Source organism: Megalobrama amblycephala, linkage group LG1, assembly GCF_018812025.1.
Source record: "Megalobrama amblycephala isolate DHTTF-2021 linkage group LG1, ASM1881202v1, whole genome shotgun sequence".
NCBI classification, from domain to species: Eukaryota; Metazoa; Chordata; class Actinopteri; order Cypriniformes; family Xenocyprididae; genus Megalobrama; species Megalobrama amblycephala.
Window position 1 is genome coordinate 16,729,779 of NC_063044.1, and position 233,606 is coordinate 16,963,384.

The window sequence follows — 233,606 nt, forward strand, 5'->3', positions numbered from 1 at the left end:
TTTGCAATAAGTGTAAATAGTAATTAGATGCTATTTATATTTTATACTGGCAGATACATACTATTTGCACCTCAGTATTGTTGTACATTAACAGGATGCAATAATAACAGAGTGTAAACTACTTAAAAAACACTCATTATTACACATTCATTAGGCCATTTACTTCCACTGTTTCTTCATTTTTATTGAAAATGAACGCCTTTCTGATGTGAAAAGGGAGAAGAGCGAGCTCGGCGAAAGGCAGATTCGAACCCTATCAATCGTGTCACAAGTTAGTTTTGCGCACCCAACACGCTTCTGCTTACACCACTGAAACCATTATTCATAAGCAATGTTTTTAACCTTGTGTGACATTGGTGGGCGGGGCTACTGTAAATTTGCTCTTAGCAATAGACACCAAATAATCTTGTTTTCCGTTTGCATTAAGATTATTTTATTACCACACTGGCAGATATTGATAATTTTACTTAAGTAAAAAGCACAAACAACAACAGTAGACGTTACGCAGCTGACCCATCTGTTGCCATGGTTACTATGCAGTACAAAGAAACCAGGAATAACGCAGATATTACATCACTGACAGGCGACAAGTGACAAGGGAGGGACGGGCACTATTTAAAACTCTCAATTTAAGATAATGTAAGTACACAGCTGAACGAAATATACAACATTGCGCAGGTGGTTTTTGGATATTTTAATATAAAAATCTTACATATTGTGCCTTTAATGTTAATTTAAACATTTACTAATACATTATTAAAATCTTGTTAACATTAGTTAATACACTGTGAACTAACATCAACAAACAATGAACAGCTGTATTTTCATTAGCTAACATTTACAAAGATTAGTAAATACAGTAACAAATGTATTGCTCATGGTTAGTTAATGTCAGTTAATATATTAACTAATGTTTAACTAATGAACCTTAATGTAAAGTGTTACCAAGTATAAACACAATGCAAATAAGAGATAAATAGCACACTGTATACAGACACCTTCGTTTATTATAACTGAAGTTTTGGCAGAAGTGCAGCGTTGTGTTTCTCGTGTTGACTAATACAGCAGCGATCTTTGTGTAACGAAGCGGGACTCAAGGTAAGATCATATGCAAAGCTTTTATTAGAAGTAAGCGTGGTCGTACAGGCAGGGTCTAGTCAGGGGCAAACAGGAACAGCAAGGGCTAGGCAGAATCGTGCTCAGGATACAGGCAGTAGATCAGGGCAGGCAGATATCGTTCACAGTCCAGATAACAATAAACAGTCCGAAGGCAGAAGGCAGAGAATCATAAACAGGAAACGGGCAGGATCAATAACAGACAGGATACAAACGCTCAGAATTACTACACAGGGTAAACAAGACCTCACAATGAGGTAGTGTGAGAGTGAGTCTTAAATCCAGAGAATGTGCTTAGCTGTATGTGGCAACAGGTGATTGGTGGGGAGTGTGCATGTGACTAGCAGGGAGGATTATGGGAAATGTAGTCCGGGAACTGACAGGAACTGACGGTGATCGTGACACTTTCTGTAGGCCTATATAATGAATATTTAAAATATATTAGTTTCTGGATTGACAAATGTATTCGCGAAATGTGCGAATAAATCCAATTGACCGTGATAACCATAGCAATGGACGGAACAAAATGTGTTTTGTAATAACAGTAATAACAATAACAGATCTCTTAGTGACTTTTTACTTTTAAATGTACAGATTTTAAAATATAAATGAGTTTTATTATCTGTCCTGACAGTGTTCATTCCTAAATTATTACAATATTACAGTTTGCCTACCGCTCGAACAGGTCAGTGGATGACGCGGTGGCACTGGCACTTCACTATATATTACAGCACTTGGACACTCATAATACCTATGTACGAGTATTGTTCCTGGACTACAGCTCCGCCTTTAACACGATCCGGCCAATGAAGCTGTTCGGCAAAATGATGGAACTGGGAGTACCAACGTCCACCTGTAATTGGATAACAGACTTCCTTACAGACAGGCCACAGGTGGTGAGGATGGGAAGGAAGGTCTCAGCTGAGTTGACAGTGAGTACAGGAGGGCTGCTGTCTCAGCCCTGCACTTTTTTCATTATATACATATGATTGTGTCACCAACTTGGACAATAATAACATAGTCATTAAATATGCAGATGATACAACCATCCTCGGCCTCATCAGAGGCGGTAATGAGTCAACATATAGGGATATGGTTCACAGGGTCACTGTCTATGGGGAGGACAATGATCTTGTTCTTAACATTGATAAAACGAAGGAACTTATTCTGGACTTTAGGAGAAGACCTCCTCCCCTACAGCCTCTAACTATCAAGGGGATTGAGGGGAGCGGACTGACAGCCATAAGTTTCTAGGACTTCACATCTCTGAAAATCTCAGCTGCGCTAAAAACACTGCTGCAACAGTGAAAAGAGCTCAGCAGAGGCTGCACTTTGTCAGGGTATTGAAGAAGGCCGGACTTAAAGGTCAAACCCTAACCCATGTTTATAAAGGACTCGTTGAGAGTATTCTCACCAGTGGCATCACAGTGTGGTACGGCAGCACCACCCAGGCGGAGAGGAAATCATTGCAACGAGTCATTAAAATTGCTGAGAGGGTTATTGGCTCTAACCTCCCCTCCATGGACACTATATACACTCAGCGCTGTAGAAGGAAAGCACAGAGTATCCTTAAGGACAAACACCATCCAGCCTATGCTTTGTTTAAATGGGTGGACACAGGCTATAACCTGAGGCATCGTAGGCCTGTGAGTATTAGCACCCACAAGGCCCGGCTGTTTAACAGTTTCTTTCCAGCCACTTTCAGGCTAGTGGCACAAGATATTAAGGAGGGAAAAGAGTATCCTATCCCTTGCTTTTAATTAGGAATTTATTATATTAAGAGTTCCAGTTTTATACGCATAACATTATCATTATTTATTATAATGTGTATTTATTTAAATTAGGAAAGTTATTTATATACTGTTTTTGTATTTCTTCCTTTTGTAATTTTTTTTTTAAATTGACTAGTTGTTCCTTTGTTTTATGTAGAATGTGTATGTGGTGTGTGTATGTATGTATGTACTTTTTTATGTTTATGTACTATTTTTAACTTGGTACTTGATTCCTGAGAAATGCATAAGAATTCCAATGTACCTGTACTGAAACGTACCTGTGCAAATGGCAATAAACGCTAAACTAAACTAAATTCATGAATAGGATATGTTGATATTTCAAACTGCGTTTATTGTGGATTTACTGTCAGTACTGAACTCACAGATCACATGGGTACAGTATTTTTTACTGTGGATGACAGTGTTTATCCACCACCACCGAAGACCCAGGAAAAACCCTGTAATGTAAAATAGTTTTAACTTGATGTTTTCAGTTGACAGTGATCAATCAGTATGTTAATCAGTGTAAAGTATCTGTGCTGCTTCATTTGGATCATCTCTGAATCAGTAGAATGTTTTCTTGAGAAAAATAAATATTTTTTTTCTGAAATATAAAGCTTTAGTAACATTATAAATGTCAATAATGTCACTTTTGATCAATTTAATGCATCCTTGCTGAATAAAAGTATTAATTTCTTTCAAAAAACAACAAATCAAACACTGATAATGATAAAAATGTTTCTTGAGCATCAAATCAACATATTAGAATGATTTCTGAAGGATCATGTGACACTGAAGACTGGAGTAATGATGCTGAAAATTCAGCTTAGATCACAGAAATAAATTGCATTTTACAATATATTCAAATAGAAAACAGCTATTTTAAACTGTAATAATATTTCACAATATTACAGTTTTAGCTGTGTTTTGGATCAAATAAATGAAGCCTTGGTGAGCAGAAGAGACTTCTTTTAAAACATTAAAAAAATCTTACTGTTCAAAAACTTTTGACTGGTAGCGTATAACACACTCTCACATGTTTATTTTTTGGGACGAGTATAATTTTCATATGTGGTTTCAACAACCAGATGCATTTAGACTTGTTCAGTTTCGTCTGGAATGCATCCCAGAATTCCTCCTGAAGTGATATCTATCTCTGATGGGATAGATATCCCATCAGAGAAAATGCATGAAATGACCAAGTGTACACAAATTTTAAAGAAACACAGTTTGAACCAAAGATATTTTACACATCTCATAATAAGATAAATCTTTATGTTTTGTGCCATTGCTTTGGCAAAGCATCTCTCAAAGAACCTAAAATAAAAAGCACGATATGGCTTTGTGCCCTTATCAAATCACAAAAGACGATAATTAAGTAATTTTGTGGTCCGTTGCGCTGCATGTTTCAGAGTGAAGAGCACACTTTGCTCACTCCATCAGCTTGTTTTCCACGTGTCAGTTCACAGTGAATGAATGCAGTGAACTCCATCTCTGCATGTGCTTTGAGTTTAATGTGCATTTGGGAACGCAGCGAGCACCAGTTACACTCAGTTTTCACAGTCGCATTATATCTAACATTTTTGTGGACAGTTGATTGCAGTATTTCACCTGATTTGTAATAAGATGCATTTATAAACCTGTTTCCACTGAAACTGCTGGTTTCTGCCAGTATAACAGTATTGTAACATCCTATTGTAAAATAATATACTCTTTATAAAATATTCATTTTTCATTCACAGTAGTAGTATTTAGTAGTATTTTACTGTCTTAACGATAATTCAAATATTGGTGATCTAAAAGTATTATAGTTATTATTTATTATGAAACAGCATCATTTTGACAGATACTGTGTGTGTGCAAGTGTGTGTGTGCAAGTGTGTGTGTGTGTGTGCGAGTGTGTGTGTGTGTGTAGACATACATTTGTGTAGTCCTGCTGTTATCCTGAATTCTCCCCCATGATCCACACTAGAAAACACAAACAATGATAGTCAGTCAGTAAACACACACACACACACACACACACTCTTCTCACACTCACTCACTCTCACACACACAACAATTTTAATTTTGGAAAATTGTAAAGCTAAGTACATTACCAACCAAATACAGAACTGTTATGGACACAGCTCGTTCCAATAGATGATTCATTACAAAAAGAATATAAACATAATTGTGCCGCATAAACAGAACAAAACGCTGCATAAATCCTGCTGCCCAATTATGGCAACAAGGCCTCTAATCTCAAACTCATACACAGTCCACAGGTGCAGGAAATCAGTTCTACCAGAAAGACTTGGGAGGCAAGAGAACGTTTGAATAAGATTTATTTAACAGTATGCAATTTAGTAACGTAAAGATGAAAAGATGATGGGGTTATGTGACAAGCAGGCCGGAGCGAGAGCTGTGAGGGAACAGCGCGAGGCCAGTGGCGTGATTGCTAAGGAGTGTCAGCTGCGCACTGCACCGGTCTCGTATTTCTCATGGAGGAGCTCCGGAAGCACATTCGCAGGTTCCCGCCTCCTTCTCACATCAATGAACTGCATTACACACACCTTCAGGGGTCTAGTGGAGTCCATACCTCCACAGGTCAGGGCTGTATTGGCAGCAAAAAGGGGATCAGCACAATATTAGGAAGGTGGTTATAATGTTATGCCTGATCGGAGTAGTTTCGTATGTGTGTGTGTGAGTGTGTGTCCGGCAGCAGTGTCTGTAATAGGGTAGCTTAACTGTTTAAAGAACAGTGACATTACTACCTCATTACTGAGAAACTGAGTCTGTACACATGTGCCACCTGTTTTCATCAGGTAGCTTCAAATCTTCATAAATCTTGTGTTTCGAATCAGAGGTTTGGAGCGTGAATCAAACTGCCAAAGTCACATGAACCATTGAAATTTCGAAACACTTATGACGTAACGAAGCCTCGTTTACTAAAATCACATGACTTAAACGCTCCAAACCTTTGATTTGAAACACAAGATTCGTGAAGATTCAAAGCTTCATGAAGCAGTGTTTTGAAATCGCCCATCACTAGATATTGTTGAATAAAGTCTTCTCTTTTTTTTTTTTGGCACACGAAAAGTATTCTCGTCGCTTTATAATAGTAAGGTTTAACCACCATAGTCACATGGACTGATTTTAATATCTCTTTAGTAACTTTCTGGGCAATGTAAGTGTTGATTGTCTTTCTGGCAATGCAGGCCTCACTGAGCCATCGGATTTCAAAAATGTCTTAATTTGTGTTCCAAAGATGAATGAAGGTCCTACGGGTGTGGAACAACACAGGTGTTTTTTTGCACAACCTTACTTATTAGAAAAAGAATATACAGAGAACAAACTAAAAGAGATGGAAGAGGCTGCAACACAACCACAGCCACAAGCTTCTGAAAGACAGAGAGCAATGGAGAGCTGGTGGTGTAGATGTCATCAGTGGCAAGCGATGCCTACTGAACAAGACAGTGTACTGCATCGATTGTGATATTGTCATGCCACAACTTGAAAGTTTGAATAATTCATACGAGGAAATGACTCGAATCACCACACGCATGTGTTGTGGTGCTCTTGTTAACGTGCGTCAGAGACTGATATGGAAGAAAGGAAATAAAGTCGTCATTTTGTTTTTTTGCCACACAGAAAGTATTCTCGTTGCTTCATAAATTTAAGGTTGAACCACTGTAGTCACATGGACTGTTTTAAATATGTCTTTACTACCTTTCTGGGCATTGAAAGTGTAAATTAACTTGCTGGCTATGCAGGCCTCACTGACCCATTGGATTTCATTAAAAATATCTTAGTTTGTGTTCAGAAGATGAACAAAGGTCTTACAGGTGTGGAGCAACATGAGGGTGAGTAATAAATGAAAGAATTTGGGTGAACTAACCCTTTAATTCTGTAAAGCCCTTGTACAGCTGTGTTGTGTACAGCCTGGATGAAAGTTACCCTTGTGTTAGGAACAAATAAACTTCCTTTGGATGAAGCTGATTGGATCCTGTGTTTTGACCAACATCCCTTGAGGAAAGCTAGATATCAGACATCACTTACTACAGTCCCTTTTTCAGGCATACTACATAAATTGTGAAACTATTTTACTGATGAAGTCGTGGGGCAGCACTGACACATTTCTGTGCTTGTGTATGTGTGTGTGTTTGTGTGTGTCTGTACTGCATTTGTGTTCATTTGTATTGGACATAGAGCGGGAAAAATCATGCTCTAATTTAGTTGAGACCTGCCTGGAACTACTTTAGCTCTGCATTTACTTGACAATATTTGAGCACTTCAAAAAGTTTGTCAAACAATCAGAATCAAGCATTCAACAGCCCTGTAGTGTAACTGCAGCTATCCTCTGTTTATTCTCAGTAAGAACTTGTAAATGTATGAAAGAAATAAAGTTGAACTCTTCCTGCTCAACATACTTGAGTTTATCCAGTCTGTAGTTTTGATGGTTGAGTGTATCAGTGAGTAGCTTGACTCCAGAATCTCCTGGGTGATTGTAGCTCAGATCCAGCTCTCTCAGGTGTGAGGGGTTTGAACTCAGAGCTGAAGACACATAACCACAGCCTTCCTCTGTCACCATACACCCAGACAATCTACAAACACACACAGCAACAGTACACATGACGTTAGTTTGACAATCAGATCAGTCACTATCACACACTGACCTGTGCAGTTTGTATGCTGTTATTTTCTGTAGATTCAGTCATTAAAGTAACAAAAGTGTTAATGGAAGTGTACCAAAGTATTCATTCAATTTTCTAAACATTTACAGTAGTGGAGCGTGTGCCATTCACAATAGCAACTTTTGATTCCATCCGCTGAATCGTTGATTTTCTATGGCGATCAATCGACTGTGTTGGGCTTGTTCAGACGGTGACAAGTCAAGAATCTGAAGAACGATTCAATGAATGATTCAAGTATGTCCAGATCTGATTACGTGATTGGAAATCGGGCCCGATCACGTGATTTCAGACTCGATCGGAATCGGACGTTACCTCCCGATCAGGACTCGGATATATATGTATATATATTCTCATTATTTTTTAACACATCTATAGTTATGCGGTGGCACAGAGTTAGACCCTTTTGACTCCACATGCGTGCGACATGACATCACTTTGTTGCAGAGATGCTGTTGGTTAAATGCCGGCAAAGTAGAACATGGAAGCAGCTTGAAGCGGAAAACGCGAGTATGTCTGCGGTCTGGAGGTATTATAAAGTTGATGACAACAACACTGCCATAGCAAACTGTGATGACAGTAAGAGTTAGGAGTGCAGTTCCTAAAAGCACATTACTGGCTTTGCAAAAACTGTGGCACTTTTATTTTTTTTATTTGTTTACATGCCTGCCGGGTATTTTAAGTTGAGGTGCTATTTGTTTTTATATTAGGCTTTTTTTATATTTACTGTTGCACTAAAGTCCAAAAGTGAAGAATTTATGTTATTTATTACTTGATTGTTCAAGCTACCTCACAGAAGTGCTCTGTTTGTTAACAGAGCTGTTGAATGTTAAAATAAGGTGAATTAAATAAAAAATAAGGAATATCCTGGATCTGTTTTTTCGCTCTTCTTTATTCTTTTTTTATGTATTATAGAAGTATTGGATTGGGACTCGGTATCGGTAGATACTCATAATCAAATGACTCAGACTCGAGGGCAAAAAAACCTGATCGGAACATCTCTAGATTCAAGCAAATCCATATTTGTACGAGTACGAGTACAAGTACATGAGCTTGGTATCGGTCCAATTTCCATTGACTATTTCCATTACATCGAGAACAAATGTCACATTCGGTTATAATCATTTAATGTAATCATTTAAAGCATTTTGTTAATTATTTTAAAACAATTTACCTCAGTATCTCCAGCCGACAGTTTGAATTCTTCAGCCCATCAGAAAGAAGCTTCACTCCTGAATCCTGTAGGTCATTGTTACTCAGGTCCAGCTCTCTCAGGAAGGAGTTTGATGATTGTAGAACTGATGACAAACTCTCACAACACTGAGCAGTGAGATTACAGGTGGAAAATCTGAACAATAAAAACAAAATGTAATTGCATACAGAATCAGTCTTAGCAGTGTGTTTATAAATAATTAACTTAATGGAAAATAAATAAATAAATAAAGCATTTAAACTCAAACCTCATTATCTCCAGGTGACAGTTTGGACTTTTTAGCCCATCAGAAAGAAGCCTCACTCCCGAATCCTGTAGGTCATTGTTACTCAGGTCCAGCTCTCTCAGGAAGGAGTTTGATGATTGTAGAACTGATGACAAACTCTCACAACACTGAGCAGTGAGATTACAGGTGGAAAATCTGAACAATAAAAACAAAATGTAATTGCATACAGAATCAGTCTTAGCAGTGTGTTTATAAATAATTAACTTAATGGAAAATAAATAAATAAATAAAGCATTTAAACTCAAACCTCATTATCTCCAGGTGACAGTTTGGACTTTTTAGCCCATCAGAAAGAAGCCTCACTCCCGAATCCTGTAGGTCATTGTTACTCAGGTCCAGCTCTCTCAGGAAGGAGTTTGATGATTGTAGAACTGATGACAAACTCTCACAACACTGAGCAGTGAGATTACATATGGAAAATCTGAACAATAAAAACAAAATGTAATTGCATACAGAATCAATCTTAGCTGTGTGTTTATAAATAATTAACTTAATGGAAAATAAATAAATAAATAAATAAATAAATAAATAAAGCATTTAAACTCAAACCTCATTATCTCCAGGTGACAGTTTGGACTTTTTAGCCCCTCAGAAAGAAGCTTCACTCCCGAATCCTGTAGATCATTGTTACTCAGGTCCAGCTCTCTCAGGAAGGAGTTTGATGATTGTAGAACTGATGACAAACTCTCACAACACTGAGCAGTGAGATTACAACACTGTAGCCTGTGTAGCGAACAAAACAATCAATGCTTTGATATCAATGCTTCTTAAGTAGTGTTTATAATCTAGAGCATAGATAACTTGGAAAAACCTTTGACTGTAGCGAAGCTAAAACAATTTTCATAAAACATCAAACCTGTATTTTCAGTTTCTTTAATTTATGATACAATTAAGAATAATAAAAAGAGTAAAACTCAAGTTCAACTTGTCTGATGGTAGAGACACTTTGGCATTTAATATTATCACACACATTGATTTACATTTACATGTATTCATTTTTCTGAACTGTCTAAGTCATCCATGTAAAAAGAAGTCCCAACTACAAAAGACCAACAGTGCATATAAATGAATGTAATGACTCTTACAGTGCTTTTCTTGTGTTTTTGATCACTGGCAGGAGTCTTATCACGGCTTCATCAGATCTTCTGTATTTCTGCAGTTCAAACTTCTCTTGAGTCTCTTCTGACATCAGGAGCACAAACACCAGACCAGACCACTGAGCAGAGGAGAGATTCTGTGCTGAAAGATTTCCTGAGCTCAGGTTTTTCTGAATTTCCTCCACAAAATCATCTTTCAGTTCACTCAGACAGTGGAAAAGATTGATGGTCCTCTCCACAGATTTCTCCTTCTCTATTTTCTTTTTGATATAGTCAACAGTGCTTTTCATGTTCTCTGTTTTGTGTTTCAGTCCTGGCACTAATTCCTTCAGGTCACTCTGATTGGACTCCAGAGAGAGACCCAGGAGGAACCGGAGGAAAAGGTCCAGGTGTCCGTTCTCGCTTTGTAAAGCCTTGTTGATCGCACCCTTATGAAGCTGAAACTCTGTCTTTCTGGACAGTTTCCATCTCAGTTTTTTTCTCAGGGACTTAAAAAGTAGCTTTGCTTTCTCATCTTTGCTAATCAAAAACACATAGAGAGCAGCAAGGAATTCCTGAATGCTGAGATGAACGAAGCTGTAAACGTGTCTTGCTGAAACAGCTTTTTCCTCCTGAAAGATCTGAGTGCATAACCCAGAGAACACCGACCCTTCACTGACATCTAGTCCACATTCCTTAAGATCTTCTTTGTAGAAAATCAGATTTCCTTTCTCCAGCTGTTCAAAGGCCAGTTTCCCAAGCTTCAGAATAATCTCATCAAAAGACCTGGCATTTGGCTTTAGGCTTGAGAGTCATCACAGTATTTGTTTTCCATCTGTTGCTGCTGAGTAAGTAAGAAGCTTGTGTACATCCCTGTCAGAGTTGTGGGTGTTTTGTCATTGCTCTTTCGAGCCAGTAGAGGCTGAAGAACAGTGAAGAGAGATCCAGCAGAAGACGGGGATGTGGCACATGATGTACAGGCTCCTGGATTTCCTGATATGACGGATGATGTTTCCAGCAACCTCAGGACTGCTGTTTTTGATGAAGTATTGCTCTTTCTGCTCATCGTTGAATCCTCGCACCTCTGTCACCTGATCAATGTAGTTTCGGGGTATCAGACTGGCTGCTGCTGGTCTGGATGTGATCCAGATGAGAGCAGAGGGAACCAGATGTGTCTTAATGAGGTTTGTTATTATCTTACTCAATGTTGTTTTTTCTTTAACATCTGTAAATCCGTCATCCTCTTTAAAGTTCAAAGGGAAGCGACACTCATCCAGCCCATCAAAGATGAACATGATTTTACCGTCACCATCAGGAAGAGAGGGCAGTTCTTCAGGATTACTAAAGTAGTATTTGTTAAGAAGTCCTATAAGACTGTACTCTTCTTTAATCAAATTCAGTCTACGGAATGGAAGAGGGAAAATTAAGGCAATATCCTGATTTTCTTTTCCTTCAGCCCAGTCAAGGATGAATTTATTGACAGAGACTGTTTTTCCTACCCCTGCGATGCCCATCGTCAACACTTTTTTGTTTTGTCGACCGTTATGGACTTTAAAAATGTTATTGCATTGGATTGGTGTGTCCTTGGCATCAAATTGTTTGAATTCGATCTGTCTCACCTCATGTTCACTCACTATTCCTCCAGTCTCATTCTCCACCACATATAGATCAGTGTAAATATCGTTCAGGTATTTCTGACGACCCCTCTGAGAATTACCAACCAATATTCGCTCACACTCCTGTTTTAATTTGAGCTTCAGTCTGCGGCTGATCTCATGAAGAGCAGCTTTACTGTCCTCTGCAGCTGAGCCTTTGAGAAAGAGGGAAGATGTCAGCAAAAAGTGATCCGGTTTTATTATTTTATTTAAAAACTGATATTCCTATTACAAAAATAATCACACATGTGTGGTAACTTGAAAACTGTGCTTCTACTATTCAAATGAATCACACTTATGCTTAAGTTGACGGCATGGAAATGTCTTCACTCTTAAACACACCTTGTAGGGGTGAAAGATCAAAATATTACATCTCATATCACGATATGTGTGTTTTTAATTCACGATAACAATATACACTGATCAGGCATAACATTATGAGCACTGACAGGTGAAGTGAATAACACTGATCATCTCTTCATCACGGCAACTGTTAGTGTGTGGATATATTAGGCAGCAAGTGAACATGTTGCTCTCAAAGTTGATGTATTAGAGGCAGGAAAAATGGGCAAGCGTAAGGATTTGAGTGAGTTTGACAAGGACCAAATTGTGATGGCTAGACGACTGGGTCAGAGCATCTCCAAAACTGCAGCTCCTGTGGGATGATCCCGGTCTGCAGTGGTCAGTATCTATCAAAAGTGGTCCAAAGTAGGAACAGCGGTGAACCAGCAACAGGGTCATGGGCGGACCCCATGACAGTTTGTTGCGTATGGGGCTGCATAGTGCCCATGCTGACCCCTGTCCACCGCTGTTGTTTAAAAAAAAAGTCTAAATATATAAATAAACTAATATTATGTAGGTAATATAGTAAGATAAGACTGAAGTATTACTTATTGCATATTTCTCTTTTGAATTTATAAAGGAAAAAATTACACTGGAAAATAAATTTAAGGGGGCAACTATTGTTCCTTAATTTTACGTAATTACGACAGATTAACGACATATTAGCAACAGCATTAGTTGCAGCAGGTAAATTTACAGCACCATATTAAACATTCAGACATGTGCACATAGGTAATATGGTCACCCTAACATAGGTAATTCTTTAGGCTTTAAGCTTTGGGTATTATTTTGTTGAAATGAAACGTTGGTTAATATCGACCAAAAAAGACAACGCAGGGAGTAGAGCGGAGAAGCACCACCGTCATGCCTATGTGCATGCGATGCAGGAGCAGCACGCGCTTTTGTGCATTCACATATGCCGCGTTTGCAGCGCGCAACTGATCCGTGGTTGTGTACTATATCACAAACACAACATTTACTTTTTATTTCACATTCAAAAGTTGTTACTGAACATGGCTTATCAGCATTGCGATGTACCCAGGTGAAAAAAGTACACTTCTATAATGTGCTCTATTTTCGTGTACTAATTTTGTACTTAAGAACTACTAAAGAAGAATTGTTAGTATATTAAGAGAATCTTAACATCATCTATGTGTACTCAACTGTGCTATTTTGAGACAACATAAAATATGAACTAAAATGTGCTTTTAATATACTATCTCTGTATTTAAAAAATGTATTTAGAGACCACTTGTAGTACACTATGGGTTCAAATGTACTATAAGTAGTATCTAAATACATTTTTTAAATCTCTGTATCTCAGTATCACTCTGTATCAAATGGCTAATTTTACTATAGTGGTTACCTGCCATAGTTTCATCTGTCCTGCTACAGTTTTATAATGAGCCTGAAAGATCACTAACACTGTGTTTTGCATCATTAATGTAAACGATTCAATGAGTCAATGATTCACTGACCCATTCATTACTGAAAGAATGAACGACTCGATGACTCACTCATTAAGACAGTGACTTGCTGCCACCTACTGGCAGTTTGTTTAATATTTCAAAGTATCTCAATTTATTGCTTCATTTATTATATTAATAATATAATTAATGGAACTGTAAGAATATGATATAAAACATGACATTTAATATGGTTAGAAAACTTTGCCTTTATGAAGGTAAAAATGCACATGTAAATCAATTTATGGGGGCAAATATTGTCCCATAATGGAAAAGGTGTGACTGCAGTCCGAGTGTTAGAGAGGGAGTTTGCAGAAAGATGTTAAATGTCTATGGGGTACGACACTCTAAAAGATTGGGAACCAATCTAGGCCCACTTGAAAGACTGATTCAACACTAATCATTTACAACATGCAGTGGTCAAGAGCATCTGATCTGGCCTACATTATGGCCTACAGGGGTTTCTCTGTGCAGACAGTGATCATTATTTACCCTCCAGCAGTTTTGAACTGACTCCAACAAGTGCAGGATCCTCAATACTGTCCCCAGCCTGAGCTGTGTGAGAGAGAAAGAGATCAGGATGAAAATACTGTGACATTAAACCACACAAACACATCAGCAAAACAGAGAGATGAAAGATTCAGCTAAAAAAGCAGTTGTTAATTTATGAGTTATTATTCTATAACCCAGGATAAAGTGGCTGAGTTTGGGATTCTCTGTACAGTGATCATTATTTACCCTCCAGCGGTTTTGAACTGACTCCAGCAAGTGCAGGATCCTCAATACTGTCCTCAGCCTGAGCTGTGTGAGAGAAAGAGATCAGAATGAAAATACTGTGACATTAAACCACACAAACACATCAGCAAAACAGAGAGATGAAAGATTCAGCTAAAAAGGCAGTTATTCACTTATTCTCTAAACATTCACTCTGTGAGACATCAGTTATAGAAAAATAATACAACTTTATTATTTCAAATATATTTATAAAAAATCAATTAAGTAGTTTCACATTTTATTTATATTTTAAACAGCACATTTAACAAGTTCATTTTAATTTTACCTTGCTTGTGTTTGTTCTCTAGCTGCTCAGCCAGATTATTCTGGTTCATCTTCCTCAGGATCTTCACGGTGATCTTCACAGCTTCTTCTGGTTCAAAACGTGCTACCATCTTATCCACTGTGTCTAACCTATCTGCATTCTCCATTTCAGACTTTGATATACACTCATGATCGTTCACTAAATGCCACTGAAACTTCTTCAGTTCAGCTTGTACCAGATCATTCAGTGATTTATCAAGCAGATCTTTCACAGATGCCATCGTCCTTCACCGATCCACAGCTGCAGGACAAAAAGAAAAAGATGTTTTTAGTGTTTCAACTTATTATGAAAAAAAAGTTTTGCCCCATATATCATCATTCCTAAATTGTCTTTATTGCTAGATGATCATAAAAGCAAGTATCAGTCTTCTGTCACATGAGAATAGCCTAAACAAATGGTAGCCAATCTCATCATAGTATATTTTGGAGAACACAATTATCATCCAATCACAATTCATTATCCATTCGTTGCAGTTAGTAATGGCGGGATATTAGAAAGCGTGGAGGAGATCAAGTGAGACACGAAGATGTCAATGAAGCCTGTGTGTACCTTTAATGAGGATCTTCAAAAGGAGTTTATCATGGTATTATACAGTAAGTTGTGCAGAAAGAACTGAATGTGGAATCGCCAGCCCTGGTCTAGTGTTCAAAAACAAACAAAAATACCCTCAGGTGGAGGTAGCTGTTTTTAATGCCTGATCAAAAGTTACTGCAAACCTGATACTACTTACTATAACAGCAACAGAACACATTACATAACTGTTGTTATTAAATGAAATATCTGGACATTTAACACTTGTTTAATAACATTACAGATTGATCTGAATAAACAGGGTTTGTGCAGCTTTGGTGTATAAGAAAGCAAGCTAACTGTATTTTGTGTGAATGATATAAATCATAATGTGATTTTATAGAAACTATAATCAGGTGCCTAAAAAGGGAGCACCCATTAAAATGTCTTTATACAGTAAAAAGGACCCGATCATGTAACAATGCACAGTACAAGTGCAGCATTGATCTTCTTGAGTCTGTTCAGTAAGGAGCGTTTTGATTGGTGGATTAAAAGCTTGCTGTGATTGGCTACAACAGAACATCCTACAAAAAAAGATATTTATGAATATTAACCTGCCAGGACACAAATTCAGAGCAGTCCACACACGTGTGACGATTCACAAATGCAGATTCAACGATCCATAAATACATCATTCATAAATGTGTGATGGAAATTAATTCAAGAACTCAAGTATTTTTAATTTATTTAGGTAAGATGCATTTGTGTGAGCATTTGGGATAATAATTATGCTAATTTTGTTTTTTAAATGTATTATTTTTGAGGCTGATCTGGCTCGATAAAAACTGTACCTGAACTTTACTTGGTCCTGTCCTATTTTAAGCTGTCCTGGTGTAGCCTCTTAAAAAATAAACAAGTCTGGACACTTCAGTGTTCAGTAATTATAGACTGATCTAAAAATGGCCATTTTTGGCTAAAATAATGGAGAAGGTGGTTCTTAATCTACTTTTGACATTTTTAAATGAAAACAACGTGATTAATTTCAGTCTGGATTTAGGTCTGTATAGCACTGAAAAAATTAAACAATCGAACAAATTAAATTAGTATCAACAAAATCCATGTTTGCACTGCAGAGGAAACAGAAGCAGCATCTGAAATGCGTGTAGATTTATTATTTACAGTGTTTTTAATGAAGCTTAGATGTGCAATGAAAGCATTTTCATCACAGTTACAACTGCATAAATAATTCTGAGATTTTAGATTAGGGTCCAATGTGTCTTTTGCCTCAATAAACTCCTAAATTACTGTGTGGCGATGAGGACGAGGGCCGAGTGTTAATGAGCGTCAGCTGTGCACCACACCGGTCTCGAGTTTCTCACGGCCCTCGGCCTCGTCCTGCTTACCACATTCTGCTTTGTGCAGGGATTTTATTTGCTGTACATTTTCAAAACACAAAAATCCAAACTGATCTTGTAACACAAATCCTGATCTCATGCTTTCATTCTAGCTGTACATATTTTCATTCCACATAATCACTGTTTCAAACACAAGATCATTGTGATATGTAATGAGAACATCTGGTTTAATCACTGAAACACAACAGTATGATCTTCTTTCAGTTTAGTCCTTTAACAGTCAGTATGTCACGGCCATGATGTTCTGTACTAGAACAGAGTTTGCTGCCAATACAGTAAATGTTCTCACTGAACCATAGTGCGTTACAGTAATGTGTCAGTCTCTACCATCTGTTTACAGTATCACAATCACACTGTAATGTAAAATGCTGTATTGATGTCATCTGTCTCTCTTCTGATCAATCTGACGTTATACAGTCATTGACTGTTTCTTTTCCCTCGTACTCAATCCTGATCTGTGTTCACAAATATGCTTATAATGCAAATAATTTGCAATAATTTGTTACTTTTGGATATCCATATTGGAAATTGCAAACAAAGTAGAAACTATATCTAAAGGAACTGTATCTATAGAAATCTAGAGATGTACCAAATGATTCATTGATTAAGCAGTTGGATTAAATAATAGACAAATGTATTAAACTGAATGAGAAGAGATGCAAATCAAAAGATTGATAGTAATAGCATTATGAAAGTCAATTACTGTATAAAGATGAAACACTTATTTTGTGTTGTGAAAATGATACTTTATGATTTTGTGTATTGTGCTCACACAATTGAAAATATGCTGAAATGTTAAAAAAGTGCACTTTTGATGATTAGTTGTGATATTAATACTAAGAGTTTGTGAAAATGTACCAATTGCTTGTGAAAATTGCTCTAAAGTAATTAAAAAAAACTGTAAAGACCCAGAAGTGACCAATGACACATCATAAGACGACATGAAATTAACTAAAGAAAGACGAAACACTCACCTCAGATCGTTCTGTTTCCTCTGAACTGTCGTGTTGAACAGCAGCTCTGGGATTTCTTTCACTTCTACAGAACCAGCAGGACGGAGACGTGAGAATGAGAAGAATGACAGTCAGACATGTCAACACACGCTCTCAGAAAGATTCATTCTCAGGAAAGACTGATGAACTTTACTGTAACTCACACTTATAAAAATCAACTACATTATAGATTCACTGACAACATTTACTGTATTGGCAGCAAACTCTGTTCTACACCAAACCTCATGACCGTTTTATAACTTCATCATAACTGGATCAATGCTATTACAAACATTAATGATTCAATTACATCAGTTTGGAGTTTTGAAGAGTTTTGAAAATGTACACCTTACTTGTGAAAATAGTACCAAAGTGAATTAAAAAACTGTAAATTATCATATCCAGATTTATATATTCGGGGGGAAAAATTATATATATATTTAATAATAATAAAACATGATTTTGTTTGTCTGCTTTGCTTAGCTTTTACTGAAAACAACAACATATTTAAATGAATTTGTGTTTTGGTGTATATTAAAATAATTCTAATAACAATCATAAACTAAACTAAACTAACTTGTCCTGCCTCTCTGAAAATGTCTCTCTCTTATGTATAACTGCAGATTATATTTGCTTTTCGCAGGACTGATCCACAGATTATAACCACATTTTGCTCTGCTTTTAACAGAAAAGAGAACGACGTCTAGGGTGAAGGAGGCAGGAACGTTCACCTTTAATATATAAAATAAACAAACAGCAAAACAAAAGTAAAATGTCCAGATCCTCACGCTTGCCGCCCACACAAACACAATAAAACACAAAGCGTTCCTCTCTCGTACCGCACAGCCTCGCTCTGTTCCCTCATTTTCTCTCATGTGCGGACTCGTGGATTATAGCTTGTCCCACACGTCGCATATTGAGAGAATGTCCCGCATTTTCATCAGTCTGTTCCGACGAGCATACACAATTGTGTAGTGATCATGTTCTCCAACAGAGGGGGCTATGCAGCTACACTTGTTCACGCGCGCGCCGCTACTTCATGAGGAACGTAATCTGGATCTGGACCAGAGCAAAGCAAAGCGCCATTATCGTCAAATATCAAAATAAACATCGTTATCAGTTTCAAGGTTAGTAACATACTAACTATTCAAACTGTTTGTATGTTTTATAACAGGACCTCAACAGAGTGTGAGATTGTTTTGCACAATTTTAAACGTCCACAAAAGTTTCGCAGTCATAACGCAGCAATTTCCACACACACGTCTTAACTACGTGGTGAAGGTACACTCAGATATGAATAAATAAAAAATAAAATAAAATAATACACATACTTTGTGCTTAAAATAAGTATAAAATGCTAAATAATAGTTGTACAGTTGTAGCCTAATTTCTGTACAGTAGCTAAAAACAGCATGTGAAAATTAAATTATTAAATTCAATAATGTTAAATCATATTTGTTAAATATTTATCTTCTTATATGCCTATTTATGTTTTATTTTTGAAATGTAATATGTTTTTGTAAAGGCACACGAATGTTAGGCTATAACAGTATTGTTTAGAACTGCTTTTACAGTGGTTACTATTAATCGTGTAAAAGTTTTTTGGTTGTATTTAAACCAGAGCAAAAATCCTAATAATAAAACTAAATCATAATTATTTATGTAATAATAGCCTATAAGGAACTCTCACAACAATTAAAAACAAAAACATTAAAAAATGTATTGTCCCTGTTTTTTAAATAGATAATAACAAATGAGATTTTTGTTCACCTAAAAGGACTTGTCCCCAGTTTTCATTTCAGAAATCTGGTCACCTAATTCAAAAATAGTTATCTGCATGATGCCTGCTGCCTTTAGGGTCAGTGATGTTGAATTTAAATGACATGTAAAATAAAGACATGTTATGTTACATTGTGATGTAATGGTGTTTTCTGGAATGGACTAAAGAACAAAGTATTTTTATCAGTTGAAAGGCAGAATACAAATGTTGTTATTAAGTTAGACAGACATTATATAACAGCTTCAGGTTATGTTTTAGTGTTGGAAACATGTCCCACATTGTCCCACACAAACTTAGTAATCGTCCCACATTTGGTTTGTTTGATGGTGGTCACCCTAGCGACGTCCCCTTACACACACATCACCTCTTAAAGAGGGAAAATCAACACATCTATCATTTACGACGGCTGGACAGGTTTAAGGTTTCTCAAAAGTGAGCACTTTCTACACTGGAGCTGTGGAGCTTTTCATTCTTGATTGGTGGAGTTTCAATTTCCTTCAATGCTTCGATCCATTCGATGCTTCCCACTTCACCACACACATGAAAACAAACTGAGGAAACTAGATAAAAACAAGCCGTTTCATCAGACCATTTAAGTAAAACAAGTGAAACAGGTTTTCAGGACGATCTGTGAGTTATGAAGAAGTGTGAAGAATGTCTTTTATACACACAGAAACACAAGAACTACTGACTTATGAAATCAACTGAAGATAAAAGAAGACATTGAATCTCTGAAGATCTCAGCAGAGGAGGATTAAACACCAACAGCATTACCAGCTTCACTTATCACAGAAATGAACTAGTTAGTGTGTCTACAAAGCTTCTTATTGAGAATGAACAGAGCTTTAGCTGCAGTCACTGCTGGTGTTTTAATGAAACTGTTTTTCTAAGAAGAGTGTCTGCAGGATGCTGCATGTCAAGTTCATGTGTTCAGAAAAATGAAAGATACAGTAAGAAATGCAATAATATTAATGTATCGACGGGTGTGAAATGAGCAGGCAGGGAAGCGGATCTAAGTGCAGGAACATTTAATGACAGCACTAGTGTCTTTATAAATGGCTGCAGTTTTCTCATGTCTGATGATTAAACTGCACTGCAGCTGTAGACTCGTATTCTTTACTCTTCTCTGAATTGTTGAACAGCAGCTCCATCACTAATACAGATGAAGTAAATGTTTCCAGGAAGAGACGTGAGAATGAGAAGAATGTCAGTCAGACATGTCAGCACTCGCTCTCACTCTGATCTGTGTGTTATTCAGACAGATTCATTTTCTGTGCATGACTTTTGGACTTTCAAGGATTAATTCACTTTCAAATGAAAATGACCCCAAGCTTTACAAACCCTCAAGCCATCCTAGCTGTATATGACTCTCTTCTTTCTGATAAACACAACAGAGTTATATTAATAAATATCCTGACGCATCAGAGCTTTATAATGGCAGTGAACGGGATCAGCGAGTATGAGCTGAAGAAAGTGCTTCATCCATCATAAACACACTCCACACGGCTCCAGGGGGTTAAGAAAGGTCTTCTGAAGCGAAAAGATGCATTTGTGTAAAAAATATATCCATATTTAACAAGTTATGAAGTAAAATATCCAGCTGTTTATTTATTTGTGCTTCTGCTTGTAATTTGTTTATTTGTTCTTGTTTGCTTGATATTTAAATCAAGCTTCCTTGTCTTGTGTGTCAACAAGCATAAGAATTGTAACCTCATTGTAAAAATACAAATACACTGAGTGAGCAAATAACATTAGGTAACATTATATATATAATTTATTTACACACTCCGCCTCAAATGACAAAAATCCCCCCATAAGAGTCACCTAAGGGGAAAATTCCCCCCTATTTTCAAAAATGAACTAGACAAACAAAGATTTAACATCAGATATATCGGCATTCATGTCCCCTACTATAAATATACAAGTCTACACTTTCATTAATAAAACCAAAAGGCAATTGATATATTCATCTTCATTTTGACAACATTCATAAGGAGTATACACATTCAAAATAACAAAAGCATTCTTCTTTTGTTCCACTTTAATTACGATCACCAATCCTCGTCTAATCTAATCACACTAATCAGTGGATCATATTCTTGGCCACACCCCCTGATATTCTGATATTCCACACACTGTTCCATACTTAAATCAGTCCTAGATTCTCCCACACCATACACATCATCATTAACAGAATTAAGTGTGTCTAGATCCTGTTTTGATAAAAGTCTCTTGTATACGTACAATGCCCGCATTCTCCAGAAGCTGTCAGTAACAATGCATTGCGCTTTGTCACCAACACTGTCCCAGTGCAGCCCATGTGAGTTATATGACACTACTCTAAAGTTCATAAAATCATAATCACACATTCACTTCAGCAGACACATGTGCCTCCGCTGCACACACACCTCTTGCACCACTAGGTGTTTCTACATTCGCTGGGCCTGCATTTATCCTGGGTTTAAAAATAAAACACCCCATCTGGCCAGAGCTGTGCTTCAAGTCAAGTCACCTTTATTTATATAGTGCTTTTTACAATGCAGATTGTGTCAAAGCAGCTTTACATTGATAACTGGTACATAATTTTTGGCTGCACAGCAGCTCTTAAAGAATAGTGTCAATGCAGGCAGAGCAGAAGCACTGTTGAACAAATGTCAAGAATACTGTTGAATATCAAATGTCAAGTGTCCCCAACTAAGCAAGCCAAAGGCGACAGCGGCAAGGAACCCAAACTCCAACAGGTGACATCAGGTGGCAAACAAGTGGCAAACAGGTGTTAAAATGGAGAAAAAAACCTTGGGAGAAACCAGGCTTAGTCGGGGGGCCAGTTCTCCTCTGGCGAACAGTGCTTTGTTACGATTCAGGTTGCTATCATAAGTCTGATAGGATCGCAACAATTCAAAGTATTTATTTCAGTTCCATCCAGTTGAGGATCGTATTCATCACGCCGGTAATGGACGGTCTGTTGAGGAACTGTGGCACTGGCTGTCGTGTCGATGATGTCTTCACAATGGATGATCCAGTTGACTCGATCTCTGCTGATACTTCAGGGCTGTGTTGTGGTCGTGTCCAGTTGAGGATCGTATTCATCACGCCGGTATGGACGGTCTGTTGAGGAACTGTGGCACTGGCTGTCGTGTCGATGAGGCCTTCACAATGGATGATCTAGTTGACTCGATCTCTGCTGATACTTCAGGGCTGTGTTGTGGTCATGTCCAGTTGAGGATCGTATTCATCACGCCGGTATGGACGGTTTGTTGAGGAACTGTGGCACTGGCTGTCGTGTTGATGATGTCTTCACAATGGATGATCTAGTCGACTCGATCTCTGCTGATACTTCAGGGCTGCGTTGTGGTCATGTCCAGTTGAGGATCGTATTCATCACGCCGGTATGGATGGTTTGTTGAGGAACTGTGCTACTGGATGTCGTGTTGATGATGTCTTCACAGTGGATGATCTAGTTGACTCTATCTCTGCTGATACTTCAGGGCTGCGTTGTGGTCGTGTCAGGGCGCAGGTCCTTGGTCTCAAGTCCTCACCAAACTAATGGCTTCTCTGTGATCTAAATCGGGGCAATCCTGCGCTGTCTGCACTGCCCCAGTTAGGAGAATGGCCACTGGTATGCTCAGCCCGGATAGGCAGGAACCTCCATGCAGAAAAGATCCCTATCATACGGCCAGCCATGTGAACAAGACTGCTGTCCCATAACACGCATTTAACGTTTGCATTTATCTTTTGACATAAAGGAGGTCACTATACTATAAAAACATATTTTAAGTTTTTATCTATGTAATCCCTGCTGATAAAAGTACTTTCTTGGAGTTGTGACATCTCAAAGTTAGATTCATCAGTACAAGAAAGAATCAGGTAGTCACACCTGAGCACCGCTCACCTGGTATGTGAAGATGCTAACCAGAACTCACTGGAGGTGTGACCCAAACACTTTCAAACACAGGTACAAATACACCATAGGAAATGGACATGTGTTTCTAAATTATTAACTTTTTTACTAACAATATAAGTGGAGCTCGAGGGTGATAAAACAAAAAAACAACACAAAAATAAGTCATGACTCCCATTAACATTTATTTCCAAACCCCCACAGACAGTCCTTCAGAAGCCTGTGGATGATGAGGACAGAGACGACTCCACTGCTGCTGAGATCATGAGCGTCATCACGAGCTGTATGTGAAGCTTTACTGAAGAAGGTTTGGCTTTATCTGTTACTTGAGTTAAAAACATCTCCATTTACATACAGCAGCTAGAATAAATGTTTATAATTAAATGTGTGATAATTATTCTTTCATAGCATCAGCAAACATGCTGAGTGACCTGATGAAGTTCAGGCTGGGACGGGAGGTGTCAGAAGAGAACCTGGATCTCTTCAGATTCCCTGTTGCACACCCACACACACACACACACGCGCTTCCCTGTCACTATCAGAGCTACGCCGCACTCAACATGGATATGGTGATGAGCCGACAATCTGTTCATAGTGGATCTGGTCTCATTGAACTAGAAAGAGTCAACAGGGGGCAGTGTTTGTTCAACTTCTAATACGCCTCTGTAATAGAGGAAGTATTAAGTTCTTCAACTGAGTAAAGGATAGAGCCTAAGATAACAAGAGCAAAAGAAAAAAGATAAGGCCGTGTTATTTGAACTTGTACAATGTTTTAAACATTTATTTGCAAGTCGGCATATACTTGAATGTTTTAAAACCGTAAAAACCTGTTTGTATGTTAGAAAGCAATATCAAAAGGAAAAGTTCACTCAAATGTAAACTCTGTAGGATTTTTATTTTTATTTTAAGATTAACCTGAATCAATTTTACCTGCAGGATGATGACATTCTAATGTTTGGCCCAAATATAAAATATATAAACAAACCTCATTTGGATTTCCAGATTTCCACTGACTTTAAATTGTGGGTGAACTTTTCTTTTGGCATAAAAATTGCATTAATGTTGAAAACATGTTAAATAATGTTGGTATATACACACCACATACGTGTGTTAAAAAAAGAATATAAGTATACTGTAGCACAGTTAAGTTCGTAGTTGGGGAAGGAAGAGGACAGGGTCGACGAACAACTGCTGACTGAGACTTTATTGGCTTTCAAAAAGGTTCAACAGAAAGACTGTGCAGCGCACAACAACAAAAATAAACAATCCACAAAGGGCTTCACTCCAGGTTCGGTATACACCATCCACAAAGGGCTTCACTCCAGGTTCGGTATACACAATCCACAAGGGCTTCACTCCAGGTAACTCAACACAGCTCAGTCAGCTTTTGACTGCTGACTGAGCTTTATTTAGTGTATATGAAAAATGTCCAACAAAAGTCTGTGCACCGCACAACAACGAAAATAAACAATCCACAACAGGGCTTCACTCCAGAACGGTATAAACAATCCACAATAGGGCTTCTCTCCAGTGCTGTTGTCGTGCTCAGTGTCTCAGTCAGCAGTACCCCTCTCTCTCACACACTCCTGCTTCTCACTGCGTTTTATCCTGTCTCCGCGCCAATCACTGGAATGAGAAACAGGTGTTCGTGATTTGTATTCAACCCACTCACTTACCAAGCGTCTCCCGCTATTCTCTCCGGTTGCAGACCTCGCTGAACCACGCCCCCCTCGCCACATACCCCCACCGCCCGACTCAGGCCGGGGAGCCGTCCGGCCTGCAGCCCAACCCCCCCCCCCCCCCATTTCTGGAGAGGAAATCGGCCACAGCCATCCGAACACCCGGCCTGTGGACCACCTTGAACTTAAAAGGCTGTAGAGCCAGATACCAACGAGTGATCCGCACGTTGGTATCCTTCATGCGGTGGAGCCACTGCAGGGGACCGTGGTCCGAACAGAGGGTGAATTCCTGCCCCAGGAGATAATAGCGGAGGGTGAGGACAGCCAACCTGATAGCCAAACACTCTTTTTCTACGGTACTGTACTTAGCTTCTCTCTTAGAGAGCTTACAGCTAATGTACAGTACCGGCCGTTCCTCACCCTCTATCTCCTGGGACAGGACAGCACCCAGCCCTCTGTCCGACGCGTCAGTCTGCAACAGAAAAGGGAGAGAAAAATCAGGAGAATGAAGCAGTGGCCCGCCACATAGAGCAGCCTTCACCTGGGTAAAGGCCTGCTGGCACAGCTCCGTCCACTGGACCGTATCTGGAGCATCCTTTTTAGTTAGATCAGTCAACGAGCTGGTGAGGGCCGAAAAATTAGGTACAAACCTTCTATAATATCCCGCCAGTCCGAGGAACTGTCTAACCTCCTTTTTGGTCTTGGGGCGTGGACAGGTCGCAATCGCTGCTGTCTTGTCAATTTGGGGACGCACCTGCCCATGCCCCAAGTGGAAGCCCAGATACCTTACTTCCACGCGCCCAATTGCACACTTCTTCGGGTTGGCTGTGAGCCCAGCCCCTCTCAGCGATCTCAGGACGGCTCTCACATGCTGCATATGCCGCTGCCAATCATTACTATAGATAATAATATCATCTAGATAGGCAGCCGCATATGCAGCATGGGGCCGGAGAATCTTATCCATGAATCGCTGAAAGGTAGCCGGTGCCCCGAACAGCCCGAACGGAAGCGTAACAAATTGGTGTAATCCGAACGGCGTCGTGAAAGCTGTCTTTTCTTTGGATAAAGGCGACAAGGGGATCTGCCAGTACCCTTTCGTTAAGTCCAGTGTCGAATAAAATCGAGCCGCACCTAGCCGGTCAAGCAATTCGTCCACCCGCGGCATTGGATACGCGTCGAATTTCGACACTGCATTCACCCTGCGATAGTCCACGCAGAAACGAACCGAGCCGTCGGTCTTGGGGACCAAAACTATCGGGCTCGCCCAGTTACTGCTGGACTCTTCTATTACTCCCATTTTCAGCATTGCTTCTAATTCGTCCTGAACTACCTTTTTTTTGTGTTCAGGTAACCTATACGGCCGGCTGCGAATAACCACGCCCGGCTCCGTCTCGACGTGGTGCTGAATGAGGTTGGTACGTCCCGGCAGGGGAGAGAACACGTCTGCAAATTCTGTTTGCAATTTAGATAAATCAGTGAGCTGGGAGGGCGAGAGGTGATCTCCTCCCGGGACCAGAGCGAGGGATTGAGTTTTTATATTCGCCTCTGGCCCGAGATCATCCTCCCCGCTAATCACCGTCGCCAGCATCACTGATTCTGCCTCATTCCATTTTTTCAGGAGGTTGAGAAAAAGCTCAACACAGCTCAGTCAGCAGTTCCCCTCTCTCTCACACACTCCTGCTTCTCACGGCGTTTTATCCCGTCTCCGCGCCAATCACTGGAATGAGAAACAGGTGTTCGTGATTTGTATTCAACCCACTCACTTACCAAGCATAATTTGTCTCCCGCTATTCTCTCCGGTTGCAGACCTCGCTGAACCACGCCCCCTCGCCACATGCCATACCAATATACCAATGTTGAAAACATGTTTGGTACCTGTTGGTATAGATACTGTTGTGTGTTTAAAAATGGGTTGTATCTTCTTTTGTTTGAGTGTCTTGGGTCACTCGAACAACCTATCTTTTATGTCGCGAAATTGGATAAACAAGCGGACGTCCAGGCTAAGGCTGACCATCAATTACGAACCCTTTCAATCATTTTTAGCGTTCATCGTGGACTGTCCAGGGGGAAATCATCGCGTTCCGGAAGAATTAGCTTCCGGCTTCACTCAGCTCCCCTGCAGCAGAGCTCTCCGGTCTCTGATCAGTCTCTCCTACCTGCACACGCGCCTGTTTCCCCCCGCATTCCTTTCCCCCAAGAGGCATCCGACATAAACATCCCAATAATTGTTTGAACGCAGGCCAATCCGTTCCCAATTACCGGAGCCGGAGGTGCGGGTTAACTGCCGCCTACACTATGCTTTTGTCCCCTAAATTTAATGATGACGGGCATTACAGAATCTCACCACATCCCCGTCAACACCGAACCCCAACCATGGCCTTATCAATGCCCCAGATGAAATCAGGCTTTGATGAACAGAGGTTTGGTTGCAGCCCGATCCACCAAAGCCTGATAGGTACCCCCTTGATACTCACAGGTATTTGGTACCCGCCACTTGACAGGGGCGGCCTGTGGATTGTCGGGGACCCGGATCATTGCCCGACCTCCATAACCGGACATTTATCCACAAAATGATCCGGATCCCCACACCGCCAACAGGCCGGCCCAGACCTGCCCGCCGCTCCAGTGGCAGAGAGTGGGCTGAATGGTTGGCGCGGAGAAAGGGGAGAAGCAGGAGTGGGGTCCGTCCCGGCAGCAGGGAGTCCCGCCCCCCTGGGTCCAGGAAGGTCCTGCCCGTTCCGCCCCGCCCTGCGGAACACGAGGTGGGCCGGGCGGACGAGACCTAGGAAGAGGGACAGGTCTGAGAGAGAGGGGGACAAAAGAGAGGGAGAGAGAGAGGCAGCTGGGAGGGGCCGCCAACCCCTTGGCCGCCACCATGTGGTCCTCCGCCAATTGGATGGGTCCAGGCGTGGGGCGGTGGCACTGAACCCACTCGGCAGTCTTTTTCGGGAGCCGAGTGATGAACTCTCCAGCACCACGGATCGTGACCAGGTCCATGTCGTTCCCTCAGCCAGCAACCATTTGCGCTGAGTCCCGGAGCTGTTGGGCCATCAAAAGGGCCGGCTGGATCACCCAGGCGAGGGAGCGGAAGCGCTGTCGATCTGCTCCGGGGGCCGGCCAACCCGGATGTGGATGATGGCCCGCCGTAGTCGTCAAACCAGGAGGTTCTGATGGGAGCTGCTGTGCCGCCACCTGCGCTTCTCCTGAGAGGAGCGGGACCAGCCTCATAGACCACTGGTCCCGCGGCCATTTACAGCTTCAGCGGATCTTTCGAAGAGCCAAGGAAAACTTCTGGGTCGTCTATGGGCCATCTTGTTTAGGGGCAGGTGGACAGGCCGTCTGCTCGATGGGCTCTCGGGGAACCTCCCGGTCAATCAGCTCCGGAACGCCTCGCGGTCTCCACTGAGTCTGAGGATGGCTTGAAAACACCGCTCCTGACGCTTCGTAGCTCCAGAGGGCCTGTTGTTGTTCGCGGTGTAACCGCGAGGGACCATGATGTCCGCAATGGGGTGGAAGAGCTTGCAGGCGACATGCTCCCGTCTTCCTTCCCGGGTTTCGGCACCAGTGTAGACAGTTAAGTTCGTAGTTGGGGAAGGAAGAGGACAAGTCAGAACAACTGCTGCCTGAGACTTTATTGGCTTTCAAAAAGGTTCAACAGAAAGACTGTGCAGCGCACAACAACAAAAATAAACAATCCACAAAGGGCTTCACTCCAGGTTTGGTATACACCATCCACAAAGGGCTTCACTCCAGGTTCGGTATACCACCACAAGGGCTTCACTCCAGGTAACTCAACACAGCTCAGTCAGCAGTTCCCCTCTCTCTCACACACTCCTGCTTCTCACGGCGTTTTATCCCGTCTCCGCGCCAATCACTGGAATGAGAAACAGGTGTTCGTGATTTGTATTCAACCCACTCACTTACCAAGCGTCTCCCGCTATTCTCTCCGGTTGCAGACCTCGCTGAACCACGCCCCCTCGCCACATATACCAATGTTGAAAACATGTTTGGTACCTGTTGGTATAGATACTGTTGTGTGTTTAAAAATAAAGAACGTATTTTCTAACATGAATAATCATTGTTCAGTGGGTAATTATGCCAAATGAAAGCTCCACACACACTGAATAATCAGGCTGTACAACAAGACGAGAAAATGTCAATGGCCTTCAGCACAGATTAATGAGAGATTCTCACCATCTGCTGGTCCAGCTGTTCTGACAAACATCTCTTCCATCGCTGTGCTTCTCTGTCCTTCCAGACGGCCTCGGACCAAAATCTGCACGGGTGTCTGGTGTCGCTCTGTTCTCAAACCATGGCTGTTCCAGTGTCGGGTAAAGGCTGATAAACGCCTGTGAACAGCTGAACCCATCCATACCACCGTCAAGGACAATTCTCCACCTGAAACATGACAGAGAAAACCATCAATGAAGAGAGACATTAAAGACAAAACAAGTCAGTTACTGAAATGCCTTATTTTCAAGAATGCCACTTTATTGAATTCATAAAAATGAAAACATCCTCATTTTCTCACTTTAATTTTTCTACTGAACAAAGCTCGTAAATGACCAGCTTGACACAGCACCGTATTCTCCCCTCCATCAATCCTGCTGTTGAGAGGGGCTCGACCACACACTGACGAGAGAAGAAGATGTGAACATGCCTCACAGACAGAGAAGACACATTCATTCTGTGTGGAACAAGACGCTCGTGATGACCACTGACCATCTGACCTGTGTGTTTAGACAAAGACAAAGTGAGTGGACCATCATGAGCTGATCAACTGGTTTGTGTCGCCCACAATCCTTTACATCAGCGCTGGCACACACTGGCATGAGAGAAAGAGAAAGTCTTTCACCTGAACAATGATGCTGATTGATCTGAGCAAAAACACCTTTTTATTCACTTCATATGAATTTGAAATCACTTAAGTGACTAACCTAAATTAGTTTCACAAGTGTGTGAATCAGACACTTCTGGGGTTCAACAGGGTGATTTCTGAGCTTTTAAAATGGCCATAAATTATTATGATGAGGTAAAAGTGATTTGGATGATGGATCAGGACTCAAAGCCCAAAATGTACACTGTTAAAAAATGTCCCTTTTAACTGTAAGCTACAAATATGTCATTATATTGAGAAATGGACTGCTAAGAAAAAGAGGTGGAATTATTTTTCTAGATATTTCTTTGATTTCATGAATTACCCCTTAGAAGTCTTGCTTTAAAACCATGTTTTAATACAATGTGCAAATATATCCTTTGAAACATGAAACATTTAACACAATGCAGTGTAACTTCAAAATGTGCTTTATTAAAACTTTGGGGGAAAAAAGCCACTTTAATCACAAAATATTCTCAAAATTAGTGGCTGATGCAGTTGGAATGACTGAAACTTAAGCTTCAGAATAAAATGTTTAACTGAATAAACAAAACATTTATATAACATTAGACAAAACTAAATGAGTGACTCAGAGAATTACTGAATGAAGAAAGAATTCAAAATTTAGGTATTCAAGAATAAACACCTGAAACAATAAAATAAGGTAAGACTTTATTTTACAGTGTCATTGTTACAAATCTTACATGTAGTTACTGAAGTAATAACAATAAATTATGCATAATTAAATGCAATTAACCCTAAACCAAACCCTCATCCTAACCCTACAGTAAGTTCATGTAGTTAATTATTATCACTCAGTACTTGAACGTATAATTTTACTGTAATACTGACACCTTAAAATAAAGTCTAACCAAAGATAATGTTTGCAGTATTATCAGTTAGCGGTTTCCATCTAGGTGTCACAGGGAGCAGCAGCGCTGTACAGTCTTCTGTGTGGTGTTTGTGACGTGAACCATAGTGCCGCTGCCCTTGGGTTGATCCGAATCAAGCTGCTGCGTACTCTGTGTCTGGACACGAATCCACCTGCCCGTAACTGTGGGTCAGGGACAGCCTCCGATCCCACAATGTCCGTGATCATTGCGTCGAGAGCGTCATCGGTTATTCCTGAATACGTCAGAGAGCGACTCAAACTGAACCTCCTGGAACAAACACATGTAAACATGAGTGTTATTGCTTATCAGAGTAATGTTGAACGATTCACTCTTTTCATGCGTGACAGATCATAAAAAGCACTTTAAAACCAAACTTACTCCATGCGGCATTTGACGGTAGTCAGAGAAACCTGCAGAATCTCTGCTATTGAAGGAAGACTGAAACCACATGACTTCAGGAAATGAAGCTGCTCTGGAGTGATGCTGTAACGGGTGAAGCTCGATCACCAGCACAGGTAAGTGGAGCCTGATAATTAAATCTTTAAAAAAAAAAAATCAAATCTCCATAAACATGCAATTAATTACAAGACTGTTCTTGTCCAGACACTCATTAAGAAAAATGTCCATATCATCCTTAATTTGTAAGCGAAACACTAAAGGCTCTTTGGCCAGTTGTGTGTCATCATCCGTTTCAGCCTGTGAAAGTTGAAGAAGGGCTTTTCCTGGTCTTCCTCTTTCAATATCAGAAAGCACGGCTCTTCCACTAAACCCTTGAAGACGTTTGGTTGTTGTGCAGCGCAGAGATCATGTGATCCACGGCTCCTTCATGAGAGAAGAGTACAAACAAATGGGATGAAATGTGTGAAGTGTATTTAACAATACTTTGTGTTGTAGTCAGGATGCAGCACAGCATGTATAATAAAGTTTTGACATTCTGTTTTTCTCATGTTTATATATTGAATACATAAATCATACCCTGTCACTAATGGAATTAATCAATCATGTTCAGTTTTAATTTTTAATTTATTTTTTTTAAAGGCAAGCAATTCACATGTCTTTTCACGCTGCACTTAACCCCGGGTTATCGTCGTCCTAAACACCACTTGTCAGTATTGTAAAATGTAACCAATGAAATAAAATACAGCACCAACAACAAGTAAAATCACAAACCATGAATATGTAAACACCCAGGTGAAAAAAATACTATAGTGTTTTTGAACCATACTCTAGTAAATTTTTATATTGTAAATACTATATTATATACAAATATATATATAACACTTTGTTAATGAATGCTACAGAATACTGTAGTATTAACTATAATGGACTGATAAACTGTTATAAATACTGTAGTATACTTTAGTTTTTACTACAGTAAACTGTATATTAAAGTGTATATTGTAGTATAATATACCCTAAAATTGTAGAAAACTTAGTACAATATTGGGTAAAGTAATTTGTTTATATTACTATAATTGTTATATTATCACAGCAACTATAGAATTACCACAACAAATTAATTCACATACTTGTAGTACAGTTCAAAAACAATATATAGTATTTACTATAAATTACTATAGTATTTTTTCACCTGGGTGCAAGAAACGTGAGATGATTTGTAAAATATCAAAAGAAGCGATAAAGTGACTTTGAAGCCCATTTACAAAATATTTGAGTCATGTTAAGTGTTAACGATCGAATAAATACACAACACATAAATGTGATCGATTAAAAACACAACACGAAGAAACTTTTTACCGTGTTCTCTTCTTCCGCCATGTTTGTTTGTCGCTAACTCCGCCCACATCCGACGTGAGACTGTTGCTCCGCCCACTTCCGCCCTCAGGCTGCTGGTCTGGCGCTGTCGTCCTCAGACTGTCATGACGTATGGATCTGCGGTTCTGCAGTTGGTTATTATTGGTAGGTTCTGATGATCCACTAGGAGAACGGAGAACTGTCCGTCTGTCCCAAAAACTTTTAAGCTGGCTGTTATTAAACCTCTTATTAAAAAAACACAACTTGATCCAAGAGAATTAGTCAATTACAGGCTGATTTCAAATCTCACTTTTCTGTCAAAAATACTAGAAAAGGCAGTTTCATCACAACTATGTTCCTTTTTAGAAAGAAATAGTATCTGTGAGGATTTCCAGTCAGGATTTAGTCCGTACCATAGTACTGAGACTGCTCTCATTAGAGTTACTAATGATTTGCTCTTATCATCAGATGGTTGTATCTCTCTATTAGTGTTACTGGATCTTAGTGCTGCATTTGACACTATCGATCACAATATTCTTCTAAACAGACTCGAAAATTATGTTGGCATTAGTGGAATTGCATTGGCATGGTTCAAATCATACTTATCTGACCGTTATCAGTTTGTAGTAGTAAACGATGAGATGTCATATCAATCACAAGTTCAAATATGGAGTACCGCAAGGCTCAGTACTAGGACCGCTTGCTTTTCACTCTGTACATGCTACCCTTGGGAGATATCATTAGGAAGCATGGCATTAGTTTTCACCTGTTACGCTGATGATACTCAGCTCTATATTTCTTCATGCCCTGACGAAACTTACCAATTCGCTAAATTAACAGAATGTATAGCTGATATAAAAAACTGGATGACCAGTAATTTCCTACTACTAAATTCAGAAAAAAACAGAGATTCTAATTTTTGGACTGAAAACTTCTTCACGCAATAATCTAGAATACGGTCTAACACTTGATGTCTTCGTCGTCAGCTAGGAACCTGGGTGTGCTCTTTGATACCAATCTTTCATTTGAAGGTCATGTTACTAGCATCTGTAAAACCGCATTCTTCCATCTGAAAAATATATCTAAACTACGGCATATGCTCTCAATGAAGAATGCAGAACAGTTAGTTCATGCTCGCTTGATAAATAAACTACAGCTCGTACAAAATGCAGCAGCTAGAGTTCTTACTAGAACTAGGAAGTATGACCATATTAGCTCAGTTCTGTCAACATTACATTGGCTCCCTATTAAACATCGTATAGATTTTAAAATCTTGTTAATTACTTACAAAGCACTAAATGGTTTAGCTTCCCAGTACCTAAGTGAGCTCTTAATACATTATAGTCCTTCATGTTTATTGCGATCTCAGAAATCAGGCCAGCTGATAATACCTAGAATATCAAAATCAACTGCAGGTGGTAGATCCTTCTCCTATTTGGCACCTAAACTCTGGAACAATCTTCCTAGTATTGTTCGGGATGCAGACACACTCTGTCAGTTTAAATCTAGACTAAAAACGCATCTCTTTAACCTGGCATACACATAACACATTATCAATTTATATTTTCAAATCCGTTAAAGGATTATTAGGCTGCATAAATTAGGTCAGCCGGAACCGGGAACACTTCCTATAACACCAGATGTACTCGTTACATCAGAAGAAGAATGGCATCTACGCTAATATTAGTCTTTCTGTTTATCCCGAGGTTTACCGTAGTAAACCGGATCTGGGCCGTATCCAGCTGAGACCAAGGACCGGAGCCATAACACGACCACAACGCAGCCCTGAAGTATCAGCAGAGATCGAGTCAACTGGATCATCCATTGTGAAGACATCATCAACACGACAGCCAGTGCCACAGTTCCTCAACAAACCGTCCATACCGGCGTGATGAATACGATCCTCAACTGGACACGACCACAACGCAGCCCTGAAGTATCAGCAGAGATCGAGTCAACTAGATCATCCTTTGTGAAGACATCAACACGACAGCCAGTGCCACAGTTCCTCAACAGACCGTCCATACCGGCGTGATGAATACGATCCTCAACTGGACACGACCACAACGCAGCCCTGAAGTATCAGCAGAGATCGAGTCGACTAGATCATCCATTGTGAAGACATCATCAACACGACAGCCAGTGCCACAGTTCCTCAACAGACCGTCCATACCGGCGTGATGAATACGATCCTCAACTGGACATGACCACAACGCAGCCCTGAAGTATCAGCAGAGATCGAGTCGACTAGATCATCCATTGTGAATGCCTCATCGACACGACAGCCAGTGCCACAGTTCCTCAACAGACCGTCCATACCGGCGTGATGAATACGATCCTCAACTGGACACAACCACAACGCAGCCCTGAAGTTGGAAAGACAGCCAGTAGCACAGTGACTGTAATAATAAAATGTCGGGTGGACAACCAAAATGGGTATTACCGCCGCCGCCGCCGCAGGGCCGTTGCGTCAACTGAAATTCAGTCGCGTGTAAAAAAACTACCGCCAGGTGGCGCAAAGGGACGGATTGGAAAGTGACTGTAATAATAAAATGTCGGTTTATAAACGGAGATGAAAGGACGAAGTAAAACAACAATAATATTATAATATAAAATTTTAACATCCTTAAAAACCATTAGAAAATTTAAAGTGAGATTTAATTTGGGTTAGCGTGTTAACGTGGGATAGTCTTAGGCTACAGTCTTTGCATCAAAAATTAAAAGAAAGACCTTTACACAAAGTCTTACTGCATGCTATTGTCATTAAACAGTCATTACTAGGCATATATATATATATATATATATATATATATATATATATATATATATATATATATATATATATATATTTAGGAGCACACACATGCGGATTAAAAATGTAACATTTTCATTCTGGTTTGCTCTTGACAAAAAAAAAAAAAAAAAAAAATCCTTCAAGTTCCATATGCAGAGCGAAATGAGAACGGTCCAGCATTAAGACCACATTAAGAGCAATAATTCTTATTAACTGCTATTGTTCTTGATTTTTTTTATTGTTCTTGGTTGTTTTTTTTTTGTTTTTGTAAAATAATAAAAGAATACCGGACCAATACAGTTAAACAGTTTGCAGGCGTGTGTTTTTTTGTTTTCCGTCTCAGTGTTTTTCGTGTTTCACTTCCCGTCTCTGTCATCATGTTCACACCCGCATATCTGTTGTTATGCCTTGAGCAGAAGGACCGCTCCCTCGAGGCACACTTGGACAATTTTTTGTTTCTAGCCCCATCTACACATTTCCCGGACAGCAGCCTTTGCAACTTCCTGTATGCCGGCCTCAACACCGCCACCAAAGCGCTGCTGTCTGGGGAAGGACCTCGAGGGAGCTTCCGTGATTATGTGGAGTGGGTGCTGGCGTCATGTGGATCTTCGATGACCGTGGATGTCTCCGACGACGCCAGTCCCACTCCTTCTCCAGTGCACAGCCATCAACACCCTGACTGCGAGGATCGGCAGCATGAGCCCACCGCAGACCGCAAAGAGGACTTCGCCGCGACGTTTGAGCCAGCGCCTACGAGAGCGACCGAGCGGGACATCGCCACGGAGCCTGAGCAACGCGGGACTGACCAGGTGTGCGAGCCGGCTGTACCATCCATCGCCGAGGGAATCTTAGTGGATTACGAGGGTAGAGAAGTGAGCCACACCCAACCCCCTGCCACTGAGAGTGAGTTTTTGGCCATCACTGGAGATATTTTTTCTGATTTAGAAGAGGTGAATATGCAACCTGTTGAACTACAATCTCTGGCCCCTCCCAGCCTCCCTCTCCCACCACCTCTTCAAAATTTTTTTGGGACTCTTTCATATTCTGAAGAACTGTTTAGCACGCTCCAAACTCCTCCTCTGTCACCAGCCACGCCTGCTATCCATTCGTCACAGTCTCCCATCAGCCCCTCAGTTTCACCATCTCCTCTCAGTGGTAGGGTTCCACCTCGGGACTGCTGGGAGCCACCTCCTCCTGGGCGTGAGGAGCCTGGGATTCCGCCTCCAGCCTCAGAGCTCTTCACTCCCCCTCGACCCGTCGACCTGGCTCCTACACCTACGCTCCTTCCTCCCTCGTCATCAGCAAGTACCATCGGCCATTCGGTCTCACTGGGTTCCCTCGGCACGTCGGCTCCACCTGGGTCGGACATCGCCACGCCTCTGCAGCGGACTTGCGGGCCAGTCGCTGCTCTCTGGCCCTCCACCCCTTCTGCGACGGCAAGCTCAGCCCTCCCTCAGGCTCCACCTCCGCCCTCGGTCACTCCAGCTCCACCTCTGCCCTCCGAATACCCGCTTCCTCCTCGGGGGGTCGTCGCTTCGGCTCCGTCGCGGTCGCCAAGGTCTTCGTGGTCGCTTCAAGTCTTCGGCGTTCCAGCTGCATGGTGGGCTCCCACGCTGATGACATCGCCACTGCCGATCGTCCCCATGGTGGCGTATAGGACTACACCACCACGGCTCCTCCCGTCAGCGACGCCGCCATGGGGCGCAGTCTTGGCTGTGTACTGGACGGTTTGGCTTCTTCCTCTGTTCAAGGCTTCCCTCTGGACACCATCACCTTCATCTCCCTGGTCACCATCATCTGCACCTCCCTGTACTCCGGCTCCTCGCCTCCTCCCGGGTAACCGTCCACCTCCTGAACCGCCTCCTACACCATCGGTACCTTCTCATCTTCGTCTTCCCCTCTCCACGGCGCGAGGACGCGCCTTTCCGGGAGGGGGCGATATGTCACGTGCACTCCGTTTTGGACTTGTTGTTGTTCCATTTCCCACCACCAGTTAGTCACCATGGCAACTGATCACCACCATCATCACACCCAGCTGTTCCCAATCACCCTCCTTGTTATCCCGTGTATATATACCCTGTGTTTCTAGTCTTGTGTTGTCCGGTATCGTTTGTATATACTTTGGTGTATGTTCCTGTGGATTCCTGTTTATCTCCTAGTAAAGACTTATTGTGACCATCTCCTCGTCGTGTGATTAGTATACCAGCATCCGTAACATGTAGCTTATGGCATGACATTTTTTTTGTAATGTTTATGAGCGTGAGCGTTAATGGATACAAACTACCCAATTGCAGTTTATCAGATTGTTGCATAGCTATAATTGCACGATATGGTTGAAACATTAACACAATCGTCTGATAATCATACAGTAGTTAACATGAACCCTTTGTAAGCGATGATTTACCATTACATCATGGGCGTACGGGACACCCCCGCAGCCCCCACCCTATGATGGGCCCCGTCGTAGATTATTTACTATAGCCTTTGCTTTTTTTTTTAGAACTCAATTGACTAAAGATAAAAATAAAGCATCCAACTGAAGCCCAAAAATGCAAGCAGAATACCATAGAAAATAGTGCTAAATTACCACAAAAGGGGAAAAAATTCACTGTTGTTTCCATCGCCGTTTGTAAGGTAGCCAAGACAACAGCAAGCTTTGATGCGCTGTTACTGTGTTACTGTTAGCGGCCGTGTGCCGAGTAGGCCTGCACGATAAATCGTTATAAAATCGCGATCTCGATTCACCCTGTTCACGATTTAATTTTTAAATGACTTCGATTTAAAAAAAAAAAAAAAATCAGCCTTTATTTTGAAAGGACCGCTCTCACAGGGCTTCACCCTCAGCCAACGACAAAGCGCCTTTTAGTCTCGTGTTTCACTCGTCGAGCGAGCGCGGTAGTTCGGAAATAAACAAAATGGATATTGATGAAAACCCAGGTCCTTGTGACGAGAATCAGCCAACCACTCGGTCTCAACTTGTTCCGAAAAAAGGCTCACATTCGGTGGTGTGGAAGTATTTTGGATTCAAGCAAGAAGACGAGGGTCAATCTGGTGTGATTTGCAAGGTATGCTTTGCCCTTGTTGCAGCACCGCAAGGTAACACCACAAACCTTTACCAGCACCTCAAACGTCACCACAAAGTGCAATATGATGAAGCAGCCGTACAAGGCAAGAGATCCGAAAGTCGTCCAAAAATGCAGACATCTATTACGGACACCTTGCACAATGCGACGCCATACCCACATAACTCCAGTAGGAGTAAGGAAATAACAGAAGCCACTGCTTACCATCTAGCAAAAGATATGGTTCCAATATACAACGTAGAACGTGACGGATTTCAAAAGATGATCCATACATTGGACAAACGCTACTCAATACCATCCCGCAACTATTTTTCATACGTTGCACTGCCAGCTATGTACAAGAAAGTGCGGACTGTAGTCGAGGCAGAAGTGCAGCAAGCGGATTATTTTTCAGCAACGACGGATTTATGGTCCAGCCGAACAATGGAACCGTACATGAGCCTAACTGTCCACTTCATAGCGATTGATTTCACCATGAAGAGCAAGTGCCTACATACTTCTTTTTTCCCCGACGACCACAAAGGTGAGATCTTGGCACAGGGACTGAAGGATGCCCTAGCATCTTGGAGTTTGGAAGAGGAGAAAATGGCATGTATAACAACAGACAATGGATCAAACATAGTGAAGGCAATCTCCATCAACAACTGGACCAGGCTCCAATGTTTTGGCCATAGGCTACATCTGGCAATTGGTGAGTTGGTGTGTGTGCACGTGTAAGTTAACTGACTCTGTGTGTGTGTGTGTGTGTGTGTGTGTGTGTGTGTCTGACTGACTGACTGACTGTGTGTGTTTAACTGTGACTGTGTGTTTAACTGTGACTGTATGTTTAACTATGACTGTGTGTCTGTCTGACTAACTGTGTGTGTGTGTGTGTGTGTGTGTTTGTCTGTCTGACTGACTCTGTGTGGGTGTTTAACTGTGTGTGTGTGTGTGTGTGTGTGTGTGTGTGTGTGTGTGTGTGTGTGAACTGTGACTGTGTGTGTGTGTGTGTGTGTGTGTGTGTGTGTGTGTGTGTGTGTGAGAGAGAGTGAGTGTGTGACTGTGTGTGTGTTTAACTGTGACTGTGTGTGTGTGTGTGTGTGTGTGTGACTGTGTGTCTGTCTGACTGACTGAGTGTGTGTTTAACTATGTCTGTGACTGTGTGTGTGTGTGTGTGTGTGTGTGTGTGTGTGTGACTGTCTGTGTGTGTTTAACTGTGACTGTGTGTCTGTCTGTCTGACTGACTGAGTGTGTGTGTTTAACTATGTCTGTGACTGTGTGTGTGTGAGAGAGTGAGTGTGTCACTGTCTGTCTGGGTGTGTCTATGTGTGTGTGTGTGTGTGTGACCAAGTTAGCCCTTGTACTTGCAGTGGTTCCCAAACCTGTCCTGGAGGACCACCAACACTGCACGTTTTCTTTGTCTCCCTAATCAAACACACCTGATTCAACCTGATTTAATGAGCTGATGAGTTGAATCAGGTGTGTTTGATTAGGGAGACAAAGAAAACGTGCAGTGTTGGGAACCACTGCTCTAGGGCATACTACTACTACAAATAAATAAATAAAGTTATTTGTGATATTACAGACTAATAGTTTGTGTGTTGTACTCATTCAGATTTGTTGTATTTTTCTTCTAGAAAATGCCATGAAAGATCCACGAATTGACCGCGTCACAGGCCTTTGCAGAAAGATTGTGAGCACTTTCAGTCACAGCTGGCTACGGAGGAGAAACCTTGCCATGGTCCAGAAGGAGCTCAAACTCCCTGAGCATCAACTGAAAACCGAGTGCCCAACAAGATGGGGATCAAGGCAAGAGATGATTCAGAGGATCCTGGAACAGCTTCCAGCCATTTCACAGGTCCTCAATGATCGAAAGGTTAGACACCTAGTGCCCACATGGCAGGACATAGAAGTCCTTGAGGCAATGAACAACACCCTAAGTCCTCTGGCTGAATTCACCGATGCACTCTCTGGGGAACTATATGTCAGCATATCCTCTGTGAAGCCAGGTTCTCCACCTTTTCAAAACCTCTGTTTTGGCTGTGCAAGAGGATGACGCAGAATTCACAAAATCAATCAAGTCAAACATCCTGAAATATCTGCAAGAGAAGTACAGTGATCCCCAAACTCAGGATTTACTCGACATGGCCACAACCCTCGATCCTAGGTTCAAGATGAACTACATCAGTGAGGAGAAGAAAGCCACAGTTAAAGCAAGACTGACAGACGAGATGACTGGCATAACTCTAGCTATGGTAAGGTCATTTCCACATTTCAATACAATTGTCTAGTCCTGAACTGTTGTGATATTATATTACTTAATATTGATTAATTCATTTTAAATCCCCAGCCAAATGCCTCCCCAGCACCCCCCATGAAGAAGGGCCGAAAGACTCTGGGAAGTTTCTTCAAAGCAGCACAAGGCAATGACGACAAGTCCTCTTCTCTAGAGCAAGCAGTGTCCACAGAGCTGGAGGCATATCTTCTGACATGCAACATCGACAGTGAAGATGACCCCTTAATCTGGTGGCGGCAAAATAGCAATGTATATCCACAGTTGTCTGTGTTGGTGAAGAAATACCTATGCATTCCAGCTACCAGCTCACCTTCTGAGCAGCTGTTCAGTACAGGGGGCAACATTGTGACATGCCACCGTGCATCACTAAAGCCAGAGCATGTTGATAGACTTGTTTTTCTGGCCAGGAATCTTTAAGTGCAATATTCAGGGTCACATATAGGGTTATGTGAGAGGCCTATGTCCCAAAGAAAATAATATTTAATTTACTCTTTTGTAATGGCCAAATTAATATTAATTTTCTTTTGTCATTGACGCCTTAGTAGGTTGGCAGATTTGTTTTATTTATGCTTATTTATGTTACAATTTTTAGAGCCTAATTGAATGGCCAATTGAATGTTTGTTTTATTTTGTCATTGAAGCCTTCATTTACAGGTGTGTGGAGTTGGCTCAAGAAACATTAAACTACTAAAAGGCCAGCAATTAAAGACAAGGTGCCGCTATATATACAAAATAAATTATTAGTTTTTGATACTGCAACTGCACTTCAATGGCCAATTGCTCCTTTTCTTTAGACACTGAACCCTCAGAATGTTGAATGACGTTTCAATTAGCCTATTTAGAGCCATGTTCAGGCCATATTCAGCGCAGTGCGTTAAACTTCTATTTTTGGTAACCTACTTGAATGGCCAGTTGAATGTTAATTGTACAAAAGGCAAGCAGTTAAAGAGTGTTTCTTCTTTATTCATTGAAGCCTCTATGTTTACAGGCTTGTGGTGATGTGCAATGTTCTATAGGTGCCAAAACAAATATTTTTGGTACTTCCAATTTGTTTTGTTTTGTCATGGTTCATGTGTGCAATAAACATTACATTTCATGAGAAAAAAAATCGTTGTAGAGAATCGTGATATCAATTCTAAGCTAAAAAAATCGTGATTCATATTTTTCCCAGAATCGTGCAGGCCTAGTGCCGAGACAAATAAATATGTTCGGTCTTTGCTGACATGTTATTATTATTATTATATATTGCCCAAACGAAAATAGCCGAGCCAATAAGTCTAGAGTTAGGCTATGTTTTTATTCTTTTACTGTAAATACATGAATTTAGTTTAGGCCTATATCATTTGATGCACCGATCGAAATTACTGAAAATTTGCGGCCGAAACAGCAATTTACGCGCTTGTCTAGAAGAGAACCTTATATAGCCTAGCCTATACTCAAATTTGTGTCTAACTTAGAATTTAGACCAGCTAAAATATATTGTTAGACCAAAACATCTTATCAATTAATTAAGTAATAAAGACATGTATTTAAGAAATTTAATAAAAACAGAAAGACGTCTATTCAAAGGCCGCGGAAACATGAGTTCGTTTGTTACGCAATCCATTCCACACCCGACGTTCATGGTTTCCTTCCTATTTATTAAATATAGGCAATTGGTTGATGAAACATTAATTGAAATTAAGATACAATTTCTACAAAACGAAATTCACTTTAAAGAAAGACTTACTATAAAACAAAACTTAATGAAGTGGTCAAACTTATGTCTGACCCGCTGCAGGTCTCCCAACATTGCGCGCATCCGTCATACTATTTACTTTTCATAATCAACATTGGTGACATCTTAATTATATATATATATATATATATATATATATATATATATATATATATATATATATATATATATATATATATATATATATATATATATATTATATATTATATATTAGGCTATAGCCCAATATTTAAATATAAATATGAAACTAAATTGGCTAAATTTTTATCCCTCTGGCCGACGAAAGCGCCGGCGCGTTCTGATGGATTTTCTCCTCATGACAGCTGAAACAACTTCAAACAGGCCTTCCGTCATTTTTGGCGATAGCCTACAGATTAGTGCAAGACTACAAATGGTCTACTTTTATTTGTGCACGCTCACAATAACAACAAAACCTTGTACTTGTGAAAAATAAAATAAAATAAAATAAAATAAAAAAACAGGGTGCGCTTTCAGCTGTCTCTCTGCGAGAATCTGAAACGTCTCAAAAATGAACTTAAACTCAGCGAATAATTGTACCTAAAAAGAAAGAAATATCTCAATTCGATAATAAATTCATAGGCCTGTGTTAAATAAGAGGCGATCCGCTGGAATGTGTTGTTTCTGAATTTGATATTTGATATTTTAAGGAATATAATACACTCCTGTATTTAAATGCAGCTGCAGGAGTTGCAGTTTTTTATGACGTTTTATTAATTCGTCCATTCTTTTTAGTTTCAATGATTTAGCTAAATCGTGCCTTAACAATGGGAGCGAAATTATTCAGTGACTCACGTTGTACTAAAATAAAGGATATAATTCATGAAACACGCAACAATTTCTTAATCAGTGTCCAAACAGATATAGTTTTCCTAGTTATCTGTCAAAATAAAGGACAGGTAACGAATAACAAAGTATGTGCGTGTCAAAAATCCATGCTGTTTTATTAAAGGAGTTTAACATATAAATAAAAAATGTATTTGTGATAAATATAGGCCGAATATGTGAGAAAATTGACATTTTGCATAAAGATAAATGTGCTTTGATGCATTTTTTGGATAACATGTGGTTAAAGCGCCACTCAGCGGTCAAAAGCTGCAAATGCACTTTGAGATGCGGCGGCGGCGGCGGCGGCGGCAGTAGAAACACCGTTTTGGATGGCCACCTACTGTATCAGCAGAGATTGAGTCAACTACATCATCCATTGTGAAGACATCATCAACACGACAGCCAATGCCACAGTTCCTCAACAGACCGTCCATACCGGCGTGATGAATACGATCCTCAACTGGACACGACCACAACGCAGCCCTGAAGTATCAGCAGAGATCGAGTCAACTAGATCATATTGTGAAGACATCATCAACACGACAGCCAGTGCCACAGTTCCTCAACAAACCGTCCATACCGGCGTGATGAATACGATCCTCAACTGGACACGAGCACAACGCAGCCCTGAAGTATCAGCAGAGATCGAGTCAACTGGATCATCCATTGTGAAGACATCATCAACACGACAGCCAGTGCCACAGTTCCTCAACAGACCGTCCATACCGGCGTGATGAATACGATCCTCAACTGGACACGACCACAACACAGCCCTGGTGTATCAGCAGAGATCGAGTCAACTAGATCATATTGTGAAGACATCATCAACACGACAGCCAGTGCCACAGTTCCTCAACAAACCGTCCATACCGGCGTGATGAATACGATCCTCAACTGGACACGAGCACAACGCAGCCCTGAAGTATCAGCAGAGATCGAGTCAACTGGATCATCCATTGTGAAGACATCATCAACACGACAGCCAGTGCCACAGTTCCTCAACAAACCGTCCATACCGGCGTGATGAATACGATCCTCAACTGGACACGAGCACAACGCAGCCCTGAAGTATCAGCAGAGATCGAGTCAACTGGATCATCCATTGTGAAGACATCATCAACACGACAGCCAGTGCCACAGTTCCTCAACAGACCGTCCATACCGGCGTGATGAATACGATCCTCAACTGGACACGACCACAACGCAGCCCTGAAGTATCAGCAGAGATCGAGTCAACTAGATCATATTGTGAAGACATCATCAACACGACAGCCAGTGCCACAGTTCCTCAACAAACCGTCCATACCGGCGTGATGAATACGATCCTCAACTGGACACGAGCACAACGCAGCCCTGAAGTATCAGCAGAGATCGAGTCAACTGGATCATCCATTGTGAAGACATCATCAACACGACAGCCAGTGCCACAGTTCCTCAACAGACCGTCCATACCGGCGTGATGAATACGATCCTCAACTGGACACGACCACAACGCAGCCCTGAAGTATCAGCAGAGATCGAGTCAACTAGATCATATTGTGAAGACATCATCAACACGACAGCCAGTGCCACAGTTCCTCAACAAACCGTCCATACCGGCGTGATGAATACGATCCTCAACTGGACACGAGCACAACGCAGCCCTGAAGTATCAGCAGAGATCGAGTCAACTGGATCATCCATTGTGAAGACATCATCAACACGACAGCCAGTGCCACAGTTCCTCAACAGACCGTCCATACCGGCGTGATGAATACGATCCTCAACTGGACACGACCACAACACAGCCCTGGTGTATCAGCAGAGATCGAGTCAACTAGATCATATTGTGAAGACATCATCAACACGACAGCCAGTGCCACAGTTCCTCAACAAACCGTCCATACCGGCGTGATGAATACGATCCTCAACTGGACACGAGCACAACGCAGCCCTGAAGTATCAGCAGAGATCGAGTCAACTGGATCATCCATTGTGAAGACATCATCAACACGACAGCCAGTGCCACAGTTCCTCAACAAACCGTCCATACCGGCGTGATGAATACGATCCTCAACTGGACACGAGCACAACGCAGCCCTGAAGTATCAGCAGAGATCGAGTCAACTGGATCATCCATTGTGAAGACATCATCAACACGACAGCCAGTGCCACAGTTCCTCAACAGACCGTCCATACCGGCGTGATGAATACGATCCTCAACTGGACACGACCACAACGCAGCCCTGAAGTATCAGCAGAGATCGAGTCAACTAGATCATATTGTGAAGACATCATCAACACGACAGCCAGTGCCACAGTTCCTCAACAAACCGTCCATACCGGCGTGATGAATACGATCCTCAACTGGACACGAGCACAACGCAGCCCTGAAGTATCAGCAGAGATCGAGTCAACTGGATCATCCATTGTGAAGACATCATCAACACGACAGCCAGTGCCACAGTTCCTCAACAGACCGTCCATACCGGCGTGATGAATACGATCCTCAACTGGACACGACCACAACGCAGCCCTGAAGTATCAGCAGAGATCGAGTCAACTAGATCATCCATTGTGAAGACATCATCAACACGACAGCCAGTGCCACAGTTCCTCAACAAACCGTCCATACCGGCGTGATGAATACGATCCTCAACTGGACACGACCACAACACAGCCCTGGTGTATCAGCAGAGATCGAGTCAACTAGATCATATTGTGAAGACATCATCAACACGACAGCCAGTGCCACAGTTCCTCAACAAACCGTCCATACCGGCGTGATGAATACGATCCTCAACTGGACACGAGCACAACGCAGCCCTGAAGTATCAGCAGAGATCGAGTCAACTGGATCATCCATTGTGAAGACATCATCAACACGACAGCCAGTGCCACAGTTCCTCAACAAACCGTCCATACCGGCGTGATGAATACGATCCTCAACTGGACACGAGCACAACGCAGCCCTGAAGTATCAGCAGAGATCGAGTCAACTGGATCATCCATTGTGAAGACATCATCAACACGACAGCCAGTGCCACAGTTCCTCAACAGACCGTCCATACCGGCGTGATGAATACGATCCTCAACTGGACACGACCACAACGCAGCCCTGAAGTATCAGCAGAGATCGAGTCAACTAGATCATATTGTGAAGACATCATCAACACGACAGCCAGTGCCACAGTTCCTCAACAAACCGTCCATACCGGCGTGATGAATACGATCCTCAACTGGACACGAGCACAACGCAGCCCTGAAGTATCAGCAGAGATCGAGTCAACTGGATCATCCATTGTGAAGACATCATCAACACGACAGCCAGTGCCACAGTTCCTCAACAGACCGTCCATACCGGCGTGATGAATACGATCCTCAACTGGACACGACCACAACGCAGCCCTGAAGTATCAGCAGAGATCGAGTCAACTAGATCATCCATTGTGAAGACATCATCAACACGACAGCCAGTGCCACAGTTCCTCAACAAACCGTCCATACCGGCGTGATGAATACGATCCTCAACTGGATGGAACTGAAATAAATACTTTGATTGTTGCGATCCTATCAGATTTATGATAGCAACCTGATTGTAACAAAGCACTGTTTGCCAGAGGAGAACTGGCCCCCCGACTAAGCCTGGTTTCTCCCAAGGTTTTTTTTCTCCATTTAACACCTATTTGCCACTTGTTTGCCACCTGATGTCACCTGATGGAGTTTGGGTTCCTTGCCGCTGTCGCCTTTGGCTTGCTTAGTTGGGGACACTTGACATTTGATATTCAACAGTATTCTTGACATTTATTCAACAGTGCTTTGATCTGCCTGCATTGACACTATTCTTTAAGAGCTGCTATGCAGCAAAAATTATGTACCAGTTATCACTGTAAAGCTGCTTTGACACAATCTGCATTGTAAAAAGCGCTATATAAATAAAGGTGACTTGACTCGCCTACTCTTTTATGATCGCTGAGGTTTCTGAGACACTTATTCTCAGTGTCTCAACTCTCATATTTAATGAATGAATGAATAGTTGTTCTCACTGTCCAATGACAGCGCGTGTTGCATTCACAGTGACAGAGGATTGGCTCTTCACACTGAGGTGAAAGCTGATTGGTTGCTCCACGTGTGTCCTGACCAATGGCGTTTTTAACTCGACTGACAAACGGATAAAGAAAAGCAATTGGCCAAAGCTTTTAAAAAGAGATTTAAAATGATTTATTAATCTACGTTTTAAACATAAATCAAATAAACAGTTTTAAATGTGTGTATTTATTGATGCGTGTAAAAATGTCCATTTGTGTTTGAATGATTAAATTGATGAATTGATTGTTGATGTTATTTTTCAGTGGGTTAGTGGATCTAAATCTGTAAGTGTCACTCCTGCTCCTCATAACGACACCACATGACACAATATACATGAGTTCAACATTTATTACAATATTTCAACATTTACTTCATCATGTGATTCTGAGTCATTAACACACATTTATTGTGTCCTGATATTTCAGTGTTAATGTCCAGTTAATGTCCATATTTCAGTGTTAATGTAAATGACTTACCGACCTTGCAAAATCGCTGTTCGTCCTGTAGTATGAAAAAGTATATGCCCAATAAAATCCGAATACAGCTGCTCATGTACTTAGTATGTAAATAAGATGAAAACATTGTTTGCATTTTAATCATGATATATTCACATTGCATGATCACTCATTAGCCGACACAAACTCATCTCACTCAATAGCAACAGGTAACTTTAGCTCTGCACGCACCACAACGTCTGCTGCGTTCCATGTTATGTTGTTGATATCCGCTCCATTGCTATCTGAATTGTTATCCATGCTGCTGCACAAAATACTTGCTGTAGCTTCGTTAGAATGTGATACAAAGCGAAACCTGTTTCCGTTTAAGTTCAGCAAGCTTGTCTCTGTATCATTATACACATGCATATGCGCTAGCTGCTAAAATGCTAAGTAATTCTCTCAAAGCATTAAACAGACTGTTGATATGACATAGAACTGGTAAAGCAGACTACGCAAAATGCAGCGATATAGTGTAAAACCCATGTACTTATCTTAGATGATTCTGAAGCACGCTGCGCTACTAAGCAATGCTAACTCATGTATTTAAAGATTAGGCACGCAGCTCATTGGCTACTAAAACAGCAGGAACCAATCATCTGTGACCTATAGATATTGATGTGATAATTAGCAGGTGTGTTAAAGGACCTATTAGCCTGCGCCATCTAGAGTTTCATGCCTTTGTATTTCTGCAGCCTGCAGTAAAAAGAAGTAATAATAATGATGATAATAATAATTCCTTACATTTATATAGCGCAGTAATACACTAAACCAGCATTTGTGTTCATGCATTTATTGTTCTGCCAGAGACTGAGTCTGTCGCAGTGTTCATACAAACCACATCACAGAGCGGAGGAGAAAGACCACCTCCGTCACATTTGTTCACGTGCTCCGTGTCTGTTGTGCAGCGCATGTGTGATCGGTCTCTGTAATAATAATACTCAAAAGTTTGTGCGTCTCTGATAGAGATCAAAACAGCTGTGCTTTTAATGAAGTGCTGCAGAAAGACAAGTTTTGATAGAAAAAGACAAAGCCTATCCCCTGTATTTCATGAGTCTGTCATTATTTATCAGTGTTTTGTGTCAAAGTTTCTCCTTCTCCAGGAAGAACATGAACACACTCAGTGAGTTTATCTGCTTGTTTTCTCTGTGACTTACATTGTAGGAAGTCATTCCTGGTCCTGGGATCAGTTCCTGTGGAAATCAACAGACATGAAGGGTGTGATTATAATCAGGAGAAAATGATCCCTGCATCCATCGCTCACACATGCAGAAATCCTCCAACACAGAAGATATTTAGAGAAATGCTGTTTACAGAGCCTAAATCCTGACCCAACCACTGCTGAGGGATTGATATCATTATTGGTCACACACGTCGCCATATTTGATTTGTCTTCTGTAGACATGAACTGATCACAGATCTGATTAGAGAGGGAATGTAACCGTCTGTGACAACCCTTAAAATCTGCAAACTGTGAGAAATAACATGGAAATTTACGGTGACCGGGAGCAACCTGGAATTAAGAATGATAAAATTAAGAAATTAATTTCGGAATTAAGAAATTATTATTGTTTGAATGCTGTCTATATAGTCAACATCACGCGCAATAGGCTATTTATAGCTTATTACATTGCGCGTGATGTTGCCACTATAGCATTCAAATTAAGTTTGTTATTATCAATTTGATAACAAACTTCACTTAATGATAATGAACATTTATCCATCCCATCTCACAGCCTTTTAATCTGATCGTGTCTTTATAATAATAAATAATAATAATAATAATAATAATAATTATTATTATTATTATTATTATCCTTCGGATGAGATGTTAAACCGAGGTCCTGACTCTCTGTGGTCATTAAAAATCCCAGGATGTCCTTCGAAAAGAGTAGGGGTGTAACCCCGACATCCTGGCCAAACTTACCCATTGGCCTCTGTCCATCATGGCCTCCTAATCATCCCCATACACTGATTGGCTTCATCACTCTGTCTCCTCTCTACCAATAAGCTGGTGTGTGGTGGGCGTTCTGGCGCAATATGGCTGCCGTCGCATCATCCAGGTGGATGCTGCACATTGGTGGTGGTTGAGGAGATTCCCCCTTCAATATGTAAAGCGCTTTGAGTGCCCAGAAAAGCGCTATATAAATGTAAGGAATTATTATTATTATTATTAAATTATTATGCCTATTAAACCTGAATAAAATGATGAACAAAATTAAGTTTTTGTCTAGGCTATATCAGTGAATGGATTAACTTTTTTTTTTTTTAGCTTAAATATTCTTTTAACAACCAATTAATAATAATAAATTATTCGAACTTCATTCAAATGCTGTCACGGGCACGAGGGTCTACAAATGATAACAGGCGCTCATTTATCCTATATTCACGGCTACAATACAGTCATAAAGTCACATTTTATTGGCATGATCTGGCATTTAAAGTATTTACAAAATATAGCTAACAACATAATATAGGCCTACAGAAAGGATACACGAAAAGGGGAAAATAACGCAAATAGGGCTACATAACAATAAATAAAAAACATTTAACAGATAATGATAGCCTAATAATAATAATAATAAATGATGTAAAAATATGAAATAAAAAAATTACAATAAGTGAATGGATTTAAAAGACTGTTGGATGTGATAAAAATATACACGGCATATTCTAATATTTATTGATAAACTTCATTCGAATGCTGCTGTAGGCATCGCACACAACACAATTGGCAACATGTTACTATAATCACTTCTTAATTCCGTGCTTCTTTCTTAATTAAAAATAAATATTATTATAATCTTATCCATTTCTGATAGTTCCAGGTTGCTATGGTAGTGCAGATTGTTTACACATGTAACTCATGGTGGCCATGAGAAATAGATGTCGTTCCCTCAACATGACTTTACATCGCGTGGCCACGAGATCGTTTTGTTGAGGTCACAACATCCTTATGTCGTGTCCACGAGATCCACGACTTATCACGTTCCCACGAGTTTATATGTCGTGGACCCTCCCGGTCACCGTAGAAATTAAAGAGAAGAATAGTTTTAATCTCAGACCTCCTTGTTAGTCTTTTTCAAAGAGACACCGAGTATGACACATTTATTGATCAGTCAATCATTGATTAGCCTATATTATAATTCTACTGTTTATTATGAACACTAATGTGAAAACACGGAAGCCACAGTTTAGATCTAATTAAATATGTTTTAAATACTGATATCTTAACTTCTTAAAACACATTGTTATGAGATATTCGTTCAGCTCTGGTATCAGTAGAATCAACAGTATGTAAATGTGTGACTTTAACAGTAAATATGTGCTTCAGTCGACTCATGTTAGTGCTGTTAGAAGTGACCAGAGTTTGACGAGTCCATCTCTTCTCTCCTTCAGTTCACCAGGATCAACCAGTTTAGCCTGTTTTACTTTTCCCCTCTTACAATTGCCATGTGATTTCTCAAAATTTAAAGATTTAAAAGGTTGTCATGTTTTTAAAAATCTTTCCAATTTTTCCAACATTAAAGGCAACAATGGCTGGAAAGATATATATGCATTCTGAGCTCTTTCTGTGTGAAATTATGTTATATTGTGCATCAAAAGTGTACTTTCACTTTAATTGAACGTGAGAAGTGAAGCAAAAATAGACTCGGCACAGAAAACCCTCACTTTGCTGCTCACGTGACGCACCTGCTCCCGGTGTGAATGCATCCATTGGCTAACATGCATGCTGAAAAAACACGCTGCTCATGCTTGCAGTATGAAACTGGTGTAATACCAAAGCCACTGGAAGGCCTGCAACCTTTAGCCAAAAAAGTGTAACAGCTAACGCTAACGCTCCGCCCCCCCCCCCCCCCCCCGCGGTACGCAGGGAATAAGACCGGAGGCTGTTTTTTGAATGGAAGTCAATGGATGAGAGGCTTCACTATGCTGATTAAACAGCTTTTGTGGGGAAATAGCTAATCATTTAATTAATCCACAGCCTGTTTGCTAATCTTCAGCATGTTTTACACTAAACAATACTTTCGTTGGGAACTATATGAAGAGTTTGGTTCCAAAACGCGATAAACGCCATTTTCAAAAAATTGAGTTTCCACCAAAATCAGTATTGATCTGGTCGGTATTGAAAAGTCATTTATTAATTTTGCACAAAATGCGATATCCGTCGTGTTATTCTGTCATGTTTTCTCCCTTTCTTTCCAAAACGCGACAAACGCCAGTCTCCCTTCTCTGCAGAATGCGATATATCCGCTCAACCGATCACAGCGCACCATTCCACGACTGTAAACATTGAAGGCTTTTTTAAAAGCCGTTTTTAATACCAATGTACTCGGCAAATGTGTTTATTTAACCGTGCGGTGGCGCCAGATACTCTTTAATCGGTAATGACAAATAATTTAACAAGATTCATTTTGGGAGCGACGGCTGAATGTATTTTTAGTAAAATGCCTGTATATAAGATAAATATTGGCAAAGTTGAGACTCTGTCATGTATATGAATCAACTTACTTTGTTGTGTATTTTCAATTTGAAAAATAACTTTTATATTGATGGATTAATTGCATTTTGAAAAAAAGTGTCATGGATTTATTGCATTTTGGGGAAAAAAATAATACGTTTTTATAATAAACTTTTTAAAATCAAAATGTAGATTTGAATTTTTTATGTTTTTATAACCAAAAGATGCTATGTGAAAGTTTGAAACAGAAAATAGTGGTTTTCATCTTGCCACTTTCTTGGTAAAGAAAACACCTTTTTACTCAAATTAATCAAAATGGAGTTATTGCGTTTTGGAACCAAACTCTTCAAATGTAGATTTTAGCTTGATAAAAATGTATTTTTTTAAGAGAAGGCAGAATACACGATACACGATAGGCTGAGAGGTGAGCATGTGATTAAGTTAGTCGTTACACTTTCTCCAATGGTAAGAGATACAGACCCTCTCATCTCCCCATTATATACAATCTTTGGTAATACTTGGAGTATGTGCATAAACCTTGCGCACTGTATACATACTTTAGTAGAGCTTATAGACTCGGTAGCTTCTGCGGCACGAACACAAGCATGTAGTGTTCAGATTTATCCATTCTGGGACCCGGTTTAAAAAAAAATAGTGTCTCCAGGCTCCCAAAACACTGGATCTGTCTGGACGAAACACCGATACAATACAAAATCTTTACGGATACATCTATACGCATCTCTGTGTGGACGGGCTCTCAGAGAGAAAGCTGTTTTCTCACACAGCGCACCGCTGCTGCTCGTCAGAGACACAGAGAGAGGCGTGTCTGTGCAGGAAAACTGAAGTGTGTTCAGAAAAATCAATTCTTCAGTTTCACTTTTATTTTTTAAACAGATTTCATTTTAACATTAACCTGTTACCTTGCTTGTGTTGCTTCTCCAACTTATCAGCCAGATGGTTTTGGTTCATCTTCCTCAGGATGTCCACCGTGATCTTCACAGCTCTTTCTGGTCCAAAACACCTCATGATCAGGTCCACTGTGTCAAGAGCGTCTGCCTTCTCCAGATCAGTCTTTTTAATACAGTAATGTTTCTCTAAGTGCCATTTAAACCTCTTCAGTTTATCTTTTTCTAGATCATCCAGAGCATCCAGAAGATTTTCACATAAAACAGACTCCATCTTTCTTCACTGATTCACGTCTGCAGGACAAGAAGACACAGAAAGTCATCTGATTTGTGTTAGACAGCTATAATTACTTGAAAAGATCAAATAATTGCCTTATTTGACGTTTAATTGTCACTTACTGAAGCTGAAGGTCTGGAATCATTTCATTTAAATCTCCATAGGTCAGTATTTTATGAAGCAGTTTTTACAGGTAAGTAGAGGTTAGCAGAGTCCTTGAGGTGAGCATAACAGGTAGGTACGTGTTAACGAGACCGGGCAGTGCCTGAATGCTCTGAAGTGTCTTATATGCTGCGGTGGTGATGAGTGCTAATGCGTGTCAGGTGTGGCTTGTTAATACTCAGGAGAGGGAGTGCGTTGTGATTGGGAGAGTGTAGAGCCTGGCGTGTCTGTGACAAATATTGGCATATATTTGGAAATAACCCTTAAAAAGTAAAAATAAATAAATGGATAGAGGTCACATGGAGACATCATCACAGTTGTTTTGTTCCTTTTAAAATCACTATAATAACTGAAAACCCCCAAATGGCCCAGGGGGGTATTCCAGAAAGCAAGGTTATCTTAACGTCACATATACCCTGAATTCTCGGTTGATTAACCCAAACCTTGCTTACTTGAGGTATGCTGGTTCCAAAAACTCGTCCAGGAGTAAGTTCAGCCAACCCAGAGTATGTTCCCGGTTAACACACAAGACATTCTCAATTCTCAATCGATGATTCACCATGGAAACAGACCCTAAGAAAACAGCGGTTGCAACCTAGTCTCATAGGAAAGACGTACCTGTTGGAACATTTTAGCGAGTCGTCAAAATACGTGCCAATACGTACATATCACTGCAGTTTCCAACAGAAATGAACTTTTAATCGTTTTCATACACGGTTATGATCACGGGGTCAGATTATGCATTAATAAAGACTCGTTTTCACGTCTCCTTGCACAATATTATGTTATGACTTCAAAACGCTTTTTTACCAAAGTGCACGATTTGTAAACGAATATATTTTGGACTTTGCATCGCTTAACCAGCTCCATATGTTTCGCTTTTTTGATGTAACAAAGCTTGCTCGGTAACTCACCTGATCAACTCACTTAAAAAGCACATGTGAAGGATGTATTGTTGGAACGCGAGCGAAGTACAAAGCCTATAATTTACATAATAAATAATAGTTTAGCATTCAAATCACGAATATGGAAACATTTGGATTTGTGCCGAAATGGAGAGGTAGGCGACATGTTCTTTTATTTTTCGTTATAGTTCTGTTCTGAATAGGCTACCGTTTATAAGATTTGTTGTCTATAGCTATATGTTCTGTTTAAACCGTCTAACCGATAGTATTAATTGGTCCAACTTCTTGGTTAACAGTTAAAGGCTCTCTAAGCGATTCTGAGCGGAGTAACTTCCTGTGGACGTTCAAAGTGTTGTCAAACAAAACAGAGGCTAGCTAGACCCTCTCTCCTCCTCCTCCTCCTCCTCCTCCTGGCCCTCCCCTCCGTGCTTCCTGAAACAGTCATGAACGCGCATTTAAAATGTAAGTAGCTTGCGTATTGACGCTGCTTTTCGGTTATTGGCTGGAGCATGTTAATTATGTTAAGTGGTCCAGGCTGCACCCGTTTGTTTTTATTGCCGTTTTCGGAGCTTGTGGCGACTACAGAGACCGCGTTTTTTTACAGTGTGTTCAGGGGACAGGCAGCTAGCGGATAGTGAGGAGATGTTTGCTGTATGTGACAAAAAATGTTTTGGCCTTAAAAATGCGTGACTTCACTTAGAGCACCTTTAACTAGTCAATTACGAGCATTCCTAAATAAAACTTTCTAATGCGAATGCCGTGCTTTTTCTCTCACGATTCTCTTTCTCTATGAGAGTGTTCTTCTGGCTGTAGCATGTTGTCTCGCTTTTCATGAAGTATTTGCCAGTGTTGTTTTTGTTTTCCGCACGCTGTTTCGAGCAGCAGAGCAGCCTGACTCAGCTTGAAAAAAGTAGCTTTTTACTGTGGTAGTGCTAATAAATGTTTAAACTAACATTGTGATATGTTTATATTAGTGTTTTATATCTATGGCTTTTATTGAACAAGTGTTGATTTGAGAGTCTAAACTGATCAAACGTGCTCAACTCACTGTCGGCTGCTGCGGTCGTCATTATAAGAAACAAACTTCAATTTAATAAACAAAGAAGTCCTCCAAACATTTTTCTAAATTAACTTAATAAAGAAATGAAAAGGATTACAACTACTTTGCAAATAAAAACAAAACTGAACATTTTAATGGCTGCAACAAAGGCTGCGTTAGGGAGAGGATTTATAAAAAAAAAAAAAATAAATAATAAAAAAAGAGCTCCAGTCGGGCTCGGGCCAAAAATTCTGACAAGCTGACGGACACGGGCTGGGCTAGGGCCTGAGCGTCTCGGACCAGGGCCGGGCTAGGGCCAAGATTTGTGGCCCGTGCAGGGCTCTAATACAGTATTGACACAAATACTTCAGCTACAGTCATATTTGCATTATATCTCATTTAACCCTCTGGAGTCTGAGGCTGATTTGGGGCTTGGAGAAGTTTTGACATGCCCTGACATTTGTGCTTTTTTCAGTTGTTCATAAACATATAAATGACAAAAGTGTCATTACACTGTATTCAGCACAAACTAGGCTACAATAATATGTGAGGAACATGTATGTACATGTTTGTATTTTTGAAGGAATAATGTTTATGCGTGGTTAATGAAAAAACAAAAAACTTAAGTCACTGAAATAAGGCCAAAAAATATATATTAAATCTGTGTTCACAAGACTTCTGGGTATTGGAGGTTGTAGACTAGAGTTTTTGCTTCAGAATTATGTAAAAATTATAATGCCTACTTGTTCATATAACACAATATATTGATTTAGTTTTTGTAAGACACTTTTTGACAAGAAACACAGTATGCGTGGAGGCGTGAATCTGCATGAATAATGGGCCATTTACACCTGAGAAGACAAAAGAATCACATAATAATGACCTGAAATGACTTGCATATTAATGAGGCCTTTCAGTCAGGTAGGCTGTGAAAAAACCCCTCTGTAATAATGTCTCAGCTCATCATAAACAGCAATACTGTGAAATATTATTACAATTTAAAATAATGGTATTCTATTATATTCTTTAAAATATAATGTATTTCTGTGATGCAAAGTGTCTGAACAATTATGTTACCTCTATGGCATTTCATATAGGCTTTTAGCTTAAAAGCATGCACATTTGGAGAAATATTGATGGATTCTTATATATTTATGTCAGTTTTCTATACTGAGAAGTAATATTTATTGTCATCACTATGAGTGCTGGATACTGTGTTTTTAATTCATACTTGCAGCCGGAGGGCGCTCTCTGTGCACATTTAGTCCACAAATTATTCTAAAGAAGAAGAGGACATTTCAGGAATGGTGTTTTTAATTCATACTTGCAGCCGGAGGGCGCTCTCTGTACACCTTTAGGCCACAAATTCATATAAAGAAGAAAAGGAACTAGGAACTAACGGCATGTCTTCTACAGATCGCTAACCATTGCTTTAACATCCAAATAAACACTTTTCAAGACAATAAATACACGATTGAGACGATGAATGCATGTATTGCCTCTGAATTTGCGTCTGAATAGCGCTGGCTCCGTGGGCGTGGCCGCATTAGCGGATAATGAGCTGAATCACAGACTTCTGACATGGCTCTCTTTTCATATAGATTACATAAACACAGAATGTTTGTTTTTGATTTGACTTAAACGATTTAAAACCTGACATTTCAACGTTTCTTTAGACATAAGTGTCATTTTTTTGTCATTAGTATTCATAAGTTACAGTTCATTTTCTGAGAACTATCAGATTGGACTTCGTTCAGAGGGAGAGGAGAGATCACGTATCATGTTAGTTTTCTTTATTTTACAAAAAGCACAACATTGTGTTTTTACTCTGAGTGTACACAAATAAAAGAAGACATTCTATAGTTTCAATTGATATAGTACTTATGTCTCTATGACAAAAAATGACGGAGTATTTTAAGTCTGTTTTGCTGCAATGTGAAAAAAATCCTGCAAAACGCGTTGGCGCGTTCAAATAACTTCAGAAAAGTCTGCACATTTTCACACATGTTTTAGTGAATAAAATAACTGATTTATGATCCATAATAAATAACAGTAGTTACAGTAAATATATTTAATGAAGTGAGATGATGAATGTCATATTTGATGATGATCATATACAGAATGATCATATTTCACATGCAGCAGATGATTCATACAGCATTCAGACATTTCACACATTCATCATCAATTCATATCTGACTTATGATTGGAGCACAAACACTAGAGGAACATCACATGACTGATGACAGTCACATGTTCTTCATCAATTTAATGTGTCATGATATTTCAGTATTAATGTAATGAAGAGACTCTATAACATTGACTCTATAACATTGATTCATCATCAGCTCAAAGCATTATGGGTAGAGTCTCTCTGTTCTGATTCATCATCAGCTCAAAGCATTATGGGTAGAGTCTCTGTTCTGATTCATCATCAGCTCAAAGCATTATGGGTAGAGTCTCTCTGTTCTGATTCATCATCAGCTCAAAGCATTATGGGTAGAGTCTCTATTCTGATTCATCATCAGCTCAAAGCATTATGGGTAGAGTCTCTCTGTTCTGATTCATCATCAGCTCAAAGCATTATGGGTAGAGTCTCTGTTCTGATTCATCATCAGCTCAAAGCATTATGGGTAGAGTCTCTATTCTGATTCATCATCAGCTCAAAGCATTATGGGTAGAGTCTCTCTGTTCTGATTCATCATGTAGCATATGCACATGTATCAGGACAATCAATAAACTTTGGAGTTTTCAGAATGCTTTTAACCTGATGAACTGTGTTCGTTAATCACTAAGTCGGCTCCGACCAGTCTGCAAAGATGAGCCCATTTGACATCTTTGTGGCCTGGGCGAGGTAAGACAGTGGACCCAATTTCCTAGCTTTTGGAACATCAAAGGATCAACCCCCGGTTGTGGGCAAGAAACTCAGCGCCAGAGACTGACCAGACAAATTCCACACACACACCCCACACACACACACAGACACACACACATATACAAACATGCCTAGAGATGGTATGTACAGTTATTCTCAAGATATGACTGTGCCAAAGTGTACCCGCTATATTTTAAGTGCATATATGCTTCCTAGTGTTTAGATTTTAGAGTTTAAATGACTGTAGCCATTCTAGTTTCATTCCTATTAATGTAATTTTGTCTGTAAACCATAACTTCTTCTACATGTTTCGTTTATATGTCAAGTCTAGATTCTTTTGAAAGCTGTTCATCTGATTTATTCCATAATGTATGTCACACTGCTGACAAATGCATTGTACTATTTTTAATAGTACTTCGAAGGAAAATGAACACTAATCCAACCTTGTAAATCATGCAAATGAGTTTGCAAGACAAAAACAAAGGGAAAGCTTTCCCGCCAACTTTGCACCCATGTTATTGGCTACCCCACCTCAAGGAGGTGTGTCGGCTTATCTGTCATAAAAGCAAAGACGCACAATCTCTTGGTTGTTCTCCCGATTGTCTCTCGTCTGCTCGTGCACGTCCCTCTCGGACGTCTCCGGTGACCACGCGCTGCCATCGCGCTGCCATCGCGCTCACCTTCGGACCGCCATCTTCCAGCGAAACTCACTCTCAAGTCCTCAGTTCAAACCTTCCCGCGGAACGGAAGAAGCCAACGAACTGCACCAGCGCTAAACTGAAATCCGACATGCACAACCAATGCAAGTATACTGCCGTTTCTCAATCTTAGATAAGGAAACTGTTTTCCGCGCTGGCTCAAGGACTGTTTGTAAGTTTGCTACTTGCCTTCTCTCTTTCCTTCCTTTTCTACTTTCCCCTTGTATATATATATGTGTATATCCTCTGTATATATTTAGACGTATAACCTCGGTAGTTGTTTTCGTATATTAAAAACGCATTACATTTCATGCTTATTGTGCTCCTGCTCATTCATAAAACCCAGGTCACTTTAACGTTTCGATCCTATATCTTTGCTACGTTTGGATGCTAGAAGAGGAAGTCTTTTTCTAATGGCCATAGGAAAAACCCTTCCTTTGATAATATTCTATGAGGAGCTTATTTGCTGGACAAACTAACAGTTTCTCTAAATAATTATTAAACCAGAACTAATCATATATGTAATTGATTATAATTCGTTGTAATCAATTCACAATATATGTTTAATTCCCCGTTGGGTCGATATATGAATAATAATTTATTCATAATCAATTTATGAATTATTATATTCATATTTCATCCATAAATTGATTAATAACTGTACGAACCGCTACATCGTTACAATCATCAGCTCAAAGCATTATGGGTAGAGTCTCTGTTCTGATTCATCATCAGCTCAAAGCATTATGGGTAGAGTCTCTATTCTGATTCATCATCAGCTCAAAGCATTATGGGTAGAGTCTCTCTGTTCTGATTCATCATCAGCTCAAAGCATTATGGGTAGAGTCTCTGTTCTGATTCATCATCAGCTCAAAGCATTATGGGTAGAGTCTCTATTCTGATTCATCATCAGCTCAAAGCATTATGGGTAGAGTCTCTATTCTGATTCATCATCAGCTCAAAGCATTATGGGTAGAGTCTCTCTGTTCTGATTCATCATCAGCTCAAAGCATTATGGGTAGAGTCTCTATTCTGATTCATCATCAGCTCAAAGCATTATGGGTAGAGTCTCTCTGTTCTGATTCATCATCAGCTCAAAGCATTATGGGTAGAGTCTCTGTTCTGATTCATCATCAGCTCAAAGCATTATGGGTAGAGTCTCTATTCTGATTCATCATCAGCTCAAAGCATTATGGGTAGAGTCTCTCTGTTCTGATTCATCATCAGCTCAAAGCATTATGGGTAGAGTCTCTCTGTTCTGATTCATCATCAGCTCAAAGCATTATGGGTAGAGTCTGTTCTGATTCATCATCAGCTCAAAGCATTATGGGTAGAGTCTCTCTGTTCTGATCATCATCAGCTCAAAGCATTATGGGTAGAGTCTCTATTCTGATTCATCATCAGCTCAAAGCATTATGGGTAGAGTCTCTCTGTTCTGATTCATCATCAGCTCAAAGCATTATGGGTAGAGTCTCTGTTCTGATTCATCATCAGCTCAAAGCATTATGGGTAGAGTCTCTATTCTGATTCATCATCAGCTCAAAGCATTATGGGTAGAGTCTCTATTCTGATTCATCATCAGCTCAAAGCATTATGGGTAGAGTCTCTATTCTGATTCATCATCAGCTCAAAGCATTATGGGTAGAGTCTCTATTCTGATTCATCATCAGCTCAAAGCATTATGGGTAGAGTCTCTCTGTTCTGATTCATCATCAGCTCAAAGCATTATGGGTAGAGTCTCTGTTCTGATTCATCATCAGCTCAAAGCATTATGGGTAGAGTCTCTATTCTGATTCATCATCAGCTCAAAGCATTATGGGTAGAGTCTCTATTCTGATTCATCATCAGCTCAAAGCATTATGGGTAGAGTCTCTCTGTTCTGATTCATCATCAGCTCAAAGCATTATGGGTAGAGTCTCTCTGTTCTGATTCATCATCAGCTCAAAGCATTATGGGTAGAGTCTGTTCTGATTCATCATCAGCTCAAAGCATTATGGGTAGAGTCTCTCTGTTCTGATTCATCATCAGCTCAAAGCATTATGGGTAGAGTCTCTCTGTTCTGATTCATCAACAAAGTTTCACTGATGCTGATTCAGTAATCCTAAACCCAGGATAGAGCGGTTGAGTGAATGTGGTCTGGACTGTGTGGATGAGGCTCATTGTGTCTCCAGAGACGCTGTAGAAGGACAGAGTTCCTGCACTGTGATCCACATACACTCCTGTTCTATAGTAATTCACATACTCTTCTGTTCTACTGATGATGATGGGCTCTACAGGGAGTTCAGTCTGTATCTTATTGTGTATGAATGAGTAATTGAAGACAGAAGAGCAGTTTAAATTCCAGGACTGATCATTCCATCCAAACACACACTCATAACCATCTCCCTTCCTGCTGATGCTCTTATATGACACTGATATATTCACACCATCTGTTATTAACATACTCCCACTCCACTCAATCTCCCAGTAACAGCGTCGATCACTCACACTCTCTCTACACAACACCTGAGGATAATCAAATCTGTCTGGATGATCAGGATACGACTGTGGTGTGTGAGTGACAGTAATCACTGTGTTCCTCTTAGACAGACGGAGGCGTTTATTCACTGTGTTCAGATCCAGAGTGATCCGATGGGAATCTGATGGAGATAAAACACATCACAATCAGGAATTATCAATCTGTCCATCTTTTAATCTACACTGTAAACATGATTTCTGCTGCTTGTTAAATGAACTTCATTAAAATGAGTTAAAGCACACAATTACTGCACATTCTGTCCTGATTTAATGGAGTAAATCCACTTAAACACGTCAAACTGAAGTTCACTTCATCATTATTGGTGTTGAACGAACTGAAACTGGGCAGTTCCCAGCATGCTTTGCTCTGGTCTGGATCTGTTCCTGTAGGATTTGTCTCAGATCTGAACTTGATTTAGGATCTTCTGGTCTCTAGTTGTGAATCTTAAAGCCTCCATCAGTTCGGTGATCGACTCTCAGGTCTGTTACCAAGAGCAGCTGCTGTGAAGAAACGCTCCAGATTCAAATGGAGGATCAAAACAGCTTTAATGAAGTTTGATCAAAGCCTGGCACTCTATTTCACCAGTCTGTCCGCATAACATTATTGAATCAATTATTGCATTGGTGGGAACGAACTAATGCTGTCCAAATTGACTGATCGACTGTCTCTTTCCTGTTCACGCACTTAGAGGAACTGAATCACATTTTTTAGCATTATCTCTGAGCGGCGGGGCACAACCTAACGCTTTTTGACTTTCTCAGTTTGTGTAAATCTACTGAGGGTTCAGGGAATTTATTTTGTTCCACATTAATTTCACACATGTCTGGTACAAATATGTGGCTTTGTTTCATTAATACAGTGTATACTTTCTTCTTTATTTACTCCAAAAGAAGGGAAGTGAAATGTGACAACATGCCCCATAGGCGGGGCACATTATAACATGACCATATGACAGCTAAAACTGTTATCTGATTTAATTAAAAAATATACATGACAAACTAAAATATTGTCATTAAAAGACAATTATTTTTTTCATATAAAATAAATGCCTTTTTTTTTTCCAGAAATTCAAATGTAAATAATTGTGTTTGACAGTGAACACTCTCACAGAAGACGACATAAATAGACGAGACAGTACAAATGCTGTAAATGTCTTGAAATAATGTTTTCTGGATGTTCAGGTTCTTCCTCTCAGTCTTTATTCATCTTTTTCCATGGTTTCTCAACAGAAATTAATAAAAGTTGATTACGCCAGTTGTATCGTAACTGTATAGTATAGCGGGACACATTGTAACGCAGAACGAACCCTATCTGGATTATAAACCTGGTCAGTGTCTTCTGATAGTTACTGAAGCATTAAAGAGATGAAAATAATATCAGAATATTTCAAAATGAATGGGAGTCAATGGGATGCTAACGCAAGTGAAGTTCTGCTACAAGATGGCGGCACGCGGCCGACTTCAACTTCCGGTCGACTTCCTTGGGCACTGGTTTTGAATGGGAGAAAATGTAACGCGCAATATGGCGGAATAAGTCACGCCTTCTAAATAAGAGCCAATCGCCGACTGGTAAAGTCATCGCGTCACTTCAGCGGCCGTTAGAATCACCGGTTTCTATAGCAACAGTCAGACGCACGCCTCCAAAGAGACGCGCATTTAGGTCTGCGCATGTGCATTAGCTTGATCCAGCCTGAAAAATAATTTTTTTTTGGCATGATTCGAGCGTTTAGAATCTAAATTTATGAGCCGGTTGTTGTTAGATTTCATTGGTGATTTCAAATATGAAATTTAATCGTAAGGTTGGTAAACAGTTTTGGAGAATTTGATGTTTCCCCATTCAAAGAGATTGCATGATGCCCAGGATGCCCGAGAGGCGTTTCAAAGATGGCCGCCGAGTGAAATGACTTGTCTTAAAGGGACTTTGACCACAGTCTTCCGACCACTCACGTTGTTCATTTTCTCTGGTGCATTTCCTTAATAAAGGAGTTTGTAACTTGCAATTGAATCTCGAGTTATCAATCCTGACATAAATGTGTCTGTGTGGACATAATATTGCTGTAACCTACAGACTATGTAACGTGTGCGGTTCGTACAGTTATAATTAATTTATGGATGAAATATGAATATAATAATTCATAAGGTTATGAATAAATTATGATTCATATATCAACCCAACGGGGAATTAAACATATATTGTTAATTACAACGAATTATAATCTTACATATATGATTAGTTCTGTTTAATAATTATCAGAGAAACTGTTCGTTTGTCCACTAACATTTATAAACTCTGGTTTAAAGCATCCGAAAAACGTTGGTGACAAAGAACAAACAGAACAATCGAGCGTTGTTTTAATAAATGAAAAAAAAAAAATCTAAATATATATACAAGTACACACCTGTACAAAGTGGATAAGAAGGAAAGAGAGAAGGCAAGTAAAACTCACAACCAGCCTAGGCCAGCACGGAAATAGTTTCATATCTAAGATTAGAAACGGCAGTAATATTGGTTGCGTGTGTTGAATTTCAGGTTAGCGCTGGTGCAGTTCTTGGCTTCCTCCGTTCTGCGGGATTCGAACTGAGGACTTAGAGTGAGTTTCGCTGGAAGATGGCGGTCCCGAAGCTAGCGCGATGGCAGCGCGTGGTCACCGGAATGTCCGGGAAAAACGTGCAAGAGGCTCGTGAGACAATCGGGGAAGAGCCGGGAGAGCGAGCCGGAATTGTGCGTCTTTGCTTTTAAATGCACACACCTCCTTGAGGTGGGGTAGCCAATAACATGGGTGCAAAGTGGCGGGAAAGCTTTTCCTTTGCTTGGCCTCAATTATCTGCAGATTTATGCATCAGTTCAGATCTCCAAATGGAGTGTGTTCTTCAGTTCATTAAACACATAGAAAAATGCATTTGTCCTGTGACTCCTAAATAGCTTGTGTCCGGATTTACGGAGAGACCAAACTGCATTAAAGGCATAGACAAGAAGTTATGGTTTACACAAATTCCACTATTAAAATGCAAAGCACAAATACACTTTTAAACACTAGAAACATTCCCTAAAATATATGTATATATTTCAGTTGGTAGTTTACAAATACAGTTCAAAATGTTAGTGTGTTTCTGTGTGTGTCTGTGTGTGTGTTTTGTGTGTCCGCGTGTGGGGTGTTGGAATGTGGATCCAGTCTCTGGGGGGGGGTGCTCCTTTTGATCACCAAAGAGAGGAAGTACTTTATGTTTACCATCGTGTCCACAAAAGTGTCATGGGCTTCTTATGGCAGACTATTCAGGAATGGTTTTACAAAGTCCATGTAAAAGCGTTCTGATTCCCAAGTAAATCCTGCGTGTGCAATGCTATATGGTGTGATTATACACCTGTTATCCTGTTCATAACATCGGTTTTCCGGTTGGTGATGAAAAAAAAAAAAGTTGTACTTAAGCGATAATAATTATAATAAAACACTATAACTTTATTTATTTAGAAAGAATCATTAAATGCTATTCATTCAATTATAGGATTTCGTATTCGCCCTCTCCTGATTGGTGCATTTCACACAAACGCAAAGTTTGATTCGTCATTCTTGTACCCCGCCCAGGATGTAATGGTAGATTTGTGGAATCAAAATGTAAAAATTGTAAAGCAAATATCAATCATTCGATGCTTTGAAAGCCTAATTTGGATATATATTTGGATATGTACTACTGCTGCAAGAAACAAGCAATGAAACCGCGCAGTTATCATTGTAACGCCTGGATGGATCCGTTCAGAGTCAATAATCTTTGGAGTTTTCAGAACGCTTTTAACCTGGTGAACTTTGTTTATAAATCACTAAATCGGCGCCGGACGGCTGTGACTTTCGGCAGGTTTGTGGGCCTGCGATGGTAAACAGAAAAGTCCAACTTCCTCACTTTGGTGACTTCAAAAGGAGCACCCCCCCCAGAGACTGACCAGATCCACATTCCAACACCCCACACACACAGGGACACACAAAAACACACACAGACACATACAGAAACTCACAAACATACATTTTTGACTGTATATGTAAAATACAAATTATGCCAACATATACCCATCCTGTATTTTGAAGCGTATGCATGTTTCCTAGTGTTTAAAGGAGTGTATTTGTGCTAGTGTGCATTTTAACGATATAATTCTGTCTGTAAACCATAACTTCTTCCCTATGCCTTTCCGACCTATCGAGTTTGATCTCGTTTTAAAGCTCCGGACTTGAGCTATTCATTGAGACATGTCACAAAACGGACAAATGCATTTTTCTATGTGTTTAATGATCCTGTGAAGAACGTACTCCATCTCGAAATCCGATCGGATAATCATCAAGTATGCAAATTCAGCTAGGAGACCAAACAAAGCAACTTTGCCCGTCAAATAGTGCTGCGCATCTATTGGTCGCTACAATTCAGGAGGTGTGTTAGCTTGGGTTTCCATAAAGACAACGACACACCTTCACTCTCCTCTCTTCTTCTTCTCCTTTGTCTTTGTCGTGTATTCTGGGTATGTGCTACACTGAGTTTCAAACCCATGTTGCAATGCCACTTTTTATAACAATTTTATAAAGTCACATGAGGTTAGATCCCACAATCTGAAAAGTTCAGGGAACACGATTTATCACAGTGAGCTACAGAGGACTTTGCATTTATTGCAATACAGAGGTGACTTTCCAAACAAACACAAGTGTTAATTAGCTCTCACAATCAAAACTAATGGCTGAATCCTCTCGCCGGTGTTACTGCAGCGATCCAGCGGCTCTAATTCTAAACAATGACACCTTTAGCTCAGTTTTCACTATTTCCTGACACAACAAGAATAGAGGAAGCATGGGTGAGACTGATACGACAGGATGAAGATCATTCTTTTAAAATAATACACGGCACGTACGTTTGTGTGTAGAAGACCTATGAATTTCCAAACTGAAGACATTTACATCTCATATCTTCTACCTGCTGAAATGTTCCTATAAATGTATTTCCCTTAAATGTGCATTCTGAATAATAAATAAATGTATTTTCCAACTACCCTGCTGCAGTCCAGTGCTCATCTTATTATTAACATTGTTTTTTTCTCTTACTGATCGTATTTCATACCTGTTGAAATTATATTTTTAAATGAATTTGACTGATGATCTCCCTTACGTCAATTAACTATTGTTTTATTATTGAAAAAAATATAGTAACCATGTTTTTTCGCAGGTTGCTTACTTGTATTACCACAGTTTTACTACAAATACCATGGTTGATTTGTGGCTATGTTTTTTTTTACTTGTAGTAAAACCATGGTTAATTCTTGTAAGAACAGTATTAAAAAGATGAGTTAATTCTGATCTCATTCACCAGGTCTCATGCAAACTTCAGTGTTGCGGTCACTAGTTTAGATGAGCACTGACACCGTGTGGTGAAATAATGTTTACGAGCCACGGCTTTCTCAGATAAATTCTGTACACAGCAATCATCAAAGTATCTCTTCTCTTGTCTCTGAAAATGTCTGGATTTTGAAACTATCCCACGGATGCTTATTTTAAGAGGTATTCAACTTGGTGTTAACATTACATTGAAAATATACGTAACCTGAAGAATCGATGCACTAGTAAATCATCGCGGCTGTAAATCATCTTGCTCATTAGTCCACTGTTTCTCAAACTTCTCAATTCCACTTCGGCTTCGAGTGCAATAGCTCCATCGACAATGCATTTTAGACTCCAAATCCAGACCAAAATAAATGTAAAAAATCTCAGAAAATCTGAAAAAGTAAAACCACATCAAGAATAAAATTTTAAAAAATGCCACCCTGCCATAAATATGGTAAGAACCATCACTTCTACCACTTAAGATTAAATACCACTAAATAATCTTCCTGATCAGTTTTATCGCCTTAAGGCCCCGATATACCTCAAATGAAATCAAAGAACGAGCTGATGTGACGTCATTTCGAACAAAATCAGGCCAAAACAAAGTTTGTTTAGTGTTCTTTTTGGAAGTTTGAAAGGGCTTGTCAAAGTGAACTTTTTAGGAAAAGTTCGCTTCAGCTGCAAAACACCTTCAAGTTCAAGTTCAAGTTTATTTGTATAGCACATTTCCAACAGCCCCCAGGCTGACCAAAGTGCTTTACAGAAGAGAAAGAATATCACACATACAACAAAATAAACCAGAAGAAAAAAGAAAAAATATATATATATAAAACCACCTATTAAAAGTTAACATATCATGGAGATCAGTACACTAAAGAAAATAAAAAAGTTTTTAGCAGGGACTTAAAAATAGGCAAGGAAGGGGCCAGCCTAATCTCTAAAGGTAGAGTATTCCAGAGTCGTGGCCCTGCTACCGCAAATGCACGCTCACCTCTACGCTTCAGTCTAGTGCGTGGAACGACCAACAAAGCCTGATCACAGGAACGGAGGCTTCTGGGTGGAGTATAGGAGTGAAGGAGTTCAGATAGATAAACAGGAGCTTTGTTATGTAGGGATTTGTAAACGAATAGGAGAATTTTAAAGTAAATTCTCTGACAAATCGGCAGCCAATGAAGGGATCTAAGAATCGGAGTGATGTGTTCATGTTTGCGACACTTTAAGAGAAGTCTGGCAGCAGCATTTTGGACTAGCTGAAGTCGGGCAATTTGAGATTTAGATATACTGCAATATAAGGAATTGCAATAATCTAGATGCGACGTAACAAATGCATGAACAGCCATTTCGAGAGTTTTTGGGGTGAGAAAGTTTTTGATTTTAGACAGTAAGCGAAGCTGATAAAAACTGGATCCAATAACAGAGGAAATATGTCTGTCAAATTTTAAATGCTGGTCAATAATAATACCTAGGTTCTGCACCCGTGTCGATCTAAAAGGAGATAAACTTTCTAGCTCAGGGCTTGTACACTGAGAGTTCTCATTGGGACCGAATACAATTACCTCAGTCTTGTCTTTGTTTAAGAAGAGGAAGTTTTGTGCTAACCATAGTTTAATCTCCTCTAAACATTGGAGAAGAGAGGTGATTGCAGTGGAATTGTTTTTCTTGACTGGAGGATAGATTTGAGTGTCATCTGCGTAGAAATGAAAGGACACACCATGCTTTCGTAGAATAGAGCCCAAAGGGAGCATGTACAGAGAGAATAGAGAGGGAGCTAAGATAGAGCCTTGTGGAAGGCCACAGGTCAGAGGAGCAGGGGAAGAGGAAAAATTACCCAGTTTCACTAAAAATCTTCTGTCAGATAGGTATGACTGAAACCATTTCAGAGCGTTAGCTTTTAGACCTACCCAAGACTCTAGTCTAGCTAATAGTAAGGAGTGGTCTATGGTATCAAAAGCGGCTGATAAATCTAAAAGAATAAGAATCACAGAGTCCCCAGAGTCAGTAGAGAGGTAAATGTCGTTTAGCACTCTCAGAAGGGCGGACTCAGTGCTGTGAGCAGACTTAAAACCAGACTGAAAAACCTCATAAATAGAATTGCTAGTCATAAAATGTTGAAGTTGATTCAGCACAATTTTCTCTAAAACTTTTGTAATAAAAGGTAAAACAGAAATAGGACGAAAATTTTTCAGGACAGTGGGGTCCAGTGAAGGCTTCTTGAGCAGAGGAGTGACTGTGGCGACTTTAAGGTCAGCAGGAACAGAGCCAGTTTGGAGACACTTATTAACAAAAGATAACAGACCAGGCCCAATCGAATCAATAATTAATTTAAAAAATTTGGGGTGAATAATATCACTCGGACAAAATGAGGGTTTAAGATTGACAATCACCTCCTTCAATTCCTGGAGATTAATGGGTTCAAAAGCATCCAAAAATGCAGAGGCAGGTGACATAATTAGAGAATTGGTTAACGTTAAGGTGGGACAGACACCAAGTCTTAAGTTCGTAATTTTGTCACTAAAGTATCTCAAGAAGTTTTCACATAGAGCATCAGAGGCAACAGGCAAAGTGTTAACAGAAGGATTGGTAACAGATTGAATAATTGAAAACAAAACCTTTGGTTTAGAATGATTAGTTTCAATTAGGTTAGAGAAATATGCAGCTTTTGCAGACTTAGCTGCAGTCTGGTAAGATGTAAGTGAGTCTCTGAACATTTGAAGAGAGATATGCAGCCTGTCTTGTTTCCATTTACGTTCTGCCTTTCTGCAGTTTTGTCTTAAGAGACGGGTATCAGAGTTTTGCCACAGATCAGATTTAGATTTCTGTTTGTGGGGCTTAAGAGGGGCAGTTGCATTTGCTGCCTTAAGCCAGGCAGAGTTCAGGAGGCTCAGATGTTGATCAGCATCCAAGTCAGATAATGGTTGATCCAAGTTCAATTGTGAGCCACATTCAGCAAAACACAAGTTAAAATTTGTGCTAAACTGAGGAGAGTAGAAACGAGAGAGACTTACAGTTGTATTAGAAGAATGAGAGAGCTCTGGAAGAGATACTGTGAATAATATAGGCTTATGATCAGAAATCATAAAATCAGAGAGCACAACATCAGTCACATCAAACCCATATGAGAGTACAAGATCCAACGTATGACCCAAAATATGTGTAGAGTCATTTATCCACTGGGAAAGATTAAAAGCATTAATAATATTAAGAAACTCATGTGATAAGGGGTTAGACGGACAGCAGACATGGATATTAAAGTCGCCCACCAATAGGAAGCGGTCGTAATTTGTGGCAATATTGCCAATCAGTTCAGTGAAATGCTGTATGAAATCCTTAGTGGAGTGCGGAGGACGATAAATCACCACTAGACATACAGGACCGTTCCAGTCCAAATGAAGAAACTGAGCCTCAAAGCTGGAGAAGGCCGTTCCAGGGACCAATCGACAGCGTGCAGAGAGGGAGTTCTTTAAAATAGTTACTATGCCACCCCCGCGTCCACTCGGACGAGGAGAGTTAAAAAATGTACAGTCAGCAGGGATCAGTTCAGAAAACGGAGTTAGATCACCAACCTTTATCCAGGATTCCGTGATGAACATAAAATCCAAGTTGTGAGCTGAGTAAAAATCATTTAGTAGGAAGGTCTTGTTCACCAAAGAACGGGCATTTAATAATGCCATCTTCGGTGGAGGGATGATAACAGGAGATGAGGACGCTCTTTTTAGCGTGCGCAGATTTCTGTGAGTCACTCCCCGACGTCTGGAGCCGAGGCTCCGGAACGAGGGACCGGAACGGAAAACAGGGCTCGGGTGCGCGGGGAGAACATGACGAAGTCACCGGTATGCCACGTCCCGCGGGCGCCAGATAGTAGAACCGCCGTAAGGCGATTCGCGGGAAGGATCCGAGAGAAAGCCAGGCAGGTGAGCCTTTAGCTTCACGATATAACCTCCGCGGTTTCCTCGTTTCCTCCTTCGCTTTCTCCGCGGGATGCTGAGGGGCCACCGGCGGATATGTCCCGGGACAGCCGATATGAACGGCTCATCTGCCTTATTAAAGGAGCAGTCCACAGCTAAAGTGTAAGAGTTTGTAAATGAGGTCGAAACCGAGTTGCGGATATCCAAGAGTGCTTGGCGGTCGTAGGTTAAAAGCGTGTAACAGTTTAAAAATAGAGCAGACAACCAGACAAGCGACCACAGGAGCGATAGACGGCAGGCCCAGCACACAGGCGCCATCTTGAGAAACCAAAATGGTTTCTCAAATGAGTCAGAGACGCGTTCCACGCGAATGAAGGTGGAGCCTCAGTGCACACCTCCTATTACGTTATCGCCATGAACCTTCATGACACCATTGGTTCATGGCAGTAACGTAATAGGAGGTGTGCACTGAGGCTCCGCCTTCATTCGCGTGGAACGCGTCTCTGACTCATTTAATCTGTAGAGTTTGTTGAGGTAAGATCTCCGCAGGTGAAACATGAACACACTGGATAGCTGCCTTATAGTACAAAATGAAGTTGTGCTTCTGATGAAATGAGGCACTGACACTGTATTTCGTGATTGATACTTTAAATCTGCTGTAATCTATTTAATAAACATCTATATGCTATATAAATAAACATGACGTGACTGGAGTGCTAATTTGCAGAGCTTGTGCGAACATACCCATGTTATGATCAGACACTTTTCTTATGCTTTCTAAAAAAATGTAAAAAAAAGCTTGCTGTTGTGTTTACTTTGTTACCGAGAAGAAAGTGTACAGCACGTATTTACATATTCATCTAACTGTCGCTCTCAGCAGTGTGGGATGTTCGATTACAGTATATCGCAGCTCACGTGTCTTGAACTTCGTTTTACCCCTAAACAAAGAACGAAAAAGAACTTTGTTTGAAGTATATCGGGGTCTTTAGCATACCAGACAGCTTAGAAGAACTCGATGTTGCAACTGAAACTATTGACTCTGTCTTTTCCAGCACATTAGACTCAGTTGCTCCTCTGCCCTTAAAGAAGATTAAGGAAATTAATCCAACGCCGTGGTACAATGAGCACACTCTGGCCCTAAAAGGAGCAGCCAGAAAAATGGAGCGCAGCTGGAAGAAAACAAAACTAGAATTTTTTCACATTTTGTGGAAAGAGAACGATTGAGTACAGAAAGGCCTTAAAAATGCTAGATCTACTTATTTTTCAAAACTCTTTGAAGAAAATAAACAACCCTAGGTATTTATTTGATACAGTGGTTAAATTAACAAGAAATAAAGCTTCAACTTTTGATGTTTCCAAACAGCACAACAGTAATGACTTTATGAACTTCTTTATTTGCAAGATTGATAATATTGGAGAGAAAAGTGCACAGACAGTGCATTGTAGTGTCCCTGAGGCAAAATTCAGTTCATTCATTGCTTTAGGAGAGGAAGAATTATCTAAACTTGTTAAATCATCAAAATCAACAACATGATTGTATGTTAGACCCTATACTGACTAAGCTATTGAAAGAGATGCTTCCAGAGGTCATAGATCCTCTTCTTAATATCATCAATTCATCTTTATCACTAGGATACGTACCAAAAACTTATAAGCTGGCTATTATTAAACCTCTTGATTCTAAAAAACACAACTTGATCCTAGAGAATGTCAATTGCAGGCCACTTTCAAATTTCACTTTTCTGTCAAAAATACTAGAAAAGGCAGTTTCATCACAACTATGTTCCTTTTTAGAAAGAAATGGTATCTGTGAGGATTTCCAGTCAGGATTTAGACCGTATGTCTAATTAAATTACGCACAGATTTCTCCAGTTTCTCTGAATCTTTTGATGAAGTTATGCACTGTAGATGATGAGATTTGCAAAGCCTTTGCAATTTCACATTGAGGAACATTGTTTTTAAAGTATTCCACAATCTTTTTATGCACTCTTTCACAGATTGCTCATCTTTATTTCTGAGACTCTGCCTCTCCAAGACATGCCTTTTATAGCTAATCATGTTACAGACCTGATATCAATTAAATTAATTGGTTGCTAGATGTTCCCCCAGCTGAATTTCTTCAAGATTTCTTGGTTTTTCAGCCATTTGTTGCCCCCAAACCAACTTTTTTGAGACCTGTAGCAGGCATCAAATTTGAAATGAGCTCATTTTGTGGATAAGAGTGTAAAAATTCTCAGTTTAAACATTTGTTTTATCTATGTTCTATTGTGAAATAAATGTTGGCTCATGTGATTTGAAAGTCTTTTATTTTTCACTTTACTCAAATTGAAAAAAATGTCTGGAAGTTTTCTGGAATTCGTGTTGTAGTTAGGAGTAACAAGATAGCAGCAAAGATGAGACACACTTTTCAATAAAAATATACTGTATTGGAGTTAAATGATGACAGGGAGTTGATAATCCTGCCCAAAAAATGATGTTACACAATTTGCTTTACTAGTTATCACAATTACGCAATATGCTTACAAAATCTTTAAGACATTTTTAATAATATTTGAATAAAGGCAGAATATGTCAATTTTCCTAAGCCAAACATCACTTTTGGCCACTGCTGCTTGGCAGTTTTACTTTTAACTTGTAATGGAGTAATTTTCACTGTAAGGTATCTGTACTTTTACTCAAGTATGGTTTTCAGGTACTCTTTACACCTCTGTTCTTTCCACAGTGACGACTTCTAAAGGAGTTCTCTTTCGAGTGAATCCTCATGTGGACCCTAAGGTTACCTTTAAATCTGAAACTCTTTCCACATTGATCACATGTAAATGGCCTCTCTCCAGTATGAATATTCATGTGTTCCCTAAGGCTTCGTTCTCGTTTGTAGCCGTTCCCGCACAGAGTGCAGGTGTAAGGCTTTTCTCCAGTGTGAGTTCTCATGTGGGATATAAGGTTTCCTTTTTGACTGAAATTCTGTCCACACTGCTGACAGGTGAAAAGGCTCTGTCCAGTGTGAATTCTCATGTGGACTTTAAGGTTTCCTTTATTTGTGAAACTCTTTCCACATTGTTGGCAGGTGTAAGGCCTTTCTCCCGTATGAATTCTCATATGGACTTGAAGGTTTCCATGTTGATCAAAACTCTTTCCACACTGTTGGCAGGTGAAATATCTTTTAGTTCCTTTTTTTCGTGAGGAAGTCTTTTTTGCCTGTGTCGCTCTTTCTCCAATCATGAAATCATGTTTATCATAATGTTCTTTCTCTTCTTCCCTTTCATTAAGTTCATGACTTTTCAGTGCCGTTAGGTCTAGGACAAAAATAGACATAACAATTTAGACATTTAATGCATCAAAACCAACAACATGTATGATCTATACCCTATCCTATGGATCAGGGATGGGCAGCTTTGGTCCTGGAGGGCCACTGTCTTGCAGAGTTAAGTTTCATCCCTAACCATTACATGTGCCTGTAATATTCACGCAGTCCTCAAGAATAAGGGTTAAATTTTGGGGTTGGGTTAAATTTTGCATGTGTGTTTGATCAGGGATGGAGCTAAACTCTGCAGAATAGTGTCCCTCCAGGACCAGAGTTGCCCATCCCATCTATAGACCTTATACTCAAAACACCAGTGGTTTTCAAACCTGGTCCAATGGGACCCACCACTGCACATTTTTTTTATGTCTGCTTTCTTGTAATTAAACTTGGATTATCTTGGATGGATTTGTCTGTCTTTTTCTGGCACGTCGTTACAGAAGAACTGACCAATAAAGAAAAAATGATCCTGGCTGAGGACCTCCTGTAGGACCTGTGGCAGATTGGTTGGCCTTTGGAGAGGTATGTGGAGGAGTTTATCGAGCTTTCCCATCAAGTGAACTGGTCTGGTCGAGTTGATAAATATTGTTCTTTATTTAAATGGTTCACATTTTGAAGCAGAAGAAGTTAGAAGTTTAGAGGGGACCGTGCCTTTGCAGTAGCAGCTACTAAACTGTGGAATGATCTGCCACTGCCCATTAGACAGGCCTCTTCATTGTCTTCTTTTAAGTCGTTTCTCAAAACCCACCTTTTCTCTTTGGCCTTTGACACCTGATTTTGACATTTGTTTCTTAATTTGTTTTTATGTCTTGTATGAGTTGAGTATGTTATGTTTTATATATTTTTCTGTACAGCACTTTGGTCAAATTCTGTTGTTTTAAAGTGCTTTATAAATAAAGTTTGATTGATTGATTGAAGTTAAGGCCAGAACACTTCAAGCCAACAATCGGCCGTCGGGCAGTTTTTATTCATCAGCTGACTACGTTTTCTCAGTGTGTTCCGCACCGTCGGCTGAAGTTGGTCCTCGTCGCCTTTTTTCGGCCGATTCGAAATGTTGAATCGGCGTCGGAGCTCGCCGGTCCGTCGGTCATTCTGATTGGCCGTTCAGCTACTGCCACCTGCTGGTACGGAAAGGCATTTCATCTTGCGCAGGCACAGAAGTGACGTGCTACTTGGCCGTCGGGTGTCAAGCGTCGGTTTGGTGTGTCAGGGCAACTTTGGACACAGACACTGCTGGCGTGAACCAACCCCGCAGTCTGCTTTTGTCGCCACTAGTTCGTCGGCGTCGGCTTGGTGTGTTCCTGCCTTTAAAGTAAAGAAGAATCTTCCTCATCCAGTCCCCTTTGAAACACACTTAGCCTTGCCAGCTCACCCCACGCCGGAGCCCTCCATATACCGCTCCAATGGATCCATCCATTTCTGCCCTCCGGTGCTTCCCTGTGTCCGAAGATGGGGTTCCACAGCACTGACCTGGGGACCAAAGCATTTACAACTGTCAGGTCAGCGCTGAGATTTGCCTGCCTTCCATCTGCAGGACCCAAGAGCATTCAAGTCCTCAGTCCAGTGACCAAGATGCCCGCCGCCACGCCTGAGCCCTCGGTCAAGATGGCCACCACACGTGTGCCTTTAGGCATTTAGGTGGAGTATGAATCTGCTTCCGAGTCCGCTCCAGACGCTGCCACAGAGCCCACTTCACTGAACCCAGACATAGCTCCGCCCAAGAAATTGTTTTGGGAGTGGGGGGCTACCCGTCCACAGCCAAAAAGTGGGCCGCTGAACCGCCGGCTCCACCTTGGTCACCCAAGCTCCCGGCTTCACGCTGGCTGCCCTAACTGCCTGCACCGCCATGGCATCCTGAACAGCCAGCTCCACCCTGGCCACCTGAAGGGTCGGATTGGCCCTGGTCACCTGCACAGCCGGTACCACCCTGGAGGTCTCTTAACCCCAGTTTCACAGACAAGGCTTAAGCTAATCCTAGACTAAAATGCATGTTTGAGCTGCTTTAACTTAAAGCAACTTGTACAGACATGTCTTAAAATATGTCAGTGCCATTGTTTTGTCCCAAGATGCACACCAGTAATGTTATTTTCTAGTGTACACTTATAAAAGCTACTTAAATATCCTAATTGAACTAAGGCCTAATCCTGGCTCAGGCTAAGCCCTGTCTGTGAAACCGGGCCTTAACCTGCCCACAACCTCCAGGGTTTATCCTTCATTCTGACTTATTTTTCATTATGTAACTAACGGTAAAAATAAGTTTCTAATTAATACAATGCTACTCAATCATGAATAACATGTGTTTTTATAAGTGAGTAACATTCAGAAACTGTAATTTGAAACAAAATTAATTAGGATCAATAGACTAAATAAATACTGATGAAGAAATTATGTATTGATTATGACTGATTATATTTGACATGCAAAATCCAGTTTAATGGTGCAACGCAAAAATATTTAAAAGCATGCAAGTTGTAACGTACGCACAGAAGATGGCGGCGAGCATGGCAGCCGTGTTGCGAGCTCCAATCAATCTTTATAGTTCTTAATTTGTTTTGCTTGTTATTTTGTTTTTCATGCTGGATTCTAGGTATATATACACACATTTCCTCGCCTCCAGCTATGACACGACATCGACCAAGTTTATTACTGCTCTTTATGTTCAGGCATTTTTAAATGTTACTACAGCACTTTTGAGCATGATCAGAAAACACATATCATACTTATCCATAGTTGTTCTCTATTCAGAAGAAGATATTGGGTTTAATGTTGCACAAAATTCTTTTGGCTACTTCTGTATATTCTCTATTTCTGTAGAGCTGGACATTTTAATCAGGATCAAATGACTGAGTTCAGCTGTGAGAATAAAACCAACCTGTTTGTTCCTCACTATCTTCATGTTTCACACTGAATGTTTCTTCAATCTTCATGTCTTCAGTCTCTTCCTCTTTAATAATTATCTTCATATCTTCACTCTCCTCTTTAATAAACACCATCTTTAAGAAGAAAATAATGAATAGAGTTAATGGTCTTAAATGACCTGTTAAAAAAATCTCTCAAAACTAATGCTGCAAATTAATAAACACTTCATATTTAGACATTTATAATCTACATTTGGTATTTAGTGAATTAGCCCCATTCATTTGAAGCCAATACATTTATTACACAGTTATGTTATACAATCATTATATACAGCAAGAAAATACACATTATATTCAAATAAAAATATATTAGCATATGCGGAAATTGATTTTTTCTTCAGCATTATTTCTAAGCCATAACTGCCACAAAATACAGTGTATCACAGATCACATCAGGTCATCTGTATTGAATCTGCTTGTTTTACACTCTTAGACCACCAGGTAGTATTGTGAGGAAATGAAGCCTCGAGAAATGAACCCTTTTGTGAACCACTTAGCTGAAAAGCTTCATGAGGCTTCATCTTACCATCACTATTAGATAGTAAATAAACTCATTTCACATCGCTTGTTTAAAACAAAACACACAACTATAAATCATTGAACTGTTTCTATCTATTAAAACAGATTAAATTCTTAAAACAAACCTTTCTTCAGCAGAATCACAGCAGATGCAGGAGCTCGGCGCAGTCTTGTGACGTCATGTCGTCACTCCAAAATAAAAGTCCTGTTCAGACACAGCATTGTCTACAATCACAGAAGTGCATTGAAATCTAACTATAAAACCGTGAGAAATGATACAAACACACGTTAAAAAGATTGTATGAGTTCATAAAGCAGAGTTCATTCATGTGTCTGAATTGAAACACATTTAAACTCCGTTAAACTCAAACTCAAGTTAATTTGAGTCTAAACATAAAATCTATTAAAAGTTATCTTTCAAGAATCAGTATAAATAAAAGAAGCAATCAAAATTTCAAGTATAAATGTAGTTTATTCAATAACAAAAATGAATCAGTCAAATTTAAAAATGTAATCAATAGCAAGTCAGCTTTATTTATATAGCTGCTATGGTACACTTTTATTTTCAAGGCTATGCTTGGATTTCTGCCTCCGTACATTTGTACTTTAATCACACAGAGAAGCGTTGACTCTTTCTCCCTGCGATCAAACGATCAGCTGTTGCTCTTTTGCCCGCACTGAGTCGGGGAAGAAAGCCTTTGTCCACTCGGCTCCTTTTGCTTGGAACAGGTTGCAGAAGGACTGGAAACTGACCAAGCTCTTGTCCTTAAACGCTTTTAAAACTAAGCTGAAAGCAATAGAGGCTGCCTCAATAATGTGCAATGGTTTTTCATAACCTGTGTTATTTTAATGTTTCTACGTATGTTTATAATTGTGTAAATGTTGTTGCCTCTTGGCCAGGACTCCCTTGAAAAAGAGGTTTTTAATCTCAATGGGACTCTCCTGGTTAAATAAAGGTTAAAGGGCATATTGCAGGTTAGAGCTTTAGTGATTCAATGTATAGAAAAATAATGTATTAAATAGATTTTCTTGAAAAAACATGTATAAATACGCTACATAGGCTTCTGGAGTCGTTTTTTGTGAGAGAATTTTACTTCCGCATCTGAAAAATGCCAAATCAGAAGTGACGTAACTCAAGGGAGTGCGATCAATATAAACTATAGGAAAACAATGGATCGCAATGACAGTTCGGACGCTGAGGAAACTGTAAATGTTTATTCATACTCGTATAACAGACCACAGCCATACAATTAGCCTGCTATGTGTTTAAGAGAGCAGCGACAGGCCAGAATTAGACAGAATAACGGTCAAGAGAGACGAATTGAGCTGTTGTGTGAGGAGAAGCAGTGGAGAACAGGGCAGAGGCCGGTGTTAGCTTATAGATAGCTATGAACACTGTTCAGATCACAATATTGTACAGATTATTATCATGATTCAGGCAATAGCAAAGCTATATACTAATAACAGAATCTAATAAACCTTGATCAGACCTATGTCACACGCGTTAATATCCGTCCACACTAAAGTTACGTGATATAGCGGTTTCTCATCACGACTGATTTGGTAGTTAGCAAATGAAATAATATAATAATAATAATAAAGATTTACGGTACACAATTCACGTGTTCATCAAGCTGCATCTCTGACGGATCCGTGATCATGTCTCCCGCCGGCGGCCAAACATAGTTTGTGTTTCATGTAATGTTATCCTTTATTCATTAATTCTGTGTTATGAGTTTATTCCGTGCCCATTCACTGATAGTGTGAGGATGTATATGACGCCATGATTATGTAGTTGTGTGAACTTGAATGTATATACGTTTACAGTATATACATGGCATGAATGAAATTGGAGTATTTACATTACCAGCACATAATTCAAAACGTTTTGTGTGAGTGTGAGACTGTACGCATGTGTACATAATTTGTATTCATCAGTGTTGATATTGATTCAAGTAAAAACGGTGAAGAAGCATTGCGTGTGTAAGTTTATTCATTTAATATAATCATTTACAGAAGTATTACAATGTTGAACTCCATCATATCGCCAGGATGATAATCCTCCGGTCTATAACGAACGTGTTTTTCGAAGCAGATGCAGAAGTGAAGTCCCGTCTCTTCACCTGCACAAAACACACCCCGGCACAGAAGATAGCAGCGTCCTTTTTCTTGTTAGTAAACCTCTGGACTCGATGTCCTGACAGGCTGGAGTTTGTACAACCTCCACAAACACAATAATTTACCATGATGATGATAAATAGAATACAGAAACTACAGAAAACACACTGATTCACGACCGCTGTCACTGAATACCAGCCTACTCTGCACTGAGTCAACACAGAGCTCAGCGATCGACTCCCTCTTGTGACGTAAAATGACGCGACGCTGAAAAAAAAAGCATTTTTTACAGAGACCGTCACTTTATCTACTAAATTCATGCCCTTATATCCTGCAAAACATTTTTAAACCCTGCAGTACCCTTTTATATGGTATTTTTGTACAAGGTTATATATTCATCTCGAAAAAAATGTTTAACCTGCAATATGCACTTTAAATAAAAATATAGCGCTTTTTACAATGCAGATTGTGTCAAAGCAGCTTAACAGTGATAACTGGTGTATAATGTTGGCTGCACAGCAGCTATTAAAGAAAATAGTGTCATAGTCCAGCTTAAGTAAATTCAGTATTGATTCATTTGGTTGCAAAAATCAATAATTACTTAATTTATCTATATATCAGCACTGGAGTAAACAGTGATGTCATCGTACAACTCAGTTCAGTTCACATACAATGGTGTCAATGCAGATCAAAACACTGTTGAATATCTAATGTCAAGTGTCCCCAACTAAGCAAGGCAAAGGCGACAGTGAGGAACCCAAACTCCAACAGGTGACATCAGGTGGCAAACAGGTGTTAAAATGGAGAGAAAAAAAACCTTGAGAGAAACCAGTCGGGGGCCAGTTCTCCTCTGGCCAACAGTGAACAGTGCATGATTATGATTCAGGCAGCGTTACAGGTCATAAGTCCGATTGGGATCGCAACATTCAAAATATCTGGTCCGGTTCCATCTAGTTGAAGATCGTATTCATCACGCCAGTAAATGTCAAGGGTGATTTGTGTGAGTTACTGCCTATGTAGTGATCTAATTCTGCACTCTACACTCAACTTAAATTATGTTTTCTCAACTTAATTTCACTAGGTCGATCACACTTATATTATTTGAGTTCATTCAGTCCTATTATTTACATTAATCTAACTCAATTTCACTGCATTCCAACTTAAATATATAAATTTTTCTTACAGTTGGATCAACTTGAAAGATGGAAACTTGGTTTGACAGCAAAAGGATTGGGGTTTCCAACTACAAAAAAACAAAAGTATCAAGTAGCAATAACGGTAATGTTCATTTTGTTGCTGGTGAGAACTCAAACTTTTATTGTTAAATTTACAATATGATGCCATAAGATGAGAAGAAAAGTGAGAGTCATCGCAGCTGTTTTCATATTTTTCATCATTACTCCTGGTGTCAAAGTTTAGGCATAAAGTGATCCCAAAGTGCACCCAAAAAATGAATTTCTGTCATTAATTACTCACCCTCATGTTGTCCTGAAAATAGACTTACTACCTGCAACTACACAAACTTAGTGCCGGTCACGAAACCTGTGACATAACTGATGCAGAAGTGGACGACGATGATGTCAAGGAGGACAACGGTGAAGCCAGAGAAGTGGTGTGTGGGGACACCTTGAGGAACCGTCAGGCAGCAGCAGTTTGGGCACCAGATGTCCACGCACCTGCACTGATAGAACGTGATTATGTTTAGAATCATGTATCTCAACTCTAAATAAATCATACCCCCAGTTAAACATAAGTTCACAATAAATTAACTGATGGTCATAGTAATAATAAAGATTTTGTGCTGGTAGTATTCCCGCACACTATCAATAACATGCTAGATATAGAATTTTATTATTATAAACAGCGATTTTTATCGGTGTGGTAATTGTGCAACAATATGTTCAAAACAGCTGTTTTTAGTCAAAAAATACTGATTAAAATCAGAAAAATAAAAAATGCTGTATTACAGTTACTAAAAATAAAGCTGCATCCGATTAATCAATGTATCTGCTCAGAATTTGTATTTTTGTATGTTATGTTGTGTAACGTACACCCTAGTCTGTATCTGTAGTTCTGCTATTCAGATGTGGTCCAATATTGTCTAAAAAAGTGTCGATTAATGCAGCTTGTCTGTCTTATTAATTGGAGTAATGATCAAGGATGGAGCACAACTGAAGTGTAATCATCAGTTATTCACATTTGTGCTCGGCTAGCGTGGGAGTTTACGACAAACAGTAGCTGTGGCTGAGGTTCGCTTACATAACAGTAAAACTGTGTTTTTATTATTATTAAAGTAGAGTGGAGCTCTGTCTGTATTATAACAGGATGTTAAGATGCTATTCTGCGCTATCACCAGACCAAGCTCAATTTAAAAATGAACATTGGTCTGGAGAGTCTGCTATGTATTTTCTACTGCACAAGAGGCGTGATCAACGAGCATTATTCACGCAATTGGATAGTTCTTCAACCAATCAGATCAACGATCCGGGTGACGTACTTTGCAGCGGGGCTAGCTGGTGAATTAGGCTTTTACCAAAGCCGGTCGGTAGTAAGGCAAACACATCCTTCTTTTTTCTGAATTGTTCCAGGGCAAGTCTCTGTTCCATTTTCAAAGAAAACTTGCCTTTGAAATCTTTTAACACAGCATCGACAGCGGCATCAACTGGTTGCTGCGCTTCGGTGGCCGCCATGTTCAATGTAAACAAAAAGCTGCTTGCCGTCGCTTCTCTATCGTCATCGTGTTATACCCGCCAATAGCGAGCAAGGTGGATAAGCCAGTCTGTGATTGGTTCCCGCAAAAGTGTAAAAGAAGGCTCCAGGACGTGTGAGGAGTCGCCTGTCAATGTCGTCATACCCGCATTACCCTCGGTTTCCAGTTTTATTTAGTAGAAACCATGGAAACACCAAAGACGCTTTAATATTTACATGCTTTAATAGACAAGGGAACAACTGTTTTGATATATTTATAGACAGAAAACTAATGTTATATAGCTCAACACATTTAGTCTTATTGTTTAAATCTAATTGTCTTGATTTTTTTGTGAAGTAGCTAACATAGCATAATCGGATGCAGCTTTATTTTTAGTAACAGTAATGCAGAATTTTCTCCATCATACAATACGTTTTAAAATTAATTGCATGCCATTTATCAACACAAGCCATCCAGCATTTAATATGATTTTCTAAAATCTGTCATGATCATTACTGGGAGTGCCCTTGTCTGCCACTAGAGGGCACTCCAATCTGGACATTTGGTTTTCATCACTCGGAACTTCATTTCCCATAACCCACTTCCCGGACTCATTATACTTCATTGCACCAGCTGTTTTGAGTTTGTAATTAGTGTTCTGTCTATTTATACTCAGTTGTTTCTGTCTTTGTTTGTGGTTTGTTGTATTATGTTACGTGCACTTTTGGATCTTTGGTTTTCTGTTTTTGTGGACTGTTTCTGTGGAGTTTGACCCTTGCCTGTTTCCTGGATTACGTGTTTGGATTATCCCATTAAAGCTGCGCTTGGATCTTACTGTTACGTGTACTGGTAGAGAGATGAGGCAGATACGGATTCCCACAATCAAGGACAATACTTTAATGAACACAGGTAAGGAGAACCAAACATACACGTAGTATAACATTAAGACGGACGAGGAGTGAAGGGAGTGAGTGCCATATAAAGGGAGTGCTGATAATAGAGTCCAGGTGCAGGTGATGAGTGATGATGAGGAGCTGACGAGGGAAGTGAGTGCAGGTGACGAAACAGGAGGATCATGGGAAATGGAGTCCAGGGGAACAAGGGATCTGTAACACTTACCATCTTGTCTTTGTGCATTCCGTGACAAAAATCTTACTGCAGTGTGTAACAGTGTCTCACAGCAGCCGCCGAGTGAACGCACAGAGTAACGTTATAACATCATTTTCAACACTCTCAAATGTATCTAATATGATAAACAGAGCTGTGTTACCTCATACTCATGACCGGAAAAGAGGAAGCGGCGCCGGCGACTGTGTCATAATAAAAGTCCCGCTGCTCATGAGGCGTGTGTTGATCAATCGCTCCAGCTCCTCGTTCAGCTCCACAACACTCGCTCCTGCTCTGCTTCAGTAACGTTAATAATCGCATCCATGAACATGATTTCTGTCTTTGTTTTGAATAGGCAACCTCTAGCGGATTAAACCTACATATTGCACCTTTAATATAAGTGAGTTTGTCTTTGCTTTATTGTTGTTGTTTTCAATCATATAATAGTGAACCACAAACTGAGCATTCGTTTTAAAGGGTAATGTCCAAATATTATTTATTTATTTGTTATAATGCGGGTATTTTATGTCATCAGTCTTATTAGTTTGGTAGGCCTAATAGTTTAGTGTATGTGATACACACAAAGTATGTAGCTATACAACTGTGTGTTTTTTTTCTTGAATCTGTATATTGTTATAAGTTCAATGATTGCATTATTTTCTTATGCAGTGTGCAAATTAACATATGTACATTGATTTAATATGGACAGAAAAAAGGTCCCTCATATCAACAGAGGAGCTGTGAAAGAGCAGACGCGACTCTCCCATTCTTTTCATTTTACCCTGTTTTTACAGGTAAAAACACGTAATGTTAGCAATGTATAAAACACAGGTAAAAACACCTATATTAATAGAGAAACCATTAACTATAGAACATTAATTGCACTATTATGGTGAATATAAAGTGGTGAATGTGATTTAACTGATGATGTTTTTCTTAATATATGTTCTCTCTAACATGAGGAAAAGTATCTAAATATGCTCCAGTGTTCATTAAATCTAACTATAGAGTATAGTTAGATTGTTCTTGTTAATATGTAGTGTTTAATGTCTCCAGGAAGCTCAATCTGTGATCGTGTTTGGTGTGCTTGAGGACTGAGGGAATCTGTGTTCTTCCATTATAAATACTCTCCTATGAGGTGAAAAAAATAGTAAATTGTGTTATTGTAGATCAAAATCTAGAGAAGATATTAACAAATAACACTGGTGTTGTCATAAGTTAATTTATCTGTGGGGAAATTTATCAGCTTGCACCCCACAATGCTCCTGCAGCATGAGGTGAAAACTGGGTTTCCACAATACCTGGAAGAAAAAGAAATATACAGTGAACAGAGACACTAAAACACTTCACCACAGGTTCAGTCGTGGTTAGAAAGTAGAAAACAGTGCTAGATATTTCAGAAAACCATTCCTTTTACAAATCAGCCATACATTCAGACATTTGCCTGCTACGGTGTCTAGCAAACATGTTCATGGGCATCAAAAGATGACTGTCAAAAACCCGCCAACTTGGACGTTTCTTACAGAATTTGTGCAGAAAGTCCTCGATTCAACCTCTAGAGGATGCTATTATAAAACCAAGCAACTCTATGAAGGTCATTGAGGCGGAGAAGGAGACGGCAGGATTTGACAAACATGACAACAGTTACAAAACTCCCAGTCTTGCGCTGAAAATAGGACACTCCCTGTTAAAAGTGAGGGACATTATACGTTGTCATGCTCTCATGGCTGGAGACGAGGAACTCATTAAATCATCTGAAGCATTTCAGAAACTTTATCAGGCAAAACGGTCAGAGTACATTTCACACTGTGCTCCGAGTACCATCAGTGATTTGAAGCACAATAAATGTCAGGTAATCTCCCCCTCACTGAAGACATCTGCAGAACTGGCAACCGTACAGAAGTATTCCAGTCTAGCACAAATACGCTGGCTAAAGATCACACCTGGCAGTGTGTGCTTCAAAAAAACACCTATTTTCTTAACAGAATCGACATCATGACTTTTTCATTTAAACCCTTTTTATTAATATTGTACATTTTCGCCAAATAGCCTGTTGAGTAATGAAATATACGAGTAATTGCTTTATTTCAACCCTAGCAAAAATTTACATGACAATAATGTTGAGTGCATAACACACTACTGTTCGTAAGTTTGGGCCTGTAAGATTTTTTTTGAAAGAATTCACTTGTACTTTTCAAGGGTACATACATTGTATTTGATTAAAAATACAAAATAAACAGTAATATTTAAATTATTACAATTTAAAATAACTAGTTTTACAATTTATTCCTGTGATCAAAGCTGAATTTTCAGCATCATTACTCCAGTCATTAAAACACGTTTTTAATGATAATGAAATTTTAAACCATAATACTAACCATCAGGACATTTTATCGTGGTTTATCGTGAAACCGGTAATCGTTCCATCCCTACTAATATATATATAATATGAGAATGTCTTTAATTTTAAGTTAAATAAATATGCATTTACAATTCACAACCGCTAGATGGCAACTGTGGCTCTGCTGAGACATGACTGCTGGCTACCAGATCTCACGATAAACATTTCCGCCATTTTACAACTGTTTGAGAGCAAGCAACAGCAAATTATCTCCTGCTTTTGGTCTTGTAAGTATGTGTGTTTTTCATTTTGACACACGTTCATTATTTATGTACATTATCATGTGTAGGAACCGTGATATTTTAGGATTTAGTAAGGCAAGTTTATTTTGTATAGCAAAGTTCAACAAGGCAATTCAAAGTGCTTTACATAAAATGTTAAGGTCAATATAAAAAGACAATATAAGAAGACATTTGAAAAACGTTGGATGCACCACAAATGTGGGATGTCCGGAATTGTTACAGACAGAGAAACTGACCGTCAGTTAATTGCGAGAAAACAAAAGTCAGAATTCTGATAAAGCAACATATTATACAGTAGTGTTCTATAAATAAAACTTGACTGGATAGTGCTGAATTGTAGAGCTCCACACTGCCATGATCAGATGATTTCGTTATTTCTGATTTATGTTCCTGTTGTTATTGAGAGGAAAGAGCGCAGCACATATTTACAGATTCGTCTAAACTGAGCTCTCATGTGGATGTCGGGATGTTTGATAACAGTAAAGCACTGCAAATGTTTTTCAAACTTATTTTTATTCATTAGCAAAACCATGAAAAAGATTTTTTCTGTGATTTACTAAATGAATCTTTGCTAACTCAAGTCCTTTTACATTTCTTCTCCTTCATTCTTAACTTTAATGTGTGATGTGCATTTAGGCTGTGTATAAGATTCACAACTCCATTAAAACAATATGTGAACTCCATATCATCAGACCTATTGACTGTTTTAAATATTCCTGAACCAGCGTCTCACAAAGAGCATTGTGGGTTGAGCGAGCGGCCCTGAGCGAACACTTTAACTGTTACATCATCTATTCTTCTAGAGACATGCAAAAAAGCCTTTAATTAGAATAAACTTTATACGAATATAAAAACAATGTACAACTTTTGAAATTTACTAAATAAATCAGCATGTTGAAAACATTAGCATTGCGAATATTAATGTGCCCAAAGAAATAGTTCACCAAAAATTAAAAACTGCTGTTAACTGTCAGGCCATACAAGATATGGGTGACTTTCCCCCAGTGAAACATTAAAGATTTCCACCTTAACCGCAGTCCTCATATTAAACAAATCAACAACTATCATGTCTTTGATCATCAAAAAACATACAGACAAAACACATTAAGTCTTTTATTTTACATGTCACAAATACAATAAAACACAAATGTTTCGACTCAATGCCTTCTTCAGTCTATTGTGGTGTAATGCGTTTAACAATAGTTAGTGTTAAATAAGTTTATCTTTCCCACATCCAAGGCCGTTTATACACATATGAGCGCCGGCGTGGATTTAAATGTACACGCTCTCTTAGATCTAATCTGAACTCACACTTTTTATAAATGAGGCCCTTATCTCTTAAAACACTCACATCAAAAATACTTTTGTTCTTTTAATCTGATTCAAAGGAACACTACTGATGATGTGTCCCAAATTCACAGCTTTCCCACGTCTGAGGTACAGCTCTCACGCCACTCTCAACATCAAGGCAAACCTCATGTGCGTACCACCCACTGGCACAAAGGACAGTTTATACCATCACGTCCTGTGTTTCATGACTCTTTTATATGCAGCCTACACTAATCACTGTTCATAATGGTCAATATAAGCTAAACAAGTCTGCACTGACAACGAGGAAGGAAGGAAGTAAACACATATATGACATTTCTTCGTTGCTTACACTGATAAACAGTCAATGTGCTTTCGTCAGTTTTCAGCACCTTGGTGGTGAACATCTCCCCTCTCCCCTGCACAGAAGGTGGGAGCCCACGCTTATTCTTGTTGATGGTCCCCACCATGCTTGTATTTTTGCGGAGAATCAAGTTGGTAAGTGGGATGGAGGTGAAGAAATTATCGGTGGTTACATTCCTTCCCTTCCCAACAAATGGATCCACCTGCTTCAATACCACATTCCCACCAAGGCGTTGGTGGCTGGTCCGCTGTCATCTTTGCCCAGGTACGGAAAGCCGTTCAACAAGTATTTGGAGTCAACATCTGCTGCCAGACAAAATTTGATTCCAAGTTTATCTGGCTTGTTGGGCATGTACTGTGTGAATCTGCATCCTGCCTTTGTGGGGAACAGTTGCTCATCAACAGTAATGTCTGGCCCTGGTCGGTATCATGCAATGCAGTTCTGGGTGGATTTCTGCCACACCTCAGCCATGAGTGCAAACTTGTCGGTGGTCAAACGGCAGCGCCGGGTTTCCTTCCGATCAAACAGCAGGTAGCGCATGAATTCCCTAAACCGGTTCCTTGACATTGTGGAAACGAAGAACGTGTTGCCCCATTCCTCAGACCAGAAACTTTCAATGTCAATGTTTGGCATAAAGTAGTGCAATGAATGCCTTCAGCTCAGCAAGGGACATATGTGTCCTCAGTGGCATCCGGAGGTGCTGCAACATCCCTCGATCACACAAGCACAAAACACCTGTCATCTTATCTTGGATGTTGTGCCTTGCGTGTGGTGTGGGGTCAGCGGACTCGCTGAGAATATTCTGGGCTTGTCTCCCAGTGCCTACACCAGATTTAAGAACAGTCCATTCTGTGCTACCTTTCCCGATTTCTGGTGCTGGTGGCTCTGTGACACACACTAAAATCAGACAGGGGTTCAACAATCATTAATATAATATTAGCCCTCAGGCTACTTTAGCTGCTGGGAAAATGTGTCTTTATAGTTAAGGGTGAAGCTATAGACCACCTATGGCAGTCAGAAAAGTTACAATCCAAAAGGCATAATAACAAGGCAGTGACTATTTGAACTAAGTGAAAATAGCAGTATTTTTTAGCAAAATGCTATTTAGACTAAGTGAAAATATCCATAATTGTGCGAATTATGGGAGTAACTTCCATTAAGCTGTAAACAGTGAGTGAAAGACTCGCTCTATGAACACAATAATACGTTTTTTTGGTTTTTTTTAAATGGGTACAATTGGGTACATTATTTACTCACCCTTCAACCAATGAACATTAAAAGGACATTTTAAAGTGTAAAAGCATCAGGTACTTTCAACAGGCCATGAAAAAGTGTGATTCTTTCCACAGCAATAAAAGACAGGTTAAACATAACTATAGTGATATATATATCTGTATTATGTAATGTTGCCTTAACAATAAGCATTATGTTATCCTCATGATGTCTTTAAAAAAATCATGAAAGAGAAATTGACAGCTCATTCAGTCAAACTGACGGATAAGCTTTATTTGTAGGGATCCCTTCTGATTTGATACGATTCGTTCCAGTCTTTTTGAATGGAAGTTCCCCAAACCGGAAGTGCAACCCATAATTCAAAACGCATATTACCAGAAAATGGGCTAGTCGACTGTTATAACCCTTTATCATTTAAACAGCAGCATATGATGCTCATAATCAGATTAACCAATAAAAAATTGGTATAATTTAGTTTTCTTTAACCTGAAAACAAATCTATTTAAAGTGTTTGTGACCTGTTCAATTCAGTGTGCACCACATATGCAAATTCCTAGACGATGTATCTTTAATTTGGAAAAAATCAAACAGGTAATTTTTCATTGAATTTTCATGTGCCTGCTTAATAATTAAGAAAATATCGTTTGGAGGAAACATGGAATAGGCCTGTTTAGTGTTATTATAGATTTTATGAAGAGTTATTGAAAGTAAAAAAAAAAAAAAAAAGACCACAGCTTCGGAGCAAGATTGTGTCCACCTGACTCCATCGAAAACTTTAAGATGAACCCTCAGCCGCTTCAGATACCATCTTGATTGAAGAAACAATGAGTCACAGCACCAATGTGACTGTGTGTGTGTGTGTGTGTGTGTGTGTGTGTGTGTGTGTGTGTGTGTTGGATGGAGAAATTCACACTGAGAAATTCACTCATTTTTATCAGTTTTCCTCTAAATTATGCGATGATTGCAATCCGAGGATTTATCCAAGGCGATCTCTCCGTCTCACTATACTGTTATCCTTTCAGCCAGAGCAACAGGGGGAGCTCAAGAGAAGAAAACAAGAGTTATGAGTTATATGAGTTAACCAGAGTGAGTGAATCTGTGAGAGATATGCGTATGCATTGGTCCTGTATCAACAAAGGCACAGGGAAGAGAATCATATAAGAATTGTCTAGTCTCTGGTATTTTCCATGAACGTGTGTGTTTATTATCGCAGTGGTTAACATAAGTAGCCTTTAGCATCGCATATATGACAGTGGAAACGCAGCTGGCTCTATGAAACTATGAAATTGTGTGGTGGAGGCTAAGGGTCTTTCACAGGGTTTTGGCTGCTTTATTTTTTACTAAACACCAGATGGCACTGTTTTCAACACTCTCGAAACCTTTAATCTTTTCTCGGAGCAATGAGGGGAAAGCCTTGGTGCTTCATTTGCCCATCACTAACTTGGCCTTGAAAACAATCCAAACTTAGTTTTTAAGACGGAGCAATCAATGATGCGCCTTACGAGCAGGCATAGCTCCGCCCCACAATGTCTCAACCAATAGCAAGATTTCCCAATTTATGCTGAATTTACATTATTTAAACTCTGTTACATATATATTTAATAAAGCAGCTGCCCAACACTGAGGAAAACCGCACTAGGTAGGATTGTTGAGTTATTGCTGCTATAAAGGTGTTAGTGCACCTGTCACTCATATCTTTATTTTTATTGCAGAACTTACAAAAAAATACAATTTAAAATACAATGATTATAGCTTTAACAATGAACAATCATAATGAGAAAAAATAAATATCATGGGTTTACGTACAATATAGTATGAGATTATGTACACAGAAAAAAACACAATGACAAGGTTAAATATCTGAATAATTCATCATAATGCATTAAAAATTATGTTATTTATAAGCCTGAGGGACGAAATGAACATTTATGTTTTCCTCTTTTTCTTGTTGAATTTTAAATGAGATTTAAGCCACTTTTTGCAAGTTGTGGATGACATTTTTTGCATATAAAAATCAAGAAATTAACAACATATTCAAGAGATCATGTTTTCATAATAAAAAATAATATTTTTAAGGATACAACTGTGGGTCACATTAGTAGGGTTAAAAGTATAAGAACTTAAATTAACCCAACATTTATTGGTTGTACAATCACAAAATAAATGGGCAGCCGTTTCTTCAACAAGACCACAAAATGATTAATCAAGTTTAATCAATATCAAGATATTTACAGATAGATGAATTAAACCCGTCACTCATATCTTTTTAGTTGTTGCGCTTGTGATGACGTCGTAGGTCACATGATGGTCACACGGATTATGTCCGACATGTTGAATCGGCATCAGAACTGTCGGACCATCTGATCATTCTGATTGGCTGTTCAGCTACTGCCACCTGCTGGTTCAGAAAGGCATTTCATCTCACGCAGGAGCAGAACGGACGTGCTACTTGGCCGTCGGCTGTCTAGCGTTGGTTTGGTGTGTCAGGGCAACTTTGGACGCAGACGCTGCCGATGTGAACCAACCTCGCAATCTGCTTTCGTCGCCACTAGTTCATCGGCATCAGCTTGGCGTGTTCCTGCCTTTAGGCTCGTTAAGTAAATTGCTTATTAAAATGAAGTACCTACTCAGTGAGTAGGCGGTTTTGGACGCCGCTTGAGATTTGTGCTCTGGCCTGACTGGATTGTCAATGTACATATGCAAATATAACATGAAAAAAATGAAACTTTTTACTTTTACATCGTCTGTGTTTTCTTTGTTCTGCGGCTTTTAGTTTGTATTTGTTCTTTCACATTGCATTTTGTTTCTCGTTTCCATGCACACATAAATGTAGCGCTGCAGTTTGACCTTTTCTGAAGAAAGAATGAAGAAGCTCCAGCAGGTGAACAAGCATCAATACCAAAGCTTTTCTAGAGAATAACACTCTCTGACTGAAGACTCTGTGTCAGACCTACCTGAGGATCCATTTATCCAGCTGAAATTCCTCCAGATCTTCTTATAAAAGGAGATCAATCCTCTGATTGGATCAGCTGTACCTCATAAACAATCATATTACAGCCTCGACTCACTGAATCACTTCAAAACAGCATTTTATCATTGGAAACTCCAAAAATAGATCAACCCAAAATCTATGTTTAAAGTCATGGTAATGCCCAAATACATTAGAAAACCGGCTTTGTGTAGTGATTGGAGAAATGAAACATTGAATCAGCAATAATCAGGTTCGTCTCGTGCAACTAAAAGTTGTCTTTGGCGCTTTTAGCACAGTTAGCCAAACATTAACTGTCTGTAGTTTCTGAAGAAAACCAGTGTTGCCAGATTGGAAATGTCCAAGTATCGTACCGTAACATTATGTTTGCAAACTTTGGAAAAGGAATATTTATGGCTCTCAGACAGGTATGTTCTGTGTAACTGAGATGATAGAAAAACACGAGATACATTTCTAGTTTCAACATTATTTGTTCTTCAGATATTCCTCTTTAAAAGAAAAAAGTATCAGCTGTATGTAAAACGAACCACATTTGGTTTTTGACCACTGAAAATGTGTACAATTTACTCATGGAGTCGCATTAAGATCTCTGTATCTCTGGGATTGAACCATTGAGGGCCTTTAAACTGAATTTCAGTCGCGTGTAAATATCATTCGCGAAACTACCGCCAGGTGGCGCAAAGGGACGGATTGGAAAGTGACTGTAATAATAAAATGTTGGTTTGTAAATGGAGATGAAAGGACGAAGTAAAACAACAATAACATTATAATATAACAATTTAACATCCTTAAAAATCATTCGAAAATTTTAAGTGGGAGTTAATTTCAAAACGTGGGATAGTCTTAGGCTACAGTCTATGCATCAAAAATTAAAAGAAAGACCTTTACACAAAGTCTTACTGCATGCTATTGTCATTAAACACTCATTACTATATATATATATATATATATATATATATATATATATATATATATATATATATATATATATATATATATATATATCCTTCAAGTTCCATATGCGGAGCGAAATGAGAAAGGTCCAGCATTAAGACCGCATTAAGAGCAATAATTCTTATTAACTGCTATTGTTCTTGATTTTTCCAATTATGCCTTAACTGTGTGAGACTGAGCATGGTCTATTTCAGCTGTTTTATGGGCTGGTGCCTCATATCCATTGGAAACAGCAGCACCGAGCAGTTCAGCATGAGCAGAGGTCTACTGTGGCGTATTTTTGCTCATTATGATATCTAATATACTGTATGTCACTAACTTATATATATACTGTACATCAATTTATTTTATTTACAAGTTTCGTGTTTATCCCATCTTTTTCATTGCATATGAAAATTTAAGAATAAAAAAATCCTCCTACCCCCTAATAATTGTGCATGCACATTCACTTGTGCGCTCTTGCGCAGAAACTTCCTCTCGCTTGCTCAGCTGTGGACGACGTAAAAATGTTTGATATAAAGGTTGCTGTCCCATTTTATACAGGAATTGTTCGTTTCTGCATCATCAGTATGTCAGTATGCTCTAGAGTGGGAGGGCAGAAATGGAGATCAGGATGACAACTTCCAGGTGGAGTAGGATTCAGATCCACAGAAGCGATGGAGGGCGTATTTTCACTCCGGTCTGCATCCACACTCAGGTTAGGAGTGACCCCGGTCCGAGTCATACAGTCTGCTACTGGAGTGCAGGACAGTAGCGGTGTTCTTTGCTGCTGTCTCTCAACTGCATTACAACCGTCGTGTGGGTCTGAACAAGTTGCTTGTGAGTGTTATTTAAATCAGCAAGGGCTGTATTTGTGCTTGAGCATGCCTGTTTGCATGCATGCAGCTCTTTCCTCAGTGCCTCAATCTCGGAGCGCTGCCTCGCCAGCTCAGGCCTCAAATCCAGGGCCGCGTTATCCTAATGGGCAACATGGGCTGCAGCCCAGGGCCCCGAACGCTGGGGGGGCCCGAGGCAATCCTCTTTTGCGTTTTAAAATGAATCGTCGTCACACACCTGAATCAAGAGTCACGGGCGCAGCGGACACGCACGCAGGAATACAACCAGGACAGTGTCGTGGCGTCTGGGTATGCACGTGCATATGGGCCTGGGTGGATTGGTGCCCCGCTATTACAGGCTTAACACCAAGGTATACTTCGGGCGTTCGCATCGCGTAATTTTCGTCATCAGGAGAGTTCGCGGTCGTCCGAACTCCCCGTCCGCGTGCATCCCAATTTTCGTGATGGCACGGGCCGTGTGTGTACTCTACAACAGCCCATGCGAGAGTGAATTGAGTGATTGAAAACAAAAGTCCACTAGATAGTGCGCAGTGTACACGCCGAACACATCTTTCCGCAGCCACATACTTTTAAAGGCTCGCACGCGCGTCTGTGCGCGACACAGAAGCCGTGTGCGCGTTCATAAAAATGAAGCATAATAGAAATAATGTTGTCAATAACTTGCTAAAGCCTATCTATGTTAAATGTTACTACTAAAATCATTAACCCATTTGTGCCCAAATTTTTCTGAATGGTTTCATGCATATAGTCCTGTTAATATGTTCTGCATTTATTTTTCCCAGGTTTTTGTTTTTTTTTCTTAAAAAACGTGTTTGAATGTGCGGCAACTATAGTTGCCGGTGGGCAAATATGTTGTATGCACCCCTCAATGTAAAATTTGAATAGGAGGAGAACATTTATGCATCTAACTCAAAATAACTGCTTTCAACAGATCAACAGATCAATCAAAGTCGAAGAACATTCAATGTGAACACAAAAAAGTTGCATCTAGCATATAATTTCTTGAATATGAAAACACAACAAACAACAAATCCATTAGTCTTAAAGTGGTGGAACATAGAGCAACTTAATGGCTGGTTCGGCACTAACAGAGCATTGTGAATCAAAAAAGTTAAATTACATCATTCATTAGAAAAAAAAAATTACTCCTATATGTGACCCTGGACCACAAACCCAGTCAGAAGCACGGGTATATTGGTAGCTATAGCCAACAATACATTGTATGGGTCAAAATTATTGCTTTTTTTCTTTTATGGCAAAAATCATTAGGATATAAAGTAAAGATCATGTTCTGTGAAGATATTTTGTAAATTTTCTACTGTAAATATATAAAAAAAATATTTTTGTGAGTGGATATACACTGCTAAGGACTTCATTTGGACAACTTTAAGGCAATTATCTCGTCATTATTTTTTTGCACCTTCAGATTACAGATTTTCAAATAGTTGAGTCTCGGCCAAATGTCCTATCCTAACAAACAATACATCAATGGAAAGCTTATATATATATATTCACCTTTCAGATGATGTATAAATCTTAATTTCAAAGAATTGACCCTTATGAATGGTTTTGTAGTCCAAGGTCACATATGACAAACAAACAAAAAATAAATAAATTAAAAAATAAATTAATTAACAAATAACAATATATAATATATAACAATATAAAATATTATGAAAGCAAAAAGCACTAAACAAAACCAATAACCTTGATTTATTAACCCATTAAACACAGTATACCCCATTTCCCCATTATATATGTACTTACAAGTCATTTGCCCACTGGCAACTATAGTTGCTGCTTGGACTTTTGACTAAGTATACAAAAAACTATAGATCTCTCGTAAGATTTGTTTTGTTTGGATGATTCTAGAGACCCTCATGATTACGTAGATATATATATGTCAACAAAAAATTTCTAATGTTAACATGAAAATTACTTTTCTTTGGGAGGGTTTGCCTTCACTATGCTTCCTGGAAGTAGGGGTAGGAAGTTGACAGCCTCATGTCACAGGAAGGAAGTGAATACCTTTTTTTTTTGTTCTTGAAATCCTTTATTTGGATGTTTTCTTGCATGTCATTGAGAAATTAAACATGGAAAACATCTAGAAAAAAACTTACAAAAGGAAAATCACAACCATACACTGCGGCAACTATAGTTGCCGGTGGGCTAAAATGGGTTAAGAAGCTGAATAAATTGACAAAGAAAGGGTCCATACAATGTCTTAACGATGATCTATTGCATGACCGTCATTTTTAAAGTGGGTTTCTGAAACTTATGCATGCAGTAATGTAAGTAGTACAGAATTTTAAATGAGTCATATTGGTTTTCAGAAAAAGAAAAAGAAAAGACAAAACGCTACATCTGCACATTTTAAGAGACTGTACAAGATGTGAATAAATGTAACTTGTACACTCGTTGGGGTGGATACGTTTAATTCAACGAAATAAAATGCACATAAAATGTGATGGAAACATCAGACCTGCCAACATGTACGCATTTTGCGTACCAAGTACGCATTTTGACATCAAAGTACGCTGGTACGATTTGTCACTCTATGCTACGCAAAAACCCGGTGACTCCTCTGTGCACGCGTACTCAAATCCAGCAAAAGAAAGAGTATGACCAATCATAGCGCTGGGTTCATTTCCCCAAATAGCAAGCGGGGATGATTGACAAATGCATACGGCCTATCATTAAAAAAGAGACTGCAAATCAACAAGTGCGCTCGATCCTCCTTCCGCTCCCGCCGTCTGACACTGACTGAATTCTCAAGCGAGGACAGTACAGCAGTCACGGTACTTCTGACTCCTTAAGGTAAACGGGTACCCTAGTGAAAAAAAAGTATACTGAGTATACTAGCAGCAAGACTAATTATTTATATATTTCAAGTGTGTTAATGATTAGTTCATTTAAAGTGTGCTATTTTGAAACAACTAATTTTGTACTAAGTATATTTAAGTTGAAATTAAGTAGTATTAAAATACAACTTTAAGTATATTTAGTATACTTATGTGTGCTAAATTGGAACAACTTCAAGTATACTTAGTACACTTTAAGTATATGTCTGTGTAGGGACTAATTACATGCTTGATTAGTGATATTAAAGTGTACTTAATTTGTGTTATAAGTATACTTCATTTGTGTTAAAAGTATATTTTTTTGTTATAATATACGTTGTATTATAAGTATACTTTATTTCTGTTATAAGTATACTTTTATTTGTGTTATAAGTATACTTTATTTCTGTTATGAGTACACTTTGTGTTATAAGTACACTTTATTTGTGATTTAAGTACATTACAAAACACAAGCAATATACACTGAATATATTATAGTATATACTGTATGCTCAGTACCTTTGGCTTATTCCAAATATTAAACATTACACACTTTGCAGTCAATAACAATACACTTTGTTATTACTTCTACTTTGTATAATATAGTCAACATTTGAAGCGGATCAAAACCTTTAATCAAAGTTGTCCTAACTTTTTTGATCCACTTCAAATGTTGACTACTGTACTTTGAATTACATAATCTCACACAATACAGTTGTGCTACTATTTAAATACAGTTTAACACATTTTCCCAAAGTTGAATGCATTTGTTTTCAAGGCCACTAAATTAAATAAAATATAAGAACATAATGAAGAGACATATTTCATTGACAAATCCAATAGACCACTTTGGAGCAGACGTCACAATTACGTCACTTGCAGCTGCGCGCGCATACTGGTTGCAGAAAAATAGTTGAAGCTATTGAAGAAAAATGTGAAAAAATCCAAAGAATAAGAGAAAAATGTTTTGTTGTGCCTCTGGATGTTGGAATCGGAATGCAAAAAATATAGTCTTCATTTTTAAAGAAAACCATCGTTGAAAACGTAATTTGAAGATAAACAGAGACGTTTCACAGACTGGATTGATGACACCTGCAAGGATTAGTCTACTATTAAAGCAGGAATTTGATGTAAACAGTAAGTCTCTACATAATATTCACATATGCAGTTCAGAGGACATACATATAGCATGAAACAATTATAATTAAAATAATTTAAACCTATAATATTTTACATAGATAACTTTTAAACATAATAATTTTTATTTCACAATTCTGACTTTTTTTTTCTCTTGCATTTGCGTGTTTATTACTCCCAGTTCGGACTTTATAACTCGCAATTGTGAGTTTATTTCACAATTCTGAGGGGGAAAAGTCAGAATTGCGGGATAAATTGCAATTCAGAAAAGACAGAATAACGAGTATATCTCACAATTCTGTTTTATTTTGTAAGAAATGTGATATGTAAACTCAGATTTGCGAGAAATAAAAGTCAGAATTGTGAGATATAAACTCGAAATTAACTTTTTTTATTCTTTTATTTCGTGGCTTCCATAGACTTCTACTGCTCAACTTTCATTTTCTGCAACCAGCTAGGCTCCGCCCACAAAAAACGTCATCGCTGTTTGCAAACACCAAATTGGTCAATAGTTTTTATTTAAACTTAGATTCAGCAAAACTTACCATGTTTTTCATTAAAGAAAAAAAAATATTGGACCATGGTGACCCTCTATACACAAATACAAATTACACATTATATTCCATTTTCTGATGAGCTTCTCATTGTGTCTGATGGCACAATATGACCGCAGAAACTCGTGAAGAACAGCATCTGTTGACAGAATATACCAAAGATATAAGAAATGTTCAACTCTTTATTCACGTTTACAATAGTCTGTCAAAATCCTACATTGAACCAATACTATTTTTGAACAGTAAATGAGGATTAGCAGCAGGGAACTGTATCAGAATGGCATGTCGATATTGTTTTCGGTACATAGTCAAGCATAAAACACTTTATGAATTAATATCGTACAGAATACGGGCCGATTTGACCAATCATATGAATGTTTTTGTGCTGCATACAAACATGTGCCATAAACCACCACACAAAAACTCAAAAAGGAAATATCAAGCCGAAATATCGCTCTCCGTTTTTATAAAGAAAATAAAATAAAGTTTGTTAACTGGTAGACTACAACTCACCTCCCAATAGCAGCCCTTTTCTCCGGTTCTTTCAGGATCGCGTAGGCCATTAGATTAGCCGGTTGTCGTCGCCATCACGGTCAGGCTGCGATGTCACTTGATTGAACTGGTCAGAATCCCCAAGATTGAGCGATGTATTGCGCTTTCAGTGTTTTATTAAATAAATTATACATTGCGACAATATACTTCACCTGAGTGACTGAGGGGATTCAGACGACGACCGTGATGTCAGCAGCTCTGATTGGCTGAAGGCAGTGAGCAACAAAATCTGATTGGTCACAGACCAAGTTGAAGAGACATTTGAATTCCGATAAGTTTAACCACTCAACATATTTTTTCGCATTACTTGTGCTGCTGGTGTGTTGTTTAATATAGATTTGTGTGTACGATTGTAAAATGATTCTGCCAGTGTAAACTTAATAAACATTTACACATATTTGGAAATTGTATAGGCTACACTGCATTTACTAAATGGGCTTAATGCATTCATACTGAAATAAATAAGCACAAGTAATATAATGAATTCCAAGGATGAATAAGTAAACTTAAAAAATATACTCAAATTTAACATTAGATACACTACAACTTCAGGATATTAAATAATGTATTTTTTAAATATACTTTCAGTGCATTGTTACAATGATCATTTTCAGCACAGTTAAAATATACCTCAAATATATTTTTATAAAGTGCAAATAAATACACTTTTAAAAAATAAACTGAACTTACACTTCAAGTATATTTTTCTAAAATATATTTTTAGAAAATATACTAAAGTACAATTATTTTAAAGTGTGTTAAAAGTTGCATTGTGAAAATATGATACTAATATACTTTTTATATATTTAATGATAGTACATTTTTTGTTAGTATATTTGCAGTGTACTATAGAAAAAGGGAATATATTTAAAATACAATAAAGTATACTTTTTTTTCACTAGGGTATACAATGCTCAAGTAATGTTGAACAACAAATCTAAATAAAATTGAAATCGCTATATGGTTTAGTGATTATGAAAATGTTGTGATGTGTGACTGACAAGCGCGAGTCTGGAGAAACAGGCGTTTATTTATTTATTCTCAGTGTTCAGAAACGTATAGCCTACATGTGTTGCGTTATTGTGTTAATACTAACTAAACTACCTAATTGTGTTACATAGCCTACTTATTTTGTATGAAAACTAGCACTTGCATTTAAAAGTACCGCAGAGGAAAATCATTGTAAAATGAAAATTGACGTTCTAGGTTTAAACTTTGTTCTTCCTTGTGTTATTTTTTTGTCAGAAAACATTTTTAATTATCCACCGGACGCTTTAGTTGACAACCCCCGGCCCTCGTTATATGTCGGGCTAACTTCTAACGTTACTTGATATTCTTGAAAAGGCCTACTCGATGCGTTTTGCTCTTATTGGTCATTTCTATTCATTGTCAGCTGTTTTCTATAAATATGTTTGTATTGGCTAACCTTTAATCGGCGAATGTTTGTCTTGTTCAAAGACAGCTCGTTACAAATAGAAACCTTTTTTTTTTTCCTGTGGGATTTAGTATCATAATTTATTATTCCAATATCCAAATAAGTATTTTAAATGAATCACATGTAAACTCAATGTTTACTGTTTTCTAAGGGTTTCTTAATCTTAGACCTGTATAGATCTAAACCTGTATAAAAGACTGTCAGGTTAGTTGTATGTAAATATAGCCTACTTGAAATTGCAAACAAAATTTTTTAGTCCATATTAAATATATGCGATTCACTTGTGGTTGTCAGTTTGTATAAGCACACATTATGCAATGCAATATTAATCATGAATTAAAAAAATGCTTTTGAGCAGGTGTAGTGAAATTTTTAATTGTGTCATATTATAAAACTTTAACAGTCAAAATTAGATTAACAAAGATGGGTGGGTGTGTGTGCTTTGTGTATAGTATTCTCAAAAATGTAAAAAAAAAAAAAAAATGACCTCCCCAAAAAAAACCCGTGCCTCGTTCCGTCACACTGGTACTCGAAAAAAATTTCCAAGGTTGGCAGGTCTGAAACATATTTAGAGAAGAAACTAACAGTACATTTATTAGGTATAAAACGTGCATTAAAAAAAGTCTGTGACAATAATTAATCAACTAGCATAATCTTCAGACACATCGCATCTGAAATGATGATATGACCATTCTGAAATTCCAAAGCCAGAGTCGAATCGGTCGAATTCAAACTTGGACTTGTTAAAAAGCCTTTTTTAATTTTAATTTTATTTTTTACATTTTTAGATCAGCAATGCAAAGTCATAATGATGGAGGAGCGTACTGTAGTAGACTACAGTTGTTGTCAATCATAGAAAAGTTTTTACCATTTTTGTCTGCATGTTTTAAATTGATAATATCTTATTCATATTAAAATCGTCCGACTCATTCGCATAAGACGCGCGATTATGGATGTCGAGGGGGAGGGGGGCCTTTGCGATCGTTAGCCCAGGGCCCCGCGAAGGCTTAACGCGGCACTGCTCAAATCCTCCAACACAGTCGGTCTTGCTTGGTGTCCACTGCTTTCGACTGTCACCGCACTAAACAGGACATCGGCCAATTGGGAGAAATTACGATACACTATTAATAGGCTACACTTTCGCATCTTTTCCCATTCGCACAAATACAGAATGATGTTTTCAAACAGAAAATAAGCAAATCAAGTAAATTACCGCTTTTTTTAGGACCATGCGCTTCTTCAGCCGTTTCTCTGCTTTTGGCTTTGGTATCTGATTTATGTTCACCGACAAACTTGTCAGCAAAGGCGGAATAATTAAAACATCTCACAATAGGTTAGGCTATATGAAAAATAACCATTTAGAGTACATGACTGTTAAATCAGTAAATTACATATATGTAATATATATATATATATATATAGGGCCTATATTCAGCTTTTTAGTGTTCCTCAGCCTGGAACCGTAAAACGACGAACTATCTCAAACTTGTCAAGTGTTGCAGAGCAAGCAGTGTTAGGTTGGGTGAGTGCTTTTTATACACACAAGATAATGTAAATATTATACATTGATATATAAACACCATCGGTTTGTTGTTTTTCTTTAACATTTTTATTTTATTTCTTTGTCTTTAAGGAACATTGGATGGCAGTAAAGATTCTGTACGGTTATTGTTCTAATAATACAGAGCCATAATGTTACATATCTTGGTCAATTCTTTCCAGCTGCTTTACAGCCTAACCACAGTTTGCAACATCAGCAGTTATTGAAATGAACTGAATCAACACAGATCTGCTGATATAAATAAATAGGCCTAAATAAATAGCAAAAACGTCTCGGTTACGTATGTAACCCTCGTTCCCTGAAGGAGGGAACGGAGACGTACGTCAGTAGTGACCGACGAATTGGGATATCGCTTAGAGAGCCCTATCATCTTCGTGTAAACTAAAACAAGCCAATGGAATTGGCGTGCGATATTTGCATAATGCGCACCGCCCCCGACAGGTGTATATAAATAGGAAGCGGATGCAATCGCACTCTGTTTTTCGCTGAGGAGACAACTGGTGTCCGCACTACAGCGAGGGTACAGAAACTGTGGCGACGGGACGTACGTCTCCATTCCCTCCTTCAGGGAACGAGGGTTACATACGTAACCGAGACGTTCCCTTTCAGTCGGTCACGTTCGACGTACGTCAGTAGTGACCGACGAATTGGGATCCCAACTAAAGCGCCACAGTTACGAAACCCCTTCCAGTGCCCAGCGCAAGCTCAGCCGCCCATAGCACCGGCTGACGGTGAAGGGGGCGAGCTTACACCGAGAGAGTCTACTGCTGTCTAACCACTACCCACTAAGTAACTAGACTACACTGGGGAAGCGAACCCGTAAGGGACGCTGCGGAGACCACTACCTACCCAATGGGGGAGGAGTTTACGTGGGAAGACACATATGGACTGGCCCGGGGGGCAGTACGCATATGGAGTCCCTGGGATGGCTCCACCTGGTTAGGGGGAGACTCATCTGACAGGTGACAGCAGAGCTGGCTCTGCTAAGGGAAAGACACGGACTCGCCGTAGGGAGTTTTAAACCGTGGAACATTACACATATGGGACCGCTCACGTAGAGGGGTCACGACATATGGGCCCCAGCCAACAGACAGCGTCAGTGACGGATGTAGGCCTGGCATCAGACACTCCGCAATGTCCGAGCCGAAGGGGGAGGCGGAGGAGCTCGACAGGGTTCGCCAAGCGGGGAACACGACTGGAGTGAAGTATGCACGTATCCGGCCAGTGGCGGGAATGGCATTGCAAGCCGACACTTAGAGTGGGTACAACACGTCTACCGACTAGTGGATGCGAGTACACGTGAAGATACCGGCTCTACACGTAGGCTATAAAACCTAGCGAACGTGTTTGGTGTCGCCCAGCCCGCAGCTCTACAGATATCTGTCAGCGAGGCGCCACGAGCCAGCGCCCAGGAAGAGGCCACCCCTCTGGTGGAGTGGGCTCTCAACCCGAGCGGGCAAGGCACGCCCTGGGATTCATACGCCAAGGCGATGGCATCCACTATCCAGTGGGCCATCCTCTGCTTGGAGACAGCCTTTCCCTTCTGCTGGCCTCCGTAACAGATGAAGAGCTGATCTGAGGTCCTGAAGCTTCGCGTTCTATCCACGTAAACGCGCAGAGCGCGGACGGGACAGAGCAAAGCTAGGGCTGGGTCTGCCTCCTCCGAGGGCAGCGCTTGCAGGTTCACTACCTGATCTCTGAAGGGAGTGGTAGGAACCTTGGGCACGTATCCAGGCCGGGGTCTCAGGATGACGTGAGAATCACCGGGCCCGAATTCTAGGCACGTTTCGTCGACCGAAAATGCATGCAGATCCCCTACCCTCTTCAGGGAAGCCAATGCAACCAGAAGAACCGTCTTAAGAGACATTAGTTTCAGATCGACTGATTGCAAAGGCTCAAAGGGATGACCCCGGAGAGCTGTGAGAACCAGGGTCAAATCCCAAGAGGGTACGGAGGAAGGGCGAGGAGGATTTAATCTCCTCGCTCCCCTCAGGAATCTGACGATCAGATCGTGTTTCCCCAGGGACTTACCCTCAAGTGCGTGGTGATGTGCGGCGATAGCGGCAACATACACCTTCAGGGTGGAGGGAGACAGCCTTCGCTCCAACCCTTCTTGCAGGAAGGAAAGCACGGATCCGACCGAACATGATCGGGGGTCCTCTCGGCGAGAGGCTCACCATTCGACGAACAGGTTCCACTTCAACGCATAGAGACTCCTAGTGGAAGGAGCTCTAGCGGAAGTGATGGTGTCTACGACCGCTTGTGGGAGATCACTCAGAACCTCCGCATCCCGTCCAGGGACCACACGTGGAGGTTCCATAGATCGGGACGCGGGTGCCACAGGGTGCCCCGTCTCTGAGTCAGGAGGTCCTTCCTCAGAGGAATCGGCCAGGGAGGGGCTGTCGCGAGGAGAATGAGGTCTGAGAACCAGGTCCGAGTGGGCCAATACGGAGCCACTAACAGAACCTGCTCCCCGTCCTCCCTGACCTTGCACAGGAGTTGTGCGAGAAGGCTCACTGGGGGAAACGCATATTTGCGCAGACCCGGGGGCCAGCTGTGTGCCAGGGCATCCGTGCCGAGCGTGCCGCCGGTCAGGGAATAAAACCACTGGCAGTGGGCAGTTTCCGGGGAGGCAAACAGGTCTACCTGGGCCTCGCCGAAATGCTGCCAAATCAGCTGGACCGCCTGGGGGTGGAGCCGCCACTCGCCCGCAAGTGGAGGCTGCCGTGACAGCTCGTCGGCTGCACGGTTGAGCACACCTGGGACATGAGTGGCCCGAAGGGACCTCAGATACTTCTGACTCCACAACAAGAGATGGCGGGCGAGTTGCGACATGCGACGGGAGCGTAGACCACCTTGACGGTTGATGTACGCAACGGCCGCAGTGCTGTCTGAGCGGACTAGAACGTGCTTGCCTGACAACAGCTTCTTGAAGCGGGCCAGCGCAAGACGTACCGCTAGCAACTCGAGGCAATTGATATGCCAATGCAGCTGAGGCCCCGTCCAAAGACCTGCCACTGCATGCCCGTTGTACGTGGCCCCCCATCCCGTGGCAGAGGCATCTGTGGAGACCACAGCGTGCCTGGACACTTGTTCGAGGGGTACTCCGGCCCGCAGGAACGAAGGGTCCGACCACCGGACAAGGGTGCGACGGCAGCTCGGTGTCACGGGGACACGGAGCGTGCCGCACTGCCACGCCCATCTCGGGACCCGGCCGCGGAGCCAGTGTTGAAGCGGTCTCATATGAAGCAATCCGAGCGGCGTGACCGCGGCTGCAGATGCCATATGCCCCAGGAGCCTCTGAAAATCTTTCAGTGGAACCGCTGTCCTGCGCTTGAGCGAACTCAGGCAGTTCAACACCGACTGGACGCGCGCCTCGGTGAGACGCGCCGTCCGTGCAACCGAGTCTAGCTCGAGACCGAGATAAGAGATCCTCTGCCCGGGGGCGAGTTTGCTCTTGTCCCAGTTGACCCGAAGACCCAACCGGCTGAGGTGAGCTAAAACCATGTCCCTGTGTTCGCACAACTGCTCTCGCGAGCTGGCCAGGATCAGCCAGTCGTCGAGATAGTTGAGAATACGAACGCCCTGTTCCTTGAGGGGAACAATGGCCGCCTCCGCAACCTTCGTAAAGACGCGGGGTGACAGGGCCAGCCCGAAGGGTAGGACTTTGTACTGATATGCCCGACCCTCGAACGCAAACCGGAGGAAGGGTCTGTGTCGAGGCAGAATCGAGACATGAAAGTACGCGTCCTTCAGGTCTATTGCTGCAAACCAATCCCGGGGACGGACGCATTCGAAAATGCGCTTCTGCGTGAGCATCTTGAACGGCATCTTGTGAAGATACCGGTTCAGGACGCGCAGATCCAGGATTGGCCGTAGCCCACCGCCCTTTTTTGGTACAATGAAGTAGGGGCTGTAGAACCCCGACTTCATATCGGCTGGAGGGACCGGCTCGATCGCATCCTTCGCCAGGAGGACAGCAATCTCCGCCCGGAGGACAGGTGCACTGTCCAACGACACCTGAGTGAAGTGGACACCCCTGAAAACCGGGGGACGCCGGGCGAACTGAATCGCATAGCCGAGTCTGATAGTGCGAATGAGCCAGCGGGACGGGCTGGGAAGCGTGCTCCACGCCTCCAGACTCCGAACCAGCGGGACCAAAGGCACCACAGACGCACCGGGGGTGGGGCAGCAGGGCAGAGAAGGACCCGACTCGGACGGCTTGTAAGCGGCCCAGAGTGGGGTCGGACTCTGCGAGGCAGCGGTGTGCATGGGAGACTGCGCACGGGACGCGGTCTACGCCATCACACCGCCGCCTGCTGGCGAATGGGGAGGGTGCTGCCAGCGGCGAGGCGGGGCCTGGCACACTGGCAGACACACCTTGTTGTGACCTGGAGTTTGAGGAAACTGCTCTTTTTGTGAAAAAGTGGGTACCGCTGGACTCCGGAGAGCCAGCGGCGGTGGACAGACAAACACAAATTCCCCCCGGCCCTCCTCCGGGGGTGGGAGAGATGGTGGAAAACTCTCCCGAAGAGCAAGATCCTTCCCCTCCAGGTTGCCCGTCTCAGGGCCGTGACTTCTTTTTCCGCTTGCCACCTGGCTTAGCTGAGACGGGCTGGGCACCACGCCCGCGACCGGCACCCTGCTGCCTGGCTGGTGTAGGCTGCTGCTTTGCCGTTTTAGCAGGGGCGGAGGACGATGCAGGCGGGCGCCCTCGGCGACGAGCGGGCTGAGGCTGAGCCACGGGCGGCTGGGTGGAGGCAGCAGCGGACCGCCGTGGCATGACGTGACTGATAGCCTCAGCCTGCTTCTGTGCAGCGGAGAACTGTTGGGCGAAGCTCTCCACCGCGTCGCCGAATAGGCCGACCGGGGACACGGGGGAATTTAGGAACCGCTGCTTGTCGGTATCCCGCATGTCCGCCAAGGTCAGCCAGAGGTGGCGTTGCTGGACTACCAAGGTAGACATCGCATGACCAACAGCGCGTGCTGTCACCTTCGTTGCCCGGAGGGCAAGGTCAGTGGCAGCGCGCAGCTCCCCCAGCAACTGTTGGTCAGGACCTTCCTGGGGCATCTCCGACAGCGCCTTTGCTTGGTAAACCTGCAAGAGGGCCATCGCGTGCAGGGCGGAGGCAGCCTGCCCACAGGAACTGTAAGCTTTCTCAGTCAGACCGGCTGAGAACTTACAGGCCCGGGATGGGAGACGCGGCTCACCACGCCAGCCAGTGGCCGTTGGACACAACTGCATCGCAACGGACCGCTCGACTGGCGGGATCCTCGCGTACCCCCTGGCTACCCCGCCGTCCAGGGAGGTGAAGGCGGACGCGGGGCCAGGCCTGGTACGGGCACTATACGGTGTCTGCCAAGACCTGGTCACCTCGTCATGTACCTCCGGGAAGAAAGGCATTGGGGCGGGACGCTGGGGCTGACCAGCGCGACCCCCCCCCAAGTACCAATCATCCAGCCGAGATGGGCCGGGACAGGGTGGAGGGTTCCACTCCAGCCCGACGCACAAGGCGGCCCGGGAGAGCACAGCCGAGAGTTCGGGATCCGACTCGGCCAACGCTACCGTCCCGGAGGGCGGCAGCGCGTCCGGATCTTCCTCCCCGAATTCTCAAACTCGCCTTCCGACGCAGCGATCGACATCTGATCCTCCGCCGGCGCACCAAAGGTAACGGCTGGACAGTCCGAAGAGGGCCCAGCGGAAACCAACGGCGGCAAGATGGGCTTCTTTTTTCTTTTCTTTGCAGTGCTGACGAGGGGGCAGGGGCCCGAGGAGCGTTACCGCTCGGCGGGGGAGCCCTGACCGTTATCCTCAGGTCGCCCTCCTCATTCCGGTTCCCGGGGCCGGAAAAAACGGTCGTACGCGGCATAGGAGAGGGGACCCCCGCTTCCTGAGACTTCAGGAAGGAGAGCCTCGACCTCAGCACCGCGATGGTCATGTTCCCGCAATGGGAACATGAACCATCCACAAAAGCTGCTTCAGCGTGCTGAACGCCCAAACACGAGATGCAGCGATTGTGCCCATCAGCAGGGACCAGGGAACGACCGCACCCAGTAACGCACAGACGAAATGACATACTGTCAGGGTTCGTCTGTAAAGCTCTTTTAGAAGGGGAAGTCAACTCACTCGTGCTGAAGCACCCAGGGAGCGACGCGATGTGTCAGGTACACCACTCCCTGACACACCGAGGAACCGGCCCAAATCGCTACGCACACACTCTTTGTGTTGCTGTGAAAACAGCAGTTTTAGAGCTTATAGCTCAGCTCCTCGGACACTCGCGACCTCGCTGAACGTGCCCTCTCACCAGCACTGAAGCTCGCTGTAATCCTCTTCTGAGGCAATGTTTTAGAATGAAAACAAACGAAGAAAGGAGTCTTCTAAACAGGACACCAGTGAATGGCTCCGAAGCGAAAGACAGAGTGCGATTGCATCCGCTTCCTATTTATATACACCTGTCGGGGGCGGTGCGCATTATGCAAATATCGCACGCCAATTCCATTGGCTTGTTTTAGTTTACACGAAGATGATAGGGCTCTCTAAGCGATATCCCAATTCGTCGGTCACTACTGACGTACGTCGAACGTGACCGACTGAAAGGGAACCAAGATTGGGTTTGTACGGTTCATTTGAACTATAATTTAATAATTTATGATATGATGTTATAGAGGTTAAATGTACAGATGCCTATATGTTTTGCATAAAGTAAGAATATTTAATAAAGAATCTTAAACTTCCAATGTTAAACATGTTCTCGTCATTTTGATCTTAACTGCAGTCAAAATACAAATAGGCCTATAAAATATTGTGTAGCCCATTGTGGAGAGTCAGATTAGGCGCAAACTATCTATAGCAGAAACTTTTTATCTTAATAGCCTAGCACTTGTTGAATAACAAAATTTGTCTTCTTTGATCAGGACTACACGTCAGACATCCAGAAGAAACGCCAGAAGAACATCAAAGCTCAATCGCCATTTCCTGCCAAGCTGAAAATTCACCTGAAATCTGGAACGAAGACCTTCACGACCCTCGCAGATGCTGCCGCAGCGCTCGGAGAGTTGGGTATCCATGTCCACTTGAACGAACGTGAGACGCTACAGGCGGAACTCTTGAAAAACAAATGGACTGAGGCTTCAACGTCAAACATTCAATGACCAACGCGGATTTGAAGAGCATTCTCCATGGTGGCCATCAGTGATGGGAATAACGGCGTTATAAATAAACGGCGTTACTAACGCCGTTACTTTTTTCAGTAACGAGTAATCAAACGAATTACTTTTTCTCCCGTTACAACGCCGTTACCGTTACTGACCAAAAAAATGCCGCGTTACTATAATTGAGCTCACTGAAGCGGTTTTCATCCGAGTAAGCTCTCTCTCAGCCATAGGAACTGGAAAGTTTTTTTCTCTGGTGTGTGCTGCGTAAGTCATACACAAATATAATTTTAAACTGATAAAAATGTACGAAGCGCGAGCTCAAACCAGAATACCCTTTTTGATGCTTGATCGAAAATATGTGAAATGAGTTTTTTCCTAGTCGACTAGTAGTTGTTCATTTAAGCTATTAGTTGACTAATCACATTTATATTAATTTAATTTCTTAAATACTGGAGAGAATAAACTATAATAAGGAGCGTTTACATAATATAGGCTATATAGCACTCATGCGCACGCATAACGCCTGCCATAAAGAACCGGCAAAAGTAATGATTATGAGTGTGACAAAAACAGCAAGGAGACATTTTAATTGTTTATTAATAAAGTAATGTTTTCTGAATCAGTGTCGGCTGCAAAGATGAAGTTGACATTGCTGATTCTCATTGCTGATCATCTGCTCATATGGACGCGCCTAGAGAGATAACGCACATTTCATTCGGATTAGGCTACATAATCAGAGTAGCCTCTTTCTTTTCGTTTTTAATTACTTCATTTTCGTTAAAGTAGATATTTCAAGCATTCTATAGATATATTTCTCATGTCTGCGAGGCAAGCAGCCTCTGAGTTTCGGTTCATTTAAGACGCGCTCCATTCACGCGCCAGTGATCGCGCCCGCGCCTCCATGTCATGATTTTATTGTCTGCTATATTTGCTTGTTATATATTAAATCAAAGCAATTTGTAGATGAAACATTGATTAAAATTAAGATACAATTTTTACAAAACGAAATTCACTTTAAAGAAAGGCTTTCTACAAAGCAAAACTTAATGATGTGGTCAAAATCTTATCTGACCCACTCCATGTCTCCTGATATATTTGCGCATCTTATGATGCATCTTACTCATGCTGTTCACTAACTTTTCATAATCGAATAAATGGATTTAAAACATAATATAGGACTATTTAAACATAAATGTGAAACTACGTTTTCTTTAATGGCTACCAACACAGTACAGAGAAATTTCATGTCGTGAGCAAGAGCGGATCATGAGTCAGGAGTCGCATCAAGAATAATTTATTCTTAGACTTATATGTAATATTGGGGGCATTCAATTTATTTGGCATATTTTTATTTTATTTTTATTTTTTTTAAAGTAACGCAATAGTTACTTTCCCTGGTAATTAGTTACTTTTATAATGATGTAACTCAGTTACTAACTCCGTTACTATTTGTGAGAAGTAACTAGTAACTATAACTAATTACTTTTTTAAAGCAATGTGACCAACACTGGTGGCCATCGATCGATAAACAAATGAAACTTTATTGAACTGTGAGTAGTGATTTATTAAAAAAAAAAAAAAAAAAAAAAAAGACTTATCCTATAACACTTGTTTGGCCAGTTTTATTATTTAAAGTTAATCAAAAAGAAAGGATGGGTTCTCCTCAGCGAGCGGTTTTTATTTTTTCTCTCTATTTATTTATTTATTTTTTTTTAGTTTCCGTTGGCGTTTACAATAGGCCATACTATAGGCAACATATCACGCTAAGGCTATAGTTGCGATAGCACTGTGTGCACATCCCCAGAGAGACTGGTCACAACTCTCTGTCCTTGTTGAGACTGAGTTTATGCTTGTTAGAACAGTCGGGTTTTTGGAAGTTTGTTTTTTTCTTGTTCCATTTGTGAGTTCTTGTTCTCCACAATGGTGGAAGTTATATGTTATTCTTACAATTAAGCAGTCACATAAGATGCTTTGTAAACACGGGTATGGGTCTACATTTGGAAAATTAATGTTAACTCTAAAGATCAAAATCATGGGATATTGTTATCCACATGGATAAACTGACTGTAGTAAGCTATAATGTCCATGGATTAAACCATCCTGTCAAAAGGAAGAAAATATTCAATCAGTTAAAAAAAATGCAATGTTCAATTGCATTACTACAAGAAACCCACTTATCAGAGAGTGAGCATATAAAATTAAGAAGGGATGGGTGAATTTAGTATATAGTGCCTCAAACGGAAAAAAAAGAGGGGTGGCTATTTTAATCAACAGAAACTTGGCCTTTAATGCAGAGAAGGTGATACAGGATAAATCAGGTCGGTATGTCATGGTGGTTGGGAGTCCTGGAGGAACCGAGGTATCCATATTGAATGTATATGCCCCAAACGAATATGACCCAGTGTTCTTTAGAGAGATCGCCAACATCATTGCAGGCAATTCAAAAGGGTTATTAATAATAGGAGGGGACTTTAATGCAGTGCAGGATGGGAAGCTGGATAGGATACCCACTGAGAGGGGATCTCAGTGCTCCAAAACAAAAACCTTAAATAACTTTATGTCCGAACTGGGTCTTATAGACCCATGGAGAGCTAAAAACCCAAAAGGGAAAGATTTCAGCTTCTTCTCTAATGTGCACAATAGTTACTCAAGGATTGATTTTTTCTGCTGTCTCCCCCAACAATACATGCATAAAGTAACAGACTGTTTCATTGAACCTATAACCTTGAGTGATCATGCACCTATTGTGCTGAAAGTAGACCTAGGCATGCACTCTTTTTTTTAGATATTGGAGGTTAAACGTGTCACTGCTGAATAAGTCTGAAATAGTAGAAGACTTAAGTAAAACCTTAAAAGAATACTTTGAGATCAATGATAATGATGAAGTTAATCCTTCAATTCTATGGGAGGGAGCAAAAGCAGTTATAAGAGGAAAAATAATACAGATATCATCAAAAATAAAGAAACAGCGACTCAAGGAACAACTAAACCTGGAAAATAAAATAAAGCTTTTAGAGACACAACACAAATCCACAAGAACGAGTAACATTGATACAGAACTTAAGGAGACAAGAAAAACCTTGGACAAACTCCTGTCATATAAAGCAGAAGGGGCTTTAAGATTTTCGAAACAGAGATATTACGAGATGGGTAATAAAGCTAGCCGCCTTCTAGCATTTCAACTTCGTTAAGCTCAAGCTAATCGTACTGTGTCCAAGGTTTGTCATCCTGCACTGAGTAGAACAGTATCTCAACCCAAAGAGGTAGCAGATGCTTTTGCATCATTCTACCAAAACTTATACAAAGAACCAAGATTACAAACATCGGGAAAGGATACTGATACTTTCCTCACTGCTTTGAATCTCCCCACATTATCAGAAGAAATGTCTAAACAGATGATAACACCAATTACAGAAACAGAAATAAGAGAGGCTATAAAAAGATTGAAAAACAACAAATCTCCAGGGGTCGATGGGCTTCCTGGAGAATTTTACAAATGCTTCATAAATGACCTCGCGCCCATATTAACTAAGGTGTTTAGATACTCCCTCTCCAAGAACAACCCTCCGGAGACATGGTCACAAGCCATTATCTCTGTGATTCATAAAGAAGGGAAAGACCCAACACTCTGCCAAGGATATAGACCCATCAGCCTGATATGCAACGATCAAAAAATACTGACAAGTATTTTAGCACATAGAGTTCAAAGACATATTACTACTCTGATTAAGCCAGATCAAACAGGATTCATTCCTATTGGACAGGGTGCTAATAATATAAGAAGAACCCTAAACATAATTACTTGCGCTAAAAGAGACAAACAAACATCAATGTTAATAAGTTTTGATGCACAGAATGCATTCGACACTGTAAATTGGGATTTTTTGTACAAAACGCTATCAGTAATGGGATTCCACCCAAAATTTGTAGACTGGGTCAGAGTTATTTACAGAAATCCAAAATCTCGTGTCAGAGTAAACGGATGCTGTTCTGAGTTTTTTAACCTACAGAGGGGGGTGAGGCAAGGGGACTGTCTTAGCCCTTTGCTCTTTGCTATAAATATTGAACCCTTGGCAGCATCTATAAGACAGAATGAGGAAATAAAAGGTATAAAAGACATGGGAGATAAGGAGCACAAGATATCTCTTTATGCAGATGATATCCTGACCTATATAAGGGATCCAGTCCTTTCTGTCCCTGCACTGCTAGACACCTTAAAAAAATATGGAGAACTCTCAGGTTATCAAATCAACCCATCAAAGTCTGAGGCAATGATGCTAGTTGAAAATTGGCCAATCCAATTATCAGAAAGGCTTGATTTCCACTGGTCGCAAGGATTTAGATATCTGGGAATTATAATAACAACAGACCTATCAAAACTGTTTAAAGCCAACTACGGGAAATTGATGGACCACATAAAAGCAGACCTTATAAGATAGGGAAATTCTGCCACTCTCCCTGATAGGAAGAATAGAAACTATAAGAATGAACATTTTACCAAGGTTGCTCTTTCTCTTCCAATCACTACCTATCTATGTTCCTGCCGCCACCTTTACCACATTAGATAAATGGCTATCCAAGTTTATTTGGCAGCGAAAGCGACCCAGACTTAAATTTAAAAGACTACTTTGCCCAAAGGAAAATGGAGGCTTGGACTTGACTAGCCTTAAAACATACTATTGGTCAGCTCAATTGAGATCCATGGTTGCGTGGATGTCCCAAGATATTGACACTATATGGGTTGGAATGGAGCAGAGTGAATGCCCAAATTTGCCATTGGATTCAATCCAATTCCTAAACCAAGACATATGGGGGAAAAAGAAGATTACTAATATATGGAGTAAGAACACCTTAAAAATATGGTCAATTGTGAGGAAAAAACTTCAACTTCCCATGACTATTTCCAGAGCTATAAGGATAGCAAATAATTGTGAGTTTCCCCCAGCTAGGCTGGACAAGGGTTTCCTGAAATGGACAGAAAGGGGTCTAGTGGTTTTGGACCAGCTGTTTGACGGAGCAGCCTTGAAATCATTTGAACAGCTCAAAGAGAAATATGATTTACCAAATCAAGACTTCTTTAGGTACTTACAAATTAGACATTACCTCCAAAATCATCAAGAATGGGAAAAGCTCTGCTCTCTGCCAACAAAAATAGAACGTTTCTTCATATCAATAACAGAAGGAATAGTGAAGTCAAAATTCATTTCACATATTTACAAAATATTGCGGGAAGAATTTAAAGAAAATAATTTAGACATTAAAGAAAAATGGGAATTAGAAATGAATACAATAATTACAGATAAGCAGTGGGAGATTTCATGCAGTCAAGGACACAGGGTAACCAGTAGTCCTAACTGGAAAGAATTTGGATGGAAAATTAAAATGAGATATTTTAGGACTCCATTCATAACATCAAAATGGAGCAACACTTCAGACGGTTGTTGGAGGGGTTGTGGCTTAGTGGGAGACCACACGCATATATTTTGGGACTGCCCGAAGATATCAGAATACTGGCAAAATGTACAAAAATAAATAAAAAAATGTCTCCGTATAGATCTACCTCTTGAACCATCATACTTCGTGCTTCGTACTTCCAGCTGACTTTGATGAGAATAGCCAAACATGTTTGCTGAGAATCCTTCTTTTAATAGCAAATAAGGTAATCACAGCCTCCTGGCTGAAGCCACACCCTCCAACGGTTGCACAATGGAGGGAAAGAATCCAAGACGTTTATAATATGGAGCATATAACAGCAATATTACAACTGAAAGCAGATGTATTCCTAAATAAATGGTCTTCCATTGCCCAACATTTTCATTTGATATGACTATTATGCAGACTATATTTTTCTTACTTCTATTATTATTTTATTTACTTATCTATTTGTCATTTATTTATCAATGGTCATTTGCATTTTAAAAATTATTGTTATTATTTACAAAATATATATGTGGTACTGCAGAGATAAGGATCTTACCTCACATACATTATTGTTAGGATGGAAGACATCTATGGACTGCTATTCTATTTGTGGACTTGCCCTGGACACTTTATTGTATCATCAATATCGTACCATCAAAAAGTTCATTTGTGACATACTGTATGACTGCACTTGATAAAATAAAATAAAAGTTCAAAAAAAAAAATAAAAGAAGAAATTTCAAGCTTTGTGTAGATATATTTCTCATGAATGTGAGGCATCCCAATTTTAAGTTATTTAATAATTATCAGGAAAAAAATTGAGTGATCACTGGGGCGCCTCCCTGTCATGCATGTACATTAATAATTTTCCGCACAAACACTTGAATATGAATAGTAATAAAGCACATTTCTTTATCACAAATTCATTTTTATTTATCTTTTAAATATAGGCCTAATATGTGAGAAAATTGACATTTTGCATAAAGATAAATGTGCTTTGATGCATTTGTTGGATAACGTGGTTAAAGCGCCACTCAGTGGTCAAAAGCTGCAAATGCACTTTGCCGATGTGGCGGCGGCGGTAGAAACACCGTTTTGGATGGCCACCTACTGTAGCTAAACGTTATAACTTGTCAAAAGTCATTAGTGCATTAAGTAAATAATACACATAATAAGCATGTGCGTGAGTTTCAGATGAATTTACAGGTTTAAATATAAATACTAGGTTTACATATGAATCATTAAAGCCCTGACATTCGGTTCTATTTATTTAATGAATCATAATGCGATCGTATTATTCATTATGTTTGAGAGATCAACCACTGGTCGATGACCATAATGTTTGTATAAACTGTAGGTAACAACTGGTAAAATGTACTCCTAGGTCATAAAAACCGTAATGATACCTACACTTAAATATTTTCTTCATGTCATCAATTTGAGCAAAATCTCCTCCCATCCGTCGTCTGATTGGAATTTCGCAAGGATTCCTGGGTAGTTAAAGTGTGCGGAGCCTGCATCTATGCGGGCTACGCGGAAGACCGCTTCAAGGGTACAAAGGGGGCGCTGCTGAGCACACTTCAGAGCGTTAAAATGCTGAATGGGACGGCCTACGGACTCGTAGACTCGGCGAGCACGCACAATTTAAGTCCACAAGACCCAAAGTCCAAATGAAGTGCGCCATTTGGGACAGGCCCATTATAAAGGGAGTGCAGATGATGAAGTCCAGGTGCTGGAGATCCGTGAAGAGCGGGAGAGATGATGAGGAAGTGAGTGCAGGTGTGGAACAGGGAGGATCATGGGAGATGGAGTCCAGGAGAGACGTGAACTGTAACAGTTGCTATAACTAGCATAAATTATTCACATTGAATTAATGAAGCGTCTACAAGCATTTTTCTTTGTTTAGAATTAAACTGTAACAACAATCACCTATTATGATCCTCAGTGCGTAATAGATGTAGTAGCAACATTCGTCCCCATAGAGATGATGATGATGATGATGAGTAAGTTATATACAGTAAGTTTCTGTAAATAAGTATCTAAATCAATATTTCTGTATATGCTGCTTCGGCACCTGCACAAGATGAAATCGTAAATCTTCGTTCGATTGAAGGGGCGGGACGATGATGATGATGATGATGACTATAATACATTTCCTCGTGCAATACATACACATTTTCCATCATTGCAAGTTTAACAGGAGGGTTTTGCGTACCAAATATACGCCGAATATGACTTTGGAGTGAATGAAAACGCAAACTCGTAGTACAGATGCGCAGTAGCAGGAGACTGGGTTGGTCCAGAGACACAAAGGCCCGGTTTCACAGACAGAGCTTAGACTAAACCAGGATTAGTTCAGTTAGGATATTTAAGAAAGTTTAATAAACGTACCCCTGAAAAAACTAAAATGATTACTGCTTATTTTTATGTGACCAGTCAGTTTATAAAGTCGTGCTATATGATCCATTCTATAGCTTGTGAATAAATGTTCAACCGTGTGATCCAGGTTGTATTTCAGAGCAGAAGGACAGCAGCTGGACAGAAGGAGATCAGTTACACTGATGTTGGAGGTCAACATGTCTGTGTTCAGCAGTCCTATGGGTAATTCCACACATTTAACTGCTTATTTTCTAATTCAAATATGGGGTGTTAAACTACGTCAAGAGGCTTCTTGGCCTACTAGGCCTCTGCTGGAGGAGGACCTGGACATCAGCATTTTTTGCCAACATTCAACTATACAAGTGATAATGGAGGGAACAAATATGAGACTGGATGGTGTTATACAGGATGTACAGGAATTGAAGACAAGTCTGGAATTTACACAACATATGATGGAGGAGATGAAATCAGGACATAAAGAAATTGAAGCCAAAATAAAATCTTTTGAAAACGATATAATAAATTCAAAACGTGACATTGATGAAATGTTTACTAAGCTCGATTACATTGAAAAATCAACATAAAAGGAAAAATTTAGTCATTGACGGTAATAAGCAAGAAAGTTGGAGTGGTTTGGAGCAGAGGGTCCAACACATGTTCTCCACTAATCTTGGACTGGATGGGAAGGTTGAAATAGAGCGTGTCCAGAGGATGGGTCAGTACCAGGAGGGTGGAAGGCCCAGGAGAATTATGGTAAATCTGCTGCGCCTCAAAGACAAACGCATTCTTTCCTCTGCTAAAAAGCTCAAGGGGACTAACATCTACATAAATGAAGATTCCTCCGGGGCTGTGCTTCAGAGAAGAAAGGAACTGTGGCCCAAACTTAAAGCTGCTAGAGCCCAAGGTGAAAAGGCAATACTAAGGTATGATAAATTGGTATTTTTGCCTAGAGAGGAAAGCATCCAGAACTAAGACACATTTCAGTGTAAAAGTAATGTTTCTGACGTGTTAGAAGTTATATTCCTTATATCGCTAATGTGTACAACCAAAACTAGTAAAGGTTTGGATTTGGCACATCTAAACATTTGTAGTATAAAGAACAAAATACAAGACATTAATAATTTGATCCTGATCTGATCTCGACAGAATAAAAGCATGTTTGACAACAAGAAATGCTTTATTCATTATGATCTTAACCAGAAAAAGGCAGTACATTTTGTGATTAAATCTTTTTCATTCATAGAATTGAGTACATTTATTTGTGAGACAACATAAGTCATCTGTTAAAGAAAACAAAACTTGTGAAGTGACCAGATTTCTGAAATGGAAACCGGGGATATTTCCTATTTGAGTGCTCAAAATATCACCAAAATCTCATTTGTTATTAATCTATTAATTAATTAAAAACTGGGGACAATACAGTTTTGAATGTTTTATATATATATATATATATCAGTCAAGCAATGAATTAATGCATGAATTAATACAATTATTATATTTTATTAACTGACAACAATAGGAATAAAAGTAAGCATCACAATAAATAAACACACACACACAAGTCAACAACACATGAAACAACGCTTTATTCAAACTTATTGATCAACAATCACGTGTTCACAGTCCTGCTGCATCTCAACACGTCACAATCTGGCGAGAATCAGTACGTCACTCCGGGTAATTCTCGCTACTCTTTTATGATCACTGAGGTTTCTGACACACTTATTCTCTCGCCTGCTGTATAGTAGAGAAGTAGACGGTTTGAGACTCTTTCAGTCAGAGTGTCTCAACTCTCATATTTAATGAATGAATAGTTGTTCTCACTGTCCAATGACAGCGCGTGTTACATTCACAGTGACAGAGGATTGGCTCTTCACACTGAGGTGAAAGCTGATTGGTTGCTCCATGTGTGTCCTGACCAATGGCGTTTTTAACTCGACTGACAAACGGATAAAGAAAAGCAATTGGCCAATGCTTTTAAAAAGAGATTTAAAATGATTTATTAATGTACATTTAAAACATGAATCAAATAAACAGTTTTAAATGTGTGTATTTATTGATGCGTGTAAAAATGTCCATTTGTGTTTGAATGATTAAATTGATGAATTGATTGTTGATGTTATTTTTCAGTGGGTTAGTGGATCTAAATCTGTAAGTGTCACTCCTGCTCCTCATAACGACACCACATGACACAATATACATGAACACTGAGTTCAACATTTATTACAATATTTCAACATTTACTTCATCATGTGACTCTGAGTCATTAACACACATTTATTGTGTCCTGATATTTCAGTGTTAATGTCATGAAGAGACTCTAGAACAGTTTCACTGATGATCCATTAGACCAAACAGTAAACCCAATCCCAGGATAGAGCGGTTGAGTGAATGTGGTCTGGACTGTGTGGATGAGGATCATTGTGTCTCCAGAGACGCTGTAGAAGGACAGAGTTCCTGCTCTGTGATCCACATACACTCCTACTCTATAGTGATTCTTCCTCATTCACTGTTCTGCTGATGATGGGTTTTACAGGGAGATCAGTCTGTATCATATTGTGTCTGAATGAGTATCTGGAGGGAGAGCAGGTCAAACTCCAGGACTGATCATTATATCCAAACACACACTCTTTACCTGTTCCCTTCCTGCTGATGCTCTTATATGACACTGATATACGCACAACACGTCCACTCCACTCAATCTCCCAGTAACAGCGTCGATCACACACACTCTCTCTACACAACACCTGATGATTATACACACCATCAAATCTGTCTGGATGATCAGGATACGACTGTGGTGTGTCAGTGACAGTAATCACTGTGTTCCTCTCAGACAGATGGAGGTGTGTATTCACTGTGTTCAGATCCAGAGTGATCCGATGGGAATCTGATGGAGATAAAACACATCACAATCAGGAATCATCAATCTGTCCATCTTTTAATCTACACTGTAAACATGATTTCTGCTGCTTGTTAAATGAACTTCATTAAAATGAGTTAAAGCACACAATTACTGCACATTCTGTCCTGATTTAATGGAGTAAATCCACTTAAACACGTCAAACTGAAGTTGACTTCATCATTATTGGTGTTGAACGAACTGAAACTGGGCAGTTCCCAGCATGCTTTGCTCTGGTCTGGAGACTTTAAAAATAAAAATTATAATGTTACTTGATTTGTGACACCATTAGTATTGTGATACTTTTGTTTTTTCTCTCTTTTTCATTTCAATTATGGTGTATACAGTGTTTGATATAGAATGATACGTAATCTTTAAAATCTTTCACTCCTGTTTCCCTGAAGTAGCATAACCAGGTGATTGTTATTAGACTAATTAACTGCTGCTCAAGATGAACTTTCAATGTGTTTGCTTGGATTACCTTCTATTATGAGTAAATAATTGTGTGTTTGACAGTGAACACTCTCACAGAAGACGAGATAAATAGACGAGACAGTACAAATGCTGTAAATGTCTTGAAATAATGTTTTCTGGATGTTCAGGTTCTTCCTCTCAGTCTTTATTCATCTTTTTCCATGGTTTCTCAACAGAAATTAATAAAAGTTGATTATGCCAGTTGTATCGTAACTGTATAGTATAGCGGGACACATTGTAACGCAGAACGAACCCAATCTGGATTATAAACCTGGTCAGTGTCTTCTGATAGTTACTGAAGCATTAAAGGGATGAAAATAATATCAGATTTGTCTCATTTTACATAAACACAAAAATATAGATGAAAAATAAACTTAAGTAATAAATTAACTTTTGCTATTGTTAAATAAATGTTCAGTGATATCTTCCAAAGATTTCTGAATTTTGGTGCATTTTTTTCTCTGTATTTTGTCTATATGGCTACTAGTAAATAAGTTTGTTCATGCTAGCGTGTGTTGAAGTTTTTAAACCACGTGTGTTACAACTAACCCCGCATTACATGATTAACGAACAACAAAGCCTCACTTTCTTTCCAGTCACGTGAAAGCTTCACTTTGTGCATTGAATGTTTGAACCCAGACCACTACCAAGTTCAAAACCCTTTACTAACATTTTAAATACGTAACAATATACACTACCGTTCAAAAGTTTGGGATCAGTAACATTTTTAATGTTTTATAAAGAAGTTTCGTCTGCTCACCAAGACTGCATTTATTTAATTACAAAATACAGTAAAAACAGTAATATTGTGAAATATTATTACAATTTAAAACAACTGTTTTCTATGTGAATATACAGTAAAGTGTAATTTATTCCTGTGATCAAAGCTGAATTTTCAGCATCATTACTCCAGTCTTCAGTGTCACATGATCCTTCAGAAATCATTCTAATATGATGATTTGATGATCAAGAAACATTTATAGTGCACAGATGTACAAAATATTTGTGTATAATATTTTTTTTTCAGGATTCCTTGACTAGAAAGTTCAAACAAACAGCGTTTATTTGAAATATAATCTGTTGTTACATTTTAAATGTCTTTACTGTCACTTTGATTGATTTAATGCATCCTTGCTGAAAAAAATATTAATTTCTTTAAATTCTTCTCAAAAAAATAAAAATATAAATTCTTATATCTATATATATATATAACATTGTCATATGTTCTGTCATATAACCGGTAAAACAATAAAATCACAGCAAAATTTACTTGCCTTCAACAACTCAGTAGGAATTATTAGTATTATTGTAATTATTGTTTTTGCTGTTACATTTATTGCCAGACTTTAATATGTGAATTATTTTATCAGAAAACTGAACTCATTTAGCGTCGTCAGGCTTTTATTTGTGCTTAACGGATTAACCCTCAGGGGTCTGAGGATTTTTGGGACCCTGGAGAAGTTTTGACATGCCCTGACATTTGTGCTTTTTTCAGTTGTTCATAAACATATTAATGGAAAAAGTGTCATTACACTGTATTCAGCACAAACTAGGCTACAATAATATGTGAGGAACATGTATGTACATGTTTGTGTTTTTGAAGGAATAACGTTTATGCGTGGTTATTGAAAAAACAAAAAACTTAAGTCACTGAAATAAGGCCAAAAAAAGTATATTAAAACTGTGTTCATAAGACTTCTGGGTATTGGAGGTTGTAGACTAGAGTTTTTGCTTCAGAATGAAGTAAAAATTATCCTTCCTAATCCTTCATATAAAACAATAGAGAGATTTAAATTTTCTAAGACACTTTTGGTCAAGAAACACAGTATGCATGGAGGCATGAATCCTCATGTATAATGGGTGATTCTCACCTGAGAAGACAAAAGAATTGAATAATAATGACCTGAAATTACTTGCATATTAATGAGGCCTTTCAGTCAGGTAGGCTGTGAAAAAACCCTCTGTGATCATGCTGATAACAGGATTAAAGTCCACTCAGGACAAAAAAAACATGATTTTTGTGATCTCATGCATGCACGTATTATTGCACATGATATGAAGAAAATTGTGTATAGGCCTATGTTAAATTACACTACCAGTCAAAAGATTGAACACATTATAATGCCATTATAATGTTTTTAAAAGAAGTCTCAAGTCTCTAACCAAATAATGGTTTTCTATTTTAATATACTTTAAAATATAATGTATTTCTGTGATGCAAAGCGTCTGAACATTCCTACCTCTAGGGCATTTCATATAGGCTACTATATTTGTTATATTATAGAGCCTAAATGTTGATGTGCAGTTGACAAACTATACATCATTAAAAAGATCTAAGACTCAAGCTTCATATTTTGACTCTTAAAATCTTATATTGACCATAATTTCTTAATATGCTTAAAAGCATACACATTTGGAGAAATATTGATGGATTCTCATATGTTTATATCAATTTTCTATACAGAAGTAATATTTATTATTCTATATTGATTGTCATCATTATGAGCGCTGGATGCTGTGTTTTTAATTCATTTGCAGCCGGAGGGCGCTCTGCCCCTTTTGTCCACAAATGCCTCAGTAAAAGAAGAGGAATATCATGTGACAATCAAGGAACTAACAGAGGCAAGAGATCGCTAAATATGGCTATTCAAAACACTTTTGAAGACAATAAATACACGATTGAGATGATGAATGCATGTATTGCCTCTGAATTTGCGTCTGAATAGCGCTGGCTCCGTGGGCGTGGCCGCATTAGCGGATAATGAGCTGAATCACAGACTTCTGACATGGCTCTCTTTTCATACAGATTACATAAACACAGAAGGTTTGTTTTCGATTTGACTTACATGTTTTAAAACCTGACATCTTAACGTTTTTTTAGACATAAGTGTAATTTTTTTGTCATTAGTATTCACTAAGTTACAGTTAATTTTCTAAGAACTATCAGATTGGAGTTCGTTCAGAGGGAGACGAGAGATCACGCATCATGTTAGTTTTCTTTATTTTACAAAGAGCACAACATTTTGTTTTTACTCTGAGTGTACACAAATAAAAGAAGATATTCCACAGATTAAAATGGTGTATAACTCTTAATTGTATGTGCAACATTGACGGAGTACTTTTGAGTCTCTTTCACACTGATAAGAAAAAACCACGGTGGTATCGCCGGCGATACCTTCAGACCTCAGAGTGTTAAACAGCGGAGCTGCGCACGCAGGTTTATGGCTGCTGTAAATGTTACCTGACACAAGATGGCGCTGTTTTCAACACTCTTGATGCTCTGAAACTTTTTTCCTGAAACATTCAGAGAAAAGCTTCAAAGATTTAAGAGCTCATTTCTCCATCCCTACTCTAGTTTAGGCCTTTTGCAAATGTTTCAATCAAGTTTAGCTGTTTTAGAGAGCGTTTAAACATGTTGAGCTTGTTTTGTTAAATCTGTAATGTCATTTTTTTATGTGTGGAAAAAGCGACGAAACTAAACTATCCAATCAGATGCATCCAGCCATGCACACACATACACACTTTTGACTTTACAACACACGAACACACACCTTTATTTACTCTCATTCTCTCTTGATATGTCATGAGTGTACGCAGACAGATTTTAATAATCAATTTAAAAAATAAAAACGGCATTAATTAGCGTCTCTCAGTGCGTACAGCTGCAGGCGCCACTGCATCATGTGACCCTTACAAAGCTGGATGTTGGTATTCAGATACTCAGATGTTCAGCCACAAATCTTTTCATCATTTATTATTTAAAGCGTTATTAAAGTGAAAACCATTAGAATAATTTAACACCACAGTGTGTGTTACTGGTTCACAGGGAGTGTGTTTCTATGAAACACATTTTGACTTTAGTTTTTGTCTTGTGATGATTCAAGGCGAGTAATTAGAAACCTTTATTGTCTTTAGAGCTGAATCAGCACTTGATTCATATCTGAAGAAATAAAGTCATTAGGGGTCAAAGTTCATCATGCTGAATTCAACCATAAAGCATCATAAAGCACAACTGTGTCATCATTCAGATCAGTTCAGATCAGTTCAGTTCAGTTCAGTTCAGTGTGAAATCACTGAATGATCCTCAAAGTTCATCAATGATCAGCTTCATTCAGCTGTGAGCAGCTCTACAGAAAGAAACTGTGTCATCATTCAGCTCAGTTCAGAGTTCATTCAGTTCAAGATCAGGACTGATGGAGTTCATCAGTTATCAATCAAACCTGAATAAGCTCTTATGAAGCGTCACTGATATCACTCAGATCAATATAAGAGTCTTTTAAACTCCAGCCGAGCTCAAGATCACAGTGGCATTGAGAAAAAGATGTTCTGATGCTGGTTTAAGAGTCAAAAGTGATGCTGAAGATGTTACTGAAACTCAACTATAGTGAGAAATCTCTCAAAGCCTCCTAAAGAGTGTGTGTGTTACTGCCCCCTAGAGGAACATGATGAAGCTGATCTGACTGAGACTGATACTCAAACATTAATACATTCATACAGTGTTCAATCTCATCTTCACAGGGAGTGTCTTGATACTTGCACCTGAAAGATCATCTACATTCATATATTTATGTCGTTTGTAATTCAGGATTAACCCTAAACCATGTGACGTGAGTGACACAAACATTTGAGAGGCTGTGGGGAGAGGCAGGGGAGGTTTGGCTCTCATTTCTCGGTTTCATGTTGAAAGTTGTGAATATTTAGATAGATATATTGACTTTGTTCATAAATGTGTTCATCTTACGGGCAGCATTTAAAACAGCATGAAGTGTGAAATCTACTGACCTTCTGATAAAAGTTGATATATTTCACATATTTACCATATCTGGAGGGGACTTACATGTTTAAAAGCTGTTGTTGAGTGTTATCTTATTACGTTTCTGTTGAAGTTTCGTGAATTTAAAATGATTAGCCTGTAAATGTTTGTTTCACCCGCGTCACGTTGCCCGTTTGGGGTATAAATCAGCTGAAAACACAACGCTTGTTTGGCAATGCGTGTCACAACATTATAGCCAGATTTATTCTCTCATAACTTTAAACATTGAACAATAAGTATAATGCCTATTGATGAATATATTGTATAATATCTAATACGCAAGTTTCTAGGCCCTATAAATGATCAATATGACCAAAACTTTGCTGAAAAACTTGTTGTTCATGTAGTGATATGAACTCAAGTATTGTTGATCATTAATATCATTAGTTATCATTTGTTAAATATGGTTCTTGTGTTAAATGAATATGAAAATATATTTGTATATAGTGCTGTGCAATGATGCCAAACATCACTTAGACCTGCAGACGCTGGCGGGTGACGCTAGAGGGTGATCGAGAGCCGCAGGACAGGAGCTTCATTTACAGATGAAGAAGTCACTGAATAACTCATTCCTTGCTCTGTTTGTGTGTTTTTACAGGTAAGATGAGCGATGTGGCATCACAGTGTCTGTTTATACGATAGTTATATGTCTTAGTTTGATGAACTTGCATATTAAATCGATAAATTTAGCTCCATCAGCGGTTGAGATGCGGTCGGTGACTCCGCGCGAGGCATTACGACATAATAGCGTGCTTAAAGGGTCATGAAACCCCAGAACACATTTTGAGCTGTGAACAGATATGTATAGGCTGTGCATCATTGAAAACACTAAAGATACTCATTAATTTCATTTATCATTTGAAATTAGTTATTTTTGCATTTTTCAGAGCGATTTCTGTCTTCCGGTTTGAAAAGCAAAGTCGCAGCAACATCACAAAATCTGACGTCATCGTGTGCTACCCATAGACTGTAAAAAAATATGGACGAAGTGTCCGTGACGTCACCCATAGAGTTTTGAACAGCAGTTTTGACGCGTAAATGAGGCCACGGCCATCTTAGCTGCGCGTCACCGCACGTCACTCCCGGATAACTGAAAATGGGCAAAGAGGCGGGGAGGTGGTTTGAGCTGATGTGACTGGTTGCTGAAACCACGCCCGCCTAGCTCGACGTGACCATGTTAGCAAGCAAAGGAGCTATCTATCTAGATACTATCGAAATTATTAATGAATATAAGTTCCCTTTCGATACTTCACTCGTACTGCGTATGGGGAAAGGTCTCCTTTTCCCCTGTTACTGAAGCCGGGCGAGACATATGTTATATATATACAGGTCCTTCTCAAAAAATTAGCATATTGTGATAAAAGTTCATTATTTTCCATAATGTAATGATAAAAATTAAACTTTCATATATTTTAGATTCATTGCACACCAACTGAAATATTTCAGGTCTTTTATTGTTTTAATACTGATGATTTTGGCATACAGCTCATGAAAACCCAAAATTCCTATCTCAAAAAATTAGCATATCATGAAAAGGTTCTCTAAACGAGCTATTAACCTAATCATCAATTGGCCTGCCAACTCTCCTGACCTGAACCCCATAGAGAATCTGTGGGATATTGTGAAGAGAAAGTTGAGAGACGCAAGACCCAATACTCTGGATGAGCTTAAGGCCGCTATCGAAGCATCCTGGGCCTCCATAACACCTCAAGCAGTGCCACAGGCTGATTGCCTCCATGCCACGCCGCATTGAAGCAGTCATTTCTGCAAAAGGATTCCCGATCAAGTATTGAGTGCATAACTGAACATAATTATTTGAAGGTTGACTTTTTTTGTATTAAAAAACACTTTTATTTTATTGGTCGGATGAAATATGCTAATTTTTTGAGATTTTGGGTTTTCATGAGCTGTATGCCAAAATCATCAGTATTAAAACAATAAAAGACCTGAAATATTTCAGTTGGTGTGCAATGAATCTAAAATATATGAAAGTTTAATTTTCATCATTACATTATGAAAATAATGAACTTTTATCACAATATGCTAATTTTTTGAGAAGGACCTGTATATATATATATATATATATATATATATATATATATATATATATATATATATATATATATATATATATATATTTCAGTTTATAGTGTATTTCTGCCGAGTTTGCTGAATTTCTCAGCGCGTTGCTTGCCGGTTCTGCCCTGCAAACCGCGTTCTTTGAGAAATATAACGACACTCTCACCCGTCTCAGGTGAGACCTGTTATTTATATATTCAGTATATCAGTCGATGTAGCGTATTTATTCCAGTCTCTCTGCGTGTCGTTTGCCGGCCCTGCCCCTGCAAGCCACGTTCATGAGGATGTATGCGCTCACTGAAAGCGAGCTCAATGCTCATTTGTGCTCGGTGGAACTAGCATGCTCATTATGCTGGACCTCTGTTCATGTGACTTGCTGGCTCTGCCCTGCAAGCCATGTTCATTGAGGAAGAGCAGTCTCACTTCCGACACCGCTCTGCTGAATATATCTTGATGCTCTCCCTTGACTCAGGTGGAAAACATGATGTATATTTTTTCCAAGAAGCATATATCTGTTTGCTGAGTTTCTCAGCGTGTCGTTTGCCGGTCTCAACCCGCAAACCACGTTCATGAGGATGTATGCGCTCACTGAAAGCGAGCTCAATGCTCATTTGTGCTTGGTGGAACTAGCATGCTCATTATGCTGGACCTCTGTTCATGTGACTTGTGGGCTCTGCCCTGCAAGCCATGTTCATTGAGGAAGAGCGGTCTCACTTCCGACACCGCTCGGCTGAATATATCCTGATGCTCTCCCTTGACTCAGGTGGGACACATGATGTATGTTTTTTTTCCAAGAAGCATATATCTGTTTGCTGAGTTTCTCAGCGTGTCGTTTGCCGGTTTCACCCCGCAAACCACGTTCATGAGGATGCGTGAGCATTTCTAAAAACTAGCCGGTGTGCAGGCCCCATCCCAGCAGCCCGCCACCCGGCGCCATTCAACCCCTTGTCCAGGCCATCCCCGGAGTATCAAGTGGGTTCTGGGGATAATATCTCAAGGCTACTCGCTCCAGTTTGCTCGCAGACCCCCGAGTTTTGGCGGGGTGCTTCCCACTTCAGTAAACACGGACGACGCTCACGTCCTCTGAGCCGAAGTGAAGGGGCCTATAGAAATAGTCTCTCCCTCAGAGAGCGATTACAGCCATTACTTCCTCATTCCCTAGGGTGATGGTGGTCTCAGACCCATCAAGATTAGACCTCAGACTCCTGAACTTTTTCCTCATGCGACGGAAGTTCAAGAGGTTAACGCTGAAGCAGATCCTCACGCAGGTTTGCCCCGGGGACTGGTTCTGCTTGCTGGACCTAAAAGATGCATACTTTCACATCCAGATAGCCCCCCATCACAGGTGATTCTTGAGATTCGCATTTGAGGGTGTGGCTTACCAATATACGGTCCTTCCATTTGGGCTGTCCCTAGCTCCTCGCACTTTTATCAAGTGCATGAACGCGGCGCTTTCCCCACTGAGACAGTTGGGAATCCGGGTTCTCAATTATCTCGATGACTGGCTTATCCTAGCCCAGTCACATGGAGTGCCTGGGTGTCAGAGTCAACTTTGCCAAGAGCTCACTGCTCCCCAGCCAACGTGTAATGTTCCTGGGTGCAGTCTTCGACTCAGCCTTTATGACGGCTGTAGTATCGCCAGAGCGCGCTCTGGCCATTCAGCAGCTCGCGGCATTGGTCAGGAACAGAGCCTATCTTCCTCTGAAGTACTTCCTCTGAAGATGCTAGGGCTGATGGCTTCCGCCTTCCCGGTTCTGCAGCTCGGCCTTCTTCGGATGCGGCCTCTGCAATACTGGTTGAAGTTCCGGGTCCCTCCTCACGCCTGGCGGCACGGCCGCTTGCGTCTCGGGGTCAGTCAGGCCTGTTTGACAGCTCTGAAACCCTGGATGAACCCTGTATGGTTCAGTCAAGGTGTACCCCTACAGGCGGTGTCCAGAAGGACGGTGCTCTCAACAGATGCATCCAACACAGGTTGGGGTGCTCTTTGAAAGGGCAGACCGGCCTTCGGCTCGTGGTCTCACGAAGAAAGCCATCTGCACATCAACTGCCTCGAGATGTTGGCAGTGATTCGAGCCCTTCACGCGTTTAGGCACACCTGACGGGATGCCACATCTTAAGTCCAGTCAGACAGCATGACAGTGGTGTCATACATAAATCACCGGGGGGGTCTTTCGTCCAGCCGCTTATGCGCTCTGGCGAAGCATCTTCTGGAATGGGCACTACCAAGGTTTGTCACTCAGAGTGACTCGCATACCCGAGAGAACAAACTTGGGAGCAGATATGCTATCTCGGAGCAATGTCCCCTCAGATGAGTGGATGCTCCACCCCCAGACTGTTCTCACAATCTGGGAGTCCTTCGGGAAGGCAGAGGTAGACCTCTTCGCCTCAGAAGACAACTCTCAACTGCCCAATTTATTTCTCAAAGGAGGACGATGCGCTGGCTCACGTCTGGCCCAGCACCCTCCTTTATGCTTTTCCCCCGATTGCTCTGATCTCGCAGATCATCAGACGAATCAGGGAAGACAAGCACAGAGTCCTCCTGGTGGCCCTGCTCTAGAGGAGCCAAGTTGGTCCTCAGAGCTGTTCAGGGTTTCCACGAAAGCTCCGTGGCCGATCCCCCTGAGACGGGACCTCCTCTCTCAAGCGAACAGGACGATTTGACATCCCCAGCCAGAACTCTGGGCTCTGCACTTCTGGTCCCTCGATGGGAGCCTGCTAACCTCCCCAGGGACGTGCTGAATACCATCTCTCAGGCAAGAGCTCAGTCCACGAGACGCCTCTACGCCCAGAAATGGTCGGTCTTTGTTAGCCGGTGTTCTGCACACAACATAGACCCAGTGGAGTGTGATGTATCTCCGATACTGTCTTCCTCCAGGAGCGTCTAGAACTGGGTCGCACCCCTTCAACGCTCAAAGTTTACGTAGCAGCCATCGCAGCGTTTCACGCTCCCATCGCTGGCCAGTCAGTGGGACGAAACAACCTTGTGGTGCGTTTCTTGAGAGGTTCTAGGCGATTGAATCCACCTCATCCTCTCACCGTTCCCACCTGGGACCTCTCTTTGGTCCTCAGAGCTCTCAAAGGGCCTCCCTTTGAGCCACTGTGTTCAGCTGACCTCAGACCCCTGATGCTCAAAACCACTCTGCTACTTGCACTAGCATCGGTTAAGCATGTTGGTGACTTGCAGGCCCTCTCCGTGAGCCCTGCATGCCTTGAGTTCGGGCCCAACGACTCCAAGGTCGTTTTGAAACCTAGGCATGGCTACGTCCCTAAGGTGCTCTTGACTCCATTCAGAGCACAGGTCATTTCCCTCTCAGCGCTTCCTCCCTCGTCTGACGAGCGAGAGCTGGAATTGCTCTGCCCTGTCAGGGCATTAAGGACCTACGTTGAGCGATCAGAGCCTTTCCGGCAATCTGCTTTAGAGACCGCACCAAAGGGTCTTCGGTCTCAAAGCAACGTCTTGCGCGTCAGGTAGTCAATGCTATTACTCTTGTTACTCCTCTATGGGCCTCAACTGCCCCATAGGAGTTAGAGCCCACTCCACTAGAGGAATGGCTTCCTCTTGGGCCTGGTCTAGTGGAGTTTCGATTAAAGACATCTGTGAGGCGGCCGGCTGGTCCTCGCCGTCCACTTTTGTCAGATTTTATCATTTGGACGTCCCGACCTTACAAGCTCGGTCATCTCGGTATGATCCAGCGGCCTCTATCAAGCTCCGCTTCATGCCACTCTGGGAGTTACTTCCCTTTTGGTAGTGTAACGAGGGTTCGATGGCTCCGGCCTTCTCACTTGTTCTCTGGTTCCCTCGCGGTGTCCAAGACAAGTCCAGTCGTTCCCTGCCGTGGCACAGCGCGGTTGAATTCGTTCCCCATACGCAGTACGAGTGTATCGGTTACTAACGTAACCTCGGTTCCCTGAGATATGGAACGAGTACTGCGTTACATGCCGTGCCACGAGGCTGCGGCTTCAGTGTCGTCGCTTCAGTCGAATGACCTGAAATCCTATGGCGAAGCGCCTGCTTATATAGCCCTAAACCCCGCCCATTTCGGCGGGAATATTCGCGCGCTCTGTCGCCATAGGTCGCGCAGCTATGCCGCGCCGTCATTGGTTCAACAACTTGTCTATGAGTGAACCAATGACGATGCAGTTACACTGCGTTATTGAAAAAGGCTTCAGTAACGGGGAAAAAGGAGACCTTTCCCCATACGCAGTACTCGTTCCGTATCTCAGGGAACCGAGGTTACGTTAGTAACCGAGTACGTTTTATCATCAGAACGTTCTAAAGGTTTACTGTCAATCTACGGTGTTTTTTTAAGATATAGATGCTCCAACACCAGTAATTTGTGTTGGGTGTGCAAATAACAACATGGAAAATTAAAATGGGACTTCATACCTTTATAATAGAGATCGCGAGATGAATCCAATCTGTGGCACTTGGGTAAAATATAAATGTCCATTGCAAAACAAAAAACAGTACTTTTTAGCCATGAAATATTGATATATTATCCATTGTTTGCATAACATTTCTTCTGAATGATCTGCTCTCTGTCATCGTTCTTCAATAAATAATGCAATCTGAGCAGCGTTTATGTTGTAAAACTGTATACGATCGTATCTAACAAACAAATGAGTCCGTGTCCAAAGTATATTTTTTCAAAATAGTGCAGCAGTTTTAGTTATAATATCCAAGCAGTGCTGTCAGATTTTGATATCCTCTCGCCATTGTCATTGTAGTAAATCTCACAACCAAAACTTTCAGCCAATGCCACGATCCAACAACGTGTGTTCTGTTTCTTCCGCATGCATGCACATCTACACAGACACACATCAGTCTCGAATATTATGCAGCAAGCCATATTTTATAATTGTATAAAATAATCGAGCACAAATACGGCTGAGATGCCAAATTCAGCGGCTGGAATTAGCTGAGGTAAAGTGACGGCTCACAGACAGCAGCGCAATCTACCTGTGACTCAAGTGACCACGCCCTTAATTATGCAGAACTTTAAGGCTTAATATAATTTAAACAGATGAGTTAGAAAAAAATCCCCCCCCCCCTCACAGTTGTCATGAAGGGCAAAATTAGCAGTATAGACCAAAACCACAATTTGAACCAACTTGTAAACATGTTTTTTTCTGCTGTAAACTTGGCCAATTTAACATGGGACTCAATGAGATTCTGCTCTCTTTTGGAGCCTGTCCCTAGCGGCCAGTTGATGAATCGCAGTTTAAGTCACTTCCGTATTGGCTTCACGAGAGACTTTGGGAGGTTGCCGCTTGTTGCTACCGGAGTTACGAGATTTTTGGTTTCCGGAGGCTGAGCTTACATGAATATTAATGAGTTTGGCAGACATGCACGATTTCACATGAAACTGAGAATTTTAGTTCACATTCAATCTCAAGACATTAGTGGATTATTCCATAAAGATAACTATACTCTCAGCGTCACGGGCGGCTGACTTACGCCTAAACTACAGTTGTTTTCTTCTAGGTAACAGTTTATAATGTTGTCATTAGTATGCTGGATTTGTGCAGTCGTCTGTAACTGAATGACAGACCTTCAGCTATCGTCTACAATGAGTTCAGTTCTCTGAGCTCTTCCTTCGTCCCCTGCGATGTAACCGCTGATAGGCCTGTATAAATGTGTCTGTGTGGACATAATATTGCTGTAACTACAGACTATGGTGTGATTATACACGTGTTAGCTCACCTGTTCACACTAACATTCTCTGGTTTTCCGGTTGGCATTAAAAAAATACTTAAATACAAGCAAGTACATTTGTAGTACATTGTTTATTTTGGTGCTAAATAAAAGTGTCAGAGTTATCCACTATAAATACACTATTTTAAAGTATATTTGTACTTCAGTAGTACTTCACTGCACTTGGAAAAGTATACTATATACCACTACTACTTAAATAGATTTTTAGAGCATTGAAATAAAGTATACTACCTCAAAAATATACAGAGGAGTTTTATTAGTGTATTTGTTAAAAGTGTGCTTTGAATGCTTTAAAAATTATTTCAATCTTAGTAGACATTTATCTAGTAATCCTAAGTTTAAATGAAATTCATTTTATTACAAATATATTACTAATGTTCTAGTTATAAGTACATTTTCCCAACTGTGGTACTTAAGTACACTTAATATAAATGCACTAGAACTAACACTTCAAATGATTTTAAGTGTAGTCAGATAAAGTAAACCAAATATACAGTGTTTTATAAGTGCATTACTTAAAAGTGTGCTATGAATGCTTTACATAAAATTCTACTGGATTTTTATATATACTGTCACTAAGTTCAATTTTAATGGATTTTCATGAAAAATACAGTACAAATGAATTAATTACAAGTAAACCCAGGTGAAAAAGACGTAGGCCTTGTATTAAATGTATTAAAAATATACTTGAATTGCAAGTTGTTAATAATACATTTGTATTCCCAACATGCTTTTATTAAAAGTGCATTAAAAAAAATTTGAATTGCATTTTAATATATTTCTAAACAGCATACTAGAAGTACTTTGGTAATAAATATATGCTTAGTTCAGAGGTAGCGTTAACCGAAAATTATCTGAAGGCCGTCCGTCACGTTGACAGATTACACTCAGGGTGATCTATTGTAAATTGTAAGTGTAATTCCCACCCTGTCCATTTGGTGGCGAGTGCGCTCCAATAGCAGCAGAGCACTGGATCCAGAACAAAAATTAAACTGGCACGAATCTTTTACTATGCGTTTGATAACGCACAGCCGAGTACCCAGAAGCTACAACGATATATCACGCCACATTAAAGAGTGCCAAAACGGTATTTATGGCTTGAATTTCTTAATGAAATGGACAGAATTTTAAATCTGAGACTTTGTTCCATATCAAAAGCAACACAAAGCTTTCAGCCTATTGCGATTTATTGGGTGGGAGGCGCACTATGCACTGTTTATTCATCAACTGAAAAAGGCATATAGCCTGGGATTTACAAATCGATATTGGTCTTATGAATGTGACCAAAACAGCAAGGAGACATTTTAATTGTTTATTAATGAAGTAATGTTTTCTGAATCAGTGTCGGCGGCAAAGATGTTCATTCATGTAAGACGCGCTCCAGTTCACGCGCCAGTGATCGCGCCCGCACCTCCATGTCATGATTGTATTTTCTGCTATATTTGCTTCTTATTTATTAAATCCAGGCAATTGGTTGATGAAACATTGATTAAAATTAAGATAAAATTTTTACAAAACTAAATTCACTTTAAAGAGAGGCTTTCTATAAAACAAAACTTAATGAAGTGGTCAAAATCATGTCTAACCCACTCCATGTCTCCCGACATATTGCGCATCTTATGATGCATCTTACTCATGCTGTTCACTTTCCATAATCAAATAGATGAATTTAAAACATAACATAGGATTATTTAAACATAAATATGAAACCATGTTTTCTTTAATGGCTAACACGTAGCCTATAGTACAGTACAGAGAAATTTCATGTGTGAATTACCAATTCAAATGTGAACAAAAATAAAAGCAATTAAATGTGTTATTATAATTAAAAGATGAAAATTAAAATGACGGGTAATAATAGATTATGACGGATTTTTTACGACCCTGTCCGTCAAAATGACGGACAAAGTTACAATCTAACGCAACCTCTGGCTTAGTTACACTTTTAACATATATTCTGAAAACAAGCATATTTTTAATAAATTTCTAAACAGTTTACTAGAAGTACATTGGTAATAAATATATGTTTCGATACACTTTTAAAAAATATGCTAAACACAAGTATACTTTTAGTGAAGTTAGTGTATTTACAGAAAACATATAGTTATGTTACTCTTACTTAAAGTATTTTTTATATGTACTTGAAAATAGCAAAAGGATTCAGCTTTAAGTGGGTTTAAATGTACTTAATAACCATGTGTAGGCCTACTGCAATATAGCCTATTTTAATTTATATATTTAGAATTTTAATATATTTTTCAAAAAAGATATTTTGAAAAACATTTTAACATTTACAATGTACCAACTTAATGTAATATAAACATTTGTCAACTATGATGAAGCATTGCCATAAGCATATTTAAAATGAATATGTTGTTCAGTTTTACTCATTTGTACTTGTAAACGGTTATGCTGCTTAAAAGGCTGTTGTCCATTACATGATATTACATGATATTAATTCCCACAAGGATTTCAACATCATATTATTTGAAATGCACCATAAATCAATTTTCCAAAGATGCTTAAAAAAAATCGCTATATATTATGTTTAAATTTAATCAACACCTCTCACCTGTTTACTAGATATGCTGAGCATACGAAGCCTGTGTGGCTTGAATGTTAATGGAAGACTAAATTTAAACTGTTCAATTATATAGGGTGCTTCTCAATATCGCTCCTCGTCTCCTCGCTCCTCCGTCCTCCATCCTATGACCCGGAGAACGATGGAGCTCAGCCATCTTGAAGGACATCTCAATTCTCTAATCGCACTGCGAGGAGGTGAGGATCGAGGAGTGAGGAGGCTTCCTGAGGAGTCATGAGCGAGGATACACAGCTGCATCCTTTGCGGAAGTCTTTCTCGTCGAGAAACGTGACGCACGCATAAATTCTCCTCCCCCTTCATATCTGTCACAATAATTTAAATTTAAATAAACTTCATACCTCATATATTTCAACGGGGCATCTTTTAATTTTTTTAAATAACCAAACTTTAATGACATATGGATAGATCCCTGGAATGCAGCTGATGACGCTTTGAAGTGACGCTAAAGGGAGCGAGGATATATCATTTCACTTGATTCAATTCCTCCGTCCTCGCTAAGAAATGTGCAGAATTTTGTGTGAGAAATAATAAAAAGACATTTTCTCATTTAAATCTCATTTTGTTAAGAAAAATCGTGAGAAAATCGAATCGTGAAACCAGTATCGTGAATCGTATGGAATCGTGAACTGAGTGAACTGTTACATCCCTAGTGTTTTGGTTTTCAGATAACTGATACCAATCAAAATAATGCATGAAACTCTGAGCCATCATCACAGCCTCGCACTCTTCATCTGCCGAACAATCTGGTGGACCTGTCGTCCCGAAACACATAAAGCCGGTCGATTCATTCTCTTGCGCTGCACCGTATGTGAGACATAGTGGGAAGAAATCCGGCGGTCACGTTTCACATTCACCTGGCTTCAGACGGCTGCTAAAGACAACAGATCCCGATACAATTTGCCTTGCCGTAAATACTTTGGCCAGGATGCGCTCCTGAAACTGTATTTTAAAGTTCACGTACAGCTGTCACAGAAGCTTTCTCAGATAACACTTCTGATCTATAGGAGCCCTACATCAGTCTCACCATTCATTTTATTGATGGCTGGAGCTGAAATCCACTTGTCTGCAAACCAGTTAACTCACTCTCCGAATAAACACACCGGGGAGATCATCGCAGATGTTTCTTGGAGTTTGAGAGCTGAGCAACAAGTTTGCATCGCAGCTGATAACAGGAGCAATATTGTCAAAGCGCTGAACTGAATAAGTGCACAAGGCTGCAGTGTTTCAGCATCGCCTTCATCTTGATCTTGGTGTTTTACTATGATAGGATCATGTGTGGATTTGTCCTGTGTATGTTGCTGTGTACTTTAGTAAATATGCAGGTCAAGGTTGGTTTAGGGTTTTTTGGCATCTCCATGTGGTCCTGTTCAGTGTCGCACCTTTACTCGTCTAAAATGTAAACAAGCTCTTTGCTGTTGCACACACTATACACTGTGAATTCACAAACGTGTTTTGCTGTGATTTTTTTATGGTGCTTTGAAGCACATTAATGTATAAATAATATGAAGTCATGTAATTTGGTTATTTGGTGTCCTTTTGGAGTCTACAAGTGTCCTTTTTTTTGGAAAGACACCTAAATTTACCTTGAAAACAGCTGAAAAATACAGTTTTGTGAAAATCACACTTCAATCTGATGGTTTGCTTTGCTGGATAAAGGCAATGATGGCAAAATAGACATGTTAAACAGGATAAATGGTGTATGATTAATTTCACCAGAAGTGTGTGGTTAATCGCAATTAATAATAATTTTTTTTAATCTATTGACAGTCCTAATATATATAAATATATATATGTGTGTGTGCGTATGTTTATATATATATATATATATATATATATATATATATATATATATATATATATATATATATATGTAGTTTGATCTAATATTTGATGTTTTTTAAAATGTTGTTGATTTAAGTAGCAAATGAGAATCGATTAAATTAATGTTTGTATTTTCAGACAAAGGTCTTCTTAATGATTTTCAGTTCTGTTCAAGGTAATTCAACCAACAGTTTTTCAATAATGGGTGAATATGTAAAAGTATAGTATTTGGGGTAAAAGGCACCATAATTAACATGATAATGAATAGTTTGCTGCCTTTTTCATTTGTTGTGACATGGAGTAAGATGGTGAATATCATATATCAAATTGGGTATCCTTCTTAGAGATAATACCCATATTTATAATGAAACAGTCATATTTAAAAACTATTATATTAATAATATAATACAATATAATTTATTGTTACTACATTAATTTAATCTGCTTCGACACAATCTGCATTGTAAAAAGCGCTATATAGATAAAGGAGACTTGACTACTATAAATCTATATTAATATTATGGGATCTCATTCAATGTTTTCAATGCTTTACTTTTTAGAGTAATTTTGTTTCTGTATTTTCAAAATATATTTTTATATTAGCATTATTAACATTATTTTAATAACATTATATTTATTGAACAAATTAATTATTCTGTTTTTTAAAATAAACAGAAAATAGTACAAACTTTGCTAAAGTGATTCTTTTGAACAAGTATTTACTTTTACATTACTAAAAACATTATTTTAGCTAAAGTATCTGTATGAACACTGTGTGCCTTTTACCCCATGTGTGTCCTCACCACCTCATACATTTATAAGATTTTTAAACAAAATTAACCACTTTTATGATTTATTTTCACACAAAATCTGCTGCTCCATCAATGTTCAGTACAAACATATATATTTTTCCTCTAATCATCTACTTTGAGAGTAGTGAAAAACACATTTTTTCTAAAGGCGTGCCTTAAGCCCATTGTACCCTATATATACGTGTAGTGAGTGTGTGTGTGTGTGTAGTCCATGAATGTGTAGTGAGTGTGTGTGTGTGTGTGTGTGTGTGTGTGTGTGTGTGTGTGTGTGTAGACATACATTTGTGCAGTCCTGCTGTAATCCTGAACTCTCCTCCATGATCCACACTACAACAAAAACATAGTGTCAGTAAATACACATTTAATCAGTGAACGCGCGCACACGCACACACACACACACACACACACACACACACACACACACACACACACACACAGCATCGTACATTATTATCAGTTTAAAATTATATTTGTGTAACCCCAACACACAGCAGAGAAAACACTTTTCAGGTCCTATGCTGAGAGAGAGCCTACTAACCTACCACTTCAGTGAGCTCAATTACAGTAACGCGACATTTTTTTTGTGTCAGTAACGGTAACGCCGCTGTAACAGGAGAAAAAGTAATTTGTTTGATTACTCGTTACTAAAAAAGTAACAGCATTAGTAACGCCATTTATTTATAACGCAAGTATTCCCATCACTGACCATTATAAAGCTTAGAGGAGCCAGGTTATTTTTAAATATAACTCCAACTGTGTTTGTCTGAATAAAGATAGTCATATACACCTAGGATGGTGTGAAGGGTGAGTAAATCATGGGATAATTTTCATTTTTGAGTGAACTATCCCTTTAATTGACAATAATGACCCTGGAATGAGTTCCTGTAATTTTATAATTAATGAGTAACATTAAACAGTCTGTATAAATAAACATTTAAATGCTACTTCAAATGCAGCTTCTGTTCCACCTTTGCAGTGTAAAGATGTATTTTGTCAATGATGAATTTATATTGCTAACAGTCTATAGTCTATAGGATTCTGATTAATTTAAGTAATTGGTTAAATTTAAGTATTTAACATAAAACACAACACAAGTAATCATAAAAATTGTCCTTATGAAGGTAAAAAAGCCCCTGGAAATCAATTGCAAGCAGCCCCTTAATGGAAAAGTTAATGTATGACCCTGGCATAGGGTAAGGTCTGGCAGTAGTAGTTTGTACTTCCACCAGGTTCACACATACTCTGTCTGCAGTGTGTATGCAGCACATATTTCTCCAGTGCCCATATTAACAGGTTAGAGCGCTTGGATGCGGTCCAGCAATGCATTTCAGGAGTGTTGCATCTGCAGCAGTGCAGCGATCATTCACGCACGAGTCTATTTTTGCTATGCTACTCGCGCTGAATTAAAGCGACAGTGTATTGTTCGTGCTCAAAATCAACATAGATTGATATCAGAATGTAGTAACCTCACCATAAATGCATTTAATTCAATTATACTACTGTTTTTCACAGTCATCTTTTTACTTTAAGCCTGGGGTAAAGCAAAGAAAAGCAAAACACTTGCCATGAGTAGGAAAAATAACTAATGCGGTCAAAATTATATTAAAAGTTTTTTTTAATGTGAAATGCACTGCACAGTTTGTTATATTATGTCAAGGCGAGGGCCTTACGTCTCTGCAAAAAGTGATAATCACGTGACAGGCTGGTGTCTGAGAACTACATGAAACAAGGCTGTACAATAAATGTCACTCAGTTGATTATGAAGTATAGAAACACAAAGTTCTGCATGACCGGTGGGACTTTTTATATAGCCTAAGATTTAAATGCTAAAGAAAATGCATGGGAGGCCGTGTCATCAACCATTGGTGTGGATGGTAAGTTATTTTGGGGCGGTTTCCCGGACAGAGATTAAGCCTAGTCCAGGAATAAAATGGCTTTTTAAGACAGAATAACAGAAATCTGCTTTCACTGTCATAGTTTAAAATAGTCCTAGACTTAGTCTAATCCAGAGTTTAATAAGATGATTTCCTGGAGGAAGACTAGAGCTACTCCAGGACTAAACTGAGGCTTAAATTAAACCTACCAGGTTTAACTTCAGATTAACATTGTGTTTCAAAGAAGACTCATGTATTTCTTATATATATATATCTAAATATATAAACAATTTTTTTTTTTGGGTGCTGTTCACTTTATTTAAAGAATTTATTTTGATTTAACACCATTGTTTCTGGTTCAGATGTGATTGCTTCCTGTTAAATTGATTTGAAATGGTTACTAGATCTCACTTGATGTTTTCATTTTGAAATAACATGTTTCAGTCACTAACCCAATCAAACAGGACTTTCACTTCCCATCATGCTTTGCACCGGGCTGAAGTGGGAGAGTAAATGTTGAAAACGTGTTTATGCATTTTTTATAGAAAGATGAGAATATGGAGAGACTTCTTATTGTTTAATGTTCTATTATGCAAAAGTTTTTATGTCGTTAGTGTTTTTTGGAGATTACCGTTGTGGTGAAGTGTTGAGCTTGTGTTTGGGTTGAGGACCTGCTAACAACAATTGTCTTTTTTATATAGTGAAGCATCCAACCAAATCAATTTCTATCAAACCATTTCTAGACCGCCAACACCAATTATCACATGTATAAATAGTTACGTTTAGTTTGTTGCTATGTAAAGGACAAAACAAAAGCATTAATAATCATATGATTATATATATATATATATATTATTTCATCTATTTAAATTGAATTCATTACAAATAGATTTCCAGGCATTTCTCTTTTTTTCCTCCTACAGTTGATGTATTTTGCTTGCTTTAAAAGAACTGTCTCTTGTTTAGTAAAGTTTTTTTATTATTGCAGTCTTCTTCTGCTGCCATAGTTCGGGGCCAAGCACCGAAGGTGCTTAGGCACCTATTGTATCTGTTGGCGTTCTTTTTATTTTCGATTCTTCTTCTTCTTCTTCTTCCGCTCTTGAAGTCTATGGCAGCCCATAGAACCGCTTGCGGGAAAGTTGTGAAATTTGGCACACAGTTAGAGGACAGTCTGACCTTTGTCCATAGCAAATTTGGATTCTCTAACTCAATCCCTCTAGCGCCACCAGCTGTCCAAATTTTCAATTATGTTTATGCTAATAACTTTTGAACCGTAAGGGTTCCTTGGCTCAAGACGAATCGATTGCACCATATGACATCATTTTCCGTCATGAAAATTTTTCCGCCATTTAGAATTTTCTGAAAAACCTACTTTTTCGAACTCCTCCTAGGCCGTTACTCTGATTTTCACGAAAATTGAACCAGATCATCTTCAGACCATGCTGACAAAAGTTATGGAATTCAAGTCGATTCCTCCAACCGTTTTCGAAAAACACACGAACGAATTGTACGTAGTGTTTGCGAAAATAGACTTAAGGCTAGGTCCGTGTAACGCTTCACAATTCAATTTTCAGACCATGCAATGCAAATGCAAAAATGAAAAATTGAAACCAGACGTTCATTTTTCTTGTTTTTCAGTTACATCATCAATGGATATTTGCCATTTTTTCCCCCTTTTTTCAATTTCACTTTTGCAAAATGATGACTTAAAAAAACAATCATTTGAATAAATGAAATTAACCGATTTTCTTATTTTCCATTTTTTGTCTTGCAATTTGCGCCGTGGGCTGTACCATTAGCACAGGGGTGTGGCCGCGGACTGCCGTCATCTCACTGATGTAACTTCTTTATTTACACTGCATGCATGTTGAGGAGTAGTTTAAAAGACTGAACACACAGGATCATCTTTTCACTCTATAATTTTTATTATTAATATACTAGTAACTGTTCTAAATATAAGGTAGTCTGGACTGGCCATGGCAGGCAGCTGGGAAAAGTGAAATCCCGGTGGCTTGGCTGATTTGGCACATATTGTCTAGTTTGTTTGTATTTACTTATTCGTTATTACTTTATTTTATTAATATACATCATGCCCTTGGTAAGGGGGTGCATTTTACTTGGTAGGCTACAGTACAATCACGAGATCCCAGTTCATTTTCAGAGGGATAGGGCAGGCTTGCAGATCCTTCACGTCAATATATGAAAGATAAAAATACTACCAAGCGAAAATATATATTAAAAAAAATTGAGCATCATTTTAAAAATTGTTAGGTTTTAGCTCTCGTTTTTTAGCCTAGCCTAAAATATTTTATATAGGCTAGCTATAGCGCTGTCAAGATAGGCTTATACGATTTATATCGGTTCATTATCAAATGCTGGATTCTCGCAGTAATCCTTTGGATACACCACAGGCAACAAATAATGCCGAATAAGTCAATAAATAACTACAAACAAGATGGGCAGTGCCAAATCAAAGTATTTGTATTTATTTATTAAAATAATGGAAAATAAATAGTGCTCCCCAGATAGCAAGCACTTTTGGGCCGATTCCGGCAGAAAAGCGGCACTGTCGGCTCACTGTCGACGTCGATGAAAAGATTATGGGCCATAACTCTGCCGACTGTACACAACGCATCTGGCTGACAGACAGCGTTTTATTTATGGGCCGGTCTCGGCTGAAATAGTTGTACTCGCGGCAGGTCCATATAACTCGGTATAGATCTATCGGCCCGAGTTCGTTTCGTAATAGGCGGGCCCCCAAATATCAAGCACTTTTGGGCCGATTCAGGTTTAAACGCGCCAACATCGACTCAATTTCAGAGTCTGTGAAAAGATAATGGGCCAGATCCGTTTCGACTGTACAGCTGACAGACGGCTTTTTCTGAACGGGCCAATCACGACTGAAAGCTCGTTATCTGTTTTCGGACCGAGTTCGTTTGTCACAGGCGGGCCACTGCTGGATTTACGGAATTCAGCCGCCTGAAAAAGAGTTTTGGCGGTTAAATCCTGAGGAGAATCCTGCATTCACCATTTCATGATCAAGAGAGAAACATTTATTTAATGTTCAGTTTAGTGTTTTTAAATGGATTAATTAATGGTTTTCAATGATAACATAACGTCAGTATCCATTCGGTCCCAGAGAGTGATAGTTTTGAATAACATGTTTAGAACAACTGCTGAGCTCTGGAGCACTGTTGGCTAATGCAATGATATCGAGTTATATTTTGTCTACTAAAATCAGTCAGTCAGTTCATCTTTTCCAACGAGTGATTATTGAATTGAGTCGGAGTATACAGTGGCGCCATATAGGCCTGTATAGCACAAAGTTTCGGGTGGAAGAACTTGCTTTTTCCCCACAAAAACTTTCTATTAATAATTGTTAACATAAGTTAATACCATACAATATGTTTAAAATCATATATTTTAATGCAAAGGGAATTTCTATGATTTTGTGCAATCATAAACTAAAGTTTAACCTGAACACACTGTTTGGAGTCTGACACCAAATCTTTTTTTTTAACAGGTATTTTAAACTCATGCATAAACTCTGGATGCAATTTATCAAGTATATAGGTGCCAAAGAAAAGTAATGCTTAAGACTTAATAATGACCTAACAATATGTATTCCTTTATTTCAAAGTTGCAGTTCAGAGAAACCCTGCTGAAATGGAGGATGAGGGGACCATGAAATTTAATTGAGGATAGTGAGAATGAAAGGGCCTTAGATACTGCTTTGGATGCGACTAGCCTAGTAAACACTGCACATTCGGTTCCGGTTGTAGAAGCCACGCAGCAGGCTAACTGGGTGACTGTGAGGCGGCATAGTGGCAAGAACAAACACCACTCTTCCGTTCCGATTAGAACATCAAACAGGTTCTCCCCACTCAGTGACGCACCCACTGAGAATCCTGTTGAAAGTGCCCTAGTTATTGGCGATTCTATTACACGGAACGTGAAAATAGAGACACCAGCCACCATAGTCACATGTTTGCCGGGGGCCAGAGCACCTGACATCAAAGCAAATTTAAAAGTGCTGGCTAATGCTAAACGTAAATATTCTAAAATCATTATCCACGTCGGCACAAATGATGTTCGACTTCGCCAGTCGGAGATCACTAAAATTAACATTAAAGAGGTGTGTGAACTCGCAAATTCAATGTCAGCAGAAGTAATTTGTTCTGGCCCTCTTCCTGTTCGTCGGAGTGATGAGATAGTTAGCAGGTTATCATCACTCAATGGCTGGCTGTCTAAGTGGTGTCCGCAGAATAATATAGGTTTTATAGACAATTGGAAAAGCTTTTGGGGCAGACCTGGTCTGTTGAAAAGAGATGGTATTCATCCCTCCCGGGATGGTGCTGCTCTTCTATCTAGAAATTTGGCAAATAGTCTTAGAGCTGAAACATGACAAACCAGGGCCCAGATCAGGACGCAGACAAACTGGCTAAACCGACCGTCTGCTAGCCGCCTCACGTCACAGAACTCAGATAATTCACAGCACATAGAAACTCTTTCAGCTAGATATTATCACATAGAGACTGTGTCTGTACCTCGAACTAGTAAATACAAAAAACTTCCGAAACCTTTTAAGGGTAAAAATTTAATTGATGTTCAAAAAATGAAAATCACAGATAAATCAGATAAACAAATGATAAAGCTTGGGTTACTGAATATTAGATCTATTTCTTCAAAAGCACTTATTGTAAATGAAATTATCACAGACAATAAACTAGACTTGCTGTGTTTGACAGAAACCTGGCTAAAACCAGACGATTACATTATTTTAAATGAGTCTAGTCCTCAAGGTTATGATTATCGACACAATCCTCGACAGAAAGGCAAAGGGGGAGGTGTTGCTGTAATTTATAGTAATATATTCAGAATCATTCAAAAGAATTTCAAATATAATTCCTTTGAAGTGATGGTGCTTTATGTAACATTATGTAAGTTGACATTTGTGCTGGCTACTGTATACAGGCCACCAGGGCACCATACTGACTTTATCAAAGAATTTGCTGATTTTCTATCAGAGTTAGTACTGGGTGTGGATAAAGTCCTTGTTGTTGGTGATTTTAATATCCATGTAGATAATAATAAAGACACGTTTGGATTGGCATTTGCAGACATTTTAAACTCTATTGGAGTTAGACAACACGTGTCAGGACCCACTCATTGTCGTAATCATACCTTAGATCTAATACTGTCGCATGGAATTGATATTGATGCTGTCGAAATTCTACAGCAGAGCGATGATGTATCAGATCATTATTTAGTCTTGTGTATAATACAATTAGCCAAGGCTACAAAACCACCACCCAGCCATAAATATTGTAGAACCATCACTTCTACCACTAAAGATTGCTTTATAAATAATCTCCCCGAGCAGTTTCATCGCCTTAGTATACCTGACAACTTAGAAGAACTCGATGCTGCAACAGAAACTATTGGCTCTCTCTTTTCCAGCACATTAGATGCAGTCGCTCCTTTACGTCTAAAGAAGATTAAGGAAACTAATCCAACGCTGTGGTATGATGAGCACACTCGGGCTCTAAAACGAGCTGTGAGAAAAGCTGAACGTAGTTGGAAGAAAACAAAACTAGAAGTTTTTCGCCTTTTGTGGAAAGAAAAAATGATTGAGTACAGAACGGCTATAAGAAATGCTAGATCTACTTATTTTTCAAATCTCTTAATAGAAAACAAACATAATCCTAGGTATTTATTTGACACAGTGGCTAAATTAACTAGAAACAGAGATTCAACTGCTGACGTTTCCATAGAGCACAGCAGTAATGACTTTATGAACTTCTTTACTTGCAAGATTGACAATATTAGAGAGAAAATTAAAAACATGCAACCGTCTACAGTTTCGCTTCAGACAGTGCACTGTAGTGTCCCTGAGGTAAAACTAGAATCATTCGCCGCTATAGGAGAGGAAGAATTATCTAAACTTATCAAATCATCAAAATCGACGACATGTATGTTAGACCCAATGCCGACTAAACTACTGAAGGAAATGCTTCCAGATGTCGTAGGTCCACTTCTTGATATAATTAATTCATCTTTATCACTAGGATATGTGCCAAAAACCTTTAAGCAGGCTATTATTAAACCTCTTATTAAAAAACCTCAACTAGATCCGAGAGATTTAGTAAATTACAGGCCAATCTCGAATCTACCTTTTCTGTCAAAGATACTAGAAAAGGCAGTTTCAACACAACTGTGCTCCTTTTTAGAAAGAAATGGAATCTGTGAGGATTTCCAGTCAGGATTTAGACCATACCATAGTACTGAGACTGCTCTCGTTAGAGTTACAAACGATCTACTCCTATCATCCGATCGTGGCTGTATTTCTCTATTAGTGTTATTGGATCTCAGTGCTGCTTTTGACACTATCGATCACAACATTCTTTTAAAAAGACTTGAAAACTATATTGGCATTAGTGGAATTGCTTTGGCATGGTTCAAATCTTACTTATCTGACCGTTATCAGTCTGTAGTAGTTAATGAAGAGATGTCGTATCGATCACAGGTTCAATATGGAGTACCACAAGGCTCAGTACTAGGACCGTTGCTTTTCACTCTGTACGTGCTGCCCTTAGGAGAGATAATTAGGAAGCATGGTGTTAGTTTTCACTGCTACGCTGACGATACTCAGCTCTATATTTCCTCGCGCCCTGACGAAACCTACAAATTCACAAAACTAACAGAATGCATAGCTGACATTAAAAACTGGATGACAAGAAATTTCTTATTATTAAATTCAGAAAAAACTGATATCCTAATCTTTGGACCAAAAACTTCCTCACGAAAAAACCTTGAATACTCTCTAACACTTGACGGGTGCTCCATTAAACCTTCGTCCTCAGTTAGGAACCTGGGTGTGCTCTTCGATACCAATCTTTCATTTGAAAGTCATGTTTCTAGTATCTGTAAAACCGCCTTCTTCCATCTAAAAAATATATCTAAATTACGACATATGCTCTCAATGACAAATGCGGAACAGTTGGTTCATGCATTCATGACCTCAAGACTAGATTATTGTAACGCTCTACTGGGTGGTTGTTCTGCTCGGCTTTTAAACAGACTACAGTTGGTCCAAAATGCGGCAGCTAGAGTTCTTACTAGAACCAGAAAGTATGACCATATTAGCCCAGTTCTGTCAACATTACATTGGCTCCCTATTAAACATCGTATAGATTTTAAAATCTTGCTACTTACTTATAAAGCTCTAAATGGTTTAGCTCCCCAGTACCTAAGTGAGCTCTTAATGCATTATAGTCCTTCATGTTTATTGCGATCTCAGAATTCAGGCCAGTTGATAATACCCAGAATATCAAAATCAACTGAAGGCGGCAGATCCTTTTCCTATTTAGCACCTAAACTCTGGAACAATCTTCCTAGCATTGTTCGGGAAGCAGACACACTCTGTCAGTTTAAATCTAGACTAAAAACACATCTCTTTGCTCTTGCATACACATAACACATTATCAATACATTAACATTTTTCAAATCCGTTAAAGGATAGTTACGCTGCAATAATTAGGTCGGCCGGAACCAAGAACATTTCCTATAACAATAGATATACCTGTACATCAGAATAAGAATGGCATCTACGCTAATATCTGTCTCTCTGCTTATCCTGAGGTTTGCCGGGTGCTGGATCCAGGCCGTATCCAGATCAGATGGAGAACCTGTGTCTGGACCTGACTACAACGTAGCCCAGGAGACAATGGGCCTACAGATCCAGTTCTGGCTGCATCTATAATTTAGATTTTTAATCTCCGTATCCGCTTACATATATTTATATATAATCTATTTTTAATCTCTATAATAAAAATGTATAATTCAGATTTTGATCTCCATATCCATTTACATATATTATATATATCTTCCAAGGGGTTTTTTCCCTCCTAGGACTTTTCTCCCAGTGTTAGCACGCTGGGTTTTCTCCTAGGGGGTTTTTTCCACCCCTGGGAGTCAGCCGACATTGGCTTAATGTAGCACCATCTTGTATATGTTACATATTACCACGCTTGCTTGTACAGCTTATTTTTAACCACTTCTCTTTTTTCTGTGCTTCTAATATGTAAAGCTGCTTTGAAACAATTACCAATTGTAAAAAGCGCTATATAAATAAATTTGACTTGACTTGACATGAAGAGGTTGCTGCAACTGGCAGCAAATTGAAAGGGCGGATGCATGGTAAGTCGTCTTAGTGTTGTTCAGGGGCCTCATGTATAAAACTTTCCATAGATTTCATACTAAAAGTGTGCGTACGCATAAAAGCCAGATTTTCACAAATTTTCAAATTTATAAAACCATGCTTCCGGCAGAACCTGCACAAAATTATCTTTATAAAACTCAGTCAGCTGAAGATTGTGCGTACATGAATCTTTTCCCCTGTCTCCTCCATGAAATCACCATATATGGAGCTTACAACACCTTGTTTTATTATGCATTACGTCACCTGCATATAATTTCCATGCATATTCCCATCCACGTCACACTGTTTAACTGTACAAGACATAAGGAAAATATGACGATAAATGCCGTCAAATTACATTGCTAAAAATCATTCACTCTCCTTCTCTTGTTTTAGAAAAAAATAAATCGTATAAAATAATGTTCAGAATGGTTTCAGCGAAGAGTTATTTTAAACCGTTGTCTAGTAGCCAAATAGTATTTTTTTTTCAAATGTATGCATTTTATTTAAAAATAAAACGTGCTTATCTTACCGTTTCCTTCTAAATCTAGCCTTCAAATACAATGGCGTTTTTCATAATATTGGTAAGACCATGAAATGTGCAGGACACCAGTAGCACACCTGTGTTCAGCAGAGGTTGTACAGTACTGTGTACAGTAGCTACTCATCGGATGATCACCGTGCGACTCCTTAAGTGTCATTATGCCATTATGTTGCTAAGCTATCTCTGCTTAGACGAAGTGCACATCATTGATCATTATTCGTGCAAAAATATTTTCGAGTTCTGCTATTTAGAGCTTGACTTTTAATTTAAAGCGTAATTATCATGCACCAAGCAATCGTCGCTGTAGTTAAAACATTAAAACACAGCATGCCATAGGAAAAGTGTTCTAAAGCAGCACATCCACTACAAATATTTGTACTTTTTTATGAGTATGCAATGTTTATACATCAGGCCCCAGGTGACAGGCACAATTTGTCTGTTTAAATCTATATTAAAGACCCATCTCTTGTTGAATGTTAGGATTGTCATGTTGCATAAATAAGGTAAACTATAACCAGAAACACTACCTACAACATCCGATATACTTGTTTCATCATACGAAGAATGATATTTATGCTAAAATTAGTCTGTCTGTCTCATTCCATTTCCAGAACAGGTGGTCGAGATGACCACAACAGCCCTGAATGTCTGCAGAGAACATGACAACTAAACAAGCTCTGGAGACCGATCTGCTGTGAAGACCTCGTCGACACAACAGTCTACAGCACAGATCTTCAGCAAAGACCACGAGAACCAGACGAAACCTCTGCAAGGCCACTTCAACTTCTCTTCCCTCTACATATGCCATTGTGCTGTGTTCGATCCTCAAGCTGAATGATATCAGTCCACAATCTAACTTCTGATGCAGCTGAATCATAATCATACTGTATTTGTTTGGCCAGAGGAAAACTGGCCCTCAACTGAGTCTGGTTTCTCCCAGGGTTTTTCCTTCATTCTGTCATCTGATGGAGTTTGGGTTCTTGTCACTATCGCCTCTGGCTTGCTTAGTTGGACACCTACCTTTCCTCATCCTCAAGCTGAAGCTTCGTACCTTTCAATAATATTGATCTGACTGCATTGACACTATTGGATGAGAACTCAACAGAGCTGGATTATGACACTACTGTTTTCTGCAGAACTGATTTATAGTTGAATTGAACTCATTGAACTGAACTGAAACAACACTGAAATGACTTCAGCTGAACAATCACACTGTTTTTTGCTCCATTACAGAATTTAATTCTGTTTGCATAATTGAATTATTATTTTCCAGTTTATCACTGTAAAGCTTCTTTGAAACAAACTGTAATGTAGGTTATAAAGCACTTTGTGAAGGTGACTTAACTTGAAATTTGGAAATTATTGTTAAAAGAATTTTTATGTGTAAGAAAGGATGTTGTTTATCCATTTAATATACAGTAAATAATTAACTTAGTATTTAGTGGTTTAAAATGTATGTTGTTAATACATGTTTATAATGTATTCATTGTTAATACTTATAGTGTATTTGTTAATTTTATAATAAAATGTCTTCATCTTTTTAAATGGTTGATTGTGTTTCACTTGAATTACATTTAGCAGTTTCTGGACCACATCTGGCCCGGGGACCAAGCCGAATCTCAGCCAGATGTGTTTTACAGTGCCTGGGCCAGACCTGGGCCACATAAAACAATTTAAGTCAATTTTCAATGTGCTGGCCAGATCTGGGCCACATCCATAAATAAGAGTCTTTTTACAGGGTGTGGGCCGCATCTGGGCCAGAGGAAGTTGTTTTTGTCCGTTTTCAGTGTGAGGACCGGTTTTGGGCCGGGGACCCAGCCAGAACTGGGCCGGAATTGTGTCAAGGATGTGGCCCAGTAGTGGGCCAGACAAATTTTGCTATCTGGGTCCTGACTTGCAGCATAGATATATTTGATTTGCCTCATCTCCGGCGAACCGCCTCTACTGTAATGAACAGAGTTAATAACTGTGCTGGATTTAAGGTTATTTTAAGCGAATAAGAAGCGTGTGAAGTGCGGAAGCTCAAGCGGTTGCCGTGGTAACGAACGATGTCCGCTAAAGAAAACATCTGCATTTTTACTGTACAAATATTGTATTACAAACAAGAGCTAAAAACTTAACAATGTTTTGTATATTTTTTATAAATGTTTTGTATATTTTCGCTTGGTAGTCTTTTTTATCTTTCATATTGACGTGAAGGATCTTGGCAAGCGCTGCTGTTCGAGCTGCCCTCCGTCAGCCTATCCCTCTGAAAATGAACTGGGATCTCGTGGTTGTACTGTAGCCTACCAATTAAAATGCACCCCCTGACAAAGGGTATTGTATATTAATAAAATAAAGTAATAACGAATAAGTAATTGTAAATACAAACAAGCTGGGCAACGTGCCAAATTAGCCAACCCACCGCGATTTTACTTTTCCCAGCTCGCGATGGCCTGTCCGGACTGTCTATATTAAGCACAGTTATTATATTAATAATTAAAAATTATAGCACTTCGGGTGAAAACTTCTTTTAAACTGCTCCTCAACATGCAGTGTAAAGAAAGAAGTTACATCAGTGAGATGACGGCAGTCCGCGGCCACACCCCCGTGCTAATGGTACAGCCCACGGCGCAAATTACAAGACAGAAAATGGAAAAATAGAAAATCGGTTAATTTCTTTTATTCAAATGATTGTTTCTTAAGTCATCATTTTGCAAAAGTGAAATTGAAAAAAGGGAGGAAAAATGGCAAATATCCATTTATGATGTAACTGAAAAAAAAACTGAAAATTTTTCATTTTTGCATTTGCATTGTATGGTCTGAAAATTGAATTGTGAAGCGTTACACGGACCAAGGCTATATCTCCGCAACGCTTTATCGTATTCAGACCAAACTTGGTAAATGTCATCACAAGCATGACCTGAGGCATCATGCAGTGTTTCGGCACAGCGCCACCTACTGGTACGGAGATAGGAAAAATGGATATTTTTGCTTATAACTTCTGATGGGTTTGTCCAAAAATCATAAATTTGGTCTCGTTGGATTCAGGGCATCATGCAGAGTTGAATAATATCCAATTTTGCCATATCGGACATTTTGGCCGTCGGCCATTTTGAATTTTGTGCTAAAATGCTGTATTTTACGAACGCATTAGCGTATCTTTACGAAACTCGGTATGGGTCATCAGCACAATGCCCTGAAGGAGACTGAGAAGTTTCGGACCGGGTTAGGGTTAGGGTTAGGGTTTGACCACCTTGTGGTCAAAAGTTATAACAAAATTTACAAAAATGCTTATAACTTTTGACTGTATTAACCAATTGTAATGAAACTAGTCTCAGTTGATTCCTTGAATCATGCCGAGAACACAGATATCAAATTTGCCATAGTCGGCTAAACTTCCTGTCCGCCATATTGTTTTTCTTTAAAAACCTACTTTTTCAAACTCCTCCTAGACCGTTTCTCAGATTTGCACCAAAATCGAACTGTATCATCTTCAGACCATGCCGACAAAAAGTTATGGATTTCAATTCGATACGTCAAACCATTTTCGTATACCGGAGCTACGAGTTTGAGGCATGATGCAAAACCCAGTCTTGAAGCTGTGTCTCTGCAATGCTTTGACATATTGACACCAAACTTTGCAAGTGTCATTGTCACCTCACTCTGACCATACCACATTAATTTGGTCACAGCACCACCTATTGGAGGAATGTAATAAACCAGTAAATACTCATTTTTGATCATTATTCAACTATTTTGCCTAAAATCATCTTAATAGGTCTTTAATTGCTCACTGTTGCAATTGGTCTGATGCTCCCAGCCATGTTGGCTGGCTTATTGTGCCGTTTTTATGCTTGGCCCCGTAATTGCTGCTTGCAGCTATATTTTTCCTTGGATTTGCTTCTCAGTTCCATGCAATTTTAAGCTTTTCTTGATTCATTCCATGTTTTACAGGCAACCTCTCTCATGCTAATTCAGATTAGCACAGTTGGTTTTAAATTAATCTGGTTTATTTTAATTCAGGACTCCATAGTCCAGGTTTTAGTAATCTCTACTTAATCGGTGTTTCAGAAAGCCATTTTTTAAGCCACGATTAACTATTCTAGATTAAGGCCTATCCTGGCTTAATTTAAACCCTCTCCGGGAAACCGCCCCTTTAAAATGTTTGTGATATAACAATTTCATGTATGGTCATGTTTAAATGTTTTTTCATGTGCTTGACCATCGTAATATGTAAATCTATGGCTTTATATAATCAATTAAATATTATGTTGTTTTTTATTTTTGTGTTTAAATATGAATAAGTCCATGACACAGAAGCTGCAGATCAGTAGCACACTGCAAATGTGTAATATGTGAAAGCACAATGGCGCGTGCTGCTTCTGAAACACATACATACTGCAACACGCAACACATACACACTGCAGAACGGAGTACGTGTGAAGCTGGCGTTAGATGTAAATTTTAGAAAGGAAAAAATAAACTCAAATGTTTTTGGGGATTTTTGTTAATTGGGGGTTAAGGCCCCAATATACTTCAAATGTTCTTTTTCGTTCTACAGTTAGGGGTAAAACAAAGTTTGAAATCTGTGAACAGCGATATACTGTAAACTAACATCTGACGCCGCCCACACTGCTGAAAGTGATGGTTAGATGAATATGTAAAATATGTGCTGTGCACTTTCTTCTTAGTAACAAAATAAACTCCACAAAAATGAGAAAACAGCAAGCATTTTTTACATAGAGCATAAGAAAAGCGTCTGATCATAACATGGATATGTTAGCACGAGCTCTGCAAATTAGCACTCCAGTCACGTCATGTTTATATAGCACTTTATTCAGTAGATTGCTTAAAATCAAACAGCTTTACAGTATCAAACATGTAAAAAAAATGAGGCACTACAATGTTTTTCAAGCACAACTTAATTTTGTACTATAAAGTGGCTATCCAGTTTGTTCATGTTTTCACCCACGGAGCTCTTACCTCGATGAACTCGAACACACGAAATGAGTCAAAGACACGTCCCACGCGAGTGAAGGTGGAGCCTCGGCGCACACCTCCTATTACGTTATCATCACTGACCAATGGTAGTACAAAGGTGTTTTGCAGCTGGAGTGAACTTTCCTGAATGTTCGCTTTGGCAAGCCATTTCAAACTTCCAAAAAGTACACAAAAAGAACTTAATTTTGGCCTGATTTTGTTCGAAATGACGTCACATCAGTTTGTTCTTCGATTTCATTTGAAGTATATTGGGGCCTTTAGGTGCCTAGGGTGCCTCAAGGGTACCTAATTTCCTGCCGGTATTGAAAATCAAACCCTAAAACTTTGGGGTTACCAGTTGTGGCCTAACGGTGGCAAAGCTGGTGAACAATAGCAGAGACGCCACAATAATCAAGTGAGTAGCCGACTGGAATTAGCAATGTCACTTTAGAGTTTTAATGTTTTATATTTTAACCATTTAATACTTTCCTGCTTCAAATGTTTGTAATTTATTGTCCTATTTGAAAGTTTTAGTTATTTAAATTTACAATTAACATAAACACTATACAACTATATCCAACAGTTAGATGTGGTCCTGGGATCCGATTGGCCAAGAGTCTTGGATACTGGATTCAACTGGGTAAAAATCAGATTTGGACTGACAGTCTGAACGTAGCCTTTGATGAGCAAAAAGATGTTGGATCAATGTTGGTCGGAGATCAACATTGTTTCGATGTGAAACATAGATTTTACTTGAATCTGCAGTAAACAGCAGGAGTTCATCACTAATTCTCAATCCTCACTCAATCATTTAATTATCTTATTAGCTTCAACACTGTTTTAGTGTTACTTTTTTTACTCTCTGTAGACTGGACTCATATAGACTCAGAGCAAGTGATAATTTAACACTGAGGATTTTACTGTGCTCCTTTACTGCCATGCAATTCTCTAATTTATTTTTATGTATTATTATTATTATTATTATTATTATTATTATTATTATTATTATATTACATATATGTTAATTAGATTTATTCACTCTTCATGCTTAACATACTTGAGTTTGTCCAGTCTGTAGTTTGGATGGTTGAGTGTATCAGTGAGCAGCTTCACTCCTGAGTCTCCTGGGTGATTGTAGCTCAGATCCAGCTCTCTCAGGTGTGAGGGGTTTGAATTCAGAGCTGAAGACACATAACCACAGCCTTCCTCTGTCACCATACAGCCAGACAACCTACAAACACACAACAACAATCCACATCACATTAGATTATAAGTTAGATGTCACTAACACAGTCATTTGGGTGGTAGCTGTTATTTTCTGTAGCTTCAGTCACAAAAGTAACAAAAGTGAAGTCAATAGAAACATTTATACTCCAGTAAAGTAGAAATATACTTAAAAACAGTAATAAAGTATTTCAAAATTGTCACTGGACACCAGTGGTCTTATTTAAATGATCTCTCTGTCATTTCATAAAAAAATCATTGTATTCAATTAGCATTATCATGAAGAAAGAAATATTCCCCCAAACATTGGACATTATATCTTGCATTTAAATGAAAAGTAATAGTGAAAGAAAGAATTAAAAAAAAATTAAAACATTTCTAACTTTGTTACTAAAAATATGAAGGCGCTTGCAGATTCTCACACACACACTTTAAAACATGACAATGAGATGTTCACTTTCAGGTCAAAAACTCACTGTCAATCAAAAACTTGCTGTCAACCCTGCCCACATGAGTGATTTGTACCAGTATGGCACAGTTAATTATTTTTTCCAATTTCAAAGAGTTTTTTCATTAATATTTAATTTATATTTTTATAAGTTTATTGAAAAGTTACAGTCAAAATATTTGGCACAAATCTAATTCCATATTTGTCAAGTAACTGAGTGCATCTGAGAAGCAGTGACTTTACAGGCAGTGTAGGGATGCAGAACATCAACACAGAGCAGAGTATTTGCAGAAAAGGAAACAGGACTGTGCCAGAGATATTGAGACAAAAAAAGAAAACGAAAATGAAAGACAGAAGAGAGCCCAATGCAAGGCATAGAGAGACTGACAGCAAAGATGCAAAGACTCAGAACAGAAATAATAATAATCAGGGGCCGTATTCACAAAACATTTTATCTTACCACTAAGAGTTCTCCTAAATAGCAGTAAAAGTTCTTAGCTAAGAGTTTTCTCTTAAAACCTATTCACAAAGCTGCTGAGACAAACTTTTACTAAGGAATAGACTGAAGTCTTAAGTTAAGAGTAAGGGCGGGGTTGACCTTGTTGATATGGAGTATAAACACAGTGATTGGCTGATGGGGGAGGAGTCCGTGATTTAATCATAGAAATATTGTAGAATGAGGTGTCATGTTTCCATATGAAAATAAAGGTTTTAAAATACAAATGTTGCCCTATTAAAATAAATATTTTTAATAAAAATGTTGCCATATTCAAAATAAAATGTTGCCATATTTTTGCCATAAAGTTTTTAAAATGTAGGCTAAGTGTCACTAATTAAACTATACATAGACGAGAGCCGACTCGCCTTTAGTTACTTCAACAGTTTTCTGCATCCCTCCACCACCCTGCTCCTCACTCTTGGCTGGGGATATGGGGAGAACTTTGGGTTTGGGCTAAATTCCAAGCTCGGAGCCTTCGATCCTCTTGGACAGTACACCAAATATGCTTATTATATATATATATATATATATATATATATATATATATATTCTGTATTATATATTACATCTGTATTATATATATTATATTATATTTGTATTATATATATATATATATATATATATATATATATATATATATATATATATATATATATATATATGTGACCCGTCACGGAAACCAGGGACACAAGTCGGCAGCACAACTATCGAGCAAAATGAGAAAGAAGCGTTTTTTTTTTTTTTTCAAAATTGGTGATTTTCATTTTTTTGCAGAATCTGTTAGTTGAGATCACGAAGAAGCCTCTCCATGTTTGAGATAGCAGTTTTGGTATATTTAAAAGCGTACATTTTGAGGTTGAAATCGGCTTGTTTTTCGGAGATTCTAGCACGCAGTAGGGGCGTGTCATTGTCTGTGAGTATTTCTATACTGGATAGCCGGCTTTTGTTTCTTTTGTTATTGTAACCGCCCTCCGAGGGAAGCGTTGTAACACCTCCTCTTTTTTTGGATGTTACTCTGAGGGGTTCAGCAGATTTGACATGTACTGATAAAATCTCTAAAACAAACAAATGATCTTTGCAACCTATTTTATTGCTCCCACAAGTGCTTATTTACAAGTTATTTACAAATGTTTAAAAGTCAGTGAATGATAGTCTTTTGAATGAGTCAGATAGGTGAAGTAAAACTTAGCGTTAGTCCAGTCTTTTGATGAGTTGATGAAGATGAAATGAGCATTAAATCCAGCAGGTTACTTGAGTGCGATGCAATGTTTGAAGTCCTATTATCCACAATGAGAGACAATCCTTGAGCATCGTTGGAGTTGCCCACCATGTGGGTAAAGGCCTTGATCTGTCTCCGCAATACCAGCTTGTCTTTAACTGGAAGTGCTCCTACAATGAACACCATGATGTGACACAAATAAAGTCCTTTCTAGAAATAAAGCAAGCAAATAGCTACCATTAGTGATCTTATTTCACAAACAACATGAGGAAATCAATCCATACTTACATTTGAGCAGGAACACAAGATCTCTCAAAAAAAAGGACATCAACAAGAAGAGCAAGCAGGTAGCTTGAGTAAAACCATGAGGCTTCCCTCTACCAAACAAGCTAGCTTCTTCTTTGGTGGCCAGGCTTATATGCCGGCTACCTCCAGGCACTAGCGCCCTCAAGCTGCTCCTAGTGGTACTACCATTGCTTTACCCACTACACACTAGGAAAACAATAATAATAATGAAGCTAAAATCCAACAATAAAACAGGTAACACCTTGTCCGTTACATACCCCTCCCTTTGGTGGGAAAATTTGACACATGGCAAATTTTTAAGTTTTGGGTATGGTAACTGTCAATCTGGGTAGGATCAGACAACATTGCCACCTTGTAATTTACTGGGCCTAGCTTTTTGACTACTTTAGCTGGACCTCGCCATTTTGGGGAAATTTTAGCCATAAAACCATCATCTGCACGAGATAAAGGATGAGTACGCACCCAAACCATATCACCCTCCTGGAAGTCTTGGGTTCTTCTCTTGAGGTTGTAATACTTTTTCTGTTTAGTTTGTGCTTTCTCCACATTTTCTTTAACAGATTCATATAGCAGTTTCTGGCGATCAATGGTACTATAGCTTGGTTGATCTGGATCTGGCGGATTCTGTAGAGCTCTTTGTAGTGGTCCTTTCAATTGACGTCCCAAGGCTACTTCAGCGGGTGAAAGTCCTGTGCTTTCATGCCATGCTGTGTTCAAAGCAAATCGAAATTCGCAGATCCAATGATCCCAAGTACGGTGACTATTGTCAACATATGAAGCAATCATGGTCTTTAGATTTCGATTAATACGTTCAGTCAAATTTGATTGTGGATGATAGGCAGTTGTGAGCTTTTGGGTTACGTGCCACTGCTTGCATACCTGATCCAGGAGGTTTGAGGTGAATTGACTGCCTCTATCAGAAACAATGAAGGCTGGTGTTCCCCACCTTGTAAATATCTCTTCGATGAGAATACGAACGATGGTGGTAGATTTGGCAGATCTCATGGGGAAGACCTCTACCCATTTCGAGAAGTAGTCTACCACAACTAGAAGATATTCATTTTGACGAGAACTCCATGGGAATGGTCCCATAATGTCCATGCTGAGCATGTATCCGGGCTCAACTATGGGCACACTTTGTAATCCTCCTGCTGGCTTCAGGTTTGTAGGTTTATGCTGCTGACATTTTTCACACTGTTTGCAGTGTTGCCATACGTCGGTATGCATGGATGGCCAATAAGCAAATTCTAGAAGTCTCATTAGAGTTTTAAACTTGCCTAAATGTCCACTGAGGGGGCTGTCATGGGCATAAGTTAAAAATGCTTCTTTCAAGCCAGCAGGTACCACAATCTGGAATCTTTGACCTCCTTTGGAGACTGGAACACTCCTGAATAAGACATCATTTTTTAAAACATAGTGAGTTCTCATAAGATCAGTGGTATCTTGATTCTTGGCTTTTACCATAATCTCTTGGCACTCTGTGTCTTTCTTCTGCTCAGCAGCAATCTGAGACAAGTCCATTGGCAGTTCACAAGTGATAGGATTAAGAACACGTTTTGCTGGGGTGTGCATCAGGATGGCCGTTGGTTCAGCTGCATATCTCCTTGACAAAACATCAGGGACTATGTTACATTGTCCTTTTCTGTAACGAACTGTGAAGTGATAGCCTTGAAGTCTGATAGTCCATCTTTCCAACCTAGATGAAGGTTTTGGGTGCTGGAAAAGCCAAACCAAAGAAGCATGGTCAGTGATTACCTCAAATGCTCGGCCTTCAAGATAATGATGCCACTTTTCCACCGTCCAGACTACTGCTAGACATTCCTTCTCCGATGCCGAATATGACCTCTCAGCACCTCTCAGCAATCTGGATGCATACGCAATCACTTTCTCTTGTCCATCTGATTCTGGTGTCAGCACTGCTCCTAATCCAACGTCGCTTGCATCTGTCTGTACTTTAAAAGAAGAATCAAAATTGGGTGTACTTAACACAGGTGCTTTAGTCAGATCATATTTGAGGAGATCAAACGATTTCTGGCACTCGTCCGTCCACATCCATTTTGCTCCTTTTCTCTTTAATGCGTGTAAGGGTGCTGCTTTAGTGGAGAAATCTGAAATGAAATGGTGGTACCAAGCCACAAGACCTAAGAACCGTTGTAATTCTTTTATTGAAGTTGGTGTTGGGAATGATTTGATTGCTTCTACCTTGTCAGAATTCACTTTGACACCTTCAGCAGTGATCGTGTGACCTAAGTAGTCCAGTGATGAACAGATGAATTTGCACTTCTTGAGATTGAGTGTGAGACCAGCGGTGTGCAGACTGTTGAATACTTGCTTAAGATGGTGCAAGTGTGTTTGAATGTCTGGTGAGTACACAATGATGTCATCTATGTATACCATACAACACCTGTTTTTGTGCTCTCTAAGAACTTGTTCCATTAAACGTTGGAAAGAGGCAGCGGCGTTTTTAAGGCCAAAGGGAAGACAAAAAAATTCATATAACCCTGATGCGGTTATGAATGCAGTCTTCTCTACACTCGCAGGATCCATCTCTACCTGATAGTAGCCACTCTTCAAGTCCAAAGTGCTAAACACCTTGTCTCCTTGCAAAGAATCCAGTATATCTGTAATCTGGGGTATGGGATATCCATCAAGGTGAGTTTTAGAATTAAGACCACGATAGTCCACACAAAACCGAGATCCACCATCCTTCTTATCTACTACAACAACAGGTGAGGCCCATGGGGAAGTGGAAGGTCTAACGATTTTTTGTTGAAGTAGTTCCTTGACTTGTTCTTCAATAAAATCATTCTTGACTCTTGAGACTCGGTAAGGTCTCTTTCTCAAGGGAAGTTCATCAATTGTTTTTATTTCATGTCTGATGAAGTTTGTACGTCCTAGCTTGTGAGTGCAAACTGATGACCAATCATACATGAGAGATTTCAACTGATTCTTTACCTTGAGCGAGGCATGAGAATTTTCCACTGCTTGATCGATGAGCTTCAAGTCTTCCGTTTTAGAGATCAATTCAGCATCACCTTGTGCAGCATAAAACTGGATGGCAGCGTTCTCAGGAAGTTCACTAAAACAAATGGGGTGTCTGAAGTTGGAATCAGGCAAGTAAACACGTGAAGAATTAAAATCAATGGTAACTTTGGCTTCCTTTAGAAAGTCCAGTCCCAGGATGACAGGAACAGCCAAGTCTTCATCATTCATCACATAGAATGTGACCGCAAGTTTCACTCCATAAATTTCACAATCCCAGAGAACCTTTCCCTGAGTTCTCTGACTCTGTCCATTAGCTAGCATAAAAGTTTGGGTACTATTTTGATCAGATGCTCATCATTTCTTCTCAACCTCTGCCAAACTTTCTGCTGCAGCAAAGAGAAGGTACTTCCCGTGTCAATTACAGCATTAAAGTAACAGTGATTTAAAATTATTGGAGTTTGCAGCACATTATTATATTGAGAGCTGATAGTTGGATCCATGAGCATGAGGTGATTTTGTTGCCCTCTTCCACTAGAAGATTTCTTCCTCTGTTCCTCATCCTTTCCTTGACTCCATCTTTTTTTACTCTCAAGCCAATCCTTCTCTATCTGAGTGCCAAGACGGACCAGATCATCAACCGTCTTCACTGTTCCCCTTAACAACGAAGCCAGACGAGGGTTGCAGTTTCGTAAAGTTGCTTGAACAATTTCAGTTTCAGCCATTTCAGGATCATTCTTCAGGCACAGTGCTCTGTAATTATCCCTCAGAGGTCTGAGGATTTTTGGGGTCCTGGAGAAGTTGACATGCCCTGACATTTGTGCTTTTTTCAGTTGTTCATAAACATATTAATGACAAAAGTGTCATTACACTGTATTCAGCACAAACTAGGCTACAATAATATGTGAGGAACATGTATGTACATGTTTGTGTTTTTGAAGGAATAACGTTTATGCGTGGTTATTGAAAAAACAAAAAACTTAAGTCACTGAAATCAGGCCAAAAAAAATATATTAAAACTGTTCACAAGGATTCTGGGTATTGGAGGTTGTAGACTAGAGTTTTTGCTTCAGAATGAAGTAAAAATTATCCTTCCTACTCCTTCATATAAAACAATAGAGAGATTTAAATTTTCTAAGACACTTTTGGTCAAGAAACACAGTATGCATGGAGGCGTGAATCATCATGTATAATGGGTGATTCTCACCTGAGAAGACAAAAGAATTGAATAATAATGACCTGAAATGACTTGCATATTAATGAGGCCTTTCAGTCAGGTAGACTGTGAAAAAACCCTCTGTGATCATGCTGATAACAGAATTAAAGTCCACTCAGGACAAAAAAAAAAAAAACATGATTTTTGTGATCTCATGCATGCACGTATTATTGCACATGATATGAAGAAAATTTTGTATAGGCCTATGTTAAATTATAGTACCAGTCAAAAGATTGAACACATTGCCATTATAATGTTTTTAAAAGAAGTCTCAAGTCTCTAACCAAATAATGGTTTTCTATTTTATTATACTTTAAAATATAATGTATTTCTGTGATGCAAAGCGTCTGAACATTCCTACCTCTAGGGCATTTCATATAGGCTACTATATTTGTTATATTATAGAGCCTAAATGTTGATGTGCAGTTGACAAACTATACATCATTAAAAAGATCTAAGACTCAAGCTTCACATTTTGACTCTTAAAATCTTATATTGACCATAATTTCTTAATATCTTAAAAGCATACACATTTGGAGAAATATTAATGGATTCTCATATGTTTATATCAATTTTCTATACAGAGATAATATTTATTATTCTATATTTATTGTCATCATTATGAGCGCTGGATGCTGTGTTTTCATCATACATACTTGCAGCCGGAGGGCGCTCTGCCCCTTTTGTCCACAAATGCCTCAGTAAAAGAAGAGGCATATCATGTGACAATCAAGGAACTAACAGAGGCAAGAGATCGCTAAATATGGCTATTCAAAATACTTTTGAAGACAATAAATACATGATTGAGATGATGAATGCATGTATTGACTGAATTTGCGTCTGAATAGCGCTGGCTCCGTGGGCGTGGCTGCATTAGCGGATAATGAGCTGAATCACAGACTTCTGACATGGCTCTCTTTTCATACAAATTACATAAACACAGAAGGTTTGTTTTCGATTTGACTTAAATGTTTTAAAACTTGACATCTTAACGTTTTTTTTAGACATAAGTGTATTTTTTTTGTTATTAGTATTCACTAAGTTACAGTTCATTTTCTAAGAACTATCAGATTGGACTTCGTTCAGAGGGAGACGAGAGATCACGCATCATGTTAGTTTTCTTTATTTAGCAAAAAGCACAACATTTTGTTTTTACTCTGAGTGTACACAAATGAAAGAAGATATTCCATAGATTAAAATGGTGTATAACTCTTAATTGTATGTGCAACATTGATGAGTATTTTGAGTCTCTTTCACACTGATAAGAAAAAACCACGGTGGTATCGCCGGCGATACCCTCAGTCTCTGATATTCTCATTAACCCCTTGACGGTAGTTTGCTAATTTTTGGGCAGCAACTTCTTTATGATCCTCATTTAAAAACGAAAAGAAAAACTTTTCTTTAAAAGAAGACCAGTCTCTAATGTTGAGTTTCTCCGCTCTCCACCAGCTCTTAGCAGTACCTTTCAGACTCACAGACAATGAGGCTAACAGCTCTTCAGGATACAGAGGTCTCAGCTCCTTATATTCTTCAAATCGATCAATAAAATCAATTGGGTCTTCTGAATCAAGATTACTGAAGGTAGGCAGTTCAAGCTTAACTGGAGGATTAGGAGAAGATGAGGAAAGATACGTTACTTGCTTTGTGCTGGTTTGTGTAACTGGGTCGATCTTGGATGGGGTTTGAGACATCTTATGAGTAGTAGAAGTACTGGTGTGCACAGGAGTGGACATGAGAGGTTTGAAGGTTTTAAATTGTTGCTCTAGTTGTCTGTCTCGACGCTTTAAGCAATCCACGATACATTGGCTCAAATCGTTGATTTTTGGAATGGAACAGCTGCTTAACGCGGTCCAACTCTCTTTGCAAACAATAGTTCATTTTGTCTTCACATGCTTTTAACTTTGCAATCATCGTTTCTGTGGTAACCAGTTCACTGACACGATGCTCAAGATCAGCAAGATGCTCCTCAATGCTACACATGCGCTGGGTAGCTTCTTCATTGTCTAACTGCAGTCTGTCTTCATGAAATTCAAATGGTGGAGGAGGTAATGGTAAGTCATCAGGTTTGGAAATATGGTCACCTATCTGTTCAGTGGACATATCTCTACGTTCTCTCTCTTCTTCAGAGTCTAAGTATAATTCACTAAAGGTATCAATGAGATTAGTTACAGGGTCTCTGCGCTGAACAAAAGCATCGTCTGAAAAATCAGTGATGGGTGCGCTCTCTTCCATTGCAGATGATGGTTTTGTTTATAATATTTGTTTGTGAAGATGGATCAGTACAGTCAATTTATATTTTTAATAAAAGGGACTCCGTAAAGTTCAATTAGGAAGGTCCCTGTTCGGGCGCCAATCTGTAACACCTCCTCTTTTTTTGGATGTTACTCTGAGGGGTTCAGCAGATTAGACATGTACTGATAAAATCTCTAAAACAAACAAATGATCTTTGCAACCTATTTTATTGCTCCCACAAGTGCTTATTTACAAGTGCCACAAAGTCAGTGAATGATAGTCTTTTGAATGAGTCAGATAGGTGAAGTAAAACTTAGCGTTAGTCCAGTCTTTTGATGAGTTGATGAAGATGAAATGAGCATTAAATCCAGCAGGTTATTTGAGTGCGATGCAATGTTTGAAGTCCTATTATCCACAATGAGAGACAATCCTTGAGCATCGTTGGAGTTGCCCACCATGTGGGTAAAGGCCTTGATCTGTATCCGCAATACCAGCTTGTCTTAAACTGGAAGTGCTCCTACAATGAACACCATGATGTGACACAAATAAAGTCCTTTCTAGAAATAAAGCAAGCAAATATCTACCATTAGTGATCTTATTTCACAAACAACATGAGGAAATCAATCCATACTTACATTTGAGCAGGAACACAAGAGCTCTCAAAAAAAAAAAAGGACATCAACAAGAAGAGCAAGCAGGTAGCTTGAGTAAAACCATGAGGCTTCCCTCTACCAAACAAGCTAGCTTCTTCTTTGGTGGCCAGGCTTATATGCCGGCTACCTCCAGGCACTAGCACCCTCAAGCTGCTCCTAGTGGTACTACCATTGCTTTACCCACTACACACTAGGAAAACAATAATAATAATGAAGCTAAAATCCAACAATAAAAACAGGTAACACCTTGTCCGTTACAGCGTGGCTACTTATTGTGCACATTGCAGCAAAACGGACTTAAAATACTCCGTCATTTTTTGTCATAGAGAAATTCTATAGTATCGATTGATATATTACTTATGGCTTCTTTTATTTGTGTACACTCAGAGTAAAAACACAATGTTGTGCTTTTTGTAAAATAAAGAAAACTAACATGATGCGTGATCTCTCGTCTCCCTCTGAACGAAGTCCAATCTGATAGTTCTCAGAAAATGAACTGTAACTTAGTGAATACTAATCACAAAAAAAATACACTGTCAGGTTTTAAATCGTGTAAGTCAAATCGAAAACAAACATTCTGTGTTCATGTAATCTGTATGAATGCCATGTCAGAAGTCTGTGATTCAGCTCATTACCCGCTAATGCGGCCACACCCATGGAGCCAGCACTATTCAGAGGCAAATTCAGTCAATACATGTATACATCGTCTCAATCGTGTATTTATTGTCTTGAAAAGTGTTGATCTGTATGTTAAAGCCATGGTTAGCGACCTCTAGAAGACATGCCGTTAGTTCCTGGTTCCTGTTCTTTGGATGAATTTGTGGACTAAATGTGCACAGAGCGCCCTCCGACTGCAAGTATGAATTGAAAACACAGAATCCAGCACTCATAGTGATGACAATAAATATTGAATAAATATTACTCCTCTGTATAGAAAATTGACAAACATATGAGAATCCATCAGTATTTCTCCAAATGTGCATGCTTTTAAGCTAAAAGCCTATATGAAATGCCACAGAGGTAACAAAATTGTTCAGACACTTTGCATCACAGAAATACATTAGGCTATATTTTAAAGTATATAATACCATTATTTGAAATTGTAATAATATTTCACAGTATTGCTGTTTTTTCTGTATGTTTGATATACACCATCACAGAGGGTTTTTTCACAGCCTACCTGACTGAAAGGCCTCATTATTATGCAAGTCATTTCAGGTCATTATTATGTGATTCTTTTGTCTTCTCAGGTGAGAAAATTTCATTTCATGATTATAGTGACCAAAATGATCACGGTTATCACAGAATCCTGTTCAAAAAGTCCTAATGCTACACAATGAAATCAATTCACCAAGTTTTATGTAGAAAACCAGCAAATAACAAATAAAATTAGCATCAATATGTACTTTTTCTTTACATAAACATTAAAATAATAACATTAAAAATGATGGCCAGATTTTAAAGGAGTGTCTTGCAACATGTTATCTCTAAATCATTTTCAGCCTCTAAATCATTTTTATAGAAGTCAAAAAAGATAAATTACTGACATTTACAATGCACATTGTCCTTTATTATTAATAGTATGCGGTCCATGCAGCTTTACAGAGGGGAGCTTTACAGGGGGTATGGCTCATCTAAATGAGATGTAAATGAGCCCTATTGTCACTCCCAGCAGGTGAGAACAGGTGAGAACTGCAGAAACTTTAGAGGTGTTTTTCTGCCCTTAGAGCTTTTTTGAGTGCCTACCTTCAAATGGCCACAACTTCTCCAAATATTATCAGATTTCCATGTGTTACACCTCGTTGGAAAGCTTGGAGATTACACTTTCAGAATCTATGACTCATAATCTAATAACTCAAAATGCCCCAGAACCGACTTGTGTCCCTATATATGTGACTGGTCACATATATAATTTTTTTTTTTTTTTTTTTTTTTTTTAACTCTATTCAGTCATTTGTAAGTGTGAACTCATGAAAACCATTGCCACAGGTAATCAGACAATACTTATTTGTTAAAGATTTATTTTTGGCGTCTCATTGTAGATTCAAATCTATAAATCAAAATGTATTGCATTTATGAAGAAAAAGTTCAGCACCCAAGGCTCTATCGCTATTACCTCAATGGTGTACAGTGTCTTTGGGTGGATCAGCTGAGCCTTTTAAAGTGGCACTGATAGTAGAAAGTAGAAATTATATAAACAGTTTCTTTCATTACATCTATAAACCCCATTTGATATTTGTGCTGGCTACTGTATACAGGCCACCAGGGCACAATACAGAATTTGCTGATTGTCTATGAGAGGTAGTACTGGCTGCAAATAAAGTCTAAATTGATGGTGATTTTAATATCTATGTAGATAATGAAAATGATGCAATGGGATTTACATTTACAGACATTCTAAACTCTACTGGAGTTAGACAACATGTGTCAGGACCCACTCATTGTCATAATCATACTTTACATCTAATATTGTCACATGGAATTGATGTTGATGCCACTGAAATTCTTCAGCAGAGCGATGACATATCAGATAATTTTCTAGTCTTGTGTATACTACATTTAACCAAGGCTGCAAAACCGGCTCCCCATTACAAATATGTTAGAGAATTAGTCAATTGCAGGCTGATCTCAAATCTAAGAGAGAAAGTATTTTTCTCTCAAAAATACTAAAAAAAGGGAGTATCCTCACAACAATGTTCCTTTTTTTAAAAAGAAATAGTATCTGTGAGGATTTCCAGTCAGGATATAGTCCGTACCATCGTACTGAGACTGCTCTCATTAGAGTTACTAATGATTTGCTCTTATCATCAGATCGTGGTTGTATCTCTGTTAGTGTTACTAGATCTTAGTGCCGCATTTGACACTATCGACCACAACATTCTTTTGAATAGACTCGAAAATTATGTTGCATTAGTGGAATTGCATTGGCATGGTTTAAATAATACTTATCTGACCGTTATCAGTTTGTAGTAGTAAACGAAGAGATGTCATATCAATCACAAGTTCAGTATATAGTACCACAAGGTTCATTACTAGGAGCGTTGCTTTTCACCCTATACATGTTATCCTTGGGATATGTCATTATGAAGTATGGTGTTAGTTTTCACTGTTACACTGATAATGTATAATTATCAAAAATGGTAATATAATAAAGTCCTTTCACATCACCATTTTGCATGTTCTTCACATAATAGGCCTGTAAGTGGCACCTGGGCTTCATTGAACCAACTATGATAGTTGGATCAAAATAAAAATAAACAGGAATTTAGCCTAGTTTAGTTTTGTGCACATTATTATTATTTTATTTTATTTTTATTTATTATTTTATTATTTATTTCTTTATTTCACACACTTCATCATTTTAAAGACACAATTAACAATAATTAAGAAAAGTTAATGTGTGTAAAAAGGGGGAAACCCCAGAGAAGCTATTGAAAGCTTTTAAAAGGGGGCCCAATACCCAATCACACCATATAACATATAACATACAAGAACAAAGCTCAATCCATAAACACAAATAAATATAAATACATCAAGACAAGACTACAGCAAACAGACGATCCCAGCACAAATATAACACTTCCAAAATAATCAAGAAATATATGTTGAAAGCAGTTTTTCCTTCAGATTTTTCTTGAAGACGGAGACAGAATGCAACAATTTAAGGTTTTCCTCAAGCTCGTTCCAAATCTGTGGACCTCTACAGACTACACTCAGGCTCGTACATTTCAATCGTCTTATTTTACCAGTAATTAAAAGTTTTCCCCTTGTGTGATATGTATGCTGGGGTCGGCTAATTGGGACAAGTTCACACAACCTATAATTTAACTTATGAACAACCTGGAATATCATACAGGCATTATGAAAAGTATTATATTCAGTAAGTCTTAATAGACCAAGGCGATGAAACAATGGACGCGAAGGGGTATTTGGCTCAGACCACGTTAATACCCGTATGATTTTTTTCTGTAAAGACTGTATTTTTTTCAGGTAGCTAGTAAAAGTGTTACACCATATGACATTACAATAATTTATATGGGACTCAAACAAGGTTTTATATAAGATGACAAGTGCTGACTGTGGGAGAAAATTTCTTATTTTGAAAAATAATCCAACGTATTTTGATAATTTTTTTATTAACTGCTCAATATGACATTTAAATTGTAGACATTCATCAATAAAGATTCCAAGAAATTTAGTGGTGTTTACTCTTTCAATAATTTGTTCATTTATTTTAAGACAAAAATGCTTATTTGCCAATTGATTTTGTTTGGAATGAAATACGATGTAGTTTGTCTTGTTTGTATTAAGAGATAATTTATTGCACCGAAACCAGATAGCAACATTTCTTAGCTCTCTATTTATTATTTCTTCCATTTCATTTGGACTCTTATGTGACATAAATAAGTTTGTATCATCAGCAAATAAAACCTTGTGTAAAGCCATTGTGGAATTTTCAAAATCATTTATATATATTAAAAAAAGAAGAGGGCCCAAAATGGATCCCTGAGGGACTCCACATTTAATGGGTTTACTTACTGAAATTTGTTCATTGATACTTACATACTGCTGTCTACCAAACAAATAACTTCTGAACCAGCTAAGGGCTAATCCTCTAACTCCATAATGGTGTAATTTATTCAATAGGATGTCAAAATCAATAGTATCAAACGCCTTAGATAAATCTAAAAAAATACCAATACCGCTATCGCCTTCATCAATGGCATCATTGATTTTTTCAATCAGATCAAGTACCGCCATGCATGTGGTTCTTTTTTTCCTAAAACCATATTGAGAAGAAGCAATAATATTTAATTTATCAAGATAGCCATATAACCTATTGTACACTACTCTCTCTAAAACTTTAGAAATTGTGGGCAAGATTGATATCGGACGATAATTGCACATATCATTTTTATCCCCAGATTTGAACACTGGTATGATTCTGGCAATTTTTGTCCTTTTTGGTACAATTCCAACAAGCAGAGAGAGATTAATACAATAAGTCAATGGCTCCATGATATTGAATGCTATGGCTTTCAGAATTTTACCACAAATTTCATCCTCCCCAGCAGTGTACGAACTTCGTAAATTTGTAATTATTTTATAGACTTCATCACAATTAGTTGGTTTCATAAAAAAAGAATGTGCATAAGAGCCCCGTAAATAATGGTCGAAATTAATACCCTGAGGTTGAACTATTTTGTTAGAAAGTTTTTCCCCAATAGAGTTAAAGTAATTATTAAAATTATTTGCTAAATTAATGTCATGCGTATATTTAATATCCAAATTTATGGGTAAGCCCACGGCATTAGGAAACATCCATCCATCCATTTTCTTCCGCTTTATCCGGGGCCGGGTCGCGGGGGCAGCATTCTAAGCAGAGATGCCCAGACTTCCCTCTCCCCAGACACTTCCTCCAGCTCTTCCGGGGGAATCCCGAGGCGTTCCCAGGCCAGCCGAGAGACACAGTCCCTCCAGCGTGTCCTAGGTCTTCCCCGGGGCCTCCTCCCGGTGGGACATGCCCGGAACACCTCCCCAGGGAGGCGTCCAGGAGGCATCCGGAACAGATGCCCGAGCCACCTCAGCTGGCTCCTCTCGATGTGGAGGAGCAGCGGCTCTACTCCGAGCTCCTCCCGAGTGACAGAGCTCCTCACCCTATCTCTAAGGGAGCGCCCAGCCACCCTACGGAGGAAGCTCATTTCGACCGCCTGTATCCGGGATCTCATTCTTTCGGTCATGACCCAAAGCTCATGCCCATAGGTGAGAGTTGGAACGTAGATTGACCGGTAAAATCGAGAGCTTCGCCTCACGGCTCAGCTCCTTCTTTACCACGACGGACCGGTACATCGACCGCATTACTGCAGAAGCTGCACCGATCCGCCTGTCAATCTCCCGCTCCGTCCTTCCCTCACTCGTGAACAAGACCCCAAGATACTTAAACTCCTCCACTTGAGGCAGGACTACTCCACCAACCTGAAGGGGGCAAGCCACCCTTTTCCGGCTGAGAACCATGGCCTCGGACTTGGAGGTGCTGATTCTCATCCCAGCCAGTTCACACTCGGCTGCAAACCATCCCAGTGCGCGCTGAAGGTCCTGGTTTGATGGAGCCAACAGTACAACATCATCTGCAAAAAGCAGTGACGAAATCCTATGGTCCCCAAACCGGACTCCCTCCGGCCCCTGGCTGCGCCTAGAAATCCTGTCCATAAAAACAATGAACAGGACCGGTGACAAAGGGCAGCCCTGCCGGAGTCCAACACGCACCGGGAACAGGCCTGACTTACTGCCGGCAATGCGAACCAAGCTCCTGCTCTGGTCGTACAGGGACCGGACAGCCCTTAGCAAGGGGCCCCGGACCCCATACTCCCAGAGCACCCCACAGAGTGCCACGAGGGACACGGTCGAATGCCTTCTCCATATCCACAAAGCACATGTGGACTGGTTGGGCAAACTCCCATGAACCCTCCAACACCCTGAAGAGGGTATAGAGCTGGTCCAGTGTTCCACGACCGGGACGAAAACCGCATTGTTCCTCCTGGATCCGATGTTCGACTATCGGCCGAATTCTCCTCTCCAGTACCCTGGCATAGACTTTTCCAGGGAGGCTGAGGAGTGTGATTCCCCTGTAGTTGGAACACACCCTCCGATCCCCCTTCTTATAAAGAGGGATTACCACCCCGGTCCGCCAGTCCATGGGCACTGTCCCCAACCGCCACGCGATGTTGCAGAGGCGTGTCAACCAAGACAGCCCTGCAACATCCAGAGACTTAAGGTACTCAGGGCGGATCTCATCCACCCCCGGTGCCTTGCCACCGAGAAGCTTCTGAACTACCTCGGTGACTTCAGCTTGGGTGATGGACGGGTCCACCTCTGAGCCCTCGGCCTCTGCTTCCTCAGAGGAAGACGTGTCGCTGGGGTTGAGGAGATCCTCGAAGTATTCCTTCCACCGTCCGACGATATCCCCAGTTGAGGTCAACAGCTGCCCACTTCCACTGTAAACAGTGTTGGCAGGGCACTGCTTCCCCTTCCTGAGGCGCCGGATGGTTTGCCAGAATCTCCTCGAGGCCGACCGATAGTCTTTCTCCATGGCCTCACCAAACTCCTCCCAGACCCGAGTTTTTGCCTCCACAACCATCCGGGCTGCAGTCCGCTTGGCCTGCCGGTACCCGTCAGCTGCCTCAGGAGTCCCACAAGCCAGCCAGGCTCGATAGGACTCCTTCTTCAGCTTGACGGCATCCCTTACTTCCGGTGTCCACCACCGGGTTCGGGGATTGCCGCCACGACAGGCCCCGGAGACCTTACGGCCACAGCTCCGAATGGCCGCGTCTACAATGGAGGCTGAGAACATTGTCCACTCGGACTCCATGTCTCCAACCTCCCTCGGGATCCGATCGAAGCTCTGCCGGAGGTGGGAGTTGAAGACCTCTCTGACAGGGGGCTCGGCCAAACGTTCCCAGCAGACCCTCACAACACGTTTGGGTCTGCCGAGTCTGTCCAGCCTCCTCCCTCGCCATCGGATCCAACTCACCACCAGGTGGTGATCAGTTGACAGCTCCGCCCCTCTCTTCACCCGAGTGTCCAAGACATACGGCCGGAGGTCCGATGAAACAACCACAAAGTCGATCATCGATCTCCGGCCTAGGGTGTCCTGGTGCCATGTGCACTGATGGACACCCTTATGCTTGAACATGGTGTTCGTTATGGACAAGCCATGACTAGCACAGAAGTCCAATAACAGAACACCACTCGAGTTCAGATCAGGGGGGCCATTCCTCCCAATCACTCCCTCCATGTGTCACTGTCATTGCCCACGTGAGCGTTGAAATCCCCCAGTAGAACGACGGAGTCCCCAGTCGGAGCACTTTCTAGCACCCCTCCCAGAGACTCCAAGAAGGCCGGGTACTCTGCACTGCAATTCGGCCCATAGGCACAAATTACAGTGAGAGACCTATCCCCGGCCCGAAGGCGCAGGGAAGCGACCCTCTCGTTCACCGGGGTAAACTCCAACACATTTCGGCTAAGCTGGGGGGCTATGAGCAAGCCCACACCAGCCCGCCGCCTCTCACTGCGGGCAACTCCAGAGTAGTGGAGAGTCCAGCCTCTCTCGAGGAGTTGGGTTCCAGAGCCCAAACTGTGCGTGGAGGTGAGCCCAACTATCTCTAGTCGGTACCTCTCAGCCTCCCGCACAAGCTCAGGCTCCTTCCCCCCAGCGAGGTGACATTCCATGTCCCTAGCACAAGATTCCGTGTCCGGGGATTGGGTCGCCGAGGCCCCCGCCTTCGACTGCTGCCCAATCCACAATGCACCGGCCCCTTACGATCCCTCCCGCAGGTGGTGGGCCCACGGGAGGTATTAGGAAACACAACGTTGTTTTTGCTCTTGTTAAGGACTTCATTTAGCACTTTCCAGGACTTCTTAGAGTCTCCCTGTGATGCTTTTATGAGATATGTATAGTAGTTATTTTTACTTTTCCTTATTATATTAGTAAGTTTATTTCTGTAACTAGTATATATGTCCTTGTTCATAACACTTGGGCATTTTAAGAAACGTTTATAAAGCTTATTTTTATGGGTGATAGATTTTAAAATACCCTTTGTGAGCCAGAGGTTGAGACCAGTTGCGCGGTGTCTGGCGTTCTTTTCAGGGATAGTACAACAAATAGAATTAGTAATTTCGTTTATCAAGTTGTCATAAGCAGTATCAGGATTGTTGCAGTCATAGACTGCTTTCCATGTTTTAGCCTGTAAATTTTCCACCAGTAGTTTCAGGGTTCTCTCATTTAGTACTTTAATTTTTTGTTTTTCGCCGTGGTAATTCATTCTTATTTGCAAGATCTAGTAATTAACATTGTCATGTTAATTATAATAAAAAGAATTTTGATTTATTTACCACAAAATTAACATAGATATTTGTTTGAGAGAGGCCTCATGGATTCAATTGCAGAGGACAAATTTGAAGTATGGTTATCAAATAGGCCTTCACATTTGACTCATTACAAAGTGTTCAGATCACCATGTTAACTGTTTGGAGAACAGTGACCTGAGCTTAAACAAATATATCAAATTGATTGAGAAAAACTGTATTATGGTAGCATTTTGTTAATTATTTTAAGGAAAACCATTTACCTCAAAATCTCCAGCTTACAGTTTCTCTTCAGTCCATCAGAAAGAAGCTTCACTCCAGAATCCTGCAGGTCATTGTTACTCAGGTCCAGTTCTCTCAGGACACAGTTTGAGGATTGTAGAACTGATGAAAAACTCTCACAAGACTGAACAGTGAGTCTACAGTGAGTAAGGCTGAAAGAGAGTAGAATACACACATCAACAGACAGATCATCAACAAACACTACGACCGGCTTACTGTAAATTATCATATGTTCTTAAATACCTCAGTATCTGCAGCTGACAGTTTGAACTCTTCAGTCCATCAGAAAGAAGATTCACTCCAGAATCCTGCAGGTCATTGTTACTCAGGTCCAGCTCTTTCAGGACAGACTTTGATGACTGTAGAGCTGAAGACAAACTTTCACAGGACTGACCAGTCAGATTGCACCCACATAGCCTGTGTAGAGAACAAAACAAACAGTGATATCAGTGTGATTATCAGAAAGGGTTTATAATCTGAATTACATGTTTGTGCTAAATTCAGTGTAATGAGACATTAGCCATTAAAATGTAAGGGTTAAGGGTTAAGTTTGTAACTCATCTGTGTATTTGTGCTCAACACTGCAGCAAATTGTACATGAATGCAACTGATACAGTTCAGATCAATTAAATCTCAATGATCCGGTCACAGCGGTTCTCAAGTTATCAACACACTGAAACTGTCCTACTAAAATAAGGCAATTACTGGAAGTAATATGATCAATGACAAACAGTAGAACAAATAAAATATAAGAAACATGAAATTGACAATGAAATTGTGCTTCACTTTTTTATTTCACATCTATTTAAGAAATATTACAGAAATTAAAGGGATAGTTCACCCAAAAATGAAAATTCTGTCATCATTTATTCACCCTCAGGTTGTTCCAAACCTATATAAATTTGTTTGTAACCAGGCTGCTTTGGGCCACCACTGACTTCCATAGTACGAAAAAAAAAAAATACTATGGAAGCCAATGGTGGCCCAAAGCGTATTAAGTGTATTAATTCAGTGAATTAATTATAAATAAACTGATTGTTATTAAAGCTGAAAAAAGTAACTTAAGTCACTTAAGACATAACCGACTATGTTTACAATGAATATTCCTCAAGAGTGAAATATAACACTAAAGAGAACTGAATTTCAGATTGCATTCTGTCTGAGACAGGAGCCTTTTTCTGAAAACCAAAATCAGGTTTTCTGCCTTGTGTGCTTGGATAAAACTCCACTGATACTTTCATACAACAATATAGACAGGAGAAAATATGTGCTAGTCATAGTTATGAAAACAGCTATTTGTCCACATTTTTGAACATAGAAAATGAGTGAATGTCAAACCTCAGAATGTTCAGTTTACAGTCTGAACTCTTCAGTCCATCAGAAAGCAGCTTCACTCCTGAATCCTTCAGGTGATTGCTGCTCAGGTTCAACTCTCTCAGATAGGAGTTTGATGATTGTAGAACTGAAGATACTGTTTCACAGCATGTTTCATTAAGACTACAGCCATCAAATCTGACAAAACAGAACGTTTAACCAGATTAATTTCTGATGTTCAGTGTTTTCCAATAACACATTGTACCCTTCATAATCAGGACAGACAGATATTTCATTATTCAGTATATTTACATTTAGTTGTTTAGTGATAGAACAAAACCTTTAATTAAACAGCGATCAGTGAAATTACTCACAAGACTTTTCTGCAGCATTTCACAGCTGGAACGAGTTTCTTGTAGTCTATCTGTGATGACGTGAACCTCTTTGGGTTGAACTCATCCAGCACCTTCTCTGACATCAGCAGTATGTAGGTCAGCACTGTGCACATTGAAGAAGAGAGTTCTCTTCCTGGATGTTCTTCTGAACTGATGTATCTCTGGATTTCCTCATATAATGAATGATCCTTGAGCTCAAGTAAGCAGTAAAACAGGTTGACTGAAGCTTCATCTGAGATGTACCAGGATAGTTTTTGTTTAATGTGTTCAGTTGTTTTTGTGATGCTCTCTGTGGTGTCTTCAGTGTGTGGGATCAGGCCTTTGAGCAGGGTTTGACTGGATCCCAGTGAATTTCCCATCAGAAACCGCAGGAACAGGTCCAGATGTCCTCTCTCACTCTTCATGGCTTTATCAACAGCCTTCTCTAGAAGCTCCTGCAGGGTGATGTTTTCTTTTGGCATCTCAAAGAAAAACTGAAGCTCCTGCATGTTCTTGTTCAGGTAGCAGAGGAACACATGCACTGCAGCGAGGAACTCTTGAACACTCAGATGCACAAAGCAGAAGATTTTTTCTTCATGAAGTCCATCCTCCTTCTTGAAGATCTCAGCGATCATTCCTGTGAACTCTGTGTCTTCACTCACATCAATACCACATTCTTCCAGATCTTCCTCATAGAACACAATGTTTTCCTTCTTCAACTGTTCAAACGCTAGCTTGGCTAATTTCAAAATCATTTCTTTATTTGACTGTAAGAGCTTTGTACGTTGTCTCTCTGTTTTTCTGTCATATTTCTGGCTCTTGATGTTCATCTGTATCAGTAGGAAGTGACTGTACATTTCAGTGAGTGTTGTGCTGATGTTCTCAGTGTTGTTCTTGATGAGAATATTCTGAAGTACTGTGGCCGTGATCCAGCAGAACACAGGAATGTGACACATGATGTAGAGACTACGAGACGTCTTAATGTGTGAGATGATTCTGGAGGCCTGAGTCTCATCCGTGATTCTCTTTCTGAAGTACTCCTCCTTCTGTTGGTCAGTGAATCCTTGCACCTCAGTGAACAAACCCACATACTCAGGAGGGATCTGATTGGCTGCTGCTGGTCGTGAGGTCACCCAGACGAGAGCTGATGGAAGCAGCTTTCCTTTGACCAGACTTGTGAACAGCACATCTACAGGTGATCTTTCCTCAACATTGTTCAATATTACGCTTTCAAAATTCAAAGGCAGACGACTCTCATCAAGTCCATCAAATATAAAAGCAAGTTTGCATTTCTTATATAACTCTGATTTTTCCAGGTCCTTCAATTGAGGATAAAATTTCAGCAGAAACTCATGGAGATTGAACTCTCTGTCTTTAATGCTGTTAATCTCTCGGAATGGAAGCAGGAACACACAGTGTATATCCTGATTGGCTGTTTCTTCTGCCCAGTCCAGGATGAACTTGTGCACAGAGACAGTTTTTCCAATGCCAGCGACTCCTTTGGTCAACACAATCTTTTCCTCATTGTTTTTCCTCAGTTCAGTAAATATATCATTGCATTTGATTGGTTTGTCCTGTGTTGGTTTTTTCTTGAAAGCATCATCAATCTTCAGAATCTCATGTTCCTGATTGACATCTTTCATATCTCCCTCTGTGATGAACAGTTCTGTGTAAACAGCCTTGAGATCTGCTTCATTTTCTTTCTTGCCTTCAAAAATACGCTCTGCTTTCTTCTTCATGTCTGTTTTGTGAGTTCCCAAGAATTTTTTTATAATCAAGTCCACTGTTATAAAAGATTTGTGTAAATAAATAAAACATATTTAATTTAAAAAAAGCTTTCACATCAGCAGGATCTGATCAGAATTCATTCAACATATAGTAATTAAATTACTGTTGAAAGTATTACAGCTCAAAGGGCTCAGATCTTCAATGGTCATTGCCAGTCACATCCGGTGGTTGATTGGAGTATTTGGTTATTGAAAAGGGTCAGTGGTGCCTGACTTGTCCAACCAATGCATGACAGCGTTTAGATTTAAAAAGTCATAAATAATCTTACACTAACTCTGATTTATCAAGTGAAAAAAAGTTTTGTGTGTTCACAGACATTTAGGATAAAACACAGAGATTTTCTATACATTAGGCCCCTGGGCTAATGTCCTAATTCAAAATACATCTGACATGTTTAAATCACTTCTGAAACACTTTAAAAAAGGCTAGTTCACACTGTATAGACTCACACTGCTCAATCACCAGATCACATTCCTGCTTAAACAATCCACAATCTGACAAACTGTAAATGAACATGCTTAGTTGGTGAAAACAAACAAACCCACACTAACAGGGATAACACTCACAAAACATGGCGTTCATGTCTATTGGTGTTGGTCTATCAGTTGATGCAGTGTGATCTAGCCTTAAGAGAATATGACTGTTAAGACTGTACCTGGCTTTTCTGTGTGTTTATCTGTGATATTCTGTGGTCCTGTGAGGAGAAAAGGAGGAAAATAAAAAATATATTTTTACACACAAAAGAACATGCCTGTGAACAATATGATTAAAATGAACTGTTAGATTTAGAGGCCTCTTACAGCCCTTTTATTCTCTTCCTGAGTGTAATATAAGTCACCATTCACTTCCTTTATATTCAGTCACCATAGAGAATATGCATGAGTGAAGAAATGTCACATAGCCTCTTTTGTATTTTTCCATAACTGAAAAACAACTCCTTATGTTTATTTTCTTCTTATTTCTAGTCACCTTGTTTTTCTTTTTGCAAGGTTATATTCTATATTTGTTATTTCCAACTATGAAATAATTGCGTTAATGGTTTTATCTTTGGGTGTCATTTTTGTTCCTTGGAAAGTATATGTTGTGTAAACCTCTCAATAAAGATTGAAGATTTGGGGCATAATTGTGTGTGATGATTCTTCCCACAACCGCAGACCATCGTTGACTGAGAGGGACTGAAAAACATTGGTACTTGACTGAAGAGTAAGAGATTGAATTTTTACATGAACTTTAATAGAAAAAGGGTTCACAGTCACTGAGCATTATTTCACTTATCAAGCTATTAACAGACAGCTACTAAGCAGTGTGTCTCAGTAATCACAGCTATAGTGATAGTACCTGCAGTGTTGTAGATGTTCACTGGTCCTGTGATGGTGTTTCCAGCGAGTACAGAAGCATTTACAGCTGCTCCCGTCTGAGCATTCAGATCAACACTGACTCCAGTGTGAGCGCTGCTGCTCATCTGGACTGGAACAGAGACAGAGATTAATGACATTTCCTAAATGACAACTTTAACATTACTGATATTGTTTTCTTCATTACCTTCCTTGTGTTTCAGCTTATCTTCTTCCATCTCATCTATTGTGTCACAATGCTGATGCACAAACAGATGCAAAACGGATGCAATCTTCCTTCACTGACTGTTGGACATGAAGAAAAATAATTGCTCCACTGTTACCAGACACTTTCCAAAAATAAGGCACTAAATTCTAAGTACTATATTAAAAGATGCAAATAATTTTGGTTCTCATCTACTCTCATGCACAACCTTTCCTTTTATCACTGTCTACAGACAGGCTCTCACCTGAGATTCTTGAGCAATGCCAAGTGTGTCATTCTCAAAACCAGTTAAAACACAATAAACACCATTAATACACACCCAGATTACAGACCTCTGATTAGCCATCTGTACATAGACATGTCGGGAATGTTTAATGGTGAACATGTTGAAGATTAGCAGACAGGCTGTCAGTTCATAGAGTTCACTTCCCTTCACGCCAGAATGTGTTTGCAATCGCATTAAGTTCAACTTGGCAAATTTTAGAAATGCCTGTAGCTGCAAGTCAACAAAGACTGTGAAGATGTTCATGCATTCAATGATCTTCTCACATATCACCTATTGTTTGACAACCTGGTCACAAGCAAGTAACACTTCTCTCAAACCAATACCATCCCTATATAAAAAACAAACTATAAAATAGGAAATCCATCCAATCTATCATCACTGTCATATTAAAAAAAATACAGGGCTGTAAGTAGGGCTGCAAAAAACAATTATTTTGATATTGATTAATCTAGCGATCGTTGGAATAATTAATCGGATAATCATCGATTATTACACTGATTAATCAGTATGCTTTGTTCGATTATTCAACTACAAATTAGTTAAAATATTGGATTATACTTTAACTAATAAATAAAACAAGGAAATCTCTTCAGCTTTTAAAATGACTGGTACTGTTTTATTAAGTCTGGCAACTTTTTAATAAAGTAAAAAATATGCAATATTGTGATATTGTGCATGAATTCTTTCTGTGGTAGAAAATCTGATTGAGTGATTACATTAGAGAAGGATTCATTTCAGTAGGTTTTACTGTATCTTTCAGCATACTTTTGATGTTCATTCATGTTTATTTCGTGCTGTAAAAGAAGAAGAGATAATGACGTGACCTGAGGCGCTACAGTGATCTGTCAAAAACGCAAAAACCACATGTATTGTTTGAATCACGTAGTAAAATTGACAATTTAAAAGCTGAGACTTTGTTTTATCAAATGTAACCTGATCGGTCTCATCTGTCAGTGCGTTTGTCTGTGTCCTCTTTGCTCTGCGATGTATCTTTCATTGCTTGAAAGAATGAATGTGTGGCTTGAAAACAGTGAGTCTGAATGAGAGTTGGTGGCCCTGCATGACAGTATTTTTTGTAGTTATGTTAAATGTTATATTTGTTATGTTTTATACTATGTTAAACGCCCACATTCTACGGGTTCGACTTTGTTTGCACTATGCACTCCGAAACACCATGTCTTCTATTGTATTCAATCCGGGAGAGCTGTATTACAGGTCAAACCGTGTTATTGCAGGCCCTTAAATAGGTCATACGAGATCAAAAGACTATTCAACAACAAAAATATTTGTTTATAATTTTTTATTGTCGACATTGTCGACTTTGTCGACTAATCGTTTCAGCCCTACTTTTTATTACCTTTTTGGCTGCGATTAAGCCTACCATTAGAGCGTGCTGATGAGTATGCGGGATAGTATCGATAACATCAGAATAGCCAAAAATAGCCAGATTGTGATCAGGTTGAATGTTAATTCTGTATGCGCTTGAAAACAATTAAAAAATGTTAGACCAAAAATCATACAGAATAGGGCAAAACCAAAATAAATGAGCTAATGTCCCCTCCGCCATCTTGCACCTATCACACTGAGAAGAAATGGAGGGAAATATTTTGTTCAATCTAGTTTTTGAGTAATGAATGTGATGCATAACTTTGAACTGGATTAATTTATATCTTGAATTTACAGAACAGCTCTTTATTCTCGACAGGCCTTCTTTTCAGATCTCATCAGACACGTCGTTGTTCACGTCAGTAGACCAGGCTGTTTTAAGGTGTTTGGTGCATATAGGTGTTGCAAAAGCATGAATAAAATGAGATACCAAATGTCTAGTTTCAGGATTAGAAGATAAAAGTTCATGAATAATGTGGTTTTCAGATTTATTTATAAAATGTGGAATTTTTTTCTTAACATAATTTCTAATTTGCAAATAATGGAAGTAGTGAGACTGTGGGAGTACAAATGTATTTTTAAGTTGCAAAAAGGATGCAAATAAATTTTCTATATAGAGATCTCCTTTAACAGCATAAACCTTTTTTTCTCCATCCTGAAAAAGCTCCATCAATCCAAGAAGGCTCAAACGAACAAGGATTGCATAATATTGGTGTATTGATTGAGACTTTTGGTTGTTTATAACATTTTTTTATCCGATTCAAAATCTTCAAAGAATTTCTCAACACAAAATTACTGCTGCCTAATTTACAGATAGATTTACACTCTGTAAAAGGTAAAGTTGGGAGAGAAGACTCTGGCACTGACATAGCCTCTGCACGAACCCATAGAGGAGAAGTCTCAGGTAGCATGTCATCCAGAATACCCCTTTGCCAGAAAGTGAGAGCCCTGGCATTTGCTGCCCAGTAATAATGCTTAAAATTGGGAAGCCCAAGGCCTCCACAATCATTAGGTTTTTGTAAGTGGGCTTTTGCTATGTGAGGCGTTTTACAGTTCCATACAAATGAAAGAATAACTGAATCAAGTTGCTTAAAGGATTAGTTCACTTTTAAATAAACTTTTGCTGATAATTTACTCACCCCCATGTCATCCAAGATGTCCATGTCCTTCTTTCTTCAGTCGAAAAGAAATGAAGGTTTTTGATGAAAACATTCCAGGATTTTTCTCCATATAGTGGGCTTCAATGGGCACCAGACGGTTCAAGGTCACTGTTCACTGTTTTTGACAGTTTCAGAAAATTTTATTTCAAAGTGAACTAATCCATTAAAGGTGCCCTAGAATGTTCTTTCACAAGATGTCATGTAGAATCATGTAGAACTACTGAACAAGTGTCTATAGGACTTTACCTGATCTCTGATCAGTTGTATATATTTGTAGATCATTTTAATTAGACATTAGAATAATTAAAATGAATAATGGTAGTTATTAAGTGCTCTTATTGGCCAGCTTAGCTTGAACCATGGAACAAAGAAAACAAGCCCTGAAAAAAAAAATAAATAAATAAAAAAACACATATTATACATGTAGGAGCCATGTTATTGTTTATTTGAATTTATTCATAATATTTTTATTTAAGTATTGCCTCGTATTGTTTTGTGTGTTTGTGTGTACGAGTCCTCTATAGGAGGTGGGGACTAGGTGGCGCCATGGGCATATATTGGCGTTATGTCGGAGTGCCAGGTGGAAGCGCTGTGAGCGGATATTATCTTTGACCGCGCTCACAGGAGTTGGCGTACACACAACAAAGAGCGGAGGCCTTGAAGTTTGTTTGTTGTTTAATGTTTTATTTTAAAAAGTAAAATAAAGAAGAAATGCACTTTCAACAACCTTGAGGATTTTATTCAAGAGGAAGCACGAGTCAAAACTGGTCAATGGCGTTTCCCATGTGGTAATTAAATAGGAGTTTTGCCGCTACAAAGTCAAAGATATCCCGTGGAGTCGTATTGGACATTTGATAAAGGATCGTTGCGACTTGAATATGAACGTGAAGTGGAACTTTGGATGGATTGTGGCGAAAGAGCATTGTTCATCGTTCGCATCAAAAGGATCTTAACATCGAGGTATGCACTTGAACTGTTTTAAAGCTGAATGAAGAGTCGCTGTTTTAATGGACTGTTAAATATTAACTTCCCGATGTTGACGGGTTAAGCTATGAGATTTATAGAGTAATATCAGCGTGATCAAGGTTAAGCTATGAGATTTATAGAGTAATATCAGCGTGATCAAGCATCATTGTCTGTAAATGTTCCACGGCATTGGTAAAGCATAATCAAATAAAATGGATGATTCAGATGCAGATGAAACTGAGATAATGGAGAAGAAAGGCTTAAGTGAAGATGTGTCGAAGTTGCGTTCATCCAGATCAGCAAAACTATCACATGTTACCCGACGCTTGAGAATTGTGAATTCTTTAATGGTTGACAAAGACTTTTTGGAAGAAGTTAAAGGTAATATGATTAAGTTTAATGAACTTTTAAAAGACTTTAAGGCTCTGCATGAAACATATGTTGAAATGTTGGATGAAGAAGATAAAAATGAGGATATAAAAACTTGGTATGAGCCCAGAATGGTACAAGTAAATAATTTTCTATTAAATGTGTCAAAGTGGATTAGCACTGTAGAAAATCCTGACTCTATAAACTTGCCAGGTGATACCTCAGATGCAAATTCCTGTGTACAACCAAAAATTTCAGAAGATGATGATCGTAGTTCTGTGTGCAGCAATAGTTCGAAAGGTTCAAGTAGATTAAGTATCAAATCAACCAGCTCCGTACGCATTCAAGAAGAAGCAAAAAGAGCAGCACTATTAGCTAAGGCAGCCACTCTGCAAAAAAAGCATGAGCTGGAGGAACATCAAGAGCTGTTAAGAAAAAGATTGGAAGCTTTAGAAATTCAGGGAGAATTAGAAGCTGCTACAGCAAAGATCACTTACCTAAAAAATGCAGAAGAAGCAATGAGTAATCCTCAGTCTGCCACAAGAGAAGATGTGAGTTTGCAGTTTGACGATATGGATGATGTCTTACATTCTGTGGATGAACGTGCAGCAGATGTTAAACTAAAGGAAGGTGTTGGTGTAGCTCCTTTTAAAAACATGACAAAATTATTTGTTCAAGCAACCACAAGTCAACAGTCTGCAGTCCTACCAGCAGCTACAAGTCAACAGTCTGCAGTCCTACCAGCAACCACAAGTCAACAGTCTGCAGTCCTACCAGCAGCTACAAGTCAACAGTCTGCAGTCCTACCAGCAACCACAAGTCAACAGTCTGCAGTCCTACCAGCAGCTACAAGTCAACAGTCTGCAGTCCTACCAGCAACTACAAGTCAACAGTCATATGCATTTAATACAGACCAAGACAACAATGTTGCTAAAGTTATTGAAAACCAGAATGAGTTAACCAAAATCCTGGTAAAACAACACATTTTGTCAACTTTGCCTAAAGTTGATATTCCTGTTTTTGATGGAGAAATCTTGCAATATACGTCATTTATTCACTCTTTTGAAAATATGATAGAGAGAAAAACTGAAAATGATCAAGACCGGTTGCAATTTCTTGTTCAGTACACCAGAAGCCAAGCTCAAAAACTTGTCAAAAGCTGTGAATATATGTCCCCATCTAAAGGCTATGAAACCGCTAAGAGGTTACTTAAAGAAAATTTTGGAAACGAGTACAAGATATCATGTGCTTACATGGAAAAAGCAAAGTCCTGGTTGGTTATTAAACCTGAAGATTCAAAGGCACTGCAGGATTTTGCAATGTTCCTTAGAGCTTGTGGTACTGCTATGTCAGATATGGATTATATGGAGGAGTTCAATACAATATCTAACATGAGAAGCATCATACTTAAACTCCCATTCAAGCTTAGGGAGAAGTGGCGCACTGTTGCATATGAGCTGCAAGAGCAACGCGGCTGCAGAGTAAAGATGTTGGATTTAATTGCATTTATTGAGAAACAAGCACGCATTTCAGCTGATCCAGCATTTGGAGACATACAAGGTACTCCTATTGTGAAAGGAAAGACAAAGGTTCTTGTTAAGCCAGAAACGACCAAAGCCTTTGGAAGCAGTTTTGTCACTGGCATTGCTAGCATCCCTAAAACATCCATGCCAGAGGTTACCTGTTTATTTTGCAACTGTAGTCATTCTTTGGAGAGGTGTAAACAGTTTAGGAAGAAAACCCACAGAGAAAAGCTAACCTTCTTAAAGGAAAAGGTGTATGCTTCGGGTGCCTCAGCATTGGTCATGTGAGTAAAGAATGCTCAAATCGTCTTGTTTGCAAGAGGTGCAATCAATCACACCCTAGTGTTCTGCACATTGAACAGCAAGTTAAAAGCCAAAAGCAGGCAGAAAGACAAATTGATGCAATAGATAATGCATTAGTGTCCCCAAAATCTTGTGGGCATATTGGGGCCGGTGACCAAAAATTTATTCTTTCCATTGTTCCTGTCAAAGTTAAAGCTGCAAAGGGCAGTAAAGTGCTGGAGGTCTATGCTCTTCTGGATCCAGGGTCTTCTGCTACCTTCTGCACCGAAAGACTCATGTCTCAGCTCAACATCAAAGGACACAAAACTAGTATCCTATTGCGCACCATGACAGAAGAGAGATCTGTTTCCACCAATATTATTTCTGGTTTGGAGGTCTCTGCATTGAATGATGACAATTTCTTGCCATTACCTGATGTCTTCTCACAGAAAGAAATGCCTGTCACTACAGACAACATTCCCAGACCTGAAGAGCTGTCTCAGTGGCCATATCTAAAGAACGTTCAACTTCCTTCTATAAGTGCGAAGGTGGAGCTGTTGATTGGCACAAATGCCCCAAAGTTAATGGAGCCGTGGGAGATTGTTAACTCTCAGGATGATGGTCCATATGCAGTAAAAACCCTACTAGGATGGGTAGTAAATGGACCCTTAAGAGGTGGTCAAACGACAGAGAATGTTGAAAACCCTGTCTATGTGAACAGAATTTCAGTGGCAAGTTTAGAGAAGCTACTCATTTCACAATATAATCCAAGAGTTCAGTGAAGTAACTTCGGAAGAGAAGAAGGAACTTTCAATGGAAGACAAGAAATTCCTAAAGATAGTAAATGAATCTGCAATTCTGCAAGACAATCATTATAGTCTCAAGTTACCATTTAAAGAAGACCATTCTATGATGCCTAACAATCGCCGCATTGCAGAGCAGCGTCTCCTCAGTCTCAAAAGAAGATTTAAAACTAGTGAACAGTACAGGCAAGAATATGTCAAATTCATGAATGAAATTCTAGAGAGAAACTATGCTGAGGAAGTCCCACTAGAAGAATTAGAACCGTCCGAGGGATCCACTTGGTATATTCCTCACCATGGTGTATACCACCCTAAAAAGAAAACCCTAAGGGTAGTATTCGATTGTGGAGCAACATACAAGGGTATCTCTCTGAATTCCAAACTCCTGCAAGGTCCAGACTTGACCAGTTCACTTATTGGAGTTTTATTGAGGTTTCGACAAAAGCCCATTGGAATTATGGCAGATATAAAGTCTATGTTTCATCAGGTCAGAGTAGCAAATTCTGATGTAAACTACTTACGCTTTTTATGGTGGCCACAAGGTGACTTCACTCAAAATCCAAAAGAATATCGCATGCTGGTGCACATCTTTGGAGCTGTATCCTCACCGAGTTGCGCAAACTTTGCACTGCAAAAGACAGCAGATGACAATGAACTGTTCTACCATCCTCAAGTAGTTAATACCATCAGAGAGAGTTTTTATGTGGATGATTGTGTTAAATCTGTGGCTACAGAAGCTGAAGCAGTGCAGCTAGTGAAAGATCTCACAGCTTTGTGCAACAAGGGAGGATTCGAGCTTACTAAATGGATCAGCAACAGTCGCACTGTTATTGCTTCCATACCTGAAAATCAAAGAGCAAAAGAAATCAGAACATTGGACTTAGACAAAGACCATCTTCCTACAGAAAGAGCTCTTGGTCTGGAATGGTGTGTAAATTCTGACCGATTTCAGTTCAACATTGCAATCAAGCCAAAACCATACACACGAAGAGGCATTCTATCTGTGTCAAGTTCCATCTTTGATCCATTTGGATTTCTTGCCCCTTTTATCCTGCCAGCTAAGCAAATTCTTCAAGAACTATGCAAGAAAGGTTATGGATGGGATGAACCATTGCCACATGCTGTAACACAGCAATGGACTGAATGGATTAATGGTTTGGAAAAAGATCAAGTGTTTCAGTGTTGCACGTTGTATCAAACCAAAGGATTTCAGAACGACTGTTAAGGCACAATTGCACCACTTTGCCGATGCCAGTGAAAGTGGCTATGGCTCAGTCAGTTATCTCAGACAGATGAATGAAGAGGATACGGTACATGTTGCTTTCTTGATTGGAAAATCTAGAGTCCTTCCTCTAAAACAGATAACAGTGCCCAGACTGGAACTGGCAGCAGCAGTACTCTTGGTAAAAATTGATAAGTTGCTCAGAAAAGAATTGCATCTTTCTCTAGAACCATCGATATTCTGGACTGATAGCCAATCTGTGCTTAAGTATATTGGAAATGACCACACAAGGTTTAAAACCTATGTTGCCAACAGAGTTTCTCTTATAAGAGAGAATACCAATTGTTCTCAATGGAGATATGTGAGTAGCAAGTGTAATCCTGCAGATGAAGCATCAAGAGGAATGAATGCTGAGAAGTTTCTGGAATGTAGGCGATGGATTCATGGTCCAGAATTTCTCTGGTATACTGAGGGAAGTTGGCCTAAACAAGAGTCAGTGAATTCCTACCTTTTGTCAAAAGATGACCCTGAAGTGAAGAGGGAGATTGTGACCTATGTTACTGTAATCAAAGAGACAGGAACACCAACAAGTCAACTGATCTCTTTCTTTTCAAATTGGATGAAACTATTGAAAGCTGTAGCCTGGTATCTCAGGTTGAGAAACATGTTGTTGATGATGGTTAAGAAAAGAAAAGAGTCAGCTTTAAACGTTGATAGTTCTCAAAGTCACCACCAGCTGAAACTCTTCAAAGGACAGTGCCTAACTGTGGAAGAATTGGCTCATGCAGAAAGGGCTGTTATCATATACACTCAAAGAACATCATTTCCAGCTGAAATGACAACATTGGAAAAAGTGTCTTCTGTTGTTCAAAAGAAAAGTGCACTCTTATCGGTTGGATCCCATGCTTGATGACGGTATCCTAAGAGTAGGTGGACGACTACACAAGTTAGCAATGCCAGAAGAAACAAAGCATCAAGTAATTCTGCCTAAAGATGCTCACATTTCAACACTTTTGCTAAGGCATGCACATGAGCAGTCTGGTCACAGTGGTAGAAATTACATCTTGTCCCACCTTCGTAAGAAGTACTGGATTATAAAGGGTAATTCTGCAGCACGAAGGATCATTTCCAAGTGTGTGATCTGTTGGCGTGTAAGAGGCAAAACAGTTGAGCAGAAAATGGCAGATTTGCCGTTAGAGAGAATCCTACCAGATCTTCCACCTTTCACTAATGTTGGATTGGATTATTTTGGCCCAATTGAAGTGAAAAGAGGAAGAATATATGTGAAAAGATATGGAGTAATATTTACTTGCATGTCCAGCAGAGCCGTTCATTTAGAAGTAGCAAACTCATTGGAAACCGACTCTTGCATACACGTCCTGAGAAGGTTTATTTGCAGAAGAGGACAGGTTAAACATATCAGATCGGACAATGGAACAAATCTAGTGGGTGCTCAAAAGGAACTTAAAAAGGCTCTTAATGATTTAGATAAAAATCAGATCCAGGATAGCCTGCTCAAATATGGAGTTCAGTTTTAACCCTCCTGCCGCATCACATCAGGGTGGTGTCTGGGAAAGACTCATCAGATCTGCACGGCAAGTACTTAACTCTATCCTCTATCAGCAAAATGTTGATGAAGAAGGTCTTCAAACCATCTTTTGTGAAGTGGAGGCAATTTTGAACAACAGACCACTTTCTACTGTGTCCTCTGATCCCCATGACATAGAACCGCTGACTCCAAATCATATCCTTCTCTTGAAATTGCAACCTATTTTACCTCCAGGAATATTCTCACAGTCAGACTCCTATGCAAGACGACGTTGGAAACAAGTTCAGTATTTAGCCGACTTATTCTGGCATAGATGGACAAAAGAATATCTTATGGTACTACAAGAACGACAAAAATGGGTGAAAGTAAGAAGAAACATTAACATTGGAGACATTGTTATGGTGGTTGACCCAAACGCTCCTCGAGGTTCATGGATCCTGGGAAAAATACTAACAGTTGAACCCGATAAAAAAGGACTAGTACGTTCTGTAACTCTCAAGACCAAAACTTCTATTATTAAGAGACCTGTTACTAAGCTATGCTTAATCTTGGAAGAAGAAAATTGAAACTACATTTAAGGTAATTTAAGTTTTCATAGATATACATTTTGTTTATTGGCTCCTTTTCTTTTATACATTTAAAGTAATTGTTTTTTGAGTTATATAAAACAATTAGGGGCCGGTGTGTAGGGCCATGTTATTGTTTATTTGAATTTATTCATAATATTTTTATTTAAGTATTGCCTCGTATTGTTTTGTGTGTTTGTGTGTATGAGTCCCCTATAGGAGGTGGGGACTAGGTGGCGCCATGGGCATATATTGGCGTTATGTCGGAGTGCCAGGTGGAAGCGCTGTGAGCGGATATTATCTTTGACCGCGCTCACAGGAGTTGGCGTACACACAACAAAGAGCGGAGGCCTTGAAGTTTGTTTGTTGTTTAATGTTTTATTTTAAAAAGTAAAATAAAGAAGAAATGCACTTTCAACAACCTTGAGGATTTTATTCAAGAGGAAGCACGAGTCAAAACTGGTCAATGGCGTTTCCCATGTGGTAATTAAATAGGAGTTTTGCCGCTACAATACAGACACTCTATATGTAATCTTATTAGATGATTAGTTAATTGCATTTAATTGATTTTACTTTCAGTAAAACTTTTGCAATACATTTGTTAAAGGGTATTTTTAATGCATGTTTGGCCTGAGTTTTGTTACATTTACACTGTTCTGAACACTAGGGGTCACTGTGGAGACTGCCTCGACACATCACGGCACATTTGCTTCAACTGCTTCAGTGTTTCACAAAGCCTCGATCTGCCCATCACTACCATTTAGTATAGAATTATACTCATACTTTAATTTTAAGATTTTATTATAATCAGACTTTGAGAGTGACACTCTATATGCTTGTTCGAGTATTGGCAATGTTTCCTCTATTTTCCGAAGCCTACTATTTAAAGCTTGTTTTTTAGACAACTCAAATGATATGGCCTCGCATTACGACTTTAACAGTATCCCACAAAATTGAATCTAAAACCTCTCTAATGTCGTTAGTTGCAAAAAACATTTTTCCAGTTGAATATGAAATAAAAGTTGAATCTTTGATTAGAATTGGGTTGAAACACCACAAGTAATTTCATTTTAGCAAAACACTTTCAATTTGGAACGTAACTGGGCTATGATCAGATATTAATATATTATGATATTTAGTAGGGCTGTCACGCGCATTTCGTCAGTAAAGCCGGTTCCCTGATTACCGCTAAATCGGCATTCCCTGCTTTCAAATGGAGCGGCATTTAATAGACAGAGCCGTAGATCACTGACAAGCCACGCAATATCGCGTTCATTATCGAAGGCGATTCATCTGCGACATGAATGCGATATTGCGTGGCTTTTCAGTGATCTACGGCTCTGTCTATTAAATGCCGCTCCATATGAAAGTGGTAATCTTTGATTTAGTGGTAATCAGGGATCCGGCTTTACTGAAGAAATGCACGTGACAATCTCATGCGATATATCGTGCAGCCCTAATATTTAGTATTTACTAATATTGAAAAACAATTCAGATGTAACCAAAAAGTAGTCTTTTCTAGGTAATAATTCCTATCTGTCAGATGCTGAAGCCTCCAAATGTCAACCATATTTCTAGATTTGATTAGGTTGTTAAGTGTTTGTATGGAAGTAATTGTAGGTGGTGGTTTTGACGATAATCTATCCATATAATGATCTAAGTAACAGTTGAAATCTCCACCTACTACTGCACTTAAAGAGTTTGCATCAGGATGTCAGGGTTTGGTGAGGAAGGAGCGATGACTCAAATACGACAAGAAACCAGCACAGGACTGCAAACTCAAGGAGAATAAATAGGAGAGCAATCAAGGCAGGTAATGAGGGAGGACAGGTGGGCCAAATCAACCAATAATGAGGTAACAAGATGGGCAGGGTCAAGGCAATAGATATGAGAGCACATGGCACAAAGAAACACATTACAAGCCTTGTGCTCACATAACAAAAACACAAGCACATGACCAACATGTGCTTACACAAAACGAGACATGAACACGCAGCTAATGAGAACTCATAAGCTGTGTGTTCACACAAAACATAACAAGAACATGCAGCCAGCGAGCACACTCAGACTGCACGCTCACACAGAACACGACATGAGAGCACACGGCAGATGTAAATAAACCGTGTGCTACACAGAACATGACAACACAAGAGCATCTGGCCAATAAGAATCAACCAGGCACTCACAAAACACGAGACAAGAGCACACTGCAAGTGACACACAAACTGTGCGCAATGAAGACAAAACAGGAAGTGCGAGTGTCCGAATCCCAGCACAAAACCGAAACCAAACTAGACGCGAGGCCAGTGACGTGAGTGATGACGAGCTTCAGCTGCGAGGCGCACCGGCCTTGAGTCTCTCACGGAGGAGCTCCGGAAGCATAAAAGGAGGAGCGACGACAGTGAAGGACGAGAGAGGACCAGGCCTGGACTTTATTTTATGTTTTGTTATGTTTATTTTACTTTCGTTTTGTATTTGTTTATTTTATATTAAAGTTATGTTTAACGTTCGCCGGTTCCCGCCTCCTACTTCCCCTATATACAAACTGTGTTACAGTCATCAGTTAGACCCAGTTAATTGTCCTGTTGGTGCAGTACTAGAGTTTCTGCAGGAACGATACACTGCAGGGTTATCCCCCTCTATCTTAATGGTTTATGTGGCGGCCATAGCTCCTTACCATATACCTTTGGGTGGTATGTCTCTAGACCCTCTTAAAACATGTTTCCTCTGGGGCACTTTGAGGCTTAGGCCTGCAGTATGCACAAGGGTACTGGCATGGGATTTGGCTGTGGTGATCCAGGGCCTTTCCATTGCTCCATTTGAGCCTATTGAGGAGGTTCCAATCAAGTTTCTTTGACTTTGAAGATGTTGTTTCTCCTTGCTATTACTTCTCTTAAAAGAATAGGAGATTTACAAGCTCTGTCGGTTGCCCCGTCATGCTTGGAATTTGTGCCTTTTATGGTAAAAGCCTTTCTTCATCCCAGACCAGATTAAATACACTAATGTGGCTAGATCTATTGTGCTGCAAGTCTTCTGTCCTCCTCCCTTCGGGGATCCAGACCAGGAGCGGAACAATCTGTTGTGCCCAGCGTAAGACGGAACAGTTGTTCATTTGTTTTGAGTCTCCTAGCAAGGGGTCCCCAGAATCCATGCAGAAGATGTGTAAGTGAATAGTTGAGGCTATATCACTTGCTTATGAGTAAGTGAATAGTTGAGGCTATATCACTTGCTTATGAGTCGGCCGAACAACTTTCCCCTATGTCAGTTCAAGCCCACTATGCTAGAAGAATGGTGGCCTCTAAAGCTCTTCTCTCCAGAGTATCTTTGCAAGATGTTTGTGATGCGGCAGGCTGGTCCTCACCGCACACATTCGTGAGGTTCTATGACCTTGACCTGAGCTCCACTCCTGGGGCCTGGGTGCTTTCTTTGTAGTGGTGACGAGTCACACTAGACAGACATTGGTCACTATGGCTGCGTTGCTATAAACATTCCCACAGCGTCATTCTCGACGCAACACAAGTTCCCTTGAAAGGGAACATCTCGGTTATGACTGTAATCTTAGTTCCCTGAAGAGGGAACGAAACGTTGCATTGCCCTGCCATATTTCCGGCATGCCTGTCAGCGACTACTTCAGACTTTTTGAAGATAGCGTTTCACTGTTTGAGCGTGCTTTATAGTTTCCTGGTCCTCTCTTTCAGAAACAGCCTTGACTTACCCTGCTTTCTCAGGTTTGACATGCCTCCCATTCTGAAACGGGCCCCTGGACTTAAATCATGTTTATCAGGCATTTTGGGAGACACAAGTGAATAGTGAAAGAAATTATATATCAACATTCCTATTAATTATTAGATATTATGAAAAATGTTGCCAATTATTACACCCATTATTACACTTCTTTTTTTGATGGACAGCAGTGGTCCTAGAGGCAAAGTTGCTCAGAGTGAGAACATCTACCATGTGGTAGGAATGTAGTGGGTGTACGCGAAAAATCGCACGAGACACGATGCTTTACGCACGTGAAAAACACGATGGCGCCCCCGGTGGCTAATTTCTTTAGAATTTCTCACAGAGGCCTCTAGGGCTGCGAGTCAAACAGGCCCAGCGAGTTTCGTTCTGATCGGCCTCCATTAACCTGGTCTGATTGATGCTCAAACTTCAGTGGCCGATGGCATGTTTTTCGAGATGCATCAATGTCCTCATAGACAGTTGTGGCCCCTCGGACGAAGACACTGCACAACAATTTTCAAGTCACTTCGACTAATGGTGAAGTAGTCATAGCTGCTTTCATGTTTTTTTCCCAAGTGGCCAGTTGTCACATCCTTTTTCATGCGACCACAGAACGAGCTCTTACATAGGTGTGCTGAGTTTGGTAAAAAATATCTCATTCCGTTCATGAGTTATAGCCATTTTAGTAAAATGGCCCCACCCACCACTTCAAACGTTTTGCCGCCCCTTAGGGACCGTGAATCAGAATTTCATTTTTTTTCTGATAACTAATAACAATCAGACTCCAGAGAATCTCGCTGCACTGGTTTAGGTCAAAAACCTAGGACTAGTTCGCAAAAGTCGTTTTTTCAAAAAATCCAAAAAATACCCGAAAACTTTGAGCCAAGGATTCCAATGATATAACACACTTGAGCCTAGGCCTAACGGCTCAGGAGTTATGAGCCATTTCATACTTTTGACCGCTGTAGCGCCCCCGTCAGGCCGATCGAGTGAGCCTTGTTGACATTGTAGACAGTGTGAGAACTACCATCCCTCAAAGTTTCAAGTCTCTGTGACTTATGGTTTGGTCTGTCTGATCACTTTTAGGGGAGAATGCTGATCCTTGGACAATTTAACAATTACAATAGGGTTTCAGTGCTATGCACTTGAACCCCTAAAAATGCACAATACACAATCTTCCAGCCAGTGGTGAAGTCAGAATGTACATATAATTGTCCTAAATCATTGTACTTTAATGGTAAACTATGTGAGTGACGCTGTGGCACAGCATGATTTTGAACAGCTGGAGTCATATTTGGGTGCTGCGGATGGTGTACCTACAGCCATTCAAATCAATGTGTTGAACTGTAAAGACATGGTACTGCGCAGCGCTTCTCTCAGTATGTGACCCTCTTTACGCTTTGTTTTGCTAATGTTTGAGGCTCATTTTAGGAAAAGTAGTGATTGCATGCAAAGTGACAGAATTTAATTTATGAATCATAAATGGTAGATTTTCACATGTTAATATCTGTAAAATAAGTAGATTTGCCAAGTTTGTTTAAATTAACAGTTGCAGAAATGAGTAGACCCTTGATTAAATTCAACAAATCTGCAATATTCTACTACCTGAATTCTGGAAATGTTGGGATGTTTTTTTTGTATGATTATTTTTATTCACAATAGAACATAGATAACTGTTTAAACTGAGAAATTTTATACTTTTATCCACTAAATGAGCTCATTTCAAATTTGATGCCTGCTACAGGCAGATGCCAACTAAAGCTTTATCATGCAAAAAGGAAGCCATATGTGAACATGGTTTTGAAAAGAAGAGGAGATGCTACACCATGGTAAACATGCCCCCGTCCCAACAATTTTGAGACCTGTAGAAGGTGTCAAATTTGAAATGAGCTCATTTAGTGGATAAAAGTGTAAAATTTCTCAGTTTAAACATTTGTTATTTTATCTATATTCTATTGTAAATAAAATATTTGCTTGTGTGATTTGAAAGTGTTTTAGTTTTCATTTGATTCAAATTTAAAAATCATCCCAACTTTTCCGGAATTCGGGTTGTAGTACTTAAAGGGTTAGTTCACCCAAAAATTTAAATTCTATAATTAATTACTCAGCCTCATGTCGTTCCAAACCCGTAAGACGTTCATCTTCAGAATACAAATTAAGATGTTTTTGATGAAATCTGAGAGGCTTATTATCTCCCATAGAAAGCAACGTAATTACTGTCATTCAAGGTCCAGAGTAGTAAAAACTTCATTAAAATAGTCAATGTGACTACAGTTGTTCAACCTTAATGTTATGAAGCCACAAGCAGGGGCGGATCTAGAAAATTATTTATAGGGTGGCAAAGGGGTGGCATGAGGTCTATGAGGGGTGGCAACACCAAAGCAAGTGCCCATGCTTAGTTTTTGGAGATTTAAGGCCTGACATACACAATTGTGTTCACAAACATTGCATTACCAGAAAGTAGTCCTCTATATACTGTTTAAAATTTAAAAATAAATAACAAGATTTCAATATCCATCATGACACCAAGTCAAGACACTATATGAAAAACATCAACAGTTTCTAAATGAGTCTGAGCTTGTATCGCTAAAGGAGATGAGCAGTTTTATTAATATTACTCAGACTACTTTGATGGTTTAAATCCCATGTTTTAGTGCAAGTTAAAGAGTAACAAAACAATTTTTGAGTTTTTGTTATTAACAGAGGTGGGAATGTCTGTGTGTGTTCACCCAGAACACCCTATCAACAATATACTCTAGCAACACCCCAGCAACTGCATAGCAAGAGCCTAGCAACCACCCAGAATCTCCTAGCAAACCACCTAGCAACACTTTAGCAATCACCCAGAACATCTATATTCTGGCCTAACTGACCAAAGTTTTTACGTTTTTTAAACAAGACTTTAAGTTGGCTTTATGACAAGCCAGCATAAATTTGTCTTTCAAACATTTCAGGCTAGTTATTGTTTTTCTTGATTGCTAATGCACAATTCATGAATCAATTCAACATTTTCTCACAACTAAACACAATCTCAAAATACACCAACTTGTACAAACCTCAAACTTCCAGGTCAAAATAAAATGTTCTAGTCAAAAACTTATTCTTTTCTGACAAAATCAAACTTTGGCATCAGATGACACACAAAACTTAACAAATACACAGACTACTGCACTGCCCAGTGAACACTAGTGAGATCAATTCATTTAACACTGTAACAAAAATACCTCTTACTGGGATTCAGGAATTATTTTTCAGCTCAATGTCTACTACACCATACAAAAATACATTTACAGATGCAGATACAGTGAATACAGCAATGAACTTTTGGAAGGACTTTTTTCTTTTTTCATTTTACTATTATAAATTGATCTTGCAGTAGACGAAAAGCATGAGAAAAATAAGAATGAACTTGGTATGCCACACAATACAGTATACTGTCAATTGCAGTAAAAGTAAATTCAGCATCCTCTGCACATTTGGCCAAATTTCATTACAGTATACTATAGCAGTGCATTGGTCTTCTGACACTAGACTAAACCCCTGTAAATTATTCATTCAGCTCTCTCTCAGATTTTGACTGGTGTGTCATCAGTTTTGCTACCAAATGTTGTCATTGTTAAACATTTTGAGAAATGTCTTTGTTTTGAGAACTGGACGAATGGTTTGAGAAACTGGGTTTACAATCACTTATAAGTGATTAACTTATAAGTCACGTTAGCAATCGAGAAAAGCTAAAATACATTTAGATTCTTACCTAACCCTGCTATTAGTTTCTGTGATCGGGATCTTCTTATTGATTTCATGTTACTGTTTCGTGGGATGACAAAAAGAATGTATCCATGATGAAAGTGGAGCGGGCGGTTGGTGAATCAGCTCGCCAAAAATTACAAAAAATGAATCTCAGACATAATTCAGATGGGATTACATTTCTCACGGGACTTCTGAGTTAACCGGGAAGCAGTCATTTTCCGATTCGCAAAAACAAATATGGGAAAAAAAAAAATCGCAAGTGAACTTGGCTGCGCTGTGTTTTTGACTGTCAAAGAACCGGTTCATAAGAGTCATTTGTTAATGAAGCGGACTACACTGGGCGCGCAGCGTGTGTGTGCAACCATGCACAGTTTATTGAAAGACGTGTTCTCTTGAAATTATTTTGCGTTATGCTGACTTTTTTTTAGGTCATCACATTAAAGCGCCGCTGCTGAAAAGCAGTACTTGAAACACTGCTTACATTTATATTTTATTCTGTGGTAATTTTGGGGTGGCAAAGCTTTTTCTTAGAGTGGCAGATGCCACCCCGTGCCACCCTGGTAGATCCGCCCCTGGCCACAAGAATACTTTTTGTGTGCAAAAACAAAACAAAAATAACTTTATTCAACAATTTCTTCTCATCCCTGTTAATCTCCTACAATGTTTACGTTGTAGAGTATTGGCCAAAGCTGATCATGTGATCAGGATGATGCAAGCATGTGATGCTAACGCAGGAGTCGGCCAATAATAAGCCGGCGTTCTGACGTAGAACCTGGAAGCTCTGGACGTAAACAACGTATGAGAATGACAGAGAAGAGAAGATATTGTTGAATGAAGCCGTTTTATTTTTGCTTTGTTTTTGCCAGGGGCGGATCTAGACCTAGCGGATCCTAGAATTATCACAGAATTAAATATAAATGTAAGCAGTGTTTCAAGTACTGCTTTTCAGCTGTTGCACTTCAATGTGATGACATAAAAAAGACAGCATAATGCAAAATGGCAAGAAAACACGTCAATCAATAAACTGTGCATGATGGTTGCATGCGTACAGCACGCTCAGTCCGCTTCATTAACAAATGACTCTTATGAACCGGTTCTTTGGGAGTCAAAAACACACAGCGCAGCCAAGTTCACTTACGAATAGTTTTTCCGTTTGTTTGTGACTCTGTAAATTACTGCTTCTCGGCTAACTCAGTAGTCCTCTGAGAAATGTAATCCCATCTGAATATGTCTGAGATTCATTTCATAATTTTTTTTGATGAGCCGATTCTTCGACCGCCCGCTCCACTTTTATTGTCAACATAGTGAAACATAATGAAATGGAAAGAATGAGTACAAATGATCCATGAATATGTTCTTCCTGCTTCTGATATTTCTGTTTACTTTATTTATGAGGGAAGATAAATGTTTCGCTGTGATAGTTAATAACTGGAGATTTTGTAACCACTGCAGAAATATGTTCATCATCAGAACCAGTTAAAGCAGGGTTGTTTCAGGAAAACAAATGAAACCGGTTTGTGCTGAAAGTCTGTTTACAGCTGGAGGGGTTTCCAGAAAGAAGCTTTATGTCTCTGGATCATGTTTCAGGGTTACTTTACTTCAGATAAACGTCTCTGAGATTCAGAGGTTTTCAGCACATGCACAGAAGCACAGATTATGTGTGAATTCATTATAATCATTATTATGATGATATAAAGCTATTCAGCCTTTCCAGTCTCACACTTCATGGATCTAAAACTGAACAACAGTGTTGTAGTCGAGGCCAGCTCATTCCAGTCCGAGTCAAGACTGAGTTTTCAGAGAGGTTGGGGTCCAAGACAAGTCCACATAAGGTTGAGTCTGAGACAAGGCCTGAAGAAATCTTCAAGAATATGTAAAATGATTGGCGGACACAATAAAATTGGCACCATACTCAAACAGCACATCAACTATATGACATGTACATTGTATTTTATTTACTCAATGATACTGGTTTAAAAAGCCACTCTGTGTAGCTGTTTTTATTCTGAAATCTGTTTGGAAGTAGTTTGTTTCAAGTTTGTTCAGTTTTTACAGTTGCTAACATCCTTTTGTCCGATCTGTAGTCACATTTTCAACACTCTAAACTCAATTCGCACCTCATCCGTCTGTTGTGATCATTAACACAATTCATGTTGTTTTCACACAGTAGGTTGTTTGCAATCGCGTGGTTCTGGTGACATGCGAAATTAATGTGGAGGGCAAGCAGTGAAAATTAGAATGGAAGAGATGGAGAAAAGCCCTTTCTGTGCTGGTTTAGAAAGGTATAAACAGAAAATCACAACATGTGTTGGACGTGATCCTTGTGTTATGAAGAGGAATGATTTTCCACTGAATTGAAAGACTTGACTGCCATCGAGGAGGTAGATATAGAGGATGTGAAGCTGCCGTCACGCCGTGTTCAGCTCTAGTCTGGGTTTGTTTATATCTGCTAGTGACGTCAGGGGCAGTATTTTGATTTTCTGTCGTGATTGTGAAAAATGTCGCCATTGTAGGTAATTTATGCTGCATCGAGAACTGCAACAGCAGCTCAGAGAAAAACTGGACACTGTGATACAATTTTCACCTTTTCTACATGTAAAAACACTAAGAGAATCAGATGAGAAGGTGACAGGAAGGCATCGGATAGAAAATCTAGTAATTTCACTGACTGAACCCACTGAATATCACTCAATAAAATAATCACATAGTGTTTTTGAAAGTTTTGTATTTGGTTTGGTTTATAATTCACATAAATAACTATTAATTCTCGATTTCTGTGTTATTTCACACCGACAAAATGAGCTGTTCAGCAGTAAACTGTACTAACTGACCTACAGGATCTGACGGATATCTGAGCTTTTCTCGGTAACGTTAAATGTGGGCTTCATAAGCTAATTAATAAACGTTATTAGTTAAGATAACACACCTAATGTTAACCATGTCGGGAAAAAGCAGGTGATCGTTATCTGGCAGTTACTAATTATTTTTATGGGTATAAAATAATTAGCAGGATAAAACTAATGATAGCCTACTCTAATTAATTATAGAGCACTGTCTACAGCAATCGATCTCCTGTAACGTTAGTTTAAACATTTTATTTAAAATGGCAGGACCGTTTCTGACATTTTAGAGTTTCTAGAGGCATATTATATTGAGTTCATCTACTGAATTTGCTGTTTCAAATATATTATTGCTCTAGAAACAGAATAGCCTATTATTTTATAGGTAGAATTTTAAATTGTGTATAATTTATATAGCCTATTTAAAATACATCAATGATGATGCAGTCGTCTGGGCGGAAGTTTGATACCGCGACTCCGCCTCCGGGCTCCACTGACGAGTCTTTCTGTGCATGCCCAGGTTCCAAACTTTTTTCTTTCTTTTTTTTGACGTTTTGCGTAACGTGTCAGCGCCCATCGGCATCCGTTTTGTACGGTGGCCCAGTAGTGCACAACACAACAAAATTAAAAAAGCAAACATAAGTTCACAACACAACGAAATAAAGGCACAACACAATGGAAACAAGCCACAACACAACGAAATCGAGCCACAACACAACGGAAATGCTCCCGACCACTAGGGGGCTCTCAGAGCTTGGTAATACTATTCCTTGCCACTGTTCTATAAAGTCGACAGTCTTACAAAGATATCAACACCATGATTAGTTTTAAGTATGTAAACATTGTATATCGACATGAAATATTAATTAAAAATCAACTACGTGCACAATAGCTTCATACATATACTTGTGAATGATTTGACGCGATACAGCGCATGATAAAGGGAACATCCACCAATTCCACCAAGTGGTTAAAACGTATAATTTGTATTCATTACAGTGACTTTGTTTAACATTTAAAAACAGACATGTTCAAATTCCAAAGCTTGTTAGTTCCTGTTGGTAAGACTGACAAGCTTTGGAATTTGAATATGTCTGTTTTTAAATGTTATAAGTAATTTTAATGAATACAAATTATAAGTTTTAACCAGTTGGTGGAATTGGCAGACGTTCCCTTCATGCGCCGTGGTAGCGCGTCAAATCATTCACAGGTATAAATATGAAGCTATTTTAAACTTAGGTGATTTTTAATTAATATTTCATGTCGATATACAATGTTTGTTAAAACTAATTGTGGTATTGATATTACTGCCGACTCTATAGAACATTGGCAAGGAAAACTAACTTTACCGAGCTCTGAGAGCCCCCTAGTGGTTGGGAGCATTTCCGTTGTGTTGTGGCTTTATTTCGTTTTGTTGTGGCTTTATTCCGTCACATTGTGGCTCGATTTCGTTGTGTTGTGAACTTATGTTTGCTTTTTTAATTTCGTTGTGTTGTGCACTACTGGGCCACCCTAGTTTTGGCTTCAGTTCAATACAATGGAAGGAAGCGGCGACGCGTCGTCCATCTTTTTTTACAGTCACTGGCTGCATCCCAAATGACGCCCTATACACTATGCACTTATACACTATGTACTTGTGCACTATGCACTCATCCATGTAGTGCGTGAATTGTATAAGGTTATTTTGTCATTTAACAACGGAGTCCGATCCTCCCTTCCCCTCCACTACGTAATTAAAGCTGCGACAGTTGAGTGCACGAAGTGTCCAATATTCCACACTTCGTTTTTTCCGTTAATTTAGTGCATCATCCGGGTATTTAAAGTGCACTTTTTCTTTTTGGAATTTTCTGTGAACGCACTACTCGCATTATTTATACTTAAAAACGTCATGGAACAGTGCACAAGTACGCGAATTGGGACGCACCTTATGATTCAGTCCCAAAAAACAAACAGAAACAGTCTGCCAGGCGTGGAATTGTAGCACGCTGCAGCTGGTGAACAAACGCGGACGCGAGCGGCAACAAGGACCAGCTGACACAAATGAAAGAAGAGCAGAGAAGGGAAAAAAACCCAAAAACACAAACACTCAAACCTGGCTCATGACAGGCTGGTTCGTACAAGAAGAAATATTCACATTTTAATATAGGTCAAACTAAATCAAGTGGTTGGTCCTGAAGTCACTGACAGCGGGAACACAAAAGAGTCTGCAGACAGCGTCATCTAAGCTTACACTGATCAACAAACAAACTCACAGATCTGCTGTCTCAAACCACACAATAAACAGCTCAACATCTCGATAACTGGACTTTTTCATGTCTAAAGGCACAGAAGACGAGTGAGGGCCGAAGACAAAACACTCACTGTAACACTGTCAAACGTATAACAGAATAACCCAAGAATAACTCAAAAGAGAGAGAAAAAACAACAAAATACAACACACATGGGACATAACAATACTTATATTGTAATAAATAAGGTTGTTATTTTAGATATCAGTGAAATTTAACAATTCTCGATTCCATTTGAGACCTAAAACTACTAATATAAATGTCACAGATTATTAAAGACAAGTAAACAGTCATTAATAAAAAGAACAAATAATTAAACTACAAGCAATAGCACAAATAAATGAACTCAACAGAACAAAGAAACAAATGAAATAATCAGTGTGTTTTTCAGTAAGGTCTAACAGTAGAAATTGAACAATCAAATGTAAAATACTGCATATAATCTTCACGGTACAAAATGAATAAAGGTTCATCCGCATTAAAGCTACAAAAGCGTTATTCAGTGAAGATCAGGAGTGATTTTCTCTTTGTCTTTTGTGGTTTGATCAACATTAAAGGGTCAAAGATGAAAAAAATGTGTTGTCCGAAGGCCATTAATTTAACATAAAAAGATAAATATGTGTAAATATAATATTAAATCACTTAACTCTTACCCTTCTTTAGAGCCAGAACTATTTGTGTTGCAAACTAATAAATTAAGGGAGTAATTGAGCTCTAAAGTGTCAAAATGTCATTCAGTGTAAAGGCTCCGGTATACTTCAAACAAACTTCTTTTTTGTTCTTCGTTTAGGGGTAAAACGAAGTTGGAAATGCGTGACCAGCGATATACTGTAAACGAACATCTGACGCCGCCTACACTGCTGAGAGCGACGGTTAGATGAATATGTAAATATGTGCTGTGCACTTTCTTCTCTCAACAAAAATAAACACAACAAAATAGCAAGCATTTATTATAGAAAGCATAAGAAAAGCGTCTGATCGTAACAGCATGGGTATGTTAGCACGGGCTCTGCAAATTAGCACTCACGTCACGTCACGTCTTCATTTATTCAATGGATTGCTTAAAATCAAGCAGCTTTACAGTATCAAACATGAAAAACAGTGTCAGTGCCTCATTTTTACAAGCACAACTTCATTTTGTTCTATAAAGCGGCTGTCCAGTGTGTTCATGTTTTCACCCGCGGAGCTCTTACCTCAACAACTACAGATCAAATGCGTCAGAGACGTGTTCCACACGAGTGAAGGCGGAGCCTCAGCGCACACGTCCTGTTACGTTATCGTCACTGACCAATGGTAGTACGAAGGTGTTTTTGGTGCTGGAACAAACTTTTCCTGAAAGTTTGCTTTGGCAAGCCGTTTCGAACTTCCAAAAAGAACACAAAACGAACTTCGTTTTGGCCTGATTTTGTTCGAAATGACGTCACATCAGTTCGTTCTTCGATTTCGTTTGAAGTACCGGGGCCTTTAAGGTGAACTGATGGACTATTTTAGTTAATATAATATTACATTAAACTTGATTATGAATTATATTAGCTAATATCTGCTTCATATTTGGGGCACTTGAGTCTGTACGAGTTTGGGAGTGTTGGTTTACCTTTTAAACTTTGATTAAGTGTTATAACCTACTACTGATGGACTATTAATAACATTAATGGATGAAATCATATTCTGTTCCAGTGTCATAACTATCAGATTTTCATTTTTTAGTTATTATCAGAGGAGAAAGGATGTCAATCCTGATCATCCACCAATCCACACAAGCACACAATCTGATGCTGAAAACACCTGATGTGAAAGGACCTGTCGTGATGTTACTTTGAGAAAGATATCAATGTTTTGTGATGATTTCAAGGAGGTTTTTTGGCACGATGTTTCTGAATGTTTTGTAATAGCTTTGTTTGCAATGTTCAATGCTGGTTTAATCCTACATACATGAATGAAATTGAACCTCTTGCATCAGATAGAAAATCCATGTTCTTTATGTGTGTGGATCCTGCATGGATCATCTCTCACATTTCTAAACATCTTCTCCAGTTTTTACACAGTTTTATAACTTCAACAGCTAAAGAAAAACACTATTGCTGCTACTAATAACAGTTCATAGGATCAGTGCTGTTATTGCTGAAGGACTCACATTTACAGTAATCAGTATTTTTAGGATTATCGTTATCTTTTTATCGCCCACACAACATTATTTATCGTCTCTTCAGAGGTCAAGTTACATCACCTAAATATAGCTTCAGAAAATATCTTTACGGTTTTGATATAATCTGGATAAAGATTAGAAAAGTGAAGAAGCAGATCCCGTATTATGTTCCTTCATTTCCGGCGTCATCCATTCACGAGCGTCAGTGTTTGTTGTTGTCAGTGAACAAGAGTGTGTCACGATCATATAAACACACAGAACAGCATCATATAACAACATGACACGATATTAAATTAAGCTGATAACTGAACTTACCGTCAAACTCACTGATGTTCGTTCAGCACCGACACTAATTCAAGCTCCAATCAAAACGAAACAGAAACAAACATCTCTCAGTGAAGACCTGAGGGCTGTTTCATAAAAGATGCTAAGAAAAGCGAGGATTAAACTCCAAAACCTGACTTGAATTAACCTAACAAATGAGTTTGGGCTAAAACGGTTTCATAAAAGGTAATTGAAGTTCACGCAGTCCCGCTAATTCGATCCAGGTTCACCTAGTCAAGATAATGTCGCGTGCACGCTTTTCTTAAGCAGCCCTAGAGGTCGATCATGGATCAAATCGATCCACCATAGGAAACGGCATACATTTTGTGCTATTTTATGCATTTGAGACATGATGTTTTCCTTAGTGCATAACTTACTTTTCACAAGTTTATTCTCCATCTGTAAATGTTAGAAAGTAATGCAAATATTTCCATTTTGAGGCTAAACTTCACATTGAACGAGCGCTGTTGCGCGCATGCGCGCTAAACAGACGGGACGCAATAGAAGCGCAGTAATTCTAAAATATACATTTCGCTAAAATATTTGATGTTGGACATTAAATGTGCCTTATGTACACTTTCAAACCTACAAGTAAATGTATTTTTATGATAGTAACTGTAAATGGACTATTGTAATGGGGTAAATCAATATACTTTGGGACAATTACTGAGTTTAGATTCATCTTACCAATTAAAATTTAGTCTGTGCATATTAATTTTAATTTTTAACCATAAAGAGTACTACTGTCAAACAAAACCAGAGAGAAATGTATTCATATATTTTATAACAATCTAATTAAATATTGGGCACAAAACATTTAGCCAGTAAGAAAGGAAAACCTATATTATATATATATATATATATATATATATATATATATATATATATATATATATATATATATATATATATATAAAAATTAGGACACTTTTTCCCAGTCTTTTCAATAGCAAAAAGTGTCCTAATCAACCTGAATTCCATATATATATATGAGACCAGAGTATAGATTAAATATGGGCCTTGGAAAAGGCTAGCTGACTTTATTGTGCTTTGACTACAGTGGGTAGTTTCAGTGTGGACAACAACCATGCATGCCACTTCAGCAGGCTGCATCTTACTCTGTCACTCTTCTCATAGCTTTTGCTGGCTCTGAAACACTCACTTGGTATTTCTCCTGCTCTTTGTCTAGCAAAAAAATCACTCATCACTTAATGAAAGCTTACAAATGAAGGCCTGATTGTTTCAGGGGCCTTGTCAAAGGTTTATTGATTTTGAATTTCTGTGTTACTTTTGCTATATTTTCACACTTAAAACAATGATTTGGTAATCCTCTTGTATTCTTCTGTGCTAAGAAATAAGTCTCCTGACAGTTCTCTCCCAAGTGCTTCCATTGTTGTCAGCATTAAGTCTGAGAATGATTCAGTGGGCTATATAACACTTAATTTTTAAGAAATTACTTCTCTTTAAATGTTTTGTTTCTCATCATACTTACCTTTTAATAAAATATTAAAATAATAAAAATGTCTTAATGTAAAAACTTAACACCAATATATGTTTTTATTTAGCACAATTTAGTAAATGTGTGTATTATATATATATATATATATATATATATATATATATATATATATATATATATACACGCATAATAATATACACATAATACACACACACACACACACACTATATATATATATATATATATATATATATATATATGTTAATAAAGTCAAATAATTGTATGTGAGAGAGTCAGTTGTAATATCATTGCGTTCCTATTGGTCAGTGTTAGAGGAGCTCAGCTTAGCCTGGTTGTTAGCCTGCTCCGGAGCAGGCTAGCTGCAAAGTGTAAATCTCCATAGTAACTTAATGTAGATTAATTTAGCCTCCCTTCATGCAACCGAGTCAGGGCTAAATTCAGCCAGGATAACTGGAAAATCCCAGCTTAATCCCTTATCTTGCTTTTGTGCAATACCCCCCTGAACCGGAGCTTGATTCGTTTAGACATGACCACGTGATCTGTGATGTCAGAAGCAGTGTTGCCAAGTCCCCGGTTTTCCCGCGGAATTGGGCTGCTTATCACTGTTGCCGCGGGTTGAAACGAACCCAAAAAACATGATATTTAGCCCCTGGAATTTTACCAGGGGAACCCCGCTATAAACGGGATTTTAACTCCTGAGTGCGATTTACCGGGAGACCTCCCTAAAACGCCATTGGGCTGGTTTTGTTGTGAAAACCTGGCAACCCTAGTCCGAAGTTTCGTTTTTGCACACAACCACGTACCTGCTTCATATTCTGTTTCAATAGGCTTGTTTGAGATGCTCCTATGTTGCTATATGAAAATAAACATAATGAACAAGACACCCAAAGTACTTGTCATTTATTTCCATTCAAAAGATGTGTGTATCACTCATTTCAACTTTAATTACAGACATGTTTTTTATATATATTTTTTATAAATGACAACAATCACATAACCCACAGAGAGATCACACTGTCAGAGAGTTTGGGAATATTCGCACATTATGTTTACACATAAAAATATGGTTTTAGAGTTTTAAAATCAAACATTTAAAAAAAAGAGATCAATACATCACGGGTACAGTGGAGGCTATGGGCCAGGACAGTATCATGTTATTAACTTAATTCAGACTCACTTTATGTGATTAATTAGTGTAATGGATCCTTCGGGCAGTTGTGGCCTAATGGTTGGTGAGGTTAGAATGGTAACCTGAAGGTTGTGGGTTTGATTCTCAATACCAGCAGGAAATGACTGAGGTGCTCGAGCAAGACACAGAACTCAAGTGTGCGCGTGTGTGTGTGTGTGTGTGTGTGTGTGTGTGTGTGTGTGTGTGTTCACTACTCTCTGATCCTAATGTGTGTGCACTAACTTGTATGGGTTACCATCCCTTTATGTCACTTTCACTATAATATGGTGAAATATAAAACATTAATCACATGTATCTCATAACATCAGTGTATGTCATAGTTTCATGGAGTGTCTTGTCTTAGAAATGGTAATAAGAAAGGCTAAATCTGTGTTTAGTTTATATATGCATCTCTGAGTGATTCATTAACATCTCTGTGTGTTAATGAAAAATGATATAAACTCAGTTATCCCTGATTTAAAGAGAAATAAATGTGTAAAAGAGGAAATCATTATAATCAATCGTAGTCTAGGAAGGTGGGAAAAGCCTATACATAAAAATAAAGTCGCAGAATATTTTCTTCAGTTAGGTTCAGTTAGATGATCCCTAAATCCCAGCCAATGGATGCTCCATTTCTGAGGAGTCTTTGTTTTCCAGAGCGACTGAGCTTCTGCCAGAAGACCCTGGTGTCCTCTCCAGGTTCAGGCCAGCTGAGATAGCTCTTCTTCTGGATTAGTCTCTTCATCCTGTAGTACGGAGACAGCTGATGACTCGGAATATGCTCCAGGAACACCAGGATGAGAACGTCTTTTTTCTCATTAAAGAGACAGAAACTAGCAACTCGGATCTCTCGGGAACACCGACTAATCACACAGATGGTTTTGCAACTACTATAAATGCTGTTAACAATATTATCCATGATAGGTTTGCCTGGTTCAAAGTCCCTGTGGTGCAGACACAACTTCCAGCCCTGCTCGCCTTCCAGCTGAGGCAACAGTTTCCTCATTACCCACAATTCATCATGAACATTATAGGAAATAAAAGCATCATACTGCAGACCATTGGGCTTTCTCTGCTGTTTGTTATCGTGGAGAAAAGCAAGGAGAAGGTAGTAGGCATAAACAACCTGCCATCTGAGGAAGTGAAAGAGAAAAGAGCCAAGAAGGGTCATTGACACTAGTGTGGCTGTGGAAATGAAGCAGAAGAGCCCCACATCTACGTTACATGAATCCACATCCAGATCCAGGAGTTTGTGTCCTTTGACTTTGTCTGGGTAATTGCACGTGAGTTCATAAGCACTCTCGACTTCGGTGTCATTGCTGCTGACGGTCCAGTTGACGAACCAGGCGTTGGTACAGTCACACGAAAGATAATTTCCTCGCAGATCAAGGTAAATCAGAGTTGGCAGAGACCGGATCAAGGTCTTGTTAATGACGGATAAGGCGTTCGTGCTTACATGCAACAGATGCAGTTTACTGAGATTTGCGTTAATGAGAAAGTCCAAAGATTGCAAGCCAACTTTGGACAGGTGGAGTGTCTTGAGGACCCGGAGGGGCAGAAATATTCTCGTAGTGAGTGAAAGGAGTTCATTCCTGCTGAGATCCAGCTCCCACAGATAAGGAGTGTAAGTGAATGTGTCTGGATCTAAAGAGTTTATATTGAGATTCTCTGCTTGAAGTTCTTCCAAAGACCTCAGTCCCTTGAAAAGGTTTGAGGGCAGATAACACATTCCTTTATGACCTTGGCTAAAAATGTTCAGAGTCTTTAGCTTTCTCAGATTTTGAAAGGGTGGATGATCAAGAGGCTTCTGGTTGTCATATGAGATATAGTTATTGTTCAACAGAAGGGTTTTCAGGTTTAGGAGTCTTTTATTGAACCCTGAGAGAGCTTGTTTGATTGCAAATTCAGGAAAATTAAATTTGTCAATCCATCGAAGGACCCCGCTTCAATAAATGAGATTTGATTGTCTGGATGAGACAAATTCTTCAGGGATTTTAAGGACTCAAAATCTCCCCTACGGACCGAGTCCAGCTTGTTATTCGCTAGATCCAAAATCGTAAGTTTTTGAAGATCTTTTTTAAAATATCCATTGAGAACGAGTCTGTTAGATCCAATCAGTAGAGTTTTTAAGCTTTTCAGATCTTTAAAAGAAAAGTCCTCAATAAAAGATATATAATTGGTCGCTTCCGGTGAGACGGGAACACTGGCGCGTCTTGGCTGCCGCTCCTCTCAACCTACACTTGTTTTATCGTTGTTTTATCTCTAAATCACAGTCGTGGCTTTTTGGAACTTTGGAAAGTGCCTGGGTTTCCCCCGCACCTACGCGATGCTGTACGGCGTTTTAACCCTTGGATTATTGGTTTTATCACAGAGCTATAACCACCGGATCATTGGATTGTTTACAGATTGTGCATCCTACGGCTGGGTTCAAGACGCTCTGGTTCTGGTTTCCATGGCTGTAAGGTACACTGCTTGTAATCTGCTGAACTTAAAGAGAAACTATTATCTGCCTAACGACATATACAAACTGTGCCGTAATGTCGGTGTTTTGCGACCCCCGCGCTATATTCATCGTGCGTCAAAGCGCAGATTTTCTCCTTCTTCAGTGGATAACATATGTGTGCCGGCATACCAGCGTTCTGTATTTCGAATGGTGAGTGCGGGCGCAGACTTAAATAACTTGTCAGCGCTGCCTCGCATAGAGCTGTCTTCACTAGCCTCTACACTAACAGATTTTTCATCGGATAACAGCGGTGTGTCGTCATCTCAGCGCAATGTTCAACGAGCACTGTGTGCTGACAAATTGCCGCGACCTCAAAGTACTGAGAAGTCGTCGCAATGTTCTGCGATCCCGCGCGTGGTGAAATCTGCGCTTTTTAACACACGTTCTGTGAACAATAAATCCCTCATCTTATCTGACATTATCATTGAAAAAGGACTTGACTTGGTGTGCCTTACAGAAACTTGGCACAACCAGTCAGATGGTCTTCTGTTTAATGAACTTACACCTACTGGCTATGGGTTATTTGATTCCCCTCGCTCGTCTGGTAGGGGAGGGGGTATTATTGTTTTATTTAAACAAGATATAACATTTAGGCCAGTAGCATTTCATATGTTATCCCCCAGTTTAAATCTTTTGAGTGTCTGGCTTTGAGTATCTCTGCACCCAGTTCGATTGTAATTGCTACTGTTTATAGACCACCTAAGCCTAATGCTGCCTTCTTATCGGAATTTGCTGACTTGTTGTCAATGTTGTGCCTTAAGTTTGAGAAAACTCTTATCCTAGGGGATTTCAATATTCATGTGGACAAAAAAGACTCTGCGATGACAAAGGACTTCCTGTCTTTACTGGAGTGTTTTGACCTTAAACAGCTGGTGGACTTCTCTACTCACAACAAGGGCCACACCCTAGATCTAGTTATTTCTAGTGGATCATTTTTGTCCCAGCCTTACACCGTAGACCTAGGTCTGTCTGACCATTTTGCTGTCCTTTTTAATATGGAATTGGAAAATCCCAATATCTCTACATCCCGTACTATAATGTATCGGAATTGGAAATCAATTGATCTCCAGGATTTTTCTGCTTTTATTGAGTCCTCTTTAATGTGTTTCTCTTTTACTGACCCTTTGGAGGACAAAGTCTCGCTATTAAACTCAGTTCTTTTGTCTGGTTTAGATTCACTTGCACCTATGAAATCTCGCTCTGTTTCATATGTTCGCTCTGCCCCTTGGTATAATAATGAGCTGCGTACCAAGAAGGCAATGTGTCGTAAGATGGAGCGAAGGTGGCGTCTCTGGTATGAATGTTCATCTTCATGCTTGGAAGGACAACTTAAATGAATATAAGTCTGAGATTGCTTCTGCTAGGTCCCAGTACTTTTCTCAGATTATTATTAATAACCAGAGCAAACCCAGACAATTGTTTCATGTTATTAACAAACTTTTAAAAGGTGATAATTCCTCCCATACACCCATTGCAGCTGACCTTTGTGATAGGTTTCTTGATTTTTTCAGTTCTAGGATTGAGAAGGCTCGTAGTAGTTTGAGCCGCACTGCTGTGATCGATGACTCTGCTTTCTGTACCCTTCACTTTTCTGGTTCTCCTCTCTCAAACTTCTCTATACTTGATTTAACCTCTCTGGGCAAGGTAGTGTCACAAATGAAGGTTACCACCTCCATAACTGACCCACTTCCTACCTGCTTGTTCAAAGCATGCTTTCCTTGTTTAAGCGATGTGGTGCTGAGCATTGTTAATGACTCTCTTTCCTCAGCGGTTGTACCAGCAGCTTTTAAAATAGCTGCTGTTACTCCGGTACCTAAAAAGCCGAACGTTGATCTTGACAACTTACACAATTATCGTCCGATTTCTAATCTCCCTTTTTTAGCAAAAATTTTGGAACGAACAGTTGCATCTCAGTTGTATGCTCATCTAACAACGAATAATTTATTTGAGCCCCTTCAGTCTGGTTTTCGTAAATTTCATAGCACAGAAACAGCCTTAGTGAAGGTTACTAATGACTTGTTACTTGCTGCGGATTCTGGCTGCCTGTCAATTTTAATCCTTCTCGATCTCAGTGCTGCCTTTGACACTGTTGATCATTCTGTTTTACTCTCTCGTATGGAATCTGTGTTTGGCATCACTGATACTGCTCTTGATTGGTTTAAGTCCTATCTCACCGACCGTAGGCAATTTGTCTCCATGGGTGGGCACAAGTCTAACATTGGCTCAATCAAATTTGGGGTGCCACAGGGATCTATTTTGAGTCCTATACTCTTTAGTATGTATATTTTTCCCCTTGGTCATCTTTTGCAATCTCTGGGTCTTAAGTATCATTTTTACGCAGATGACACTCAAATTTACATTCACTCAAAACCTGAAGATCACACTGCAGTGGCGTTTCTCGAACATTGCATATCGGAGATTAAAATTTGGATGTCAAAGAATTTTCTCTGCCTTAACAGTGATAAGACAGAGGTCATGCTGCTTGGCTCTATTCACCAAATACGCAAAGCTGGTTCTCCTTCACTCAATGTTGATGGCACTGTTCTCGAGTTTCAAACAAAAATAAAAAACCTGGGGGTGATATTTGATTCTCATCTCACATTTGATCCACATGTACAGAATACCGTTAAAACATCATTTTTTCACCTCCGAAACATCGCAAGGCTTCGTCCTATGCTTTCTTTTAATGTTGCAGAAAAACTGATCAATACCTTTGTTTTTTTGCGCATTGATTATTGCAACGCCCTGCTCGCGGGAGTATCGAAAAATACCCTCAACAAACTCCAATATGTTCAAAACTCAGCTGCCAGAATCCTAACAAGGACAAGAACCCGAGAGCATATCACCCCTATCTTGGAGTCCCTACATTGGCTTCCCGTCAGGTTTCGTGTAGATTTTAAAATTCTCATTACACGACTTAGCCCCACCCTATCTATCTGAGCTTTTAACAGTTTATACTCCCAGGCGTGAGCTCCGTTCTTCGGAGTTAGGCCTCCTGACCGTTCCCACGACTCGCATGCGCACGATGGGTGACAGGGCTTTCTCTTCCTATGCTCCAAAACTTTGGAACTCTCTCCCCTGTGATATTAGACATGCAAACTCTCTTAGTGTTTTTAAAGTTTCTCTTAAAACTTATTTTTTTAGACTTGCTTATATGTAATTTGTATTATTTTTTTTTTTTTACTATTTCGTATCTATTTATCTTTCTATTTACTTATTTTTACTATTTATCTATCTTCTTTATTGTGTATTGACTGGTTATTTCTTTGTACTATGTGTAAAGCGCTTTTTGTCTACAGTTTCGCTTCAGACAGTGCACTGTAGTGTCCCTGAGGTAAAACTAGAATCATTCGCCGCTATAGGAGAGGAAGAATTATCTAAACTTATCAAATCATCAAAATCAACAACATGTATGTTAGACCCAATGCCGACTAAACTACTGAAAGAAATGCTTCCAGAGGTCGTAGGTCCACTTCTTGATATAATTAATTCATCGTTAACACTAGGATACGTGCCAAAAACTTTTAAGCAGGCTATTATTAAACCTCTTATTAAAAAACCTCAACTAGATCCGAGAGATTTAGTAAATTACAGGCCAATCTCGAATCTACCTTTTCTGTCAAAGATACTAGAAAAGGCAGTTTCAACACAACTGTGCTCCTTTTTAGAAAGAAATGGAATCTGTGAGGATTTCCAGTCAGGATTTAGACCATACCATAGTACTGAGACTGCTCTCGTTAGAGTTACAAACGATCTACTCTTATCATCCGATCGTGGCTGTATTTCTCTATTAGTGTTATTAGATCTCAGTGCTGCTTTTGACACTATCGATCACAACATTCTTTTAAAAAGACTTGAAAACTATATTGGCATTAGTGGAATTGCTTTGGCATGGTTCAAATCTTACTTATCTGACCGTTATCAGTCTGTAGTAGTTAATGAAGAGATGTCGTATCGATCACAAGTTCAATATGAAGTACCACAAGGCTCAGTACTAGGACCGTTGCTTTTCACTCTGTACATGCTGCCCTTAGGAGAGATAATTAGGAAGCATGGTGTTAGTTTTCACTGCTACGCTGACGATACTCAGCTCTATATTTCCTCGCGCCCTGGCGAAACCTACAAATTCACAAAACTAACAGAATGCATAGCTGACATTAAAAGCTGGATGACAAGAAATTTCTTATTATTAAATTGATAAAATTTAATAATTCTTATTAAATTCTTATTAAAAAACTGATATCCTAATCTTTGGACCAAAAACTTCCTCACGAAAAAACCTTGAATACTCTCTAACACTTGACGGGTGCTCCATTAAATCTTCGTCCTCAGTTAGGAACCTGGGTGTGCTCTTTGATACCAATCTTTCATTTGAAAGTCATGTTTCTAGTATCTGTAAAACCGCCTTCTTCCATCTAAAAAATATATCTAAATTACGACATATGCTCTCAATGACAAATGCGGAACAGTTGGTTCATGCATTCATGACCTCAAGACTAGATTACTGTAACGCTCTACTGGGTGGTTGTTCTGCTCGGCTTTTAAACAGACTACAGTTGGTCCAAAATGCGGCAGCTAGAGTTCTTACTAGAACCAGAAAGTATGACCATATTAGCCCAGTTCTGTCAACATTACATTGGCTCCCTATTAAACATCGTATAGACTTTAAAATCTTGCTACTTACTTATAAAGCTCTAAATGGTTTAGCTCCCCAATATCTAAGCGAGCTCTTGGTGCATTATAGTCCTTCACGTCTATTGCGATCTCAGAATTCAGGCCAGTTGATAATACCCAGAATATCAAAATCAACTGAAGGCGGCAGATCCTTTTCCTATTTAGCACCTAAACTCTGGAACAATCTTCCTAGCATTGTTCGGGAAGCAGACACACTCTGTCAGTTTAAATCTAGACTAAAAACACATCTCTTTGCTCTTGCATACACATAACACATTATCAATACATTAACATTTTTCAAATCCATTAAAGGATTGTTACGCTGCAATAATTAGGTCAGCTGGAACCGAGAACATTTCCTATAACACTAGATATACCTGTACATCAGAATAAGAATGGCATCTACGCTAATATCTGTCTCTCTGCTTATCCTGAGGTTTTCCGGGTGCTGGATCCAGGCCGTATCCAGATCAGATGGAGAACCTGTGTCTGGACCTGACTACAACGTAGCCCAGGAGACAATGGGCCTACAGATCCAGTTCTGGCTGCATCTATAATTCAGATTTTTAAATCTCCGTATCCGCTTACATATATTTATATATAATCTATTTTTAATCTCTATAATAAAAATGTATAATTCAGATTTTGATCTCCATATCCATTTACATATATTATATATATCTTCCAAGGGGTTTTTTCCCTCCTAGGACTTTTTTCCCAGTGCTAGCACGCTGGGTTTTTCTCCTAGGGGTTTTTTTCCACCCCTGGGAGTCAGCCGACATTGGCTTAATGTAGCACCATCTTGTATATGTTACATATTACCACGCTTGCTTGTACAGCTTATTTTTAACCATTTCTCTTTTTTCTGTGCTCCTAATATGTAAAGCTGCTTTGAAACAATTACAAATTGTAAAAAGCGCTATATAAATAAATTTGACTTGACTTTGAGAATACCCTTTTAAAGGCGCTATATAAAATAAAGTTTATTATTATTATTATTATAATTACTGTACATCTGAAGGGTCTGTAATTGGGTTAAGTTGGCAAAATCAACACGACTTATGCTCTTTATATGGTTGAAGGTGAGGTCCAAAAACTGAAGACCCGGCAGGCTGCTGATGACAGCAGGAACGCTGTTCAGTCTGTTGTTGGACAGGTCCAGCTCGGTTAACTGTGTGCAGAACTGCATCTCGTCTTTGGATATGGATGTAATGTTGTTCCCCTGCAAGCCCAGAAATCTCAGAGAAGAAATCAGACAGACGTTCCTCATCAAAGCTTTCACCTTTACATCCCCCAGAGAGTGAAGCCTCAGGCTGGCCAGAGAAGAGCTGAAGGTCTGCAGGAGATCTGTGATCTTCTCCACGGGCAGCTGTATTCCACTTAGATTCAGATGTCCACGCTTTGAAGATAGCTTCTGTCCTGCACATCCCATGTCATGTTCTCAGCAATAAAAGCCAAGACCAAATTATCCAGGTGAGGGAAAATATCTGCAGTGACACTGAACACTTCCAAAGGATTCTGAAATAAATCCAGGACTTTCAGTCTCAAAGATATGTTGGACACCTCCGAGGTCTGAAAAGAGCTGAAGTTATTGCTTCCAATGTGCACTTCCTGTAATTGAGGTCATGAAAAGAGCAGCTGAACTTTGCTTATTTGCTTCAGATGATTTCTGGATAGATTTACTTTTCTTAAACTGATCAGGGGTGAAAATGCAGAGATGTTGATATTTGCGATCAAGTTGTCATTTAGATGCAACACAGTGAGATTTCTCAGATCCTGAAACATTCCTCCAGAGATGTCTGTCAGTTTGTTGAAGGCCAGATTCAACTCCTGCAAAGCCACCAAACTGCTGAACGCTCCGTCCTCCACCTCCCGGATCCTGTTGTGTAGTGCAATAAAACTTTTAAGATTAGACAGATGAGAGAAATACTCCTGGTGTATCTTCTGTATGACATTGTCAGAAACGTCCAGATATGTGACTTTGTCCGGTATATTCCTTGGTATAAAATGCAGGTTCCTCTTATTACAGAACACATTTATGTTTTGTGCATATTTCAAAGACCCTCTGATGGTACAGTTCTTTACTGAGTATCCATTGACCAGATTCATGAAAACACAGCAGTGAAGCAGCCATGAAGTCAAGCGAATGAAGCACAAACCAGCCTCTCTCTTCCACATTCTGAGATTTATCCTGTTATTATTCACTTAAATGAGTAAATCATCCAGGTGGAATTCTTGACTTTTCTTCTCTTCAGTGTTCCTAAGAAAGAGAAGACCAGAGTAAGTGCAGTGATGACGGTGTTACGCACAGTGTCAGTGACGCATGGGTAACCCATTTAATCCCACCGATCACAACAGTGACTGCAAAGAAAGATTTCATTTATGAAGCTAAAACTGGTGTTTTTGTGCATTTACTGCAAATATGGAAAAAGTTAAGGGTCTCAATGACATATGTGCAGTTTCTCATGGTTAGTGCAAATGATCACATGACCAGAGCAGTTTAATTCGTGTTTGCACCATCAGTAGATGATGGCTGCATCAAAGCTTCAAAACAAAAGGTTAATAAAGTCTGGTAACTACAGAGCCCTGCACATGATATGCAAGGAAATAAAGTCAATCGTGCAGACAATTAACTAATTAATTCCCCCGATTTGCTGAATTGTGAGCACAATTTACTGGTTTGTTCCCCATTTTTTGATGAATCGTGGGCATTATTTACTCATTTGTTCCCGCTATTTGCAAAATCATAACTATGATTTACCCATTCTTCCTGCTGATGCTTCACGTTTTATTGGTTGTACCAACTTTTGTCTCCTTAAAGGCTGGCTTTTATGGTTCGGTAGCTTATAAAAACTTAGTTATGGGTTTTTTAGCTTGTTAGCTGTACACCATGTCACATAGCAGCTTTTAGGCATTGTTCTGTTTTTGTTATATGTCAGAAATGACAAGGAAGCAGCCTCACACAATACAAAGTCAATGGAGACTGTTGGATTGCCCCCCCCCCGGTGGGCGTGGCCTAAATGCGCTCTGTCTCTATGAGTGAGCGATGGAGAGGAGGAGCCTAAAGGAAAACCCTGCCCTGAGGAGAATTTCTATTCAATGTTCCGTTTCACTTGGAAATACTCAATTTATATGGCAACACAAAAGACCTCACAACTCTAAAAATAAAGGGTTTGGCTTTGCCAAATATAAAATTTTATTATTGAAAACAATTGTGACTCAGTGGAGATGAGGAAGCAAAGTGGACTCAAATGGAGCAAGGGGAAGTTCACAGTCTCTTAAAGGCTGGCTTTTACTGTAACTATTTGGGTTTTTTAGCTTTCAATCAATTTCTTGTTCTGTTTTTGTTAAATGACAAGGAAGCAGCCTCACACAATACAAAGTGTGTTGGATTGCCCCCCCCCGGTGGGCGTGGCCTATGCGCTCTGTCTCTATTAATGGAGAGGAGGAGCTAAAGGAAAACCCTTTTGTCTTGGAAATACGAATGGAGAAAACCTCCGGTTCACAGGGACTTTATTTCTTTCAATCAATTTCTAAATTGCATGATTAACTACTATTTTTTTATTTTTTTCCTGCATGTGATATAAGGGGCTCCATATTTAACATAAAGATATGACAAAGATGCGGTGACATCATGGTCAGAACAACAGGTTAGAGATGAGGCTCCGTCAGAAAAAAGGTAGAAAACAGTGACAACTGTAGATACATAAAGCTTTCAGGATAAAAAATAGCCAGTGAACAAGATGACTACCACATCGAAAATGAGAAGACAAGGAAAACCAGGACATTTGAAAGAAACTGACAATAAAACACAGAGCACGAACAGCGCTAGCTTAGATGCTACTAGTCGCGAGGAGCAGGTAGCACGTGAGGGTGAAATGTCTTTGATACAAGAAATGAGAAAACTTTGTGAAGAAAACAGTTAGGGACATAAACGAATAACAAAGACCCTTGAACGCTTGGAAAAGACTGTGAGAGATATTAAGGAGCAGCTCAGTGACCACCAGCAGAGGATCGGTGAGCTGGAGTGAGCGATGTGGAAGATGTGGGGGCAGAGCAGCACCGTGTGATACGGCACCTGTTTCAACATGAAAAACAACTCACAGCTGTTTGTGATGATTTACAAAACAGGCTGAGGAGAAACAACCTTCGATTATTTCAAATACCAGAGAGGAGTGAACATGGGGACATGGTTGCGTTAAAGTACTGACGTTACCATATCAGGAACATGGCCTAAACAACTAAACGAGATGGTGTCATTTCACTGGTCTAAACAAGGATTTAGGTACTTGGGGATTATTATCACACCTGAAACTACAAGACTTTTTGAGGCGAACTATAATAAGCTATTTAATCAAATAAGGAATGATCTAGTTCGTTGGGAAGTTCTTCCTTTATCTCTGTTTGGAAGAGTTGAGACCATAAGGATGAACCTGCTCCCACGTTTCCTATTTTTATTCCAGTCGTTACCCATAAGATTTCCAATTTCCACTTTTAATATGTTGAACAAATTAATTTCTCAATTTATATGGCAACACAAAAGACCTAGAATTAAACTTAAAACACTTTATCTGGCTAAAAATAAAGCAGGTTTGGCTTTGCCAAATATAAAATTTTATTATTGGGCAGCTCAGCTAGCAGCAATTGTGACTTGGATCAGTGGAGATGAGGAAGCAAAGTGGACTCAAATGGAGCAAGGGGAAGTTAAGGGCGCACAACTGTCTGCCCTACCCTTTATGGATCTAAAACATGTCAGTAAAATGAAGATTGAAAATGAATGGATAAATCATACAATAAAGGTATGGGCAGAAGTGAAGAAAACACTTAAGGATGTTCAATTTCTCGAGCTATGGCCATAGTGGGTAATGTAGATTTTCCACCTTCAGTGAGTGATCATGGTTTTAGGAGATGGGCAGTTAAAGGCCTCTTTATTTTTAGTCAGCTCTTTGAAGAAACACACTTAAAGTCTTTCACACAACTTCAGGAACAATTCGATCTTCCCACAAGCGATTTTTATAGATATTTGCAAATTAGGCACTACATTACAAACCATAAGGAAAAAGAAAGACTTGGCAAAATCCCAAATGGAATAGAACAATATTTTATTACAATTACAGAAAAACGTCTCCCTGTCGGTGAACATGTTTCTCTTCTTTATAAAAGATTGTTAACAAACATGGCTGGAAACACTTACAATATTTAGGAAAAGTGGGAAATAGAAGCTAATACAGTAATAGAGGACGAGTTATGGGATAAACTCTGTTATAGGTGCCATAAGGGAATGAACAGTCAACAGTGGAAGGAATTCAACTGGAAAATTAAAATACGTTATTTTCCTCTGGTTATTTCAAATTTTGTAAAAGACCCCTCTGCAGCTTTATGCTGGAGACAATGTGGTAAAACAGGCGACCATACACATATATTTTGGGACTGTCCAGTAATCCTTGCGTATTGGAAAAATATTAAAGAAGAGATGGAGAAAATTGTAAAAAGAGAAGTTCCCTCAAATGTACGATTTTTCTTACTGGGTGTTATATCAGTTGATGTTTTCAATGCTGACCAAAGATATATTTTACGTGTATTACTACTAATTGCCAAAAAAAAAAAAAAAAAAAAAATTACTGCTAACTGGAAGTCTGTGAAATCACCAACTATAACTGAATGGAAACAGAGACTAAAACAGATTTACATGATGGAAAAAATGACTGCATCATTACAGTTGAAAACTGACCTTTTTAATCAGAGACGGCACATGGTTAAAGAATATTTAAATTTATAAATTAAAATAAGTTTGTTATTGTACCACTTGTCTCAGAAAATGTTCTTTTTGTTTTGTTCTGTGAAAAAAATATAAATAAAAAGTTCCAAAAAAAAGATATGACAAAGATTTCTGGTACACATGATCTTTAATGTGTCTATATTAATATATGAATTAACAGTTATTCAGTTTTGTCGAGTGTGGTCATAGAATGAGTAATCATGGTGATGGAAATGGTAGTGACAGGTATGGGATAATACAGGATTTCCAGTTTCAGTTGTTAGGGAAGTAAATACTGTAAATACTGCACTAAATTAAAATCCAGTAAATACTGCACTAAATTAAAAGTTCAAATGCTACAAATTACAGTATTGATGTTTTAAATGCACTTGCACTAATATAATGTAACGGTGTGTCACCACAGGCAAGAAGAAAGCAGGTTTCCAAATAACACAAAAGGTTTATTAATAACTCAAAATGATGGTAAGGCACATCCAGCTGAACATACGTGTCTATTTGTACGTAAAATTTGTCCATTGCAAACGTATGCATGTGACGTATAAATGGACACATACAGTATACGTACGATATACACGTATTTGGGCTTATAAAAAAACGTAAAGGTTTATACATATTTCACATAAATAACGCATAAATGCTTACCTATCGCCTATACTTTAAAGTGTAGCCTATAGGTGGCCGGATAATGTGTGTTTTCTACCAAATTCCATGGATGATTCTCATAACTGCAGCTTATTCGATCAGGTATTGTGCCTTGTAACGTGCTTTTTAAATAATAATAATTTTCATATATAATTCTACATTCATTGGCGTCCAGATCCTTCACGTTCCCTTAACGCAGGGGTGGGGAACATCCGGCCTCCGGGCCTTATACGGCCCGCGAGACAGTTTGATCCGGCCCACGAGTCAATTAAAAATAAATAAATGAATAAGTAATAATAATAATTGTAATCATGTAACCCAGGCTGCGCCGGCGCTGCTGCTGCTCTAAGCATGAGCAGATGAGAGAGAAAGAAACCCTCTGTGAGAAAACGGATATAATTATTATGTTATTATATTATGTAAGTTACAATATAATTATGTTATTGCAGTGATGGAAGTGTTGCAGTGATACAGTGGTGGAGCCTGGCGTGTCTGTGACAGTTTGGATGTTAGCATGATGATGCATTGCTAAAGAGTATCTAACACAGTCTTTTTTCTTCTTTAATAATTAAGATGATGTTTTATGAGCTCAGATTACGTCAGAGTTACTGTAATAATTGGTGAGATTGACCAATCATAACTTTAAAAACACAGCTGTATTTTGGTTACCTCAAGTATCAGATTTTTGAAGGCAGTCTGAGTTGATCTTCTATTGACCAGCTGGTCCAGGTTTGGATTAGCTCAGATCAACTCATTTCCTTGTTGGACCAGCTTTGATCTGCTCATGACCATCTTAAAAGAGCTTGGACCAACTTCGACCTGTTTATAACCACTTTATGACATGTTCCAGAACACAGCACCCCAGCAGCAGCGTTAGCCAGCATGGGACTTTTTACAAGCATAAAAACACAACTTGCTACATGTATGATCATCATGTGAAAATGTGTGCTTTCTGTTCATCACAGGATGCCTGGGTCCACACTAAAAATGAGCAGATCATGCAATGTCCACATTTCAGTGGCTTGAAAAACACTGCGGGCAAAAACAAGACAAGAAAAAGGCAGAAAATCAATGACAAATGGGTCACAAACATGAAATTTCTGCAAATGTTCTGGTAAGCCACTATATTAAACTCATTCAAGTTGAAGCGTGATGAACTCTATTAAAGGGATAGTTCATGTGAAGCTGAAATGTGTTTTCAGAAAGAAATCTCCGTCTTCCTCTGGTTCTTCACACACAGAGCTGCTGCGTCCGGCTCAGTGGATTGATCATGTGTGTTGAGTTGTGTATAAAAGTGTTTTATTAACTTTTCTGGGATATTTTCCAACAACATTTATAGCACATGAAGACAGGTGGAGATACAAAAAGAGTCTTTATATATGATATGTAATACATGTGAATGTCAGATTTATTTCCATCATTCTACATCTATATGCCTTTAATTTTCTCTCCATCCATCCATCCATCCATCCATCCAGCCATCCAGCCATCCATCCATCCAGCATTGTGTATGTTTGAAGCCTCAGTCCTTTTCAAATATAAATATAATTCTGTTTTTGCTCTCTTCCTAATAGACTGCCCAGTGCACTGAAACAAAGAAGACTTTCAATTTGTAAAAACCATGGGAACAAGAATATCAAAAAATGGAAGTAACATTGAATTTATTTTATTCAGCTTGAATGTGGATTTCTGTGAGACAGCTTCGGGATTTAAAAAATGAATCTTTTAACTTTCGGAGAAAAAAATAAAGTCATTTGTTTAATTTCAGGGGAAAAAGAGACAAAGGTGCGCTGGCATCTGTGCTCTGGCTGGTATGGACTTTTTATATTGATTTATATTGAATAAAGCTTTGCATGTAAAGTTTAGTTAAAGCTGTAAATAAAACCGTTTTTCGTTTGCGTGAACTTTATTTTCTTTATCTTATATTATGCTACTGAAATGCAGTTTTACTTGCATCTTGTTTTTTTGTTTTTAATGTATGAAAATAATGGACTTAATGTATTGTGTTCTCCAGTGGAGTAAAGCGGAAGGATGCGTTTTTAAAAGTGTTTTTTGTTTGTTTGTTTTTCTCAAAAGCTTAATGCACTAAACCATTAAAGATGATTTTGAATCGTTTTACTATAGAGACACTTGAAGATATCATTGAACTGTATTGATTTGTCCGTGTCTCATGTTTCTCCTGACCACTCCCTCTTGTTTTAGAAGTTCATTTGTCCCAGCTGCTGTTCTTCATTACCCTCCTCAGCTCTTTTCCCCAGTTTCTCTGTCCTCAGTGTGTTGTGTCTTTGTGGTTCTCCTGCAGGAGTCCTGACCCATGTTATTTTTGCGGCTGAAGTGTTTGAGAGGACTGTTTTCCCTCACTGGGGAGGTTTTGTCATTGTTCAATAAAGCTCAAGTGCACATGAGTGTCCTCGCCTCATCTCTACCCACATTTATCATGGAGCTGTGCTGCTTATAGTAATAATAATAATAATAATAATAATAATAATAATGCATTTTATTTAACGGCCGCCTTTCAAAACACCCAAGGTCACATTTATCATGGACCTGTGCTAGCTGAGATATGAAACAGTTTATATTCACACACACACACACACACATATATACAGTATATATATACAGATTTACAGTTTTAAACTAATTACATGATGTGGCAATTAATCACAATTTAATCAAATCAATTCTTGCTGAAAAATTAAGTTTTGTTTTAGGGTTAGGGTTAGGGGAATGAAGATCCAATCACTGGTTTCCGAAGAAACCAGAGATGGTTATGCACAGTCCATCCTTCAGCTGGCCGTTCCACATCCATGTGGCTGTAAATTCAAAGATGCTGTCACCGATTCTCTCCTTCCATCCCAAAAGAAATAAAACAAAGCAAAGACCCAAAAGACCAAGAAACACCCAAAGCATATGTGATTATAAGATAGAAGATAGATGTATTACAAGTATTCCAAGAAGGAATACTTGTACTTCACTCCAGAATCCGTATGCGTATTTTACTCCAAGTCTGTATGCGTCTTTATGAGTATTAGAAGATAGAAGAAAATGTATTACAGGTATTCCAAGAAGGAATACTTGTACTTCACTCCAGAATCTGTGTACGTATTTTACTCCAAGCCTGTATGTGTCCTTATGAGTACCGAAAAAAAGATTATTTTGTATGGATAATTATAAATGAATGTAATAGATAAATGTATGTATTTAAATATATGTTGGGGTAATCTGCACCAGGGTTGGTGTCTATCAGGCTTTTTTTTAATGGGGTTATTTAAGAATCGGGTAAACTGAAGAGGGGTTCAAAATCATATTTGGATAAAAATGTGTGGGTTCTGGGTTCTAGGGGTGTGTGGAGTAAATATTGAACTTAAAAAAAAGGGGGGGTTAGGGTTAGGGTTAGGGTTAGGCTTATGTGAGTCCAATAAACGGACCCCAAAGGAGTCCGAATATGGTTGTGCACTGTCCATTCTCTCAGAGGCCGCTCCACACGCATAAAAGAACGAGAATCGGAAGATGTCGCATCGACAGCCCAAGAACGCTTCCCCGTCCATTGCAAAAAATGAAAATATACACGCACCATGATGATAGAAAGAAGGAAAATAAGATTGTATAAACCAAAACCATCACAGAAAAATTCCCCAATGTATGCTAAAAAACTAGAAAAGGTGATAGAAAGGGATAGATATTTTACAGGAACTCTGTGTCGAGTTACCTGTACTTCACTCCATTTTTATAAACTTTAGTACTCACTGAATTGTAATTTCTCTATATGAACTTTTTTAACCCCTCATGAATTTTTTGTAAAAAGATTTTATTTAAATAGCTATTTTTTAGCCTTATTAATATATTTTTAATTTTATTTGTGAGTGATAGTGGCCATGTATAAGCCCTGTGTATCCGAAAGGTCAAAAGGTCATTTTAGAATTTTGGTGTTAAAATGAAAAGGGAACCAAAAGAGAGGAATTAAAAATAATCAGGGCTTTTTTCATGCAGGTAACCATCATCAGGGTTCGCGGACTAGCGGGCTAGCGAACTAGCGGGCTAGCGAACTAGCGGGCTAGCGGACTCAGGGTTAGGTTTAGAAGGTGGGTAGATTTTGAACATAAAAAACTGAGGAGGGGTAAAATAATTGAAAGGACAGTGACGGTGGTTAGGTTTAGGTTAGGTTAGGTAAAAGGGGTTTTCCTTTGGGGTTAGAGGTTAGGTGAAGAAAAGCAACGCCTCCCCCCAGATAACCGTCTCACCAGACGGTATCCAGTTTGGTTTAGGGAGGACGCAGGAAAGTGCACTGGCCGGCGCATGTTTTTGAGAGTGGAGGTCCGACTGTGCAATTCCGGTTTTGCGTTGGAGGTTCAGTTTCGAAAGTCTAATCTGTTCTTTGAGGTAGCGACGGGTTTCCGATTCTTTGGATTGACAACGTTATATTTTGTCTTACAAAAAGCGAGTTTCACCCTCTATTGGTTCCCCTTCATTTTACTGGCGGGTACCTAAGCACCAAGCTTCTACCAATAATCCCCCCTAGGAACCACCCAACCTTATCCAGACATCACACACTTTGCAACCGGCCAAAGCTTCCTAACCACCTCCCATATTCTCAAGCCTCTATCTGCACCACTTCTTACACCCATGCCGTATCTTTCTTTACCCACAATCCTTTGCAACCTTTCTTCGAATTTCCACTTTCCACAAGCGAAGTCGAATTCCGATCGTGCACACAATTCAATTTTCCCTCACCATCTTACCGCACCAGCACCTCTGGATCGTCAGTTGGTCCTGGTGCCGGGCTCGAACTCGACTCCTTGCTCAGAAAGCTCCACCCCCTACTCCTAGTCTTCTTTCAGGTAAAGCGTCGGATAATCCTGGATAATCTTGAATAAGAGGGCAGTGAGGGTTAGGATTAAGGTTAGGGTTAGGATTAGGTATGTCGCCGGTGCTCCATCATCTAGAATCCGGGCTACTCCTGTGAGGGTTAGGTTTAGGCTTGCCAGTGCCAAATTAGACGTATTAGGTATGTCGGTATTCCAGTCTTATTAGGGTTAGGGTTAGGTATATAGGTAAAAGCGTTTCACCCTCATTAATTCGAAATCCGCTTGGCCGAAGCTTAGGTAGGTCTGTGAGTTGGACGGTTAGGTTGGATGTCTGGAGGGTAAGTTTTAGGTCGGGCTTAAAGCTCCTGAGTAGGCCTGTGAGACGGTTAGGTTTTAGGGTCAGTTTTAGGTTAGGTTTAGGGTCGGGTTATCCTGAGTAGGCCTGTGAGACGGTTAGGTTTAGGGTCAGTTTTAGGTCGGGTTATCCTGAGTAGGCCTGTGAGACGGTTAGGTTTAGGGTCAGTTTTAGGTCGGGTTATCCTGAGTAGGCCTGTGAGACGGTTAGGTTTAGGGTCAGTTTTAGGTCGGGTTATCCTGAGTAGGTGTGAGACGGTTAGGTTTAGAGTGCGTGCGGGTTCGGGTTAGTGTAACTTACTCCCTCAAGCGTGTGAGTGTGAGGGAAATAATTAAGACACATCATCAGTAGCATACCTCAGCGTCATCAGGTGTTTCGGCTCTTTAAATACTAGACACCCTCTTCTGAGGCGGCCCGCCTTGGGGATCAGTCCCAGGCGTGTGTCTTTTAGCCAATTGCTAAACGTACTAGTCAGACCCACAATAGTATTTTTGGGGTCTAGAATTATTTAAGAATTAAGAATTATCGTGCGTTAAGTTTTGTCCCTCGAGTCGGGCTGTTTACTTCATCGCCGCAATCTGTTTGTTTAGTAGGTTATCAAAAATTAGCTTAAAACGTTCTATTTTTAGATCCCGGCTCAGATTGGCTTTGTTTTGTTGGACGAATGTAGACTTGGTGTTGGACGTGGCCTACGACGAGGCTTTGCTTTGACTAATGGAGTCGAGTTGTTTGATTAATCGCCGCAATCTGTTTGTTTGTTTGTTTGTCTAAAATGAGCTTAAATCGTTCTATTTTTAGTCACGGCCTCAAGTTGGCTTTGTTCCATCGGCCGAATGTTGAATTGGTGTTGGACGTGGCCTACGACGAGGCTTTGCTTGGATTAATGTAGTCGGGTTGTTTAATTCATCGCCGTTGTCTGTTTGTTTGGTTGGTCGCTAAAAATGAGCTTAAAACGTCCTGTTCTTAATAACTGCCCAGATTGGCTTTGTTCTGTTGAGTAGTTAATTATTGTATCCATTTGGGTGCTAAAGAAATACTATAAATCGAATCCAGACAGAAAATTTCACTCTAAGTGACTTAAAGGTCAAAGGTCAAGACTGGCGGATGCGGCCTGGTTGGCATCTTGGAATAATTAAGCGAAGTATAATCGAATAAGGTCTAAAAACACGAAACATAGGCCTAAGACGTCGAGGGTCGTGACTGGCGGATGCGGAGCATCAAGCTTCTACCAGTCCTTCCCCCTAAAAGTTATGACAGACCAATCAGACATCATCCTCACACAAGGATAACCGCTGGTTGCGATAACTTCTGAAACAATGAGCGAAGCGGTCTTCTATTTTTGTGTTTTTGTCTGCGTGCTTGCGTGACGGTGAGTCAAAAGTTATCTTTGAGATTATGCTCGTTTTGTGCTCTTACCGCTACGTCAAATAAGTTTGTGTAGTTATTTCAGCTTTTTATGATGTTTAGGTGGCTTATTTAAGCGTTTAAAGTCATTTTTAAGGCCTATTTAAATGAGCTCATTATTTATGTGGATTCCCTTTCCAATGGCGCTTTTTCGCTTGTTTTTATGGGGTTTTAAGTAAGTTTTTAGAGGTTTAAGGCCCGTATCGTTGTCACGGTCTTCTAATAGTTACTCCGGGTGCGGTATTTCATGAGTGCTAGCATGCTAGTGCTAGTATTAGCCTCATAATGTTAAAGAATGTTGTTATAACGGATAAATTAGTATATTTTTTTCATAAAATGTTTCATATGAGGAGACCGGTTTGTATATTAATATTTTATGTTATTGCTAGCTTGCTAATGCTAATATTGAGTTAAAAGGGTATTTTTTGCATTCAAAAAAGACCTTTAATGAACAAAATGAGCCGAGTAAGAGAGTAATTTGAGGAATAACCCGGGACTGCGGTGAATATTCCTCCAGAGCCGGGCTGGGCTTCTGTCAACTCCCTCACTCGGATCACCCCTACCTGAAATTACAGGGAGGGGGCCGAGCGAGTTAGTCTAAAGTGTGTGCACGTCGAAGCCAATTGGGTCATTAAATCATGAATGGAGCCGAGTAAGAGAGTAATTTGAGGAATAAGCCCGGGACTGCGGTGAATATTCCTCCAGAGCCTGACTGGGCTTCTTTTAACTCCCTCACTCGGGTCACCCTTCCCTGACGGGGCCGAGCGAGTAAGTTCAAGGAGAGTATTCGAGAGGTGACGATTGAAGTACATTGTTATTACTGGAACTGTAATACCACCAAGACAAATTGGAATTCTCTTAGCCTCATTACCACTTTCCAGGTCCGAAGGCACTGGCAGGGTTAGGTTTTTTGGGGTTTACAACGAACTCCCCCCACACAATCTCACCAGACGGTGTGGTTTGGTTTAGGGAGAACGAGGAAAGGCACGGGCCGGCGCATGTTTTTGAGAGTGGAGGAACTGTGAATTCCGGTTTTGCGTTGGAGGTTAGTTTCGAAAGTTAATCTGTTCTTTGAGGTAGTTTCCGATTTTTGGATTGACAACGTTATATTTTGTCTTACAAAAAGCGTATTGTAGTGTTATTGACCCATTTTTTTTTTAGGTGTTGTCTCTGGTTTTTAGGAATGCGAAGTTTCCGATCTGAACTTGCTCTGGACCAGCGAACCGAGTCGAAAGCCCAAAGGCTAAAGCTCGATAATCCTGATCCAGCATCGCACTCCCTTCCAGTGTTAGAGTATTACGGTATGTATTCGTGAAACCGCTTGTAGGTAGGTCTGTGACGGTTAGGTTAAGGGTAAGTTTTAGGTCGGGCTAACCTGAGTAGGTGTGAGACGGTTAGGTTTTAGGGTAAGTTTAGGTCGGGCTGTCCCAAGCAGGTGTGAGACGGTTAGGTTTAGGGTTAGTTTAAGTCGGGTTGTCCCGAGTAGGTGTGAGACGGTTAGGTTTAGGGTTAGTTTAGGTCGGGTTGTCCCGAGTAGGTGTGAGACGGTTAGGTTTAGGGTTAGTTTAGGTCGGGTTGTCCTGAGTAGGTGTGAGACGGTTAGGTTTAGAGTGCGTGCGGGTTCGGGTTAGTGTAACTTACTCCCTCAAGCGTGTGAGTGTGAGGGAAATAATTAAGACACATCATCAGTAGCATACCTCAGCGTCATCAGGTGTTTCGGCTCTTTAAATACTAGACACCCTCTTCTGAGGCGGCCCGCCTTGGGGGATCAGTCCCAGGCGTGTGTCTTTTAGCCAATTGCTAAACGTACTAGTCAGACCCACAATAGTATTTTTGGGGTCTAGAATTATTTAAGAATTAAGAATTATCGTGCGTTAAGTTTTGTCCCTCGAGTCGGGCTGTTTACTTCATCGCCGCAATCTGTTTGTTTAGTAGGTTATCAAAAATTAGCTTAAAACGTTCTATTTTTAGATCCCGGCTCAGATTGGCTTTGTTTTGTTGGACGAATGTAGACTTGGTGTTGGACGTGGCCTACGACGAGGCTTTGCTTTGACTAATGGAGTCGAGTTGTTTGATTAATCGCCGCAATCTGTTTGTTTGTTTGTTTGTCTAAAATGAGCTTAAATCGTTCTATTTTTAGTCACGGCCTCAAGTTGGCTTTGTTCCATCGGCCGAATGTTGAATTGGTGTTGGACGTGGCCTACGACGAGGCTTTGCTTGGATTAATGTAGTCGGGTTGTTTAATTCATCGCCGTTGTCTGTTTGTTTGGTTGGTCGCTAAAAATGAGCTTAAAACGTCCTGTTCTTAATAACTGCCCAGATTGGCTTTGTTCTGTTGAGTAGTTAATTATTGTATCCATTTGGGTGCTAAAGAAATACTATAAATCGAATCCAGACAGAAAATTTCACTCTAAGTGACTTAAAGGTCAAAGGTCAAGACTGGCGGATGCGGCCTGGTTGGCATCTTGGAATAATTAAGCGAAGTATAATCGAATAAGGTCTAAAAACACGAAACATAGGCCTAAGACGTCGAGGGTCGTGACTGGCGGATGCGGAGCATCAAGCTTCTACCAGTCCTTCCCCCTAAAAGTTATGACAGACCAATCAGACATCATCCTCACACAAGGATAACCGCTGGTTGCGATAACTTCTGAAACAATGAGCGAAGCGGTCTTCTATTTTTGTGTTTTTGTCTGCGTGCTTGCGTGACGGTGAGTCAAAAGTTATCTTTGAGATTATGCTCGTTTTGTGCTCTTACCGCTACGTCAAATAAGTTTGTGTAGTTATTTCAGCTTTTTATGATGTTTAGGTGGCTTATTTAAGCGTTTAAAGTCATTTTTAAGGCCTATTTAAATGAGCTCATTATTTATGTGGATTCCCTTTCCAATGGCGCTTTTTCGCTTGTTTTTATGGGGTTTTAAGTAAGTTTTTAGAGGTTTAAGGCCCGTATCGTTGTCACGGTCTTCTAATAGTTACTCCGGGTGCGGTATTTCATGAGTGCTAGCATGCTAGTGCTAGTATTAGCCTCATAATGTTAAAGAATGTTGTTATAACGGATAAATTAGTATATTTTTTTCATAAAATGTTTCATATGAGGAGACCGGTTTGTATATTAATATTTTATGTTATTGCTAGCTTGCTAATGCTAATATTGAGTTAAAAGGGTATTTTTTGCATTCAAAAAAGACCTTTAATGAACAAAATGAGCCGAGTAAGAGAGTAATTTGAGGAATAACCCGGGACTGCGGTGAATATTCCTCCAGAGCCGGGCTGGGCTTCTGTCAACTCCCTCACTCGGATCACCCCTACCTGAAATTACAGGGAGGGGGCCGAGCGAGTTAGTCTAAAGTGTGTGCACGTCGAAGCCAATTGGGTCATTAAATCATGAATGGAGCCGAGTAAGAGAGTAATTTGAGGAATAAGCCCGGGACTGCGGTGAATATTCCTCCAGAGCCTGACTGGGCTTCTTTTAACTCCCTCACTCGGGTCACCCTTCCCTGACGGGGCCGAGCGAGTAAGTTCAAGGAGAGTATTCGAGAGGTGACGATTGAAGTACATTGTTATTACTGGAACTGTAATACCACCAAGACAAATTGGAATTCTCTTAGCCTCATTACCACTTTCCAGGTCCGAAGGCACTGGCAGGGTTAGGTTTTTTGGGGTTTACAACGAACTCCCCCCACACAATCTCACCAGACGGTGTGGTTTGGTTTAGGGAGAACGAGGAAAGGCACGGGCCGGCGCATGTTTTTGAGAGTGGAGGAACTGTGAATTCCGGTTTTGCGTTGGAGGTTAGTTTCGAAAGTTAATCTGTTCTTTGAGGTAGTTTCCGATTTTTGGATTGACAACGTTATATTTTGTCTTACAAAAAGCGTATTGTAGTGTTATTGACCCATTTTTTTTTTAGGTGTTGTCTCTGGTTTTTAGGAATGCGAAGTTTCCGATCTGAACTTGCTCTGGACCAGCGAACCGAGTCGAAAGCCCAAAGGCTAAAGCTCGATAATCCTGATCCAGCATCGCACTCCCTTCCAGTGTTAGAGTATTACGGTATGTATTCGTGAAACCGCTTGTAGGTAGGTCTGTGACGGTTAGGTTAAGGGTAAGTTTTAGGTCGGGCTAACCTGAGTAGGTGTGAGACGGTTAGGTTTTAGGGTAAGTTTAGGTCGGGCTGTCCCAAGCAGGTGTGAGACGGTTAGGTTTAGGGTTAGTTTAAGTCGGGTTGTCCCGAGTAGGTGTGAGACGGTTAGGTTTAGGGTTAGTTTAGGTCGGGTTGTCCCGAGTAGGTGTGAGACGGTTAGGTTTAGGGTTAGTTTAGGTCGGGTTGTCCTGAGTAGGTGTGAGACGGTTAGGTTTAGAGTGCGTGCGGGTTCGGGTTAGTGTAACTTACTCCCTCAAGCGTGTGAGTGTGAGGGAAATAATTAAGACACATCATCAGTAGCATACCTCAGCGTCATCAGGTGTTTCGGCTCTTTAAATACTAGACACCCTCTTCTGAGGCGGCCCGCCTTGGGGGATCAGTCCCAGGCGTGTGTCTTTTAGCCAATTGCTAAACGTACTAGTCAGACCCACAATAGTATTTTTGGGGTCTAGAATTATTTAAGAATTAAGAATTATCGTGCGTTAAGTTTTGTCCCTCGAGTCGGGCTGTTTACTTCATCGCCGCAATCTGTTTGTTTAGTAGGTTATCAAAAATTAGCTTAAAACGTTCTATTTTTAGATCCCGGCTCAGATTGGCTTTGTTTTGTTGGACGAATGTAGACTTGGTGTTGGACGTGGCCTACGACGAGGCTTTGCTTTGACTAATGGAGTCGAGTTGTTTGATTAATCGCCGCAATCTGTTTGTTTGTTTGTTTGTCTAAAATGAGCTTAAATCGTTCTATTTTTAGTCACGGCCTCAAGTTGGCTTTGTTCCATCGGCCGAATGTTGAATTGGTGTTGGACGTGGCCTACGACGAGGCTTTGCTTGGATTAATGTAGTCGGGTTGTTTAATTCATCGCCGTTGTCTGTTTGTTTGGTTGGTCGCTAAAAATGAGCTTAAAACGTCCTGTTCTTAATAACTGCCCAGATTGGCTTTGTTCTGTTGAGTAGTTAATTATTGTATCCATTTGGGTGCTAAAGAAATACTATAAATCGAATCCAGACAGAAAATTTCACTCTAAGTGACTTAAAGGTCAAAGGTCAAGACTGGCGGATGCGGCCTGGTTGGCATCTTGGAATAATTAAGCGAAGTATAATCGAATAAGGTCTAAAAACACGAAACATAGGCCTAAGACGTCGAGGGTCGTGACTGGCGGATGCGGAGCATCAAGCTTCTACCAGTCCTTCCCCCTAAAAGTTATGACAGACCAATCAGACATCATCCTCACACAAGGATAACCGCTGGTTGCGATAACTTCTGAAACAATGAGCGAAGCGGTCTTCTATTTTTGTGTTTTTGTCTGCGTGCTTGCGTGACGGTGAGTCAAAAGTTATCTTTGAGATTATGCTCGTTTTGTGCTCTTACCGCTACGTCAAATAAGTTTGTGTAGTTATTTCAGCTTTTTATGATGTTTAGGTGGCTTATTTAAGCGTTTAAAGTCATTTTTAAGGCCTATTTAAATGAGCTCATTATTTATGTGGATTCCCTTTCCAATGGCGCTTTTTCGCTTGTTTTTATGGGGTTTTAAGTAAGTTTTTAGAGGTTTAAGGCCCGTATCGTTGTCACGGTCTTCTAATAGTTACTCCGGGTGCGGTATTTCATGAGTGCTAGCATGCTAGTGCTAGTATTAGCCTCATAATGTTAAAGAATGTTGTTATAACGGATAAATTAGTATATTTTTTTCATAAAATGTTTCATATGAGGAGACCGGTTTGTATATTAATATTTTATGTTATTGCTAGCTTGCTAATGCTAATATTGAGTTAAAAGGGTATTTTTTGCATTCAAAAAAGACCTTTAATGAACAAAATGAGCCGAGTAAGAGAGTAATTTGAGGAATAACCCGGGACTGCGGTGAATATTCCTCCAGAGCCGGGCTGGGCTTCTGTCAACTCCCTCACTCGGATCACCCCTACCTGAAATTACAGGGAGGGGGCCGAGCGAGTTAGTCTAAAGTGTGTGCACGTCGAAGCCAATTGGGTCATTAAATCATGAATGGAGCCGAGTAAGAGAGTAATTTGAGGAATAAGCCCGGGACTGCGGTGAATATTCCTCCAGAGCCTGACTGGGCTTCTTTTAACTCCCTCACTCGGGTCACCCTTCCCTGACGGGGCCGAGCGAGTAAGTTCAAGGAGAGTATTCGAGAGGTGACGATTGAAGTACATTGTTATTACTGGAACTGTAATACCACCAAGACAAATTGGAATTCTCTTAGCCTCATTACCACTTTCCAGGTCCGAAGGCACTGGCAGGGTTAGGTTTTTTGGGGTTTACAACGAACTCCCCCACACAATCTCACCAGACGGTGTGGTTTGGTTTAGGGAGAACGAGGAAAGGCACGGGCCGGCGCATGTTTTTGAGAGTGGAGGAACTGTGAATTCCGGTTTTGCGTTGGAGGTTAGTTTCGAAAGTTAATCTGTTCTTTGAGGTAGTTTCCGATTTTTGGATTGACAACGTTATATTTTGTCTTACAAAAAGCGTATTGTAGTGTTATTGACCCATTTTTTTTTTAGGTGTTGTCTCTGGTTTTTAGGAATGCGAAGTTTCCGATCTGAACTTGCTCTGGACCAGCGAACCGAGTCGAAAGCCCAAAGGCTAAAGCTCGATAATCCTGATCCAGCATCGCACTCCCTTCCAGTGTTAGAGTATTACGGTATGTATTCGTGAAACCGCTTGTAGGTAGGTCTGTGACGGTTAGGTTAAGGGTAAGTTTTAGGTCGGGCTAACCTGAGTAGGTGTGAGACGGTTAGGTTTTAGGGTAAGTTTAGGTCGGGCTGTCCCAAGCAGGTGTGAGACGGTTA

The 233,606-nt window shown here is 39.6% G+C and overlaps 5 protein-coding genes, 2 long non-coding RNA genes and 2 pseudogenes across 15 annotated transcripts; 3 read left to right on the forward strand and 6 right to left on the reverse strand.

Moving 5' to 3' along the window:
* The window catches only part of LOC125264508, a 79,271-nt pseudogene extending 61,609 nt beyond the window's left edge, over positions 1–17,662 (reverse strand).
* A 984-nt stretch (positions 17,663–18,646) lies between these two features.
* Positions 18,647–24,128, forward strand: LOC125264918. The gene is made up of 3 exons (XR_007184169.1): positions 18,647–18,742; positions 23,501–23,603; positions 23,705–24,128. It is a non-coding gene; the product is annotated as an uncharacterized LOC125264918 (long non-coding RNA).
* A 5,112-nt stretch (positions 24,129–29,240) lies between these two features.
* LOC125264899 lies at positions 29,241–32,828 on the reverse strand. Its single transcript, XR_007184159.1, has 4 exons — positions 32,503–32,828; positions 31,123–31,566; positions 29,507–31,011; positions 29,241–29,373 (listed from the first exon to the last, which is right to left on the reverse strand). It is a non-coding gene; the product is annotated as an uncharacterized LOC125264899 (long non-coding RNA).
* A 7,647-nt stretch (positions 32,829–40,475) lies between these two features.
* On the forward strand, positions 40,476–41,111 carry LOC125264798 (E3 SUMO-protein ligase ZBED1-like). Its single transcript, XM_048184528.1, has 2 exons — positions 40,476–40,610; positions 40,706–41,111. The coding sequence occupies exons 1-2, from the start codon at positions 40,500–40,502 to the stop codon at positions 41,066–41,068; spliced, it is 474 nt and encodes a 157-aa protein (XP_048040485.1). The 5' UTR covers positions 40,476–40,499; the 3' UTR covers positions 41,069–41,111.
* Positions 41,112–47,468: 6,357 nt separating this feature from the next.
* LOC125264799 (NACHT, LRR and PYD domains-containing protein 6-like) lies at positions 47,469–54,908 on the reverse strand. Its single transcript, XM_048184560.1, has 2 exons — positions 53,180–54,908; positions 47,469–48,990 (listed from the first exon to the last, which is right to left on the reverse strand). The coding sequence occupies exons 1-2, from the start codon at positions 53,436–53,438 to the stop codon at positions 48,860–48,862; spliced, it is 390 nt and encodes a 129-aa protein (XP_048040517.1). The 5' UTR covers positions 53,439–54,908; the 3' UTR covers positions 47,469–48,859.
* A 6,209-nt stretch (positions 54,909–61,117) lies between these two features.
* LOC125264553 (NACHT, LRR and PYD domains-containing protein 12-like) lies at positions 61,118–204,417 on the reverse strand. Of its 9 annotated transcripts, XM_048184018.1 has the most exons (13): positions 203,848–204,222; positions 183,335–183,428; positions 178,653–178,750; positions 178,449–178,577; positions 177,766–177,804; positions 175,323–177,105; positions 174,973–175,146; positions 173,878–174,051; positions 173,616–173,786; positions 154,766–154,939; positions 138,409–138,455; positions 119,444–119,799; positions 118,942–119,406 (listed from the first exon to the last, which is right to left on the reverse strand). In XM_048184018.1, exons 3-13 carry the CDS (start codon positions 178,681–178,683, stop codon positions 119,230–119,232), a joined length of 3,255 nt encoding a protein of 1,084 aa, XP_048039975.1. In that variant the 5' UTR covers positions 178,684–178,750; positions 183,335–183,428; positions 203,848–204,222; the 3' UTR covers positions 118,942–119,229. The 9 variants fall into 9 exon arrangements, with proteins under 9 accessions (XP_048039964.1, XP_048039923.1, XP_048039947.1 ...); XM_048184007.1 differs by lacking the exons at positions 118,942–119,406; positions 119,444–119,799 and adding an exon at positions 61,118–61,759 and having other exon boundaries at positions 175,323–177,063; positions 203,848–204,223; XM_048183966.1 differs by lacking the exons at positions 118,942–119,406; positions 119,444–119,799; positions 203,848–204,222 and adding exons at positions 61,119–61,759; positions 204,234–204,417.
* LOC125264782 (gastrula zinc finger protein XlCGF49.1-like) lies at positions 73,186–77,125 on the reverse strand. The gene is made up of 2 exons (XM_048184490.1): positions 77,070–77,125; positions 73,186–74,192 (listed from the first exon to the last, which is right to left on the reverse strand). The coding sequence occupies exons 1-2, from the start codon at positions 77,122–77,124 to the stop codon at positions 73,585–73,587; spliced, it is 663 nt and encodes a 220-aa protein (XP_048040447.1). The 5' UTR covers position 77,125; the 3' UTR covers positions 73,186–73,584.
* Positions 185,528–186,670, forward strand: LOC125244827. The gene has a single exon (XM_048155486.1). It carries the CDS (start codon positions 185,552–185,554, stop codon positions 186,668–186,670), a length of 1,119 nt encoding a protein of 372 aa, XP_048011443.1. The 5' UTR covers positions 185,528–185,551.
* A 2,274-nt stretch (positions 204,418–206,691) lies between the features above and the next one.
* LOC125264877 lies at positions 206,692–216,316 on the reverse strand (annotated as a pseudogene).
* Between the last annotated feature and the right edge of the window lie 17,290 nt (positions 216,317–233,606).

What these genes read in the sequence shown, in the direction of transcription:
- LOC125264798 (XM_048184528.1), top strand. Translation starts at nt 40,500, where the DNA reads ATGGCCACAACCCTCGATCCTAGGTTCAAGATGAACTACATCAGTGAG. An exon ending in CTGGCATAACTCTAGCTATG is followed by an intron (nt 40,611 to 40,705) that starts GTAAGGTCATTT and finishes TTAAATCCCCAG; the next exon opens with CCAAATGCCTCCCCAGCACC.
- LOC125264799 (XM_048184560.1), bottom strand. Translation starts at nt 53,438, where the DNA reads ATGGAGTCTGTTTTATGTGAAAATCTTCTGGATGCTCTGGATGATCTA. An exon ending in GGAGAAGCAACACAAGCAAG is followed by an intron (nt 48,991 to 53,179) that starts GTAACAGGTTAA and finishes TGATTTCCACAG; the next exon opens with GAACTGATCCCAGGACCAGG.
- LOC125264782 (XM_048184490.1), bottom strand. Translation starts at nt 77,124, where the DNA reads ATGAAGATTGAAGAAACATTCAGTGTGAAACATGAAGATAGTGAGGAA. An exon ending in AGATAGTGAGGAACAAACAG is followed by an intron (nt 74,193 to 77,069) that starts GTTGGTTTTATT and finishes TTTTTGTCCTAG; the next exon opens with ACCTAACGGCACTGAAAAGT.
- LOC125264553 (XM_048183985.1), bottom strand. Translation starts at nt 178,683, where the DNA reads ATGGAAGAAGATAAGCTGAAACACAAGGAAG. An exon ending in AAATGCTGCAGAAAAGTCTT is followed by an intron (nt 175,147 to 175,322) that starts GTGAGTAATTTC and finishes CTGTTTTGTCAG; the next exon opens with ATTTGATGGCTGTAGTCTTA. An exon ending in TGTCAGCTGCAGATACTGAG is followed by an intron (nt 173,787 to 173,877) that starts GTATTTAAGAAC and finishes ACTCTCTTTCAG; the next exon opens with CCTTACTCACTGTAGACTCA.
- LOC125244827 (XM_048155486.1), top strand. Translation starts at nt 185,552, where the DNA reads ATGATGCCTAACAATCGCCGCATTGCAGAGCAGCGTCTCCTCAGTCTC.